Source organism: Salmo salar, chromosome ssa14, assembly GCF_905237065.1.
Source record: "Salmo salar chromosome ssa14, Ssal_v3.1, whole genome shotgun sequence".
Taxonomy (NCBI): Eukaryota; Metazoa; Chordata; class Actinopteri; order Salmoniformes; family Salmonidae; genus Salmo; species Salmo salar.
The window spans coordinates 11,012,796-11,300,068 of record NC_059455.1 but is presented as its reverse complement, the minus strand read 5'-3'; the positions used below and the strand labels follow the sequence as shown (position 1 = coordinate 11,300,068).

General features: G+C 42.1%; 4 protein-coding genes, 1 long non-coding RNA gene and 59 other non-coding genes across 101 annotated transcripts; 61 read left to right on the top strand and 3 right to left on the bottom strand.

Annotated features, from left to right (window-relative positions):
• Positions 1–27,518: 27,518 nt before the first annotated feature.
• trnap-ugg (transfer RNA proline (anticodon UGG)) lies at positions 27,519–27,590 on the bottom strand. Its single transcript has one exon. It is a non-coding gene; the product is annotated as a tRNA-Pro (tRNA).
• A 3,355-nt stretch (positions 27,591–30,945) lies between these two features.
• LOC106568815 (uncharacterized) lies at positions 30,946–33,743 on the bottom strand. The gene is made up of 3 exons (XR_001320402.2): positions 33,251–33,743; positions 32,194–32,896; positions 30,946–31,794 (listed from the first exon to the last, which is right to left on the bottom strand). It is a non-coding gene; the product is annotated as an uncharacterized lncRNA (long non-coding RNA).
• Positions 33,744–48,929: 15,186 nt separating this feature from the next.
• Positions 48,930–68,064, top strand: LOC106568816 (septin-2B). 3 transcript variants are annotated; one of them, XM_014139487.2, is made up of 13 exons: positions 48,930–49,227; positions 50,113–50,152; positions 51,079–51,193; positions 58,998–59,084; positions 59,357–59,480; positions 59,766–59,900; positions 60,000–60,117; positions 60,358–60,459; positions 61,288–61,433; positions 61,833–61,949; positions 63,174–63,234; positions 63,463–63,560; positions 66,623–68,064. In XM_014139487.2, exons 2-12 carry the CDS (start codon positions 50,129–50,131, stop codon positions 63,547–63,549), a joined length of 1,116 nt encoding a protein of 371 aa, XP_013994962.1. In that variant the 5' UTR covers positions 48,930–49,227; positions 50,113–50,128; the 3' UTR covers positions 63,550–63,560; positions 66,623–68,064. The 3 variants fall into 3 exon arrangements, with proteins under 3 accessions (XP_013994962.1, XP_045549823.1, XP_045549822.1); XM_045693867.1 differs by having other exon boundaries at positions 48,931–49,227; positions 61,833–61,916; XM_045693866.1 differs by lacking the exon at positions 48,930–49,227 and adding an exon at positions 49,716–49,967.
• A 7,384-nt stretch (positions 68,065–75,448) lies between these two features.
• trnav-cac (transfer RNA valine (anticodon CAC)) lies at positions 75,449–75,522 on the top strand. The gene has a single exon. It is a non-coding gene; the product is annotated as a tRNA-Val (tRNA).
• A 1,931-nt stretch (positions 75,523–77,453) lies between these two features.
• trnav-aac (transfer RNA valine (anticodon AAC)) lies at positions 77,454–77,526 on the top strand. The gene has a single exon. It is a non-coding gene; the product is annotated as a tRNA-Val (tRNA).
• Positions 77,527–78,364: 838 nt separating this feature from the next.
• trnav-aac (transfer RNA valine (anticodon AAC)) lies at positions 78,365–78,437 on the top strand. The gene has a single exon. It is a non-coding gene; the product is annotated as a tRNA-Val (tRNA).
• A 4,171-nt stretch (positions 78,438–82,608) lies between these two features.
• On the top strand, positions 82,609–82,681 carry trnav-cac (transfer RNA valine (anticodon CAC)). The gene has a single exon. It is a non-coding gene; the product is annotated as a tRNA-Val (tRNA).
• A 1,778-nt stretch (positions 82,682–84,459) lies between these two features.
• On the top strand, positions 84,460–84,533 carry trnav-aac (transfer RNA valine (anticodon AAC)). Its single transcript has one exon. It is a non-coding gene; the product is annotated as a tRNA-Val (tRNA).
• Positions 84,534–85,386: 853 nt separating this feature from the next.
• trnav-cac (transfer RNA valine (anticodon CAC)) lies at positions 85,387–85,459 on the top strand. Its single transcript has one exon. It is a non-coding gene; the product is annotated as a tRNA-Val (tRNA).
• A 1,839-nt stretch (positions 85,460–87,298) lies between these two features.
• Positions 87,299–87,372, top strand: trnav-aac (transfer RNA valine (anticodon AAC)). Its single transcript has one exon. It is a non-coding gene; the product is annotated as a tRNA-Val (tRNA).
• Positions 87,373–88,225: 853 nt separating this feature from the next.
• Positions 88,226–88,298, top strand: trnav-cac (transfer RNA valine (anticodon CAC)). The gene has a single exon. It is a non-coding gene; the product is annotated as a tRNA-Val (tRNA).
• Positions 88,299–90,133: 1,835 nt separating this feature from the next.
• On the top strand, positions 90,134–90,207 carry trnav-aac (transfer RNA valine (anticodon AAC)). The gene has a single exon. It is a non-coding gene; the product is annotated as a tRNA-Val (tRNA).
• Positions 90,208–91,060: 853 nt separating this feature from the next.
• trnav-cac (transfer RNA valine (anticodon CAC)) lies at positions 91,061–91,133 on the top strand. Its single transcript has one exon. It is a non-coding gene; the product is annotated as a tRNA-Val (tRNA).
• Positions 91,134–92,971: 1,838 nt separating this feature from the next.
• trnav-aac (transfer RNA valine (anticodon AAC)) lies at positions 92,972–93,044 on the top strand. Its single transcript has one exon. It is a non-coding gene; the product is annotated as a tRNA-Val (tRNA).
• An 853-nt stretch (positions 93,045–93,897) lies between these two features.
• Positions 93,898–93,970, top strand: trnav-cac (transfer RNA valine (anticodon CAC)). The gene has a single exon. It is a non-coding gene; the product is annotated as a tRNA-Val (tRNA).
• A 1,834-nt stretch (positions 93,971–95,804) lies between these two features.
• On the top strand, positions 95,805–95,878 carry trnav-aac (transfer RNA valine (anticodon AAC)). Its single transcript has one exon. It is a non-coding gene; the product is annotated as a tRNA-Val (tRNA).
• An 853-nt stretch (positions 95,879–96,731) lies between these two features.
• trnav-cac (transfer RNA valine (anticodon CAC)) lies at positions 96,732–96,804 on the top strand. Its single transcript has one exon. It is a non-coding gene; the product is annotated as a tRNA-Val (tRNA).
• Positions 96,805–98,639: 1,835 nt separating this feature from the next.
• Positions 98,640–98,713, top strand: trnav-aac (transfer RNA valine (anticodon AAC)). Its single transcript has one exon. It is a non-coding gene; the product is annotated as a tRNA-Val (tRNA).
• An 854-nt stretch (positions 98,714–99,567) lies between these two features.
• trnav-cac (transfer RNA valine (anticodon CAC)) lies at positions 99,568–99,640 on the top strand. The gene has a single exon. It is a non-coding gene; the product is annotated as a tRNA-Val (tRNA).
• A 1,836-nt stretch (positions 99,641–101,476) lies between these two features.
• Positions 101,477–101,550, top strand: trnav-aac (transfer RNA valine (anticodon AAC)). Its single transcript has one exon. It is a non-coding gene; the product is annotated as a tRNA-Val (tRNA).
• An 853-nt stretch (positions 101,551–102,403) lies between these two features.
• Positions 102,404–102,476, top strand: trnav-cac (transfer RNA valine (anticodon CAC)). The gene has a single exon. It is a non-coding gene; the product is annotated as a tRNA-Val (tRNA).
• A 1,835-nt stretch (positions 102,477–104,311) lies between these two features.
• trnav-aac (transfer RNA valine (anticodon AAC)) lies at positions 104,312–104,384 on the top strand. Its single transcript has one exon. It is a non-coding gene; the product is annotated as a tRNA-Val (tRNA).
• An 858-nt stretch (positions 104,385–105,242) lies between these two features.
• On the top strand, positions 105,243–105,315 carry trnav-cac (transfer RNA valine (anticodon CAC)). The gene has a single exon. It is a non-coding gene; the product is annotated as a tRNA-Val (tRNA).
• Positions 105,316–107,150: 1,835 nt separating this feature from the next.
• Positions 107,151–107,223, top strand: trnav-aac (transfer RNA valine (anticodon AAC)). The gene has a single exon. It is a non-coding gene; the product is annotated as a tRNA-Val (tRNA).
• Positions 107,224–108,076: 853 nt separating this feature from the next.
• Positions 108,077–108,149, top strand: trnav-cac (transfer RNA valine (anticodon CAC)). Its single transcript has one exon. It is a non-coding gene; the product is annotated as a tRNA-Val (tRNA).
• Positions 108,150–109,977: 1,828 nt separating this feature from the next.
• trnav-aac (transfer RNA valine (anticodon AAC)) lies at positions 109,978–110,050 on the top strand. The gene has a single exon. It is a non-coding gene; the product is annotated as a tRNA-Val (tRNA).
• An 876-nt stretch (positions 110,051–110,926) lies between these two features.
• trnav-cac (transfer RNA valine (anticodon CAC)) lies at positions 110,927–110,999 on the top strand. Its single transcript has one exon. It is a non-coding gene; the product is annotated as a tRNA-Val (tRNA).
• A 1,833-nt stretch (positions 111,000–112,832) lies between these two features.
• trnav-aac (transfer RNA valine (anticodon AAC)) lies at positions 112,833–112,905 on the top strand. Its single transcript has one exon. It is a non-coding gene; the product is annotated as a tRNA-Val (tRNA).
• Positions 112,906–113,758: 853 nt separating this feature from the next.
• On the top strand, positions 113,759–113,831 carry trnav-cac (transfer RNA valine (anticodon CAC)). The gene has a single exon. It is a non-coding gene; the product is annotated as a tRNA-Val (tRNA).
• A 1,835-nt stretch (positions 113,832–115,666) lies between these two features.
• trnav-aac (transfer RNA valine (anticodon AAC)) lies at positions 115,667–115,739 on the top strand. Its single transcript has one exon. It is a non-coding gene; the product is annotated as a tRNA-Val (tRNA).
• An 854-nt stretch (positions 115,740–116,593) lies between these two features.
• Positions 116,594–116,666, top strand: trnav-cac (transfer RNA valine (anticodon CAC)). The gene has a single exon. It is a non-coding gene; the product is annotated as a tRNA-Val (tRNA).
• Positions 116,667–118,504: 1,838 nt separating this feature from the next.
• On the top strand, positions 118,505–118,577 carry trnav-aac (transfer RNA valine (anticodon AAC)). The gene has a single exon. It is a non-coding gene; the product is annotated as a tRNA-Val (tRNA).
• An 856-nt stretch (positions 118,578–119,433) lies between these two features.
• Positions 119,434–119,506, top strand: trnav-cac (transfer RNA valine (anticodon CAC)). The gene has a single exon. It is a non-coding gene; the product is annotated as a tRNA-Val (tRNA).
• Positions 119,507–121,341: 1,835 nt separating this feature from the next.
• Positions 121,342–121,414, top strand: trnav-aac (transfer RNA valine (anticodon AAC)). Its single transcript has one exon. It is a non-coding gene; the product is annotated as a tRNA-Val (tRNA).
• An 853-nt stretch (positions 121,415–122,267) lies between these two features.
• Positions 122,268–122,340, top strand: trnav-cac (transfer RNA valine (anticodon CAC)). Its single transcript has one exon. It is a non-coding gene; the product is annotated as a tRNA-Val (tRNA).
• A 1,835-nt stretch (positions 122,341–124,175) lies between these two features.
• trnav-aac (transfer RNA valine (anticodon AAC)) lies at positions 124,176–124,248 on the top strand. The gene has a single exon. It is a non-coding gene; the product is annotated as a tRNA-Val (tRNA).
• An 854-nt stretch (positions 124,249–125,102) lies between these two features.
• trnav-cac (transfer RNA valine (anticodon CAC)) lies at positions 125,103–125,175 on the top strand. Its single transcript has one exon. It is a non-coding gene; the product is annotated as a tRNA-Val (tRNA).
• Positions 125,176–127,006: 1,831 nt separating this feature from the next.
• On the top strand, positions 127,007–127,079 carry trnav-aac (transfer RNA valine (anticodon AAC)). Its single transcript has one exon. It is a non-coding gene; the product is annotated as a tRNA-Val (tRNA).
• Positions 127,080–127,934: 855 nt separating this feature from the next.
• On the top strand, positions 127,935–128,007 carry trnav-cac (transfer RNA valine (anticodon CAC)). Its single transcript has one exon. It is a non-coding gene; the product is annotated as a tRNA-Val (tRNA).
• A 1,836-nt stretch (positions 128,008–129,843) lies between these two features.
• trnav-aac (transfer RNA valine (anticodon AAC)) lies at positions 129,844–129,916 on the top strand. Its single transcript has one exon. It is a non-coding gene; the product is annotated as a tRNA-Val (tRNA).
• Positions 129,917–130,771: 855 nt separating this feature from the next.
• On the top strand, positions 130,772–130,844 carry trnav-cac (transfer RNA valine (anticodon CAC)). Its single transcript has one exon. It is a non-coding gene; the product is annotated as a tRNA-Val (tRNA).
• Positions 130,845–132,679: 1,835 nt separating this feature from the next.
• Positions 132,680–132,752, top strand: trnav-aac (transfer RNA valine (anticodon AAC)). Its single transcript has one exon. It is a non-coding gene; the product is annotated as a tRNA-Val (tRNA).
• Positions 132,753–133,605: 853 nt separating this feature from the next.
• On the top strand, positions 133,606–133,678 carry trnav-cac (transfer RNA valine (anticodon CAC)). The gene has a single exon. It is a non-coding gene; the product is annotated as a tRNA-Val (tRNA).
• A 1,837-nt stretch (positions 133,679–135,515) lies between these two features.
• Positions 135,516–135,588, top strand: trnav-aac (transfer RNA valine (anticodon AAC)). Its single transcript has one exon. It is a non-coding gene; the product is annotated as a tRNA-Val (tRNA).
• An 853-nt stretch (positions 135,589–136,441) lies between these two features.
• On the top strand, positions 136,442–136,514 carry trnav-cac (transfer RNA valine (anticodon CAC)). The gene has a single exon. It is a non-coding gene; the product is annotated as a tRNA-Val (tRNA).
• A 1,836-nt stretch (positions 136,515–138,350) lies between these two features.
• trnav-aac (transfer RNA valine (anticodon AAC)) lies at positions 138,351–138,423 on the top strand. The gene has a single exon. It is a non-coding gene; the product is annotated as a tRNA-Val (tRNA).
• Positions 138,424–139,275: 852 nt separating this feature from the next.
• trnav-cac (transfer RNA valine (anticodon CAC)) lies at positions 139,276–139,348 on the top strand. The gene has a single exon. It is a non-coding gene; the product is annotated as a tRNA-Val (tRNA).
• Positions 139,349–141,183: 1,835 nt separating this feature from the next.
• trnav-aac (transfer RNA valine (anticodon AAC)) lies at positions 141,184–141,256 on the top strand. Its single transcript has one exon. It is a non-coding gene; the product is annotated as a tRNA-Val (tRNA).
• An 853-nt stretch (positions 141,257–142,109) lies between these two features.
• On the top strand, positions 142,110–142,182 carry trnav-cac (transfer RNA valine (anticodon CAC)). Its single transcript has one exon. It is a non-coding gene; the product is annotated as a tRNA-Val (tRNA).
• A 1,835-nt stretch (positions 142,183–144,017) lies between these two features.
• On the top strand, positions 144,018–144,090 carry trnav-aac (transfer RNA valine (anticodon AAC)). Its single transcript has one exon. It is a non-coding gene; the product is annotated as a tRNA-Val (tRNA).
• Positions 144,091–144,975: 885 nt separating this feature from the next.
• trnav-cac (transfer RNA valine (anticodon CAC)) lies at positions 144,976–145,048 on the top strand. The gene has a single exon. It is a non-coding gene; the product is annotated as a tRNA-Val (tRNA).
• Positions 145,049–146,977: 1,929 nt separating this feature from the next.
• On the top strand, positions 146,978–147,050 carry trnav-aac (transfer RNA valine (anticodon AAC)). Its single transcript has one exon. It is a non-coding gene; the product is annotated as a tRNA-Val (tRNA).
• Positions 147,051–147,930: 880 nt separating this feature from the next.
• On the top strand, positions 147,931–148,003 carry trnav-cac (transfer RNA valine (anticodon CAC)). The gene has a single exon. It is a non-coding gene; the product is annotated as a tRNA-Val (tRNA).
• A 1,834-nt stretch (positions 148,004–149,837) lies between these two features.
• trnav-aac (transfer RNA valine (anticodon AAC)) lies at positions 149,838–149,910 on the top strand. The gene has a single exon. It is a non-coding gene; the product is annotated as a tRNA-Val (tRNA).
• An 885-nt stretch (positions 149,911–150,795) lies between these two features.
• Positions 150,796–150,868, top strand: trnav-cac (transfer RNA valine (anticodon CAC)). The gene has a single exon. It is a non-coding gene; the product is annotated as a tRNA-Val (tRNA).
• Positions 150,869–152,797: 1,929 nt separating this feature from the next.
• trnav-aac (transfer RNA valine (anticodon AAC)) lies at positions 152,798–152,870 on the top strand. The gene has a single exon. It is a non-coding gene; the product is annotated as a tRNA-Val (tRNA).
• Positions 152,871–153,753: 883 nt separating this feature from the next.
• trnav-cac (transfer RNA valine (anticodon CAC)) lies at positions 153,754–153,826 on the top strand. Its single transcript has one exon. It is a non-coding gene; the product is annotated as a tRNA-Val (tRNA).
• A 1,928-nt stretch (positions 153,827–155,754) lies between these two features.
• On the top strand, positions 155,755–155,827 carry trnav-aac (transfer RNA valine (anticodon AAC)). The gene has a single exon. It is a non-coding gene; the product is annotated as a tRNA-Val (tRNA).
• Positions 155,828–156,710: 883 nt separating this feature from the next.
• On the top strand, positions 156,711–156,783 carry trnav-cac (transfer RNA valine (anticodon CAC)). The gene has a single exon. It is a non-coding gene; the product is annotated as a tRNA-Val (tRNA).
• A 1,928-nt stretch (positions 156,784–158,711) lies between these two features.
• On the top strand, positions 158,712–158,784 carry trnav-aac (transfer RNA valine (anticodon AAC)). The gene has a single exon. It is a non-coding gene; the product is annotated as a tRNA-Val (tRNA).
• Positions 158,785–159,668: 884 nt separating this feature from the next.
• trnav-cac (transfer RNA valine (anticodon CAC)) lies at positions 159,669–159,741 on the top strand. Its single transcript has one exon. It is a non-coding gene; the product is annotated as a tRNA-Val (tRNA).
• Positions 159,742–185,179: 25,438 nt separating this feature from the next.
• Positions 185,180–198,035, top strand: LOC106568812 (bcl-2-related ovarian killer protein homolog A). The gene is made up of 5 exons (XM_014139481.2): positions 185,180–185,551; positions 187,214–187,525; positions 188,292–188,420; positions 194,435–194,598; positions 195,280–198,035. Exons 2-5 carry the CDS (start codon positions 187,318–187,320, stop codon positions 195,403–195,405), a joined length of 627 nt encoding a protein of 208 aa, XP_013994956.1. The 5' UTR covers positions 185,180–185,551; positions 187,214–187,317; the 3' UTR covers positions 195,406–198,035.
• A 4,548-nt stretch (positions 198,036–202,583) lies between these two features.
• Positions 202,584–218,087, bottom strand: agxtb (alanine--glyoxylate and serine--pyruvate aminotransferase b). Of its 2 annotated transcripts, none has more exons than XM_045693865.1 (11): positions 218,025–218,087; positions 213,500–213,692; positions 213,286–213,350; positions 212,238–212,338; positions 212,043–212,113; positions 211,870–211,954; positions 211,639–211,737; positions 211,457–211,526; positions 206,014–206,109; positions 205,623–205,751; positions 202,584–202,975 (listed from the first exon to the last, which is right to left on the bottom strand). In XM_045693865.1, exons 1-11 carry the CDS (start codon positions 218,031–218,033, stop codon positions 202,868–202,870), a joined length of 1,026 nt encoding a protein of 341 aa, XP_045549821.1. In that variant the 5' UTR covers positions 218,034–218,087; the 3' UTR covers positions 202,584–202,867. The 2 variants fall into 2 exon arrangements, with proteins under 2 accessions (XP_045549821.1, XP_013994912.1); XM_014139437.2 differs by lacking the exon at positions 218,025–218,087 and adding an exon at positions 214,101–214,489.
• A 5,180-nt stretch (positions 218,088–223,267) lies between these two features.
• Positions 223,268–287,040, top strand: LOC106568769 (kinesin-like protein KIF1A). Of its 35 annotated transcripts, none has more exons than XM_014139419.2 (51): positions 223,268–223,627; positions 233,019–233,207; positions 235,594–235,667; positions 235,804–235,986; positions 236,575–236,643; positions 237,274–237,452; positions 237,617–237,728; positions 238,342–238,419; positions 238,642–238,707; positions 238,816–238,833; positions 239,011–239,089; positions 239,543–239,621; positions 244,195–244,337; positions 244,544–244,582; positions 245,200–245,226; positions 245,625–245,824; positions 246,205–246,284; positions 246,370–246,445; positions 246,623–246,702; positions 246,967–247,073; positions 248,197–248,280; positions 249,404–249,584; positions 249,700–249,772; positions 251,574–251,670; positions 251,816–251,964; positions 252,303–252,481; positions 252,753–252,890; positions 253,343–253,461; positions 255,095–255,180; positions 255,281–255,437; positions 255,662–255,848; positions 259,128–259,172; positions 259,364–259,454; positions 259,640–259,758; positions 259,837–259,910; positions 261,667–261,775; positions 265,304–265,455; positions 265,583–265,688; positions 266,008–266,031; positions 266,363–266,477; positions 266,591–266,724; positions 266,860–266,921; positions 267,149–267,294; positions 267,562–267,750; positions 267,931–268,002; positions 268,829–268,935; positions 269,136–269,258; positions 269,625–269,817; positions 283,210–283,328; positions 283,484–283,519; positions 283,661–287,040. In XM_014139419.2, exons 2-51 carry the CDS (start codon positions 233,102–233,104, stop codon positions 283,677–283,679), a joined length of 5,280 nt encoding a protein of 1,759 aa, XP_013994894.1. In that variant the 5' UTR covers positions 223,268–223,627; positions 233,019–233,101; the 3' UTR covers positions 283,680–287,040. The 35 variants fall into 35 exon arrangements, with proteins under 35 accessions (XP_013994894.1, XP_013994886.1, XP_013994891.1 ...); XM_014139411.2 differs by having other exon boundaries at positions 248,182–248,280; XM_014139424.2 differs by having other exon boundaries at positions 223,269–223,627; positions 245,694–245,824; positions 248,182–248,280; positions 251,804–251,964.
• The last annotated feature ends 233 nt before the right edge of the window (positions 287,041–287,273 follow it).

Below are 287,273 nucleotides of genomic sequence, written 5' to 3'. Positions count from 1 at the left end.
AAGTTTAAGAGCATGTTTGAATCAATTGCCACGTCCAAAGATACAAATCTGACCACCCTGAAACCCCTATGTCCAACGAGGTGGACTGTGCGGAATACTGCTATTAGAGCTGTGCTAGGGCAGTATGAGCGGGTACTAAGCAGCCTAGAGGAGATGGCAAAAACTGCATCCAAGACAGCTTCAACTGCCAGTGGCTTATTCGAGCACTTCAGCAAAGGTAAGACTGTGTTGGGCCTCACACTTGCCTCTGCTGTTCTTGGAGAGCTTGAATGTCTAAACATTTCACTGCAGAAGAAAACTCAGACTGTCTCTGGTATGCAGGCTGCAGTCGAGTGTGTGCGGTCATCTCTTAGGGGCAAGAGAAATGACGAAAGCTACCTTGCACTGTATGAGAAAGCAACAACATTGATTGACTCTATTGAATCCATTGAATCCATTGAGACGCACTCAAGACGATTTGCTGGCAAAGCAGTGGATCACTATAGGGCAGAATTTTTTTAAGTGTTGGATGGTGTGGAGGTTCAGTTTGGCGACCGTTTTGACCAGCACAGTCTAAACGTCCTGCAAAAGTTGGAAAGAGCGCTTCTCACGGGGGAGTTGGATGAGTCTCTAGATCAGTACCCAGAGCTGAACATAGATTCTCTTTCAGTGCAGATCCCTCTCTTTCACAACAAATACCCCTGTAGCAGCAGTGGAGAGGCAGCAGAGGTCCTCAGGAGGCTTCCAGTGGAGGTGCGGGGGTTGTTTGACCAAGTTGAGGTGCTGATCAGAATTTTGTTTGTGGTGCCAGTGTCTTCATGTGAGGCTGAGAGGAGTTTCAGTGCACTCCGCAGGTTAAAGACTTGGCTACGAGCTAGCATGGGCCAAGAGAGACTGAACGGCGTAGTTGTCTGTAATGTACATAAAGACAGGCTGGACAGTCTCAAGAGGGAAAATATCTGCCAGCAATTTGTTGGATCCATTGAAACCCGCAAACATATGTTCGGTTCTTTTGTTCTGTAGTGTGTATAGCAGTGAGGGGTACTAGAACCCCTGCATATTTTGAGGCAAGGCAGGCAAGGTTTTGAGCGGTCCTCAGGGACCTCCACCCCCTCTATATTATATGTAAAGTTACTGGAAACCTTGTGGTACTGAATACGTTCATTACACTTTTTTATTTCACGGACCCCTTGCAATTACACCAGGTACCCCTAGGGCTCCATGGACCCCTGTTTGAGAACCCCTGGTGTATAGTATGATATTTGTTCTTTTGTTTAGTAGTTTTCAGTTTTTAGTACATGGCAGTACACTTACTAATTATTTATTTCATGTTATTTTATTTAAAATTGCATACTTTGTGTGACATACTTGTCCATAGCTGCTGTTTGAAGAGTTGAGATACAGACTGAAGGATATTTTGGTTGATTTATTTGGGTTATTCATTGAAGTAGTTATAGAACTGTACTTATTTCTAGCTTTTTGTTCTTGTAAAGCTATTGTAGTAGACTCAGGGCAGTGGCACATATTTAATGACTTTATAAATGTATCAGAAAAAGTAAAATTAAAAGGTCAATTCAATACGGAGAACAACTTTGTGATGTTACTCAATGGAGATTATTTTAGACGAGATCACACCATGTTCATTGTATTTACAAAAACTGCACCCATACAGTGTACAGTACCATTGCCACCTACTGGCCTTTCTTGGTATTGCTGGTTGTAAATACAAATACCTGCAGACATACTGGACTGATAAGGAACACTGCTATAACTATTATTAGTAGTAGTATTATGATGATTTAAACATTTGAACAAGTTGGGACAACCCTTCTGTTAACTACTGTACCTATCAATTATCCAGTAGTAGTAATTATGGTTCCTCAATATACATTTAACATATTACAACGTAGGCTATGTGTTACAGCACTACTTTTGGTGTCCCCCTCAAGAATTGCTCTTGAGAAAATGTAATGTAATTGTCCCCTCCAAAGTTGATGTCAGATTTTCGCCCCTGCTTGAAAGTGAAAGGTGTCGGCTAAGCGGGGCAATGCTTTCCTTTTAAATGGCAGGGGCGTGAGAGTGCTCCCCCAGTTGGATTAGCTTCAAATTCAGTCCAGTTAATTTTGTATCCTCCTTGGTGAGCGTTCGGTAGGAGCACTTGACATCTGAGCGAACGAAAGCGTCACAACTCTTGACCATGATTCATGACTTTCAAACTAGCACAACTGACCCATAGTCAGTTGACCCATCAACGTTATACTGACCCATAGTTGCTTTTATATCCACCTCAAATGAATTGAACTCCTCATATTTTTTGAAACAAAGTAGGTTGTGAAGATGATATTGATCTTTCTCATGAACGGCTATGAGTTTTGTGATAGGTCATCCTTCACCAATTCCATCATTTATGAACTACTGCATTTGAAACAGGGACCTACCAAGGGATAAAGAAAAGAGACAAATGTTTTACATACACAGTGATTTGCCCTCTTTTGTTGCAATACAGTTTTTTTCAAATGTTTCAGTTTCATGCATTGGTCAAAAGTGAAGTCACATAGTCCAAACTCTTCTCACAGTCAGTGAAACAGAAGTGTATGTGGAGCAAACAGTGAATAATTTTTAATTGCTTTCACACAAAATGCATTGAATGACCACATTCTTAGAAATCCATGAACTCTTTACTCATTCCTACTGACATGATATATTATGCAAATATATCGTTTTGCAGGTGGTGGAGTATGAACGGGAAAAGAGTTCATGGATTTCAAAGAATGTGGTCATTGAATGCATTTTGTGTACAAAAAGGTTCATGTTCTGCTCAGGTGTCCCTGGTGCGATAATGTGGCATTCCACCACTCTGCTGCAATCACAGACTGGTTTGCTGCACATCCCAGTACTATTCCTGCCTCCATATACCCCCTTCCTAAACCCCATAGAGGAGTGACCACCACCCACATGACCAGATGTGTGTGTGTGTGTGTGGTGTGTGTGTGTGTGTGTGTGTGTGTGTGTGTGTGTGTGTGTGTGTGTGAGAGAGAGAGAGAGAGAGAGAGAGAGAGAGAGAGAGAGAGAGAGAGAGAGAGAGAGAGAGAGAGAGAGAGAGAGAGAGAGAGAGAGAGAGAGACCAACCAAGGAGGGCCTACAGCAGCACCTAGATCTTCTGCACAGATTCTGCCAGACCTGGGCCCTTACAGTAAATCTCAATAAGACCAAAATAACGGTGTTCCAAAAAAGGTCCAATCGCCAGGACCACAAATACAAATTCCATCTAGACACCGTTGCAATTCCATCTAGACACCGGACTGTGCGGAATACTGCTATTAGAGCTGTGCTAGGGCAGTATGAGCGGGTACTAAGCAGCCTAGAGGAGATGGCAAAAACTGCATCCAAGACAGCTTCAACTGCCAGTGGCTTATTCGAGCACTTCAGCAAAGGTAAGACTGTGTTGGGCCTCACACTTGCCTCTGCTGTTCTTGGAGAGCTTGAATGTCTAAACATTTCACTGCAGAAGAAAACTCAGACTGTCTCTGGTATGCAGGCTGCAGTCGAGTGTGTGCGGTCATCTCTTAGGGGCAAGAGAAATGACGAAAGCTACCTTGCACTGTATGAGAAAGCAACAACATTGATTGACTCTATTGAATCCATTGAATCCATTGAGACGCACTCAAGACGATTTGCTGGCAAAGCAGTGGATCACTATAGGGCAGAATTTTTTTAAGTGTTGGATGGTGTGGAGGTTCAGTTTGGCGACCGTTTTGACCAGCACAGTCTAAACGTCCTGCAAAAGTTGGAAAGAGCGCTTCTCACGGGGGAGTTGGATGAGTCTCTAGATCAGTACCCAGAGCTGAACATAGATTCTCTTTCAGTGCAGATCCCTCTCTTTCACAACAAATACCCCTGTAGCAGCAGTGGAGAGGCAGCAGAGGTCCTCAGGAGGCTTCCAGTGGAGGTGCGGGGGTTGTTTGACCAAGTTGAGGTGCTGATCAGAATTTTGTTTGTGGTGCCAGTGTCTTCATGTGAGGCTGAGAGGAGTTTCAGTGCACTCCGCAGGTTAAAGACTTGGCTACGAGCTAGCATGGGCCAAGAGAGACTGAACGGCGTAGTTGTCTGTAATGTACATAAAGACAGGCTGGACAGTCTCAAGAGGGAAAATATCTGCCAGCAATTTGTTGGATCCATTGAAACCCGCAAACATATGTTCGGTTCTTTTGTTCAGTAGTGTGTATAGCAGTGAGGGGTACTAGAACCCCTGCATATTTTGAGGCAAGGCAGGCAAGGTTTTGAGCGGTCCTCAGGGACCTCCACCCCCTCTATATTATATGTAAAGTTACTGGAAACCTTGTGGTACTGAATACGTTCATTACACTTTTTTATTTCACGGACCCCTTGCAATTACACCAGGTACCCCTAGGGCTCCATGGACCCCTGTTTGAGAACCCCTGGTGTATAGTATGATATTTGTTCTTTTGTTTAGTAGTTTTCAGTTTTTAGTACATGGCAGTACACTTACTAATTATTTATTTCATGTTATTTTATTTAAAATTGCATACTTTGTGTGACATACTTGTCCATAGCTGCTGTTTGAAGAGTTGAGATACAGACTGAAGGATATTTTGGTTGATTTATTTGGGTTATTCATTGAAGTAGTTATAGAACTGTACTTATTTCTAGCTTTTTGTTCTTGTAAAGCTATTGTAGTAGACTCAGGGCAGTGGCACATATTTAATGACTTTATAAATGTATCAGAAAAAGTAAAATTAAAAGGTCAATTCAATACGGAGAACAACTTTGTGATGTTACTCAATGGAGATTATTTTAGACGAGATCACACCATGTTCATTGTATTTACAAAAACTGCACCCATACAGTGTACAGTACCATTGCCACCTACTGGCCTTTCTTGGTATTGCTGGTTGTAAATACAAATACCTGCAGACATACTGGACTGATAAGGAACACTGCTATAACTATTATTAGTAGTAGTATTATGATGATTTAAACATTTGAACAAGTTGGGACAACCCTTCTGTTAACTACTGTACCTATCAATTATCCAGTAGTAGTAATTATGGTTCCTCAATATACATTTAACATATTACAACGTAGGCTATGTGTTACAGCACTACTTTTGGTGTCCCCCTCAAGAATTGCTCTTGAGAAAATGTAATGTAATTGTCCCCTCCAAAGTTGATGTCAGATTTTCGCCCCTGCTTGAAAGTGAAAGGTGTCGGCTAAGCGGGGCAATGCTTTCCTTTTAAATGGCAGGGGCGTGAGAGTGCTCCCCAGTTGGATTAGCTTCAAATTCAGTCCAGTTAATTTTGTATCCTCCTTGGTGAGCGTTCGGTAGGAGCACTTGACATCTGAGCGAACGAAAGCGTCACAACTCTTGACCATGATTCATGACTTTCAAACTAGCACAACTGACCCATAGTCAGTTGACCCATCAACGTTATACTGACCCATAGTTGCTTTTATATCCACCTCAAATGAATTGAACTCCTCATATTTTTTTGAAACAAAGTAGGTTGTGAAGATGATATTGATCTTTCTCATGAACGGCTATGAGTTTTGTGATAGGTCATCCTTCACCAATTCCATCATTTATGAACTACTGCATTTGAAACAGGGACCTACCAAGGGATAAAGAAAAGAGACAAATGTTTTACATACACAGTGATTTGCCCTCTTTTGTTGCAATACAGTTTTTTTCAAATGTTTCAGTTTCATGCATTGGTCAAAAGTGAAGTCACATAGTCCAAACTCTTCTCACAGTCAGTGAAACAGAAGTGTATGTGGAGCAAACAGTGAATAATTTTTAATTGCTTTCACACAAAATGCATTGAATGACCACATTCTTAGAAATCCATGAACTCTTTACTCATTCCTACTGACATGATATATTATGCAAATATATCGTTTTGCAGGTGGTGGAGTATGAACGGGAAAAGAGTTCATGGATTTCAAAGAATGTGGTCATTGAATGCATTTTGTGTACAAAAAGGTTCATGTTCTGCTCAGGTGTCCCTGGTGCGATAATGTGGCATTCCACCACTCTGCTGCAATCACAGACTGGTTTGCTGCACATCCCAGTACTATTCCTGCCTCCATATACCCCCTTCCTAAACCCCATAGAGGAGTGACCACCACCCACATGACCAGATGTGTGTGTGTGTGTGTGTGTGTGTGTGTGTGTGTGTGTGTGTGTGTGTGTGTGTGTGAGAGAGAGAGAGAGAGAGAGAGAGAGAGAGAGAGAGAGAGAGAGAGAGAGAGACCAACCAAGGAGGGCCTACAGCAGCACCTAGATCTTCTGCACAGATTCTGCCAGACCTGGGCCCTTACAGTAAATCTCAATAAGACCAAAATAACGGTGTTCCAAAAAAGGTCCAATCGCCAGGACCACAAATACAAATTCCATCTAGACACCGTTGCCCTAAAGCACACAAAAAACGATACATACCTTGGCCTAAACATCAGCCCCACAGGTAACTTCCACAAAGCTGTGAGCGATCTGAGAGACAAGGCAAGAAGGGCATTCTATGCCATCAAAAGGAACATAAAATTCGACATACCAATTAGGATCTGGCTAAAAATACTTCAATCAGTTAAAGGACCCATTGCCCTTTATGGTTGTGAAGTCTGGGGTCCGCTCACCAACCAAGAATTCACAAAATGGGACAAACACTGAATTGAGACTCTGCATGCAGAATTCTGCAAAAATATCCTCCGTGTACAACGTAGAACAACAAATAATGCACGCGGAGCAGAATTAGGCCGATACCCGCTAATGATCAAAATCCAGAAAAGAGCCGTTCAATTCTACAACCACCTAGAAGGAAAAGATTCACAAACCTTCCATAACAAAGCCATCACCTACAGAGAGATGAACCTGGAGAAGAGTCCCCTAAGCAAGCTGGTCCTGGGGCTCTGTTCACAAACACAAACACACCCCATAGAGCACCTGTACAGCAACACAATTAGACCCAACCAAATCATGAGAAAACAAACAGATAATTACTTGACACATTGCAAAGAATGAACAAAAAAACTGAGAAAACTAGAATGCTATTTGGCCCTAAAAAGAGAGCACACAGTGGAAGAATACCTGACCACTGTGACTGACCCAAACTTAAGGAAAGCTTTGACTATGTACAGACTCAGTGAACATAGCCTTGCTGTTGAGAAAGGCCGCCCTAGGCAGACTTGGCTCTCAAGAGAAGACCCACTGCCCACAAAATGAGGTGGAAACTGAGCTGCACTTCCTAACCTCCTGCCCAATGTATGACCATATTAGAGACACATATTTCCCTCCGATTACACAGATCCACAAAGAATTTGAAAACAATCCCGATTTTGATAAACTCCCATATCTACTGGGTGAAATACCACAGTTTGCCATCACAGCAGCAAGATTTGTGACCTGTTGCCACAAGGAAAGGTCAACCAGTGAAGAACAAACACCATTGTAAATACAACCCATAGAAATGCTTATTTATTTCCCCTTTTGTACTTTAACCATTTGTACATAGTTACAACACTGTATATATACATAATATGACATTTGTAATGTCTTTATTATTTTGTAACTTCTGTGAGTGTAATGTTTACTGTTCATTTGTATTGTTTATTTCCCTTTTGACAGAGCCATTGTGCCCGTTTCTGAGGTGGGCTGGGTAGAGCTCAGCAATACACAACACAGGCAAAAGATAAGGGACTGGAAAATCTTGGTAATCCTCCTCTTTATCAAAACGTTCCTTATGAATGTGCCTCGTTGTTGTGTTTCTCTGAAGCATATTTCTTGCATTTCCCCCTGATTCCATAGTAAACACTGAGCAATGATGAACAAGACAGGAGACATGATAAAAGCACTAAGACATGACAGAAAGCCAATCTGAAAACAAACCCCAATACCATGATTGGAGAAGCATCTAGATTTAGAGCAAGTTGGAGAAGCACACCAAGAAAAATCAATGCACACACTGAGGTTAGAGCTGACAATAGCATGACATGTGCTTCTACATCTGCATTGCTTGCTGTTTGGGGCTTTAGGCTGGGTTTCTGTAAAGCACTTTTTGACATTGGTTGATGTAAAATGGGTTTTATAAATACATTTGATTGATTGATTGATTGATTGATTGATTGATTGATTGATTGATTGATTGATTGATTGATGTAAGGTGTAATGGACCAGCAGCAGGCATTTACCAAGCAGAAAGGGAGTAACTGCTCATAGCGTGGAACTGAGAAAAATGGCTTTTATTTACCTTGGTTCCACAGTAACTTTATGCGGTTACTGCTAACATGACCCCCATTTTCTCCAAAACACAATACAATAGAGACAGGATATTTGTCCACATATTTAAGCATGTATTTACGGTTGCAAAAATGACATGAACTCATTTTCGACCAAATGAGCAGTTACTGCCTTTTTGCTTGGTAGGGCAGATTAGGCCTACAGTGTATTTGTTTAACTGCACACGATTGCAGTACTGAAGAAGGCCAGAAGAGATCAGTATAACAACAGTCATTCATTGGGCTACAATACAGCAAGTAACCTGTACATTTTTTTCATCAACATTTGGAAAAAGCTAAACGTGAGGTTAGATCCATCCCTGTGTTATTTCTGAGACTAGACATTTATTCTCAAGCGTCATTAGGCCTACTTTCAGTCTTAGAGGTCAGAGCTGGCAACATAATCAGTAAAGCAACCTATAAAAACACATTCCAGATCAAGATGAATTTATGGACAGACGATGTGAATGTTCGAGGGAAGAAAAGTTTAGGATCATTGTCCTTGCTACAAACATAATGAAAATGTTGAAAAGAATGTGAGGACCAAGGTGGCAAAAGATTTGAACCCGGGACCTCTCGCACCCAAAACGACAAGATCACCACTAATCCAACGAGCCACTTAGAAAGCCTGCATATGTCGACATATTACTACATACCAAACGTCAAGACGCACAGAACATGACACTTTTCGTATGCAATGAATTTGTAGCCATCGATTTTGTCAAAACTTTAACCGGATGTTGGCGGCAAACTAATCACTTGGAAAATACAGACTTTCCTTTTTTATTATGGGCAAAACCCTGGCTTTACATACCTCAATTTCACCCAATTTGTCTTAACATTTTGTCAACAAAAAAATGTTTGGTGCACAAATTTGTTATTGGTGTTGGTAAATGTTAATTACTGCAACTCCAGTGTTTTTACCTGTGTGCTTGAAATACCCGTATGTATTGTAATGTACTGAACAAGACTGGTTACTTGTCATTTAACGTTCAAACAAAATTCTACCGCCGAAGTTTCACGAGCACTGAAGTTGTTGATTCATTTCCTCGTTAGCCAGCTTGTAACGCTGGCTACAAAAGAAGAGATACTTGAAGACACCTGAGCAGTGTTCAAATACCCATGCTAACATACTGTATGTGAACTACTTAATGAGTATATACGACGATTTGTATCGGGGCGGCAGGTAGCCTAGTGGTTCGAGCCTCGCTTCGGTAACTCACAGGTTGCAGGTTCGTGGCCCAGAGCGAACAAAGTTATACTCTGTCGTTCTGCCCTTGAGCAAGGCAGTTAACCCGCTGTTCCCTGATAGATTGTCGTAACTGACTTGGCTATCAAAAAAAAAAAATCCCACTCTCGGGAGTTCTTTTTTTAACATTCAACCTCCAGCTGCGCACCAGGGTCAGCGCACTCTCAAATGTTGTTTTTTGCCATCATTGTGTGTGTGCTTCACACACACACACTCACACACACACACACACACACACTATACGATACATTTATTAAACATAAGAATGAGCGTGAGTTTTTTGTCACAACCCGACTCGTAGGACCAGGGCACAAATCAAAATGCGGGCTAGAGATTTAAAATGTCTTGCAGTAAATGAAGTGCTGCTTGAAAGCAGGGGCGGAAATCCCGGGGGGGACGGGGGGGACACGACCCCCCCCATCCTGGGAAAAATATGATTTGTCCCCCCCAATATATCACTGAAACATAACTATGTAATTTAAATAATATTAATAATACGCAATGAAAGCAATTGTGCTGATTATAGACACTTAATAGCGCATTTTTAAGTTTCAATAGATTGCGACACCCCCACCCTTTGCCTCACAATGGTTTGATCCACTGCCAGTTCCTTAGCTTGCTCCGTAACAGAGAGGTCGTATCTACTGTCTGAAAGGCACTCAATGAACGTAACTGACGTGAGGTTCATCCAGACATTCGCGCACACACACTACTAGCTGAATATGCAGCGCTAGCGGGCAAATATTAACTATTAAGCTAGCTAGTACCTATTCCATTTATGTGGCCTCGTCAAAGATGGAATCTTTGCTATAGTCAATTTATTCCAAGATCAGCATGATAAGGTTAGCGATAAACTGAAGTCCAAACTGAACAGAACTACACTATCTTCTTACCATTGTCTTAAATATATTTAATGGTCTCGTTGCAAAAGCTAAATTGTCGCAAGGGAACTTTATTTATTTATTTTATTTCAACTTTATTTAACCCGGGTAGAAAAGATTATAGCAAACACCACTGAAACGGAATTGGTGCTCACTAGCTTTGCAAATTCAGCTATTGTTGGAAGCCAGCCAATATGAAACAAACGATTAAAATTACAAAAGGATGCAGCATATGTTGTGTAAATGATGAACTCATACAGCTGTCAACTCTTGTCATTTTAATCCGTTTCACATTTGCTAGCTACCTTTTAGATCGAAGTCCATATAGAATGATTGAAGATGATAGAAACCCATCTCCTACTGTAAATAACCTACACACTGTGTGTGTGTGTGTGTGTGTGTGTGTGTAGCCAGCCAGCCAGCCAGGTAGAAAAATGGCAGAAAAAAGACGGACATCAGAGTATTTTTCAGTACACCAAAACACAAATTAAGAACCCTAGTAGCCTAATATCTCAAAGACTAGTTGATAAAATGTTCATAAGAAAGAAGTGAAATGCTAATAGAAATGTTTCACATTGATGTCATTAGGCAGAGCAGGCAACAGATGGCACACGGACAGCAGAGTTGGCGACAGATATGAAGGGACAGACTGGCAGAGACAGTTTGTCTCAGGTAAGTTTGAGTCTTTGTTTGGCAACATTATGAAAGGTTCACATTTTTTAAAACTTTTTTAAACACGTGTTTGCATTAATTAAAGTACAGCTAAATCAGAAGTTACTATGTGATGACTATTTTGTTCTATTACCAGAAACGAACTGTCGCGACATTAACAGTACCGGTAGTTAGGAGTACGGCAAACACCTTATTTCTTTTCTAGGAGACAGACTGTGAGTCAGTGAGGGTGGTGAAAGGGAAAGAGCCAGGGAGAGAGACTTCAGAGGACAGTGTCACAGCCACGGCAGGACCAGGTGTCACCCTTGTTGCCAGCAGCACCAGTATAGGGGACAGTGGCACAGCATTGTCCAGTTACCTCAGTGATGGCACAAAACCATATCAGCCACACCCACAATTTATAGAACCGCAAACTCTTGCCAACAGAGTGTTGACGTTTCAAGAGAGATGGTTTCACGATTTCCCCTGGCTTCATTATAACCCATCAATAAAAGGAGTGTTGTGTTTTCACTGTAGCCAAGGGTTTTCAAGCCAGCCATCTTTTGGCCAAAGAGCAGATGCTGCCTTCATTAGTGCAGGATTTAGGAACTGGAGAAAAGCCATTGAAAAATTCACAGCACATCAAAACTGCCAAACCCACCGCCACTTTGTAACTGTAACAGCACACCAGCTAAATCCAATCAGTGCCCAGTTATCCAGCGCGTGGGGTAAACAACAGGAGGACGCAAGGCATTGCTTGATGAAAATTGTTAGTTCGGTGCGGCATGTAGTAAGACAGGGACAAGCCTTTAGAGGCCACACGGATGACAGTGGGAATTTATACCAGCTTTTGAAACTTAGGCCAGAAGAGGATGATCCCATTTTACTGAAGTGGTTAACAGAGCGTACCACAATGTACACAGGCCCCAAAGCACAGAATGAAATTCTGAACATCATGGCCAATACAGTCATTCAAGGCATTGCAGCTGAGATTAGGTCTCTTCCGATTGTACAATTTTCAGTAATTGTTGATGGTACTCAAGATGTCTCTGGTGCTGAACAGGAGAGTGTCTGCCTGCGTTATGTTGACCATGACCTTGTCCCTCACGAGGAGTTTATTGGGCTATACAGGGTGTCGGAGACAACAGGCGAGGGCATTGCGAAAGTGGCAACTGATGTGTTGTTGAGGCTCAATTTGCCCATGTCTGGCTTACGTGGGCAGAGTTACGATGGTGCCTCAAACATGGCAGGAAAATACACAGGTGCACAGGCAATTGTGAGGAGGCAGCAGCCATTAGCCCTCTATGTGCATTGTGGAGCACACTGTGTAAATCTGATTACACAGGCTGGCTGCACAGCCTCCCCACTGATCCGGGATTCCCTTTCTTGGGTCCATCAGTTAGGTGTCCTCTATGGCCAGTCAGGAAAGATTAAGAGCATGTTTGAATCAATTGCCACGTCCAAAGATACAAATCTGACCACCCTGAAACCCCTATGTCCAACGAGGTGGACTGTGCGGAATACTGCTATTAGAGCTGTGCTAGGGCAGTATGAGCGGGTACTAAGCAGCCTAGAGGAGATGGCAAAAACTGCATCCAAGACAGCTTCAACTGCCAGTGGCTTATTCGAGCACTTCAGCAAAGGTAAGACTGTGTTGGGCCTCACACTTGCCTCTGCTGTTCTTGGAGAGCTTGAATGTCTAAACATTTCACTGCAGAAGAAAACTCAGACTGTCTCTGGTATGCAGGCTGCAGTCGAGTGTGTGCGGTCATCTCTTAGGGGCAAGAGAAATGACGAAAGCTACCTTGCACTGTATGAGAAAGCAACAACATTGATTGACTCTATTGAATCCATTGAATCCATTGAGACGCACTCAAGACGATTTGCTGGCAAAGCAGTGGATCACTATAGGGCAGAATTTTTTTAAGTGTTGGATGGTGTGGAGGTTCAGTTTGGCAACCGTTTTGACCAGCACAGTCTAAACGTCCTGCAAAAGTTGGAAAGAGCGCTTCTCACGGGGGAGTTGGATGAGTCTCTAGATCAGTACCCAGAGCTGAACATAGATTCTCTTTCAGTGCAGATCCCTCTCTTTCACAACAAATACCCCTGTAGCAGCAGTGGAGAGGCAGCAGAGGTCCTCAGGAGGCTTCCAGTGGAGGTGCGGGGGTTGTTTGACCAAGTTGAGGTGCTGATCAGAATTTTGTTTGTGGTGCCAGTGTCTTCATGTGAGGCTGAGAGGAGTTTCAGTGCACTCCGCAGGTTAAAGACTTGGCTACGAGCTAGCATGGGCCAAGAGAGACTGAACGGCGTAGTTGTCTGTAATGTACATAAAGACAGGCTGGACAGTCTCAAGAGGGAAAATATCTGCCAGCAATTTGTTGGATCCATTGAAACCCGCAAACATATGTTCGGTTCTTTTGTTCAGTAGTGTGTATAGCAGTGAGGGGTACTAGAACCCCTGCATATTTTGAGGCAAGGCAGGCAAGGTTTTGAGCGGTCCTCAGGGACCTCCACCCCCTCTATATTATATGTAAAGTTACTGGAAACCTTGTGGTACTGAATACGTTCATTACACTTTTTTATTTCACGGACCCCTTGCAATTACACCAGGTACCCCTAGGGCTCCATGGACCCCTGTTTGAGAACCCCTGGTGTATAGTATGATATTTGTTCTTTTGTTTAGTAGTTTTCAGTTTTTAGTACATGGCAGTACACTTACTAATTATTTATTTCATGTTATTTTATTTAAAATTGCATACTTTGTGTGACATACTTGTCCATAGCTGCTGTTTGAAGAGTTGAGATACAGACTGAAGGATATTTTGGTTGATTTATTTGGGTTATTCATTGAAGTAGTTATAGAACTGTACTTATTTTTAGCTTTTTGTTCTTGTAAAGCTATTTTAGTAGACTCAGGCCAGTGGCACATATTTAATGACTTTATAAATGTATCTGAAAAAGTACAATTAAAAGGTCAATTCAATACGGAGAACAACTTTGTGATGTTACTCAATGGAGATTATTTTAGACGAGATCACACCATGTTCATTGTATTTACGAAAACTGCACCCATACAGTGTACAGTACCATTGCCACCTACTGGCCTTTCTTGGTATTGCTGGTTGTAAATACAAATACCTGCAGACATACTGGACTGATAAGGAACACTGCTATAACTATTATTAGTAGTAGTATTATGATGATTTAAACATTTGAACAAGTTGGGACAACCCTTCTGTTAACTACTGTACCTATCAATTATCCAGTAGTAGTAATTATGGTTCCTCAATATACATTTAACATATTACAACGTAGGCTATGTGTTACAGCACTACTTTTGGTGTCCCCCTCAAGAATTGCTCTTGAGAAAATGTAATGTAATTGTCCCCTCCAAAGTTGATGTCAGATTTTCGCCCCTGCTTGAAAGTGAAAGGTGTCGGCTAAGCGGGGCAATGCTTTCCTTTTAAATGGCAGGGGCGTGAGAGTGCTCCCCAGTTGGATTAGCTTCAAATTCAGTCCAGTTAATTTTGTATCCTCCTTGGTGAGCGTTCGGTAGGAGCACTTGACATCTGAGCGAACGAAAGCGTCACAACTCTTGACCATGATTCATGACTTTCAAACTAGCACAACTGACCCATAGTCAGTTGACCCATCAACGTTATACTGACCCATAGTTGCTTTTATATCCACCTCAAATGAATTGAACTCCTCATATTTTTTTGAAACAAAGTAGGTTGTGAAGATGATATTGATCTTTCTCATGAACGGCTATGAGTTTTGTGATAGGTCATCCTTCACCAATTCCATCATTTATGAACTACTGCATTTGAAACAGGGACCTACCAAGGGATAAAGAAAAGAGACAAATGTTTTACATACACAGTGATTTGCCCTCTTTTGTTGCAATACAGTTTTTTCAAATGTTTCAGTTTCATGCATTGGTCAAAAGTGAAGTCACATAGTCCAAACTCTTCTCACAGTCAGTGAAACAGAAGTGTATGTGGAGCAAACAGTGAATAATTTTTAATTGCTTTCACACAAAATGCATTGAATGACCACATTCTTAGAAATCCATGAACTCTTTACTCATTCCTACTGACATGATATATTATGCAAATATATCGTTTTGCAGGTGGTGGAGTATGAACGGGAAAAGAGTTCATGGATTTCAAAGAATGTGGTCATTGAATGCATTTTGTGTACAAAAAGGTTCATGTTCTGCTCAGGTGTCCCTGGTGCGATAATGTGGCATTCCACCACTCTGCTGCAATCACAGACTGGTTTGCTGCACATCCCAGTACTATTCCTGCCTCCATATACCCCCTTCCTAAACCCCATAGAGGAGTGACCACCACCCACATGACCAGATGTGTGTGTGTGTGTGTGTGTGTGTGTGTGTGTGTGTGTGTGTGTGTGTGTGTGTGTGTGTGTGAGAGAGAGAGAGAGAGAGAGAGAGAGAGAGAGAGAGAGAGAGAGAGAGAGAGAGAGAGAGAGAGAGAGAGAGAGAGAGAGAGAGAGAGAGAGAGAGAGAGACCAACCAAGGAGGGCCTACAGCAGCACCTAGATCTTCTGCACAGATTCTGCCAGACCTGGGCCCTTACAGTAAATCTCAATAAGACCAAAATAACGGTGTTCCAAAAAAGGTCCAATCGCCAGGACCACAAATACAAATTCCATCTAGACACCGTTGCCCTAAAGCACACAAAAAACGATACATACCTTGGCCTAAACATCAGCCCCACAGGTAACTTCCACAAAGCTGTGAGCGATCTGAGAGACAAGGCAAGAAGGGCATTCTATGCCATCAAAAGGAACATAAAATTCGACATACCAATTAGGATCTGGCTAAAAATACTTCAATCAGTTAAAGGACCCATTGCCCTTTATGGTTGTGAAGTCTGGGGTCCGCTCACCAACCAAGAATTCACAAAATGGGACAAACACTGAATTGAGACTCTGCATGCAGAATTCTGCAAAAATATCCTCCGTGTACAACGTAGAACAACAAATAATGCACGCGGAGCAGAATTAGGCCGATACCCGCTAATGATCAAAATCCAGAAAAGAGCCGTTCAATTCTACAACCACCTAGAAGGAAAAGATTCACAAACCTTCCATAACAAAGCCATCACCTACAGAGAGATGAACCTGGAGAAGAGTCCCCTAAGCAAGCTGGTCCTGGGGCTCTGTTCACAAACACAAACACACCCCATAGAGCACCTGTACAGCAACACAATTAGACCCAACCAAATCATGAGAAAACAAACAGATAATTACTTGACACATTGCAAAGAATGAACAAAAAACTGAGAAAACTAGAATGCTATTTGGCCCTAAAAAGAGAGCACACAGTGGAAGAATACCTGACCACTGTGACTGACCCAAACTTAAGGAAAGCTTTGACTATGTACAGACTCAGTGAACATAGCCTTGCTGTTGAGAAAGGCCGCCCTAGGCAGACTTGGCTCTCAAGAGAAGACCCACTGCCCACAAAATGAGGTGGAAACTGAGCTGCACTTCCTAACCTCCTGCCCAATGTATGACCATATTAGAGACACATATTTCCCTCCGATTACACAGATCCACAAAGAATTTGAAAACAATCCCGATTTTGATAAACTCCCATATCTACTGGGTGAAATACCACAGTTTGCCATCACAGCAGCAAGATTTGTGACCTGTTGCCACAAGGAAAGGTCAACCAGTGAAGAACAAACACCATTGTAAATACAACCCATAGAAATGCTTATTTATTTCCCCTTTTGTACTTTAACCATTTGTACATAGTTACAACACTGTATATATACATAATATGACATTTGTAATGTCTTTATTATTTTGTAACTTCTGTGAGTGTAATGTTTACTGTTCATTTGTATTGTTTATTTCCCTTTTGACAGAGCCATTGTGCCCGTTTCTGAGGTGGGCTGGGTAGAGCTCAGCAATACACAACACAGGCAAAAGATAAGGGACTGGAAAATCTTGGTAATCCTCCTCTTTATCAAAACGTTCCTTATGAATGTGCCTCGTTGTTGTGTTTCTCTGAAGCATATTTCTTGCATTTCCCCCTGATTCCATAGTAAACACTGAGCAATGATGAACAAGACAGGAGACATGATAAAAGCACTAAGACATGACAGAAAGCCAATCTGAAAACAAACCCCAATACCATGATTGGAGAAGCATCTAGATTTAGAGCAAGTTGGAGAAGCACACCAAGAAAAATCAATGCACACACTGAGGTTAGAGCTGACAATAGCATGACATGTGCTTCTACATCTGCATTGCTTGCTGTTTGGGGCTTTAGGCTGGGTTTCTGTAAAGCACTTTTTGACATTGGTTGATGTAAAATGGGTTTTATAAATACATTTGATTGATTGATTGATTGATTGATTGATTGATTGATTGATTGATTGATTGATTGATTGATTGATGTAAGGTGTAATGGACCAGCAGCAGGCATTTACCAAGCAGAAAGGGAGTAACTGCTCATAGCGTGGAACTGAGAAAAATGGCTTTTATTTACCTTGGTTCCACAGTAACTTTATGCGGTTACTGCTAACATGACCCCCATTTTCTCCAAAACACAATACAATAGAGACAGGATATTTGTCCACATATTTAAGCATGTATTTACGGTTGCAAAAATGACATGAACTCATTTTCGACCAAATGAGCAGTTACTGCCTTTTTGCTTGGTAGGGCAGATTAGGCCTACAGTGTATTTGTTTAACTGCACACGATTGCAGTACTGAAGAAGGCCAGAAGAGATCAGTATAACAACAGTCATTCATTGGGCTACAATACAGCAAGTAACCTGTACATTTTTTTTCATCAACATTTGGAAAAAGCTAAACGTGAGGTTAGATCCATCCCTGTGTTATTTCTGAGACTAGACATTTATTCTCAAGCGTCATTAGGCCTACTTTCAGTCTTAGAGGTCAGAGCTGGCAACATAATCAGTAAAGCAACCTATAAAAACACATTCCAGATCAAGATGAATTTATGGACAGACGATGTGAATGTTCGAGGGAAGAAAAGTTTAGGATCATTGTCCTTGCTACAAACATACTGAAAATGTTGAAAAGAATGTGAGGACCAAGGTGGCAAAAGATTTGAACCCGGGACCTCTCGCACCCAAAACGACAAGCACACCACTAATCCAACGAGCCACTTAGAAAGCCTGCATATGTCGACATATTACTACATACCAAACGTCAAGACGCACAGAACATGACACTTTTCGTATGCAATGAATTTGTAGCCATCGATTTTGTCAAAACTTTAACCGGATGTTGGCGGCAAACTAATCACTTGGAAAATACAGACTTTCCTTTTTTATTATGGGCAAAACCCTGGCTTTACATACCTCAATTTCACCCAATTTGTCTTAACATTTTGTCAACAAAAAAATGTTTGGTGCACAAATTTGTTATTGGTGTAAGATGGCATATTGATGCCATCTGTTGGTAAATGTTAATTACTGCAACTCCAGTGTTTTTACCTGTGTGCTTGAAATACCCGTATGTATTGTAATGTACTGAACAAGACTGGTAACGTTCAAACAAAATTCTACCGCCGAAGTTTCACGAGCACTGAAGTTGTTGATTCATTTCCTCGTTAGCCAGCTTGTAACGCTGGCTACAAAAGAAGAGATACTTGAAGACACCTGAGCAGTGTTCAAATACCCATGCTAACATACTGTATGTGAACTACTTAATGAGTATATACGACGATTTGTATCGGGGCGGCAGGTAGCCTAGTGGTTCGAGCCTCGCTTCGGTAACTCACAGGTTGCAGGTTCGTGGCCCAGAGCGAACAAACTTATACTCTGTCGTTCTGCCCTTGAGCAAGGCAGTTAACCCGCTGTTCCCTGATAGATTGTCGTAACTGACTTGGCTATCAAAAAAAAAAATCCCACTCTCGGGAGTTCTTTTTTAACATTCAACCTCCAGCTGCGCACCAGGGTCAGCGCACTCTCAAATGTTGTTTTTTGCCATCATTGTAAGCCTGCTTCACACACACACACTCACACACACACACACACACACACACTATACGATACATTTATTAAACATAAGAATGAGCGTGAGTTTTTTGTCACAACCCGACTCGTGGGAAGTAACAAAGAGCTCTTATAGGACCAGGGCACAAATCAAAATGCGGGCTAGAGATTTAAAATGTCTTGCAGTAAATGAAGTGCTGCTTGAAAGCAGGGGCGGAAATCCCGGGGGGGACGGGGGGACGCGACCCCCCATCCTGGGAAAAATATGATTTGTCCCCCCAATATATCACTGAAACATAACTATGTAATTTAAATAATATTCATAATACGCAATGAAAGCAATTGTGCTGATTATAGACACTTAATAGCGCGTTTTTAAGTTTCAATAGATTGCAACACCCCCACCCTTTGCCTCACAATGGTTTGATCCACTGCCAGTTCCTTAGCTTGCTCGGTAACAGAGAGGTCGTATCTACTGTCTGAAAGGCACTCAATGAACGTAACTGACGTGAGGTTCATCCAGACATTCGCGCACACACACTACTAGCTGAATATGCAGCGCTAGCGGGCAAATATTAACTATTAAGCTAGCTAGTACCTATTCCATTTATGTGGCCTCGTCAAAGATGGAATCTTTGCTATAGTCAATTTATTCCAAGATCAGCATGATAAGGTTAGCGATAAACTGAAGTCCAAACTGAACAGAACTACACTATCTTCTTACCATTGTCTTAAATATATTTAATGGTCTCGTTGCAAAAGCTAAATTGTCGCAAGGGAACTTTATTTATTTATTTTATTTCAACTTTATTTAACCCGGGTAGAAAAGATTATAGCAAACACCACTGAAACGGAATTGGTGCTCACTAGCTTTGCAAATTCAGCTATTGTTGGAAGCCAGCCAATATGAAACAAACGATTAAAATTACAAAAGGATGCAGCATATGTTGTGTAAATGATGAACTCATACAGCTTTCAACTCTTGTCATTTTAATCCGTTTCACATTTGCTAGCTACCTTTTAGATCGAAGTCCATATAGAATGATTGAAGATGATAGAAACCCATCTCCTACTGTAAATAACCTACACACTGTGTGTGTGTGTGTGTGTGTGTGTAGCCAGCCAGCCAGGTAGAAAAATGGCAGAAAAAAGAAAAAAGACGGACATCAGAGTATTTTTCAGTACACCAAAACACAAATTAAGAACCCTAGTAGCCTAATATCTCAAAGACTAGTTGATAAAATGTTCATAAGAAAGAAGTGAAATGCTAATAGAAATGTTTCACATTGATGTCATTAGGCAGAGCAGGCAACAGATGGCACACGGACAGCAGAGTTGGCGACAGATATGAAGGGACAGACTGGCAGAGACAGGGAGTCTCAGGTAAGTTTGAGTCTTTGTTTGGCAACATTATGAAAGGTTCACATTTTTTAAAACTTTTTTAAACACGTGTTTGCATTAATTAAAGTACAGCTAAATCAGAAGTTACTATGTGATGACTATTTTGTTCTATTACCAGAAACGAACTGTCGCGACATTAACAGTACCGGTAGTTAGGAGTACGGCAAACACCTTATTTCTTTTCTAGGAGACAGACTGTGAGTCAGTGAGGGTGGTGAAAGGGAAAGAGCCAGGGAGAGAGACTTCAGAGGACAGTGTCACAGCCACGGCAGGACCAGGTGTCACCCTTGTTGCCAGCAGCACCAGTATAGGGGACAGTGGCACAGCATTGTCCAGTTACCTCAGTGATGGCACAAAACCATATCAGCCACACCCACAATTTATAGAACCGCAAACTCTTGCCAACAGAGTGTTGACGTTTCAAGAGAGATGGTTTCACGATTTCCCCTGGCTTCATTATAACCCATCAATAAAAGGAGTGTTGTGTTTTCACTGTAGCCAAGGGTTTTCAAGCCAGCCATCTTTTGGCCAAAGAGCAGATGCTGCCTTCATTAGTGCAGGATTTAGGAACTGGAGAAAAGCCATTGAAAAATTCACAGCACATCAAAACTGCCAAACCCACCGCCACTTTGTAACTGTAACAGCACACCAGCTAAATCCAATCAGTGCCCAGTTATCCAGCGCGTGGGGTAAACAACAGGAGGACGCAAGGCATTGCTTGATGAAAATTGTTAGTTCGGTGCGGCATGTAGTAAGACAGGGACAAGCCTTTAGAGGCCACACGGATGACAGTGGGAATTTATACCAGCTTTTGAAACTTAGGCCAGAAGAGGATGATCCCATTTTACTGAAGTGGTTAACAGAGCGTACCACAATGTACACAGGCCCCAAAGCACAGAATGAAATTCTGAACATCATGGCCAATACAGTCATTCAAGGCATTGCAGCTGAGATTAGGTCTCTTCCGATTGTACAATTTTCAGTAATTGTTGATGGTACTCAAGATGTCTCTGGTGCTGAACAGGAGAGTGTCTGCCTGCGTTATGTTGACCATGACCTTGTCCCTCACGAGGAGTTTATTGGGCTATACAGGGTGTCGGAGACAACAGGCGAGGGCATTGCGAAAGTGGCAACTGATGTGTTGTTGAGGCTCAATTTGCCCATGTCTGGCTTACGTGGGCAGAGTTACGATGGTGCCTCAAACATGGCAGGAAAATACACAGGTGCACAGGCAATTGTGAGGAGGCAGCAGCCATTAGCCCTCTATGTGCATTGTGGAGCACACTGTGTAAATCTGATTACACAGGCTGGCTGCACAGCCTCCCCACTGATCCGGGATTCCCTTTCTTGGGTCCATCAGTTAGGTGTCCTCTATGGCCAGTCAGGAAAGATTAAGAGCATGTTTGAATCAATTGCCACGTCCAAAGATACAAATCTGACCACCCTGAAACCCCTATGTCCAACGAGGTGGACTGTGCGGAATACTGCTATTAGAGCTGTGCTAGGGCAGTATGAGCGGGTACTAAGCAGCCTAGAGGAGATGGCAAAAACTGCATCCAAGACAGCTTCAACTGCCAGTGGCTTATTCGAGCACTTCAGCAAAGGTAAGACTGTGTTGGGCCTCACACTTGCCTCTGCTGTTCTTGGAGAGCTTGAATGTCTAAACATTTCACTGCAGAAGAAAACTCAGACTGTCTCTGGTATGCAGGCTGCAGTCGAGTGTGTGCGGTCATCTCTTAGGGGCAAGAGAAATGACGAAAGCTACCTTGCACTGTATGAGAAAGCAACAACATTGATTGACTCTATTGAATCCATTGAATCCATTGAGACGCACTCAAGACGATTTGCTGGCAAAGCAGTGGATCACTATAGGGCAGAATTTTTTTAAGTGTTGGATGGTGTGGAGGTTCAGTTTGGCAACCGTTTTGACCAGCACAGTCTAAACGTCCTGCAAAAGTTGGAAAGAGCGCTTCTCACGGGGGGAGTTGGATGAGTCTCTAGATCAGTACCCAGAGCTGAACATAGATTCTCTTTCAGTGCAGATCCCTCTCTTTCACAACAAATACCCCTGTAGCAGCAGTGGAGAGGCAGCAGAGGTCCTCAGGAGGCTTCCAGTGGAGGTGCGGGGGTTGTTTGACCAAGTTGAGGTGCTGATCAGAATTTTGTTTGTGGTGCCAGTGTCTTCATGTGAGGCTGAGAGGAGTTTCAGTGCACTCCGCAGGTTAAAGACTTGGCTACGAGCTAGCATGGGCCAAGAGAGACTGAACGGCGTAGTTGTCTGTAATGTACATAAAGACAGGCTGGACAGTCTCAAGAGGGAAAATATCTGCCAGCAATTTGTTGGATCCATTGAAACCCGCAAACATATGTTCGGTTCTTTTGTTCAGTAGTGTGTATAGCAGTGAGGGGTACTAGAACCCCTGCATATTTTGAGGCAAGGCAGGCAAGGTTTTGAGCGGTCCTCAGGGACCTCCACCCCCTCTATATTATATGTAAAGTTACTGGAAACCTTGTGGTACTGAATACGTTCATTACACTTTTTTATTTCACGGACCCCTTGCAATTACACCAGGTACCCCTAGGGCTCCATGGACCCCTGTTTGAGAACCCCTGGTGTATAGTATGATATTTGTTCTTTTGTTTAGTAGTTTTCAGTTTTTAGTACATGGCAGTACACTTACTAATTATTTATTTCATGTTATTTTATTTAAAATTGCATACTTTGTGTGACATACTTGTCCATAGCTGCTGTTTGAAGAGTTGAGATACAGACTGAAGGATATTTTGGTTGATTTATTTGGGTTATTCATTGAAGTAGTTATAGAACTGTACTTATTTTTAGCTTTTTGTTCTTGTAAAGCTATTGTAGTAGACTCAGGCCAGTGGCACATATTTAATGACTTTATAAATGTATCTGAAAAAGTACAATTAAAAGGTCAATTCAATACGGAGAACAACTTTGTGATGTTACTCAATGGAGATTACTTTAGACGAGATCACACCATGTTCATTGTATTTACAAAAACTGCACCCATACAGTGTACAGTACCATTGCCACCTACTGGCCTTTCTTGGTATTGCTGGTTGTAAATACAAATACCTGCAGACATACTGGACTGATAAGGAACACTGCTATAACTATTATTAGTAGTAGTATTATGATGATTTAAACATTTGAACAAGTTGGGACAACCCTTCTGTTAACTACTGTACCTATCAATTATCCAGTAGTAGTAATTATGGTTCCTCAATATACATTTAACATATTACAACGTAGGCTATGTGTTACAGCACTACTTTTGGTGTCCCCCTCAAGAATTGCTCTTGAGAAAATGTAATGTAATTGTCCCCTCCAAAGTTGATGTCAGATTTTCGCCCCTGCTTGAAAGTGAAAGGTGTCGGCTAAGCGGGGCAATGCTTTCCTTTTAAATGGCAGGGGCGTGAGAGTGCTCCCCAGTTGGATTAGCTTCAAATTCAGTCCAGTTAATTTTGTATCCTCCTTGGTGAGCGTTCGGTAGGAGCACTTGACATCTGAGCGAACGAAAGCGTCACAACTCTTGACCATGATTCATGACTTTCAAACTAGCACAACTGACCCATAGTCAGTTGACCCATCAACGTTATACTGACCCATAGTTGCTTTTATATCCACCTCAAATGAATTGAACTCCTCATATTTTTTGAAACAAAGTAGGTTGTGAAGATGATATTGATCTTTCTCATGAACGGCTATGAGTTTTGTGATAGGTCATCCTTCACCAATTCCATCATTTATGAACTACTGCATTTGAAACAGGGACCTACCAAGGGATAAAGAAAAGAGACAAATGTTTTACATACACAGTGATTTGCCCTCTTTTGTTGCAATACAGTTTTTTTCAAATGTTTCAGTTTCATGCATTGGTCAAAAGTGAAGTCACATAGTCCAAACTCTTCTCACAGTCAGTGAAACAGAAGTGTATGTGGAGCAAACAGTGAATAATTTTTAATTGCTTTCACACAAAATGCATTGAATGACCACATTCTTAGAAATCCATGAACTCTTTACTCATTCCTACTGACATGATATATTATGCAAATATATCGTTTTGCAGGTGGTGGAGTATGAACGGGAAAAGAGTTCATGGATTTCAAAGAATGTGGTCATTGAATGCATTTTGTGTACAAAAAGGTTCATGTTCTGCTCAGGTGTCCCTGGTGCGATAATGTGGCATTCCACCACTCTGCTGCAATCACAGACTGGTTTGCTGCACATCCCAGTACTATTCCTGCCTCCATATACCCCCTTCCTAAACCCCATAGAGGAGTGACCACCACCCACATGACCAGATGTGTGTGTGTGTGTGTGTGTGTGTGTGTGTGTGTGTGTGTGTGTGTGTGTGTGTGTGTGTGTGTGTGTGTGTGTGTGTGTGTGTGTGTGTGTGTGTGTGTGTGTGTGTGTGTGTGTGTGTGTGTGTGTGTGTGTGAGAGAGAGAGAGAGAGAGAGAGAGAGAGAGACCAACCAAGGAGGGCCTACAGCAGCACCTAGATCTTCTGCACAGATTCTGCCAGACCTGGGCCCTTACAGTAAATCTCAATAAGACCAAAATAACGGTGTTCCAAAAAAGGTCCAATCGCCAGGACCACAGATACAAATTCCATCTAGACACCGTTGCCCTAAAGCACACAAAAAACGATACATACCTTGGCCTAAACATCAGCCCCACAGGTAACTTCCACAAAGCTGTGAGCGATCTGAGAGACAAGGCAAGAAGGGCATTCTATGCCATCAAAAGGAACATAAAATTCGACATACCAATTAGGATCTGGCTAAAAATACTTGAATCAGTTAAAGGACCCATTGCCCTTTATGGTTGTGAAGTCTGGGGTCCGCTCACCAACCAAGAATTCACAAAATGGGACAAACACTGAATTGAGACTCTGCATGCAGAATTCTGCAAAAATATCCTCCGTGTACAACGTAGAACAACAAATAATGCACGCGGAGCAGAATTAGGCCGATACCCGCTAATGATCAAAATCCAGAAAAGAGCCGTTCAATTCTACAACCACCTAGAAGGAAGCGATTCCCAAACCTTCCATAACAAAGCCATCACCTACAGAGAGATGAACCTGGAGAAGAGTCCCCTAAGCAAGCTGGTCCTGGGGCTCTGTTCACAAACACAAACACACCCCATAGAGCACCTGTACAGCAACACAATTAGACCCAACCAAATCATGAGAAAACAAACAGATAATTACTTGACACATTGCAAAGAATGAACAAAAAAACTGAGAAAACTAGAATGCTATTTGGCCCTAAAAAGAGAGCACACAGTGGAAGAATACCTGACCACTGTGACTGACCCAAACTTAAGGAAAGCTTTGACTATGTACAGACTCAGTGAACATAGCCTTGCTGTTGAGAAAGGCCGCCGTAGGCAGACTTGGCTCTCAAGAGAAGACCCACTGCCCACAAAATGAGGTGGAAACTGAGCTGCACTTCCTAACCTCCTGCCCAATGTATGACCATATTAGAGACACATATTTCCCTCAGATTACACAGATCCACAAAGAATTTGAAAACAATCCCGATTTTGATAAACTCCCATATCTACTGGGTGAAATACCACAGTTTGCCATCACAGCAGCAAGATTTGTGACCTGTTGCCACAAGGAAAGGTCAACCAGTGAAGAACAAACACCATTGTAAATACAACCCATAGAAATGCTTATTTATTTCCCCTTTTGTACTTTAACCATTTGTACATAGTTACAACACTGTATATAGACATAATATGACATTTGTAATGTCTTTATTCTTTTGTAACTTCTGTGAGTGTAATGTTTACTGTTCATTTGTATTGTTTATTTCCCTTTTGACAGAGCCATTGTGCCCGTTTCTGAGGTGGGCTGGGTAGAGCTCAGCAATACACAACACAGGCAAAAGATAAGGGACTGGAAAGTCTTGGTAATCCTCCTCTTTATCAAAACGTTCCTTATGAATGTGCCTCGTTGTTGTGTTTCTCTGAAGCATATTTCTTGCATTTCCCCCTGATTCCATAGTAAACACTGAGCAATGATGAACAAGACAGGAGACATGATAAAAGCACTAAGACATGACAGAAAGCCAATCTGAAAACAAACCCCAATACCATGATTGGAGAAGCATCTAGATTTAGAGCAAGTTGGAGAAGCACACCAAGAAAAATCAATGCACACACTGAGGTTAGAGCTGACAATAGCATGACATGTGCTTCTACATCTGCATTGCTTGCTGTTTGGGGCTTTAGGCTGGGTTTCTGTAAAGCACTTTTTGACATTGGTTGACGTAAAATGGGTTTTATAAATACATTTGATTGATTGATTGATTGATTGATTGATTGATTGATTGATTGATTGATTGACGTAAGGAGTAAAGGATCAGCAGCAGGCATTTACCAAGCAGAAAGGGAGTAACTGGTCATAGCATGGAACTGAGAAAAATGTTTTTTTATTTACCTTGGTTTCACAGTAACTTTATGCGGTTACTGCTAACATGACCCCCATTTTCTCCAAAACACAATACAATAGAGGCAGGATATTTGTCCACATGTTTAAGCATGTATTTACGGTTGCAAAAATGACATGAACTCATTTTCGACCAAATGAGCAGTTACTGCCTTTTTGCTTGGTAGGGCAGATTAGGTCTACAGTGTATTTGTTTAACTGCACACGATTGCAGTACTGAAGAAGGCCAGAAGAGATCAGTATAACAACAGTCATTCATTGGGCTATAATACAGCAAGTATCCTGTACATTTATTTAAATCAACATTTGGAAATAGCTAAACGTGAGGTTAGATCCATCCCTGTGTTATTTCTGAGACAAGACATTTTCAAGTGTGATTTGGCCTACTTTCAGTCTTAGAGGTCACGGCTGGCAACATAATTAGTAAAGCAACCTATAAAAACACTTTCCAGATCAAGATGCGTTCATGGACAGACGATGCGAATGTTCGAGGGAAGAACAGTTTATGATAATTGTCTTGCTACAACATACGGAAGATGTTGAATAAAATGTGAGGACTACGGTGGCAAAAATTGGGCTCGTCCGGGATTTGAACCCGGGACCTCTCGCACCCAAAGCGAGAATCATACCCCTAGACCAACGAGCCACGTATATCAATTACTGATGGTGATATATTACTACAGACCAAACGTGAAGACACCAAGCACATGACATTTTTTGTCTGGGATGAATTTGTAACCATCGTTGTTGCGGCAAATTAATAGCTTGGAAAATACAGACTTTTCTTTTTTATTATGAAACCAACCCTGGCTTTACATACTTCAATTTCACCCAACTTGCCTTAATATCTTGTAAAAAATGTTTGGTGCACAAATTCTACCTCCGAAGTTTCACGAGCACTGATGTTCATTCATTTCCTCATTGCCGGGAGAAAGCTTGCTACATAGTTACGCTTCGAACACACCGACTGTGTCATTGCGTTTCGACACACCAAAAGTACATTCATTTCCAATGGAACGCTGCGTTTGCCTTGCAGCATTGCGTTGCAGAGTTAGTTGCAGTACGTTCTGTGTAAATCGAACGTATGCATCAAATTGTATGCGTAGACATGACAGAAAGTAGCAAAATGTGAATGTTGAATTTTTGTTGCACACATATCCAGTAAAAAAAATGTGGGATTAAATAATAAAAACAGTTTGACTGGAGAATTTCTTTACATTTTTTATTCATTTATTTGCCAAGTATATTATTTATTCGATGACATCCACAAATTAATTGTGAGAGCCTATAATATAATTTCCCTCCAAAATGCAGCTTTGGAGTGAAATGCATAATAAATAGTCAAGATAGCAGAGTCGGCTCTTTCAAGAATGAGAGCAACGTTGAGGAAGGTGGTCTTGATCACGCTGTTGGGCCAGGACCAGCCCCACCGAAAGCGCAGGTCTGTGTGGGTCCAGAGATGGTTAAAGTCCCGAAAGCAGGCAGGGGAGCTCCACCGTCTCATTCAAGAGCTTCGACTGTTTGGAGAGGAATTCCGAAGTTACTTTCGTCTGGACCGAAGCCAGTTCGATCACCTGCTCCAGATGGTTGGAGACAGGATCACCCGGATGGATATCAACTACCGGGAATCCATCAGCCCAGTTGAACGCCTGGGGATTTGTCTCCGGTAAGCTACATTCTAGTACATTTTTAAAGCCTTTGATACCATAATTGATTGATATTTGATACATTGTTTTTATGTTCAACCTAGCTAGCTAAAGGGCTCTCTAGTTAATAGTCCCTATTAGACATCAGATGTACTTTTACATAATGTTCATTATGACTATAACTTTTCCCAAAGTTGGTTTATAATCCTTTTTTAATTATGCAATGTTACCAAATGAAAAGAAAATTGGGGTGCCTTCTGCTCTGATGAAGGTAGGCTAGTCTTCTCCAGGACCCATGTTCAAGAAAGTTACAGTCATTCATTACATTCTTATTGGACTCACACACTCTTAGAGAAAAAGGTTCCAAAAGTGTCCTTCTGCTTTCCCCATAGGATAACCATTTTTGGTTCCAGGTATAACCCTTTGGGGAAAATGTTATACATGGAACCCAATAGGGTTCTACTTGGAACCAAAAAGGGATCTCCTATGGGGAAAGCCAGAGAACCCTTTTAAGTAGATAGTACCATTCTTTCTAAGAGTAGAGTTGGCCTGGGCTACAGTTTATTGATATAGTCATAGACTGAATTGTACGGTTTCAAGGCATTGTTAATGATGGTTGATGAGTATTACAATATAATTAGTAGAGCATAATAAACTGTAATGAGGTAGCTATATGAGTAGATATAATATGTGTGTGGAATTCAAGTTACACACAATATTGATCATTATTTTGAATTATATTTCAGATTCTTGGCGACAGGGGACTCCTACATGACCATTGGATTCAGCTTCCAAGTTGGACGGTCCATGGTGGCAGGCATTGTCCCCTCTGTGGCACAAGCCATTTGGGACTGTCTGGTTGGTGAATACATGCCTGTCCCCAAGGAGGAAGACTGGAGGGCCATCGCTGCCGTGTTCCTGGAGAGGTGAAATTTCCTCAACTGTCTTGGCTCCATTGACGGGAAACATGTAGTAATTCAGGCTCCACCGTGCTCAGGTTCGTAATTCTACAACTACAAGGGTACATATTCAGTTGTACTCTTCGCTGTAGTAGATGCCATCTACTGTTTCCGTGTTGGTGCTTACGGCAAGGGAAGTGATGGCGGGATCCTCCGGGACTCTGCCTTTGGCCTGGCACTTCAGGATGGCACCCTGGAGATTCCCCCACCTGCATCACTCCCTGGGGCTGAAGACCTGGGACCTGTTCCCCACGTCTTCGTCGGCGTTGAGGCCTTCCCTTTAAGACCCAACCACATGAGGCCCTACACCAGCTGCCATTGCCAAAGCCTGTAAGGATCTTTAACAAACGACTGTCCAGGGCAAGGTTAGTTGTTGAATGCGCCTTTGGGATTCTGGCAGCCCGGTGGAGAATGTATCGGAGAGTGCTTGGTCTCAGCCCCTCAAACGTCGATGCCTGCGTGAAGGCCACATGTGTTCTCCACAACTACCTGCGGAGGTCATTCCAGGAGCCGCTCCGGATGGAGATGGGCACGCCAAATGGTCACCTTCCTGATGTAACCAGGGCAGGTGCCAACAACGCCCCCAGACAGGCACTCCAGGTGAGGGAGAAGCTGACCACCTACTTCTCATCCCATGGCAGTATGCCGTGGAGTGAAACAGCTCTTTGAAGAGCCCAATAATACAAAGGTTATTTTAAGAACCATCCACCGTTGTCCATAAAATTGCATTTTTCCCCCAGATTACTTTATGTATCATTGTCTCTCTTCATTTGGAAGCTATATTTAAGTGACATTTGGGAGTAAAGACCACACCTTAAAACCCCTTCCCTCTCTCATTAACATCAGTATTATACACACCTGGCATGGTACATCAGGTGAGCAGGAGCACTAATTAAGGTTATACGACATACAGTTAGTATGATAACTAAGGGAAAGGGTAACCTAGGGTCTATACAAATAGTACAGTTTACCACCATGTTCACTGGCCTGACAAAATACAGGTGGGAAAAAAAACAAATTAGGAAGAGAATGTGTTTTTACTTTCATCTTGTCTTAGCGAAGGTGTAGGGAAGAAATGAGCAGATTGTCACGTCCTGACCATAGTAAGATGTTATTTTCTATGGTAGAGTAGGTCAGGGCGTGACAGGGGGTGTTTTGTGTTTTCTATGTTTTGTATTTCTATGTTTGGGGTCTAGTTTTCTATTTCTATGTAGTTTTTTGGGGGATGATCTCCAATTAGAGGCAGCTGGTCCTCGTTGTCTCTAATTGGAGATCATACTTAAGTAGGGGTTTTTGCCACCTGTGTTTGTGGGTAGTTGTCTTCTGTTTAGTTTTCTGTACCTGACAGAACTGTGCGCTTTCGTTTTCTCTTTGTTATTTTTTCTTTATTGTTCTGAGTTAAAATAAATATTCATCATGAGCAATCAACACGCTGTGCTTTGGTCCCCTCTCTACGACAGCCGTTACACAGATTAAGTCTAAATGAGATATTAATAAACAACTGACTATGAAAATATTATAATTGAATAAGTATTCAAGTACAGGAAAGAACATGACAGGTATGTGTGTTGTAAAAATGTTTAAAAAAAATACAACTATTGAAAGAGGTGTGCGTGTAAACATTTAAAAAAAAAAATGAATGTGTAGCCTGTAATCTGTAAGAGAACAACAAGAGCATGTCTTTTTTGGTACAACTGCAGACAGATACAGGGACTACTCATAAAGCCTAGACGTAGTAGGGGAACTTCAGACATGGCCATAAAGAGAGAGAGGGCAGGGCACTGGAGATCTGAGGTACAGGGAGGAGAGGTGTGTGTGTCTCTGTCTCTGAAAAAAAGAAAAGAATGTGTAGCCATAACACAGCTAAACAAACAAATGGCCCCTGGACGTCATGGACCAGTCGATGGAACATAACTTCACAAAAAGTTTCAACACCCTGGTTTTCAAGTGGTTTTAAATTAAATAAATATATTGACCTTTAGTCTCGTAAGAGACCAACAAGAGCATCTGTGAGTTCTTCGGTGTATGAGTTTCAATTCTGTCAATTCAGAAATCTATGTAACACTAATAATGAATGCTATCCTAAGACTTTATAAACAAATGACTTTATGAATTGACTGAATTTAAACGGAACGGACGTGTGTGAAAAGAAAGGTACAATGAAGGAGGTCAAAAACAACAACCAGACAACTCCTCTCCTCTTCCTGTCCTTCCTGTGAGCTGGTCGGCTAAATGGACTCCATCTCTGGAAGGGAAAAGAAAAACAACACATACAAGCTTAACATAAAAGAAAACCATAAAAGGTGAGATTTATGTTAACTAAATACTGCTTGTATAGTGTAGTTAGAGGCATAAATATTGTAACAGTGCGGTAAAGTTGGTATTACTCGCTGTTTACTCATGGAATTTGTATTTCAGAGATAAAGATGAATATGACAGGCAAATATTTAGACAGTAAACTGTTGTTTTGGGATATTTTCCAACCTAGAAACAACAGCTGTACATTTGCCTCATATTAATACTTTGATCTGAAATACCAATTAGCCTACAGGAGTATACTGTAAAGAATGACCTACCGGTACTTTACTTCACTGTCACAACACTTATGACACTACCTGTGATGTAGAGAAGAAAAAAAACGTACCATTGAACTCGGCTTGGAAAAGCAGCTGATACATTTTAACCTTAACTGCTGCTTTTCTTTGCTGAGGCAGCCTCTTCAGGGTTGGCACCAGGCTCATGGCAAAGAGGGTCTCTTCATCCTCCTTCCTGTGAGCATCAGGTTGGGCTGCATCCCTCTCGACGGCTTGGAAGAGCCTCTGCTGAAATGAGTTGAGTGGCTCTGGGGGCTGGTACCTCCGATGATGCCTGGTGTGACGACGTTCATCTTCGTTTCTCTCTCTGTGTTTCTCTCCTCGTTTGTCTCCACGGCCACATCCTGTTCAACGAGGTCCTCAGTGGTCACTTCTGTGGGGTTCATAATAATCTCAGGTGGTCCGAGATCCAGAGGTTCTTCCTCCATTTCATCGTCTTTATCGCTGCCGCCCCGTCTTCCATGGCTGCACCGGTGGTGGTCATACTCGTGGATGACGTAGACGTTGTAGAGGATCTTGCTGCACCGGTGAAGGCCATGGTCGCACTTGTAGATGACGTTGAGGGTCTGGCTGTAAAATTGCCACTCATTGCCCTAGGCACAATAAATGGATCAAGAGAAGAAAGAATGTGGCAAAAGCGCCAAGGCTGCTGGCCTGAAGCTGCTGACCCAGACCTCTTCTTCCCTTTCTCTGCCCTTCTCTCTCTCTGATACCTGTCCCTGAGTACTCTCCACTTCCTCCTACAGTCTTCTTCTACATAGACATGAACATGATAAGCCAAACCATTACCTAACATAACTATAGTTATTAGATAGCTATCATGGACATGTCACCTACTGTACACACACACGCACATGGTTATCTGACCAAATTATCAGGGGTACAGTAGTATCTACCATTTCTATTACTATTTATCTGACATACACATTCACTCTTTCAAACATGATTATTTGGTAAAGTTATCAGGGGTAGGAACTAGCAGAATTTATATGACTATTTCTTTCACACACATACACACACACCTCATTGGCTAGGTTAGCAAGCAAGGTTAGCTAGCTAGCTCACGTTAACTAGCCCAATCTAGCACAAGCTCACTACTAAACTGACCTGGCAATCCTACTATCGTGGACACTTGTCTCCAAGCAGCATTTTTTGTGTTTATGTCCCTGTAGCTGTCAGCAGTTGTCTCAAAAAGACACAGTTTTGAGGATACTGCAAAAATGATTCTCTCCATGTGTCCAAACGCATGCGACCATCTGCAAAAGATACCTGCATCAGTATAGTTGCCTAGCTGCGCAAAATGTTATGCAGCAGTGATGCAAAACGCAGTCGGTGTGTTCGAAGCATTACGCTGGCTACAGAAGATGAGATACGTAAGTACACCTGAGCAGTGTTCGAATACCCATGCTAACATACTGTATACTACATACTTAATGAGTATATACTATTAGTTCATTTTAGTATACTGTAAGCGAACGGTATCATTTCAGTTGAGCATACTAGCGCTTCGCCTGTCTACCGGAAGTTGATGCTGTTGCTTTGCAACCTCTTGCTAGCTTGTTACCATGACAAGTCACTAGCTAAACATTTTATGATTTCCGGTTTGTTCATGAATTCAATCTGGAGTGCAAGAGTGTGCTCTGGGTGTTTGTAAATTCAGTGTTGTCAGATTGGCCGTGCACACTGGACGCACTGGCCCGAGGAGTATGGTTGATCCTAGAGAACACCTCACTCTGACCATTTCCTCATTCTAGCAGAGCTGGTTAGGCTGTTTTCATGTTATCCAGAGCGTTGGTGACTGTAACTGTGCTGCTGGCAACAATTTAATGACACTTTTTTTTTGCCAGCGTTCGTAAAATTCATCAGTTATTCATCTGGCACAGGTACACCCATTCAGACGAGAGTGCTCTGAAATCAGAGTAGATTGCCAGAGCGAATTTACGAATGCACCAGAATGTCCATTGAGAAAACACAACGACTATACCATTTAGCTAAGCTAAGAATGACGGGAATAATCAAGTCAATAAACGTTGGGTAGTTAGCATATAGTTAATATACTGGCAAGTGGGATGTATTAATAGCCAACTAACTTTAGGTAGCTAGCTAACATAACGGTACATACTGCTGTAATGATATGCTATGCGGTTCGTAAGGATAGTGTAGCTAACAAATTGTCAGCCAACATAATGTGTAAAATAACGTATTTGAAAATTCATTACTTTACTACATTGCTCTACATTTTCTTAACATTTGTCAAAATTAGTTAAAGCAATGAATTTGAATCCGCTCTCGTTGGACTTCAGCTGCTTATTTTCCGCCATTCTCTTCAAATCTGAAAACAGTGTGAAGCTAACCCCATTTTCTGAAGAATTGCATTATGGGCCCAAAAAGCACGGAAATAGTGTCCACTGCTTGTATACTTCGTATTTTGGTGAATGTAGTACGACATCTGGGAACTTTTGGCATACTAACTATATCCATACTATGACCAACAAGCAGGGTTGGGGAGTAACGGATTACATGTAAGGGATTACAAAAAAACGGAAACTGTAATCCGTTACATTACCAGCAAAAATATTGTAATCAGATTACTGATACTTTTGAAAAACTAGATGATAACATCAATGATTACTTTTAAATTCAGAAAGGATGTTTGCGAGAAAAAAAAATCTGACACTTCTGTGTTTTCGCAATGACATTCAAATCAGCATTGAAAAAAGGCACATATTTAAGTTTGTTCCACATGAGCGAGTCTGACCACAAGTCAGAGACCACTATGATGACACACCAAATATGTTTGATGGATCGCGGGAAAAGAGCAGGAATGGGCTTTTGTAGGCTACAGTCCAAGCTATGTCTTCCAATGGTACGACTGCTGTCGGCATCCAAAGATTATCCAATTTGAATTAACGCTTGAAGGTAAGGATGACAGTAGTGCTGTACGGCGATACGGATATCACTTATTATTGATATCTACATAGCGCATTGATGTGAATCAAACCATCTTTCTCATTTAGCTATTTGCGCCTTACGGATTGTGGTTGTTGTGGATGGCTGTTCACAAATCTAAATGTACATTTGAACCCAAATATGGTTGAATTCAAGAAGTTTAAGCTGCCTATCAATGATTGTTTTTGAAACCAGTGGACAGCCTGTGAAAAATGCGATCTTGCAACAGGTGCATAGTGCGGATCCAAGTCTATGGAATAAAAGTGGAGCTTTTATTGCTCAATCTAATTCGTGCTGATATAAAGAAAAATCCATAGGCCTAATGGACACATGTTCAAACTTTCACACCTTTGATAGACTTAAAGTGGCAATCTGTAGTTGCTACGTCCATTTTTGGATTTATAAATTATATATATACACAGTATCTCACAAAAGTGAGTACACCCCTCCCATTTTTGTAAATATTTGAGTATATTTTTTCATGTGACAACACAGAAGAAATGACACTTTGCTACAATGTAAAGTACTGAGTGTACAGCTTGTATAACAGTATAAATTTGCTGTCCCCTCAAAATAACACAACACACAGCCATTAATGTCTAAACCGCTGGCAACAAAAGTGAGTACACCCCTAAGTGAAAATATCCAAATTGGGCACAAAGTGTCAATATTTTGTGTGGCCACCATCATTTTCCAGCACTGCCTTAACCCTCTTGGGCATGGAGTTCATCAGAGCTTCACAGGTTGCCACTGGAGTCCTCTTCCACTCCTCCATGACGACATCACGGAGCTGGTGGATGTTAGAGACCTTGCACTCCTCCACCTTCTGTTTGAGGATGCCCAACAGATGCTCAATAGGGTTTAGGTCTGGAGACATGCTTGGCCAGTCCATCACCTTTACCCTCAGCTTCTTTAGCAAGGCAGTGGTCGTCTTGGAGGTGTGTTTGGGGTCGTTATCATGTTGGAATACTGCCCTGCGGCTCAGTCTCCGAAGGGAGGGGATCATGCTCTGCTTCAGTATGTCACAGTACATGTTGGCATTCATGGTTCCCTCAATGAACTGTAGCTCCCCAGTGCCGGCAGCACTCACGCAGCCCCAGACCATGACACTCCCACCACCATGCTTGACTCTAGGCAAGACACACTTGTCTTTGTACTCCTCACCTGGTTGCTTCCACACACGCTTGACATCATCTGAACCAAATAAGTTTATCTAGGTCTCATCAGACCACAGGACATGGTTCCAGTAATCCATGTCCTTAGTCTGCTTGTCTTCAGCAAACTGTTTGCGGGCTTTCTTGTGCATCATCTTTAGAAGAGGCTTCCTTCTGGGACGACAGCCATGCAGACCAATTTGATGCAGTGTGCGGCGTATGGTCAGAGCACTGACAGGCTGACCCCCCACCCCTTCAACCTCTGCAGCAATGCTGGCAGCACTCATACGTCTATTTCCCAAAGCCATCAGATCCTCCTCTCCACCCTCTCCGAGTTGGGCATCTCCGGCGCGGCTCACTCTTGGATTGCGTCCTACCTGATAGGTCGCTCCTACCAGGTGGTGTGGCGAGAATCCGTCTCCGCACCACGTGCTCTCACCACTGGTGTCCCACAGGGCTCAGTTCTAGGCCCTCTCCTATTCTCGCTATACACCAAGTCACTTGGCTCTGTCATATCCTCACATGGTCTCTCCTATCATTGCTACGCAGACGACACACAATTCATCTTCTCCTTTCCCCCTTCTGATAACCAGGTGGCGAATCGCATCTCTGCATGTCTGGCAGACATATCAGTGTGGATGACGGATCACCACTGCAAGACGGAGCTGCTCTTCCTCCCGGGGAAGGACTGCCCGTTCCATGATCTCACCATCACGGTTGACAACTCCATTGTGTCCTCCTCCCAGAGTGCTAAGAGCCTTGGCGTGACCCTGGACAACACCCTGTCGTTCTCCGCTAACATCAAGGCGGTGACCCGATCCTGTAGGTTCATGCTCTACAACATTCGCAGAGTACGACCCTGCCTCACACAGGAAGCGGTGCAGGTCCTAATCCAGGCACTTGTCATCTCCCGTCTGGATTACTGCAACTCGCTGTTGGCGGGGCTCCCTGCCTGTGCCATTAAACCCCTACAACTCATCCAGAACACCGCAGCCCATCTGGTGTTCAACCTTCCCAAGTTCTCTCACGTCACCCCGCTCCTCCGCACACTCCACTGGCTTCCAGTTGAAGCTCGCATCTGCTACAAGACCATGGTGCTTGCCTACGGAGCTGTGAGGGGAACGGCACCTCCGTACCTTCAGGCTCTGATCAGTCCCTACACCCAAAGAAGGGCACTGCGTTCATCCACCTCTGGCCTGCTGGCCCCCCTACCTCTGAGGAAGCACAGTTCCCGCTCAGCCCAGTCAAAACTGTTCGCTGCTCTGGCACCCCAATGGTGGAACAAGCTCCCTCACGATGCCAGGACAGCGGAGTTAATCACCACCTTCCGGAGACACCTGAAACCCCACCTCTTTAAGGAATACCTGGGATAGGATTAAATAATCCTTCTAACCCCCCAAAAAAGATATAGATGTACTATTGTAAAGTGGTTGTTCCACTGGATATCATAAGGTGAATGCACCAATTTGTAAGTCGCTCTGGATAAGAGCGTCTGCTAAATGACGTAAATGTAAAAATGTAAACAACCTCTGGATATGACGCTGAGCACGTGCACTCAACTTCTTCGGTCGACCATGGCGAGGCCTGTTCTGAGTGGAACCTGTCCTGTTAAACCGCTGTATGGTCTTGGCCACCGTGCTGCAGCTCAGTTTCAGGGTCTTGGCAATCTTCTTAAAGCCCAGGCCATCTTTATGTAGAGCAAGAATTCTTTTTTTCAGATCCTCAGAGAGTTCTTTGCCATGAGGTGCCATGTTGAACTTCCAGTGACCAGTCAGTATGAGGGAGTGTGAGAGCGATGACACCAAATTTAACACACCTGCTCCCCATTCACACCTGAGACCTTGTAACACTAACGAGTCACATGACACCGGGGAGGGAAAATGGCTAATTGGGCCCAATTTGGACATTTTCACTTAGGGGTGTACTCACTTTTGTTGCCAGCGGTTTAGACATTAATGGCTGTGTGTTGAGTTATTTTGAGGAGACAGCAAAGCTGTACACTCACTACTTTACATTGTTGCAAAGTGTCATTTCTTCATTGTTGTCACATGAAAAGATATACTCAAATATTTACAAAAATGTGAGGGGTGTACTCACTTTTGTGAGATACTGTATATATATATATATATCCATTGATTCTTGAAGAATATAACTTATAAATGCCTCATGATCTTAGTTCAACTGTCACACTCCATGAGAACCCACAATATAAGCTTGTTTTCCTCCAATGTTTGTATACATTGTAAATGTAAGCAAACACTGTATAGCCTCATAACATGGTTAAAACGATAATTTTGATATCATGGATGGTCAGTCCTTGCAGCCATAGCTCTGTCTATTACAGTTTTTTACAATCGCTAGGACCCATTTCCTAATACTTAGGTCACTTTTTCAAAACTCTTCACACAGTTCTCCTAACCAACTTTAAGCTTGGCACAGCAGTTACTTTCACATCCAAAATCCACTAAAACTACCAAAACAATTCATACATGTCTCAAATCAGCTCATTCTTCCATAACACTAGCAAAGGTTGTCACCCATCAAGCACACTTTGTCACTCATAAAACAATTACCTAAAAAACACTAACAGGCTGCATTACACAATGTTTTCTTTTGTAAAATGTCTTTACAAAACAAGAATGACAACTCTCTACTGTTTAGAATTCACTGCATTATATGTTTCAGGAATGAATCAGACATGATGCAATATGCTTCAATATGTTTTATGTATTTATTTGGCATTGAGTGTATATATATAATAATTTGTATATACACCAATGCTAGTCAACCCTGTCTTCTGCATTTGGCCACAGGTTCTCATCCACATCACATCTTATGTCATCTTGGGCAATACACCTAAGAAATAATCTTTTGGCATCCCTGGCAATCTTCTGCAGATATGTCCAGGCATCCAGCATTCATTGCGTCCAGGAAGGACATTTGATTATGTCATAAACCTTCCACATCCATGAGGAAAATAATTCCTCTATGGGGTTGAGGAATGGAGAGTAAGGTGGGAGGAAAAGGGACAGCATCCTGGGATGGGCTGCAAACCACTCTGTGACTGCATGGGAGTGGTGAAATGCCACATTGTCCCATACAATTACAAACGTTTGCCGACTTCGCCTCACTCCAACCCTTTCCTCACCTGGCACAACCCTTCCATAGAGGTCACCCAGGAATGAAATGAGACGCTCGGTGTTGTGTGGTCCAATTAGCGGTTTGTGTAACAGCAATCCATCAGAGGATACTGCTGTACACATTGTGATGTTGGCACCCCTCTGGCCCGGGACATCCACTGTGGCTCTTTTACCAATCACATTCCTTCCTCGCCGCCGTGTTTTGGCCAAGTTGAAACCAGCCTCATCCACAAAGATGAATATGTGGGGTGTTTGCCTGGCTTCAATCTCCATGACTCTCTAAAATAAATCCACAAGGCAACATAAGAGTTAGGCTATTACGCTAGTTAACATTATACCTAAAACATGCCATTGTGTGTCTCTGCCCTATTTGGTTTAGTTCAAAACCAGTTCTGTATTTTACAGTCATTTTACCTGGACATATTGGTTCCTGAGTTGCTTGACTCGTAAAGAGTTCCTGTCAAAGGGGAAAGTGTACAACTGCTTCTTCCTGACTTGATGTTGTTTCAGGACTCTAGAAATAGTTGTTATGCTTACTTTGTGAATATTTCCAAATGTAATGTTGTCTACCAACACTCTGTCCCGAATCTCTGTGAGTTTTATGCCATTGTTTCTGATGACCATATCAACGATTGCAGTTTCCTGCACAGCAGTGAGAATCTTACCTCTCCCACCTGTGGGAGGTAACAGTTGGGTCCTAAGCAGAAATACAAAAACAATTACACACAAGTGGGTTTGGAGGCTTTGCTCAATTTACTTCTGTAATGTGCAGTTCAGTCAGATGCCCTTGTAGAATGCACATCTCACCTGTTGTTTTGCCGGAAATTTCTCACAACAGATGCCACTGTTGAGCGTTGCAGATGTGGCTACACTCTCAGATCAGCCTGTCTCATTGATAGACCATGATTTATTACATGATCAATTATAGTAGTCCTAATCTCATCTGACACTACAGCTCTTGATCTTCCTCTCAGTCTTCTTCCACCACGCATACATTGTAAAGGTCCTGTGTGTAGCTGGTGTAGAGAGTCAGGCGCAAGACAGCAAATATGAGTAATCAACGTATTTTTACTCAAAATGTCAAATGTACAAAGTAACATACGAGCACACAATAACGGACCGAAAATACACTAAACAATCACTCACAAACAAACATGGGGAACAGAGGGTTAAATAATAAACAGGTAATTGGGTGAGGGAAACCAGGTGTGTAAGACTAAGACAAAACAAATGGAAAATGGATCGGCGGTGGCTAGAAGGCCGGTGACGTCGAACGCCACCCGAACAAGGAGAGGGATCGACTTCGGTGGAAGTCGTGACATACGTACTCCTCTTCCTGTCACGGTTGTCGTAAGGATTGGACCAAAATGCAGCGGGGATATGTATACTCATCTTCTTTTTATTTGAAGAAGGAGAAACAACTAAATACATATACCAAAACGAAACAGTCCTGTCAGGTGCAACAAACACTAAACAAGGAACAACTACCCACCAATCCCATAGAAAAAACACCCCTCTTAAATAGGACCTTCAATTAGAAGCAACGAGGAGCAGCTGCTTCTAATTGAAGGTCAACCCCATTAACTAAACATAGAACTAGACATACTAGAACTAACAAAGAAATAGACTAACAAAGAACATAGCCCAACAAACCCCGAAACACTCTAAACAAACACCCCCTGTCACGTCCTGACCAAACTACAATAACAAATAACCCCTTATACTGGTCAGGACGTGACACTTCCTCTCCCTCTCCCAGCCACTCTTCTTCCTCTGTCAGCCACTTCTCTATCTCTGGCTGGGTCCATGTTTACATTACAGTACAGCATTATTCCTAAAATGTCCCCTTTTGTATAGATGGTAATGAAATTGAAAGACTAACACCTGGGTAGGTGTTCAGCTACAATGGGAATCAGCTGTGGTTGGTCTAATTGTTTTGATAGTATTTCATTTTTTAGATTTGGAACATATTTCAATACGGTATTACTGTGGAAATGTAGCAAATTGCTGTCTTATTCAATTTTGTGTTATGTTAGGTTTTGAACTTAAGTTTAACAGTTTTCAAAAGAGTATGTAAACATGTGCAAATTGGCCTGTAGGAACATAGAGTTTTGGTGGTGGTTGTGTCTGAGTGAGAAAATAATTCATGAAATTTGAAAGATGTAGTCATTGAATGCATTTTGTGCCAAAGCAATAAAAAATGATCCACAGTTTAGCCCACATAGACTGCTGTTGTGCTCACTGTGTGAAGAGTTCTGAAAAAGTGACCTAAGTATTGAGAAATGGGTCCTAGCGATTGTAAAAAACTGCAATCTGAGAGTGGTTACATTTCTCCAGGCCCATCCCTCATCTTTTTACCAAAACAGAGGTGGTTGGTTGCCCGACCGTTTTGTTATTGTTTCATCTGTGAATTTGCCCTTTAAACAGCTGCATATCAAAGTGACACTAACAAAAAGGTAAACAATAGGTCTATAGCAAATGCAGCATATGGCATTCATTTTTCACATGTAAATAGCAAATTCCCAACCCTGCCAACAAGCATACTATATACTCAATTTATGTTACAAATAGTACGGTTAGTGCGGTTAGAATGAGTATTTGAACACAGCTATGGATTGTGTGTGTGTGCCATTCAGACAGTGAATGGGCAGGACAAAATATTGAAGTGCCTTTGAACAGGGCATGGTAGTAGGTGCCAGGGGCACTGGTTGGTGTCAAGATCTGCAAAGCTGTGTTTTTCATGCTCAACAGTTTCCCGTGTGTATCAAGAATGATCCACCACCCAAAGGACAGCCTGACAATTTGACACAACTGTGGGAAGCATTGGAGTCAACATGGGCCAGCATAGCATCCCTGTGGAACGCTTTCAACACCTTGTAGTCGGAGTCCATTCCCCAACGAATCTAGGCTGTTCTGAGAGCAAAAGGTGATGCAACTCAATATTAGGAAGGTGTTCCTAATGTTTTGTACACTCAGTGTATAATATAGAGAATGATTGTACCATCTAGACCACTGTAAAATATATTTTCTTTAACCAAAACTATTGTATTTGCAGCGGTTTGAATCTGGTGTGCAAAACCGAAAGTAAAATACAAAAAAGGAAACTTGAGCACGAGAAGCATAGAAATAGAACAGATATACCACTTTTTAGACTTGCTTTCAATGATAATGACAGATCTATAACTCAATTTTCTATGTTAATTTGGTTGGGTCCCCCAAAAACATACATATTGCAGCTTTAAAGGGACAATTTGCAATTGCTACATACATTTTTGGACTTTTAAATGAATGATATGTACCAATTGATTCTTGAAGAATATGTAGGGGATAATCAACGAGGGGCTGTGTTCTATGGAAAATTGTCACACCCTGATCTGTTTCACCTGTCTTTGTGATTGTCTCCCCCCTCCATGTGTCGCTCATCTTCCGCATTATCCCCTGTGTATTTATACCTGTGTTCTCTGTTTGTCTGTTGCCAGTTCGTTTTGTTTCGTCAAGCCTACCAGCGTTTTCCCCTGTTCCTCTCTCGCAATTGTTCCTGTTTTCTAGTTTTCTCGGTTTTTACCCTTTCTGCCTGCCCTGAGCCTGCCTGCCGTCCTGTACCTTTGCCCAACCTATCTGGATTACCGACCTCTGCCTACCCTTGACCTGTCTTTTGCCTGCCCCTGTTGGATTAATAAACTGTTGTTAATTTGACGGGTCTGCATCTGGGTCTTACCTTGAAATGTGATAGTACGAACTGGCCATGACTGACCCAGCAGACTCGGGCTAGCTGCGCAACGCCATCTCCTCCCAGGGAGCCACGAGGAATTGCTTCGTGGCCTTATGGAGGGGGTCCAAACGTTGGCATAACACCATGCCCAGGCGTTGGACATTTTGCTGGAGTAATTCCGCAGGTTGTCTGGGAGGCAGCCTTCTGTGGTGGTAACCCCACAGCAACTCAGCAGTTAGCAGCGCAGTCTCATCGGTCACTTCACCTTCTCGGGAGCTTACCTCACCCGGAACACTTCAATGGAGAGACAAGCACCTGTTTCTAGCTCAGTGTTCCCTCATCTTCAACCTTCAGATCACCTACTTCATCACGCTGATGTCCAGAAGGGCTCTCACCTGGGCTACTGCTGTATGGGAACAACAGCCAGCCATATGCATTAGTCTGGAGGGGTTCGTGGGAGAGGTGAAGAAGGTTTTTGATGCCCCATTCTCCAGGAGAGAAGCTGCCCTAATTCAGCAGGACTCTCACAGTGTGGCAGACTATGCAGTGGATTTCCACACGTTGGCAGCGGAGAGTGCTTGGAACCAGGAAGCGCTGTTCAATATTTTTACCTTTGTTTAACTAGGCAAGTCAGTTAAGAACAAATTCTTATTTTCAATGACAGCCTAGGAACAGTGGGTTAACTGCCTTGTTCAGGGGCAGAACGACAGATTTGTACTTTGTCAGCTCGGGGATTCGAACTTGCAACCTTTCGGTTACTAGCCCAATGCTCTAACCACTAGGCTACCCTGCTGCCCCAATATATTCCTGCACGGCGTCTCAGAGGAGGTCAAGGACGAGCTTGCTGCTCGGGAGTTACCTACGGTTTTCGATTCATTCATCGCGTTGACCATCCGCATCGATGGGCGATTACGGGAACGACAGACGGAGAGAATTTTATTTCGCTCATATGTCCAGGGATTCCACCTTGCCTCAGAGTCATCCCGGAAGTCCACGGTGGTCCCATTGCCTAGAGAACCCGAGGCTTCCTGACCTCCCCCGAGAGTTGCCGAAGACGGCTGAGTCACCTCTTCCTGAGCCTATGCATACTAGGCAGGGCTGGGCTGTCGCCAGCGGAACGGCAATACAGAATCAACACGAAGAGTTGTCTGTATTGCGGGACTCTTGGAGATTTTGTGTCCTCTTGTCCTTTAAAAAGACCAGGCTCACCGGTAGGAGCGAGTACTCTGGTGGGCCATACGGAGAACTTTTATGCTTCCCTTGCTCTCACCCCTTTTCATGCCATTCTGCTGTGGGAAAACCAGTCTAAATCTCTCTGGGTCCTCATTGACTCTGGGGCCGATGAGAGCTTTTTGGACGCTACCCTGGCTTCCGAGCTGAACATCCCCTCTCCATTCCCATAGATGTTAGAGCGCTGGTCAGATTCTCGTGGTTTTGGGATTCTCCTGGCTCCAGCGACACAATCCCCTCATCTACTGGTCTATGGGTGCCATCATGGGCTGGAGTCTGTTCTGCCACGCCCATTGTCTGAAGTCAGTGCAACCTGCCCCAGGATGTCTTCCTGGGGACACGGAAGGTGCCCCGGACCTCTCCGCCATCCCCGCGGAGTACCAGGACCTCCGGGAGATGTTCAGCAAGGCCCGGGCCACTTCGCTTCCGCCACACTGACCCTATGACTGCGGGATTGACCTTTTCCCTTGCACCACGCCACCCCGGGGTCGTCTGTACTCTCTGTCGGGACCGGGACCAAGGCTATGGAGACTAGAGGTCAACCGATTAATCGGAATGGCCGATTAATTAGGGTCGATTTCAAGTTTTCCTAATAATCGGAAATCTTTTTTTTTTAACACACCTTCATTTAACTAGGCAAGTCAGTCAGGCGGCCTAGGAATGGTGGGTTAACTGCCTTGTTCAGGGGCAGAACGACAGATTTTTACCTGGTCAGCTCAGGGATTCGTTTTTGCAACCTTCCGGTTACTAGTCCAACGCTCTAATCACCTGCCTTACATTGCACTCCATGAGGAGCCTGCATGGCAGGCTGACTACCTGTTACGCGAGGGCAGCAAGAAGCCAAGGTAAGTTGCTAGCTAGCATTAAACTTATAAAAAAACAATCAATCTTCACATAATCACTAGTTAACTACACATGGTTGATGATATTACTAGTTTATCTAGCGTGTCTTGCGTTTCATATAATCGATGCGGTGCCTGTTAATTTGTCATCGAATCACACCCTACTTCGCTTAACGGGTGATGATTTAGCACTGTCGTTGCACCAAACCTAACCATAAACATCAATGCCTTTCTTTAAAATCAATACACAAGTATATATTTTTAAACCTGCCGATTTAGTTAGCCTGCTAACATGAATTTCTTATAATTAGGGAAATTATGTCACTTCTCTTGCGTTCCGTGCAAGCAGTCAGGGTATATGCAGCAGTTTGGGCCGCCTGGCTCATTGCGAACTGTGTGAAGTCCATTTATTCCTAACAAAGACCGTAATTAATTTGCCAGAATTGTACATAATTATGACATAACAATGAAGGTTGTACAATGTAACAGCAATATTTAGACTTAGGAATGCCACTCATTAGATAAAATACGTAACGGTTCCGTATTTCACTGAAAGAATAAACGTTTTGTTTTCGAAATGATAGTTTCCGGATTCGACCATATTAATGACCAAAGGCTCGTATTTCTGTGTGTTATTATGTTATAATTAAGTCTATGATTTGATAGAGCAGTCTGACTGAGCAATGGTAGGCAGCAGCAGACCTGTAAGCATTCATTCAAACAGCACTTTCGTGCATTTGCCAGCAGCTCTTCGCAATGCTTCAAGGATTGAGCTGTTTATGACTTCAAGCCTATCAACTCCTGAGATTAGGCTGGTGTAACCGATGTGAAATTGCTAGCTAGTTAGCGGGGTGCGCGCTAATAGCGTTTCAATCAGTGACGTCACTCACTCTGAGACTTGGAGAAGTTGTTCCCCTTGCTCTGCAAGGGCAGCAGCTTTTGTGGAGCGATGGGTAACGATGCTTCGAGGGTGGCTGTTGTCGATGTGTTCCTGGTTCGAGCCCAGGTAAGGCCGAGGAGAGGGACAGAAGCTATACTATTACACTGGCATTACTAAAGTGCCTATAAGAACATCCAATAGTCAAAGGTATATGAAATACTTTTTTGGTCCTCCAATAATTGGTATCGGCGTTGAAAAATCATAATCGGTCGACCTCTAATGGAGACCTACATTGGGGACTCCCTAGCTGCAGGATTTATCCGTCCCTCTTCTCCCGCCGGCGCAGGGTTCTTCTTCGTGGAGAAAAAGCACAAGACCCTGCGCCCGTGCATTGACTACCGGGGACTCAAGAAGACATACCTTGGCAGGTTGTGCTGACTTCAGACAATCGGCTTGGCAGAACGGACTCCAGCCCATGATGGCACAGGTAGACCAATACATAGGCCTATGCAGGCCTGTGCAGAAATACATTCAATGCTGTTGTTCTGTTGTAGCCTATCTAATTACATGTGTATGAGCCCTAGGCCCACCTTCCACAGACTATTCTGAGCCTAGTGATGGCTATAATGGCAGTGTTATTATCCTATGGGCCTAATGTTCTTTTTAAATAATGGGCTAGTATTATTATTATTAGTAGGCCCATAATCAATCCTATTAGATATCATCGTAGCCAACTATACAGTTTTATTCAAACTTTAGAGACCGCAGTGGAGAAGGTGGAAAGCTTCAAGTTCCTCGGTGCTTCTTCAAAATCAGGAGGCTGAAGAAATGTAGCTTGGCACCTAAAACCCTCACAAACTTTTACAGATGCACAAGTGAGAGCATCCTGTTGGGCTGTATCACCGACTGGTACGGCAACTGCACCGCCCTCAACCACAGGGCTCTCCAGAAGGTGGTGCGGTCTGCCCAACGTGTCACTGGGGGCAAACTACCAGCCCTCCAGGACACCTACAGCACCCGATGCCACAGGAAGGCCCAAAGATAATCAAAGACAACCACCTGAGCCACTGCCTGTTCACCCTGCTAGAATGCGAGGTCAGTACAGATGCATCAAAGCTGGGACCGAGAGACTCAAAAACAGCTCCCATCTCAAGCCCATAAGACTATTAAATAGCCATCCCTAGCACATTAGAGGCTGCTGCACTTTATACATAGACTTGAAATCACTGGCCACTTTAATAATGGAACACTAGTCACTTTAATAATGTTTACATATTTTGCATTACTCATCTCATATGTATGTAGTGTATTCTATTCTACTGTATCTCAGTCTATGCCGCTCTGACATTGCTTGTCAAAAAAAAAATATATATATTCTATTGTGTTATTGACTGTACGTTTGTGTGTAACTCTTGTTTTTGTCGCACTGCTTTGCTTTATCTTGGCTAGGTCGCAGTTGTAAATGAGAACTTGTTCTCAACTGGCCTACCTGGTTAAATAAAGGGTAAATATATATATATATTTTTTTATATATTCTTAATCCTGTTCATTTACTTTAGATTTGTGTGTATTGTTGTGAAATTGTTAGATATTTCTTGTTAGATATTACTGCACTGTTGGAGCTAGAAACACAAGCATTTCGCTACACCCGCAATAACATCTGCTAAACACGTGTATGTGACCAATAAAATTGGACTTGATTTTACTTGAAATTGCTTTCTACCTCAGATGGGCAACTGGCAGTCCGCACCCCATTTTGAAGGCCCAGAACAAATTTTATTTTAAAAAATTGGAACTCAGTCGTGGTTCCAATTTACTGTTGCGAGTTAGAATAGTAAAATACACAAGGTAAAATTTTGAAATTTGGTTATCATGGTTAAATTACCGTCTGGAGGGCCCCCATTGATTATGTTTGTCAGTCTCACTCAGATATCATATTAAAAACTGCTAACATTTTTCACCATCCAATGGCAAAATGTGTAGAATTGCAGGACATTAGCTGTAACAAAGCAAATTTTCCTCTCTGTCCTATGGCACAACCTGTTCTCAGAGCATTTCGTATTATTTTGTAAGTAAAACCAGAATACTCCTTTAATTACACTTTGTTATGTTTCGTATGGTTTGTAATAATTTGTGGATGTCTGTCATCCATTCTGTAAGATATGTTACAAGTTGCAATTCATACAATATGTTATGAATTGCAATTTCATACAATATGTTGCGAATTAGCAAAGCAAAAAATAAGTTAAGAATTTGCAAACCGTATGATGTTACAATTCAAATTTGTTGCTAAAGTTAGCTAGCTGGCTAACGTTAGCAAGGCTAGGTGTTAGGGTTAAGCTTAGGAGTTAGGTTAGGGTTAGCTAAAAGGGGAAGGGTTAGCTAACATTAAGTAGTTGAAAAGTAGCAAGTAGTTGCAAAGTTGCTAAAATGCAAACGTTGTCCGTGTTACACACACACCCTCCCATCTTCCTTTTGTTTTTGCCTTCAGTAACCTGTCTTATGTAACCATATCAAAATAAACATGTTATATTAATGTGTATGTTCTGGATTTACATTTACTATGTAATGTCTACTGTATGAGACCTGGATTTATTTTACTATGTAACATCTAGTGTATGAGACCAAGTTGCATGGCAAAATTAATATAATTATGTGAAATTAGTTATAAATTTGCTAAATCTTCTTTCCACCCCATGGCAAAATGTATAGAATTTCGGCAAACATGCTTTAAAATGGAAACATTTTCTCTACACCGCATGGCAAAATGTGTAGAATTGCACGAAATTAACTCTCAACGATAAAAATGTGTTTATCTCTCTGCTGTCAAGAGGGGGGCCAGTAAAAGCGTTTGTCGCAATGTGGTGGGGATGGATGTCGCTATGCAAGCCTCATGATGAGTTTAGATTGTTTGTGAAGTGCTGTATGATGATAGTTGGCGATGACGGTGATGAGAAAATCGTTGGTAGTAGAATTACATGTGTTCAGTTTATTGATAAGAAAAATCAATTCATTATTAGAGGACTAATTTGAGGACAGTCAACGCCCAATGCATTCTGGTCCCTGTGCTGAAGAAGATCCGGAATTTGAGGTGTCGTTCGCCAGTCCGGCCTCCAAACCAATGACTGTATTTATGCACCCAACCCACACGGTTTTCTTTCAGTGACAATCGAAACGGTAAATATTGTATTTATTAGCCATCTTCATGACATTTTTAACTGTCTCGTTGAATAAGACGTTGCTTTAACTTTCTACCGCATCCCAAATAGCTTGTTAGCCAAGCTAGCTTTTAGCAAAGTAGCTAGCTACTTGCTAATTAGTTGGCTAGTTTTCAACTCTTGCGTTTAGACACCTCACCGGTTTAATAGTCAGTGTTGGCTAGCTACCATTTGAACCCTGTGAAACAGTATTTACAGTTTGTCTACACAGCCCGGTTTGAAATACTTGTTTGCTAGCTAGCTTGAAGGTGTTGATAAGATCATGTTTTGTGATATTATTAGCGTTAAATTAACTAGGCATATTTAAGGTAACTGCAATATTTAGTTGTATTTCATTCTTTGGGACAGCGCTTTCAACACTTAACGTTAGTTTTTTCCAGACTTCCACTGCTCGGCGTTGAAGAAATAAAAGTTCAGAGAGCAGTTCATGCGCTAACTAACTGTAGGAAGTTTTATCGCTTCAAACTTTTTTTAGGTATACTGTAATAGAAAAATCACTAGCTAACTAAATAAATGAACAGAATGGAAAGTTGAGTTCAAGTTAAAACCAACTTGTGTACATGCATCTGTGAAGTGAAAGCGCGTAACAACGTCTTTGGAAGGGAAGGCTGTCAGTTATTTGTGGTTAGATATTCTTTCGGAAAGTCGTTATTGAGCCGAAAGCAAACTTCCTGTCTCACGGTCCTCTAAATCATGTTGGTAGGGTATCCTCCATTTTGTTAGTGTGCACTCGTCATTCTCTTCAAGTTATAGCTAGGCCTATTGATATAGTATTTGCATGCTCTGCTAAAAAACAGGAGTACTTCATTACAGTTGACATGTAATTTTCTCTGTTCTCTGGCAGGTTGAAAGAGTGCAAAATGTCTCAGGCTGAAAAAATTAAGGTACGTTCCCGACCCAGTATAACAGGATGCTGCTTCCTCTCAGTTTATTTAATCTAAGTAATACTCTCAGGCTGTCCAATAATGTCAGAGGGAGCTTATTTTGATTAGGCCTATATAAACCGGATGTGAATCTGCTTTGGAAAATCAGGATTTATTAGAATTAAACCATTGCAGACATTGAGTAAAAAAACAATTGAGCATAGAGGATGCAAATATTGTGTATAGTCATTTTACCAGAGACAGACTTAATTACAGAATGCATGGTCACGCTAGCAGATGCTGCCAGCTTCCAGGCAGCTGCTTTCTTCATGACTCACTGTTGTGCCTTGACCTGGGTTGAAATGAGAACACTAGCTATATTATAGAGAAAACAAATATTTTGTCACATACACCACATGTGCAGTAAAATGTTGTTTTGCAGGGGCAGCCATAGTAGTACGGCACCCCTGGAGTAAATTAGGGTTAAGTGCCTTGCTCAAGGGCACATTGATATATATTTTTCACTGTCTGCTCGGGTATTTGAACCAGCAACTTTTCGGTTACTGGCCACTAGGCTATCTGCCGCTCTAGATGTAATGTAATATATGCTCCTTCCTTACATCTGTTTTATAAGCTGAAAAGATGGGTTTAGGTATAACTTTGAAACACTTTGGTTAGACTGCACATTCTCCCTGGTTACGTACAGGCCTGTTAGGGTCATAAACACTGGAATGCAGGAAATAATGTTTTTGCAAAGAGATGGCAGAGACAAGACAAAGTCACCTCACCCAAAGGTCATTCGTGGACAGCTGTTTCTTTTGAGTAGAGGCCTAATTGCTGGTTTTAATCTTTGCTGCTTTGATTTACATGGCCATGCCAAAGTTAAAATTATGGTATTCCTGAGTTGAATGACTCAGATGCTCATGTTGTTGTCTCATGTATTACAGCAGGGTCAGTTCACCAACCCAGAGACCCCGGGGTATGTGGGCTTTGCCAATCTGCCCAACCAGGTGCACCGCAAGTCGGTCAAAAAGGGCTTTGAGTTCACCCTCATGGTAGTTGGTGAGTGTCATGATATTTGGAACTTAAGTAATGTCTGGTGTTTTTGTTTTGAGAGTATTGTATTGTTCGTATGTAGTATCTAGCCTTAGACAGAACGTCTACACCAGTTGTTTGCGCTTTGCACAAAACCACTTTGTGTCTTTGCTTGTCGGTGAGTGTCAGCCATTTTCTTGCTGCAGTTTTTTCCTCACTTTCAGTAGAGATGAGTTTTGGCTCTCAAAGGGGAATGTGTGCCAAAATGATAATGTTCACACAGCTTTGTCAGATCATAACCATCTTAGGAATATAACAGCAAGCAATGCACATTAATAGAGTTATCACGATACCATTATCACAATACTATGATACCAGGTTTTCCATGGCAAAAAAATAAAACAGGAATTAGACTAAACTCTATGGTCCTATAAAAACCTACTTTATGGATAATTGTGAGTTCTATAGCTTGCAAAATAAATATGTGACTCTAGGTGACAAAATAATGCTGTTTGTTTCTAATATTAGGACTGTTTTCCTCAAGAAATTAAATCAGCTTCATGTTTTGTTTCTTTGCCACAATACTTCCGAATATCGCAATACTGGTTTTGTGACAACCGACTATGCATTTCCTTGATTCATTTTGAGTTGGGAGGATAGGCAAAGAAAAAAGGCTAACATTTTATATTTCTGTAACAGAAACAACTGGTATTAGGCCTTGTTTGTTCTAAGCATTTAAGCTATCACTTCATGCTGTCGACAGAATGGAATGTGACTTATTTCACCATGTGCCCGGACAGTTAGCTAGTTGACAAATGCAGCCTCTCCTCACAAATTACATTTCCCACCCTCCCTAAAAATTTGTCAGTAACCACTGTTCCAAATCGCTTCACTTCCTTTAGAGTTTTTAACTTGAGTTTATGTAAGTCCAGCATACATGTGTGCCAGAGTGTTTGTGTCTGAGAGAGTGGGATATGTGTAGGATCATGTCAGAGGCCCCATGTTTAGGTCACTGTTGTGAGTCCAGCCTCTAAATAAACGGATGAAGGCTGGGCGTCTCTGGGTCCTCTGGTTTAACTGTGTGAAATGGTTGTCCTTTCTCTCTTCTCCCTCCATGTCTGTGTGGGGGAGGAGGGGGGCCCTATTGTACACTCATCCCTCTGCCTTAAAATAAACCAGAGGGGAATGTGTGCCTGAGGGGCAGCTCAGCACTGGACAGGCCTCTGCTGCTGCTGCTGAATAGAGAACAGAATAACAAATACGAATAAAAACCACACAAGAACTACGATGACAGTTAAATACACGAGAATGCAAGTATATACAGTGCATTTGGAAAGTATTCAGACCATTTCACTTATTCCTTTTTTTTATTTTCCTTTACAGCCTTATTTTTTGTAATATGTTTTTTAATTGTTTTTTTTCTCAATCTACACACAATACCCCATAATGACAAATCAAAAACAGGTTTAGAAATGTTTGCTAATTTATTAAAAATAAAGTGAAATCACATTTACATAAGTATTCAGACCCTTTACTCAGTACTTTTGTTGAAGCACCGTTGGCAGCGATTACAGCCTCGAGTCTTCTTGGGTATGACGCTACAAGCTTGGCACACCTGTATTTGGGGAGTTTCTCCAATTCTTCTCTGCCGATCCTCTCAAGCTCTGTCAGGTTGGATGGGGAGCATTGCTTCACAGCTATTTTCAGGTCTCTCCAGAGATGTTTGATCAGGTTCAAGTCCGGGCTCTGGCTGAGCCACTCAAGGACATTCAGAGACTTGTCCTGAAGCCACTCCTGCGTTGTCTTGGCTGTGTGCTTAGGGTCATTGTCCTGTTGGAAGGTGAACCTTTGCCCCATTCTGAGGTCCTGAGCGCTCTGGAGCAAGTTTTCATCAAGGATCTCTCAGCACTTTGCTCCGTTCATCTTTCCCTTGATCCTGACTAGTCTCCCAGTCCCTATAGCTGAAAAACATCCCCACAGCATGATGTTGCCTCCCATGCTTCACCGTAGGGATGGTGCCAGGTTTCTTCCAGACAAGACGCTTGGCATTCAGGCCAAAGAGCTCAATCTTGGTTTCATCAGCTCAGAGAATCTTGTTTCTCATGGTCTGAGAGTCTTTAGGTGCCTTTTGTCAAACTCCAAGCGGGCTGTCATGTTCCTTTTACTGAGGATTAGCTTCCATCTGGCCGCTCTACCATAAAGGCCTGATTGGCGGAGTGCTGCAGAGATGGTTGTCCTTCTGGAAGGTTCTCCCATCTCCATAGAGAAACTCTAAAGCTCATCGCGTTCCTGGTCACCTCCCTGATCAAGGCCTTTCTCCCCTGATTGCTCAGTTTGGCCGGGCGGCCAGCTCAAGGAAGAGTCTTGGTGGTTCCAAATTTATTCAATTTTAAGAATGATTGAGGCCACTGTGTTCTTGGGGACCTTCAATGCTGCAGACATCTTTTGCTACCCTTCCCCAGAACTGTGCCTCGACACAGTCCTGTCTCGGAGCTCTAGGGACAATTCCTTTGACCTCATGGCTTGGTTTATGCTCTGACATGCACTGTCAACTGTGGGACCTTATACAGACAGGTGTGTGCCTTTCCAAATTATGACCAATCAATTGAATTTACCAGAGGTGGACTCCAAGTTGTAGAAACATCTCTAGGATGATCAATGGAAACAGGATGCACCTGAGCTCCATTTCAAGTCTCATGGCAAAGGGTCTGAGAACTTTATGTAAAAGTATTTATTTTTTATTTTTAATACATTTGCAAACCTTTAAAAAAAATTGCGTTCGCTTTGTCATTATGGGGTATTGTGTGTAGATTGCTGAGGATTTTTATTTAAGCCTGTAACAAAATGTGTAAAAAGTCAAGGGGTCTGAATACTTTCCAAAGGCACTGTAAATTTCAGTGCCAGTACCTTATTCAATGTGCAGGAGTACTGGACTGGTTGAGGAATATTTAAACTATTTAATATTTATTTAATAATTTTTTGTGGGTCTTAAGGTTGAAGGCTTATATTTAGCCTAGATATAATTTTACAAGCCCTAAATTCATTAGATTATTCCAGCTGCTTGAAATGCAGTGTATTGATCTTTAATTGTGTAACAAAGCTTTGGCCTATTTAGAGAGAACATAAAAAAAAAACACACAAAAAAAATTATCTACATTGTGAAATCGCCAATAAGTTAAAAAAATTTCAGCCCAGCCCTATTTACATGTATATATTACCATAAGTATTTAACTTCTTACGGCTCAAATCCCGTTAATCAAATCCCGGGATTGATTTGACAACATCCGGTGAATTGGAGAGCGCCAAATTCAAAAAATATTATAAAACAAAATATAACTTTAATACAAGTGCAACACACCAAATTAAAGCTGAGCTTCTTTTTAATCTAGCCACCGTGTCAGATTTCAAAAAGGCTTTACGGCGAAAGCAAACCATGCTATTATCTGAGGACAGCACCCCATCAAACACAGACAATCATATTTCATCCCGCCAGGCGCGACACAAAACTCAGAAATAACGATATAATTCATGCCTTTGACGAGCTTCTTTTCGCACTCCAATATGTCCCAAACATCACAAATGGTCCTTTTTGTTCGATTTAACTCCGTCGTTATATATCCAAAATGTCCATTTATTTAGCACATTTGATCCAGAAAAACACCGGTTCCAACTCGCGCAACATGACTACAAAATATTTCATAAGTTAACTGTAATCTTTGTCCAAACATTTCAAACAACTTTCCTAATACAACAATTTTTTTAAAGTAAATAATCGATAAAATTTAAGACTGGATAAACTGCGTTCAATACCGGAGGAAAACAAAGTGGAGCGTGCTTTTCAGGTCACGCGCCTCTATCAAACGGTACACTTCACTTGACCCTCGTTCTGAACAGGGCTACTTCTTCATTACACAAAGGAAAAACATCAACCAATTTCTAAAGACCTTTGACATCCAGTGGAAGCGATAGGAACTGCAAGCAACTGCCTTAGAATTCTAGATTCCCAATGAAAACCCATTTGAAAAGAGTGACCTAAAAAAAAAAAAAAAAAAAATCCTGGATGGTTTGTCCCCGGGGTTTCGCCTGCCAAATAAATTCTGTTATACTCACATCATTCAAACAGTTTTAGAAACTTTAGAGTGTTTTCTATCCAAATCTACCAATTATATGCATATCCTACGGTGGGGGAAGAAAGTATTTGATCCCCTGCTGATTTTGTACGTTTGCCCACTGACAAAGAAAGGATTAGTCTATAATTTTAATGGTAGGTTTATTTGAACAGTGAGAGACAGAATAACAACAAAAATATCCAGAAAAACGCATGTCAGAAATGTTATAAATTGATTTGCATTTTAACGAGGGAAATAAGTATTTGACCCCCTCTCAATCAGAAAGATTTCTGGCTCCCAGGTGTCTTTTATACAGGTAACGAGCTGAGATTAGGAGCACACTCTTAAAGGGAGTGCTCCTAACCACTGCTTGTTACCTGTAAAAAAGACACCTGTCCACAGAAGCAATCAATCAAACAGATTCCAAACTCTCCACCATGGCCAAGACCAAAGAGCTCTCCAAGGATGTCAGGGACAAGATTGTAGACCTACACAAGGCTGGAATGGGCTACAAGACCATCGCCAAGCAGCTTGGTGAGAAGGTGACAACATTTGGTGCGATTATTCGCAAATGGAAGAAACACAAAAGAATTGTCAATATCCCTTGGCCTGGGGCTACATGCAAGATCTCACCTCGTGGAGTTGTAATGATCATGAGAACGGTGAGGAATCAGGCCAGAACTACACGGGAGGATCTTGTCAATGATCTCAAGGCAGCTGGGACAATAGTCACCAAGAAAACAATTGGTAACACACTACGCCGTGAAGGACTGAAATCCTGCAGCGCCCGCAAGGTCCCCCTGCTCAAGAATACATATACATGCCCGTCTGAAGTTTGCCAAAGAACATCTGAATGATTCAGAGGACAACTGGGTGATAATGTTGTGGTCAGATGAGACCAAAATGGAGCTCTTTGACATCAACTCAACTCGCCGTTTTTGGAGGAGGAGGAATGCTGCCTATGACCCCAAGAACACCATCTCCACCGTCAAACATGGAGGTGGAAACATTATGCTTTGGGGGTGTTTTTCTGCTAAGGGGACAGGACAACTTCACCGCATCAAAGGGACGATGGACTGGGCCATGTACCGTCAAATCTTGGGTGAGAACCTCCTTCCCTCAGCCAGGGCATTGAAAATGGGTCGTGGATGGGTATTCCTGCATGACAATGACCCAAAACACACGGCCAAGGCAACAAAGGAGTGGCTCAAGAAGAAGCACATTAAGGTCCTGGAGTGGCCTAGCCAGTCTCTAGACCTTCAGCTCCCTCCGCAGATTTTCTATGGGATTAAGGTTGGAGTTGCCAAACGTCAGCCTCGAAACCTTAATGACTTGGAGAAGACCTGTAAAGAGGAGTGAGACAAAATCCCTCCTGAGATGTCTGCAAACCTGGTGGCCAACTACAAGAAACGTCTGACCTCTGTGATTGCCAACAAGGGTTTTGCCACCAAGTACTAAGTCATGTTTTGCAGAGGGGTCAAATACTTATTTCCCTCATTAAAATGCAAATAATTTTATAACATTTTTGACATGTGTTTTTCTGGATTTTTGTTGTTGTTATTCTGTCTCTAACTGTTCAAATAAACCTACTATTAAAATTATAGACTGATCATTTCTTTGTAAGTGGGCAAAGGTACAAAATCAGCAGGGGATTAAATACTTTTTTCCCCCACTGTAGCTTCTGGGCCTGAGTAGCAGGCTGTTTACTTTGGGCACACTTTTCATCCGGATGTGAAAATAGCGCCCCCAAGCCTAGAGAAGTTAACCTGCTTTTTTGCAATCACTGATCTGGCTTTCAAGTCTAGTCTATGAAAGTTACATTTTGTTTTGCCTGAACCATGCACAACCACTAATAATAACCAACTTCTGGTAGCAGGCACTATAGAAAATTAACACGGGTCTCATAAACACTCTCTCTAGCCTTTCATCGTGACTCTCAGTTCCATTACATTACACAGTCATTGGACGAAGGCGTCTTGTGTAGAGGAGTTTTGTGTGTGTGGATAGGCTGTGGGAGAGGGAGATCAGTAGTTGTTAGCACTTTAACAGTCTTATGGCCAGGGGATGGAAGCTGTTTACGGGTCTGTTTCTCTGAGTCTTGATTAACCAGGACTGCCTGCCAGACGGAAGCATGGAGAACAGTCCATGTCTCAGGTGGCAGTAGTCTTTGGCAATTTTCCAGACCTTTCTCAGACAGCGCCTGGCATGTATATCCTGACTGGTTGGGAGCTCACCCCCAGTGATGCGCTGGGCTGTCCGCACCGCCCTCTATAGGGTCTTTCTGTTACAGACGGTGGAGTTGCCGTGCCATCTGATGGGCCATGCCAAATCGTTTCAGCCTCCTGAGGGAGAAGATGCGTTGCCGTGCCTTCACGACTGTTCTGGTGTGAGAGGACCATGTTAAGTCCTCAGTGATGTGGACACAGGAACTTGAAGCTCTTGACCCTCCACTGCGGCCTGTAGATGGGGGTGTGCACCCCCCTGTTTTTTGTAGTCATCATCCTGTTGCCCTGGCACCACACTGCCAGTTCTCTCACCTCCTCCCTGAAGGCTGTCTTATCGTTGTTGATCAGGCCTACTACCATCGTGTCATCAGCAAACTTGATGATAGATTTGGAGTCGTGCGTGGCCACAAAGTTGTGGTTAAACACCCCGGGGGGCCCCCCCATGTTGAGGGTGAGCCTACTCTCACCACCAGGGGACAGCCCGTCAGGAAGTCCAGGATCCAGTTGCAGATGGAGGTGTTCAGTCTCAGGGTCCCGAGCTTGGAGGGCACTATGGTGTTGCACGCTAAGCTGTAGTCAATGAACAGCATTCTCACATAGGTATTCCTCTTCTCTAGGTGGGAGAGCGCAGTGTGGAGTACAATTTGAGATCGTATCGTCTGTAGATCTGTTGGGGTGGTAGGAGAGTTTGAAGATGCCTGCCAGCTGGACTACGAATGCTCTGAGTAGGTGCCCTGGAATATTGTCTGGCCCCATAGCTTTGGGAGTGTTAAACCTTAGTCATGTTGCCCTCGGAGAGCGAGATCACCAAGTCCTCTAGGACGGCGGGGGCCCTCGTGCGCGGTTTGGTGTTTTTTTTGTTTGTTGTCAAAGCGTGCATAAAATTCATTGAGTTTGTCTGGTAGAGGCATCGTTGAATAAATCACGGCTAGGTCTACATTTGTAATCCGTAATGGACTGTAGCCACTGCTACATGCATTGAGCGTCGGAACCGGTGTAATAGGTTTTTAACCTTGTTCCTAATATTGTTCACCTTGTTCCTAAATTGACCTTTTGTGTGCGGTAGCTCTGTCCTTTAGTTTAGCACGTACCTCTGTGTTAATCCAGGGCTTTTGATTGGGGAAGCAGCGACCCTTCACTTGAGCCTGTTGCATTTAGGACTAAGGAAAATGTTTGTCCTGTTTTACTGTGAGCTTAATGCATTTTCCACACTATGAAAGGCCTAATGTGTAGGAAGATGCTTGGCTGCAAATGTACTGTGCCCATTGCCCAACTACCTGGTTATATTGGGTATTTTGTGGAAAAAGTTCACCCTGCACACACCTAATTGTAGATTCTTGTAGTATTTGTGGTTCGTAGACTCAAAAGTAATCGGTTATGAACAGGTATATTGCCTTACAGGCACGATAGAACAGACTATTTGATTTTGTCTCTTTTTTTTTTATGATGGGATGATGTTTTTTTTTTTATATTGATGATTCTGTGCGTTCTGTTTAGGTGAATCTGGTCTGGGGAAGTCCACCCTCATCAACAGTCTGTTCCTTACGGATCTCTACCCAGAGAGAGTGATCCCCGGAGCAGCAGGTAATGGTTATACACACACACACACACACACACACACACACACATATATATATATATATATATATATATATATATATATATATATACACAAAGGCCAAACTTTCTAATAACTATCAAAACCTAATTTCTTCCTGCGTAACCTAATGGGAGTCATTTTAAACAAATTACACCAAATCGCCCCTCATTTAATCAGTGGCCTCAAGACTATCTCAAATCTAAAACCCAAAAAACTTTTCCTCTCCCCCTGGTCTCCTTTTACTTTTGTCCCACAGAGAAGATTGAGCGCACAGTTCAGATCGAGGCATCTACGGTTGAGATCGAGGAGAGAGGGGTGAAGCTCCGCCTCACCGTGGTGGACACACCCGGATACGGCGACGCCATCAACAGCCAGGACTGGTAGGCCACTGCCCATGACCTCTTTTTGTCCAACATGGAAATGGTTGTTATTGTTGGAATATAGTTGAACTAACATTTTTATAGTTTTAAAAATAAATTTTTCTAAAATTTGAAGGGATAGTTTACTTTTTAAAAGTTTAAGCTTAGTTTTGCATGAGTTTCTGGACGTGGCAGAAACTCGACACCCCTATATCTAAAATATCAGTTCCCATTGCTCTACTCATGTCACACGGTGTTATATGGGTTGGCTTTTCTAATGGCTGCTGCTTCTCGTTTCTCCTCCAGTTTCAGCACCATCATCGCCTACATCGACGACCAGTTTGAGCGCTATCTCCACGACGAGAGCGGTCTGAACCGACGGCACATCGTGGACAACCGCGTTCACTGCTGCTTCTACTTCATCTCCCCGTTAGGCCATGGGTATACACACATTTTCAACATGTACTTTTTAATTAACCGAGTACCCCCCCCCTGTGGACTTTCCAGTTTTTACGCGCTCTTCCTTTCTCTCTCTCTCAGGCTGAAGCCTCTGGATGTACAGTTCATGAAGGCCATCCACAACAAAGTCAACGTGGTCCCTGTCATCGCCAAGGCCGACACGCTCACCCTGAGAGAGAGGGAGAGGCTCAAGCGCAGGGTAGGAGACGTTAGCTCAACCTGATTCTCAAAAGTATATAATGGGAGAACGTCTCGCGCAAGTGATGTAGTGGTCTTCCTTTCATATGATACAGCTGCACCCATGGACTGACTGCCTGTATGTAAATAATCCCTCTGTGAATTAATAAAGTACTGTATATTCAATTTAATAGTAAAACGCAGCGTAAGTAAATAGCCCAAATTATGTATATATCCTCTATATTCCTGTGTGTGGCTGTAGATTCTGGATGAGATTGATGAGCACGGCATCAAGATATACCACCTCCCCGACGCGGAGTCTGACGAGGACGAAGACTTCAAGGAGCAGACAAGGATTCTCAAAGTAATCCCCACCTCCTTTTCTAGACTCGGTCCTGCCTACCTAAGGATTCTGAACCCCAATTGTCATTTCAGCATACAGTGGGGTCTGAAAGTATTGGAATCCTTGATAAAGATGAGCAATAATAACTATCAAATAAATCATTTTAATACTGCTCTATGTTGTATGCACATCAAAAATTCTGAAATTATATTTTATACTAGTACAATTGTTCAGAGAAAGAGGTTTTGTTTAATAAGTAATATTTTCTCTCAAAAAGGTTGGTGTCAATTGACACCCCTAAAGATTCTTATAAATAAAGTAGTCAAAAGTTTATTTGGTCCAATATTCCTAGCACTTGACTACATCAAGCTTGTGACTCTTCGCAGTTCTTTTTGGTTGTGTTTCAGAGTTATTTTGTGCCGAATAGAAATTAATGATAAATAGTCTTGTCATTTTGTGGTCACATCAATTGTAATTAAGAATAGAATGTTTCTAAACACTTCTACCTTAATTTTGATCCTACTATGATTACGAATAATCTTGAATGAATGGTGAATAATTATAAATGAGAAAGTTAGAGGGTCAATGATTATACCCCCAAGACATGCTAAACTCCCCCTGTCATCTTTTATCAAGGCTGTCAATCATTTTGGCGGCCAGAATTGAAATCGATCATGGTTTCTTTGAGACTTTTACTACTGTTCCTGAAAGTTCCTAGCAAAGGAAGTTCCAACTTAAAAAAACAAACATGCAACTTTACAAATAAGCTCAGAATGGTATGCAATCACCACCATCGCAAACATGCTATCTGTTTTGACCGTCAGCACCTGCTCTCTCTCCTCCTTCTAGGCCAGTATTCCCTTTGCGGTGGTTGGCTCCAACCAGCAGATCGAGGCCAAGGGGAAGAAGGTGCGGGGTCGCCTGTATCCCTGGGGCGTGGTGGAGGTGGAGAACCCCGAGCACAACGACTTCCTCAAGCTACGCACCATGCTCATGTGAGTGGGTGGGAGAGCGAGGGCCTGCACTGGGTCATATCCCCGGAGGGGCTCGCTCTGGTTTCTTCATATATTAGACTTGAATAGCAGCTTGAGAATCCTGACCTGAAATAGTGGCTAATGGCGATTTTATATATATATATATATATATATATATATATATATATATATATATATTTTTTTTTTTATTATTATTTTTTTTTTTGTGTGTTTATGGTTGATTTGGCTTATACTACAAAAGCTGTGTCAGTTGTATAATATGTTGTCAATCCATTAAATGTCAGTCATGAGCAGTGGCTGTCCCGTCTCACATACTGCTTGGTGTTTCGCTTATGATGATCTTGAGTTGAGTGGTTGGTTTAGTGCTTGATTGATCGATTGACACCTATCCATCTACAGCACCCACATGCAGGACCTGCAGGAGGTGACCCAGGACCTACACTACGAGAATTTCCGTTCGGAGCGCCTCAAACGAGGCGGCAGGTTGTCCTCTCATGGTTACGTTCTGTCTCCTGCGTACGTACCGGTCTGTCTGCTTGCCTTTCTGTACCCTACCTGCCCCCAAAACTTCCCATACGCAGTAATATAATATACAACCAAAGACACAGAAAGGCTTAATGCCACATACACAGCTGAATATAACAGAGCAGGTTGATACAGTGTTGAGACATTTGTAACACAAGACTCATATGTGGCTTTGTTGGATTTGATTGACTTATCTGGCTAAGACAATTGATGGGTAACTAATACAATGTCTCAAAGAGTCAGCCAGTTCCACTTATCTTGTGTTAATGTCTATCAAGAAGTGATTAGGTGATAGTCAGCTTTGAAAGTAAATCTCCATGTGTTCATTAATATTACTTTGTTAAAAATAAAAAAAAATAAAAACATTTTAAGTTGGAAAAACTATTTATAATTTTGGATGTACATTATACAGCAATTTGACCTTGGTAGTGGGTTTGAGTTAGGCATGTATAGTCCGTGAGCAATTTTTTTTTTTTATCTTTATGTTTTTATTTTGTAGTGGGCTATGGGTTTTAACCAGTATATAGTTTGGTTATAGGTTGTATTTGTAGTAGTAGTATGGGTATCATTTAACTCTAGGAGTGTGGACCCTTTTGGATTCTTTGAGACCTTCCTCTATAGCCAATCCAGGAGAAGGGAGAGATTTTACTGCCTTCCTATTGGCTCACCTTCAGCCCAATGATGGTCTGGTCTGTCCAATCCTCTGAGTGGACTGTTGGAGGTACTGTTTTCAATGGGGGAGGTACCATTATCCTCCCCGTCTCCCAACCTTGCTGCTCTCTTCTTGCTTCTGCAGCTTGCCCTCTTTCACATTAGCACCTAGCTTTCTACTTTTCTACCCCCCCAATCTGTTCTTTCTCTCTATCACTAATTTACCTCTGGCTCTTTCTACTTTCAAAGTGTTGCTTTCGTCACGTCTGCTTAAATACTAGAAAGCTAGAAACTGCACCACATACGCAACCACCAGACGTGGGGATTTACCAAACTGTCTTCCGGAGACCCCATATGCACATGAGTTTTCACTCCTCCACCTTTCTGCTGATTTTATGAATGACAATGATATGCTTTTGCATACTGTATTTTCTTCTGAATGCACAAACTATATAATAACTTGAAATGTATGAGATTTCCAGTGGATATTTATTGCAGGTCTCCCCAATGATTGTGCCTTCAGCCTAAAGAGCCTAACTCAACAAACCTGTGTCCGTGTTACAGGAAGGGACCGGAGCCGGAGGAAATGGACAAGGACATGATCCTGCAGGAGAAGGAGGCTGAGGTAGGATAGCTAAGCATTCATATCCCTCACCACCTACCACTCACACTACCCTTATACAGTATGCTTCCATTCAAATATCACTATTTTGAATAGCCCACTCACATTACCTCTTATAGCCTCACTCTTACTTGGACTGCAGTAAGTTTATTCCATGTGGAGGGGGTGTTTAGCCAGGTAGTCAGTGTTCTGAGTTTTGGTATTAATGTTATGTTTATTTGTTCTGTGCAGCTGAGGAGAATGCAGGAGATGATTACCAAGATGCAGGCCCAGATGCAGATTAAGCCTGATGGAGCGGGAGACGGCCAGCATGTGTGACACTCACCACGGTAAGAACAACACGTCCATTTTGACACTAAACACAGCAAACCCGTGTTATGAAAACTCAAATGTATATTGTGGACCTGTATGGTTCAGTTGGTAAGCGTGTGCAATGACATGGTTGTGGGTTCAACACCTGTAGTAATCAAAATACACACAAAAATGATTTGAACTCGCTCTACGGTAAGTCTCTTTGGATAAAAGTGTCTGATAGGTGGTATATATTTTTTTATTACTATACTGAACAAAAATATAAACGCAATATGCAAAAATGTCAAAGATTTTACTGAGTTCATAAAAGGAAATAATTGAAATCAATTAATTAGGCACTAATCTATGGATTTCACATGACTGAGAATATAGATATGTAACTGTTGGTCACATACCTTTTAAAAACAAAACAAAAAGTTGGGGCGTGGATCAGAAAACTACAGTGTGACCACCATTTGCCTCATGCAGCGCGACACATCTCCTTTGCATAGAGTTGATCAGGCTGTTGATTGTGGAATGTTGATCCACTCCTCTTCAATGGCTGTGTGAAGTTGCTGGATATTGGCGGGAACTGGAACATGCTGTCATACATGTCCATCCAGAGCATCCCAAACATTCTCAATGGGTGACATGTCTGGTGAGTATGCAGGCCATGGAAGAACTGGGACATTTTCAGCTTCCAGGAATTGTGTAGAGATCCTTGCCACATGGGACTGTGCATTATCATGCTGAAACATGAGGTGATGGTGGTGGATGAATGGCACGACAAAGGGCCTCAGGATCTCATCACAGTATCTCTGTGCATTCAAATTGCCATCGATAAAAGGCAATTGTGTTCGTTCTCTGTAGCTTATGCCTGCCCATACCATAACCCACTGCCACCATGGGACACTGTTCACAACGTTGACATCAGCAAACTGCTCACCCACACAACGCCATACACGTGGTCTGTGGTTGTGAGGCCGGTTGGACATACTGTCAAATTCTCTAAAATGACATTGGAAGCAGCTTATGGTAGAGAAATGAACATTCAATTCTCTGGCAACAGCTCTGAACATTCCTGCAGTCAGCATGCCAATTGCACGCTCCCTCAACTTGAGAGATCTGTGGCATCATGGTGTGACACAACTGCACAGATCGCAATTTACTGGGGGGGGGGGGGCTGGGGTGGTTATCAAACTTCTTCTTTGGGATTTTCTTATTTTTTGGTCGCAGGAGGGTAGTGTTTTTATTTTTGGGGGGTTAACATTTGCTCTTGCAGCTTTTACTAGACTTGACTGGGCAGGTGCAAGCCATGGGTGCGCCTGGCATAGGCCCACTCACTTGGGAGCCAGGCCCAGCCAAACAGAATTTGGTTTTCCTCACAAAATGGCTTTATTACTGATTAGAAATGCTCCTTAGAAGCATATGTACATATGGAAAATGTCTGGCAACTTTTATTTCACTCCTGAAACATGGGACCGACGCTACATGTTGAGTTTTATTTTTGTTCATTGCCTAAGGAAAGTATTCAGACCCCTTTTTCCACATTTTGTTACGTTACAGCCTTATTCTAAAATGGATTAAAAAAGTTTTTTGAAATGTTTGCAAATGTACTAAAAGTAAAAAAGATGCCTTATTTACATAAGTATTTAAACCGTTTGCTACGAGACTCTAAATTGAGCTCTGTTGCATCCTGTTTCCATTGATCATCCTTGAGATGCTTCTACAACTTGTTTGGAGTCCACCTGTGGTAAATTCAATGGATTGGTCATGATTTGAAAAGGCACACACCTGTCTGTCTATATAAGGTTCCACAGTTGACAGTGCATGTCAGAGCATAAACTAAGCCATGAGGTGGAAGGAATTGTCCCTAGAGCTCTGAGACAGGATTGTGTCAAGGCACAAATATGGGGAAGGGTACCAAAAAATGTCTGCAGCATTGAAGGTCCCCAAGAACACAGTGGCCTCCATCATTCTTAAATGGTAGAAGTTTGGAACCACCAAGACTCTTCCTAGAGCTGGCCGCCCATCCAAACTGCGCAATCGGTGGAGAAGGGCCTTGGTCAGGGAGGTGACCAACAACCCGATGGTCACTGACAGAGCTCTAAAGTTCCTCTCCATCAGGCCTTTATGGTAGTGGCCAGACGGAAGCCACTCGGTAAAAGGCACATCACAGCCCGATTGGAGTTTGCCAAAAGGCACCTGATGACTTTCAGACCATGAGAAACAGGAGATGCTCTGATTCTGATGAAACCAAGATTGAGCTCTTTGGCCTGAATGCCAAGCGTTACGTCTGGAGGAAACCTGGCACCAACCCTACGGTGAAGCTTGGTGGTGGCAGCATCATGCTGTGGGGATTTCTTTCAGCGGCAGGGGTGGGGAGACTAGTCAGGATCGAGGGAAAAATCAATGCAGCAATGTACAGAGGGATCCTTGATGAAAACCTGCTCAGGACCTCAGACTGGGGGAAGGTTCACCTTCCAACAAGACCACGACCCTAAGCACACAGCCAATACAACGCAGGAGTGGCTTCAGGACAAGTCTCTGAATGTCTTTGAGTGGCCCAGCCAGAGCCCGGACTTGAACCCAATCGAACATATCAGGAGAGACTTGAAAATAGCTGTGCAGCAACGCTACCCATCCAACCTGACAGAGATTGAGAGGATCTGCAGAGAATAACTGGAGAAACTCCCCAAATACAGGTGTGCCAAGCTTGTAGCGTCATACCCAAGAAGAATCAAGGCTGTAATCGCTGCCAAAGGTGCTAAAACCAAAGTACTGACTAAAGGGTCTGAATACTTACGTAAATGTGTTCAGTTTTTTTTTAATATGATTTAGCAAACATCTCTAAGCCTGTTTTTGCTTTGTCATTATTGGGTATTGTGTGTAGAATGATGGGGGGGGGGAACTATTTAATACATTTTTGAATAAGGCTGTAACCTAACCAAATTGTGGAAAAAGTCAAGTGGTCTGAATACTTTCCGATGGCATCAGATGTACTCAATCAGAATTATTGGTCCCTTTTTAGTCTGAATTCGTATAAATCCAACATTAGGAAGTACAAGTCCTTATGTATCACTTTTGTCTTTCCCTGCAGGTTTTCCAGCTGTTTTTTGAGCTTGACCAGAGATGGATGGAGGGATTGCAGAAGAGAAGGGAGCGAAAACAAGGGCAAGATAACTGGTCCTTGTCTCATACTGCTTGCCACTATATTTAGTTTATTTCAGTCCTACTTGGGATCATTTTGAAATCTTTATTTTTTTGTATCTAAGCAGTATTACATTTTTATATTTACACACATTTTCTTTCTAATATTCCATATTGCTCATGATTCATTTGTTCCATTCTATTGGAATAGACCATGCTAGTTAGTCACCAAATGAAGAATAACTCTTTTCACCATTGTTCTTTATTATTTTTTTGAGGTTGAGAAAGCCAAAAGCTGCTGCTGCTCCTCAGTACTGTCATAGCCAAGTCTTTGCACTCGGCCTCCGCTAAAACCACTCATGAACGGTTGAGCTTGTTACTTACTGTGGCTCCGCGTTACGAGTGGGAAAGGCCAACTTACTGTGAAAGTTAGCAGCTCTCTTGTCTTTCGTGGAGCCATACAGCTAAAACTGTAATAAAAAAAAAATCTAGTGGTTGTCATTTTAACATTGGCATATCTTTAAACGATAGTCTTTGAAAAGCAGCATAAAGATGCTTCCTTATTGCTAGGATTCATTGACTGTGTTCTTTCTCCTACTCCCTCGCATGCAGCTCTTAACCCAGTCTGAAGTGTCGTTGTGTTGAAACGACTGGTTATGACTGAAATACATGACACTGTGACCTTCCCAGTCATCCTGTAGCCCTGAACCAATGAAGGAGACATACCTTGGTGTTTTTTTTACTGTATGTGCCTCTATGAATACTGGGCCTGTAAAGTGTCTGACTAGGAGTGGCAATCTAGGATCAGTTTAGCCTTTTAGATCATAATGAATATGGTTATATAGACGGGGGGACCCAATCCTAGATCAGCACTCCTACTCGGAGACGCTTTATGACAGCCCCCAGGTTTTAACATATTGCAAAGTGAATTGATGTTTTAGGCAAAAGTCTTAGCGAACTAAAAGTAAATTGAATTACTATGATGTTCGGACCAGGCTTATGCATTGAAAATGACTTTGCTTTTCCTCGTGGCCCCCAGTGATATTGTTGAATTAAGTGCATCCAGAGTGATGTGGAGTTCGTGCTGTAAAGCCCATGCTGTACTTGGTGTAATATGATATCCATATCCTTCTATTCTTTATGGCTGAGTGTCAATGGGTTAAGACTGAAAAGTGACTGACGTTTGGATGTTGGACAGGCCCGGTTAGTTGCTATGACCGCTGGCCTGGCCATTGTGATGACCTGGTTCGACTGTGTCACTATCCTACGCAAGTCAGGTCAGAGTTATTAACATTCCCGTTTCTGCTGTTTTATCCAATGACTATCAAATAAAACCCTTGACGTATGCTATCTTGTAATAAAGTTCTTGTAATAAAGTTTTTATTAAAGCTAGATTCTAGTTTGCTTCATTTGTCATTTTACAAAAACAAAAATCCTGATCCAATAAGTAATATAAGTGGCTCATGTTTAGCCATGCGATAAATCCTTCATGATCTAATCTTTAATCCAGATTCCAATATCTTCAGTCTGGTAAAATACACTGCTCAAAAAAATAAAGGGAACACTTAAACAACACAATGTAACTCCAAGTCAATCACACTTCTGTGAAATCAAACTGTCCACTTAGGAAGCAACACTGATTGACAATAAATTTCACATGCTGTTGTGCAAATGGAATAAACAACAGGTGGAAATTATAGGCAATAAGCAAGACACCCCCAATAAAGGAGTGGTTCTGCAGGTGGGGACCACAGACCACTTCTCAGTTCCTATGCTTCCTGGCTGATGTTTTGGTCACTTTTGAATGCTGCCGGTGCTTTCACTCTAGTGGTAGCATGAGACGGAGTCTACAACCCACACAAGTGGCTCAGGTACATCAATGGCACATCAATGCAAGCTGTGGCAAGAAGGTTTGCTGTGTCTGTCAGCGTAGTTTCCAGAGCATGGAGGCGCTACCAGGAGACAAGCCAGTACATCAGGAGACGTGGAGGAGGCCGTAGGGGGGCAACAACCCAGCAGCAGGACCGCTACCTCCGCCTTTGTGCAAGGAGGAGCAGCACTGCCAGAGCCCTGCAAAATGACCTCCAGCAGGCCACAAATGTGCATGTGTCTGCTCAAACGGTCAGAAACAGACTCCATGAGGGTGGTATGAGGGCCCGACGTCCACAGGTGGGGGTTGTGCTTACAGCCCAACACCGTGCAGGACGTTTGGCATTTGCCAGAGAACACCAAGATTGGCAAATTCGCCACTGGCGCCCTGTGCTCTTCACAGATGAAAGCAGGTTCACACTGAGCAGACGTGACAGAGTCTGGAGACGCCGTGGAGAACGTTCTGCTGCCTGCAACATCCTCCAGCATGACCGGTTTGGCGGTGGGTCAGTCATGGTGTGGGGTGGCATTTCTTTGGGGGGCCGCACAGCCCTCTATGTGCTTGCCAGAGGTAGCCTGACTGCCATTAGGTACCGAGATGAGATCCTCAGACCCCTTGTGAGACCATATGCTGGTGCGGTTGGCCCTGGGTTCCTCCTAATGCAAGACAATGCTAGACCTCATGTGGCTGGAGTGTGTCAGCAGTTCCTGCAAGAGGAAGGCATTCATGCTATGGACTGGCCCGCCCGTTCCCCAGACCTGAATCCAATTGAGCACATCTGGGACATCATGTCTCGCTCCATCCACCAACGCCACGTTGCTCCAGACTGTCCAGGAGTTGGCGGATGCTTTAGTCCAGGTCTGGGAGGAGATCCCTCAGGAGACCATCCGCCACCTCATCAGGAGCATGCCCAGGCGTTGTAGGGAGGTCATACAGGCACGTGGAGGCCACACACACTACTGAGCCTCATTTTGACTTGTTTTAAGGACATTACATCAAAGTTGGATCAGCGTGTAGTGTGGTTTTCCACTTTAATTTTGAGTGTGACTCCAAATCCAGACCTCCATGGGTTGATAAATTGGATTTCCATTGATTATTTTTGTGTGATTTTGTTGTCAGCACATTCAACTATGTAAAGAAAAAAGTATTTAATAAGATTATTTCTTTCATTCAGATCTAGGATGTGTTATTTTAGTGTTCCCTTAATTTTTTTGAGCAGTGTATTTTCTATTTGTTTTTATTATAGATCCCCATTAGCGGCTGCCAAGGCAGCAGCTACTCTCTTCCTGCGGTCCAGCAAAATGAAGGCAGTTATACAATTTTAAAAACATTACAATACATTCACAACAGATTTCACAACTCATTAAGTGTGCCCTCGGGCCCCTACTCTACCACCACATATCTACAAAACAAAATCCATATATACTTGTATGTTGTGTGTTTGTATGCACATGTCTTTCCCCATGTTTGTGTTTCTTCAGTCTGCTGTTTTTTAAATCTAATTTTACTGCTTGCATGAGTTACTTAATGTGGAAAAGAGTTCCGTGTAGTCATGGCTCTATGTAGTACTGTGCTCCTCCCATAGTCTGTACTGGACTTGGACTGTGAAGAGACCTCGGTTGGGATGTTTTGTGGGGTATGCGTGGGTGTCCGAGCTGTGTGCAAGTAGTTCAAACAGACAGCTCTGTGCATTAAACATGTCAATACCTCTCACAAATACAAGTAGTGATGAAGTCAATCTCTCCTCCACTTTGATCCAGAAGAGATATTATTATTAATGTTAGCACTCTGTGTACATCTAAGGGCCAGCCGTGCTGCCCTGTCCTGAGCCAATTGCAATTTTCCTAAGTTCCTCTTTGTGGTACCTGACCACACGACTCCACAGTAGTCCAGGTGTGACAAAACTAGGGCCTGTAGGACCTGCCTTGTTAATAGTGCTGCTAAGAAGGCAAGGTTGCACTTTATGGACAGACTTCCATATTAGCTACTTAGTTTTGACCATGACAGTTTACAATCCAGGGTTGCTCCAAGCACTTTAGTCACCTCAACTTGCTCAATTTCCACATTATTCATTACAATATTTAGTTGAGGTTTAGTGGATGATTTATTCCAAATACAATGCTTTTAGTTTTTGAAATATTTAGTGCTAACTTATTCCTTGCCACCCCTTCTGAAACTAACTGCAGCTCTTTGTTAAGTATTTCAGTTGCTGTAGTAGCTGATTTGTATTGTGTTGAGTCATCCGCATACATAGACACACTGGCTTTACTCAAAGCTCATGGCATGTTGTTAGTAAAGATTTCAGAAATTAAGGGGCCTAGACAGCTGCCCTGGGGGTATTCCTCATTCTACCTGGATTATGTTGAATAGGCTTCCATTAAAGAACACCCTCTGTTAAACAGAACTCTTTATCCACAATATTTTTTATTTAACTAGGCAAGATGGTTTTGAACACATTCTTATTTACAATGACAGCCTACAAACAGTGGGTTAACTGCCTTGTTTAGGGGCAGAATTACAGATTTTTACCTCGTCAGCTCGGCGAATTTGACCTTGCAACCTTTTGGTTACTGGCCCATCACTCTAACCACTAGGCTACGTACCACACCGTAACACATATGTTTTTCTAGCAGCAGACTATGATCGATAATGTCAAAAGCCGCACTGAAGCCTTAACAAAACAGCCCCCGCAATCTTTTTATCATCAATTTCTCTCAGCCAATCATTTATTTATTTGTGTAAGTGCTGTGCTTGTTGAATGTCCTTCCCTATAAGTCTGTTGTCAATTTGTTTACTGTAAAATAGCATTGTATCTGGTCAAACACAATTGTTTTCTAAAAGTTTTCTTAGGTTTGGTAACAAGCTAATTTGTTGGCTATTTGAGCCAGTAAAAAGGGGCTTTTTAGGGGAATGACTTTTTCTTCCCTCCAGGCCTAAGGGCCCACACTTTCTATTAGGCTTATATTGAAGCTATGGCAAATAGGAGTGGCAATATTGTCCGTTATTATCCTCAGTAATTTTCCATCCAAGTTGTCAGACCCCAGTTGCTGGTCATTGTTGAAAGACAATTTTTTCACCTCTTCCACACTCTACGGAATTCAAAATTACAACACCTGTATTTCATAATTTGGTCAGATATACTTGAATGTGTAGTGTCAGCGTTTGTTGCTGGCATGTCATTCCTAAATTCTCTAATCTTGCCAATGAAAAAATAAATAAAGTAGATGGCAATATCAATGGGTTTTGTGATGAATGAGCCATCTGATTCATTGAATGATGGAGCGGAGTTTGCCTTTTTTCCCAAAATGTCATTTATGGTGCTCCAAAGCTTTTTACTGTCTTTCTTTGTAATTTATCTTTGTTTCATAGTGTAGTTTCTAATTATTTTTATTCAGTTTAGTCACATGAATTCTCAAAGTGCTCCAAGTGGCTTCTGACTGAAGATATAGAGCATGTCAAAATAATTCCACGGAGGGCCGACTGTCAGCGGGTTTTCACTCCTCCCTTGTACTTGATTGATGAATTAAGGTCACTAATTAGTAAGGAAATAGTAGAAAGCAGATTATTCAGTTGACGTTCCTATCGGTCCTAGACTATGGCGACATATGAATGCAGCTGCCACTTCATTAAAGCCGTCAGATGCAGTTTATCAGATGCAGTTTATCATAGGTTAGGGAAGGGTTTGGCCGGCAGGGATGTCCTTCTCCCATTGCCCACTAGCGACTCCTGTGGCGGGCCGGGTGTATGGTGTTAACTCTGACACATTGCTGCGGCTGGCTTCCGGGTTAAGTGGGCATTGTGTCAAGAAGCAGTACGGAAGAACGCTAAGCACTCGCAAAATCGTAGAAGAAGCCTGGTTCAGTCTGCTTTCCAACAGACACTGGGAGACACATTCCCCTTTCAGCAGGACAATAACCTAAAACCCAATGCCAAATATACACTGGAGTTGCTTGCCAAGACAACGTTGAATGTTCCTGAGTGGCCTAGTTACAGTTTTGACTTAAATCGTCTTGAAAATATATGGCAAGACTTGAAAATGGCTGTCTAGCAATGATCAACAACCAACTGGACAGAGCTTGAAGAATTCTTTAAAGAATAATGTGCAAATATTGTACAATTCAGGTGTGCAAAGCTCTTAGAGACTTACTTAGAAAGACTCACAGCTGTAATCGCTGCCAAAGGTGATTCTAAGATGTATTGACTCAGGGGTGTGAACATTTATGTAAATTAGATATTTCTGTATTTAATTTACAATAAATGTGATAGTTTGTTGGTGATGTGGACAATCCCAACCCGCTCCACTTCAGCCCCGTCCATGTAAATGGGGGCCTGTTTGACGTTCCTTTTCTTAGAGTCCACGATCAGCGCCTTTGTCTTGCTCACATTGAGGGAGAGGTTGTTGTCCTGGCATTACACTGCCAGGTCTCTGACCTCCTCTCAATAGGCTGTCTCATTGTTGTCGGTGATCAGGCCTAAAGCTGTTGTGTCATCAGCAAACTTAATGATGGTGTTGGAGTCGTGCTTGGCTAGGCAGTCGTGGGTGAACAGGGAGTACAGGAGGGGACTGAGCACGCACCCCTGAGGGGCCCCAGTGTTGAGGATCAGTGTGGCAGATGTGGTGTTGCCTACCCGTACCTACTGGGGGCGGCCCATCAGGAAGTCCAGGATCCATTTGCAGAGGGAGGTGTTTAGGGTCCTTAGCTTAGTGGGCACTATGGTGTTGAACGCTGAGCTGTAGTCAATGAACAGCATTCTCACATAGGTGTTCCTTTTGTCCAGGTGGGAAAGGGCAGTATGGAGTGCGATTAAGATTGCATCATCTGTGGATCTGTTGGGGCAGTATGCGAATTGGAGTGGGTCTAGGGTTTCTGGCATGATGGTGTTGATGTGATCCATGACCAGCCTTTCAAAGCACTTCATGGCTACCAACGTGAGTACGGCTAATTATTTAGGCAGGTACAGGGACTAAGGTGGTCTGTTTGAAACATGTAGGTATTACAGTCTCGGTCAGGGAGAGATTGAAAATGTCAGTGAAGACCCTTGCCAGTTGATCCGTGCATGCTCTGAGTACACATCCTGGTAATCCGTCTGGTCCCGCGGCTTTGGGGATGTTGACCTGTTTAAAGGTCTTGCTCACATCGGCTACGGAGAGCGTGATCACACAGTCGTCCAGAACAGATGGTGCGCTCATGCATGCTTCAGTGTTGCTTGCCTCAAAGCGAGCATAAAAGCCATTTAGCTCGTCTGGTAGGGTTTTCCTTTGTAGTCCGTAATATTTTTTAAAGCCCTGCCACACTCGACGAGCGTCAGAGGCGGTGTAGAAGGATTCAATTTTAGTCCTGTATTGACGCTTTGCCTGTTTGATGGTTCGTCGGAGGATATAGTGGGATATTTTTTAAGCGTCCGGATTAGTGTCCCGCTCCTTGAAAGCGGCAGCTCTAGCCTTTAGCTCGATGCGGATGTTGCCTGTAGTCCATGGCTTCTGGTTGGGAAATGTGGGGACGACGTCGTCGATGCACTTATTGATGAAGCCGGTGACTGAGGCGGTGTACTCCTCAATGCCATTGGATGAATCCCGTAACATATTCCAGTCCGTGCTAACAAAACAGACTATGCTAGCAAAACAGTCTTGTCATCTGACGACTTTCATATTGAGCGAGTCGTTGGTACTTCCTACTTTAGTTTTTGCTTGTAAGCAGGAATCAAGAGGATAGCATTATGGTCAGATTTGCCAAATGGAGGACAAGGGAGAGCTTTGCATGCGTCTCTGTGTATGGAGTAAAGGTGGTCTAGAGTTTTTTTCCTCTGATTGCACATGACATACAAGTAGAAATTAGGTAAAATGCCCTATGGACCAGGTGGACAAGTCATGGCCAATAGGAAATCAGAACACCAACAGTTCTTATTTCCTTCAGAATCAACAATGAAGGTGCCCGACTCCCCTGCTCCAGTGTCCCCAGTACGAATTCAATGATGGAAGAGAAGAGCCAATGGTTACTCTTAATGTTATTGGACATTGCCTACCATTTCTAATAGACACTGGAGCTCACTGTTCCTGTTTAGGCAAACCTGGACAAGTTGTTCAGGCTTCCTTGAGCAAATCATCAGTAACAGTAACAGGGCTATTGAGACAGCCCAGGAATGTGTACTGGAGAAAGACTTGTTTGATGAACCTCTGCTTGACTCTGACATGGTGCTGTTCGTTGATGGTTCTGCTTATATAGATCAAAGCACAGGGATGAATGTTGGTTTTGCTGTGGTAGGTACTGCAGGAGAAATAAAAATTGTACAGCCCTACCAGAACATTTATTAGCACAACAAGCATTATAATTAGCTCTGAAAACAGCTTGTGAATTGGGGGAAGGGAAGTGCCTTATTCTCTACTCAGAGTTTGTTTGTCATGGTGTGGGATTTGGAGAGCAAGAGGGTTTACTAATACCACAGGCACACCTATTAAAAACAACTGGCAATATAATCAAAACGGTCAAACGGAAATGGTTCCAACCATTTTTCCACCATTCATTTTTCCCATAGGGGATTTTAGAAACAATTAAAATAATACATTTGTAGTTCTTTATGATAGCCACATTAGCAGTTAATTAGCATTTAATTTTGCGGGGGTAAATACAGGCGAATAATTTTTATAAAAGTCACCTTGTCCTAGAGAGAATTACACGGTTACCATGCCAGGGTAAGCCAACAAGAAACACAGGCCTTTTTGAATAGTTTTTAAAATCCCCTGTGGGGAATATGAATGGTGGAAAAACGATTGGAACCATTTCCCTGTTCGACCGCTAGTTCTTATGGGTATTATGACTCCTACTGTGGTACTCTATTTGGGATATTATGGGCGGTAGACTTGTGGGCATTCCTAACATTTTCCATGACTTCCACTCTTTTTTTCGTAGTTTCCGTAGTGTAGTGGTTATCACGTCCGCCTCACACGCGAAAGGTCCCCGGTTCGAAACCGGGCGGAATTGTTTTTTTAACAAAACAGATAGTGATGACAGAAACAGGGTCATAACTGAAAAAAACGAAACAAATACATAGGCCTGCAGAATACATGAATAGACCAGTCTTAGACATGTCTTTCATTAACCAGAGGCAGATAGTGATAACTGAAAAAAAACGAAACAAATACATAGGCCTACAGAATACATGAATAGACCAGTCTTAGACATGTCTTTCATTAACCAGAGGCAGATAGTGATAACTGAAAAAAAACGAAACAAATACATAGGCCTACAGAATACATGAATAGACCAGTCTTAGACATGTCTTTCAATAACCAGAGGCAATGCAATGTTATAAAACAGGTTGTTTGGATCCTGGATGCTAATTGGTTAATAGCAGGGAGTTGAAGCACCACCATCCCAGCATTCTGCGGGTAGTGCCTGTTAGCGGTTCCATTAGATTTATAAATGCGCATCCACTGTCCCACGGCCCAGCCAGTCAATTTATAAACTTCATCTCCCCTGGAAAAATGTGTCTAGACCAATGGTATTCAAACCTTTTCAGCAGGGACACCATTTTTTCCTCCAGAATTTCTGGGGTCCCCATTTTTTGCAATCATTTCTTGTGATCCCACCCCAAATACAACTTTAAAATCGGTACGTTACATTTTTTTTACATCAACAAATAACCTTCAATTACCCAATCAAATACTTTTTTCTAATTAACTTTCTCAAAAACGTTTCTATATTGTCTCGTACAATAATCTGTACTCGTAATTTTTTGTTCCTAAATAATAAATATATATATCCCCACTGCAGTCCCCCCGACCCCGACTTTAAATATCACTGGTCTAGACAATATTTCCCAATGCCCCTAGGCTAGCATATGGTTTGAAACAGTTGAGGTTTGTCTAAACCTTGCTGTCTGCCTCTCCAACCTGTGGATCAATGTTGCCGTTTTTTGATGACCTCCACCGTGCGATGTGTATGAATGTGACCAGAATGACAGCTTCTCTGAGCCAGGCAAATTCATTTATCAGGGTCATTATAATGGATATATCCAAAGAAATGGCAATATAATCCTAGGTAAAACAAACAAAAGTGCAGACAGTTTTCTGTCATTTCAGCTGCTTGATGTGATTGTGTGATAGATTTAGTTGGCTGGCTAGCAAAGGAAAAGTAGCTAGCCTGCATAGCTACAGTGCATTCGGAAAGTATTCAGACCCCTTACTTTTTTCCACATTTTGTTACGTTACAGCCTTATTCTGAAAACGGATTAAGTCAAATAAAATCTATCTACACACAATACCCCATAATGACAAAGCGATAACATATCATTTTTTAATTCATAAAAAAAGATTTAAAAAATACCTTATTTACATACGTTTTCAGACCCTTTGCTATGAGTCTGGAAATTGAGCTCAGGTCCATCCTGTTTCCATTGATCATCCTTGAGATGTTTCTACAACTTGATTGGAGTCCACCTGTGGTAGATTCAATGGATTGGTCATGATTTGAAAAGGCACACACCTGTCTGTCTATATAAGGTTCCACAGTTGACAGTGCATGTCAGAGCATAAACTAAGCCATGAGGTGGAAGGAATTGTCCCTAGAGCTCCGAGACAGGATTGTGTCGAGGCACAGACGTGGGGAAGGGTACCGATACATTTCTGCAGCATTGAAGGTACCCAAGAACACAGTGGCTTCCATCATTCTTAAAAGGAAGAAGTTTGGAACCACCAAGACTCTTCCAAGAGCCGGCTGCTCAGCCAAACCATCCCTACGGTGAATCAGCCCTTATTCAGGAGTTATTCACACGATAATTCCCGGGATCTCAAGGCTGATTGCTTAGTTAATGGACTAAGTCATTTCTGACTTCATTTGGTTCTGAGAGCGATAAATGCCCCACCCACCCACCCACCCAGCCAAAGTCACACCCTTAGTATCCTACTCATGCAGTTTCCGTAGTGTAGCAGTTATCACGTTCGCCTAACACGCGAAAGGTCCCCGGTTCGAGACCGGGCGGAAACACATTTTAACAAATTAGATAGTACACCTATTCACTTAGGGCTCGATCCCAATTTAGGAATTCATGCTTTTCCTACGCACTTCTCAGTATTTGCTATTCAGACTTACCCTTTTAAGTCGCGTAACGCACTCTGCTGGGGTGGCTAGCTTGGGCGCTCTGAATAAATTCCTGCTACGTGTGGTCTGAGTTCCATAATGATTCAAATAGGCTACATGTCCCAAATTATTGCAATACTTTAGCTTAATATGATTCACTAATGCTAGCAACCCTCAGGAACAATTCACAAGGATGTGACAGATTAAAGAAAGGTCAACGGAATGAAAGTATGCCAAAATAAATGTATGTGGCTGTTACTGACAGTGGCTCCCGATAGTGGCTAATATTTAACATGATACAAATTGTCAAATAAAACTGGGGAAAGCCCCACAGTGGAGGTGTCATAATACCCATAAAACCTAGCGGTCAAACAGGGAAATGGTTCCAACCATTTTTCCCATATGGGATTTTAGAAACACTTAAAATAATACATTTGTAGTTCTTTATGATAGCCACATTAGCAGTTAATTAGCATTTTTTATAAAAGTCACCTTGTCCTAGAGAGAATTACACGGTTACCATGCCAGGGTAAGCCAACAAGAAACACAGGCCTTTTTGAATAGTTTTTAAAATCCCCTGTGGGGAATATGAATGGTGGAAAAACGATTGGAACCATTTCCCTGTTCGACCGCTAGTTCTTATGGGTATTATGACTCCTACTGTGGTACTCTATTTGGGATATTATGGGCGGTAGACTTGTGGGCATTCCTAACATTTTCCATGACTTCCACTCTTTTTCTTGCAGTTTCCGTAGTGTAGTGGTTATCACGTTCGCCTAACACGCGAAAGGTCCCCGGTTCGAGACCGGGCGGAAACACATTTTAACAAATTAGACAGTAAGCCTATTCACTTAGGGCTCGATCCCAATTTAGGAATTCATGCTTTTCCTACGCACTTCTCAGTATTTGCTATTCAGACTTACCCTTTTAAGTCGCGTAACGCACTCTGCTGGGGTGGCTAGCTTGGGCGCTCTGAATAAATTCCTGCTACGTGTGGTCTGAGTTCCATAATGATTCAAATAGGCTACATGTCCCAAATTATTGCAATACTTTAGCTTAATATGATTCACTAATGCTAGGAACCCTCAGGAACAATTCACAAGGATGTGACAGATTAAAGAAAGGTCAACGGAATGAAAGTATGCCAAAATAAATGTATGTGGCTGTTACTGACAGTGGCTCCCGATAGTGGCTAATATTTAACATGATACAAATTGTCAAATAAAACTGGGGAAAGCCCCACAGTGGAGGTGTCATAATACCCATAAAACCTAGCGGTCAAACAGGGAAATGGTTCCAACCATTTTTCCACCATTCATTTTTCCCATATGGGATTTTAGAAACACTTAAAATAATACATTTGTAGTTCTTTATGATAGCCACATTAGCAGTTAATTAGCATTCCATTTTGGGGGGGGTAAATACAGGCGAATATTTTTTATAAAAGTCACCTTGTCCTAGAGAGAATTACACGGTTACCATGCCAGGGTAAGCCAACAAGAAACACAGGCCTTTTTTAATTGTTTTTAAAATCCCCTGTGGGGAATATGAACGGTGGAAAAACGATTGGAACCATTTCCCTGTTCGACTGCTAGTTCTTATGGGTATTATGACTCCTACTGTGGTACTCTATTTGGGATATTATGGGCGGTAGACTTGTGGGCATTCCTAACATTTTCATTTACATTACATTACATTACATTTAAGTCATTTAGCAGACGCTCTTATCCAGAGCGACTTACAAATTGGTGCATTCACCTTATGATATCCAGTGGAACAACCACTTTACAATAGTGCATCTAAATCTTTTAAGGGGGGGGGTTAGAAGGATTACTTTATCCTATCCTAGGTATTCCTTAAAGAGGTGGGGTTTCAGGTGTCTCCGGAAGGTGGTGATTGACTCCGCTGTCCTGGCGTCGTGAGGGAGCTTGTTCCACCATTGGGGTGCCTGAGCAGCGAACAGTTTTGACTGGGCTGAGCGGGAACTGTGCTTCCTCAGAGGTAGGGGGGCCAGCAGGCCAGAGGTGGATGAACGCAGTGCCCTTGTTTGGGTGTAGGGCCTGATCAGAGCCTGAAGGTATGGAGGTGCCGTTCCCTTCACAGCTCCGTAGGCAATCACCATGGTCTTGTAGCGGATGCGAGCTTCAACTGGAAGCCAGTGGAGAGAGCGGAGGAGCGGGGTGACGTGAGAGAAATTGGGAAGGTTGAACACCAGACGGGCTGCGGCGTTCTGGATGAGTTGTAGGGGTTTAATGGCACAGGCAGGGAGCCCAGCCAACAGCGAGTTGCAGTAATCCAGACGGGAGATGACAAGTGCCTGGATTAGGACCTGCGATGCTTCCTGTGTGAGGCAGGGTCGTACTCTGCGAATGTTGTAGAGCATGAACCTACAGGATCGGGTCACCGCCTTGATGTTAGTGGAGAACGACAGGGTGTTGTCCAGGATCACGCCAAGGTTCTTAGCACTTTGGGAGGAGGACACAAGGGAGTTGTCAACCGTGATGGCGAAATCATGGAACGGGCAGTCCTTCCCCGGGAGGAAGAGCAGCTCCGTCTTGCCGAGGTTCAGCTTGAGCTGGTGATCCGTCATCCACACTGATATGTCTGACAGACATGCAGAGATGCGATTCGCCGCCTGGTTATCAGAAGGGGGAAAGGAGAAGATTAATTGTGTGTCGTTTGCATAGCAATGATAGGAGAGACCATGTGAGGATATGACAGAGCCAAGTGACTTGGTGTATAGCGAGAATAGGAGAGGGCCTAGAACAGAGCCCTGGGGGACACCAGTGGTGAGAGCGCATGGTGCGGAGACAGATTCTCGCCACGCCACCTGGTAGGAGCGACCTGTCAGGTAGGACGCAATCCAAGCGTGGGCCGCGCCGGAGATGCCCAACTCGGAGAGGGTGGAGAGGAGGATCTGATGGTTCACAGTATCAAAGGCAGCAGATAGGTCTAGAACGATGAGAGCAGAGGAGAGAGAGTTAGCTTTAGCAGTGCGGAGAGCCTCCGTGACACAGAGAAGAGCAGTCTCAGTTGAATGCCCAGTCTTGAAACCTGACTAATTAGGATCAAGAAGGTCATTCTGAGAGAGATAGCAGGAGAGCTGGCCAAGGACGGCACGTTCAAGAGTTTTGGAGAGAAAAGAAAGAAGGGATACTGGTCTGTAGTTGTTGACATCGGAGGGATCGAGTGTAGGTTTTTTCAGAAGGGGTGCAACTCTCGCTCTCTTGAAGACGGAAGGGACATAGCCAGCGGTCAAGGATGAGTTGATGAGCGAGGTGAGGAAGGGGAGAAGGTCTCCGGAAATGGTCTGGAGAAGAGAGGAGGGGATAGGGTCAAGTGGGCAGGTTGTTGGGCGGCCGGCCGTCACAAGACGCGAGATTTCATCTGGAGAGAGAGGGGAGAAAGAGGTCAAAGCACAGCGTAGGGCAGTGTGAGCAGGACCAGCGGTGTCGTTTGACTTAGCAAACGAGGATCGGATATCGTCAACCTTCTTTTCAAAATGGTTGACGAAGTCATCCGCAGAGAGGGAGGAGGGGGGGAGGGGGAGGAGGATTTAGGAGGGAGGAGAAGGTAGCAAAGAGCTTCCTAGGGTTAGAGGCAGATGCTTGGAATTTAGAGTGGTAGAAAGTGGCTATAGCAGCAGAGACAGAAGAGGAGAATGTAGAGAGGAGGGAGTGAAAGGATGCCAGGTCCGCAGGGAGGCGAGTTTTCCTCCATTTCCGCTCGGCTGCCCGGAGCCCTGTTCTGTGAGCTCGTAGTGAGTCGTCGAGCCACGGAGCAGGAGGGGAGGACCGAGCCGGCCTGGAGGATAGGGGACAGAGAAAATCAAAGGATGCAGAAAGGGAGGAGAGGAGGGTTGAGGAGGCAGAATCAGGAGATAGGTTGGAGAAGGTTTGAGCAGAGGGAAGAGATGATAGGATGGAAGAGGAGAGAGTAGCGGGAGAGAGAGAGCGAAGGTTGGGACGGCGCAATACCATCCGAGTAGGGGCAGAGTGAGAAGTGTTGGATGAGAGCAAGAGGGAAAAGGATACAAGGTAGTGGTCGGAGATTTGGAGGGGAGTTGCAATGAGATTAGTGGAAGAACAGCATCTAGTAAAGATGAGGTCAAGCGTATTGCCTGCCTTGTGAGTAGGGGGGAAGGTGAGAGGGTGAGGTCAAAAGAGGAGAGGAGTGGAAAGAAGGAGGCAGAGAGGAATGAGTCAAAGGTAGACGTGGGGAGGTTAAAGTCACCCAGAACTGTGAGAGCTGAGCCATCCTCAGGAAAGGAACTTATCAAGGCGTCAAGCTCATTGATGAACTCTCCAAGGGAACCTGGAGGGCGATAAATGATAAGGATGTTAAGCTTGAAAGGGTTGGTAACTGTGACAGCATGGAATTCAAATGAGGAGATAGAGAGATGGGTCAGGGGAGAAAGAGAGAATGTCCACTTGGGAGAGATGAGGATTCAAGTGCCACCACCCCGCTGGCTCGATGCTCTAGGGGTATGCGAGAACACGTGGGCAGACGAAGAGAGAGCAGTAGGAGTAGCAGTGTTATCTGTGGTAATCCATGTTTCCGTCAGCGCCAGGAAGTCTAGGGACTGGAGGGTAGCATAGGCTGAGATGAACTCAGCCTTGTTGGCTGCAGACCGGCAGTTCCAGAGGCTGCCGGAGACCTGGAACTCCACGTGGGTCGTGCGCGCTGGGACCACCAGGTTAGAGTGGCAGCGGCCACGCGGTGTGAAGCGTTTGTATGGCCTGTGCAGAGAGGAGAGAACAGGGATAGACAGACACATAGTTGACAAGCTACAGAAGTGTTGTTTCTTGTATTATTGTCTCTTGTGTCTTTAGAGAACTGTTTCACTTTGATATCCTTTTTCTTCTGTCCTGATTTTCTCTTTCTTTTCTTCTGTTAAGTAGATATTCTTTGTTGTTCTTCGTTAGCTAGCTAGCTTCTTCCAAAAAATGTTTCTTCCAATTTTCCATGACTTCCACTCTTTTTCTTGCAGTTTCCGTAGTGTAGTGGTTATCACGTTCGCCTCACATGCGAAAGGTCCCCGGTTCGAAACCGGGCGCAACCAAATTTTAACAAAACAGATAGTGATGACAGAAACAGGGTCATAACTGAAAAAAACGAAACAAATACATAGGCCTGCAGAATACATGAATAGACCAGTCTTAGACATGTCTTTCATTAACCAGAGGCAGATAGTGATAACTGAAAAAAACAAAACAAATACATAGGCCTGCAGAATACATGAATAGACCAGTCTTAGACATGTCTTTCAATAACCAGAGGCAATGCAATGTTATAAAACAGGTTGTTTGGATCCTGGATGCTAATTGGTTAATAGCAGGGAGTTGAAGCACCACCATCCCAGCATTCTGCGGGTAGTGCCTGTTAGCGGTTCCATTAGATTTATAAATGCGCATCCACTGTCCCACGGCCCAGCCAGTCAATTTATAAACTTCATCTCCCCTGGAAAAATGTGTCTAGACCAATGGTATTCAAACCTTTTCAGCAGGGACACCATTTTTTCCTCCAGAATTTCTGGGGTCCCCATTTTTTTGCAATCATTTCTTGTGATCCCACCCCAAATACAACTTTAAAATCGGTATGTTACATTTTTTTTTACATCAACAAATAACCTTCAATTACCCAATCAAATACTTTTTTTCTAATTAACTTTCTCAAAAACGTTTCTATATTGTCTCGTACAATAATCTGTACTCGTAATTAAATATCACTGGTCTAGACAATATTTCCCAATGCCCCTAGGCTAGCATATGGTTTGAAACAGTTGAGGTTTGTCTAAACCTTGCTGTCTGCCTCTCCAACCTGTGGATCAATGTTGCTGTTTTTTTGATGACATCCACCGTGCGATGTGTATGAATGTGACCAGAATGACAGCTTCTCTGAGCCAGGCAAATTAATTTATCAGGGTCATTATAATGGATATATCCAAAGAAATGGCAATATAATCCTAGATAAAACAAACAAAAGTGCAGACAGTTTTCTGTCATTTCAGCTGCTTGATGTAATTGTGTGATAGATGTAGTTGGCTGGCTAGCAAAGGAAAAGTAGCTAGCCTGCATAGCTACAGTGCATTCGGAAAGTATTCAGACCCCTTACTTTTTTCCACATTTTGTTACGTTACAGCCTTATTCTGAAAACGGATTAAGTCAAATAAAATCTATCTACACACAATACCCCATAATGACAAAGCGATAACATATCATTTTTAATTCATAAAAAAAGATTTAAAAAATACCTTATTTACATACGTTTTCAGACCCTTTGCTATGAGGCTGGAAATTGAGCTCAGGTCCATCCTGTTTCCATTGATCATCCTTGAGATGTTTCTACAACTTGATTGGAGTCCACCTGTGGTAAAATCAATGGATTGGTCATGATTTGAAAAGGCACACACCTGTCTGTCTATATAAGGTTCCACAGTTGACAGTGCATGTCAGAGCATAAACTAAGCCATGAGGTGGAAGGAATTGTCCCTAGAGCTCCGAGAGAGGATTGTGTCGAGGCACAGACGTGGGGAAGGGTACCGATACATTTCTGCAGCATTGAAGGTACCCAAGAACACAGTGGCTTCCATCATTCTTAAAAGGAAGAAGTTTGGAACCACCAAGACTCTTCCAAGAGCCGGCTGCTCAGCCAAACCATCCCTACGGTGAATCAGCCCTTATTCAGGAGTTATTCACACGATAATTCCCGGGATCTCAAGGCTGATTGCTTAGTTAATGGACAAAGTCATTTCTGACTTCATTTGGTTCTGAGAGCGAGAAATGCCCCACCCACCCACCCACCCAGCCAAAGTCACACCCTTAGTATCCTACTCATGCAGTTTCCGTAGTGTAGTGGTTATCACGTTCGCCTAACACGCAAAAGGCTCCCCGGTTCGAGACTGGGCGGAAACACATTTTAACAAATTAGACAGTAAACCTATTCACTTAGGGCTCGATCCCAATTTAGGAATTCATGCTTTTCCTACGCACAACTCAGTATTTGCTATTCAGACTTACCCTTTTAAGTCGCGTAACGCACTCTGCTGGGGTGGCTAGCTTGGGCGCTCTGAATAAATTCCTGCTACGTGTGGTCTGAGTTCCATAATGATTCAAATAGGCTACATGTCCCAAATTATTGCAATACTTTAGCTTAATATGATTCACTAATGCTAGCAACCCTCAGGAACAATTCACAAGGATGTGACAGATTAAAGAAAGGTCAACGGAATGAAAGTATGCCAAAATAAATGTATGTGGCTGTTACTGACAGTGGCTCCCGATAGTGGCTAATATTTAACATGATACAAATTGTCAAATAAAACTGGGGAAAGCCCCACAGTGGAGGTGTCATAATACCCATAAAACCTAGCGGTCAAACAGGGAAATGGTTCCAACCATTTTTCCACCATTCATTTTTCCCATATGGGATTTTAGAAACACTTAAAATAATACATTTGTAGTTCTTTATGATAGCCACATTAGCAGTTAATTAGCATTTTTTATAAAAGTCACCTTGTCCTAGAGAGAATTACACGGTTACCATGCCAGGGTAAGCCAACAAGAAACACAGGCCTTTTTGAATAGTTTTTAAAATCCCCTGTGGGGAATATGAATGGTGGAAAAACGATTGGAACCATTTCCCTGTTCGACCGCTAGTTCTTATGGGTATTATGACTCCTACTGTGGTACTCTATTTGGGATATTATGGGCGGTAGACTTGTGGGCATTCCTAACATTTTCCATGACTTCCACTCTCTTTCTTGCAGTTTCCGTAGTGTAGTGGTTATCACGTTAGCCTCACACGCGAAAGGTCCCCGGTTCGAAACCGGGCGGGAACAAATTTTAACAAAACAGATAGTGATGACAGAAACAGGGTCATAACTGAAAAAAACGAAACAAATACATAGGCCTGCAGAATACATGAATAGACCAGTCTTAGACATGTCTTTCATTAACCAGAGGCAGATAGTGATAACTGAAAAAAAACGAAACAAATACATAGGCCTGCAGAATACATGAATAGACCAGTCTTAGACATGTCTTTCAATAACCAGAGGCAATGCAATGTTATAAAACAGGTTGTTTGGATCCTGGATGCTAATTGGTTAATAGCAGGGAGTTGAAGCACCACCATCCCAGCATTCTGCGGGTAGTGCCTGTTAAGCGGTTCCATTAGATTTATAAATGCGCATCCACTGTCCCACGGCCCAGCCAGTCAATTTATAAACTTCATCTCCCCTGGAAAAATGTGTCTAGACCAATGGTATTCAAACCTTTTCAGCAGGGACACCATTTTTTCCTCCAGAATTTCTGGGGTCCCCATTTTTTTGCAATCATTTCTTGTGATCCCACCCCAAATACAACTTTAAAATCGGTACGTTACATTTTTTTTTACATCAACAAATAACCTTCAATTACCCAATCAAATACTTTTTTTCTAATTAACTTTCTCAAAAACGTTTCTATATTGTCTCGTACAATAATCTGTACTCATAATTTTTTGTTCCTAAATAATAAATATATATATCCCCACTGCAGTCCCCCCGACCCCGACTTTAAATATCACTGGTCTAGACAATATTTCCCAATGCCCCTAGGCTAGCATATGGTTTGAAACAGTTGAGGTTTGTCTAAACCTTGCTGTCTGCCTCTCCAACCTGTGGATCAATGTTGCTGTTTTTTTGATGACATCCACCGTGCGATGTGTATGAATGTGACCAGAATGACAGCTTCTCTGAGCCAGGCAAATTAATTTATCAGGGTCATTATAATGGATATATCCAAAGAAATGGCAATATAATCCTAGGTAAAACAAACAAAAGTGCAGACAGTTTTCTGTCATTTCAGCTGCTTGATGTAATTGTGTGATAGATTTAGTTGGCTGGCTAGCAAAGGAAAAGTAGCTAGCCTGCATAGCTACAGTGCATTCGGAAAGTATTCAGACCCCTTACTTTTTTCCACATTTTGTTACGTTACAGCCTTATTCTGAAAACGGATTAAGTCAAATAAAATCTATCTACACACAATACCCCATAATGACAAAGCGATAACATATCATTTTTAATTCATAAAAAAAGATTTAAAAAATACCTTATTTACATACGTTTTCAGACCCTTTGCTATGAGGCTGGAAATTGAGCTCAGGTCCATCCTGTTTCCATTGATCATCCTTGAGATGTTTCTACAACTTGATTGGAGTCCACCTGTGGTAAATTCAATGGATTGGTCATGATTTGAAAAGGCACACACCTGTCTGTCTATATAAGGTTCCACAGTTGACAGTGCATGTCAGAGCATAAACTAAGCCATGAGGTGGAAGGAATTGTCCCTAGAGCTCCGAGAGAGGATTGTGTCGAGGCACAGACGTGGGGAAGGGTACCGATACATTTCTGCAGCATTGAAGGTACCCAAGAACACAGTGGCTTCCATCATTCTTAAAAGGAAGAAGTTTGGAACCACCAAGACTCTTCCAAGAGCCGGCTGCTCAGCCAAACCATCCCTACGGTGAATCAGCCCTTATTCAGGAGTTATTCACACGATAATTCCCGGGATCTCAAGGCTGATTGCTTAGTTAATGGACAAAGTCATTTCTGACTTCATTTGGTTCTGAGAGCGAGAAATGCCCCACCCACCCACCCACCCAGCCAAAGTCACACCCTTAGTATCCTACTCATGCAGTTTCCGTAGTGTAGTGGTTATCACGTTCGCCTAACACGCAAAAGGCTCCCCGGTTCGAGACTGGGCGGAAACACATTTTAACAAATTAGACAGTAAACCTATTCACTTAGGGCTCGATCCCAATTTAGGAATTCATGCTTTTCCTACGCACAACTCAGTATTTGCTATTCAGACTTACCCTTTTAAGTCGCGTAACGCACTCTGCTGGGGTGGCTAGCTTGGGCGCTCTGAATAAATTCCTGCTACGTGTGGTCTGAGTTCCATAATGATTCAAATAGGCTACATGTCCCAAATTATTGCAATACTTTAGCTTAATATGATTCACTAATGCTAGCAACCCTCAGGAACAATTCACAAGGATGTGACAGATTAAAGAAAGGTCAACGGAATGAAAGTATGCCAAAATAAATGTATGTGGCTGTTACTGACAGTGGCTCCCGATAGTGGCTAATATTTAACATGATACAAATTGTCAAATAAAACTGGGGAAAGCCCCACAGTGGAGGTGTCATAATACCCATAAAACCTAGCGGTCAAACAGGGAAATGGTTCCAACCATTTTTCCACCATTCATTTTTCCCATATGGGATTTTAGAAACACTTAAAATAATACATTTGTAGTTCTTTATGATAGCCACATTAGCAGTTAATTAGCATTTTTTATAAAAGTCACCTTGTCCTAGAGAGAATTACACGGTTACCATGCCAGGGTAAGCCAACAAGAAACACAGGCCTTTTTGAATAGTTTTTAAAATCCCCTGTGGGGAATATGAATGGTGGAAAAACGATTGGAACCATTTCCCTGTTCGACCGCTAGTTCTTATGGGTATTATGACTCCTACTGTGGTACTCTATTTGGGATATTATGGGCGGTAGACTTGTGGGCATTCCTAACATTTTCCATGACTTCCACTCTCTTTCTCGCAGTTTCCGTAGTGTAGTGGTTATCACGTTTGCCTCACACGCGAAAGGTCCCCGGTTCGAAACCGGGCGGAAACAAATTTTAACAAAACAGATAGTGATGACAGAAACAGGGTCATAACTGAAAAAAACGAAACAAATACATAGGCCTGCAGAATACATGAATAGACCAGTCTTAGACATGTCTTTCATTAACCAGAGGCAGATAGTGATAACTGAAAAAAAAACGAAACAAATACATAGGCCTGCAGAATACATGAATAGACCAGTCTTAGACATGTCTTTCAATAACCAGAGGCAATGCAATGTTATAAAACAGGTTGTTTGGATCCTGGATGCTAATTGGTTAATAGCAGGGAGTTGAAGCACCACCATCCCAGCATTCTGCGGGTAGTGCCTGTTAGCGGTTCCATTAGATTTATAAATGCGCATCCACTGTCCCACGGCCCAGCCAGTCAATTTATAAACTTCATCTCCCCTGGAAAAATGTGTCTAGACCAATGGTATTCAAACCTTTTCAGCAGGGACACCATTTTTTCCTCCAGAATTTCTGGGGTCCCCATTTTTTTGCAATCATTTCTTGTGATCCCACCCCAAATACAACTTTAAAATCGGTATGTTACATTTTTTTTTACATCAACAAATAACCTTCAATTACCCAATCAAATACTTTTTTTCTAATTAACTTTCTCAAAAACGTTTCTATATTGTCTCGTACAATAATCTGTACTCGTAATTTTTTGTTCCTAAATAATAAATATATATATCCCCACTGCAGTCCCCCCGACCCCGACTTTAAATATCACTGGTCTAGACAATATTTCCCAATGCCCCTAGGCTAGCATATGGTTTGAAACAGTTGAGGTTTGTCTAAACCTTGCTGTCTGCCTCTCCAACCTGTGGATCAATGTTGCTGTTTTTTTGATGACATCCACCGTGCGATGTGTATGAATGTGACCAGAATGACAGCTTCTCTGAGCCAGGCAAATTAATTTATCAGGGTCATTATAATGGATATATCCAAAGAAATGGCAATATAATCCTAGGTAAAACAAACAAAAGTGCAGACAGTTTTCTGTCATTTCAGCTGCTTGATGTAATTGTGTGATAGATTTAGTTGGCTGGCTAGCAAAGGAAAAGTAGCTAGCCTGCATAGCTACAGTGCATTCGGAAAGTATTCAGACCCCTTACTTTTTTCCACATTTTGTTACGTTACAGCCTTATTCTGAAAACGGATTAAGTCAAATAAAATCTATCTACACACAATACCCCATAATGACAAAGCGATAACATATCATTTTTAATTCATAAAAAAAGATTTAAAAAATACCTTATTTACATACGTTTTCAGACCCTTTGCTATGAGGCTGGAAATTGAGCTCAGGTCCATCCTGTTTCCATTGATCATCCTTGAGATGTTTCTACAACTTGATTGGAGTCCACCTGTGGTAAATTCAATGGATTGGTCATGATTTGAAAAGGCACACACCTGTCTGTCTATATAAGGTTCCACAGTTGACAGTGCATGTCAGAGCATAAACTAAGCCATGAGGTGGAAGGAATTGTCCCTAGAGCTCCGAGAGAGGATTGTGTCGAGGCACAGACGTGGGGAAGGGTACCGATACATTTCTGCAGCATTGAAGGTACCCAAGAACACAGTGGCTTCCATCATTCCTAAAAGGAAGAAGTTTGGAACCACCAAGACTCTTCCAAGAGCCGGCTGCTCAGCCAAACCATCCCTACGGTGAATCAGCCCTTATTCAGGAGTTATTCACACGATAATTCCCGGGATCTCAAGGCTGATTGCTTAGTTAATGGACAAAGTCATTTCTGACTTCATTTGGTTCTGAGAGCGAGAAATGCCCCACCCACCCACCCAGCCAAAGTCACACCCTTAGTATCCTACTCACGCAGTTTCCGTAGTGTAGTGGTTATCACGTTCGCCTAACACGCAAAAGGCTCCCCGGTTCGAGACCGGGCGGAAACACATTTTAACAAATTAGACAGTAAACCTATTCACTTAGGGCTCGATCCCAATTTAGGAATTCATGCTTTTCCTACGCACAACTCAGTATTTGCTATTCAGACTTACCCTTTTAAGTCGCGTAACGCACTCTGCTGGGGTGGCTAGCTTGGGCGCTCTGAATAAATTCCTGCTACGTGTGGTCTGAGTTCCATAATGATTCAAATAGGCTACATGTCCCAAATTATTGCAATACTTTAGCTTAATATGATTCACTAATGCTAGCAACCCTCAGGAACAATTCACAAGGATGTGACAGATTAAAGAAAGGTCAACGGAATGAAAGTATGCCAAAATAAATGTATGTGGCTGTTACTGACAGTGGCTCCCGATAGTGGCTAATATTTAACATGATACAAATTGTCAAATAAAACTGGGGAAAGCCCCACAGTGGAGGTGTCATAATACCCATAAAACCTAGCGGTCAAACAGGGAAATGGTTCCAACCATTTTTCCACCATTCATTTTTCCCATATGGGATTTTAGAAACACTTAAAATAATACATTTGTAGTTCTTTATGATAGCCACATTAGCAGTTAATTAGCATTTTTTATAAAAGTCACCTTGTCCTAGAGAGAATTACACGGTTACCATGCCAGGGTAAGCCAACAAGAAACACAGGCCTTTTTGAATAGTTTTTAAAATCCCCTGTGGGGAATATGAATGGTGGAAAAACGATTGGAACCATTTCCCTGTTCGACCGCTAGTTCTTATGGGTATTATGACTCCTACTGTGGTACTATATTTGGGATATTATGGGCGGTAGACTTGTGGGCATTCCTAACATTTTCCATGACTTCCACTCTATTTCTAGCAGTTTCCGTAGTGTAGTGGTTATCACGTTCGCCTCACACGCGAAAGGTCCCCGGTTCGAAACAGGGCGGTAACAAATTTTAACAAAACAGATAGTGATGACAGAAACAGGGTCATAACTGAAAAAAACGAAACAAATACATAGGCCTGCAGAATACATGAATAGACCAGTCTTAGACATGTCTTTCATTAACCAGAGGCAGATAGTGATAACTGAAAAAAAAACGAAACAAATACATAGGCCTGCAGAATACATGAATAGACCAGTCTTAGACATGTCTTTCAATAACCAGAGGCAATGCAATGTTATAAAACAGGTTGTTTGGATCCTGGATGCTAATTGGTTAATAGCAGGGAGTTGAAGCACCACCATCCCAGCATTCTGCGGGTAGTGCCTGTTAGCGGTTCCATTAGATTTATAAATGCGCATCCACTGTCCCACGGCCCAGCCAGTCAATTTATAAACTTCATCTCCCCTGGAAAAATGTGTCTAGACCAATGGTATTCAAACCTTTTCAGCAGGGACACCATTTTTTCCTCCAGAATTTCTGGGGTCCCCATTTTTTTGCAATCATTTCTTGTGATCCCACCCCAAATACAACTTTAAAATCGGTACGTTACATTTTTTTTACATCAACAAATAACCTTCAATTACCCAATCAAATACTTTTTTTCTAATTAACTTTCTCAAAAACGTTTCTATATTGTCTCGTACAATAATCTGTACTCGTAATTTTTTGTTCCTAAATAATAAATATATATATCCCCACTGCAGTCCCCCCGACCCCGACTTTAAATATCACTGGTCTAGACAATATTTCCCAATGCCCCTAGGCTAGCATATGGTTTGAAACAGTTGAGGTTTGTCTAAACCTTGCTGTCTGCCTCTCCAACCTGTGGATCAATGTTGCTGTTTTTTTGATGACATCCACCGTGCGATGTGTATGAATGTGACCAGAATGACAGCTTCTCTGAGCCAGGCAAATTAATTTATCAGGGTCATTATAATGGATATATCCAAAGAAATGGCAATATAATCCTAGGTAAAACAAACAAAAGTGCAGACAGTTTTCTGTCATTTCAGCTGCTTGATGTAATTGTGTGATAGATTTAGTTGGCTGGCTAGCAAAGGAAAAGTAGCTAGCCTGCATAGCTACAGTGCATTCGGAAAGTATTCAGACCCCTTACTTTTTTCCACATTTTGTTACGTTACAGCCTTATTCTGAAAACGGATTAAGTCAAATAAAATCTATCTACACACAATACCCCATAATGACAAAGCGATAACATATCATTTTTAATTCATAAAAAAAGATTTAAAAAATACCTTATTTACATACGTTTTCAGACCCTTTGCTATGAGGCTGGAAATTGAGCTCAGGTCCATCCTGTTTCCATTGATCATCCTTGAGATGTTTCTACAACTTGATTGGAGTCCACCTGTGGTAAATTCAATGGATTGGTCATGATTTGAAAAGGCACACACCTGTCTGTCTATATAAGGTTCCACAGTTGACAGTGCATGTCAGAGCATAAACTAAGCCATGAGGTGGAAGGAATTGTCCCTAGAGCTCCGAGAGAGGATTGTGTCGAGGCACAGACGTGGGGAAGGGTACCGATACATTTCTGCAGCATTGAAGGTACCCAAGAACACAGTGGCTTCCATCATTCTTAAAAGGAAGAAGTTTGGAACCACCAAGACTCTTCCAAGAGCCGGCTGCTCAGCCAAACCATCCCTACGGTGAATCAGCCCTTATTCAGGAGTTATTCACACGATAATTCCCGGGATCTCAAGCCTGATTGCTTAGTTAATGGACTAAGTCATTTCTGACTTCATTTGGTTCTGAGAGCGATAAATGCCCCACCCACCCACCCACCCAGCCAAAGTCACACCCTTAGTATCCTACTCACGCAGTTTCCGTAGTGTAGTGGTTATCACGTTCGCCTAACACGCGAAAGGTCCCCGGTTCGAGACTGGGCGGAAACACATTTTAACAAATTAGACAGTAAGCCTATTCACTTAGGGCTCGATCCCAATTTAGGAATTCATGCTTTTCCTACGCACAACTCAGTATTTGCTATTCAGACTTACCCTTTTAAGTCGCGTAACGCACTCTGCTGGGGTGGCTAGCTTGGGCGCTCTGAATAAATTCCTGCTACGTGTGGTCTGAGTTCCATAATGATTCAAATAGGCTACATGTCCCAAATTATTGCAATACTTTAGCTTAATATGATTCACTAATGCTAGCAACCCTCAGGAACAATTCACAAGGATGTGACAGATTAAAGAAAGGTCAACGGAATGAAAGTATGCCAAAATAAATGTATGTGGCTGTTACTGACAGTGGCTCCCGATAGTGGCTAATATTTAACATGATACAAATTGTCAAATAAAACTGGGGAAAGCCCCACAGTGGAGGTGTCATAATACCCATAAAACCTAGCGGTCAAACAGGGAAATGGTTCCAACCATTTTTCCACCATTCATTTTTCCCATATGGGATTTTAGAAACACTTAAAATAATACATTTGTAGTTCTTTATGATAGCCACATTAGCAGTTAATTAGCATTTTTTATAAAAGTCACCTTGTCCTAGAGAGAATTACACGGTTACCATGCCAGGGTAAGCCAACAAGAAACACAGGCCTTTTTGAATAGTTTTTAAAATCCCCTGTGGGGAATATGAATGGTGGAAAAACGATTGGAACCATTTCCCTGTTCGACCGCTAGTTCTTATGGGTATTATGACTCCTACTGTGGTACTCTATTTGGGATATTATGGGCGGTAGACTTGTGGGCATTCCTAACATTTTCCATGACTTCCACTCTCTTTCTCGCAGTTTCCGTAGTGTAGTGGTTATCACGTTCGCCTCACACGCGAAAGGTCCCCGGTTCGAAACCGGGCGGAAACAAATTTTAACAAAACAGATAGTGATGACAGAAACAGGGTCATAACTGAAAAAACGAAACAAATACATAGGCCTGCAGAATACATGAATAGACCAGTCTTAGACATGTCTTTCATTAACCAGAGGCAGATAGTGATAACTGAAAAAAACGAAACAAATACATAGGCCTGCAGAATACATGAATAGACCAGTCTTAGACATGTCTTTCAATAACCAGAGGCAATGCAATGTTATAAAACAGGTTGTTTGGATCCTGGATGCTAATTGGTTAATAGCAGGGAGTTGAAGCACCACCATCCCAGCATTCTGCGGGTAGTGCCTGTTAGCGGTTCCATTAGATTTATAAATGCGCATCCACTGTCCCACGGCCCAGCCAGTCAATTTATAAACTTCATCTCCCCTGGAAAAATGTGTCTAGACCAATGGTATTCAAACCTTTTCAGCAGGGACACCATTTTTTCCTCCAGAATTTCTGGGGTCCCCATTTTTTGCAATCATTTCTTGTGATCCCACCCCAAATACAACTTTAAAATCGGTACGTTACATTTTTTTTTACATCAACAAATAACCTTCAATTACCCAATCAAATACTTTTTTTCTAATTAACTTTCTCAAAAACGTTTCTATATTGTCTCGTACAATAATCTGTACTCGTAATTTTTTGTTCCTAAATAATAAATATATATATCCCCACTGCAGTCCCCCCGACCCCGACTTTAAATATCACTGGTCTAGACAATATTTCCCAATGCCCCTAGGCTAGCATATGGTTTGAAACAGTTGAGGTTTGTCTAAACCTTGCTGTCTGCCTCTCCAACCTGTGGATCAATGTTGCTGTTTTTTTGATGACATCCACCGTGCGATGTGTATGAATGTGACCAGAATGACAGCTTCTCTGAGCCAGGCAAATTCATTTATCAGGGTCATTATAATGGATATATCCAAAGAAATGGCAATATAATCCTAGGTAAAACAAACAAAAGTGCAGACAGTTTTCTGTCATTTCAGCTGCTTGATGTGATTGTGTGATAGATTTAGTTGGCTGGCTAGCAAAGGAAAAGTAGCTAGCCTGCATAGCTACAGTGCATTCGGAAAGTATTCAGACCCCTTACTTTTTTCCACATTTTGTTACGTTACAGCCTTATTCTGAAAACGGATTAAGTCAAATAAAATCTATCTACACACAATACCCCATAATGACAAAGCGATAACATATCATTTTTAATTCATAAAAAAGATTTAAAAAATACCTTATTTACATACGTTTTCAGACCCTTTGCTATGAGGCTGGAAATTGAGCTCAGGTCCATCCTGTTTCCATTGATCATCCTTGAGATGTTTCTACAACTTGATTGGAGTCCACCTGTGGTAAATTCAATGGATTGGTCATGATTTGAAAAGGCACACACCTGTCTGTCTATATAAGGTTCCACAGTTGACAGTGCATGTCAGAGCATAAACTAAGCCATGAGGTGGAAGGAATTGTCCCTAGAGCTCCGAGAGAGGATTGTGTCGAGGCACAGACGTGGGGAAGGGTACCGATACATTTCTGCAGCATTGAAGGTACCCAAGAACACAGTGGCTTCCATCATTCTTAAAAGGAAGAAGTTTGGAACCACCAAGACTCTTCCAAGAGCCGGCTGCTCAGCCAAACCATCCCTACGGTGAATCAGCCCTTATTCAGGAGTTATTCACACGATAATTCCCGGGATCTCAAGGCTGATTGCTTAGTTAATGGACTAAGTCATTTCTGACTTCATTTGGTTCTGAGAGCGATAAATGCCCCACCCACCCACCCACCCAGCCAAAGTCACACCCTTAGTATCCTACTCATGCAGTTTCCGTAGTGTAGTGGTTATCACGTTCGCCTAACACGCAAAAGGCTCCCCGGTTCGAGACCGGGCGGAAACACATTTTAACAAATTAGACAGTAAGCCTATTCACTTAGGGCTCGATCCCAATTTAGGAATTCATGCTTTTCCTACGCACTTCTCAGTATTTGCTATTCAGACTTACCCTTTTAAGTCGCGTAACGCACTCTGCTGGGGTGGCTAGCTTGGGCGCTCTGAATAAATTCCTGCTACGTGTGGTCTGAGTTCCATAATGATTCAAATAGGCTACATGTCCCAAATTATTGCAATACTTTAGCTTAATATGATTCACTAATGCTAGCAACCCTCAGGAACAATTCACAAGGATGTGACAGATTAAAGAAAGGTCAACGGAATGAAAGTATGCCAAAATAAATGTATGTGGCTGTTACTGACAGTGGCTCCCGATAGTGGCTAATATTTAACATGATACAAATTGTCAAATAAAACTGGGGAAAGCCCCACAGTGGAGGTGTCATAATACCCATAAAACCTAGCGGTCAAACAGGGAAATGGTTCCAACCATTTTTCCACCATTCATTTTTCCCATATGGGATTTTAGAAACACTTAAAATAATACATTTGTAGTTCTTTATGATAGCCACATTAGCAGTTAATTAGCATTTTTTATAAAAGTCACCTTGTCCTAGAGAGAATTACACGGTTACCATGCCAGGGTAAGCCAACAAGAAACACAGGCCTTTTTGAATAGTTTTTAAAATCCCCTGTGGGGAATATGAATGGTGGAAAAACGATTGGAACCATTTCCCTGTTCGACCGCTAGTTCTTATGGGTATTATGACTCCTACTGTGGTACTCTATTTGGGATATTATGGGCGGTAGACTTGTGGGCATTCCTAACATTTTCCATGACTTCCACTCTCTTTCTCGCAGTTTCCGTAGTGTAGTGGTTATCACGTTCGCCTCACACGCGAAAGGTCCCCGGTTCGAAACCGGGCGGAAACAAATTTTAACAAAACAGATAGTGATGACAGAAACAGGGTCATAACTGAAAAAAACGAAACAAATACATAGGCCTGCAGAATACATGAATAGACCAGTCTTAGACATGTCTTTCATTAACCAGAGGCAGATAGTGATAACTGAAAAAAACGAAACAAATACATAGGCCTGCAGAATACATGAATAGACCAGTCTTAGACATGTCTTTCAATAACCAGAGGCAATGCAATGTTATAAAACAGGTTGTTTGGATCCTGGATGCTAATTGGTTAATAGCAGGGAGTTGAAGCACCACCATCCCAGCATTCTGCGGGTAGTGCCTGTTAGCGGTTCCATTAGATTTATAAATGCGCATCCACTGTCCCACGGCCCAGCCAGTCAATTTATAAACTTCATCTCCCCTGGAAAAATGTGTCTAGACCAATGGTATTCAAACCTTTTCAGCAGGGACACCATTTTTTCCTCCAGAATTTCTGGGGTCCCCATTTTTTGCAATCATTTCTTGTGATCCCACCCCAAATACAACTTTAAAATCGGTACGTTACATTTTTTTTTACATCAACAAATAACCTTCAATTACCCAATCAAATACTTTTTTTCTAATTAACTTTCTCAAAAACGTTTCTATATTGTCTCGTACAATAATCTGTACTCATAATTTTTTGTTCCTAAATAATGAATATATATATCCCCACTGCAGTCCCCCCGACCCCGACTTTAAATATCACTGGTCTAGACAATATTTCCCAATGCCCCTAGGCTAGCATATGGTTTGAAACAGTTGAGGTTTGTCTAAACCTTGCTGTCTGCCTCTCCAACCTGTGGATCAATGTTGCCGTTTTTTTGATGACATCCACCGTGCGATGTGTATGAATGTGACCAGAATGACAGCTTCTCTGAGCCAGGCAAATTCATTTATCAGGGTCATTATAATGGATATATCCAAAGAAATGGCAATATAATCCTAGGTAAAACAAACAAAAGTGCAGACAGTTTTCTGTCATTTCAGCTGCTTGATGTGATTGTGTGATAGATTTAGTTGGCTGGCTAGCAAAGGAAAAGTAGCTAGCCTGCATAGCTACAGTGCATTCGGAAAGTATTCAGACCCCTTACTTTTTTCCACATTTTGTTACGTTACAGCCTTATTCTGAAAACGGATTAAGTCAAATAAAATCTATCTACACACAATACCCCATAATGACAAAGCGATAACATATCATTTTTAATTCATAAAAAAGATTTAAAAAATACCTTATTTACATACGTTTTCAGACCCTTTGCTATGAGTCTGGAAATTGAGCTCAGGTCCATCCTGTTTCCATTGATCATCCTTGAGATGTTTCTACAACTTGATTGGAGTCCACCTGTGGTAAATTCAATGGATTGGTCATGATTTGAAAAGGCACACACCTGTCTGTCTATATAAGGTTCCACAGTTGACAGTGCATGTCAGAGCATAAACTAAGCCATGAGGTGGAAGGAATTGTCCCTAGAGCTCCGAGAGAGGATTGTGTCGAGGCACAGACGTGGGGAAGGGTACCGATACATTTCTGCAGCATTGAAGGTACCCAAGAACACAGTGGCTTCCATCATTCCTAAAAGGAAGAAGTTTGGAACCACCAAGACTCTTCCAAGAGCCGGCTGCTCAGCCAAACCATCCCTACGGTGAATCAGCCCTTATTCAGGAGTTATTCACACGATAATTCCCGGGATCTCAAGCCTTATTGCTTAGTTAATGGACTAAGTCATTTCTGACTTCATTTGGTTCTGAGAGCGAGAAATGCCCCACCCACCCACCCACCCAGCCAAAGTCACACCCTTAGTATCCTACTCATGCAGTTTCCGTAGTGTAGCGGTTATCACGTTCGCCTAACACGCGAAAGGCTCCCCGGTTCGAGACCGGGCGGAAACACATTTTAACAAATTAGACAGTACACCTATTCACTTAGGGCTCGATCCCAATTTAGGAATTCATGCTTTTCCTACGCACTTCTCAGTATTTGCTATTCAGACTTACCCTTTTAAGTCGCGTAACGCACTCTGCTGGGGTGGCTAGCTTGGGCGCTCTGAATAAATTCCTGCTACGTGTGGTCTGAGTTCCATAATGATTCAAATAGGCTACATGTCCCAAATTATTGCAATACTTTAGCTTAATATGATTCACTAATGCTAGCAACCCTCAGGAACAATTCACAAGGATGTGACAGATTAAAGAAAGGTCAACGGAATGAAAGTATGCCAAAATAAATGTATGTGGCTGTTACTGACAGTGGCTCCCGATAGTGGCTAATATTTAACATGATACAAATTGTCAAATAAAACTGGGGAAAGCCCCACAGTGGAGGTGTCATAATACCCATAAAACCTAGCGGTCAAACAGGGAAATGGTTCCAACCATTTTTCCACCATTCATTTTTCCCATATGGGATTTTAGAAACACTTAAAATAATACATTTGTAGTTCTTTATGATAGCCACATTAGCAGTTAATTAGCATTTTTTTATAAAAGTCACCTTGTCCTAGAGAGAATTACACGGTTACCATGCCAGGGTAAGCCAACAAGAAACACAGGCCTTTTTGAATAGTTTTTAAAATCCCCTGTGGGGAATATGAATGGTGGAAAAACGATTGGAACCATTTCCCTGTTCGACCGCTAGTTCTTATGGGTATTATGACTCCTACTGTGGTACTCTATTTGGGATATTATGGGCGGTAGACTTGTGGGCATTCCTAACATTTTCCATGACTTCCACTCTTTTTCTTGCAGTTTCCGTAGTGTAGTGGTTATCACGTTCGCCTCACACGCGAAAGGTCCCCGGTTCGAAACCGGGCGGAAACAAATTTTAACAAAACAGATAGTGATGACAGAAACAGGGTCATAACTGAAAAAAAACGAAACAAATACATAGGCCTGCAGAATACATGAATAGACCAGTCTTAGACATGTCTTTCATTAACCAGAGGCAGATAGTGATAACTGAAAAAAAACGAAACAAATACATAGGCCTGCAGAATACATGAATAGACCAGTCTTAGACATGTCTTTCAATAACCAGAGGCAATGCAATGTTATAAAACAGGTTGTTTGGATCCTGGATGCTAATTGGTTAATAGCAGGGAGTTGAAGCACCACCATCCCAGCATTCTGCGGGTAGTGCCTGTTAGCGGTTCCATTAGATTTATAAATGCGCATCCACTGTCCCACGGCCCAGCCAGTCAATTTATAAACTTCATCTCCCCTGGAAAAATGTGTCTAGACCAATGGTATTCAAACCTTTTCAGCAGGGACACCATTTTTTCCTCCAGAATTTCTGGGGTCCCCATTTTTTGCAATCATTTCTTGTGATCCCACCCCAAATACAACTTTAAAATCGGTACGTTACATTTTTTTTACATCAACAAATAACCTTCAATTACCCAATCAAATACTTTTTTTCTAATTAACTTTCTCAAAAACGTTTCTATATTGTCTCGTACAATAATCTGTACTCGTAATTTTTTGTTCCTAAATAATAAATATATATATCCCCACTGCAGTCCCCCCGACCCCGACTTTAAATATCACTGGTCTAGACAATATTTCCCAATGCCCCTAGGCTAGCATATGGTTTGAAACAGTTGAGGTTTGTCTAAACCTTGCTGTCTGCCTCTCCAACCTGTGGATCAATGTTGCCGTTTTTTTGATGACCTCCACCGTGCGATGTGTATGAATGTGACCAGAATGACAGCTTCTCTGAGCCAGGCAAATTCATTTATCAGGGTCATTATAATGGATATATCCAAAGAAATGGCAATATAATCCTAGGTAAAACAAACAAAAGTGCAGACAGTTTTCTGTCATTTCAGCTGCTTGATGTGATTGTGTGATAGATTTAGTTGGCTGGCTAGCAAAGGAAAAGTAGCTAGCCTGCATAGCTACAGTGCATTCGGAAAGTATTCAGACCCCTTACTTTTTTCCACATTTTGTTACGTTACAGCCTTATTCTGAAAACGGATTAAGTCAAATAAAATCTATCTACACACAATACCCCATAATGACAAAGCGATAACATATCATTTTTAATTCATAAAAAAGATTTAAAAAATACCTTATTTACATACGTTTTCAGACCCTTTGCTATGAGTCTGGAAATTGAGCTCAGGTCCATCCTGTTTCCATTGATCATCCTTGAGATGTTTCTACAACTTGATTGGAGTCCACCTGTGGTAAATTCAATGGATTGGTCATGATTTGAAAAGGCACACACCTGTCTGTCTATATAAGGTTCCACAGTTGACAGTGCATGTCAGAGCATAAACTAAGCCATGAGGTGGAAGGAATTGTCCCTAGAGCTCCGAGAGAGGATTGTGTCGAGGCACAGACGTGGGGAAGGGTACCGATACATTTCTGCAGCATTGAAGGTACCCAAGAACACAGTGGCTTCCATCATTCTTAAAAGGAAGAAGTTTGGAACCACCAAGACTCTTCCAAGAGCCGGCTGCTCAGCCAAACCATCCCTACGGTGAATCAGCCCTTATTCAGGAGTTATTCACACGATAATTCCCGGGATCTCAAGCCTTATTGCTTAGTTAATGGACTAAGTCATTTCTGACTTCATTTGGTTCTGAGAGCGAGAAATGCCCCACCCACCCAGCCACCCAGCCAAAGTCACACCCTTAGTGTCCTACTCAAGCAGTTTCCGTAGTGTAGTGGTTATCACGTTCGCCTAACACGCGAAAGGCTCCCCGGTTCGAGACCGGGCGGAAACACATTTTAACAAATTAGACAGTAAGCCTATTCACTTAGGGCTCGATCCCAATTTAGGAATTCATGCTTTTCCTACGCACTTCTCAGTATTTGCTATTCAGACTTACCCTTTTAAGTCGCGTAACGCACTCTGCTGGGGTGGCTAGCTTGGGCGCTCTGAATAAATTCCTGCTACGTGTGGTCTGAGTTCCATAATGATTCAAATAGGCTACATGTCCCAAATTATTGCAATACTTTAGCTTAATATGATTCACTAATGCTAGCAACCCTCAGGAACAATTCACAAGGATGTGACAGATTAAAGAAAGGTCAACGGAATGAAAGTATGCCAAAATAAATGTATGTGGCTGTTACTGACAGTGGCTCCCGATAGTGGCTAATATTTAACATGATACAAATTGTCAAATAAAACTGGGGAAAGCCCCACAGTGGAGGTGTCATAATACCCATAAAACCTAGCGGTCAAACAGGGAAATGGTTCCAACCATTTTTCCACCATTCATTTTTCCCATATGGGATTTTAGAAACACTTAAAATAATACATTTGTAGTTCTTTATGATAGCCACATTAGCAGTTAATTAGCATTTTTTATAAAAGTCACCTTGTCCTAGAGAGAATTACACGGTTACCATGCCAGGGTAAGCCAACAAGAAACACAGGCCTTTTTGAATAGTTTTTAAAATCCCCTGTGGGGAATATGAATGGTGGAAAAACGATTGGAACCATTTCCCTGTTCGACCGCTAGTTCTTATGGGTATTATGACTCCTACTGTGGTACTCTATTTGGGATATTATGGGCGGTAGACTTGTGGGCATTCCTAACATTTTCCATGACTTCCACTCTTTTTCTTGCAGTTTCCGTAGTGTAGTGGTTATCACGTTCGCCTCACACGCGAAAGGTCCCCGGTTCGAAACCGGGCGGAAGCAAATTTTAACAAAACAGATAGTGATGACAGAAACAGGGTCATAACTGAAAAAAACGAAACAAATACATAGGCCTGCAGAATACATGAATAGACCAGTCTTAGACATGTCTTTCATTAACCAGAGGCAGATAGTGATAACTGAAAAAAACGAAACAAATACATAGGCCTGCAGAATACATGAATAGACCAGTCTTAGACATGTCTTTCAATAACCAGAGGCAATGCAATGTTATAAAACAGGTTGTTTGGATCCTGGATGCTAATTGGTTAATAGCAGGGAGTTGAAGCACCACCATCCCAGCATTCTGCGGGTAGTGCCTGTTAGCGGTTCCATTAGATTTATAAATGCGCATCCACTGTCCCACGGCCCAGCCAGTCAATTTATAAACTTCATCTCCCCTGGAAAAATGTGTCTAGACCAATGGTATTCAAACCTTTTCAGCAGGGACACCATTTTTTCCTCCAGAATTTCTGGGGTCCCCATTTTTTTGCAATCATTTCTTGTGATCCCACCCCAAATACAACTTTAAAATCGGTACGTTACATTTTTTTTACATCAACAAATAACCTTCAATTACCCAATCAAATACTTTTTTCTAATTAACTTTCTCAAAAACGTTTCTATATTGTCTCGTACAATAATCTGTACTCATAATTTTTTGTTCCTAAATAATGAATATATATATCCCCACTGCAGTCCCCCCGACCCCGACTTTAAATATCACTGGTCTAGACAATATTTCCCAATGCCCCTAGGCTAGCATATGGTTTGAAACAGTTGAGGTTTGTCTAAACCTTGCTGTCTGCCTCTCCAACCTGTGGATCAATGTTGCCGTTTTTGTTGATGACCTCCACCGTGCGATGTGTATGAATGTGACCAGAATGACAGCTTCTCTGAGCCAGGCAAATTCATTTATCAGGGTCATTATAATGGATATATCCAAAGAAATGGCAATATAATCCTAGGTAAAACAAACAAAAGTGCAGACAGTTTTCTGTCATTTCAGCTGCTTGATGTGATTGTGTGATAGATTTAGTTGGCTGGCTAGCAAAGGAAAAGTAGCTAGCCTGCATAGCTACAGTGCATTCGGAAAGTATTCAGACCCCTTACTTTTTTCCACATTTTGTTACGTTACAGCCTTATTCTGAAAACGGATTAAGTCAAATAAAATCTATCTACACACAATACCCCATAATGACAAAGCGATAACATATCATTTTTAATTCATAAAAAAGATTTAAAAAATACCTTATTTACATACGTTTTCAGACCCTTTGCTATGAGTCTGGAAATTGAGCTCAGGTCCATCCTGTTTCCATTGATCATCCTTGAGATGTTTCTACAACTTGATTGGAGTCCACCTGTGGTAAATTCAATGGATTGGTCATGATTTGAAAAGGCACACACCTGTCTGTCTATATAAGGTTCCACAGTTGACAGTGCATGTCAGAGCATAAACTAAGCCATGAGGTGGAAGGAATTGTCCCTAGAGCTCCGAGACAGGATTGTGTCGAGGCACAGACGTGGGGAAGGGTACCGATACATTTCTGCAGCATTGAAGGTACCCAAGAACACAGTGGCTTCCATCATTCTTAAAAGGAAGAAGTTTGGAACCACCAAGACTCTTCCAAGAGCCGGCTGCTCAGCCAAACCATCCCTACGGTGAATCAGCCCTTATTCAGGAGTTATTCACACGATAATTCCCGGGATCTCAAGCCTTATTGCTTAGTTAATGGACAAAGTCATTTCTGACTTCATTTGGTTCTGAGAGCGATAAATGCCCCACCCACCCACCCACCCAGCCAAAGTCACACCCTTAGTATCCTACTCACGCAGTTTCCGTAGTGTAGCGGTTATCACGTTCGCCTAACACGCGAAAGGTCCCCGGTTCGAGACCGGGCGGAAACACATTTTAACAAATTAGATAGTAATCCTATTCACTTAGGGCTCGATCCCAATTTAGGAATTCATGCTTTTCCTACGCACTTCTCAGTATTTGCTATTCAGACTTACCCTTTTAAGTCGCGTAACGCACTCTGCTGGGGTGGCTAGCTTGGGCGCTCTGAATAAATTCCTGCTACGTGTGGTCTGAGTTCCATAATGATTCAAATAGGCTACATGTCCCAAATTATTGCAATACTTTAGCTTAATATGATTCACTAATGCTAGCAACCCTCAGGAACAATTCACAAGGATGTGACAGATTAAAGAAAGGTCAACGGAATGAAAGTATGCCAAAATAAATGTATGTGGCTGTTACTGACAGTGGCTCCCGATAGTGGCTAATATTTAACATGATACAAATTGTCAAATAAAACTGGGGAAAGCCCCACAGTGGAGGTGTCATAATACCCATAAAACCTAGCGGTCAAACAGGGAAATGGTTCCAACCATTTTTCCACCATTCATTTTTCCCATATGGGATTTTAGAAACACTTAAAATAATACATTTGTAGTTCTTTATGATAGCCACATTAGCAGTTAATTAGCATTTGGGATTTTATAAAAGTCACCTTGTCCTAGAGAGAATTACACGGTTACCATGCCAGGGTAAGCCAACAAGAAACACAGGCCTTTTTTAACTGTTTTTAAAATCCCCTGTGGGGAATATGAATGGTGGAAAAACGATTGGAACCATTTCCCTGTTCGACCGCTAGTTCTTATGGGTATTATGACTCCTACTGTGGTACTCTATTTGGGATATTATGGGCGGTAGACTTGTGGGCATTCCTAACATTTTCCATGACTTCCACTCTTTTTCTTGCAGTTTCCGTAGTGTAGTGGTTATCACGTTCGCCTCACACGCGAAAGGTCCCCGGTTCGAAACCGGGCGGAAACAAATTTTAACAAAACAGATAGTGATGACAGAAACAGGGTCATAACTGAAAAAAACGAAACAAATACATAGGCCTGCAGAATACATGAATAGACCAGTCTTAGACATGTCTTTCATTAACCAGAGGCAGATAGTGATAACTGAAAAAAAACGAAACAAATACATAGGCCTGCAGAATACATGAATAGACCAGTCTTAGACATGTCTTTCAATAACCAGAGGCAATGCAATGTTATAAAACAGGTTGTTTGGATCCTGGATGCTAATTGGTTAATAGCAGGGAGTTGAAGCACCACCATCCCAGCATTCTGCGGGTAGTGCCTGTTAGCGGTTCCATTAGATTTATAAATGCGCATCCACTGTCCCACGGCCCAGCCAGTCAATTTATAAACTTCATCTCCCCTGGAAAAATGTGTCTAGACCAATGGTATTCAAACCTTTTCAGCAGGGACACCATTTTTTCCTCCAGAATTTCTGGGGTCCCCATTTTTTGCAATCATTTCTTGTGATCCCACCCCAAATACAACTTTAAAATCGGTACGTTACATTTTTTTTACATCAACAAATAACCTTCAATTACCCAATCAAATACTTTTTTTCTAATTAACTTTCTCAAAAACGTTTCTATATTGTCTCGTACAATAATCTGTACTCATAATTTTTTGTTCCTAAATAATGAATATATATATCCCCACTGCAGTCCCCCCGACCCCGACTTTAAATATCACTGGTCTAGACAATATTTCCCAATGCCCCTAGGCTAGCATATGGTTTGAAACAGTTGAGGTTTGTCTAAACCTTGCTGTCTGCCTCTCCAACCTGTGGATCAATGTTGCCGTTTTTTTGGTGACCTCCACCGTGCGATGTGTATGAATGTGACCAGAATGACAGCTTCTCTGAGCCAGGCAAATTCATTTATCAGGGTCATTATAATGGATATATCCAAAGAAATGGCAATATAATCCTAGGTAAAACAAACAAAAGTGCAGACAGTTTTCTGTCATTTCAGCTGCTTGATGTAATTGTGTGATAGATTTAGTTGGCTGGCTAGCAAAGGAAAAGTAGCTAGCCTGCATAGCTACAGTGCATTCGGAAAGTATTCAGACCCCTTACTTTTTTCCACATTTTGTTACGTTACAGCCTTATTCTGAAAACGGATTAAGTCAAATAAAATCTATCTACACACAATACCCCATAATGACAAAGCGATAACATATCATTTTTAATTCATAAAAAAGATTTAAAAAATACCTTATTTACATACGTTTTCAGACCCTTTGCTATGAGTCTGGAAATTGAGCTCAGGTCCATCCTGTTTCCATTGATCATCCTTGAGATGTTTCTACAACTTGATTGGAGTCCACCTGTGGTAAATTCAATGGATTGGTCATGATTTGAAAAGGCACACACCTGTCTGTCTATATAAGGTTCCACAGTTGACAGTGCATGTCAGAGCATAAACTAAGCCATGAGGTGGAAGGAATTGTCCCTAGAGCTCCGAGAGAGGATTGTGTCGAGGCACAGACGTGGGGAAGGGTACCGATACATTTCTGCAGCATTGAAGGTACCCAAGAACACAGTGGCTTCCATCATTCTTAAAAGGAAGAAGTTTGGAACCACCAAGACTCTTCCAAGAGCCGGCTGCTCAGCCAAACCATCCCTACGGTGAATCAGCCCTTATTCAGGAGTTATTCACACGATAATTCCCGGGATCTCAAGCCTTATTGCTTAGTTAATGGACTAAGTCATTTCTGACTTCATTTGGTTCTGAGAGCGATAAATGCCCCACCCACCCACCCACCCAGCCAAAGTCACACCCTTAGTATCCTACTCACGCAGTTTCCGTAGTGTAGCGGTTATCACGTTCGCCTAACACGCGAAAGGTCCCCGGTTCGAGACCGGGCGGAAACACATTTTAACAAATTAGACAGTAAGCCTATTCACTTAGGGCTCGATCCCAATTTAGGAATTCATGCTTTTCCTACGCACTTCTCAGTATTTGCTATTCAGACTTACCCTTTTAAGTCGCGTAACGCACTCTGCTGGGGTGGCTAGCTTGGGCGCTCTGAATAAATTCCTGCTACGTGTGGTCTGAGTTCCATAATGATTCAAATAGGCTACATGTCCCAAATTATTGCAATACTTTAGCTTAATATGATTCACTAATGCTAGCAACCCTCAGGAACAATTCACAAGGATGTGACAGATTAAAGAAAGGTCAACGGAATGAAAGTATGCCAAAATAAATGTATGTGGCTGTTACTGACAGTGGCTCCCGATAGTGGCTAATATTTAACATGATACAAATTGTCAAATAAAACTGGGGAAAGCCCCACAGTGGAGGTGTCATAATACCCATAAAACCTAGCGGTCAAACAGGGAAATGGTTCCAACCATTTTTCCACCATTCATTTTTCCCATATGGGATTTTAGAAACACTTAAAATAATACATTTGTAGTTCTTTATGATAGCCACATTAGCAGTTAATTAGCATTTGTTATAAAAGTCACCTTGTCCTAGAGAGAATTACACGGTTACCATGCCAGGGTAAGCCAACAAGAAACACAGGCCTTTTTGAATTGTTTTTAAAATCCCCTGTGGGGAATATGAATGGTGGAAAAACGATTGGAACCATTTCCCTGTTCGACCGCTAGTTCTTATGGGTATTATGACTCCTACTGTGGTACTCTATTTGGGATATTATGGGCGGTAGACTTGTGGGCATTCCTAACATTTTCCATGACTTCCACTCTCTTTCTTGCAGTTTCTGTAGTGTAGTGGTTATCACGTTCGCCTCACACGCGAAAGGTCCCCGGTTCGAAACCGGGCGGAAACAAATTTTAACAAAACAGATAGTGATGACAGAAACAGGGTCATAACTGAAAAAACGAAACAAATACATAGGCCTGCAGAATACATGAATAGACCAGTCTTAGACATGTCTTTCATTAACCAGAGGCAGATAGTGATAACTGAAAAAAACGAAACAAATACATAGGCCTGCAGAATACATGAATAGACCAGTCTTAGACATGTCTTTCAATAACCAGAGGCAATGCAATGTTATAAAACAGGTTGTTTGGATCCTGGATGCTAATTGGTTAATAGCAGGGAGTTGAAGCACCACCATCCCAGCATTCTGCAGGTAGTGCCTGTTAGCGGTTCCATTAGATTTATAAATGCGCATCCACTGTCCCACGGCCCAGCCAGTCAATTTATAAACTTCATCTCCCCTGGAAAAATGTGTCTAGACCAATGGTATTCAAACCTTTTCAGCAGGGACACCATTTTTTCCTCCAGAATTTCTGGGGTCCCCATTTTTTTGCAATCATTTCTTGTGATCCCACCCCAAATACAACTTTAAAATCGGTACGTTACATTTTTTTTTACATCAACAAATAACCTTCAATTACCCAATCAAATACTTTTTTTCTAATTAACTTTCTCAAAAACGTTTCTATATTGTCTCGTACAATAATCTGTACTCGTAATTTTTTGTTCCTAAATAATGAATATATATATCCCCACTGCAGTCCCCCCGACCCCGACTTTAAATATCACTGGTCTAGACAATATTTCCCAATGCCCCTAGGCTAGCATATGGTTTGAAACAGTTGAGGTTTGTCTAAACCTTGCTGTCTGCCTCTCCAACCTGTGGATCAATGTTGCCGTTTTTTTGATGACCTCCACCGTGCGATGTGTATGAATGTGACCAGAATGACAGCTTCTCTGAGCCAGGCAAATTCATTTATCAGGTTCATTATAATGGATATATCCAAAGAAATGGCAATATAATCCTAGGTAAAACAAACAAAAGTGCAGACAGTTTTCTGTCATTTCAGCTGCTTGATGTGATTGTGTGATAGATTTAGTTGGCTGGCTAGCAAAGGAAAAGTAGCTAGCCTGCATAGCTACAGTGCATTCGGAAAGTATTCAGACCCCTTACTTTTTTCCACATTTTGTTACGTTACAGCCTTATTCTGAAAACGGATTAAGTCAAATAAAATCTATCTACACACAATACCCCATAATGACAAAGCGATAACATATCATTTTTAATTCATAAAAAAAGATTTAAAAAATACCTTATTTACATACGTTTTCAGACCCTTTGCTATGAGGCTGGAAATTGAGCTCAGGTCCATCCTGTTTCCATTGATCATCCTTGAGATGTTTCTACAACTTGATTGGAGTCCACCTGTGGTAAATTCAATGGATTGGTCATGATTTGAAAAGGCACACACCTGTCTGTCTATATAAGGTTCCACAGTTGACAGTGCATGTCAGAGCATAAACTAAGCCATGAGGTGGAAGGAATTGTCCCTAGAGCTCCGAGACAGGATTGTGTCGAGGCACAGACGTGGGGAAGGGTACCGATACATTTCTGCAGCATTGAAGGTACCCAAGAACACAGTGGCTTCCATCATTCTTAAAAGGAAGAAGTTTGGAACCACCAAGACTCTTCCAAGAGCCGGCTGCTCAGCCAAACCATCCCTACGGTGAATCAGCCCTTATTCAGGAGTTATTCACACGATAATTCCCGGGATCTCAAGCCTTATTGCTTAGTTAATGGACTAAGTCATTTCTGACTTCATTTGGTTCTGAGAGCGATAAATGCCCCACCCACCCAGCCAAAGTCACACCCTTAGTATCATTCTAACGCAGTTTCCGTAGTGTAGCGGTTATCACGTTCGCCTAACACGCGAAAGGTCCCCGGTTCGAGACCGGGCGGAAACACATTTTAACAAATTAGACAGTAAGCCTATTCACTTAGGGCTCAATCCCAATTTAGGAATTCATGCTTTTCCTACGCACTTCTCAGTATTTGCTATTCAGACTTACCCTTTTAAGTCGCATAACGCACTCTGCTGGGGTGGCTAGCTTGGGCGCTCTGAATAAATTCCTGCTACGTGTGGTCTGAGTTCCATAATGATTCAAATAGGCTACATGTCCCAAATTATTGCAATACTTTAGCTTAATATGATTCACTAATGCTAGCAACCCTCAGGAACAATTCACAAGGATGTGACAGATTAAAGAAAGGTCAACGGAATGAAAGTATGCCGAAATAAATGTATGTGGCTGTTACTGACAGTGGCTCCCGATAGTGGCTAATATTTAACATGATACAAATTGTCAAATAAAACTGGGGAAAGCCCCACAGTGGAGGTGTCATAATACCCATAAAACCTAGCGGTCAAACAGGGAAATGGTTCCAACCATTTTTCCACCATTCATTTTTCCCATATGGGATTTTAGAAACACTTAAAATAATACATTTGTAGTTCTTTATGATAGCCACATTAGCAGTTAATTAGCATTTATTTGGGGGTAAATACAGGATTTTTTATAAAAGTCACCTTGTCCTAGAGAGAATTACACGGTTACCATGCCAGGGTAAGCCAACAAGAAACACAGGCCTTTTGTAATTGTTTTTAAAATCCCCTGTGGGGAATATGAACGGTGGAAAAACGATTGGAACCATTTCCCTGTTCGACCGCTAGTTCTTATGGGTATTATGACTCCTACTGTGGTACTCTATTTGGGATATTATGGGCGGTAGACTTGTGGGCATTCCTAACATTTTCCATGACTTCCACTCTTTTTCTTGTAGTTTCCGTAGTGTAGTGGTTATCACGTTCGCCTCACACGCGAAAGGTCCCCGGTTCGAAACCGGGCGGAAACAAATTTTAACAAAACAGATAGTGATGACAGAAACAGGGTCATAACTGAAAAAACGAAACAAATACATAGGCCTGCAGAATACATGAATAGACCAGTCTTAGACATGTCTTTCATTAACCAGAGGCAGATAGTGATAACTGAAAAAAACGAAACAAATACATAGGCCTGCAGAATACATGAATAGACCAGTCTTAGACATGTCTTTCAATAACCAGAGGCAATGCAATGTTATAAAACAGGTTGTTTGGATCCTGGATGCTAATTGGTTAATAGCAGGGAGTTGAAGCACCACCATCCCAGCATTCTGCGGGTAGTGCCTGTTAGCGGTTCCATTAGATTTATAAATGCGCATCCACTGTCCCACGGCCCAGCCAGTCAATTTATAAACTTCATCTCCCCTGGAAAAATGTGTCTAGACCAATGGTATTCAAACCTTTTCAGCAGGGACACCATTTTTTCCTCCAGAATTTCTGGGGTCCCCATTTTTTTGCAATCATTTCTTGTGATCCCACCCCAAATACAACTTTAAAATCGGTACGTTACATTTTTTTTACATCAACAAATAACCTTCAATTACCCAATCAAATACTTTTTTCTAATTAACTTTCTCAAAAACATTTCTATATTGTCTCGTACAATAATCTGTACTCATAATTTTTTGTTCCTAAATAATAAATATATATATCCCCACTGCAGTCCCCCCGACCCCGACTTTAAATATCACTGGTCTAGACAATATTTCCCAATGCCCCTAGGCTAGCATATGGTTTGAAACAGTTGAGGTTTGTCTAAACCTTGCTGTCTGCCTCTCCAACCTGTGGATCAATGTTGCCGTTTTTTTGATGACCTCCACCGTGCGATGTGTATGAATGTGACCAGAATGACAGCTTCTCTGAGCCAGGCAAATTCATTTATCAGGGTCATTATAATGGATATATCCAAAGAAATGGCAATATAATCCTAGGTAAAACAAACAAAAGTGCAGACAGTTTTCTGTCATTTCAGCTGCTTGATGTGATTGTGTGATAGATTTAGTTGGCTGGCTAGCAAAGGAAAAGTAGCTAGCCTGCATAGCTACAGTGCATTCGGAAAGTATTCAGACCCCTTACTTTTTTCCACATTTTGTTACGTTACAGCCTTATTCTGAAAACGGATTAAGTCAAATAAAATCTATCTACACACAATACCCCATAATGACAAAGCGATAACATATCATTTTTAATTCATAAAAAAGATTTAAAAAATACCTTATTTACATACGTTTTCAGACCCTTTGCTATGAGTCTGGAAATTGAGCTCAGGTCCATCCTGTTTCCATTGATCATCCTTGAGATGTTTCTACAACTTGATTGGAGTCCACCTGTGGTAAATTCAATGGATTGGTCATGATTTGAAAAGGCACACACCTGTCTGTCTATATAAGGTTCCACAGTTGACAGTGCATGTCAGAGCATAAACTAAGCCATGAGGTGGAAGGAATTGTCCCTAGAGCTCCGAGACAGGATTGTGTCGAGGCACAGACGTGGGGAAGGGTACCGATACATTTCTGCAGCATTGAAGGTACCCAAGAACACAGTGGCTTCCATCATTCTTAAAAGGAAGAAGTTTGGAACCACCAAGACTCTTCCAAGAGCCGGCTGCTCAGCCAAACCATCCCTACGGTGAATCAGCCCTTATTCAGGAGTTATTCACACGATAATTCCCGGGATCTCAAGCCTTATTGCTTAGTTAATGGACTAAGTCATTTCTGACTTCATTTGGTTCTGAGAGCGATAAATGCCCCACCCACCCACCCACCCAGCCAAAGTCACACCCTTAGTATCCTACTCACGCAGTTTCCGTAGTGTAGCGGTTATCACGTTCGCCTAACACGCGAAAGGTCCCCGGTTCGAGACCGGGCGGAAACACATTTTAACAAATTAGACAGTACGCCTATTCACTTAGGGCTCGATCCCAATTTAGGAATTCATGCTTTTCCTACGCACTTCTCAGTATTTGCTATTCAGACTTACCCTTTTAAGTCGCGTAACGCACTCTGCTGGGGTGGCTAGCTTGGGCGCTCTGAATAAATTCCTGCTACGTGTGGTCTGAGTTCCATAATGATTCAAATAGGCTACATGTCCCAAATTATTGCAATACTTTAGCTTAATATGATTCACTAATGCTAGCAACCCTCAGGAACAATTCACAAGGATGTGACAGATTAAAGAAAGGTCAACGGAATGAAAGTATGCCAAAATAAATGTATGTGGCTGTTACTGACAGTGGCTCCCGATAGTGGCTAATATTTAACATGATACAAATTGTCAAATAAAACTGGGGAAAGCCCCACAGTGGAGGTGTCATAATACCCATAAAACCTAGCGGTCAAACAGGGAAATGGTTCCAACCATTTTTCCACCATTCATTTTTCCCATATGGGATTTTAGAAACACTTAAAATAATACATTTGTAGTTCTTTATGATAGCCACATTAGCAGTTAATTAGCATTTTTTATAAAAGTCACCTTGTCCTAGAGAGAATTACACGGTTACCATGCCAGGGTAAGCCAACAAGAAACACAGGCCTTTTTTAACTGTTTTTAAAATCCCCTGTGGGGAATATGAATGGTGGAAAAACGATTGGAACCATTTCCCTGTTCGACCGCTAGTTCTTATGGGTATTATGACTCCTACTGTGGTACTCTATTTGGGATATTATGGGCGGTAGACTTGTGGGCATTCCTAACATTTTCCATGACTTCCACTCTTTTTCTTGCAGTTTCTGTAGTGTAGTGGTTATCACGTTCGCCTCACACGCGAAAGGTCCCCGGTTCGAAACCGGGCGGAAACAAATTTTAACAAAACAGATAGTGATGACAGAAACAGGGTCATAACTGAAAAAACGAAACAAATACATAGGCCTGCAGAATACATGAATAGACCAGTCTTAGACATGTCTTTCATTAACCAGAGGCAGATAGTGATAACTGAAAAAAACGAAACAAATACATAGGCCTGCAGAATACATGAATAGACCAGTCTTAGACATGTCTTTCAATAACCAGAGGCAATGCAATGTTATAAAACAGGTTGTTTGGATCCTGGATGCTAATTGGTTAATAGCAGGGAGTTGAAGCACCACCATCCCAGCATTCTGCAGGTAGTGCCTGTTAGCGGTTCCATTAGATTTATAAATGCGCATCCACTGTCCCACGGCCCAGCCAGTCAATTTATAAACTTCATCTCCCCTGGAAAAATGTGTCTAGACCAATGGTATTCAAACCTTTTCAGCAGGGACACCATTTTTTCCTCCAGAATTTCTGGGGTCCCCATTTTTTTGCAATCATTTCTTGTGATCCCACCCCAAATACAACTTTAAAATCGGTACGTTACATTTTTTTTTACATCAACAAATAACCTTCAATTACCCAATCAAATACTTTTTTTCTAATTAACTTTCTCAAAAACGTTTCTATATTGTCTCGTACAATAATCTGTACTCATAATTTTTTGTTCCTAAATAATGAATATATATATCCCCACTGCAGTCCCCCCGACCCCGACTTTAAATATCACTGGTCTAGACAATATTTCCCAATGCCCCTAGGCTAGCATATGGTTTGAAACAGTTGAGGTTTGTCTAAACCTTGCTGTCTGCCTCTCCAACCTGTGGATCAATGTTGCCGTTTTTTTGATGACCTCCACCGTGCGATGTGTATGAATGTGACCAGAATGACAGCTTCTCTGAGCCAGGCAAATTCATTTATCAGGGTCATTATAATGGATATATCCAAAGAAATGGCAATATAATCCTAGGTAAAACAAACAAAAGTGCAGACAGTTTTCTGTCATTTCAGCTGCTTGATGTGATTGTGTGATAGATTTAGTTGGCTGGCTAGCAAAGGAAAAGTAGCTAGCCTGCATAGCTACAGTGCATTCGGAAAGTATTCAGACCCCTTACTTTTTTCCACATTTTGTTACGTTACAGCCTTATTCTGAAAACGGATTAAGTCAAATAAAATCTATCTACACACAATACCCCATAATGACAAAGCGATAACATATCATTTTTAATTCATAAAAAAGATTTAAAAAATACCTTATTTACATACGTTTTCAGACCCTTTGCTATGAGTCTGGAAATTGAGCTCAGGTCCATCCTGTTTCCATTGATCATCCTTGAGATGTTTCTACAACTTGATTGGAGTCCACCTGTGGTAAATTCAATGGATTGGTCATGATTTGAAAAGGCACACACCTGTCTGTCTATATAAGGTTCCACAGTTGACAGTGCATGTCAGAGCATAAACTAAGCCATGAGGTGGAAGGAATTGTCCCTAGAGCTCCGAGACAGGATTGTGTCGAGGCACAGACGTGGGGAAGGGTACCGATACATTTCTGCAGCATTGAAGGTACCCAAGAACACAGTGGCTTCCATCATTCTTAAAAGGAAGAAGTTTGGAACCACCAAGACTCTTCCAAGAGCCGGCTGCTCAGCCAAACCATCCCTACGGTGAATCAGCCCTTATTCAGGAGTTATTCACACGATAATTCCCGGGATCTCAAGCCTTATTGCTTAGTTAATGGACTAAGTCATTTCTGACTTCATTTGGTTCTGAGAGCGATAAATGCCCCACCCACCCACCCACCCAGCCAAAGTCACACCCTTAGTATCCTACTCACGCAGTTTCCGTAGTGTAGCGGTTATCACGTTCGCCTAACACGCGAAAGGTCCCCGGTTCGAGACCGGGCGGAAACACATTTTAACAAATTAGATAGTACACCTATTCACTTAGGGCTCGATCCCAATTTAGGAATTCATGCTTTTCCTACGCACTTCTCAGTATTTGCTATTCAGACTTACCCTTTTAAGTCGCGTAACGCACTCTGCTGGGGTGGCTAGCTTGGGCGCTCTGAATAAATTCCTGCTACGTGTGGTCTGAGTTCCATAATGATTCAAATAGGCTACATGTCCCAAATTATTGCAATACTTTAGCTTAATATGATTCACTAATGCTAGCAACCCTCAGGAACAATTCACAAGGATGTGACAGATTAAAGAAAGGTCAACGGAATGAAAGTATGCCAAAATAAATGTATGTGGCTGTTACTGACAGTGGCTCCCGATAGTGGCTAATATTTAACATGATACAAATTGTCAAATAAAACTGGGGAAAGCCCCACAGTGGAGGTGTCATAATACCCATAAAACCTAGCGGTCAAACAGGGAAATGGTTCCAACCATTTTTCCACCATTCATTTTTCCCATATGGGATTTTAGAAACACTTAAAATAATACATTTGTAGTTCTTTATGATAGCCACATTAGCAGTTAATTAGCATTTTTTTATAAAAGTCACCTTGTCCTAGAGAGAATTACACGGTTACCATGCCAGGGTAAGCCAACAAGAAACACAGGCCTTTTGTAATTGTTTTTAAAATCCCCTGTGGGGAATATGAACGGTGGAAAAACGATTGGAACCATTTCCCTGTTCGACCGCTAGTTCTTATGGGTATTATGACTCCTACTGTGGTACTCTATTTGGGATATTATGGGCGGTAGACTTGTGGGCATTCCTAACATTTTCCATGACTTCCACTCTTTTTCTTGCAGTTTCTGTAGTGTAGTGGTTATCACGTTCGCCTCACACGCGAAAGGTCCCCGGTTCGAAACCGGGCGGAAACAAATTTTAACAAAACAGATAGTGATGACAGAAACAGGGTCATAACTGAAAAAAACGAAACAAATACATAGGCCTACAGAATACATGAATAGACCAGTCTTAGACATGTCTTTCATTAACCAGAGGCAGATAGTGATAACTGAAAAAAAACGAAACAAATACATAGGCCTGCAGAATACATGAATAGACCAGTCTTAGACATGTCTTTCAATAACCAGAGGCAATGCAATGTTATAAAACAGGTTGTTTGGATCCTGGATGCTAATTGGTTAATAGCAGGGAGTTGAAGCACCACCATCCCAGCATTCTGCAGGTAGTGCCTGTTAGCGGTTCCATTAGATTTATAAATGCGCATCCACTGTCCCACGGCCCAGCCAGTCAATTTATAAACTTCATCTCCCCTGGAAAAATGTGTCTAGACCAATGGTATTCAAACCTTTTCAGCAGGGACACCATTTTTTCCTCCAGAATTTCTGGGGTCCCCATTTTTTTGCAATCATTTCTTGTGATCCCACCCCAAATACAACTTTAAAATCGGTACGTTACATTTTTTTTTACATCAACAAATAACCTTCAATTACCCAATCAAATACTTTTTTTCTAATTAACTTTCTCAAAAACGTTTCTATATTGTCTCGTACAATAATCTGTACTCATAATTTTTTGTTCCTAAATAATGAATATATATATCCCCACTGCAGTCCCCCCGACCCCGACTTTAAATATCACTGGTCTAGACAATATTTCCCAATGCCCCTAGGCTAGCATATGGTTTGAAACAGTTGAGGTTTGTCTAAACCTTGCTGTCTGCCTCTCCAACCTGTGGATCAATGTTGCCGTTTTTTTGATGACCTCCACCGTGCGATGTGTATGAATGTGACCAGAATGACAGCTTCTCTGAGCCAGGCAAATTCATTTATCAGGGTCATTATAATGGATATATCCAAAGAAATGGCAATATAATCCTAGGTAAAACAAACAAAAGTGCAGACAGTTTTCTGTCATTTCAGCTGCTTGATGTGATTGTGTGATAGATTTAGTTGGCTGGCTAGCAAAGGAAAAGTAGCTAGCCTGCATAGCTACAGTGCATTCGGAAAGTATTCAGACCCCTTACTTTTTTCCACATTTTGTTACGTTACAGCCTTATTCTGAAAACGGATTAAGTCAAATAAAATCTATCTACACACAATACCCCATAATGACAAAGCGATAACATATCATTTTTAATTCATAAAAAAAGATTTAAAAAATACCTTATTTACATACGTTTTCAGACCCTTTGCTATGAGTCTGGAAATTGAGCTCAGGTCCATCCTGTTTCCATTGATCATCCTTGAGATGTTTCTACAACTTGATTGGAGTCCACCTGTGGTAAATTCAATGGATTGGTCATGATTTGAAAAGGCACACACCTGTCTGTCTATATAAGGTTCCACAGTTGACAGTGCATGTCAGAGCATAAACTAAGCCATGAGGTGGAAGGAATTGTCCCTAGAGCTCCGAGAGAGGATTGTGTCGAGGCACAGACGTGGGGAAGGGTACCGATACATTTCTGCAGCATTGAAGGTACCCAAGAACACAGTGGCTTCCATCATTCTTAAAAGGAAGAAGTTTGGAACCACCAAGACTCTTCCAAGAGCCGGCTGCTCAGCCAAACCATCCCTACGGTGAATCAGCCCTTATTCAGGAGTTATTCACACGATAATTCCCGGGATCTCAAGCCTTATTGCTTAGTTAATGGACTAAGTCATTTCTGACTTCATTTGGTTCTGAGAGCGATAAATGCCCCACCCACCCACCCACCCAGCCAAAGTCACACCCTTAGTATCCTACTCATGCAGTTTCCGTAGTGTAGTGGTTATCACGTTCGCCTAACACGCGAAAGGTCCCCGGTTCGAGACCGGGCGGAAACACATTTTAACAAATTAGATAGTAAGCCTATTCACTTAGGGCTCGATCCCAATTTAGGAATTCATGCTTTTCCTACGCACTTCTCAGTATTTGCTATTCAGACTTACCCTTTTAAGTCGCGTAACGCACTCTGCTGGGGTGGCTAGCTTGGGCGCTCTGAATAAATTCCTGCTACGTGTGGTCTGAGTTCCATAATGATTCAAATAGGCTACATGTCCCAAATTATTGCAATACTTTAGCTTAATATGATTCACTAATGCTAGCAACCCTCAGGAACAATTCACAAGGATGTGACAGATTAAAGAAAGGTCAACGGAATGAAAGTATGCCAAAATAAATGTATGTGGCTGTTACTGACAGTGGCTCCCGATAGTGGCTAATATTTAACATGATACAAATTGTCAAATAAAACTGGGGAAAGCCCCACAGTGGAGGTGTCATAATACCCATAAAACCTAGCGGTCAAACAGGGAAATGGTTCCAACCATTTTTCCACCATTCATTTTTCCCATATGGGATTTTAGAAACACTTAAAATAATACATTTGTAGTTCTTTATGATAGCCACATTAGCAGTTAATTAGCATTTGGGTTTATAAAAGTCACCTTGTCCTAGAGAGAATTACACGGTTACCATGCCAGGGTAAGCCAACAAGAAACACAGGCCTTTTGTAATTGTTTTTAAAATCCCCTGTGGGGAATATGAATGGTGGAAAAACGATTGGAACCATTTCCCTGTTCGACCGCTAGTTCTTATGGGTATTATGACTCCTACTGTGGTACTCTATTTGGGATATTATGGGCGGTAGACTTGTGGGCATTCCTAACATTTTCCATGACTTCCACTCTTTTTCTTGCAGTTTCTGTAGTGTAGTGGTTATCACGTTCGCCTCACACGCGAAAGGTCCCCGGTTCGAAACCGGGCGGAAACAAATTTTAACAAAACAGATAGTGATGACAGAAACAGGGTCATAACTGAAAAAAACGAAACAAATACATAGGCCTGCAGAATACATGAATAGACCAGTCTTAGACATGTCTTTCATTAACCAGAGGCAGATAGTGATAACTGAAAAAAACGAAACAAATACATAGGCCTGCAGAATACATGAATAGACCAGTCTTAGACATGTCTTTCAATAACCAGAGGCAATGCAATGTTATAAAACAGGTTGTTTGGATCCTGGATGCTAATTGGTTAATAGCAGGGAGTTGAAGCACCACCATCCCAGCATTCTGCAGGTAGTGCCTGTTAGCGGTTCCATTAGATTTATAAATGCGCATCCACTGTCCCACGGCCCAGCCAGTCAATTTATAAACTTCATCTCCCCTGGAAAAATGTGTCTAGACCAATGGTATTCAAACCTTTTCAGCAGGGACACCATTTTTTCCTCCAGAATTTCTGGGGTCCCCATTTTTTTGCAATCATTTCTTGTGATCCCACCCCAAATACAACTTTAAAATCGGTACGTTACATTTTTTTTACATCAACAAATAACCTTCAATTACCCAATCAAATACTTTTTTTCTAATTAACTTTCTCAAAAACGTTTCTATATTGTCTCGTACAATAATCTGTACTCATAATTTTTTGTTCCTAAATAATAAATATATATATCCCCACTGCAGTCCCCCCGACCCCGACTTTAAATATCACTGGTCTAGACAATATTTCCCAATGCCCCTAGGCTAGCATATGGTTTGAAACAGTTGAGGTTTGTCTAAACCTTGCTGTCTGCCTCTCCAACCTGTGGATCAATGTTGCCGTTTTTTTGATGACCTCCACCGTGCGATGTGTATGAATGTGACCAGAATGACAGCTTCTCTGAGCCAGGCAAATTAATTTATCAGGGTCATTATAATGGATATATCCAAAGAAATGGCAATATAATCCTAGGTAAAACAAACAAAAGTGCAGACAGTTTTCTGTCATTTCAGCTGCTTGATGTGATTGTGTGATAGATTTAGTTGGCTGGCTAGCAAAGGAAAAGTAGCTAGCCTGCATAGCTACAGTGCATTCGGAAAGTATTCAGACCCCTTACTTTTTTCCACATTTTGTTACGTTACAGCCTTATTCTGAAAACGGATTAAGTCAAATAAAATCTATCTACACACAATACCCCATAATGACAAAGCGATAACATATCATTTTTAATTCATAAAAAAGATTTAAAAAATACCTTATTTACATACGTTTTCAGACCCTTTGCTATGAGTCTGGAAATTGAGCTCAGGTCCATCCTGTTTCCATTGATCATCCTTGAGATGTTTCTACAACTTGATTGGAGTCCACCTGTGGTAAATTCAATGGATTGGTCATGATTTGAAAAGGCACACACCTGTCTGTCTATATAAGGTTCCACAGTTGACAGTGCATGTCAGAGCATAAACTAAGCCATGAGGTGGAAGGAATTGTCCCTAGAGCTCCGAGACAGGATTGTGTCGAGGCACAGACGTGGGGAAGGGTACCGATACATTTCTGCAGCATTGAAGGTACCCAAGAACACAGTGGCTTCCATCATTCTTAAAAGGAAGAAGTTTGGAACCACCAAGACTCTTCCAAGAGCCGGCTGCTCAGCCAAACCATCCCTACGGTGAATCAGCCCTTATTCAGGAGTTATTCACACGATAATTCCCGGGATCTCAAGCCTTATTGCTTAGTTAATGGACTAAGTCATTTCTGACTTCATTTGGTTCTGAGAGCGATAAATGCCCCACCCACCCACCCACCCAGCCAAAGTCACACCCTTAGTATCCTACTCATGCAGTTTCCGTAGTGTAGCGGTTATCACCTTCGCCTAACACGCGAAAGGTCCCCGGTTCGAGACTGGGCGGAAACACATTTTAACAAATTAGATAGTAAGCCTATTCACTTAGGGCTCGATCCCAATTTAGGAATTCATGCTTTTCCTACGCACTTCTCAGTATTTGCTATTCAGACTTACCCTTTTAAGTCGCGTAACGCACTCTGCTGGGGTGGCTAGCTTGGGCGCTCTGAATAAATTCCTGCTACGTGTGGTCTGAGTTCCATAATGATTCAAATAGGCTACATGTCCCAAATTATTGCAATACTTTAGCTTAATATGATTCACTAATGCTAGCAACCCTCAGGAACAATTCACAAGGATGTGACAGATTAAAGAAAGGTCAACGGAATGAAAGTATGCCAAAATAAATGTATGTGGCTGTTACTGACAGTGGCTCCCGATAGTGGCTAATATTTAACATGATACAAATTGTCAAATAAAACTGGGGAAAGCCCCACAGTGGAGGTGTCATAATACCCATAAAACCTAGCGGTCAAACAGGGAAATGGTTCCAACCATTTTTCCACCATTCATTTTTCCCATATGGGATTTTAGAAACACTTAAAATAATACATTTGTAGTTCTTTATGATAGCCACATTAGCAGTTAATTAGCATTTTTTATAAAAGTCACCTTGTCCTAGAGAGAATTACACGGTTACCATGCCAGGGTAAGCCAACAAGAAACACAGGCCTTTTGTAATTGTTTTTAAAATCCCCTGTGGGGAATATGAACGCTGGAAAAACGATTGGAACCATTTCCCTGTTCGACCGCTAGTTCTTATGGGTATTATGACTCCTACTGTGGTACTCTATTTGGGATATTATGGGCGGTAGACTTGTGGGCATTCCTAACATTTTCCATGACTTCCACTCTTTTTCTTGCAGTTTCTGTAGTGTAGTGGTTATCACGTTCGCCTCACACGCAAAAGGTCCCCGGTTCGAAACCGGGCGGAAACAAATTTTAACAAAACAGATAGTGATGACAGAAACAGGGTCATAACTGAAAAAAACGAAACAAATACATAGGCCTACAGAATACATGAATAGACCAGTCTTAGACATTTCTTTCATTAACCAGAGGCAGATAGTGATAACTGAAAAAAACGAAACAAATACATAGGCCTACAGAATACATGAATAGACCAGTCTTAGACATGTCTTTCAATAACCAGAGGCAATGCAATGTTATAAAACAGGTTGTTTGGATCCTGGATGCTAATTGGTTAATAGCAGGGAGTTGAAGCACCACCATCCCAGCATTCTGCAGGTAGTGCCTGTTAGCGGTTCCATTAGATTTATAAATGCGCATCCACTGTCCCACGGCCCAGCCAGTCAATTTATAAACTTCATCTCCCCTGGAAAAATGTGTCTAGACCAATGGTATTCAAACCTTTTCAGCAGGGACACCATTTTTTCCTCCAGAATTTCTGGGGTCCCCATTTTTTTGCAATCATTTCTTGTGATCCCACCCCAAATACAACTTTAAAATCGGTACGTTACATTTTTTTTACATCAACAAATAACCTTCAATTACCCAATCAAATACTTTTTTTCTAATTAACTTTCTCAAAAACGTTTCTATATTGTCTCGTACAATAATCTGTACTCATAATTTTTTGTTCCTAAATAATGAATATATATATCCCCACTGCAGTCCCCCCGACCCCGACTTTAAATATCACTGGTCTAGACAATATTTCCCAATGCCCCTAGGCTAGCATATGGTTTGAAACAGTTGAGGTTTGTCTAAACCTTGCTGTCTGCCTCTCCAACCTGTGGATCAATGTTGCCGTTTTTTTGATGACCTCCACCGTGCGATGTGTATGAATGTGACCAGAATGACAGCTTCTCTGAGCCAGGCAAATTCATTTATCAGGGTCATTATAATGGATATATCCAAAGAAATGGCAATATAATCCTAGGTAAAACAAACAAAAGTGCAGACAGTTTTCTGTCATTTCAGCTGCTTGATGTGATTGTGTGATAGATTTAGTTGGCTGGCTAGCAAAGGAAAAGTAGCTAGCCTGCATAGCTACAGTGCATTCGGAAAGTATTCAGACCCCTTACTTTTTTCCACATTTTGTTACGTTACAGCCTTATTCTGAAAACGGATTAAGTCAAATAAAATCTATCTACACACAATACCCCATAATGACAAAGCGATAACATATCATTTTTAATTCATAAAAAAGATTTAAAAAATACCTTATTTACATACGTTTTCAGACCCTTTGCTATGAGTCTGGAAATTGAGCTCAGGTCCATCCTGTTTCCATTGATCATCCTTGAGATGTTTCTACAACTTGATTGGAGTCCACCTGTGGTAAATTCAATGGATTGGTCATGATTTGAAAAGGCACACACCTGTCTGTCTATATAAGGTTCCACAGTTGACAGTGCATGTCAGAGCATAAACTAAGCCATGAGGTGGAAGGAATTGTCCCTAGAGCTCCGAGACAGGATTGTGTCGAGGCACAGACGTGGGGAAGGGTACCGATACATTTCTGCAGCATTGAAGGTACCCAAGAACACAGTGGCTTCCATCATTCTTAAAAGGAAGAAGTTTGGAACCACCAAGACTCTTCCAAGAGCCGGCTGCTCAGCCAAACCATCCCTACGGTGAATCAGCCCTTATTCAGGAGTTATTCACACGATAATTCCCGGGATCTCAAGCCTTATTGCTTAGTTAATGGACTAAGTCATTTCTGACTTCATTTGGTTCTGAGAGCGATAAATGCCCCACCCACCCACCCACCCAGCCAAAGTCACACCCTTAGTATCCTACTCACGCAGTTTCCGTAGTGTAGCGGTTATCACGTTCGCCTAACACGCGAAAGGTCCCCGGTTCGAGACCGGGCGGAAACACATTTTAACAAATTAGATAGTACACCTATTCACTTAGGGCTCGATCCCAATTTAGGAATTCATGCTTTTCCTACGCACTTCTCAGTATTTGCTATTCAGACTTACCCTTTTAAGTCGCGTAACGCACTCTGCTGGGGTGGCTAGCTTGGGCGCTCTGAATAAATTCCTGCTACGTGTGGTCTGAGTTCCATAATGATTCAAATAGGCTACATGTCCCAAATTATTGCAATACTTTAGCTTAATATGATTCACTAATGCTAGCAACCCTCAGGAACAATTCACAAGGATGTGACAGATTAAAGAAAGGTCAACGGAATGAAAGTATGCCAAAATAAATGTATGTGGCTGTTACTGACAGTGGCTCCCGATAGTGGCTAATATTTAACATGATACAAATTGTCAAATAAAACTGGGGAAAGCCCCACAGTGGAGGTGTCATAATACCCATAAAACCTAGCGGTCAAACAGGGAAATGGTTCCAACCATTTTTCCACCATTCATTTTTCCCATATGGGATTTTAGAAACACTTAAAATAATACATTTGTAGTTCTTTATGATAGCCACATTAGCAGTTAATTAGCATTTTTTTATAAAAGTCACCTTGTCCTAGAGAGAATTACACGGTTACCATGCCAGGGTAAGCCAACAAGAAACACAGGCCTTTTTTAACTGTTTTTAAAATCCCCTGTGGGGAATATGAATGGTGGAAAAACGATTGGAACCATTTCCCTGTTCGACCGCTAGTTCTTATGGGTATTATGACTCCTACTGTGGTACTCTATTTGGGATATTATGGGCGGTAGACTTGTGGGCATTCCTAACATTTTCCATGACTTCCACTCTTTTTCTTGTAGTTTCTGTAGTGTAGTGGTTATCACGTTCGCCTCACACGCGAAAGGTCCCCGGTTCGAAACCGGGCGGAAACAAATTTTAACAAAACAGATAGTGATGACAGAAACAGGGTCATAACTGAAAAAAACGAAACAAATACATAGGCCTGCAGAATACATGAATAGACCAGTCTTAGACATGTCTTTCATTAACCAGAGGCAGATAGTGATAACTGAAAAAAACGAAACAAATACATAGGCCTGCAGAATACATGAATAGACCAGTCTTAGACATGTCTTTCAATAACCAGAGGCAATGCAATGTTATAAAACAGGTTGTTTGGATCCTGGATGCTAATTGGTTAATAGCAGGGAGTTGAAGCACCACCATCCCAGCATTCTGCAGGTAGTGCCTGTTAGCGGTTCCATTAGATTTATAAATGCGCATCCACTGTCCCACGGCCCAGCCAGTCAATTTATAAACTTCATCTCCCCTGGAAAAATGTGTCTAGACCAATGGTATTCAAACCTTTTCAGCAGGGACACCATTTTTTCCTCCAGAATTTCTGGGGTCCCCATTTTTTGCAATCATTTCTTGTGATCCCACCCCAAATACAACTTTAAAATCGGTACGTTACATTTTTTTTTACATCAACAAATAACCTTCAATTACCCAATCAAATACTTTTTTTCTAATTAACTTTCTCAAAAACGTTTCTATATTGTCTCGTACAATAATCTGTACTCATAATTTTTTGTTCCTAAATAATGAATATATATATCCCCACTGCAGTCCCCCCGACCCCGACTTTAAATATCACTGGTCTAGACAATATTTCCCAATGCCCCTAGGCTAGCATATGGTTTGAAACAGTTGAGGTTTGTCTAAACCTTGCTGTCTGCCTCTCCAACCTGTGGATCAATGTTGCCGTTTTTTTGATGACCTCCACCGTGCGATGTGTATGAATGTGACCAGAATGACAGCTTCTCTGAGCCAGGCAAATTCATTTATCAGGTTCATTATAATGGATATATCCAAAGAAATGGCAATATAATCCTAGGTAAAACAAACAAAAGTGCAGACAGTTTTCTGTCATTTCAGCTGCTTGATGTGATTGTGTGATAGATTTAGTTGGCTGGCTAGCAAAGGAAAAGTAGCTAGCCTGCATAGCTACAGTGCATTCGGAAAGTATTCAGACCCCTTACTTTTTTCCACATTTTGTTACGTTACAGCCTTATTCTGAAAACGGATTAAGTCAAATAAAATCTATCTACACACAATACCCCATAATGACAAAGCGATAACATATCATTTTTAATTCATAAAAAAGATTTAAAAAATACCTTATTTACATACGTTTTCAGACCCTTTGCTATGAGTCTGGAAATTGAGCTCAGGTCCATCCTGTTTCCATTGATCATCCTTGAGATGTTTCTACAACTTGATTGGAGTCCACCTGTGGTAAATTCAATGGATTGGTCATGATTTGAAAAGGCACACACCTGTCTGTCTATATAAGGTTCCACAGTTGACAGTGCATGTCAGAGCATAAACTAAGCCATGAGGTGGAAGGAATTGTCCCTAGAGCTCCGAGACAGGATTGTGTCGAGGCACAGACGTGGGGAAGGGTACCGATACATTTCTGCAGCATTGAAGGTACCCAAGAACACAGTGGCTTCCATCATTCTTAAAAGGAAGAAGTTTGGAACCACCAAGACTCTTCCAAGAGCCGGCTGCTCAGCCAAACCATCCCTACGGTGAATCAGCCCTTATTCAGGAGTTATTCACACGATAATTCCCGGGATCTCAAGCCTTATTGCTTAGTTAATGGACTAAGTCATTTCTGACTTCATTTGGTTCTGAGAGCGATAAATGCCCCACCCACCCACCCAGCCAAAGTCACACCCTTAGTATCCTACTCATGCAGTTTCCGTAGTGTAGCGGTTATCACGTTCGCCTAACACGCGAAAGGTCCCCGGTTCGAGACCGGGCGGAAACACATTTTAACAAATTAGATAGTACGCCTATTCACTTAGGGCTCGATCCCAATTTAGGAATTCATGCTTTTCCTACGCACTTCTCAGTATTTGCTATTCAGACTTACCCTTTTAAGTCGCGTAACGCACTCTGCTGGGGTGGCTAGCTTGGGCGCTCTGAATAAATTCCTGCTACGTGTGGTCTGAGTTCCATAATGATTCAAATAGGCTACATGTCCCAAATTATTGCAATACTTTAGCTTAATATGATTCACTAATGCTAGCAACCCTCAGGAACAATTCACAAGGATGTGACAGATTAAAGAAAGGTCAACGGAATGAAAGTATGCCAAAATAAATGTATGTGGCTGTTACTGACAGTGGCTCCCGATAGTGGCTAATATTTAACATGATACAAATTGTCAAATAAAACTGGGGAAAGCCCCACAGTGGAGGTGTCATAATACCCATAAAACCTAGCGGTCAAACAGGGAAATGGTTCCAACCATTTTTCCACCATTCATTTTTCCCATATGGGATTTTAGAAACACTTAAAATAATACATTTGTAGTTCTTTATGATAGCCACATTAGCAGTTAATTAGCATTTGGTTTATAAAAGTCACCTTGTCCGAGAGAGAATTACACGGTTACCATGCCAGGGTAAGCCAACAAGAAACACAGGCCTTTTTTAACTGTTTTTAAAATCCCCTGTGGGGAATATGAATGGTGGAAAAACGATTGGAACCATTTCCCTGTTCGACCGCTAGTTCTTATGGGTATTATGACTCCTACTGTGGTACTCTATTTGGGATATTATGGGCGGTAGACTTGTGGGCATTCCTAACATTTTCCATGACTTCCACTCTTTTTCTTGTAGTTTCTGTAGTGTAGTGGTTATCACGTTCGCCTCACACGCGAAAGGTCCCCGGTTCGAAACCGGGCGGAAACAAATTTTAACAAAACAGATAGTGATGACAGAAACAGGGTCATAACTGAAAAAAACGAAACAAATACATAGGCCTGCAGAATACATGAATAGACCAGTCTTAGACATGTCTTTCATTAACCAGAGGCAGATAGTGATAACTGAAAAAAACGAAACAAATACATAGGCCTGCAGAATACATGAATAGACCAGTCTTAGACATGTCTTTCAATAACCAGAGGCAATGCAATGTTATAAAACAGGTTGTTTGGATCCTGGATGCTAATTGGTTAATAGCAGGGAGTTGAAGCACCACCATCCCAGCATTCTGCAGGTAGTGCCTGTTAGCGGTTCCATTAGATTTATAAATGCGCATCCACTGTTCCACGGCCCAGCCAGTCAATTTATAAACTTCATCTCCCCTGGAAAAATGTGTCTAGACCAATGGTATTCAAACCTTTTCAGCAGGGACACCATTTTTTCCTCCAGAATTTCTGGGGTCCCCATTTTTTTGCAATCATTTCTTGTGATCCCACCCCAAATACAACTTTAAAATCGGTACGTTACATTTTTTTTTACATCAACAAATAACCTTCAATTACCCAATCAAATACTTTTTTTCTAATTAACTTTCTCAAAAACGTTTCTATATTGTCTCGTACAATAATCTGTACTCATAATTTTTTGTTCCTAAATAATGAATATATATATCCCCACTGCAGTCCCCCCGACCCCGACTTTAAATATCACTGGTCTAGACAATATTTCCCAATGCCCCTAGGCTAGCATATGGTTTGAAACAGTTGAGGTTTGTCTAAACCTTGCTGTCTGCCTCTCCAACCTGTGGATCAATGTTGCCGTTTTTTTGATGACCTCCACCGTGCGATGTGTATGAATGTGACCAGAATGACAGCTTCTCTGAGCCAGGCAAATTCATTTATCAGGGTCATTATAATGGATATATCCAAAGAAATGGCAATATAATCCTAGGTAAAACAAACAAAAGTGCAGACAGTTTTCTGTCATTTCAGCTGCTTGATGTGATTGTGTGATAGATTTAGTTGGCTGGCTAGCAAAGGAAAAGTAGCTAGCCTGCATAGCTACAGTGCATTCGGAAAGTATTCAGACCCCTTACTTTTTTCCACATTTTGTTACGTTACAGCCTTATTCTGAAAACGGATTAAGTCAAATAAAATCTATCTACACACAATACCCCATAATGACAAAGCGATAACATATCATTTTTAATTCATAAAAAAGATTTAAAAAATACCTTATTTACATACGTTTTCAGACCCTTTGCTATGAGTCTGGAAATTGAGCTCAGGTCCATCCTGTTTCCATTGATCATCCTTGAGATGTTTCTACAACTTGATTGGAGTCCACCTGTGGTAAATTCAATGGATTGGTCATGATTTGAAAAGGCACACACCTGTCTGTCTATATAAGGTTCCACAGTTGACAGTGCATGTCAGAGCATAAACTAAGCCATGAGGTGGAAGGAATTGTCCCTAGAGCTCCGAGACAGGATTGTGTCGAGGCACAGACGTGGGGAAGGGTACCGATACATTTCTGCAGCATTGAAGGTACCCAAGAACACAGTGGCTTCCATCATTCTTAAAAGGAAGAAGTTTGGAACCACCAAGACTCTTCCAAGAGCCGGCTGCTCAGCCAAACCATCCCTACGGTGAATCAGCCCTTATTCAGGAGTTATTCACACGATAATTCCCGGGATCTCAAGCCTTATTGCTTAGTTAATGGACTAAGTCATTTCTGACTTCATTTGGTTCTGAGAGCGATAAATGCCCCACCCACCCACCCACCCAGCCAAAGTCACACCCTTAGTATCCTACTCATGCAGTTTCCGTAGTGTAGCGGTTATCACGTTCGCCTAACACGCGAAAGGTCCCCGGTTCGAGACCGGGCGGAAACACATTTTAACAAATTAGATAGTACACCTATTCACTTAGGGCTCGATCCCAATTTAGGAATTCATGCTTTTCCTACGCACTTCTCAGTATTTGCTATTCAGACTTACCCTTTTAAGTCGCGTAACGCACTCTGCTGGGGTGGCTAGCTTGGGCGCTCTGAATAAATTCCTGCTACGTGTGGTCTGAGTTCCATAATGATTCAAATAGGCTACATGTCCCAAATTATTGCAATACTTTAGCTTAATATGATTCACTAATGCTAGCAACCCTCAGGAACAATTCACAAGGATGTGACAGATTAAAGAAAGGTCAACGGAATGAAAGTATGCCAAAATAAATGTATGTGGCTGTTACTGACAGTGGCTCCCGATAGTGGCTAATATTTAACATGATACAAATTGTCAAATAAAACTGGGGAAAGCCCCACAGTGGAGGTGTCATAATACCCATAAAACCTAGCGGTCAAACAGGGAAATGGTTCCAACCATTTTTCCACCATTCATTTTTCCCATATGGGATTTTAGAAACACTTAAAATAATACATTTGTAGTTCTTTATGATAGCCACATTAGCAGTTAATTAGCATTTGGTTTATAAAAGTCACCTTGTCCGAGAGAGAATTACACGGTTACCATGCCAGGGTAAGCCAACAAGAAACACAGGCCTTTTTTAACTGTTTTTAAAATCCCCTGTGGGGAATATGAATGGTGGAAAAACGATTGGAACCATTTCCCTGTTCGACCGCTAGTTCTTATGGGTATTATGACTCCTACTGTGGTACTCTATTTGGGATATTATGGGCGGTAGACTTGTGGGCATTCCTAACATTTTCCATGACTTCCACTCTTTTTCTTGTAGTTTCTGTAGTGTAGTGGTTATCACGTTCGCCTCACACGCGAAAGGTCCCCGGTTCGAAACCGGGCGGAAACAAATTTTAACAAAACAGATAGTGATGACAGAAACAGGGTCATAACTGAAAAAAACGAAACAAATACATAGGCCTGCAGAATACATGAATAGACCAGTCTTAGACATGTCTTTCATTAACCAGAGGCAGATAGTGATAACTGAAAAAAACGAAACAAATACATAGGCCTGCAGAATACATGAATAGACCAGTCTTAGACATGTCTTTCAATAACCAGAGGCAATGCAATGTTATAAAACAGGTTGTTTGGATCCTGGATGCTAATTGGTTAATAGCAGGGAGTTGAAGCACCACCATCCCAGCATTCTGCAGGTAGTGCCTGTTAGCGGTTCCATTAGATTTATAAATGCGCATCCACTGTCCCACGGCCCAGCCAGTCAATTTATAAACTTCATCTCCCCTGGAAAAATGTGTCTAGACCAATGGTATTCAAACCTTTTCAGCAGGGACACCATTTTTTCCTCCAGAATTTCTGGGGTCCCCATTTTTTTGCAATCATTTCTTGTGATCCCACCCCAAATACAACTTTAAAATCGGTACGTTACATTTTTTTTTACATCAACAAATAACCTTCAATTACCCAATCAAATACTTTTTTTCTAATTAACTTTCTCAAAAACGTTTCTATATTGTCTCGTACAATAATCTGTACTCATAATTTTTTGTTCCTAAATAATGAATATATATATCCCCACTGCAGTCCCCCGACCCCGACTTTAAATATCACTGGTCTAGACAATATTTCCCAATGCCCCTAGGCTAGCATATGGTTTGAAACAGTTGAGGTTTGTCTAAACCTTGCTGTCTGCCTCTCCAACCTGTGGATCAATGTTGCCGTTTTTTTGATGACCTCCACCGTGCGATGTGTATGAATGTGACCAGAATGACAGCTTCTCTGAGCCAGGCAAATTCATTTATCAGGTTCATTATAATGGATATATCCAAAGAAATGGCAATATAATCCTAGGTAAAACAAACAAAAGTGCAGACAGTTTTCTGTCATTTCAGCTGCTTGATGTGATTGTGTGATAGATTTAGTTGGCTGGCTAGCAAAGGAAAAGTAGCTAGCCTGCATAGCTACAGTGCATTCGGAAAGTATTCAGACCCCTTACTTTTTTCCACATTTTGTTACGTTACAGCCTTATTCTGAAAACGGATTAAGTCAAATAAAATCTATCTACACACAATACCCCATAATGACAAAGCGATAACATATCATTTTTAATTCATAAAAAAGATTTAAAAAATACCTTATTTACATACGTTTTCAGACCCTTTGCTATGAGTCTGGAAATTGAGCTCAGGTCCATCCTGTTTCCATTGATCATCCTTGAGATGTTTCTACAACTTGATTGGAGTCCACCTGTGGTAAATTCAATGGATTGGTCATGATTTGAAAAGGCACACACCTGTCTGTCTATATAAGGTTCCACAGTTGACAGTGCATGTCAGAGCATAAACTAAGCCATGAGGTGGAAGGAATTGTCCCTAGAGCTCCGAGACAGGATTGTGTCGAGGCACAGACGTGGGGAAGGGTACCGATACATTTCTGCAGCATTGAAGGTACCCAAGAACACAGTGGCTTCCATCATTCTTAAAAGGAAGAAGTTTGGAACCACCAAGACTCTTCCAAGAGCCGGCTGCTCAGCCAAACCATCCCTACGGTGAATCAGCCCTTATTCAGGAGTTATTCACACGATAATTCCCGGGATCTCAAGCCTTATTGCTTAGTTAATGGACTAAGTCATTTCTGACTTCATTTGGTTCTGAGAGCGATAAATGCCCCACCCACCCACCCACCCAGCCAAAGTCACACCCTTAGTATGCTACTCATGCAGTTTCCGTAGTGTAGCGGTTATCACGTTCGCCTAACACGCAAAAGGTCCCCGGTTCGAGACCGGGCGGAAACACATTTTAACAAATTAGATAGTACACCTATTCACTTAGGGCTCGATCCCAATTTAGGAATTCATGCTTTTCCTACGCACTTCTCAGTATTTGCTATTCAGACTTACCCTTTTAAGTCGCGTAACGCACTCTGCTGGGGTGGCTAGCTTGGGCGCTCTGAATAAATTCCTGCTACGTGTGGTCTGAGTTCCATAATGATTCAAATAGGCTACATGTCCCAAATTATTGCAATACTTTAGCTTAATATGATTCACTAATGCTAGCAACCCTCAGGAACAATTCACAAGGATGTGACAGATTAAAGAAAGGTCAACGGAATGAAAGTATGCCAAAATAAATGTATGTGGCTGTTACTGACAGTGGCTCCCGATAGTGGCTAATATTTAACATGATACAAATTGTCAAATAAAACTGGGGAAAGCCCCACAGTGGAGGTGTCATAATACCCATAAAACCTAGCGGTCAAACAGGGAAATGGTTCCAACCATTTTTCCACCATTCATTTTTCCCATATGGGATTTTAGAAACACTTAAAATAATACATTTGTAGTTCTTTATGATAGCCACATTAGCAGTTAATTAGCATTTTTTATAAAAGTCACCTTGTCCTAGAGAGAATTACACGGTTACCATGCCAGGGTAAGCCAACAAGAAACACAGGCCTTTTTTAACTGTTTTTAAAATCCCCTGTGGGGAATATGAATGGTGGAAAAACGATTGGAACCATTTCCCTGTTCGACCGCTAGTTCTTATGGGTATTATGACTCCTACTGTGGTACTCTATTTGGGATATTATGGGCGGTAGACTTGTGGGCATTCCTAACATTTTCCATGACTTCCACTCTTTTTCTTGTAGTTTCTGTAGTGTAGTGGTTATCACGTTCGCCTCACACGCGAAAGGTCCCCGGTTCGAAACCGGGCGGAAACAAATTTTAACAAAACAGATAGTGATGACAGAAACAGGGTCATAACTGAAAAAAACGAAACAAATACATAGGCCTACAGAATACATGAATAGACCAGTCTTAGACATGTCTTTCATTAACCAGAGGCAGATAGTGATAACTGAAAAAAAACGAAACAAATACATAGGCCTGCAGAATACATGAATAGACCAGTCTTAGACATGTCTTTCAATAACCAGAGGCAATGCAATGTTATAAAACAGGTTGTTTGGATCCTGGATGCTAATTGGTTAATAGCAGGGAGTTGAAGCACCACCATCCCAGCATTCTGCAGGTAGTGCCTGTTAGCGGTTCCATTAGATTTATAAATGCGCATCCACTGTTCCACGGCCCAGCCAGTCAATTTATAAACTTCATCTCCCCTGGAAAAATGTGTCTAGACCAATGGTATTCAAACCTTTTCAGCAGGGACACCATTTTTTCCTCCAGAATTTCTGGGGTCCCCATTTTTTTGCAATCATTTCTTGTGATCCCACCCCAAATACAACTTTAAAATCGGTACGTTACATTTTTTTTTACATCAACAAATAACCTTCAATTACCCAATCAAATACTTTTTTTCTAATTAACTTTCTCAAAAACGTTTCTATATTGTCTCGTACAATAATCTGTACTCATAATTTTTTGTTCCTAAATAATGAATATATATATCCCCACTGCAGTCCCCCCGACCCCGACTTTAAATATCACTGGTCTAGACAATATTTCCCAATGCCCCTAGGCTAGCATATGGTTTGAAACAGTTGAGGTTTGTCTAAACCTTGCTGTCTGCCTCTCCAACCTGTGGATCAATGTTGCCGTTTTTTTGATGACCTCCACCGTGCGATGTGTATGAATGTGACCAGAATGACAGCTTCTCTGAGCCAGGCAAATTCATTTATCAGGTTCATTATAATGGATATATCCAAAGAAATGGCAATATAATCCTAGGTAAAACAAACAAAAGTGCAGACAGTTTTCTGTCATTTCAGCTGCTTGATGTGATTGTGTGATAGATTTAGTTGGCTGGCTAGCAAAGGAAAAGTAGCTAGCCTGCATAGCTACAGTGCATTCGGAAAGTATTCAGACCCCTTACTTTTTTCCACATTTTGTTACGTTACAGCCTTATTCTGAAAACGGATTAAGTCAAATAAAATCTATCTACACACAATACCCCATAATGACAAAGCGATAACATATCATTTTTAATTCATAAAAAAGATTTAAAAAATACCTTATTTACATACGTTTTCAGACCCTTTGCTATGAGTCTGGAAATTGAGCTCAGGTCCATCCTGTTTCCATTGATCATCCTTGAGATGTTTCTACAACTTGATTGGAGTCCACCTGTGGTAAATTCAATGGATTGGTCATGATTTGAAAAGGCACACACCTGTCTGTCTATATAAGGTTCCACAGTTGACAGTGCATGTCAGAGCATAAACTAAGCCATGAGGTGGAAGGAATTGTCCCTAGAGCTCCGAGACAGGATTGTGTCGAGGCACAGACGTGGGGAAGGGTACCGATACATTTCTGCAGCATTGAAGGTACCCAAGAACACAGTGGCTTCCATCATTCTTAAAAGGAAGAAGTTTGGAACCACCAAGACTCTTCCAAGAGCCGGCTGCTCAGCCAAACCATCCCTACGGTGAATCAGCCCTTATTCAGGAGTTATTCACACGATAATTCCCGGGATCTCAAGCCTTATTGCTTAGTTAATGGACTAAGTCATTTCTGACTTCATTTGGTTCTGAGAGCGATAAATGCCCCACCCACCCACCCACCCAGCCAAAGTCACACCCTTAGTATCCTACTCATGCAGTTTCCGTAGTGTAGCGGTTATCACATTCGCATAACACGCAAAAGGTCCCCGGTTCGAGACCGGGCGGAAACACATTTTAACAAATTAGATAGTACACCTATTCACTTAGGGCTCGATCCCAATTTAGGAATTCATGCTTTTCCTACGCACTTCTCAGTATTTGCTATTCAGACTTACCCTTTTAAGTCGCGTAACGCACTCTGCTGGGGTGGCTAGCTTGGGCGCTCTGAATAAATTCCTGCTACGTGTGGTCTGAGTTCCATAATGATTCAAATAGGCTACATGTCCCAAATTATTGCAATACTTTAGCTTAATATGATTCACTAATGCTAGCAACCCTCAGGAACAATTCACAAGGATGTGACAGATTAAAGAAAGGTCAACGGAATGAAAGTATGCCAAAATAAATGTATGTGGCTGTTACTGACAGTGGCTCCCGATAGTGGCTAATATTTAACATGATACAAATTGTCAAATAAAACTGGGGAAAGCCCCACAGTGGAGGTGTCATAATACCCATAAAACCTAGCGGTCAAACAGGGAAATGGTTCCAACCATTTTTCCACCATTCATTTTTCCCATATGGGATTTTAGAAACACTTAAAATAATACATTTGTAGTTCTTTATGATAGCCACATTAGCAGTTAATTAGCATTTTTTATAAAAGTCACCTTGTCCTAGAGAGAATTACACGGTTACCATGCCAGGGTAAGCCAACAAGAAACACAGGCCTTTTTTAACTGTTTTTAAAATCCCCTGTGGGGAATATGAATGGTGGAAAAACGATTGGAACCATTTCCCTGTTCGACCGCTAGTTCTTATGGGTATTATGACTCCTACTGTGGTACTCTATTTGGGATATTATGGGCGGTAGACTTGTGGGCATTCCTAACATTTTCCATGACTTCCACTCTTTTTCTTGTAGTTTCTGTAGTGTAGTGGTTATCACGTTCGCCTCACACGCGAAAGGTCCCCGGTTCGAAACCGGGCGGAAACAAATTTTAACAAAACAGATAGTGATGACAGAAACAGGGTCATAACTGAAAAAAACGAAACAAATACATAGGCCTGCAGAATACATGAATAGACCAGTCTTAGACATGTCTTTCAATAACCAGAGGCAGATAGTGATAACTGAAAAAAAACGAAACAAATACATAGGCCTACAGAATACATGAATAGACCAGTCTTAGACATGTCTTTCAATAACCAGAGGCAATGCAATGTTATAAAACAGGTTGTTTGGATCCTGGATGCTAATTGGTTAATAGCAGGGAGTTGAAGCACCACCATCCCAGCATTCTGCAGGTAGTGCCTGTTAGCGGTTCCATTAGATTTATAAATGCGCATCCACTGTCCCACGGCCCAGCCAGTCAATTTATAAACTTCATCTCCCCTGGAAAAATGTGTCTAGACCAATGGTATTCAAACCTTTTCAGCAGGGACACCATTTTTTCCTCCAGAATTTCTGGGGTCCCCATTTTTTTGCAATCATTTCTTGTGATCCCACCCCAAATACAACTTTAAAATCGGTACGTTACATTTTTTTTACATCAACAAATAACCTTCAATTACCCAATCAAATACTTTTTTTCTAATTAACTTTCTCAAAAACGTTTCTATATTGTCTCGTACAATAATCTGTACTCATAATTTTTTGTTCCTAAATAATGAATATATATATCCCCACTGCAGTCCCCCCGACCCCGACTTTAAATATCACTGGTCTAGACAATATTTCCCAATGCCCCTAGGCTAGCATATGGTTTGAAACAGTTGAGGTTTGTCTAAACCTTGCTGTCTGCCTCTCCAACCTGTGGATCAATGTTGCCGTTTTTTTGATGACCTCCACCGTGCGATGTGTATGAATGTGACCAGAATGACAGCTTCTCTGAGCCAGGCAAATTCATTTATCAGGTTCATTATAATGGATATATCCAAAGAAATGGCAATATAATCCTAGGTAAAACAAACAAAAGTGCAGACAGTTTTCTGTCATTTCAGCTGCTTGATGTGATTGTGTGATAGATTTAGTTGGCTGGCTAGCAAAGGAAAAGTAGCTAGCCTGCATAGCTACAGTGCATTCGGAAAGTATTCAGACCCCTTACTTTTTTCCACATTTTGTTACGTTACAGCCTTATTCTGAAAACGGATTAAGTCAAATAAAATCTATCTACACACAATACCCCATAATGACAAAGCGATAACATATCATTTTTAATTCATAAAAAAGATTTAAAAAATACCTTATTTACATACGTTTTCAGACCCTTTGCTATGAGTCTGGAAATTGAGCTCAGGTCCATCCTGTTTCCATTGATCATCCTTGAGATGTTTCTACAACTTGATTGGAGTCCACCTGTGGTAAATTCAATGGATTGGTCATGATTTGAAAAGGCACACACCTGTCTGTCTATATAAGGTTCCACAGTTGACAGTGCATGTCAGAGCATAAACTAAGCCATGAGGTGGAAGGAATTGTCCCTAGAGCTCCGAGACAGGATTGTGTCGAGGCACAGACGTGGGGAAGGGTACCGATACATTTCTGCAGCATTGAAGGTACCCAAGAACACAGTGGCTTCCATCATTCTTAAAAGGAAGAAGTTTGGAACCACCAAGACTCTTCCAAGAGCCGGCTGCTCAGCCAAACCATCCCTACGGTGAATCAGCCCTTATTCAGGAGTTATTCACACGATAATTCCCGGGATCTCAAGCCTTATTGCTTAGTTAATGGACTAAGTCATTTCTGACTTCATTTGGTTCTGAGAGCGATAAATGCCCCACCCACCCACCCACCCAGCCAAAGTCACACCCTTAGTATCCTACTCATGCAGTTTCCGTAGTGTAGCGGTTATCACGTTCGCCTAACACGCGAAAGGTCCCCGGTTCGAGACCGGGCGGAAACACATTTTAACAAATTAGATAGTACACCTATTCACTTAGGGCTCGATCCCAATTTAGGAATTCATGCTTTTCCTACGCACTTCTCAGTATTTGCTATTCAGACTTACCCTTTTAAGTCGCGTAACGCACTCTGCTGGGGTGGCTAGCTTGGGCGCTCTGAATAAATTCCTGCTACGTGTGGTCTGAGTTCCATAATGATTCAAATAGGCTACATGTCCCAAATTATTGCAATACTTTAGCTTAATATGATTCACTAATGCTAGCAACCCTCAGGAACAATTCACAAGGATGTGACAGATTAAAGAAAGGTCAACGGAATGAAAGTATGCCAAAATAAATGTATGTGGCTGTTACTGACAGTGGCTCCCGATAGTGGCTAATATTTAACATGATACAAATTGTCAAATAAAACTGGGGAAAGCCCCACAGTGGAGGTGTCATAATACCCATAAAACCTAGCGGTCAAACAGGGAAATGGTTCCAACCATTTTTCCACCATTCATTTTTCCCATATGGGATTTTAGAAACACTTAAAATAATACATTTGTAGTTCTTTATGATAGCCACATTAGCAGTTAATTAGCATTTTTATAAAAGTCACCTTGTCCTAGAGAGAATTACACGGTTACCATGCCAGGGTAAGCCAACAAGAAACACAGGCCTTTTGTAATTGTTTTTAAAATCCCCTGTGGGGAATATGAACGGTGGAAAAACGATTGGAACCATTTCCCTGTTCGACCGCTAGTTCTTATGGGTATTATGACTCCTACTGTGGTACTCTATTTGGGATATTATGGGCGGTAGACTTGTGGGCATTCCTAACATTTTCCATGACTTCCACTCTTTTTCTTGTAGTTTCTGTAGTGTAGTGGTTATCACGTTCGCCTCACACGCGAAAGGTCCCCGGTTCGAAACCGGGCGGAAACAAATTTTAACAAAACAGATAGTGATGACAGAAACAGGGTCATAACTGAAAAAAACGAAACAAATACATAGGCCTGCAGAATACATGAATAGACCAGTCTTAGACATGTCTTTCATTAACCAGAGGCAGATAGTGATAACTGAAAAAAACGAAACAAATACATAGGCCTACAGAATACATGAATAGACCAGTCTTAGACATGTCTTTCAATAACCAGAGGCAATGCAATGTTATAAAACAGGTTGTTTGAGATCCTGGATGCTAATTGGTTAATAGCAGGGAGTTGAAGCACCACCATCCCAGCATTCTGCAGGTAGTGCCTGTTAGCGGTTCCATTAGATTTATAAAAGCGCATCCACTGTCCCACGGCCCAGCCAGTCAATTTATAAACTTCATCTCCCCTGGAAAAATGTGTCTAGACCATGGTATTCAAACCTTTTCAGCAGGGACACCATTTTTTCCTCCAGAATTTCTGGGGTCCCCATTTTTTTGCAATCATTTCTTGTGATCCCACCCCAAATACAACTTTAAAATCGGTACGTTACATTTTTTTTACATCAACAAATAACCTTCAATTACCCAATCAAATACTTTTTTTCTAATTAACTTTCTCAAAAACGTTTCTATATTGTCTCGTACAATAATCTGTACTCATAATTTTTTGTTCCTAAATAATAAATATATATATCCCCACTGCAGTCCCCCCGACCCCGACTTTAAATATCACTGGTCTAGACAATATTTCCCAATGCCCCTAGGCTAGCATATGGTTTGAAACAGTTGAGGTTTGTCTAAACCTTGCTGTCTGCCTCTCCAACCTGTGGATCAATGTTGCCGTTTTTTTGATGACCTCCACCGTGCGATGTGTATGAATGTGACCAGAATGACAGCTTCTCTGAGCCAGGCAAATTCATTTATCAGGTTCATTATAATGGATATATCCAAAGAAATGGCAATATAATCCTAGGTAAAACAAACAAAAGTGCAGACAGTTTTCTGTCATTTCAGCTGCTTGATGTGATTGTGTGATAGATTTAGTTGGCTGGCTAGCAAAGGAAAAGTAGCTAGCCTGCATAGCTACAGTGCATTCGGAAAGTATTCAGACCCCTTACTTTTTTCCACATTTTGTTACGTTACAGCCTTATTCTGAAAACGGATTAAGTCAAATAAAATCTATCTACACACAATACCCCATAATGACAAAGCGATAACATATCATTTTTAATTCATAAAAAAGATTTAAAAAATACCTTATTTACATACGTTTTCAGACCCTTTGCTATGAGTCTGGAAATTGAGCTCAGGTCCATCCTGTTTCCATTGATCATCCTTGAGATGTTTCTACAACTTGATTGGAGTCCACCTGTGGTAAATTCAATGGATTGGTCATGATTTGAAAAGGCACACACCTGTCTGTCTATATAAGGTTCCACAGTTGACAGTGCATGTCAGAGCATAAACTAAGCCATGAGGTGGAAGGAATTGTCCCTAGAGCTCCGAGACAGGATTGTGTCGAGGCACAGACGTGGGGAAGGGTACCGATACATTTCTGCAGCATTGAAGGTACCCAAGAACACAGTGGCTTCCATCATTCTTAAAAGGAAGAAGTTTGGAACCACCAAGACTCTTCCAAGAGCCGGCTGCTCAGCCAAACCATCCCTACGGTGAATCAGCCCTTATTCAGGAGTTATTCACACGATAATTCCCGGGATCTCAAGCCTTATTGCTTAGTTAATGGACTAAGTCATTTCTGACTTCATTTGGTTCTGAGAGCGATAAATGCCCCACCCACCCACCCACCCAGCCAAAGTCACACCCTTAGTATGCTACTCATGCAGTTTCCGTAGTGTAGTGGTTATCACGTTCGCCTAACACGCGAAAGGTCCCCGGTTCGAGACCGGGCGGAAACACATTTTAACAAATTAGATAGTACACCTATTCACTTAGGGCTCGATCCCAATTTAGGAATTCATGCTTTTCCTACGCACTTCTCAGTATTTGCTATTCAGACTTACCCTTTTAAGTCGCGTAACGCACTCTGCTGGGGTGGCTAGCTTGGGCGCTCTGAATAAATTCCTGCTACGTGTGGTCTGAGTTCCATAATGATTCAAATAGGCTACATGTCCCAAATTATTGCAATACTTTAGCTTAATATGATTCACTAATGCTAGCAACCCTCAGGAACAATTCACAAGGATGTGACAGATTAAAGAAAGGTCAACGGAATGAAAGTATGCCAAAATAAATGTATGTGGCTGTTACTGACAGTGGCTCCCGATAGTGGCTAATATTTAACATGATACAAATTGTCAAATAAAACTGGGGAAAGCCCCACAGTGGAGGTGTCATAATACCCATAAAACCTAGCGGTCAAACAGGGAAATGGTTCCAACCATTTTTCCACCATTCATTTTTCCCATATGGGATTTTAGAAACACTTAAAATAATACATTTGTAGTTCTTTATGATAGCCACATTAGCAGTTAATTAGCATTTTTTATAAAAGTCACCTTGTCCTAGAGAGAATTACACGGTTACCATGCCAGGGTAAGCCAACAAGAAACACAGGCCTTTTTGAATAGTTTTTAAAATCCCCTGTGGGGAATATGAATGGTGGAAAAACGATTGGAACCATTTCCCTGTTCGACCGCTAGTTCTTATGGGTATTATGACTCCTACTGTGGTACTCTATTTGGGATATTATGGGCGGTAGACTTGTGGGCATTCCTAACATTTTCCATGACTTCCACTCTTTTTCTTGTAGTTTCTGTAGTGTAGTGGTTATCACGTTCGCCTCACACGCGAAAGGTCCCCGGTTCGAAACCGGGCGGAAACAAATTTTAACAAAACAGATAGTGATGACAGAAACAGGGTCATAACTGAAAAAACGAAACAAATACATAGGCCTGCAGAATACATGAATAGACCAGTCTTAGACATGTCTTTCATTAACCAGAGGCAGATAGTGATAACTGAAAAAAACGAAACAAATACATAGGCCTGCAGAATACATGAATAGACCAGTCTTAGACATGTCTTTCAATAACCAGAGGCAATGCAATGTTATAAAACAGGTTGTTTGGATCCTGGATGCTAATTGGTTAATAGCAGGGAGTTGAAGCACCACCATCCCAGCATTCTGCAGGTAGTGCCTGTTAGCGGTTCCATTAGATTTATAAATGCGCATCCACTGTCCCACGGCCCAGCCAGTCAATTTATAAACTTCATCTCCCCTGGAAAAATGTGTCTAGACCAATGGTATTCAAACCTTTTCAGCAGGGACACCATTTTTTCCTCCAGAATTTCTGGGGTCCCCATTTTTTTGCAATCATTTCTTGTGATCCCACCCCAAATACAACTTTAAAATCGGTACGTTACATTTTTTTTTACATCAACAAATAACCTTCAATTACCCAATCAAATACTTTTTTTCTAATTAACTTTCTCAAAAACGTTTCTATATTGTCTCGTACAATAATCTGTACTCATAATTTTTTGTTCCTAAATAATGAATATATATATCCCCACTGCAGTCCCCCCGACCCCGACTTTAAATATCACTGGTCTAGACAATATTTCCCAATGCCCCTAGGCTAGCATATGGTTTGAAACAGTTGAGGTTTGTCTAAACCTTGCTGTCTGCCTCTCCAACCTGTGGATCAATGTTGCCGTTTTTTTGATGACCTCCACCGTGCGATGTGTATGAATGTGACCAGAATGACAGCTTCTCTGAGCCAGGCAAATTCATTTATCAGGGTCATTATAATGGATATATCCAAAGAAATGGCAATATAATCCTAGGTAAAACAAACAAAAGTGCAGACAGTTTTCTGTCATTTCAGCTGCTTGATGTGATTGTGTGATAGATTTAGTTGGCTGGCTAGCAAAGGAAAAGTAGCTAGCCTGCATAGCTACAGTGCATTCGGAAAGTATTCAGACCCCTTACTTTTTTCCACATTTTGTTACGTTACAGCCTTATTCTGAAAACGGATTAAGTCAAATAAAATCTATCTACACACAATACCCCATAATGACAAAGCGATAACATATCATTTTTAATTCATAAAAAAGATTTAAAAAATACCTTATTTACATACGTTTTCAGACCCTTTGCTATGAGTCTGGAAATTGAGCTCAGGTCCATCCTGTTTCCATTGATCATCCTTGAGATGTTTCTACAACTTGATTGGAGTCCACCTGTGGTAAATTCAATGGATTGGTCATGATTTGAAAAGGCACACACCTGTCTGTCTATATAAGGTTCCACAGTTGACAGTGCATGTCAGAGCATAAACTAAGCCATGAGGTGGAAGGAATTGTCCCTAGAGCTCCGAGACAGGATTGTGTCGAGGCACAGACGTGGGGAAGGGTACCGATACATTTCTGCAGCATTGAAGGTACCCAAGAACACAGTGGCTTCCATCATTCTTAAAAGGAAGAAGTTTGGAACCACCAAGACTCTTCCAAGAGCCGGCTGCTCAGCCAAACCATCCCTACGGTGAATCAGCCCTTATTCAGGAGTTATTCACACGATAATTCCCGGGATCTCAAGCCTTATTGCTTAGTTAATGGACTAAGTCATTTCTGACTTCATTTGGTTCTGAGAGCGATAAATGCCCCACCCACCCACCCACCCAGCCAAAGTCACACCCTTAGTATGCTACTCATGCAGTTTCCGTAGTGTAGCGGTTATCACGTTCGCCTAACACGCGAAAGGTCCCCGGTTCGAGACCGGGCGGAAACACATTTTAACAAATTAGATAGTACACCTATTCACTTAGGGCTCGATCCCAATTTAGGAATTCATGCTTTTCCTACGCACTTCTCAGTATTTGCTATTCAGACTTACCCTTTTAAGTCGCGTAACGCACTCTGCTGGGGTGGCTAGCTTGGGCGCTCTGAATAAATTCCTGCTACGTGTGGTCTGAGTTCCATAATGATTCAAATAGGCTACATGTCCCAAATTATTGCAATACTTTAGCTTAATATGATTCACTAATGCTAGCAACCCTCAGGAACAATTCACAAGGATGTGACAGATTAAAGAAAGGTCAACGGAATGAAAGTATGCCAAAATAAATGTATGTGGCTGTTACTGACAGTGGCTCCCGATAGTGGCTAATATTTAACATGATACAAATTGTCAAATAAAACTGGGGAAAGCCCCACAGTGGAGGTGTCATAATACCCATAAAACCTAGCGGTCAAACAGGGAAATGGTTCCAACCATTTTTCCACCATTCATTTTTCCCATATGGGATTTTAGAAACACTTAAAATAATACATTTGTAGTTCTTTATGATAGCCACATTAGCAGTTAATTAGCATTTAATTTTGGGGGGGTAAATACAGGCGAATATTTTTTATAAAAGTCACCTTGTCCTAGAGAGAATTACACGGTTACCATGCCAGGGTAAGCCAACAAGAAACACAGGCCTTTTTTAACTGTTTTTAAAATCCCCTGTGGGGAATATGAATGGTGGAAAAACGATTGGAACCATTTCCCTGTTCGACCGCTAGTTCTTATGGGTATTATGACTCCTACTGTGGTACTCTATTTGGGATATTATGGGCGGTAGACTTGTGGGCATTCCTAACATTTTCCATGACTTCCACTCTTTTTCTTGTAGTTTCTGTAGTGTAGTGGTTATCACGTTCGCCTCACACGCGAAAGGTCCCCGGTTCGAAACCGGGCGGAAACAAATTTTAACAAAACAGATAGTGATGACAGAAACAGGGTCATAACTGAAAAAAACGAAACAAATACATAGGCCTGCAGAATACATGAATAGACCAGTCTTAGACATGTCTTTCATTAACCAGAGGCAGATAGTGATAACTGAAAAAAACGAAACAAATACATAGGCCTACAGAATACATGAATAGACCAGTCTTAGACATGTCTTTCATTAACCAGAGGCAGATAGTGATAACTGAAAAAAAACGAAACAAATACATAGGCCTGCAGAATACATGAATAGACCAGTCTTAGACATGTCTTTCAATAACCAGAGGCAATGCAATGTTATAAAACAGGTTGTTTGGATCCTGGATGCTAATTGGTTAATAGCAGGGAGTTGAAGCACCACCATCCCAGCATTCTGCAGGTAGTGCCTGTTAGCGGTTCCATTAGATTTATAAATGCGCATCCACTGTTCCACGGCCCAGCCAGTCAATTTATAAACTTCATCTCCCCTGGAAAAATGTGTCTAGACCAATGGTATTCAAACCTTTTCAGCAGGGACACCATTTTTTCCTCCAGAATTTCTGGGGTCCCCATTTTTTTGCAATCATTTCTTGTGATCCCACCCCAAATACAACTTTAAAATCGGTACGTTACATTTTTTTTACATCAACAAATAACCTTCAATTACCCAATCAAATACTTTTTTTCTAATTAACTTTCTCAAAAACGTTTCTATATTGTCTCGTACAATAATCTGTACTCATAATTTTTTGTTCCTAAATAATGAATATATATATCCCCACTGCAGTCCCCCCGACCCCGACTTTAAATATCACTGGTCTAGACAATATTTCCCAATGCCCCTAGGCTAGCATATGGTTTGAAACAGTTGAGGTTTGTCTAAACCTTGCTGTCTGCCTCTCCAACCTGTGGATCAATGTTGCCGTTTTTTGATGACCTCCACCGTGCGATGTGTATGAATGTGACCAGAATGACAGCTTCTCTGAGCCAGGCAAATTCATTTATCAGGTTCATTATAATGGATATATCCAAAGAAATGGCAATATAATCCTAGGTAAAACAAACAAAAGTGCAGACAGTTTTCTGTCATTTCAGCTGCTTGATGTGATTGTGTGATAGATTTAGTTGGCTGGCTAGCAAAGGAAAAGTAGCTAGCCTGCATAGCTACAGTGCATTCGGAAAGTATTCAGACCCCTTACTTTTTTCCACATTTTGTTACGTTACAGCCTTATTCTGAAAACGGATTAAGTCAAATAAAATCTATCTACACACAATACCCCATAATGACAAAGCGATAACATATCATTTTTAATTCATAAAAAAGATTTAAAAAATACCTTATTTACATACGTTTTCAGACCCTTTGCTATGAGTCTGGAAATTGAGCTCAGGTCCATCCTGTTTCCATTGATCATCCTTGAGATGTTTCTACAACTTGATTGGAGTCCACCTGTGGTAAATTCAATGGATTGGTCATGATTTGAAAAGGCACACACCTGTCTGTCTATATAAGGTTCCACAGTTGACAGTGCATGTCAGAGCATAAACTAAGCCATGAGGTGGAAGGAATTGTCCCTAGAGCTCCGAGACAGGATTGTGTCGAGGCACAGACGTGGGGAAGGGTACCGATACATTTCTGCAGCATTGAAGGTACCCAAGAACACAGTGGCTTCCATCATTCTTAAAAGGAAGAAGTTTGGAACCACCAAGACTCTTCCAAGAGCCGGCTGCTCAGCCAAACCATCCCTACGGTGAATCAGCCCTTATTCAGGAGTTATTCACACGATAATTCCCGGGATCTCAAGCCTTATTGCTTAGTTAATGGACTAAGTCATTTCTGACTTCATTTGGTTCTGAGAGCGATAAATGCCCCACCCACCCACCCACCCAGCCAAAGTCACACCCTTAGTATGCTACTCATGCAGTTTCCGTAGTGTAGCGGTTATCACGTTCGCCTAACACGCGAAAGGTCCCCGGTTCGAGACCGGGCGGAAACACATTTTAACAAATTAGATAGTACACCTATTCACTTAGGGCTCAATCCCAATTTAGGAATTCATGCTTTTCCTACGCACTTCTCAGTATTTGCTATTCAGACTTACCCTTTTAAGTCGCGTAACGCACTCTGCTGGGGTGGCTAGCTTGGGCGCTCTGAATAAATTCCTGCTACGTGTGGTCTGAGTTCCATAATGATTCAAATAGGCTACATGTCCCAAATTATTGCAATACTTTAGCTTAATATGATTCACTAATGCTAGCAACCCTCAGGAACAATTCACAAGGATGTGACAGATTAAAGAAAGGTCAACGGAATGAAAGTATGCCAAAATAAATGTATGTGGCTGTTACTGACAGTGGCTCCCGATAGTGGCTAATATTTAACATGATACAAATTGTCAAATAAAACTGGGGAAAGCCCCACAGTGGAGGTGTCATAATACCCATAAAACCTAGCGGTCAAACAGGGAAATGGTTCCAACCATTTTTCCACCATTCATTTTTCCCATATGGGATTTTAGAAACACTTAAAATAATACATTTGTAGTTCTTTATGATAGCCACATTAGCAGTTAATTAGCATTTAATTTTGGGGGTAAATACAGGCAATATTTTTATAAAAGTCACCTTGTCCTAGAGAGAATTACACGGTTACCATGCCAGGGTAAGCCAACAAGAAACACAGGCCTTTTTAACTGTTTTTAAAATCCCCTGTGGGGAATATGAATGGTGGAAAAACGATTGGAACCATTTCCCTGTTCGACCGCTAGTTCTTATGGGTATTATGACTCCTACTGTGGTACTCTATTTGGGATATTATGGGCGGTAGACTTGTGGGCATTCCTAACATTTTCCATGACTTCCACTCTTTTTCTTGTAGTTTCTGTAGTGTAGTGGTTATCACGTTCGCCTCACACGCGAAAGGTCCCCGGTTCGAAACCGGGCGGAAACAAATTTTAACAAAACAGATAGTGATGACAGAAACAGGGTCATAACTGAAAAAAACGAAACAAATACATAGGCCTGCAGAATACATGAATAGACCAGTCTTAGACATGTCTTTCATTAACCAGAGGCAGATAGTGATAACTGAAAAAAACGAAACAAATACATAGGCCTGCAGAATACATGAATAGACCAGTCTTAGACATGTCTTTCAATAACCAGAGGCAATGCAATGTTATAAAACAGGTTGTTTGGATCCTGGATGCTAATTGGTTAATAGCAGGGAGTTGAAGCACCACCATCCCAGCATTCTGCAGGTAGTGCCTGTTAGCGGTTCCATTAGATTTATAAATGCGCATCCACTGTTCCACGGCCCAGCCAGTCAATTTATAAACTTCATCTCCCCTGGAAAAATGTGTCTAGACCAATGGTATTCAAACCTTTTCAGCAGGGACACCATTTTTTCCTCCAGAATTTCTGGGGTCCCCATTTTTTTGCAATCATTTCTTGTGATCCCACCCCAAATACAACTTTAAAATCGGTACGTTACATTTTTTTTACATCAACAAATAACCTTCAATTACCCAATCAAATACTTTTTTTCTAATTAACTTTCTCAAAAACGTTTCTATATTGTCTCGTACAATAATCTGTACTCATAATTTTTTGTTCCTAAATAATGAATATATATATCCCCACTGCAGTCCCCCCGACCCCGACTTTAAATATCACTGGTCTAGACAATATTTCCCAATGCCCCTAGGCTAGCATATGGTTTGAAACAGTTGAGGTTTGTCTAAACCTTGCTGTCTGCCTCTCCAACCTGTGGATCAATGTTGCCGTTTTTTGATGACCTCCACCGTGCGATGTGTATGAATGTGACCAGAATGACAGCTTCTCTGAGCCAGGCAAATTCATTTATCAGGTTCATTATAATGGATATATCCAAAGAAATGGCAATATAATCCTAGGTAAAACAAACAAAAGTGCAGACAGTTTTCTGTCATTTCAGCTGCTTGATGTGATTGTGTGATAGATTTAGTTGGCTGGCTAGCAAAGGAAAAGTAGCTAGCCTGCATAGCTACAGTGCATTCGGAAAGTATTCAGACCCCTTACTTTTTTCCACATTTTGTTACGTTACAGCCTTATTCTGAAAACGGATTAAGTCAAATAAAATCTATCTACACACAATACCCCATAATGACAAAGCGATAACATATCATTTTTAATTCATAAAAAAGATTTAAAAAATACCTTATTTACATACGTTTTCAGACCCTTTGCTATGAGTCTGGAAATTGAGCTCAGGTCCATCCTGTTTCCATTGATCATCCTTGAGATGTTTCTACAACTTGATTGGAGTCCACCTGTGGTAAATTCAATGGATTGGTCATGATTTGAAAAGGCACACACCTGTCTGTCTATATAAGGTTCCACAGTTGACAGTGCATGTCAGAGCATAAACTAAGCCATGAGGTGGAAGGAATTGTCCCTAGAGCTCCGAGACAGGATTGTGTCGAGGCACAGACGTGGGGAAGGGTACCGATACATTTCTGCAGCATTGAAGGTACCCAAGAACACAGTGGCTTCCATCATTCTTAAAAGGAAGAAGTTTGGAACCACCAAGACTCTTCCAAGAGCCGGCTGCTCAGCCAAACCATCCCTACGGTGAATCAGCCCTTATTCAGGAGTTATTCACACGATAATTCCCGGGATCTCAAGCCTTATTGCTTAGTTAATGGACTAAGTCATTTCTGACTTCATTTGGTTCTGAGAGCGATAAATGCCCCACCCACCCACCCACCCAGCCAAAGTCACACCCTTAGTATGCTACTCATGCAGTTTCCGTAGTGTAGCGGTTATCACGTTCGCCTAACACGCGAAAGGTCCCCGGTTCGAGACCGGGCGGAAACACATTTTAACAAATTAGATAGTACACCTATTCACTTAGGGCTCGATCCCAATTTAGGAATTCATGCTTTTCCTACGCACTTCTCAGTATTTGCTATTCAGACTTACCCTTTTAAGTCGCGTAACGCACTCTGCTGGGGTGGCTAGCTTGGGCGCTCTGAATAAATTCCTGCTACGTGTGGTCTGAGTTCCATAATGATTCAAATAGGCTACATGTCCCAAATTATTGCAATACTTTAGCTTAATATGATTCACTAATGCTAGCAACCCTCAGGAACAATTCACAAGGATGTGACAGATTAAAGAAAGGTCAACGGAATGAAAGTATGCCAAAATAAATGTATGTGGCTGTTACTGACAGTGGCTCCCGATAGTGGCTAATATTTAACATGATACAAATTGTCAAATAAAACTGGGGAAAGCCCCACAGTGGAGGTGTCATAATACCCATAAAACCTAGCGGTCAAACAGGGAAATGGTTCCAACCATTTTTCCACCATTCATTTTTCCCATATGGGATTTTAGAAACACTTAAAATAATACATTTGTAGTTCTTTATGATAGCCACATTAGCAGTTAATTAGCATTTAATTTTGGGGGGGTAAATACAGGCGAATATTTTTTATAAAAGTCACCTTGTCCTAGAGAGAATTACACGGTTACCATGCCAGGGTAAGCCAACAAGAAACACAGGCCTTTTTTAACTGTTTTTAAAATCCCCTGTGGGGAATATGAATGGTGGAAAAACGATTGGAACCATTTCCCTGTTCGACCGCTAGTTCTTATGGGTATTATGACTCCTACTGTGGTACTCTATTTGGGATATTATGGGCGGTAGACTTGTGGGCATTCCTAACATTTTCCATGACTTCCACTCTTTTCTTCGTAGTTTCTGTAGTGTAGTGGTTATCACGTTCGCCTCACACGCGAAAGGTCCCCGGTTCGAAACCGGGCGGAATCAAATTTTAACAAAACAGATAGTGATGACAGAAACAGGGTCATAACTGAAAAAAACGAAACAAATACATAGGCCTGCAGAATACATGAATAGACCAGTCTTAGACATGTCTTTCAATAACCAGAGGCAGATAGTGATAACTGAAAAAAAACGAAACAAATACATAGGCCTACAGAATACATGAATAGACCAGTCTTAGACATGTCTTTCATTAACCAGAGGCAGATAGTGATAACTGAAAAAAACGAAACAAATACATAGGCCTACAGAATACATGAATAGACCAGTCTTAGACATGTCTTTCAATAACCAGAGGCAATGCAATGTTATAAAACAGGTTGTTTGGATCCTGGATGCTAATTGGTTAATAGCAGGGAGTTGAAGCACCACCATCCCAGCATTCTGCAGGTAGTGCCTGTTAGCGGTTCCATTAGATTTATAAATGCGCATCCACTGTTCCACGGCCCAGCCAGTCAATTTATAAACTTCATCTCCCCTGGAAAAATGTGTCTAGACCAATGGTATTCAAACCTTTTCAGCAGGGACACCATTTTTTCCTCCAGAATTTCTGGGGTCCCCATTTTTTTGCAATCATTTCTTGTGATCCCACCCCAAATACAACTTTAAAATCGGTACGTTACATTTTTTTTACATCAACAAATAACCTTCAATTACCCAATCAAATACTTTTTTTCTAATTAACTTTCTCAAAAACGTTTCTATATTGTCTCGTACAATAATCTGTACTCATAATTTTTTGTTCCTAAATAATGAATATATATATCCCCACTGCAGTCCCCCCGACCCCGACTTTAAATATCACTGGTCTAGACAATATTTCCCAATGCCCCTAGGCTAGCATATGGTTTGAAACAGTTGAGGTTTGTCTAAACCTTGCTGTCTGCCTCTCCAACCTGTGGATCAATGTTGCCGTTTTTTGATGACCTCCACCGTGCGATGTGTATGAATGTGACCAGAATGACAGCTTCTCTGAGCCAGGCAAATTCATTTATCAGGTTCATTATAATGGATATATCCAAAGAAATGGCAATATAATCCTAGGTAAAACAAACAAAAGTGCAGACAGTTTTCTGTCATTTCAGCTGCTTGATGTGATTGTGTGATAGATTTAGTTGGCTGGCTAGCAAAGGAAAAGTAGCTAGCCTGCATAGCTACAGTGCATTCGGAAAGTATTCAGACCCCTTACTTTTTTCCACATTTTGTTACGTTACAGCCTTATTCTGAAAACGGATTAAGTCAAATAAAATCTATCTACACACAATACCCCATAATGACAAAGCGATAACATATCATTTTTAATTCATAAAAAAGATTTAAAAAATACCTTATTTACATACGTTTTCAGACCCTTTGCTATGAGTCTGGAAATTGAGCTCAGGTCCATCCTGTTTCCATTGATCATCCTTGAGATGTTTCTACAACTTGATTGGAGTCCACCTGTGGTAAATTCAATGGATTGGTCATGATTTGAAAAGGCACACACCTGTCTGTCTATATAAGGTTCCACAGTTGACAGTGCATGTCAGAGCATAAACTAAGCCATGAGGTGGAAGGAATTGTCCCTAGAGCTCCGAGACAGGATTGTGTCGAGGCACAGACGTGGGGAAGGGTACCGATACATTTCTGCAGCATTGAAGGTACCCAAGAACACAGTGGCTTCCATCATTCTTAAAAGGAAGAAGTTTGGAACCACCAAGACTCTTCCAAGAGCCGGCTGCTCAGCCAAACCATCCCTACGGTGAATCAGCCCTTATTCAGGAGTTATTCACACGATAATTCCCGGGATCTCAAGCCTTATTGCTTAGTTAATGGACTAAGTCATTTCTGACTTCATTTGGTTCTGAGAGCGATAAATGCCCCACCCACCCACCCACCCAGCCAAAGTCACACCCTTAGTATGCTACTCATGCAGTTTCCGTAGTGTAGCGGTTATCACGTTCGCCTAACACGCGAAAGGTCCCCGGTTCGAGACCGGGCGGAAACACATTTTAACAAATTAGATAGTACACCTATTCACTTAGGGCTCAATCCCAATTTAGGAATTCATGCTTTTCCTACGCACTTCTCAGTATTTGCTATTCAGACTTACCCTTTTAAGTCGCGTAACGCACTCTGCTGGGGTGGCTAGCTTGGGCGCTCTGAATAAATTCCTGCTACGTGTGGTCTGAGTTCCATAATGATTCAAATAGGCTACATGTCCCAAATTATTGCAATACTTTAGCTTAATATGATTCACTAATGCTAGCAACCCTCAGGAACAATTCACAAGGATGTGACAGATTAAAGAAAGGTCAACGGAATGAAAGTATGCCAAAATAAATGTATGTGGCTGTTACTGACAGTGGCTCCCGATAGTGGCTAATATTTAACATGATACAAATTGTCAAATAAAACTGGGGAAAGCCCCACAGTGGAGGTGTCATAATACCCATAAAACCTAGCGGTCAAACAGGGAAATGGTTCCAACCATTTTTCCACCATTCATTTTTCCCATATGGGATTTTAGAAACACTTAAAATAATACATTTGTAGTTCTTTATGATAGCCACATTAGCAGTTAATTAGCATTTAATTTTGGGGGGTAAATACAGGCGAATATTTTTTATAAAAGTCACCTTGTCCTAGAGAGAATTACACGGTTACCATGCCAGGGTAAGCCAACAAGAAACACAGGCCTTTTTAACTGTTTTTAAAATCCCCTGTGGGGAATATGAATGGTGGAAAAACGATTGGAACCATTTCCCTGTTCGACCGCTAGTTCTTATGGGTATTATGACTCCTACTGTGGTACTCTATTTGGGATATTATGGGCGGTAGACTTGTGGGCATTCCTAACATTTTCCATGACTTCCACTCTTTTTCTTGTAGTTTCTGTAGTGTAGTGGTTATCACGTTCGCCTCACACGCGAAAGGTCCCCGGTTCGAAACCGGGCGGAAACAAATTTTAACAAAACAGATAGTGATGACAGAAACAGGGTCATAACTGAAAAAACGAAACAAATACATAGGCCTGCAGAATACATGAATAGACCAGTCTTAGACATGTCTTTCATTAACCAGAGGCAGATAGTGATAACTGAAAAAAACTAAACAAATACATAGGCCTACAGAATACATGAATAGACCAGTCTTAGACATGTCTTTCATTAACCAGAGGCAGATAGTGATAACTGAAAAAACGAAACAAATACATAGGCCTGCAGAATACATGAATAGACCAGTCTTAGACATGTCTTTCAATAACCAGAGGCAATGCAATGTTATAAAACAGGTTGTTTGGATCCTGGATGCTAATTGGTTAATAGCAGGGAGTTGAAGCACCACCATCCCAGCATTCTGCAGGTAGTGCCTGTTAGCGGTTCCATTAGATTTATAAATGCGCATCCACTGTTCCACGGCCCAGCCAGTCAATTTATAAACTTCATCTCCCCTGGAAAAATGTGTCTAGACCAATGGTATTCAAACCTTTTCAGCAGGGACACCATTTTTTCCTCCAGAATTTCTGGGGTCCCCATTTTTTTGCAATCATTTCTTGTGATCCCACCCCAAATACAACTTTAAAATCGGTACGTTACATTTTTTTTACATCAACAAATAACCTTCAATTACCCAATCAAATACTTTTTTTCTAATTAACTTTCTCAAAAACGTTTCTATATTGTCTCGTACAATAATCTGTACTCATAATTTTTTGTTCCTAAATAATGAATATATATATCCCCACTGCAGTCCCCCCGACCCCGACTTTAAATATCACTGGTCTAGACAATATTTCCCAATGCCCCTAGGCTAGCATATGGTTTGAAACAGTTGAGGTTTGTCTAAACCTTGCTGTCTGCCTCTCCAACCTGTGGATCAATGTTGCCGTTTTTTTGGTGACCTCCACCGTGCGATGTGTATGAATGTGACCAGAATGACAGCTTCTCTGAGCCAGGCAAATTCATTTATCAGGTTCATTATAATGGATATATCCAAAGAAATGGCAATATAATCCTAGGTAAAACAAACAAAAGTGCAGACAGTTTTCTGTCATTTCAGCTGCTTGATGTGATTGTGTGATAGATTTAGTTGGCTGGCTAGCAAAGGAAAAGTAGCTAGCCTGCATAGCTACAGTGCATTCGGAAAGTATTCAGACCCCTTACTTTTTTCCACATTTTGTTACGTTACAGCCTTATTCTGAAAACGGATTAAGTCAAATAAAATCTATCTACACACAATACCCCATAATGACAAAGCGATAACATATCATTTTTAATTCATAAAAAAAGATTTAAAAAATACCTTATTTACATACGTTTTCAGACCCTTTGCTATGAGTCTGGAAATTGAGCTCAGGTCCATCCTGTTTCCATTGATCATCCTTGAGATGTTTCTACAACTTGATTGGAGTCCACCTGTGGTAAATTCAATGGATTGGTCATGATTTGAAAAGGCACACACCTGTCTGTCTATATAAGGTTCCACAGTTGACAGTGCATGTCAGAGCATAAACTAAGCCATGAGGTGGAAGGAATTGTCCCTAGAGCTCCGAGACAGGATTGTGTCGAGGCACAGACGTGGGGAAGGGTACCGATACATTTCTGCAGCATTGAAGGTACCCAAGAACACAGTGGCTTCCATCATTCTTAAAAGGAAGAAGTTTGGAACCACCAAGACTCTTCCAAGAGCCGGCTGCTCAGCCAAACCATCCCTACGGTGAATCAGCCCTTATTCAGGAGTTATTCACACGATAATTCCCGGGATCTCAAGCCTTATTGCTTAGTTAATGGACTAAGTCATTTCTGACTTCATTTGGTTCTGAGAGCGATAAATGCCCCACCCACCCACCCACCCAGCCAAAGTCACACCCTTAGTATGCTACTCATGCAGTTTCCGTAGTGTAGCGGTTATCACGTTCGCCTAACACGCGAAAGGTCCCCGGTTCGAGACCGGGCGGAAACACATTTTAACAAATTAGATAGTACACCTATTCACTTAGGGCTCGATCCCAATTTAGGAATTCATGCTTTTCCTACGCACTTCTCAGTATTTGCTATTCAGACTTACCCTTTTAAGTCGCGTAACGCACTCTGCTGGGGTGGCTAGCTTGGGCGCTCTGAATAAATTCCTGCTACGTGTGGTCTGAGTTCCATAATGATTCAAATAGGCTACATGTCCCAAATTATTGCAATACTTTAGCTTAATATGATTCACTAATGCTAGCAACCCTCAGGAACAATTCACAAGGATGTGACAGATTAAAGAAAGGTCAACGGAATGAAAGTATGCCAAAATAAATGTATGTGGCTGTTACTGACAGTGGCTCCCGATAGTGGCTAATATTTAACATGATACAAATTGTCAAATAAAACTGGGGAAAGCCCCACAGTGGAGGTGTCATAATACCCATAAAACCTAGCGGTCAAACAGGGAAATGGTTCCAACCATTTTTCCACCATTCATTTTTCCCATATGGGATTTTAGAAACACTTAAAATAATACATTTGTAGTTCTTTATGATAGCCACATTAGCAGTTAATTAGCATTTAATTTTGGGGGGTAAATACAGGCGAATATTTTTTATAAAAGTCACCTTGTCCTAGAGAGAATTACACGGTTACCATGCCAGGGTAAGCCAACAAGAAACACAGGCCTTTTTAATTGTTTTTAAAATCCCCTGTGGGGAATATGAATGGTGGAAAAACGATTGGAACCATTTCCCTGTTCGACCGCTAGTTCTTATGGGTATTATGACTCCTACTGTGGTACTCTATTTGGGATATTATGGGCGGTAGACTTGTGGGCATTCCTAACATTTTCCATGACTTCCACTCTTTTTCTTGTAGTTTCTGTAGTGTAGTGGTTATCACGTTCGCCTCACACGCGAAAGGTCCCCGGTTCGAAACCGGGCGGAAACAAATTTTAACAAAACAGATAGTGATGACAGAAACAGGGTCATAACTGAAAAAAACGAAACAAATACATAGGCCTGCAGAATACATGAATAGACCAGTCTTAGACATGTCTTTCAATAACCAGAGGCAGATAGTGATAACTGAAAAAAACGAAACAAATACATAGGCCTACAGAATACATGAATAGACCAGTCTTAGACATGTCTTTCATTAACCAGAGGCAGATAGTGATAACTGAAAAAAACGAAACAAATACATAGGCCTGCAGAATACATGAATAGACCAGTCTTAGACATGTCTTTCAATAACCAGAGGCAATGCAATGTTATAAAACAGGTTGTTTGGATCCTGGATGCTAATTGGTTAATAGCAGGGAGTTGAAGCACCACCATCCCAGCATTCTGCAGGTAGTGCCTGTTAGCGGTTCCATTAGATTTATAAATGCGCATCCACTGTTCCACGGCCCAGCCAGTCAATTTATAAACTTCATCTCCCCTGGAAAAATGTGTCTAGACCAATGGTATTCAAACCTTTTCAGCAGGGACACCATTTTTTCCTCCAGAATTTCTGGGGTCCCCATTTTTTTGCAATCATTTCTTGTGATCCCACCCCAAATACAACTTTAAAATCGGTACGTTACATTTTTTTTACATCAACAAATAACCTTCAATTACCCAATCAAATACTTTTTTTCTAATTAACTTTCTCAAAAACGTTTCTATATTGTCTCGTACAATAATCTGTACTCATAATTTTTTGTTCCTAAATAATGAATATATATATCCCCACTGCAGTCCCCCCGACCCCGACTTTAAATATCACTGGTCTAGACAATATTTCCCAATGCCCCTAGGCTAGCATATGGTTTGAAACAGTTGAGGTTTGTCTAAACCTTGCTGTCTGCCTCTCCAACCTGTGGATCAATGTTGCCGTTTTTTGGTGACCTCCACCGTGCGATGTGTATGAATGTGACCAGAATGACAGCTTCTCTGAGCCAGGCAAATTCATTTATCAGGTTCATTATAATGGATATATCCAAAGAAATGGCAATATAATCCTAGGTAAAACAAACAAAAGTGCAGACAGTTTTCTGTCATTTCAGCTGCTTGATGTGATTGTGTGATAGATTTAGTTGGCTGGCTAGCAAAGGAAAAGTAGCTAGCCTGCATAGCTACAGTGCATTCGGAAAGTATTCAGACCCCTTACTTTTTTCCACATTTTGTTACGTTACAGCCTTATTCTGAAAACGGATTAAGTCAAATAAAATCTATCTACACACAATACCCCATAATGACAAAGCGATAACATATCATTTTTAATTCATAAAAAAGATTTAAAAAATACCTTATTTACATACGTTTTCAGACCCTTTGCTATGAGTCTGGAAATTGAGCTCAGGTCCATCCTGTTTCCATTGATCATCCTTGAGATGTTTCTACAACTTGATTGGAGTCCACCTGTGGTAAATTCAATGGATTGGTCATGATTTGAAAAGGCACACACCTGTCTGTCTATATAAGGTTCCACAGTTGACAGTGCATGTCAGAGCATAAACTAAGCCATGAGGTGGAAGGAATTGTCCCTAGAGCTCCGAGACAGGATTGTGTCGAGGCACAGACGTGGGGAAGGGTACCGATACATTTCTGCAGCATTGAAGGTACCCAAGAACACAGTGGCTTCCATCATTCTTAAAAGGAAGAAGTTTGGAACCACCAAGACTCTTCCAAGAGCCGGCTGCTCAGCCAAACCATCCCTACGGTGAATCAGCCCTTATTCAGGAGTTATTCACACGATAATTCCCGGGATCTCAAGCCTTATTGCTTAGTTAATGGACTAAGTCATTTCTGACTTCATTTGGTTCTGAGAGCGATAAATGCCCCACCCACCCACCCACCCAGCCAAAGTCACACCCTTAGTATGCTACTCATGCAGTTTCCGTAGTGTAGCGGTTATCACGTTCGCCTAACACGCGAAAGGTCCCCGGTTCGAGACCGGGCGGAAACACATTTTAACAAATTAGATAGTACACCTATTCACTTAGGGCTCGATCCCAATTTAGGAATTCATGCTTTTCCTACGCACTTCTCAGTATTTGCTATTCAGACTTACCCTTTTAAGTCGCGTAACGCACTCTGCTGGGGTGGCTAGCTTGGGCGCTCTGAATAAATTCCTGCTACGTGTGGTCTGAGTTCCATAATGATTCAAATAGGCTACATGTCCCAAATTATTGCAATACTTTAGCTTAATATGATTCACTAATGCTAGCAACCCTCAGGAACAATTCACAAGGATGTGACAGATTAAAGAAAGGTCAACGGAATGAAAGTATGCCAAAATAAATGTATGTGGCTGTTACTGACAGTGGCTCCCGATAGTGGCTAATATTTAACATGATACAAATTGTCAAATAAAACTGGGGAAAGCCCCACAGTGGAGGTGTCATAATACCCATAAAACCTAGCGGTCAAACAGGGAAATGGTTCCAACCATTTTTCCACCATTCATTTTTCCCATATGGGATTTTAGAAACACTTAAAATAATACATTTGTAGTTCTTTATGATAGCCACATTAGCAGTTAATTAGCATTTAATTTTGGGGGGTAAATACAGGCGAATATTTTTTATAAAAGTCACCTTGTCCTAGAGAGAATTACACGGTTACCATGCCAGGGTAAGCCAACAAGAAACACAGGCCTTTTTTAACTGTTTTTAAAATCCCCTGTGGGGAATATGAATGGTGGAAAAACGATTGGAACCATTTCCCTGTTCGACCGCTAGTTCTTATGGGTATTATGACTCCTACTGTGGTACTCTATTTGGGATATTATGGGCGGTAGACTTGTGGGCATTCCTAACATTTTCCATGACTTCCACTCTTTTTCTTGTAGTTTCTGTAGTGTAGTGGTTATCACGTTCGCCTCACACGCGAAAGGTCCCCGGTTCGAAACCGGGCGGAAACAAATTTTAACAAAACAGATAGTGATGACAGAAACAGGGTCATAACTGAAAAAAACGAAACAAATACATAGGCCTGCAGAATACATGAATAGACCAGTCTTAGACATGTCTTTCAATAACCAGAGGCAGATAGTGATAAGTGAAAAAAAACTAAACAAATACATAGGCCTACAGAATACATGAATAGACCAGTCTTAGACATGTCTTTCATTAACCAGAGGCAGATAGTGATAACTGAAAAAAACGAAACAAATACATAGGCCTGCAGAATACATGAATAGACCAGTCTTAGACATGTCTTTCAATAACCAGAGGCAATGCAATGTTATAAAACAGGTTGTTTGGATCCTGGATGCTAATTGGTTAATAGCAGGGAGTTGAAGCACCACCATCCCAGCATTCTGCAGGTAGTGCCTGTTAGCGGTTCCATTAGATTTATAAATGCGCATCCACTGTTCCACGGCCCAGCCAGTCAATTTATAAACTTCATCTCCCCTGGAAAAATGTGTCTAGACCAATGGTATTCAAACCTTTTCAGCAGGGACACCATTTTTTCCTCCAGAATTTCTGGGGTCCCCATTTTTTTGCAATCATTTCTTGTGATCCCACCCCAAATACAACTTTAAAATCGGTACGTTACATTTTTTTTACATCAACAAATAACCTTCAATTACCCAATCAAATACTTTTTTTCTAATTAACTTTCTCAAAAACGTTTCTATATTGTCTCGTACAATAATCTGTACTCATAATTTTTTGTTCCTAAATAATGAATATATATATCCCCACTGCAGTCCCCCCGACCCCGACTTTAAATATCACTGGTCTAGACAATATTTCCCAATGCCCCTAGGCTAGCATATGGTTTGAAACAGTTGAGGTTTGTCTAAACCTTGCTGTCTGCCTCTCCAACCTGTGGATCAATGTTGCCGTTTTTTTGGTGACCTCCACCGTGCGATGTGTATGAATGTGACCAGAATGACAGCTTCTCTGAGCCAGGCAAATTCATTTATCAGGTTCATTATAATGGATATATCCAAAGAAATGGCAATATAATCCTAGGTAAAACAAACAAAAGTGCAGACAGTTTTCTGTCATTTCAGCTGCTTGATGTGATTGTGTGATAGATTTAGTTGGCTGGCTAGCAAAGGAAAAGTAGCTAGCCTGCATAGCTACAGTGCATTCGGAAAGTATTCAGACCCCTTACTTTTTGGGTGTTAACTGAAAAAAAAATTAACAAATACATAGGCCTACAGAATACATGAATAGACCAGTCTTAGACATTTCTTTCAATAACCAGTCTTAGACATTTCGCAGGGCGATCCGGAGTCAGTGATGGATCCAGGATGTCCTCCACCGGTACCCAGCACCTCTCCTCCGGACCGTACCCCTCCCTAAACATGAGCTACTTATAAATATATTACGATACATATAGGAACATTGGCAAAAAATTGGATCAGGATTTTTGTTTTTGTAAAATGACAAATTAAGCAAACTAGAATCTAGCTTTAATAAAAACGTTATTACAAGATCAAATCAAATCAAATTGTATTAGTCACATGCGCCGAATACAGTGAAATGCTTACTTACAAGCCCCTAACTGACAGTGCAGTTTAAAAAAATACAGATAAGAATAAGAGATAAAAGTAACAAGTAATTAAAGAGGAACCGTAAAAAAATAACAATATATATATATACAGGGGGGTGCCGGTACAGAGTCAATGTGCGGGGCCACCGGTTAGTTGAGGTAGTATGTACATGTAGGTAGAGTTAATTAAAGTGACTATGCATAGATGACAACAGAGAGTGGCAGTGGTGTGGAGAGGGGAGGGGGGCAATGGGAATAGTCTGGGTAGCCATTTGACTCGATGTTCAGGAGTCTTATGGCTTGGGGGCAGAAGCTGTTTAGAAGCTTCTTGGACCTAGACTTGGTGCTCCGGTACCGCTTGCCGTGTGGTAGCAGAGAGAACAGTCTATGACTAGGGTGGCTGCAGTCTGACAATTTTCAGGGCCTTCCTCTGACACCGCCTGGTAAAGAGGTCCTGGATGGCAGGAAGCTTGGCCCCAGTGATGTACTGGGCTGTTCGCACTACCCTCTGTAGTGCCTTGCTGTCGGAGGCCGAGTAATTGCCATACCAGGCAGTGATGCAACCAGTCAGGACCCATGCCAAATCTTTTCAGACTCCTGAGGTGAGAATAGGTTTTGTCGTGCCCGCTTCCCGACTGTCATGATGTGCTTGGACAATGTTAGTTTGTTGGTGATGTGGACACCAAGGAACTTAAAGCTCTCAACCTGCTCCACTGCAGACCCGTCGATGAGAAGGGGGGCATGCTCGGTCCTCTTTTTCCTGTAGTCCACAATCATCTCCTTTGTCTTGATCACGGTGAGGGAGCGGTTGTTGTCCTGGCACCACACTGCCAGGTCTCTGACCTCCTCCCTATAGGCTGTCTCTTTGCTGTTGGTGATCAGGCTTACCACTGTTGTGTCATCGGCAAACTTAATGATGGTGTTGGAGTCGTGCCTGGCCGTGCAGTCCTGAGTGAACAGGACGTACAGGATGGGGCTGAGCACGCACCCCTGAGGTACTCTACCTCAGGCGAGCAATACCTCGAGACTTCTTTAATATTAGACATCGCTCACCAGCTGTTGTTGACAAAAAGACACACACTCCCACCCCTCGTCTTACCAGAGGAACCATCTCTGTTTTGCTGGTGCATGGAAAATCCCGCTTGCTCTATAAGATGTTACAGTTTTTGATGTCCCGTTGGTAGGATAACCTTAATCGTAGGTCATCAATTTTATTTTCCAATGATTGCACGTTAGCAAGAAGAACGGATGGTAGTGGGAGTTTACTCGCTCGCCTACGGATTCTCAGAAGGCTGCCTGATCTGCGGCCCCTTTTCCTGCGTCTTATCTTCACGCAAAAGGCGTGGATCTGGGCCTGTTCCAGTGAAAGCAGAATATCCTTCTCGTCGGACTCATTAAAGGAAAACGTTTCTTCCAGTCCGAGGTGAGTAATTGCAGTTCTGATGTCCAGAAGTTATTTTCGGTCATAAGAGGCAGCAACATTATGTACACAAGAAGTTAAAAAATAAGTTACACAAAACACAAAAGAACTAACAAAATAGTTTGGGAGAATGTGAAACGTCAGCCATGTTCTTAAGCGCCATTTCATGGTGGCGGTGGGGTTGCGCTATGGGCAGGCATAAGCTATGGGCAATGAACACAATGGCAATTTGAATGCACAGAGATACTATGACGCGATCCTGAGGCCCATTGTCGTGCCATTCATCTGCCGCCATTACCTCATGTTTCAGCATGATAATGCACATCCCCATGTTGCAAGGATCTGTACACAATTCCTAGAAGCTGAAAATGTCCCAGTTCTTCCATGACCTGCATACTCACCAGACATGTCACCCATTGAGCAAGTTTGGGATGCTCTGGATCGACGTGTAAGACAACGTGTTCCAGTTCCCGCCAATATCCAGCAACTTTGCACAACAGCCTGATCAACTCTATGCAAAGGAGATGTGTCGCGCTGCATTAGGCAAGTGGTGGTCACACCAGATACTGACAGTTTTTTTTTTATCTGTGAATAACAGTTACATATCTGTATTCCCAGTCATGTGAAATCCATTGATTAGGGCCTAATTAATTGATTTAAATAATTTCCTTATATGAAGTGTAAGTAAAATCTTTGAAATTGGTTCATGTTGCATTTATATTTTTGTTCAGTATAGTAATAAAAAATATATACCGCCTAGCAGATACTTTTATCCAAAGAGACTTACCATAGAGCGAGTTCAAATCTTTTTTTAATTTGTATTTTGATTACTACAGGTGTTGAACCCACAACCGTGGCATTGCGCATTTCTACCAACTGCGCCATACAGGTCCACAATATACCAAAGTGTACATTTCAGTTTTCATAACACAGGTTTGCTGTGTTTAGTGTCAAAATGGACGTGTTGTTCTTACCGTGGTGGGTTTCACACATGCTGGCCATCTCGCACTCATACATGTATGTATGTATGTATGTATGTATGTATGTATGTATGTGTACATATATGCAGTGACAATTTTAGTATGTAAATCTTGGTGGGGCAAAAAATAAATAATTGTAGATGCATGCCAGTATTCTCCCTGTACACCAAGTCAGAACCGTAGGATAAATAAAGGGGGCATATAAGCAAACAATGAAAGCTCTTACAATATTTGATGAGGACATTTCTCTAAAACAGGGAATAGGCTACATGTGCTCCACCAAGTCAGAACAGTAGGCTAAGTTATAAGGGGGAAAGGGACCAAATTATTAGGGTGAGGCACATGGGCTACTAACAGCTTACTACACAACAGTTTGCAACTGATATGTGACACGTATTAATGCCAAAATAACATGCAAAAATATTTTAAAAAACATCTAAACTGGTGGGGCTCTGACATGTCACCACTGTGTATATGTATGTGTGCATGTATATTCTTTTACTGCTCTAGGGATAAAATTATTCTTTGGATAACCTTATTTACTACTTGATTTCTTTTCAGGTTTGAATTGGTTTATGACCAGATAGAGTACCACAGTATGAGTCATAATACCCCAAAAATCTAGCGGTCAAACAGGGAAATGGTTCCAATCTCTTTTCCACCATTCATTTTTTCCATAGGGTTTTTAAGAAACACTTAAGATAAGGGTTGCGTGCTGCTGCAGCATTTCTGGGGCACGTCATTTAATTCTCAGCCATTTCTTCTGTTACTGCAAGTTATTGCTAGTTTGACCACCAGAGGGAATCTTTGAGAAGCATTTGATAATATTCCATATTGGCATTACCAGAGAATTTAAAACCTTTTTTGTAATAACATAGTATATAGGATTGATGTTAAGAAATTTGGCTTAATTAATTTGATTAATATTATGGTGTTTCCATTCAGAAAAAAAATGGTCAGTTTGTAAATTCAGACCGTTTCGCTCTCAGAGCGCATACTGGACATTCTGGCCGAGAAGTAGGGTTGATTTGAGCGTTCTGGCCTTCCAATGGCAGTCAAGCACTCAAGCTAACATTGGCTAGCTACTTCAAGACACAAATGAGACCACTCTGACCATTTTACTTGCCCTAGCAGAGCTGGTAAAGCCGTCGTTTTGAAGTAATCGCGAAAAAACAGGCCTTATTTTAGTGCAATTTTCACCCTGCCATCTCCTCTTAGTTCAAATCAAATCAAATCAAATCACATTTATTTATATAGCCCTTCTTACATCAGCTGATATCTCAAAGTGCTGTACAGAAACCCAGCCTAAAACCCCAAACAGCAAGCAATGCAGGTGTAGAAGCACGGTGGCTAGGAAAAACTCCCTAGAAAGGCCAAAACCTAGGAAGAAACCTAGAGAAGAACCAGGCTATGAGGGGTGGCCAGTCCTCTTCTGGCTGTGCCGGGTGGAGATTATAACAGCACATGGCCTAGATGTTCAAATGTTCATAAATGACCAGCATTGTCAAATAATAATAATCATAATAATTGTCGAGGGTGCAACAAGTCAGTAACACAAGAGTAAGTGTCAGTTGGCTTTTTCATAGCCGATCTTTGAGAGTATCTCCGCTCCTGCTGTCTCTAGAGAGTTGAAAAGAGCAGGTCTTGGACAGGTAGCACGTCCGGTGAATAGGTCAGGGTTCCAGCAGGTCTGGGACAGGTAGCACGTCCGGTGAACAGTAGAACAATAGTTATATTGAGCACCGTGGCACCAACTCGCCTTCCGAACGTTCTACTCCAAGCTTATTGTTCAACGTCACATTGCCTGATTCGCTATTGTTGGCAATTAGTCCTGCTCACGTTGTTTTATAGTTAAAATGTATACAACAAAATGTAAATGCCAAAAATAGTATTGGAACTGCGGTCTTCCCACTGTTTCCTATGGGGGAAATATAGGCATGTCTGTCTATTTCGTCAAATATCTCGCAATGTGTGTATTTAGATTTTTTTCAGGTCGGGTGTAACTGGTGTGGAATCGCTAGCTAGTTAGCGGGGTGAGTGCTAATAGCGTTTCAATCGGTGATGTTTCTTGCTCTGAGACCTTGCTCTGCAAGGGCTGGAGCTTTTGTGGAGCGATGGGTAACGATGCTTCGAGGGTGGCTGCTGTCTATGTGTGCAGTGGGTCCCTGGTTCGAGCCCAGGTAGGGGAGAGGAGAGGGACGGAAGCTAAAACTGTTACATTATATTGTTGGAATATGAACTAAACATCTGCACCTGTCATAAATTCGCCATTGATGAATGCGTCACTTAAACATACAGTAGTTGAGTCTCTAGACTGAGTGTGCTTATAAGTGTTATATGGATAACACTAACAAAATGAATAACTTCAAGTCTTAATTTTCATGCATTAGGGTCTGTATGCACTGCTTGCAGAAAAACTACTGCCATTAAGGAAGTTGTTTCATTGTTTTTAGCTCGCCGAATCATATGGCACGTCATCAAGATTGCAATTACAATAATAGGCAGTAGCGGTGCGTGGGTAAAATCACTGGGGTAGCCAAGCCAGAAAAAAATACCATGTTACAGCCTACGTTTTGTGATAATTGCGTTGTTAGCTCTATAACCTGTTAGTTTATATGCCTTGACACCGTGATATATAGGCCTAAGGCCAAGACAATAAGAAGACACGGTGGCAGAATAAATTCAACCACACCTTTGTTTCATCACAAAACCGGAGAGTAACCTCTGTCCACTGAAGTCCGCTAAGCATATTGCATGTAACAAACAGTTACATGACCTACAGCACGGTCAAGCAAGTTAATGTTTCCAACGTTATCAGACAAGTAAACAACTATTGATTTAGAACCACGGAGAGTTACTGCAAGTCGCAAAGAAAACAGGAGCTGCCTCCACTATTCCAGCACCATTTCAACCTCAACATTACACCATCATCAAATCACCTATGCTTAGACTAATACAATGACAACTAAAATATACCAAAAACAATTTAGTCCAATTAAGGTAAGTTAAATATGATCTGGCTGTCCATGGTTCTGATTTCTGTTTGTGTGTGTACTATATGTGTTTGTGCAAGTAGACAAAACATGTTGACTCACCCTACTTGTAGAGAAATCCCAAAGCCAACAATCTGTCACACAGTATACACTTTAATTTTTTGTTGTCCTAGGCTACCTTGCTAAAACATTAGCCTTCTACATCTAGCTACATATTGAACTTCCATCCTCTCAGGCCAGGGGCACCATGTATGAATTTATGGTTGGATCAAAATCACTGTTATAATCAGTGGCCAGTACAGAAAATTAAGTAAAACCAGTCCAAATCCCTATCTCCATCCATGGCTAATTTAGGAAAAGGCCAATTTTAGCTAGCTAGCTAGCCACCGGAGGCCAACAACCCAACGAGATGTACAGCGAGTTTCTGTCAATTACAGCGAGTTTCTGTCAATTACGTATGCTCTCAATGCAATGTGATAGGAGTAAAGCCAAATACAAACTGGCTTCCCTTGACACTTTTGTTTTGGTGCACCAGGACTATTCACAGTTGAGCTCACTCAGTTTAGCTCAATGCTGGTTGGCTATTATTGTATATTTTTTATCAAGGTAGACCAAATACTTGCTGGCTTCACTTGCATTCAATGCTACGGGCGACAACAATGTCACACTCTTTCGGACTAGACAGCATCAGACAGATGGCCTACACAAACAGAGACAGAGGAGCGCAATTAGTATTTGGTAGCATTGCCTTTAAATTGTTTAACTTGGGTCTAACGTTTCGGGTAGCCTTCCACAAGCTTCTCAGAATAAGTTGGGTGAATTTTGGCCCATTCCTCCTGGCAGAGCTGGTGTAACCGAGTCAGGTTTGTAGGCCTCCTTGCTCGCACATGCTTTTTCAGTTCTGCACACACACTTTCTATAGAATTGAGGTCAGGGCTTTGTGATGGCCACTCCAATACCTTGACTTCGTTGTCCTTAAGCCATTTTGCCTCAACTTTGGAAGTATGCTTGGGGTCATTGTCCATTTGGAAGACCCATTTGCGACCAAGCTTTAACATCCTGACTGATGTCTTGAGATGTTGCTTCAATATATCCACATCATTTTAATTCCTCATGATGCCATCTATTTTGTGAAGTGCACCAGTCCCTCCTGCAGCAAAGCACCCACACAACATGATGCTGCCAGCCCCGTGCTTCATGGTTGGGATGGTGTTCTTCGGCTTGCAAGCCTCCCCCTTTATCCTCCAAACATAACGATGGTCATTATGGCCAAACAATGCTATTTTTGTTTCATTAGACCAGAGGACATTTCTCCAAAAAGTATGATCTTTGTCCCCATGTGCAGTTGCAAACCGTAGTCTGTCTTTTTTTGGCGGTTTTGGAACAGTGGCTTCTTCCTTGCTGAGCAGCCTTTCAGGTTATGTCGATATTTGACTCGTTTTACTGTGGATGTAGATACTTTTGTACCTGTTTCCTCCAGCATCTTCACAAGGTCCTTTGCTGTTGATCTGGGATTGATTTGCGCTTTTCACACCAAAGTACATTCAGACAGAACGCGTCTCCTTCCTGAGCGTTATGACAGCTGCGTGGCCCCATGGTGTTTATACTTGCAAACTATTGTTTGTACAGATGAACGTGGTACCTTCAGGCGTTTGGAAATTTCTCCCAAGGATGAACCTGACTTGTGGAGGTCTACAATTTTTTTTCTGAGGTCTTGGGTGATTTCTTTTGATTTTACGATGATGTCAAGCAAAGAGGCACTGAGTTTGAAGGTAGGCCTTGAAATACATCCACAGGTACACCTCCAATTGACTCAAATGATGTCAATTAGTCTATCAGAAGCTTCTAAAGCCATGACATCATTTTCTGTCATTTTCCAAGCTGTTTAAAGGCACAGTCAACTTAGTGTATGGTAACTTCTGACCCACTGGAATTGTGAGAAAATTGAAAGAAAATATATTTAATCCATTTTGAATTCAGGCTGTAACACAACAAAATGTGGAATACGTCAAGGGGTATTTATTATTTATGCTGGCACTGTATTTTTGTATCAAACGTGAATCATGCATCAAGTGAATCAATGTTTGCTACAAAGTGGTGCAATGAAATGTAATTGATTGGATTCTATCAGTTTATTTTAGAACACTTGATATTGCAGGCAATGGATAATAATACCGCTAAGTATGACACGCCTGCTCCCGCTCTCCCTCTCTGGCACTCTCTGGCGCCAGGCTGCCCATCATTACGCACACCTGTCACCATCATTACACACATCAGTGCTCATTGGACTCACATGGACTCCTTCACTTTGTTGATTGCCCCTCTATATCTGTCTGTTCCTCAGTTGGTTCCCCGTGTTAGCGTTATTGTCGTAATGCCGTTTTGTTCCCCCCGTCCAGATGCTGGTCTTGTTTTGTTTGGCGTCTGTTTTACATTAAATGTTCACTCCCTTCACTTGCTTCTTGCCTTCAGCGTCTGTCCTTACAGAATGCTGACACCACAATGCGAAGCATCAGGGAGTTTGTGTTTTTCTTGTTTTTGGTGGTGACGTTGGGTCCGCCGATGGACCGGGAGTGCCTCAGCCGGCTCGTCAGGGATCATCGGGCTTCTACGCTTCAGCCAGCTTGTCCAGCACCCATGCCTTGGCCGGCCTGTCAGGCTCGCCCAGGTAATAATAAAATCACTTGTTCTGTTGAAGAAATTATTGCAGGTATTGAGGGCTGATTCTTTGAGGGTAAGCCGGCTGGGAAAAGTCTAAAGTACTCATCTTTCGACTGGACTACTTTAAGTACTTTAAGTAAGGACTACTTTAAGTATGCTTGTTTTTCCTGTTTTGCAGAATGAATTGTTGTTAGTGTTTCCACGGATGTTCTTGGAAGCAGTAAATGAAGTGTAACACATTTCTGTTGACATATTAAAACTGCAGGGGAGATCTTGGCCACCAGCCTGGCCCAAGGGGGACCAGCACCAACATTCTTATGTGATTGGTGCTAACATTTCCTTTGCACTGGTGAGGTGGACAAGGAGGCCCTAGTAGTAGTGGATTTAGAGTACCAAGTGCTAATTTGCATGGTAAGTCCTAAATGATGATCCTACAGTCATACAGTAAATTAGATTTCAATGTGTAATGCTGCTAGACACAACAATTACCGCACAATGTTTATTTCACAGAAAGTGTATGTTTGAACATGAAACACTTGAGTGCAAATGATTTGGTGTGGATGTTCCGTAAGGCGCCAAGTCATAGACTGAAGTTGAGCTGGTTTCCCATGCTGTGGCTGGTTCAGGACCGTGGGTTGAGCTGTGATGCAGAGTAATTGTGTGCGGGGTTATGATTTAGATATGTCATCTCATTGCTCGTTACTGAATTCAATAATAGTTGTGTAATGATTATTCTGTCATCCAAATTGGACTGTGTTGTGCATACTAAGACTAATTGTATATATTTCCCCTCCTGAACTGCCGTTGTTGTCCATGCCTGCCTGAAATTGGTCCCCATCCTGCAGCAGCTGTGAGGGGGCCTTCAGCTCTATGGTCTTCAGGACCTGTTGGCCAGGCATGAAGTAATATATCGGCCCCCATTTGTTTCAGGGGAGCAGGTCAAAGTCTGTATTTGCATGCTAGTCATGCACCACTATATTTGCTCTGTTAATAAAATAGTGAACCATGGCAGCATTTAAAACGGTGTTTACACAAATCCAAACTTGAATCAGGGGGCTAAAAATATTCATTACAGATATGATGTGATGTCCACAATTTTTTTTGTTGCTTTACAAGTGATCTTTGTAATACTTTAGCTTTTTGCCGTGAACAGATTTTCATTAATAAGCTGTAATAAGAATGTGCAAATAGTTTTGACAACCAAAACACAATTGGGCAATGCATCCAGTGTTATGAATGAAGTGTTTTCCTATGTTTATTTAAAATATACTGCAGCAACCTGACATTCACATAATGTGCACATGCACCTAATATATGCAAGGTTCTGATTGTACATTAAAAGAGGAGCCAAATACAAAGCACCCATAACAGTGTACAGCTTACGATTTCTACTGAGGCATTCTTCTGCCAATGATTTTTAGCGGTGTGGGTGTCCCACACGCAGCGTTGTGGGGCCGAGGGTTGCCAATGCTCTGAAGTGGTACTTACACAGATTCTTCTAATTCGGGCAGGTTGGCATTCATATGGTAAGCACGTATTCAGTATTATCTCCCCCAAGGGAACTAGCATTTATGGAGCCATTGGTAGTGTGCAGGACTCCGTTCCTGAAGGTTATGGGTTCGCTGACCATCTCAGACAAGCTCACTCTCCCTCCCTGTGTCATTAAAATACCAATAACAACATATGCAGGAATTCGAGTTTGTTTGTATGCAGTAGATTAAAGAAAGAAAAGGTTGGCAACCCATGGACTAAAATAGATCCTGTCTCAGTGAGGGCAGGGGTGCATTTCGTTGGTAATAAGGTTGGGGTTGTATGTCCATGTGTTATTTATGGTTTCTAAGTGTGTTTTCTTCCCAGCATCCAGCTCCCGCCTCTCTGTATGCAAAGGAAAGTTGTCATGCCATCTGAAATATACTGGGCTGGCTGGCCTTAAGTTCTATGTTTCCTTTACAGGCAGATGCTGATGTCATAATTTCCAGCTGCTGTCCTGAGTTTAGCGATAAGTGCTCCAACAGAGAAGTTGGAGACTGACATCATGAACTTCCTGCAAGACTTTTTGCAGAAGGTTGGGATGAGAATTTGAGTGTGTTTCAGAACTGCAATTTGAGTGTAAAGCAGTGTAAAGCAGGAATTGTGCTTGTAGTTTAGCAGAATTGGTTCAGGGGGTTGGTGCATGAGTTACATGTTGTGGTCATTGTGTCTCAAGTACCAGTATTTGTGTGTAAACAATTGAGAAAAACTGTAATATAGTGTTTGAAAATCCTTGCCACATACAAAGTACAAAGTCATTTAATCTGTCTTTACAGATGCATCAGGTATCCAAAAGACAGTAGGTAAATATCATTTCCAAAGGAATCTGAATGTGCAGTGGGATCAACAGCCAACTGATGCGCCTAAAGTTGTTCTGTGTTTAAGGGACAGTGGATGTCTGGTACCATGACCCTTTGGTTAGGCTCCTCAGGCTCTATGTTACAACCACTTCTGCTTATAATTGACTGATAATTAAAGGTGAAAAGACACTCCATACACTAAATGATATTCTCACATGATTTATTTGACACTGTTTCCTCCGATCTCCATTGACTAAGCCTGTGAACTCCTACCTGCAGTCACTAGAAAATACAGGAGGGGGCAGTATTTACAAGGTGGTATTTAACTTGTAGTTCTTGAATCCATTGCTCTACAACAGGTTTTATCTTAACCAATAGCACTTTTAATTTGATACTAATAGCTGGGGTTAATAAAGGTGGATTAGAGAATTCATATTTTAAAATGATAAAGTTAGTTAATATAATGCTTCTCTGTAGCATCAATAACCAGGTTTCTATCCAACCTTTTGATGATCGTAAAGTATTTCGGATTAAAAAAAAATCACGACGGGCCTGATGGAAAAAGCTAATTTGTCGTTAAACTTGCCAAACGTCGCCAAAACAAAATACGGCAGAAAAGGTTGGATCTTTTTGTGTCTGTAAAATTGGGCGAGAAATGGCGGTGGAAACCTTTTTAATGCGCAAATATTGATATAATAACCATCATATCGAAGTAAACATGGAGTTACGCGATGACATGTTGTGTGGTCCTCCCACTACAACTCGGGAAAACCTGCAGTTTAATAGGCTACAGAGGAGTTATGATGAACATCACAGGGTGTAAAAGTTGAGCTTGATGCTCCTTTTAGTCTTATTCTGGTGACCTGATGATCGATGCTTGGCTGCCGTTAGAAAACTAAAAAGAATCTCTCTCTTTTGTCCATAATAATCTCATTATGTAGGCTATACCCACACTCGGGGCTGGCCCTCCCATTAGGAAAGATAAGGCGGCCGCCACTTGAATTTGGAGTGGCCGGCCTCCGGTGCCCCTGATTGGCTACTGCACTGCCGGCGGCACCCCAGCCACCAGCTCATAGCGTTGCTGCAGTTCCCGCCCCCACCCCATTCGCGCTTCTCCCGAAATTCACTCCCACTATGCTTGATAGCTATGGTGATGTCTGTGTTTATGTGGGATTATCCAATTGTGAAACATTAATAAAAATGTATCTGCACATTTTTTTGTGAACTAGGCAAGTCAGTTAAGAACAAATTCGTATTTACAATGATGGCCTAGTAACAGTGGGTTAACTGCCTTGCTCAGGGGCAGAACAACAGATTTTTACCTTGTCAGCTCAGGGATTTCATCTAGCAACCTTTCGGTTCCTAGCCCAATGCTCTAACCACTAGGCTACCTGCCGCCCCAAATAAATGAATGTATTGTTTTTTATGTTTGTGTGTGACGAACACGATTAGCGATTAAGGCAGTAGGCTAACCTAGCCTGTTAACGTTAGCTAGCTACTACTAGTGGATATAATTATAGCTAAAAGTGAGCTATAGAGATTTGAAACAATTTGCTACCATGTCTAAAAGACAAAAACTGTCAGAAAGTGAACATTTAAAAAAACGATTGAAAAAAGAGGCACAATCTTTAAACCAAAGAAATTTTGCAGCTCTCTGGCTGCAAAAGAACAGGTGGTTGCACCAGGCCTAGCCACACCTCCAAACAATGCCGGCGAAGTCCATACTATCTTGGACACAGACTCAGATTCGTTGCTCCCCATCCCCAATGACAGTGGTGGTGCTGCTGCTAAATCCGACTCCCAGACAAAAAAAACATAAAAGATCCCGGTAAGTGGCCAAAATATAAGAATAGATCTTTATGGGATATGTTTGTACAGGCTGGGCCACATCAGGATAAGGAGGGGAATTTCACAAGAGATGAGGGGCAACAAAAGTTTTTGGTGTCCCACTACAACAGGAGGATGGCGAACGGGGAGAGAGTGGAGAGACCATGGCTTGTCTATTCCAATCACAACGATGCAGCCTTCTGTTTTTGTTGCAAACTTTTTTCACACGAGTGCAAACCTGCGCTGGTCAGGGAAAAGATGGACTCACAGTGAAACCCCTCAGCGCCACGAGAGCCGGGTGGAGGCTGTGAAACCCGTGCGTTACCAACTCGGGGAGATTTATGATGCCCTGTTGTCGCTCGCCACCGACACCAAGCTCACAGACAGCTGTGGTGCTAAAACAAGGTTGGAGGCAAACAGCATTGCCGCCAGGATGAACAACTTTGGCTTCATGTGCGCAGTGGTCTTTGGTATGACATCTTGTTCGAAGTGAACAGCACCAGAAAGAGTTTGCAGGCGGTGAGTTTTATCCTTTCACTAGCAGTGGCTCAATTGAACTCAACCTGACTATTCCTCCAAGACTACCGCTCTGATGCAGCTTTCGCTGGAGCATTAGCAAGCGCAAAAGAGTTTGCAGAGGAGATGGGTATTGAGCCCTGTTTCCCAGTGCAGCCCACGGTCCGTCCCAGGAACAAAAAGTGTCTGTTTGGCTATGAGGGAGAGGATGAGCCTGTGACTGACCCTCAGCAGAAATTCAAAGTAAATTTCTTTAATCAGATTCTTGATTCTGCTATCCAGTCCGTCAACGAGCACTTTACGCAGCTTGAAGAGCACAGCAGTGTTTTCAGCATCCTGTACAACATCCCCACCATCAAGGGCATGGACACCGCAGCACTTACCAGGGACTGTGCAACACTGGAGAGGGCCCTTGCGTACAGGGATTCCAGGGACACCGATGCAAAAGATCTGTGTAATGAGCTCAAAGTCTTGAGCAGGAGACTGGACAGTGAGGCAAAACCACTCGACTCACTGGGGTACATATCCGGACATCAAATGGCCTCCTTGTACCCCAATGCCTTTGTTTCCCTGAGAGTTCTTCTCACACTCCCATTGACAATGGCAAGTGGAGAGCGCACATTCTCCTAGCTCAAACTCATCAAAACTACCTGCGTCCTACTATGAGTCAAGAGAGACTCAATGGACTCGCCACCATTTAAATTTAGCACGAGTTGGCTTACTCAACCTCCAAGAAGCAGTGCATGCTTTTGCTGCCAGGAAGGTCAGGCGAGTCAACTTGTCTGAATAAAAGGTAATCATTACTCAATTCGTTGATCATTACTCAATTATCTATCACCTGCTTACTTTGTATTTTTTTCTTTAAATAGACTACATCCTAATCTCACTCTCTCACTCTCTTTCTGTCTCTCTATGTCTCTCTCAGATGATTTGATTTCTGGACCATGGACAGCTACCGAGAGAAAACATCGCTGACTGCAATGCAGTACCAAAGAAGAGGAAAGAGGCCACTTTAGGCAGAGACAAAATAAATAAATGCTGAAACTGATGTTGGTCAATCAAATTTGATATGTCAATAAATTAAATTCGTTAATGCTGGGTTATTGACACAAAGCTTATTTTACACTGCTCCAGCGAAACGAGGCCCACCAAGCTTTTATGAAAGCACTTGTTTCTAAATCTCAAATTCTCACTCTTTTTTACAGTTCTACACACATATTAAAATATTTGTTAAATATGTTATGTAAAACTGTTATTTTATTGTAACAATTGTGGGGTCGTGCCATGTGTGATAACAGGTGTCATATTATTAGTAAGAAACTCTGTTTCCTACTACAGTACAGGCAGCTGGCTGCATAGTGATAGCAACATTGTAACTCTCCGATGCAGGGGTTAATTAGGGCAAGGATCCCGCTAGCGGGATCAAAATCGACAACATCCGGTGAAGCTGGAGCGCGCCAAATTCAAATGACAAAATTTAAAAGCTTAACTTCTTGTTAATCCAACTGCGTTGTCAGATTTCAAAAAGGCTTTACGGCGAAAGCATACCATGAGGACAGCGCCCCACATCAAAATACTTTTTCAACCAGCACAGGCTTCACAAAAATCACAAATAGCGATAAAATACATCACTTACCTTTGAAGATCTTCCTCTGTTTGCAATCCCAAGGGTCCCAGCTACACAATGATTGTTCGTTTTGTTCGATAAAGTCCTTCTTTATATCCAAAAAGTCTGTTTAGTTGGTGCCATTCATTTCAGTAATCCACTCCTTCAACATGCATACAAAGGAATCCAAAAGCTACCGGTAAACTTCTTCCAAACAAGTCAAACACTGTTTCTAATCAATCCTCAGCTACCCTAATATGTAAATAAACTATAATATTTCAGACAGAAAGAACGGAGTTCAATAGAAATGGAAAATAATGAAGAGCGCGCCTTCATTCACGCGCGCCAAAAGTCTACCTGTCCTGATGAGAACACCTTGGATAAACTACAACTACTTGTTCGTTTTTCAAGAAACAAGCCTGAAACCCTGTCTAAACACATGTTTACATGTTGACATCTAGTGGAAGCCACAGGAACTGCAATCTGGGACCATTTGTTTTGTATATCCCATAGGCCTGAATTGAAAAGGCCTGTGATCTCAAAAAAAATCCTTTCCGGATGGATTTTCCTCGGGTTTTCACCTGCCATATCAGTTTGGTTATACTCACATACATTATTTTAACAGTTTTAGAAACTTCAGAGTGTTTTCTATCCAATACTACCAATTATATGCATATCCTAGCTTTTGGGCCTGAGTAACAGGCAGTTTACTTTGGGCACGTCAGTCATCCGGAAATTCAGGATACTGCCCCCAGCGCTGAGGTTATTAAAGTAAAATTCCCTTCTACCTGGTAAGGGACCTCCTATATGTGCACGTGTGCACCAACATTTTTTATGGGCATAATCATAGAATTACATATATAATTGGAGCCTATTTCTTCCTATTCCAAAAAAGAAGTGGTATGCTTACCTGTTTGACAGACACAATTGTGCTATCCGTAGATGTCGGTGTAGCCAAATACTCCAATACTGTCGCATGCACTGATTAAATACCTCTGTGTCTGGGAAGGGCTTGGTGTGTTTGGTTAAAACCAGGGCTTGAATTGAGTAAGGAAAGGGCAAAAAGGATATACACTGCTCAAAAAAATAAAGGGAACACTAAAATAACACATCCTAGATCTGAATGAATGAAATCATCTTATTAAATACTTTTTTCTTTACATACTTGAATGTGCTGACAACAAAATCACACAAAAATAATCAATGGAAATCCAATTTATCAACCCATGGAGGTCTGGATTTGGAGTCACACTCAAAGTTAAAGTGGAAAACCACACTACAGGCTGATCCAACTTTGATGTAATGTCCTTAAAACAAGTCAAAATGAGGCTCAGTAGTGTGTGTGGCCTCCACGTGCCTGTATGACCTCCCTACAATGCCTGGGCATGCTCCTGATGAGGTGGCGGATGGTCTCCTGAGGGATCTCCTCCCAGACCTGGACTAAAGCATCCGCCAACTCCTGGACAGTCTGTGGTGCAACGTGGCGTTGGTGGATGGAGCTAGACATGATGTCCCAGATGTGCTCAATTGGATTCAGGTCTGGGGAACGGGCGGGCCAGTCCATAGCATCAATGCCTTCCTCTTGCAGGAACTGCTGACACACTCCAGCCACATGAGGTCTAGCGTTGTCTTGCATTAGGAGGAACCCAGGGCCAACCGCACCAGCATATGGTCTCACAAGGGGTCTGAGGATCTCATCTCGGTACCTAATGGCAGTCAGGCTACCTCTGGCGAGCACATGGAGGGCTGTGCGGCCCCCCAAAGAAATGCCACCCCACACCATGACTGACCCACCTCCAAACCGGTCATGCTGGAGGATGTTGCAGGCAGCAGAACGTTCTCCACGGCGTCTCCAGACTCTGTCACGTCTGTTACATGTGCTCAGTGTGAACCTGCTTTCATCTGTGAAGAGCACAGGGCACCCGTGGCGAATTTGCCAATCTTGGTGTTCTCTGGCAAATGCCAAACGTCCTGCACGGTGTTAGGCTGTAAGCACAACCCCCACCTGTGGACGTCGGGCCCTCATACCACCCTCATGGAGTCTGTTTCTGACTGTTTGAGCAGACACATGCACATTTGTGGCCTGCTGGAGGTCATTTTGCAGGGCTCTGGCAGTGCTCCTTCTGCTCCTCCTTGCACAATGGTGGAGGTAGCGGTCCTGCTGCTGGGTTGTTGCCCTCCTACGGCCTCCTCCACGTCTCCTGATGTACTGGCCTGTCTCCTGGTAGCGCCTCCATGCTCTGGACACTACGCTGACAGACACAGCAAACCTTCTTGCCACAGCTCGCATTGATGTGCCATCCTGGATGAGCTGCACTACCTGAGCCACTCGTGTGGGTTGTAGACTCCGTCTCATGCTACCACTAGAGTGAAAGCACCGCCAGCATTCAAAAGTGACCAAAACATCAGCCAGGAAGCATAGGAACTGAGAAGTGGTCTGTGGTCACCACCTGCAGAACCAGTCCTTTATTGGGGGTGTCTTGCTAATTGCCTATAATTTCCACCTGTTGTCTATTCCATTTGCACAACAGCATGTGAAATTTATTGTCAATCAGTGTTGCTTCCTAAGTGGACAGTTTGATTTCACAGAAGTGTGATTGACTTGGAGTTACATTGTGTTGTTTAAGTGTTCCCTTTATTTTTTTGAGCAGTGTATATTGTTTGCTATATATTTTGGAAGAAATACATGAAACATATCCAAATTATATCAAGCGTTCTATAACAATGCTCAAATCGGTGATGCCTTATGGTAGAAACAAGCTCAAAAATGCCCGCGAAAGACGTGACTCTGAAGCATATGGGAATATATTGATTCCTGTCTGTGACATTCTGAAGCAGAGCTGCAGCCTGTAATATTCAAGGAGTTAAAAAAATTGACTTTGCTATTCTGTCCCTATTAATTGAGCTTTTCTCTTTCTGAAATGAAAAGATGTTGGTTTATGTGAAATATCGTCATCACACGTGAAGTGATTTCACATGTCCAAAACATGTTTTTTCCATAAGGGCTTCTCCATCCAGTCTGACACCAAATATGGATCAGCCAGAAGGCAAGGATCCATTCTCTCCAAAAATCTCACTCCCACTGGGCCAGAATCATCTTTGTCATCCTTTTATTTATTCTCAGCCTTCATAGACACATTGTAAGGGTCGATGATGGAGACGAGAAAGCAAGTACAGGGAGTGAACATTTAATTAGCATGGACATGGAACAGGACAGGACAGCATCTGGACATAAACACATAATGACATTAATGCAGACACATGGAACAAATGGGGGAGCAGACAGTTATAGACTGGGTAATCAACAAAGGGAAGGAGTCCTGGTGAGTCCATTGAGCGCTGCAGCGCGTAATGATGGTGGCATGTGTGCGTAATGAAGGGCAGCCTGGCGCCCTCGAGCGCCAGAGAGGGAGAGCGGGGGCATGGGTGACAGTACCCCACCCCCACCCCCCGGCGTCCCACCTGGGTGAGCCTGACGGACCGGCCAAGGCATGGGTGCTGGACAAGCCGGCTGGGGCGTAGAAGCCCGAAGTACCGGCAGAGGCGTGGGAGCCTGGCGAGCCGACTCAGGTGTGGGAGCCTGACAATGTGGTTGAGGCATGACGTGTGGTGGGCGCATGCCGAGGCCACCGAGGCAAGACGACCTCTCGAGCCAGCTAAGGCGTGGAAGCCCGCCGAGCTAGCTGAGGCACCCCCGGTTCCCTCGGCGATAGCACCCGGACCCCACGTCACCAACCAAAACTCCCGGATGCTTCTTTTAGTGGTGTCTGCATTCTGTAAGGGTCGACGCTGGAGACGAGAAGGAAGTACAGGGAGTAAACATTTAATTAGCACAGACATGGAGCAGGACAGGACAGCGTCTGGACATAAACACATAATGACATTAATGCAGACACAGGGAACAAACGGGGGAGCAGACAGTTATAGATGGGGTAATCAACAAAGGGAAGGAGTCCAGGTGAGTCCAATGAAGTCACGACTTCTGCCGAAGTCGATGCCTCTCCTTGTTCGGGCGGTGTTCGGCGGTCGACGTCGCCGGTCTTCTAGCCATCGCCGATCCATTTTTCATTTTCCATTTGTTTTGTCTTGTTTTCCCACACACCTGGTTTTCATTTCCCTCATTACGTGTTACTTGACGCCTATCCCGTCCCCGTCCTCCATATTTGAAACCCCTAAATCCGACGAGGTGTAATCATACCTTTCTAGAGCTCACCTGCGGTTGTGTACCTGCCATCTTTTTCCATAAGGTCTTCTTCTTCTTCTTTGGTATCATTGCGTTCGCACATTTTGTTTGTGCATGCTGTCATCTACTCTGCGGTAGTGTGTGATACACAAAAGAAGAAGGAAGGGGGAAAGGAAAAAATTGCACCACCAACTAACCCTATACTTATATACACCACTATTACATACCACCAACTAACCCTACAATTACATACCACTATTACATACCACCAACTAACCCTACACTTATATACGACTATTACATACCACCAACTAACCCTACACTTATATACACCACTATTACATACCACCAACTAACCCTACACTTATATACCACTATTACATACCACCAACTAAACCTACACTTATATACGCCTATTACATACCACCAACTAAACCTACACTTATATACGACTATTACATACCACCAACTAACCCTACACTTATGTACTACTATTACATACCACCAACTAACCCTAGACTTATATACCACTATTACATACCACCAACTAAACCTACACTTCTATATGACTATTACATACCACCAACTAACCCTACACTTATGTACTACTATTACATACCACCAACTAACCCTAGACTTATATACCACTATTACATACCACCAACTAAACCTACACTTATATATGACTATTACATACCACCAACTAACCCTACACGTATGTACTACTATTACATACCACCAACTAACCCTACACTTATATACCACTATTACATACCACCAACTAACCCTACACTTATATACCACTATTACATACCACCAACTAACCCTACACTTATATACCACTATTACATACCACCAACTAACCCTACACTTATGTACTACTATTACATACCACCAACTAACCCTACACTTATATACCACTATTACATACCACCAACTAACCCTACACTTATATACCACTATTACATACCACCAACTAAACCTACACTTATATACCACTATTACATACCACCAACTAACCCTACACTTATATACCACTATTACATACCACCAACTAACCCTACACTTATATACCACTATTACATACCACCAACTAACCCTACACTTATATACCACTATTACATACCACCAACTAAACCTACACTTATATACCACTATTACATACCACCAACTAACCCTACACTTATATACCACTATTACATACCACCAACTAACCCTACACTTATATACCACTATTACATACCACCAACTAAACCTACACTTATATACCACTATTACATACCACCAACTAACCCTACACTTATATACCACTATTACATACCACCAACTAACCCTACACTTATGTACCACTATTACATACCACTAACTAACCCTACACTTATATACCACTATTACATACCACCAACTAACCCTACACTTATGTACTACTATTTCATAAAAATAATAAAACACCCCATTACACTACTTTAACCCTAACTGACCCTACACCAGGCCGACGGCCTAGGAGGACGGGTCTCTTTTATTCAATACACCTTGAAACTCTCAAACACCCAAGTACTTATCTGCAGCTGCTATCACAACATATATTTTCTGTGATTTACGTTCCATTTCTGCATACAGTTGATAACCATGACAATGAATGCTAAGAAACCAACCTTATTGAAGCACAAATTCCTATCACTCTGTATGGCCTAGGCCTACTAACCACCCTTGAACCATCATCCTCTACTCTCTTCACTGCCTCAGCATATGATACCTTCTGTTCTACTCTGAACTTGGCAACCTCAACCTGTCTCTCTCGCACCAGTTACTTCTGATCCCCAGCAACATGGGCACACCCAAAATTGAAACTTTTTTTTTCATGAACACTACTCATTCCTTTGTTCCATCTCAGAATCAAATCAAATTGTATTCATCACATGCTTTGTAAACAACAGGTGTCGACTAACTGTCACGTTCTGACCAGTAAAGGGGTTATTTGTTATTATAGTTTGGTCAGGACGTGGCAGGGGGGTATTTGTTATATGTGGTTTGGGGTGTGTTAGTATATGTGTTTATTTAGAGGGGTGTTTGGTTTGAGTATTCCGGGGTTTTTGGGTTATGTTCTATATTTCGTATTTCTATGTTCTATCTATGTTGTGTATTTCTTTGTGTTGGCCTGGTATGGCTCTCAATCAGGAACAGCTGTACATCGTTGTTGCTGATTGAGAGTCATACTTAGGTAGCCTGTTTTCACCTGTCCCTTTGTGGGAAGTTGTTGTTTGCATAGCTGTGTGGTTTAGCCTGCAAGCCTGTTCGGTCGATCGTTATTTTGTTTTGTTTGTGTTCAATAAAAGTCATTATCAGCACTCAACCCGCTGCGCCTTGGTCCACTACGTACGACGACCGTTACACTAACAGTGAAACGCTTACATATGGGCCCTTCCCAACAACGCAGAGACAAAGAAAATAGAAAAACAATAGAAATATAATAAAATAAATAAGAATAATAAAAGCAGACCAAAGTGAAGGGAGAAAAATCAAATGCAAAGAAAACCAATGAAGGAATCTACTGTTGAGAAATAATATAAATGTAAAACATGTAATAAAAAAAGTATCTCTGTTATCTAGTGGAAATCGCTCTGTCATTTCATGGTTGCAAAAATTCTACACTATTTGCTCAATTTCAGTTTACGTGAGACGACAAGCACTGTGGCTCAGTTGGTAGAGCATGGTGTGTGAACGCCAGGGTTATGGGTTTGATTCCCACGGGGGGCCAGTACAATTTTTTTTTTTTTTAAATGCATGAAATTAAAAAATGAAATGTGTGTATTCACTACTGTAAGTCGCTCTGGATAAGAGTGTCTGCTAAATGACTAAAATGTAAAATGTACTGAATAGTGTATGGAATCATTGTACTGTCTAAATTGCTGTGAAATAGATTTTCAATAACCAAAAATATTGTTTTTGAAGCTGGTGGACCAAAACCACTGTTTGAACCTGATGGGCCAAAAACACTGTTTGAAGCTGGTGGACCAACAGCTGTAAAAACGGTATATTTTGTTAATGAAAATATATTTCACAGCTATTTAGATGGTACACTATTCAGGAATGTCATTAGGGTTCATTTCCACACACAAACACACACACACACACACGGTTTAGGTTTGTGTATAGTCAACGCTTTGTTATTAAAAGAGTATTGTACCTCTCATTCAGATCTGCCAAGCACACCTCTGCTAGTAACACCACCAATGCCCCAGTCAGCTTCTTACCATGTTGCCTGCACAAGGCCCATCAAGACAGGAGGTCACGTTTTGTCTTGGACCACTGTCGATGGAAAGAGCCCATGAGAGCAGCCATGAATGGGGTCCTGGCCAAGCACCATGGTGAGAAAGACATGAATCCTGAAGCAGGTGGATGGGGATTATGCTGCCCGAGTGCATAGTACATGCGCTGACCCAAACAGCCTCCTGCACCCTACCGCAAGGCAGCATATCTCCAGGCATGTGAAACATCTGGCCAAGTATAAGAACATCAGCTCTGCTCTTAACACCAGCCCAGGGAATCTCCTGGACACACAGGAGCGGTGGCAGCGTCTTACTGCAGAGAGTGAAACGGTCACTGTCCCAGTCACACCCCAGGCACCTGCTCCAGTAAACTCACCAGCGGCGCATCCTCCCCAGGATGCCCCTCTGCCACAGGTTGCAGTCGAGAGGATGGTGAAAGAGATCCGCAGTAAAAAGGGGGCAGTGAAGAAGGCGCAAACAGAGGAAAGAGGAAAGAGAAAATCCTCAGAGCAGCATCCCTCAGGCTGTCTGAGCAGGTTTTGCCACCAGCCACTGAAACAGGGCCCCAACAGCCCAGACATAAATATCAGCTTTCCTGGAGTGGCAGGAAAATGTATCTACTGGCTAGCCAAAGTGTTTTCCCTGTACCAGGCACAGGGCATGTTGACAGAGATGACCTGGAGGGATTTCCAACAATCGGCTTTTTATGAGACTGAAAAGCAGAGACACACACACACACACACACACACACACACACACACACACACACACACACACACACACACACACACACACACACACACACACACACACACACACACACACACACACACGCACACATAGAAGCTGTTCATCTATTTCCATTGAAGGAAGTGGTTTGGACTCATGTTTGACTAGTATTTATGTAGTACCTTTGAAATACTACATATTACATTACTGAACCCCACCACCCATACCTTTCCAAATGAAATCCTTACCCTTATGTAAATCAATTGATTAATCTTAAGTAATAAAGTCATGTTTTATTGTCATTGTTGGGGAGTAGTGCACTACATATAGTTCAACTAGTAATCTACCTACATTTTGCAGTAACTTGGTGGTAATTGAACTAAATTTAAATCTCTGTAGTGTTTTCAGTAGTTAATAACATTTTTGCCATGTAGAGGTGTAGCTAACTACTGGAACAACACACTATTTTGGCAGAAAGAAAATTAAATATGGGTGAAGTAGGCAATAACTTTTTCCCTTTTTTACCATCAGACCTGCCTATTTCTCACTTGAAACGTAGTTTTTGTGTTTAATAGGCGAAATGACACACTCTGTTAACATCTGACTCCAAAATGATCCGTTCTTGTAATTTGTAGTCTGACATTCTAGATTTAGATATGATACTTTTTCGCTAAGTAGTTTTGACGCAATGAACTACTTTTACAAGTAAACTATATTTTTCTTAAGTGTAGCTTTAATGTATCTTCACTTCTTCCAGTAAGAAGTAATTGGTATAGCTTGGTAAAGTACATGTTCATAGTAGCTTCCCCAACACTGTTTATTGTTATAGCCTACATTTGGAATGTGGAGAGCATGTTTGCGTGTTAAGGACTAAGGAGGTGGTTTCTATTTCTAATCCTTTTAACCCATTGGGATTAAAGGTGTGCCACTCCTGGCCCCTTTGTCTTTGGGATGAGTTAAATATAGCGATAATACATGGTGTTCTTCCTGTATAGGTAAACTAAACAATGGTAACAGTGCTATTGGTGTTCAATCAATACCCATATAAATTGATTATACCTAGTAAGCCTATGAGATCATTATTTTATAGAGTTGCAGGCTAGCCTATTTGTTTTATGTAGGCTAGTTTTCACCTTTATTTAAATACAATTTAGAATGAGTTTCATTCAGATAACCAAGACATATGATCCAACTAATTATAAGAATATTAATTAATATTCATGGTTATTATGTTAAAGGAGACAAAAATACATGCTCCGTTAAAAAAGTTTATGACTGTGGCCAAGGACCGCTGCGCTGCGCAGAGTGCGTCAAAATACGCACTCTGCGCTTCCCGTCTCCTCCGCACAAATCAAATCGTTTGCCACAGAAGGAAGGAAACTGAAGAGCTTGTTAATCTGAAACTTGTTCTATGAATTTGGTCTGTACGGGCTAGTAGCTTCATTTATTCACGGGGCTTATTTTCAGTTTGCCAAAGCGTTAGGTTTTAATTGTAAAAGGTTGCGCGTGCAAGACAAGGAATTCCCTAAATTATTTTCCCGTTGAGATGGGGTTGTTTGATTAGATTGTGACGGTATGCAGACAGGAATTATAATTTGAACATCGCATCCGAGAGGACTTGTCTTAGCTTGGCACCTGAGGAATGATTTGAATCCAATCAAAATGTCATCGTTGAATTCCCTGTGATGCGTGTCTTTAAGCAGGTGTCAGGTGAGTTCTCTATATCCTCTTTAAACATAGGCTACTTATAATACCCAGGTTAATAGGTGTGATTGAGAATGAATGAGTAATGAAGAAGAAAATGCTATTTCACCGTAATTCTAAGCGATGCATATATATTTAACGGCCTACATAAATTGGTATATTTTCGTAGTAAAATAAATGATGGGAAATGCTCTACGCTAATTGTGCGGTTAAATACAGCTTGTAACACATGGATACGTTTCTTATACACGTATGGATATTAAATAATCGTAGGCCTGCCTATACCAATAATATTGTCTCATGCCCTGGGGTAGCCCTTGATCATGACTCTCAGTTCCTTTAAATAAGATTCTTTGGATGAAAGCGTTTTCTGAAGGGGGGGGGGGAGTTTTGTGAAAAGAGCTGCAACGCTTGGTCTGAACATGAACATAAATCGCTTTTGGTACGGTTTTGGAAGAATAAGGACCTTAATTCCATATCAGCAATACATCATTTTCAAAATACAAGGTTAAATTGACACATACCTTTATAGGGTTCAAACATGGCCATATCCAAACGTTACAGCGCTTGTTTATGGAAGACAGAATGGACTACCTGTGCTAATTAGATATCGGTCTCCAAACATGTGTGAACGGAAGACAGATGCCACAAACGTTTTGTCACTGAAAAATACTGTAAGCTGCAACTGTGTTATAAAACCGGTTTAAGCAGTGTACACAGTAAGTGTGTATTTTGCATTTGTGTAATTATTTTGATGTGATATGAAAGTAGAGGGATTATCTTTCTGGAACCATACTGCAATTTGTAATGGATTCTAGTTTAGATGGAGAATTTGTCTGTTTTGGCTTTCAGATGTAATTCGCCCTTTAAACAAAACAAGTAAAGTCCTTTAGTCCAATAATGGGCTTGGCCAGGGGTGCCAAACTCATTTTGCCAAGGGGGCTGCATTTGGTCTTCAACGAGCCTCACTGAAAATTGGTTATATTTCCTTGCTGTTTAAATTTGCAAAAAAATGTAGTCCTCTCTCCATTGTTTTTGCAATTCTCGATGCTACCTGAATGTCTAGATTTCATTTAGGTGATTATTCGCGAGCTGGACACAGTCAAGAAACTGTATGAATGTATGTCTGAGATACAAGTTAGAGGTGAGGTTTTTGAACTTTGGCCACATATGAGTAGCCTATAGGATGAGTCAACAACATTATTTGGGTATGAGTTAACAGAATATTCACTTTTAAGTGAGATTTTCACTGGACAGTTACTTTAAATCCAGGTTTTAGATGCTACCCCCATCCCCCAAATGAAAACCAAACATGGATTCCATGTTGTGTTCTCACTTTGAGTGCACACCTGTCTGTGTTTCACACCTGTTTGTCTAGCTAATCAGCCTCGCAATATGGGCTAACTGGTACAGTCATTGGACCATGACTTATCTCGCAAGTTGTTGTTATGGAATGCCCTCAGAACACGTCTTATTAATAAAATAAATAATTTATAAAGGTGTCTACATTTGGGCTTCGGCAAGTTTATGAATCATTCAACCTACTTGAAGTTACATAAGAAAGTGGTGTATGATATTAAATCATGCATTTTTACCCATTTCTATTGTTTCATAAATTCACAAAAATCTTTATTTTGATAAATACAAAACATTTGACTTTCTCAACAGATTGGAGATTTAGTTCATTGTAGTGGCTCCAGCTGAGAAGAACCACTCAGGCACTGATACACCGAAGTGATCAGGTTTTCCCTGATCAGAATCCTGCTTTGGAGATGGAGGTGATTCGTCGCTCCTCTGTGTTTGCAGCCGGGGTGATGGAAGCCTTTGACCATTCCCCGTCCGACAAAGAACTGGTGTCCCAGTCCAAGGCACTGTGTAGGGACTACATACACTCTAGGCTCAACATCTACGGGCTGGGCTCGTCCAAAACTCAGGTGGACTCAACGCTTTGTGAGGTGTCTGCTGTGCTTCTCTGTCTCGGTAAGAACCTGCTGCAAACTGTTACATGTGAAACTTAATGTACCAACAAAAAAAATCCTGCTTGAATGCATGTGCACAACTTGTCTTCAAATCTAGCATTTTACAGTATAGGTCAGTGCTTAGGAGCTGTGTTTCCCTTGACATTCCCTATGGTCCCTGAACAGATTGGACACACTGCACTGGTTTTGTCCTCCACATGTATATTGCTTCTTCCTTGAGGTTAAAGGACAGGCAGCGGACTGACGTGCATGACTGAGATAGGTATCAAAAGTGTCTGACAATCCGAGGTGAGGGCATTCAAGCTACGGCATTGTTCAGTTTAGTAGGCTAACCAAGGCAGGTGAGGCAGGCCGACATGCAAGATTTGAAGAGCAATGTAAACAGCGAGGTAATGTGGTCATCTACGTTTACCAAAGGGTGGTGCAGGACCTGTCTGGACACTGGTGGGTTATGGGCTTTGGCTGATTTGTTCAGCTTGGGTTGGGTTATGGCCGAGACAAGGAATCTGTTTACTACGATTATTACAACAAATCTCTAAAAGCTTGGACACAGAGCCCAAAAGTTTTGGAACAACTGACCTATGACAGTTTCTCTGACCAGTCTGGTTTTCCTAATGCCCCTGTGCTTCAATGATTGTTTCAATGAAGTCACTTTGTCATTAAGTTACTTTGTCATTAAGTTATTAATTGGGTGGATAGACCTGTTCTTTCTCAGTGCTACCCTGTTTCTAATTGTTCAGCCTTGTGGTCCTTCCTGGTTTTCCTAGGTGATGAGCTGGAGTGCATGCGGCCGAGTGTCTACCGGAACGTGGCGAGACAGCTCAACATCTCAGTGGCCATGGAGACCACGGTGTCTGATGCCTTTGTTGCCGTGGCAACAGAGATCTTTTCTGCAGGTGAACAGCTGCAAGGGGAGGGGTAGCAAATGTGGGGATTTAGGAGGTTGATGTTGCGTAAGCCCTTTAAGAATCTGCACACGTAACAGAATTTACCCACGTTTTCCCACTGACATGCATGATTAACTCTATAGTCCCAAGGTTTGGGAACAGATCTTAAGTTGATGTTAAACCCTATGCGTTTGTGCTTAGAGGGGGTAAAAGCAATCCTACATGAGCTTTGAGGAATGTGTGTTTTGGGACATGGCTACAAGATGCCTGGTTATTTGAAACTATTGCTTCTTGAAACACTTTGTTAAACATTGTTTTTGTGATACATGTTTCACACAATAGCATCATTTGCCATAAATATGAGATGACGCACTCCTTAAAAGGCAGAATTGGGTTATCATTTGACACTATCATCTGACAGTCCATGACAAAATTCGGAACATGTACCAAAAAACACATACCCATGTCTTCTCTTTGTCCGTTTACTTTGACGTAACTTTGAAACACACGAGAACATTGGGTGTCTGGAACAACTGTTCTATTCCGTCACTGGTACATACAGTCTCTGCTGTGTGAATGCATCTCACTGGACATCTTTGTCTGTTTACTAGTACACACAGTTTCTGCTTCGGGGACTTGCCACTCTGGCATGATTAACGATAAAAAGAGTTATTCAATGTCACACATGAATTACTGCTACAGCACAGTATGAGTCCCCTGGACCGCATGAATAATACGTCTCTCAAACTTGGCTCTATGTCTGGAAAGATAAAAATAGCCTCAATTTCAAGCATTTTTCGAGCTAACATTTTGGCTGAACTGTGACTGTTTTGACGTCACCAGGGGCATTTTTGGAACACCGTGGGATTCCTACAGAGAGAAAAACAAACCACTGACCCAGGCAACGTTGGCCTTTAAGGGATGTGGGGTTCAACAGCTGTATATTTATCGGACTGGAAAGATAAGCAAGAGTCTTTACGTGTGATGATTGCAATAGAGAATAATGATGTTATGTCAATCAAATGCTACACTGAGAAAAACGGACCGTAATGAATCATAATCACAGGTTTGATCATGAATTGTGGTTCAAAAACTCTTGAAATGGAGGGTTCCAACTTCCAGATATACACCATTATGTGACATAATTGGTTTCTACATTTGATGAGGAAGTACTTTGGCTACACTTTTCGCCGCTAGACACTATGTGGGGTGTTTTTCCAGTCCCTCTACATAATTCTGATTGATGAGAGGTGTTTCAGACATAATGATGCCCTAGAGTGGTATTTAAAAAGAATTGTGCCGGGAGAGTTGAACCAATCGTTTGATTGAGCCTGCTGTCTGATCTAACAAATAAATGGAGTCATGTTTTGTAGCAATTATTGTGGCCGTTGTGTTTCGCCGATTGCACGATCACACTAGGATGAGTAGATATGGTTGTCCTTGTTCAGTAGAGCCATTGGACTTAACGACGCTCCTATCTGCCAGGACATTGAAGGATATCTAGGGTGACTCGTTTTCCCTGGCTTTGTAAAGACTACAGCCTGACGGGAGCCATACTTCCTTGTCCAATTGTGTTCCCACCCTTGAAGGCATCCTGAAATCGCTATAAATTCTGGATATTGTGGTTAGCTTACAACCAGGAAATGTAGATGGCCTGTTTTTCTACCGGTGAGATGCAGAAACATATGTGTGTAGTGAGGAAATTTTCTATTTTTATGACCCATATAATATGTTAATAACATATTAATGGACATATGCATTGAAAGAGCAGCTTTCTCTTTTACACTTCCTGCCAAGTGCACCAACCAAGCTTGCTTCCCCAACGTGCCCCATTTCTCGCTCTTCCAGTCCTCTCCCTTCCCTCCATCTTCTTCTTATACCCAGACAATCTTCTCTCTATTCTGGGCTGTGTTGTCTCACATCAGGGTCAGATCTCTGTAGGGAGTTAGACATTGTGAGTACAGTCCTGTCCCAGAGGGAGTTACCTTATTTAAACCTTCCTTGAAGTCTATAGAGCCAAGCCAAAGGTCAGTCAGTTCAGGCGAACAAAACGGTTTAAAGGAGGCTAATGCCATTAGCCTTGCTGTTGCATCACAGCCATTACAAGGCTGACACCCGAACGGCTTTAATAGGAAACAAATGAACTCCTCTTTGATGTGAAGCTCTGATGCGATCGCAACCATCACTTGCTCTTTCTCTCTACTGGCTATACTGTACAGTAGACTTCTGAAGTATGCAGTGTCTTGGGACTGCATATGTGCACTAAACTGGAGCATGTAGATATAGGTAACTGCCAAACTAAAGGAAACACAAACATAATATCTTAAAGTAACTGCCCAGTGCAAGTCTCACTTTTTAAACGTCATATTCTGTTAACTCATACCAAATAATGTTGTTGACTCGTTCTATACTTGTATTTGTGGTCAAAGCATAAATTGGAGATAAAACAATTAAAAAGAACGCCTCAAACATGTATCTCAAACCAACCATTTAAAAAATGCTTGCTCTGTCCTCATAGAACATGATTTCATCTTCATGAGGAGGATGAGCTGGCCAATCAGCCATGTAGAGGAGGATACGCTGTCCAATCAATGGTCTACTTACGTGATTACACCCACACCATTCTGTTGTTGGGGTACGCACACACCATTCCAACACAGAAAAGCTGCTTTTTAACATACTTCGTTACCATTTTCTGGAGAGAAAACGATTTCACTTGTATTTCATAGAAATCTGGAAACACTGGGCAGTTACTTTAATTGGGCGTCTGGCTGCCAGAACAGCTTCAATGCGTCTTGGCATAGATTCTACCAGTGTCGGGAATTCTATTCGGGGAATGCAACACCATTCTTCCACAAGAAATTCTATAATTTGGTGATTTTGTTGATGGTGGTGGCAAACCCTGTCCCAGGTGCCACTCCAGAATCTCCCACAAGTGTTCATTTGGGTTGAGATCTGGTCTCTCTCTCTCTCTCTCTCTCTCTCTCTCTCTCTCTCACACACACACACACACACACACACACACACACACACACACACACACACACACACACACACACACACACACACACACTTTTAAAGTGTTTAAACCCCCCATGCTCCTTTTGAGACTCTTATTTCAAAGTCACTGAGATCACTTAATGGGCAACTGGGTATTTTTGTACATGACCCTAAGCAAGATGGGATGTTAATTGCTTAATTAACTCAGGAACAACACGTGTGTGGAAGCACCTGCTTTCAATGTACTTTGTATCCCTCTTTTACTCAAGTGTTTCCTTTATTTTGGCAGTTACCTGTAAGCAAATGTGACCGATCGGCTCAATTAAGTTTTATATAGTAACATTTGAAATGATGTTTTTTACATTGGATAAAAGTAGAGACTCCAGAACTATAAAATGTTATTATACACTAGAGGAACAATGGGAGAGTAATTCTGCTTTGAAAGATAAACAGGTAATTACAGAAAACGGCTTACTACTGGAGAATTTTAGAACTTGGACACTGTCTCGTTGGCCTAACGTTATATCCTAATTTGACTTTGATGCAGGTCATGTTGTTCTTCACATTAGTCTCTGGTAAACACACACTATATCAAATAAAATCAAAGTTTATTTGTCACATGCACAGGATACAAAAGGTGTAAAACGGTACAGTGAAATGGTTACTTGCATAGTGGAGTCTTTTGTTTAGACATGTAGCTAGCTAGCTAAACAATGAACCATATTCCCAATATAATATTACTACCCTGCATGAATCTGCAGGTAGCTAACACAACTAGGTTCAATGTTAGCTAGCTAGCTAACATTAGGTTATAACTAGCAATGCAAATGGTTCTGAAATAAAAATAATATTACTACATAGATCATACACGTAATGTTAGCTAGCGAGCCAGCCAGCTAACATTAGCTAGCTAGCTAACAGTATAAGTTAACTTGCAATGAAAGCGACTTTCTGACAAAATTAGAAACATATCTGAAAATGTAGCTAGCTTGACTCTCTTACCCGTATACATGAATGAACGCTTCTCACTGTTATGGATGCCATAGTTGCCCTTAGTTTGAAGATGTCTACAACAGCCTTCTGTGTGTTCTCTTTTCGTCTACCTCCGCATATTTGCAATCAAACGCAAGAATTTTCTCCATCTCCTTAGCTATCATACTCTGCTTCCACCGGGCATTCCACTGATTTCAAAACTCAACCCTCCAGAAAGTTGAGAGCAACACTTTTGCAGTTCTTTGCGATATCGTTAAAAAAAAATCTCACCTCGCCACAATCCTGTCTCAGACCTCTACGGACAATTCATTAAACCTCACGGCTTGGTTTTCGCTCTGACATGCACTGTCAACTGTGAGACCTTATATAGACAGACAGGTGTGTGCCTTTTCAAATCATGACCAATCCATTGAATTTACCACAGGTGGACTCCAAGGTGTAAAAACATCTCAAGGATGATCAATGGAAACAGGATGCACCTGAGCTCAATTTCGAGTCTCATAGCAAAGGGTCTGAATACTTATGTAAATAAGATATACCTGTTTTTATTTATTTTTATTTATTAGCCAATTATTCTAAAAACCTGTTTTCGCTTTGTCATTATGGGGTATTGTGTGTAGATTGATGAGAATAAAAAAATATTTTTTAGAATAAGGCTGTAACGTAGCAAAATGTGAAAAAAGTCAAGGGGTCTGAATACTTTCCGAATGCACTGTGTAGCCTTTTGTGTAATTCCTTGCTCTGATGAGTTTCTGATTGCCGCCATGGTGTGATTCCTGTGTGTTTTATTTATACCATGTATTTTACGCACCAGTACATAATCTGTCTTTTACGCATACAACTCTGATAGAGTATCCCTTTACGCATATTCTTTGTATACATTCCTGTGCACTATTTTTCATGTTGCATTTATTTTTCATATTATTTCACATGTTGCCTCTATACACTGATGTGATAATGTTGTAGATGTGTTTATATATTTATTTACTTGTCATGTGACATTTACCTGTTCCCACCTCTATTTCTAAAACTATTTAATGCATTTTTCAATATGGCTGTAACATAACAAAATGTGGAAAAAGTCAAGGGGTCTGAATACTTTCCGAATGCAATGTACACGGCAGACCAATCTGAACTCATCTCTCGGCATGTCCAGCCAATCCATTATCTAAGCCAATCATGGCTAGCGGGAAGGTTCCTGTAATGGTTGTCATTGGATAAAGTGGACCAAAACGCAGCAGGAATATGTGCACTCATCTTCTTTTATTAAGGAAAGAAGGAAAAAACAAAATAAACACGTACACCAAAAGAAACACAACGACAAATAAACAGTCCTGTAAGGCCATAAGCTATACATGGAACAATCTCCCACAAACTACAAAACAAAACACATACCTATATATAGGACTCTCAATCAGAGGCAACTAAAAACGCCTGCCTCCAATTGAGAGTCCAACACCCAAACCTAGACATAGAAATACAAAGAACTAGAAAGAACATAGAAATACAAACATAGAACATAACCCAAAACCCCCCGGAATACATAAATCAAATACCCTACTAAACAAACCACCACCCCAAACCATACAAAACAAATACCCTTCTGCCACGTCCTGACCAAATACTAATACAATTACTCCCTCTGCTGGTCAGGACGTGACAGTTCCTGTCTTTTTCCATAGCTAAACCAACTACACTCGCAATTTAACAATTTGTTTCGTATTTACAGATGGCATACAAGTTTGTTATTAAGTCACATGAAGTTCACATGTTCCAGAAGGCATTTCTGCCGAAAAACGCATGTTTATGTTCAAATGCCTCTCCTGTGAAGTAGTGAAACGAGTCACAAATAATGTTTTTGAATTGGGACTGGTTAACTACAATGCACACTTATTAGGAGTCTACTGTTTTGATATTAGCTAAGTACTTTTCATTAATGCCTTAGTATTGCAATAAAAAGTATGAAGCATCAAGATCCACTACATCACAATCAGCCAACTAATCTGTGATTCTCTCTCTCCTGTCCACAGGCATCACATGGGGTAAGGTAGTATCTATGTATGCCGTGGCTGGCGCTCTGGCGGTGGACTGTGTACGTCAGAACCAGCCTGCTACGGTCCAAACCATAGTGGACAGTCTGGGTCAGTTTGTCCGCAAGAACCTGGCCCCTTGGCTGAAGAAACGTGGAGGATGGGTGAGTGTTGTTGTTGCTGAACTGTTGTTGCTGACCAAGGGACAGTTTTTTGTTGTTTTGTAACTACCACATAGTTGTGGCTTAAGTAAAAGGAAGATTATTAAATCCGCATTCTGGATTTTGATTTGACTTATTAGGATCCCCATTAGCCGACGCCAATGGCAACAGCTAGTGTCCTCCCCTCCATCAGAGATCTGTATATAATGACGAGATGCTCATGTCTCCGCCTAAAAATGGGTGTCGTTGTCCCAAATGTGGGAAGGCAGGGGACAAGTTTAGGTCCAAAATTAGCCCATAAGCCCATAGGGCTAATTTTGTACAGTTTGGAGAGAGTGAAACCTCTCGCTTCGTCTCTTCCTCTCTGCCCATGTCGTTTTTTTGAAGGACACTGATATGAGTAGTTTCCCTATGCTGCCCTCTAGTGGTTCTCAGGGGAAGCACATGGGCAACACATAACTAACAATTTTTGTTTTCTTCTCAATTGAAGGAACATTGATTCCTTACATACTCCTTCTCAAAAAAAAATGTTCCTTCCCTCTGACCTTCTCCTCCAATGTGTTTTGAGAAGGAAGAAAGGCTAGAGGACACAAGGAATTTAGGAAATAATGATATGTGAGACAAGTGTGTCCTGAAAGTTTCTAACTGTGACATTTCCAATATGACCTTTTTGTCTTTTTCCAGACCGACATTAAGAAATGTGTGGTGAAGTTAGATGCCGTTCCTCAGACCCATTGGCTGTCTCCAGTTGCCGAATCCTGCAAGCACTTTCTGTCAACACTGTACATCTACATTATGAAGGAGCCATGAAGGAATTGGGAGAAGAACTGTGGTTGAAAGGACAAGAGCTTCAAGTCCTTGAATTTGAAGGCTCTGTGCTTCAGATGAAATAGACAGCAGACATCCTCTAACTTTTTGATGGAACACATTTTCTTAAGATTGGTGATGGCCATCTAAACAGTGACTCTCCTTCGTGCAGAGTACAAGTCACAGTATCACATTTTGTATAATCATCATCAATTTAATCAACAATGACTGCTCTTCTTCCAAAGAGTAATCTCAGTTACCCAGAAGTAAAATTCTCGCGTACGTTTTCACTTCCCGGCCATGAGAGATTATCCAAAGTGTAGTCACAGTCAATTTCATATACACATATCTTCAGTTCAGATGATCAACTTTTGTTCAAAGTACTTGTACAGAACCATGTATCTTTCAGTGTTGTAATGTCGTTTCCGCTACCGTGTTGCAGTGAGCATGTGTACTGTGGTAGGTGCTCAAATCTCTGAATTAAGATCCAGTCTGATAATAACTAAAGAATATCATCTGGGACTTTACACTGAATAAATGGACAAAGTGATAGCATCTGTTCTATGGACAAGAATTTGATGCTTTTTGCTGCACCCCTGTGAAGGACATATGAAATGTATGATGAGTTACTACTATGTTGTGATGGGATGCAACAGTCTATCCAGGCTTTGTCCACACTGTACAGTGCTGTTGATCTCAGGGGTGTATTCACTAGGAAGCAAATGGGCAGAAACTGGGAGGGATCTACCTTGCATTTGTTCAATAAGAAACACTTTTGTTGCAAAATGTTTTGCTACAGTGTGCACTAATGAGTACACCCCAGTTGTACCCATCAATGTGTACCATTGAGTACAAAAGACAGAATGATGCCTATTCTATTTCTTTTAGCCTTTTAAATACTATCTTTAACTAATGTATTTTATTGGGAAACTGTAGTTTTGATTGAATCTGTATCTCTTTACAGCATCTTTCCTGTGGTCACTTGCAGTATTTACTTAAAGGTCCAATGCAGCAATTTTTATCTCAATATCAAATAATTTCTGGATAACAATTTAGTACCTTATTGTGATTATTTTCAATTAAAATTGTCAAAATTAAACAGCTTCCTAGCAAAGAGCAATTCCTCAAGCTAAAATGTTGCTGTCTGGTAGTGGTCTGAGTGGGGTAGGGAAAACTAGTTGTTATTGGCAGAGAGGTTTGTAACTTTTATTTGTTTATTAATTAATTTACTGCCAGGTGACGTTACCAGGCAGGCCAAAACTCCATGCCCCCAAAACAGGCGGACATTTCAGGCTGTCTTTTCAAACAGCTCTTACACTAAAAAAGTGCATTATCATAATTTTCACAATTTCACAGTGTTATTCCAACCTCATTGTCAAAATATATATAACGCACGGGAAAATCTAATTCTTGACTGCACTGGGCCGTTAATATTGAGTTTTTATATGCAAAATAAACGTAACACTATCGAGATAAGGGTGTTGTAAACAGAGGAGCAAAATCATGACAATTAGATGATTTTAATTGTTCAAATCAATCCAATTTTATTGGTCACATACACGTGGTTAGCAGATGTTAATGCGAGTGTAGCGAAATGCTTGTAAACAATGTAAGAAATAATACATTTAAAAAATAACAAATAACTGCCTAGTTTCCTAAGGACCTGAAGCGAAGCGAACATCTCTGTCGGCGCCATCAGGAAGTTACATTTGTTTTTATTCAACAGATCCATTGGGGTTCAATACAGCCTTTGTGGGAAGGACAAAACTTGATTTATGGTAGCATTAAATGAAGTGCTTCATACTGAACTCACACAAAACATACAAATTATTTGAAGAAAAAACAACACATCACTTGTTTCTTCAAATGTTGCTCTCACGCGTTCCCCATGAGACACACGCATTGTCTCTCTTATCTCACACATTGAAAAGTACTGCTTTCATTTGTCTAATTAGTCCATTGTTTAGTCAGTGTGTTATTTTGCCAGCTATACTCCAAATTGTATTGAAATCGGAGCGTCTGCGCCTGCAATTGAACATCACGAGCCAACCTGGTCTCAGAGCATTTCATATTATTCTGTAGAAAGAAGACGAGTAGGCAGCCGGTACATTGCAATAAACGTTAGTGAACTATTAACATAATATATTTACAAAATAATCCATATGGGAACAGTCGGCCGAGTACGTCAGGACGCACAACTGCAACGCGTTTTAACTACTAGAGTCTTGTCAGGCAGCGTTGTGGACGGAAGCTGACGTGTCTCTAGAAATAGAGGTGGGGACAGGTAAATGTCACATGACAAGTAAACTATGAAAAACACCTGCACCAGTATCACATCAGTGTATAGAGAGGCAACATGAGAAATATGAAAGATAAATGCGACATGAAAAATCGTGCACAGGAATGTAAACAAAGAATGTACGTAAAGGGATACTCGATCAGGGTTGCCTGTGTAAAAGACAGATTATGCACTGGTGCGTAAAATGCATGGCATAAAAACACACAGGAAGCACACCATGGCGGCAATCAGAAACTCATCAGAGCAAGGAATTACACAAAAGGCTACACAGTGCATTCAGAAAGTATTCAGGCCCCTTGACTTTTTTCACATTTTATTACATTACAGCCTTATTCTAAAATATTTTTTTCCCTCATCAATCTACACACAATACCCCATAATGACAAAGCGAAAACACATATGAAAATACATATGGCGATGGGACTTGAAATTGAGCTCAGTTGCATCCTGTTTCCATTGATCATCCTTGAGATGTTTCTACAACTTGATTGGAGTCCACCTGTGGTATATACTGTATTATTGACTGTATGTTTGTTTATTCCATGTTCTCAACTAGCCTACCTGGTTAAATAAAGGTGAAATTAAATAAATAAATAAAATATTTAATTGATTGGACATGATTTGGAAAGGCACACACCTGTCTATATAAGGTCCCACAGTTGACAGTGCATGTCAGAGCAAAAACAAGCCATGAGGTCGAAGGAATTGTCCGTAGGGCTCCGAGACAGGATTGTGTCGAGACACAGACCTGGGGAAGGGTACAAAACAATTTCTGCAGCATTGAAGGTACCCAAGAACACAGTGGCCTCCATCATTCTTAAATGGAAAAAGTTTGGAACCACCCAGACTCTTCCTAGAGCTGGCCACCCCAGCCAAACTGAGCAATCGGGGGAGAAGGGCCTTGGTCAGGGAGGTGCCCAAGAACCCGATGGTCACTCTGACAGAGCTCCAGAGTTCCTCTGTGGAGATGGGAAAAACCTTCCAGAAGGGCAGCCATCTCTGCAGCCAATCAGGCCTTTATGATAGAGTGGCCAGACAGAAGCCACTCCTCAGTAAATGGCACATGACAGCCCGCTTGGAGTTTGCCAAAAGGGCTGTCATGGAGCAGGTTTTCATCACTCCAAGTGAGCCGTTTAATCCATGGGGAGCAACAGTATCTAGGCGGTGGATCTATTTAGCCTTTTTTTGTTGTAAGAACCGGTCAGAATCACCCCCTCTTATCATTTCTCTGCAATTTCTCTACTGCCCAAAACTTTAGTTAATTGACTGTATGTTGGTGTTGAATAAAGTGGGCTGCTAGAGGGTAGTTCTCGTCCTTGCATCTAATAGAGCTTTTGTGTTCTATAATCCGTATTCTCAGTGCACGTATGCTCTTCCTGTTGTACAATTTGGAGCAGTGGCACTGGATGGCTTAGATAACTCCTTCGGAAGCACATGTAGTCAGGCTCTTCAGGGTATTGGTTTTTGGATGGTATTATTCTGTAAGCACTCCGTTTAGTATGATAAGTTACGTTTCATATGATATGTATTAATTTGTGGATGTCCGTCATCCATTGCGTATGATATGTTCCGAATTGCAATTCGTACAATAAGTTGCCAATTGCAATTTGTACAATATTATACGAATTTACCAATAGTATATTTTTGAATTGTAATTTGTTGTTGCTTACACAAATGTTAGCAATTAGGAGTTCATTTTTTGACCCAGCCAAGCCAAGCCACACTGCTTGCTTAACCCAGAAGCACCAACATGTCAGAGGAAACAACATACAGCTGGCAACCGAAGTCAGCGTGCATGCGCCCGGGCCACCACAAGGTGTTGCTAGACACGATGAGACAAGGACATCCCGGCTGGCCAAACCTTCCCCTGACCCAGGCGCCACTAGGACAATTGTGCACCACCACATGGGTCTCCTGGTCAGGAGACTGGGATTGAACCCAGGTCTGTAGTGATGCCTCAAGCACTGTGATGCAGTGCCTTAAACCGCTGCGCCACTCAAGAGGCCCTAGGAGTTAGGGTAAAGGGTTAGCTACATGCTATGTAGCGAGTAGTTGCAGAGCTGCTAAAGTTGTCCATGATGAGATACGTTCGTGCATGTTATACACCCACCCTCCTTTCTTGTGTTATCTTAGATTAATTCTGTTTATTTTGAGGAAGTGTATACTGGCTCTGGCGTCTCAAGATGGACAAACTGTACTATTGACGCTTTTGTCTCGTTTTTCAAGCGAAGGGCAAACCAAAGCATGTGGAAGTCTTAAGACCTAAGCTCCCCCTGAAGCTATCTGGTCCCTACAGATCAGGAAATACCAAAAGGGGTAACAGTTATTTTCAGACCAGGCATTGAATATCTATTAGGGGCATAGGCCAACCTCGTTGAATGGAAAGTGGTTTATGGACATCAGACTGGAAAGTGCCTGTCTTACCTGCTGTACATGGGGTCCTGGCCAGGGCATGGGCGTGTAGAGTTAACTGCTGTCCAGTCAGGTCTCCTTACTCTATCTCCTTCAGCCCTCTAGAGGAGAGAACACCAGCTTAGGTGTTGAACTGACATGAAAAGGTTGCAGGTTCAAGTCCCACTTGGTCTACCCCCTGAATTCGCTGCAGGATGTTTATGTCTAGGCTTGGAGTTTGAACAGTCCAATACCTGAGTTTTGTGCCATAATGAAGGCTACTCTATTGCCGCCTGGTTGCATTCTGATGAAGCCACATTCCCTGTGCATTGGTTTCTTATTCTCACCATTGAACCTGCAGAACAGGGAAAATTAATGTACACGTGATTACAGTTATAGGTCCATGCAGTATTGCACTGTGACAGAATACAACAAACACTTTCATTAGGGCAAAATATCATAGTAGGCTAAGCCACCTTGACAGGTGAGTAGGCAGCCTATCCTTGTGTAGAATGATTTTTGTTAGGCCTGCTGTACCATACTCAGCTGTCAGTGGTAGTGAAACTCACAAAGTTAATGACTGGTTGACCCACATGGGATAAGTGCAGAGTCTCGGTGTAGCGGAAAGGTGGAATTGAGGAGAAGGAGCCCTCTCCTGGCTCGTCGGACTGCCAGACCCTGAGAAGCCAGTCCAACGCCAGCAGCGTGGGGTACAGTTCAGTTATGTGGGAACACAAGGGCTTCATATGAGGACACTATACAGTGCATTCGGAAAGTATTCAGTATGACTTTTTCACCCCAAAATTACGTTAGTCTTATTCTAAAATGTTTTCAATTATTTTTTCCCCTCATCAATCTACACACAATACCCCATAATGACAAAGCAAAAACTGTTTTTTATAAATGTTTGCTAATTTATTAAAAATAAAAAAAATGTAATATCACATTTACATAAGTATTCAGACACACACACTGTGTGTCTTCTTGGGCATGACTCTACAAGCTTGGCACACCTGTATTTGGGGAGTTTCTTTAGGTGCCTTTTGGCAAACTCCAAGCGGGCTGTCATGTGCCTTTTATTGAGGAGTGGCTTCTGTCTGGCCACTCTACCATAAAGGCCTGATTGTTGGAGTGCTGCGGAGATGGTCGTCCTCTGGAAGGTTCTCCCATCTCCACAGAGGAACTCTGGAGTACTGTCAGAGTGACCATCGGGTTTCTGGTCACCTCCCTGACCAAGGCCCTTCTCCCCTGATTGCTCAGTTTGGCTGGGTGGACAGCTCTAGGAAGTCTTGGTGGTTCCAAACTTCTTCCATTTAAGAATGATGGAGCCAACTTTGTTCTTGGGGACCTTCAATGCTGCAGACATTGGTACTCTGACAAAAGTTTTTGCTTTGACACAGTCCTGTCTCGGAGCTCTACGGACAATTCCTTCAACCTCATGGCTTGATTTTTGCTCTGACATGCACTGTCAACTGTGGGACCTTATATAGACAGACAGGTGTGTTCCTTTCCAAATCATGTCGAATCAATTGAATTTACCACAGGTGGACTCCAATCAAGTTGTAGAAACATTGGAAACAGGATGCACCTGAGCTCAATTTCGAGTCTCATTGCAAAGTGTCTGAATACTAATATAAATTAGGTATTTCTGTTATTGAATTTTATAGATTTGCAAACATTTCTAAAGACCTGTTTTCACTTTGTCATTGTGGGGTATTGTGTGTAGATTGATGAGGGGGAAAAACTATTTAATCCATTTTAGAATAAGGCTGTAATGTAAAAATGTTTGGAAAAACTCAAGGAGTCTGAATACTTTCCGAATGCACTGTATGCGTCATTTGCGTAGCCCACCAGTCAACCATGGCACGTAGCCTATGAATACAATCATATTGTAATGACCTGACTAGATCATGAAGGAACAATTGTCCTGACAGAGGATGGAGTTAACGAATGGACGGTTAATACTTAACACAGGCTACTGTTTGGCCGTAGCCCACGCCAAATACATGAAAGGTACACTACAAACCAACCGTGACCTTCTCTTGTGAAGCCCAGACGTAAGAGAGAGAACAATGGCTAAACCCGGTCTTAACTTCCAATGCTCCATCCCCCTGCCCAACCCCCCTTCACGCCCCTCCACCAACCACCAGGCTGCCCGGTATCAGAACATTCCAGGCATTCCCGTGATTGGCAGATAGCAGGTTGATTGGCATGACCCCGCGAACACTGGTAAGTACGACACAACCCACTAATAGCCTAACACACTCCTGTTATACCTAAATATCCTGTGTGTGTGTGTGTGTGTGTGTGTGTACAATATAGCTTATGCAGTGTTGAATCTGTTCAAGTTTATTTCTATGAGCAACCATTTTCTTATCATGCTGTCTGGAAAAATGATTTGAGGTGTGGTCAAATGTGTTGGCACTTACATCATTTGTCTTTTGAAGGCCATTTTTCCTCCCTGAATATGCAAGGTAACATGGACACAATGCAGAATTGTATATATTTTATTGACTCCTTGAAACATATTTTATATTCTTTCCCTGGAGAGCATTTACCATCTACAGTAATTACAAAGTCTCTATTAGAAAAGCAGTTGCAGGTGAATGTATGTCGGAATCTGTCTTTTTAAATTTGTGCTTCAAATCTCTGGGCTCACAAACACCCATGATACTACTTTCACAGATTGACACCTTTGTCCATTCATTCCAGGTGTCCTCCATCATGGCCGAATACATGTTTGTTTAGGGTATTAAAAGGCATAATAAACTTTCTTTATGCTTTGCTCTTTTTGCAGTTCTTCAAAGCGTCGGCTAAGGCAGCCAGTGCCATGTCTGCATTGGTCTTCTGGCAGTTGTATCCCATCAGACCCAAGCGCATCACCTGGGGTGAAACAAAATGGTGGACACATCACTGACAGAGCTCACATGAGAAATTCAACCATCAAATAATTGCTCAAGACACCCCAGTATGCAAAATTACATTTAAAAGATGTCTTATACATATACATATTTTCCAGACATTGAAATCAGGTGCATTTTAGGTGCTGAAAGAAAGGGAAAAATACATATTTTCCGGACGTTGAAAATATGTAATTTACAGACATTGAAAACATTTGTGTTTCTCTGTCATTGATTCTATGGCAATATTTCAACTGCTATACACTCTCAAGTAAGCGTTGTATCACAATAATAATTTATCATGCCTCTTAATAGAAAATAATAAAAAAGAGGAGCCAACTGAAGATTGCATATGGAGTTGGTTCCCCCTTTGCTGCTATAACAGCCTCCACTATTTTGGGAAGGCATTCCACTAGATGTTGGAACATTGCTGCAGGGACTTGCTTCCATTCAGCCACGAGCATTAGTGAGGTCGGGCACTGATGTTGGCCGATTAGGCCTGGCACGCAGTCCAATTCATTCCAAAGGTGTTTGATGGAGTTGAGATCAAAGCTCTGTGCAGGCCGGCCAGTCAAGTTCTTCCACACCGATCTCGACAAACCATTTCTGTAAGGACCTTGCTTTGTGCATGGGGGCATTGTCATGCTGAAACAGGAAAGGGCCTTCCCCAAACTGTTTCCACAAAGTTGGAAGCACAGAACTGTCTAGAACGTCATTGTATGCTGTAGCGTTAAGATTTCCCTTCACTGGAACTAAGGGGCCTAGTCTGAACCATGAAAAACAGCCCCTGACCATTATTCCTCCTTCACCAAACTTTACAGTTGGCAATATGCATTGGGGCAGGTATCGTTCTCCTGGCATCCTTCGGAACTGCCAGACGGTGAAGCGTGATTCATCACTCCAGAGAACGTGTTTCCACTGCTCCAGAGTCCTATGGAGGCGAGCTTTACACCACTCCAACCGATGCTTGGCATTGATGGTGATCTTAGGCTTGTGTGCGGCTGCTCGGCTGTGGAAACCCATTTCATGAAGCTCCCGATGGACAGTTATTGTGCTGATGTTGCTTCCAGAGGCAGTTTGGAACTCAGTAGGGAGTGTTGCAACCGAGGACAGATGATTTTTACATGCTTCAGCACTCGGCTGTCCCGTTCTGTGAGCTTATGTGGCCTACCACTTCGCGGCTGAGCCGTTGTTGCTCCTAGACGTTTCCACTTCACAGCTCTTTACAGTTGACCGGGGCAGCTCTAGCAGGGCAGAAATTTGACAAACTGACTTGTTGAAAAGGTGGCGTCCTATGTCAGTGCCACGTTGAAAGTCACTGAGCTCATCAGTAAGGCCATTCTAGTACCAATGTTTGTCTATGGAGATTTCATGGATGGGTACTCGATTTTATATACCTGTCAGCAACGGGTGTGGCTGAAATAGCCGAATCCACTAATTTGAAGAGTTGTCCACATACTTTTGTTTATATAGTGCATGTATTATTTCTCCTATCCATCACATGCACTTATGTTAGCTTTTTCAAAAGCTTTAACACAGGCAGCGATAATGTTCAGAATAAACCAACAGACCACTTCAACTACAATAACATTCTGAGTAACGGTTGTTATGACTGTGATATGTTGTTGTTCATCTGTCTTAGTTGAATGCACTGACTGTAAGTCACTCTGGATAAGAGCGTCTGTTGAATGACCTAAATGTAAAACTAAACGCTTGCAAAGCACGCTGGGTATAAACTAAAAAAAATATGTTTTATTGTCGGTGCTGTGAAATATGTTGTTTTTTACAGGGTCAGCCATAGTAGTACAGCGTCAGGAGTTAAGTGCCTTGCTTAAGGACCCATCGACAGATGTTTCATCTTGACAGCTCGGGCATTCAAACCAGCAATCTTTCGGTTAGTGGCCCAACGCTCTAACCGCTAGGCTACCTGTTGTCTCTTATTATTCTAATGAGCTCCGCCCCCAAACAAGTACACATTTGGTCAGTGCAGACCTGATCCAAATCATTACAAATCATAGACGTCTAGGCTATGTTTCACAAGTTTGAACATCATAGTTTAGCACAGTAGAACACAGTATGGTACGGTACAGGACAGTAAAGTTTTATTCAGTAGAGTACAGTTTAGTTCAGTAGAGTTAAGTAGAGTAAAGTACGGTACAATACAGTACACTATACTTTACTGTATTGTACTGCACTCTACTGTACTATACTTTTCTTTACTGTAGTGTAATTTACCGTACTCTGCTGTTCTGTACTGTGCTGTCCAAACTTGTGATACATAAATGTCTATGATTGGTTCAGATCTGAACCAATTATAGATGTCTATGTTTGGACTAATCAAGGCCTGTCCGGATGTCTGTGGACGGTGAAATCAAGGCCGGCCCGGACCAAAAAAAGATGGAGGACCAAAACAGGAGGACCAAAAGACGTTGCCTGATGTCAAATGCTTAGTGGGACAGCCTTGACAACAACAGGGTACTTTCTTCCCTACACTGGTAGTCTAACCATTCAATTTGTTCTACAGACAGGGTTTCAGCTCCCATATCAAATGCAATGGTTAATAAACAGATTCATGTTAGTAGTTATGTATAGGCAATCAGCTAGAACTTTAACATTCCCCTTACACTCACCATGCCAGTGGAGGGCCCCAGGCCCCCAGTCATCTCCATATTGTGGTGCTTCATAATGTACTGCAGCATCTCTCTCCAGTTGTAGCCCTCAGGAATGGAAATGGTGGTGACGGAGGGCAGCCTAAGGTCCTGCATGGACAAAATATCACAGTCCCACATTTAGACACACCTCTGTGAAATTCAAGACCAAGGAATTGCACCAGCCTTGAAATTGGAGGATGTTAAAAAAAGTGACACTATTATTGTAGAATGTAAATTGTTGGTTGACAGTCTGTCCGAAACGGCACTCTATTCCACACTGCACTACTTCATATCCAAATAGCATCTGGACAAAAGTAGTGCACCGAATAGGGAATAGGGTGCGATTTCAGATGCATGGCAAGTCTTTTACCTTGTTCTGGATGAATAGCTTGAGCCCCATGTCTTCCAGGCCCTTCCAGAGGTACCCTGCCACCTCCCTGTGGTGCCTCCAGGACTCCTCCAGTCCCTACGGGAAGACAAAGACTAGGTACTGATGGGACAGGCACAGTAAGCCTGAAATTGGTCCAAAACTGCTAGTAAATACATTTTATAGATTTAATAGAGAATTAGAAGCAATGTTCAAAGTAATCAGGTAATAGGACTGCATCATAATAAACATAAATACGGTTTATTCATTAAGGTTATTATTCCATTATGGAGAGCTCAGTGCACCTCATGGAGGGCTCAGTGAATCATATGTGCTTACTGTAAAAATGTTATTTATAGCCTGCCGTTTATTTGCTTAAATCACTGAACACAACAGGCACTTAATAGAGACAGGCTTCTATTTGAGCTAGGTATCCATTTCCTTAATGCACACAGCTTTTGCTAATTTGCATGGTTAATTGTTTAATCCCAGCATTCACTTCCTACATTTTAAATCATTTCTTAATTTCCCGCACTGTGTTATCATTTACACACTCACATTTAAACTCAGCAAGAAAAGAAACATCCCTTTTTCAGGACCCTGCCTTTCAAAGATAATTTGTAAAAATCCAAATAACTTCACAGATCTTCCTTGTAAAGGGTTTAAACACTGTTTCCCATGCTTGGTCAATGAACCATAAACAATTAATGAACATGCACCTGTGGAACGGTCGTTATGACACTAACAGCTTACAGACGGTAGGCAATTAAGGTCACAGTTATGAAAACTTAGGACACTATAGAGGCCTTTCTACTGACTCTGAAAAGCACTAAAAGAAAGATGCCCAGGGTCCCTGCTCATCTGCGTGAACGTGCCTTAGTCATGCTGCAAGGAGGCATGAGGACTGCAGATGTGGCCAGGGCAATAAATTGCAATGTCCGTACTGTGAGACGCCTAAGACAGCACTACAGGTAGACAGGACGGACAGCTGATCGTCCTCGCTGTGACAGACCACGTGTAACAACACCTACACAGGATCGGTACATCCGAACATCACACCTGCGGGACAGGTACAGGATGGCAACAACAACTGCCCGAGTTACACCAGGAACGCACAATCCCTCCATCAGTGCCCAGACTGTCCGCAATAGGCTGAGAGAGGCTGGACTGAGGGCTTGTAGGCCTGTTGTGAGGCAGGTCCTCACCAGACATCACTGGCAACAACGTCGCCTATGGGCACAAACCCACCGTCGCTGGACCAGACAGGACTGTCAAAAAGTGCTCTTCACTGACGAGTCACGGTTTTGTCTCACCATCGGTGATGGTCGGATTTGCGTTTATCTTCGAAGGAATGAGCGTTACACCGAGGCCTGTACTCTGGAGCGGGATTGATTTGGAGATGGAGGGTCCGTTATGGTCTGGGGCGGTGTGTCACGGCCTCATCGGACTGAGCTTGCTGTCATTGCAGGCAATCTCAATGCTGTGCGTTACAGGGAAGACATCCTCCTCCCTCATGTGGTACCCTTCCTGCAGGCTCATTCTGACATGACCCTCCAGCATGACAATGCCACCAGCCATACTGCTCGTTCTGTGCGTGATTTCCTGCAAGACAGGAATGTCAGTGTTCTGCCATGGCCAGCGAAGAGCACGGATCTCAATCCCATTGAGCACGTCTGGGACCTGTTGGATCGGAGGGTGAGGACTAAGGCCATTCCCCCCAGAAATGTCCGGGAACTTGCAGGCGCCTTGGTGGAAGAGTGGGGTAACATCTCACAGCATGAACTAGCAAATCTGGTGCAGTCCATGAGGAGGAGATGCACTGCAGCACTTAATGCAGCTGGTGACCACACCATACTGACTGTTACTTTTGATTTTGACCCCCCCCTTTGTTCGGGGACACATTATTCAATTTCTGTTAGTCACATGTCTCTGTGGAACTTGTTCAGTTTATGTTTCAGTTGTTGAATCTTGTTATGTTAATAGAAATATTTACACATGTTAAGTTTGCTGAAAATAAACGCAGTTGAGAGTGAGAGGACGTTTCTTTTTTTGCTGAGTTTATTTTGTCTTAGTATGCTTCTATAAAAAAATAAAAACCATTGACAATAATTATTCTCCTCTTTGACTGGGCATTTGTCAGTTTTTACTTTTGCCACTAGTGGACAACCAGACGATTTCTGGGGGCCTGTACTCCCGAAGTTGAATGTTTTTGTGCTTGCCAGTTAGCTAGCAGTTCTCAGTTGTTAGCAGCCAATGGCTGGCAGTTTCTTATTGGCGATAAAAACGGATTGGAGTCATTACTGAATTATTTAATGTATCAAATTAAACCTTGTAAACAAGACATAGTAATTCATGATAACCTCCTAAACAAATCATTTGGACCCAGCGTTTATTTGAAGCGGGTGTTTATTTACTGAAATGTGTGCCCTTGCTCGGCTATTAAAAGGGACAGGCGGCTATTTGAGACTCAGCATTTAATTTAAGTTTTACGGTAGTCCAGGTTTACAAGCCTATGAAGAACATGTTGCACGAAACAAATCTTCTGGGCAAGCTAATTCGCACAGAGCTCAGAGGAGAGACCATACAGCTGCACCGGTCCCTAACTCAAGTCTGCAGGCCATTAACATGGACAGGGCCAAGGCAGACCTTCTGAACCGACCCATTCACATGGAGGTCATAGGGGAGAGCAAGCAAGAACCCCTACCATACAGGACAACGGTGAACATGACAACCTAACATCTCTCACGTCACCCCGCTCCTCCGCTCTCTCCACTGGCTTCCAGTCGAAGCTCGCATCCGCTACAAGACCATGGTGCTTGCCTACGGAGCTGTGAGGGGAACGGCACCTCCGTACCTTCAGGCTCTGATCAGGCCCTACACCCAAACAAGGGCACTGCGTTCATCCACCTCTGGCCTGCTCGCCTCCCTACCTCTGAGGAAGCACAGTTCCCGCTCAGCCCAGTCAAAACTGTTCGCTGCTCTGGCACCCCAATGGTGGAACAAGCTCCCTCACGACGCCAGGACAGCGGAGTCAATCACCACCTTCCGGAGACACCTGAAACCCCACCTCTTCAAGGAATACCTGGGATAGGATAAGGTAATCCTTCTAACCCCCCCCCCTTAAAAGATTTAGATGCACTATTGTAAAGTGGTTGTTCCACTGGATATTATAGGTGAATGCACCAATTTGTAAGTCGCTCTGGATAAGAGCGTCTGCTAAATGACTAAAATGTAATGTAAAATGTTAAAGAGGTAAAATGACATAACTGCCATTCTAGTCAAACAGTATCTTTCTGCCTTGCCACAGAAGATCACTGTGTTTGTTGAAGATCCCATGCAGTACAGATCTTTATCAGATCATATGAACATGTCATTGAAAGTAGAACAGAATGTGCTAAGGACAGGCTGTACTTTCTTGAGAGGTACACTAGGGGACAGCCTAGGAGCTGTCAGCATATGGCTCATGACAGAGGCTACCCAAGAGCTAAGAAACTGCTCAAAGATAATTTTGGTAATGAATATCAGATAGCGTCTGCATTAATGGAGGAGGCCCTTGGCTGGTTAACCGTCAAGGCTGAAGGCCCCAAAGCACTGCAGGCCTTTGCTTTATGTCTCAGAGGGTGCTGAAATGCTATGGAGGAAATAGATTACATGCAGGAACGGGATCTTGCATCCAGCATGATAGTACTTGTCATGAAACTTCCATACAAGCTAAGAGAAAGGTGGAGGTCCACTGCCTGTGAGCTACAATAGCGACGGAGCAGCTGGGGCAAAATGCAGTGACCTAGTTCAGTTCCTTAAAAAACAAGTCAAGATACAGTATTTACTGACCCTGTGTTTGGTAACATTCAAGACTCAAGTGTCAACCGTGACAGAGGTAACATCAAATACAACCTTGCTAAACCCATAAACCACAAGTACACCTTTGCCACCACTGTAGCAACCGCTGAGTCAGGGTTCAAGCAACAACCACAACAGACCCAGGTGAATAGAAGCTTATAAACCCCATGTTAATCTGTCTGTACTGCAGTGGGGGTCACATTGGAACTGTGGCCATTACTAAAGGAAGTTGCACAGGGAGAAGATACAGGGGTCACATGAGCAGAGACTGTAGTAGGCGTCTCATATGTGTGCAACTAAGTCCACCTTCGTGTGCTTCATATGGAGCTACAGAAAAGAGGACCAGGAATATTGAGTCGGTGAAGAGAGGTTTGTTCTATCCATCATACCGGTTCATGTGAAATCCAGCAAAGGAAACAAGGTATTGCTAACATATGCATTCTTAGACCCAGGTAGCTCAGCAACATTCTGCACCGACAAGCTGGCTCAGCAGCTGAATGTTACAGGAACAAGAAGGAACGTCCTGCTGCGTACCATGGGTCAGGAAAGGCCTGTCACAGGTGAGTGGGCTTGACACCAACAAGTTCATTAAACTACCTGAAGTTTACACTCACAAAAACCTACCAGTGACAAAGGAAAACATTGCCAGACAAGATGAGCTGTCCAAGTGGCCATATCTGGGAGAGGTTCAGCTGTCACATACATGCTGACATTAGATTGCTAATAGGAACAAATGCATCACAAGTAGTGGACCCCTGGCAGGTGATCCAAAGTCAAGTAGAAGGCCCGTATGCTGTCAAGACCCTACTAGGATTGGGTTCACTTAGAGAATGCAGTGACCAACGTGACACACAGGTACCGGATGCAGCCAATAGGATCTCCTTGATCAACCAGCAGGACCCGACTAGCCACTGTGACACTGATTTCAGTGAGAAGGTGGAGAAGTCTCAAAGGTCAGAGCACAGCAAGTTTGCCATCTGAGGTGGCGAAACAGAGTGCATCAGCTAAAGCTACAAATGATGTCATACCCCATGTCATACACCCACACATTTTGGCTCTTTTCTAAACATGTTTTGATAATTGTTGTTGCCTCATGTTACATACAATAAGGGGCCGGTATGTAAGAGCCAAATAGCAGGTTTTGTTATTTGTATAAATTAGAATTATATTATTGTTTATATGCCATTCTGGTTGTTTGTCATATTGTTTGACTGATATTAATCATGTGTACGTGTCTATGCCTTCCTCTGCAGGCTGGAGATGGCTTCAATAGTCATGGGCGCAGAGGCCTGCTGGGATTAGCTGGCTGGAGCCCATACCGTCTTTTGACCGCGCTTCCTTTGTCTTTGTGTTATTGTTCAATTGTTTGATCCAAGAATTCTTAAGTTATAGCTTAAATATCATATTTTGATTAACTTTTTGCCACATTTTGTAGCCAAGATATGGAATAAATGTAACTTAATTTTTTACTGCAAACAACCTGTGAACATTGGATTTTTGGATTCATGGACTACACACGTCAGGAACGAATAGTCAGCTCATTCTCCACTGTGGCTATAAGAAAAAGAAAATAGGGTTTTAAAATTGATAGAAATAGCCACTACACCTTCTCAACAAGAATAGCAAGACTTTCCCTCAGGGAAAAGAACCCCGACACTGGTCCTGTATGGTGGTATCTGAAACGGGGCAAAATGAAAGATTGTTATTAATGTATTATTATTTCACCTGGTTAGGATGGGAGATTTTCTCATAACAAAGTACTGTTCAGTGATAATACTGTAGACTTACAGTCTGGCTGGTTGACCATCATTTCCCCAATAGTTAGACAAGTGAGCCATGTCAAAGAGGTAGGACACTGGTTTGGTTTTCCTGTTGAACATCTTCTGGCTGTATGGGGGGGTGGGGTGTTCAATAGGGAGTGTGTAAAGTCCACATTTCTCCAAATTCAAGCATTCATTTGGTCTCCGTTCAATCATTCCCCCTCTTTCTTCCCTCTCACACACACACACTAACCCTCACCATGCTCTTTCGTTGAAGGAGATGGGTGCTGTGCCAGGAGGTGCATTCAATGCCTTTTGAGAGCCAGTATACAGGATGTCAATATCTACAAAGACAAGAAAACGATGACATCCTACACCCATACACAAAGACAGACAGACTGAAAATGACATAGGTGTCTGAAGCTATCTTACTCTGCTGGTCCATGAAAATAGGCGACGCCCCAAGAGACGCGACAGCATCTACTAGAAACAGGGTATTGTGTCTGAGGAGAGAGACGAGAGAGGAATTTAGGCCTTGGATTTGAAGCCGCTGTCATCATCGTGTGAACTGAGAGAAATACAGTGGAGATATAGTGCAGTATGTTTTGAGATGGAGCGGAGTCTCACTTGCGGCAGAGGTCTCCAATGCCGTCGACGGGGTGGGCGAGGCCAGCAGAGGACTCTCCATGTGTGAGGAAGAACAGAACGGGCTTGTGTTTGGCCAGGGCCTATCGATAGACAGGAGATAGGCAGTCATAAACAAAATACTTTTGGCACTAAATGCCCTCCATAGTTAACCAAGCCCTTGCCATGTTGACTATATTAACTTAATATATAGGCTATATGACTGCAATCAGGGCAGGCTCTAGCCTTTTGGGGGCCATATGATATTTGGTTGGGGGGGGCAACCCACCAAGTGGACACATTTTTTTTTTTGCCCCCTCTCTTGTAGGTGGAGAAAAAAATATAAGAATAGAATATGTTTCTAAACACTTCTACATTCATGTGGATGCTACTATGATTACAGATTGTCCTGAAATAATCATGAGTAATGATGAGTGAGAAAGTTACAGATGCACAAATATCATACCCTCAAGACACCTCTCACCATTACAATAACGGGATTTTTTTTTTTGGGGGGGGGGGGCAACCATCACTCCTGTGTTCCAATGGCACGTTGTGTTAGCTAATCCAAGTTTATCATTTTAAAAGGCTAATTGATCATTAGAAAACCCTTTTGCAATTATGTTAGCACAGCTGAAAACTGTTCTTCTGATTAAAGAAGCAATAAAACTGGCCTTCTTTAGACTAGTTGAGTATCTGGAGCATCAGCATTTGTGGGTTCAATTATAGGCTCAAAATGGCCAGAAACAAATACTTTTCTTCTGAACCTCATCAGTCTATTCTTGTTCTGAGAAATGAAGGCTATTCCATGCGAGAAATTGCCAAGAAACTGAAAATCTCGTACAACGCTGTCTACTACTCCCTTCACAGAAAGCCCCCCCCCCCACACCAAAAAATGTGTCACTGTCCAAATATTTTTGGGGCTCACTGTATAAGTAGAGGTGAGGGTTGGTGACCTTGAAGTTGCCGAGGAGCCTGTATTGAAACCTGTATTGAACAATCTCTATGTGAATGCTACTTTGGTCGGCCTAATGTATTAACAAACAATTACCTTTTCAATTTCTTCATTGCTGAAAACTCCACCCGGTGCTTTTACCATGATGTGAACATTGGCACCTGGAATAAAGCCAGATGAAAGTCTAATATCCGGACAAAACAGATGTATACAAGACCATAAACAATGTTCTCAAATTACATCAACTCACAAACACTGGTCTTGTTTCGAGACTGCTGAACTCGTGAGTAAAACCGTGCGTAAAACATACCCATTCTTTCGGCGATTTCAGCCACGCGCTCTCCCCATATTCCATTGACAGCCACGAGCACGCTCTCCCCGGGTTCTACCGTGTTGAAGACGGCGCACTCCATGGCTGCGTGTCCGGAGCCGCTCATCGCTATCGTCATGTTGTTCTGTGTCTGAAAAGCGTACTGGATCCCCTTCTTGATGTCGTTCATGATCTACAAGCAACGTGTCAAAACTGTTGAACAAAACAGTTGTAGTTCTAGACCTACATAGATTCATTGTGAGTGGTTCATTAAATCCTTTGTCAAATGTTGATAGATCAGTTGTGAAGGGTAAAATGTGTCAAAATGTTTATTTGACGCATTCACGATTACACATGAGACTTGTTTTGATAATTCCATAAATTGCAAAAAAAAATATATATATTTTAATTCACATCTCAATTTAGAAATAATAAATAATATCCTAAATGTGTTCCTTCATATTGACCATGAATTTATAGGCGCACTGAGTAGTCTATAAATAACAGAACTGCTGGATAATGAAACCCCTCTTGCGGTGCCAAAAAGTAAAAAATAGTTATCAAACAATGAACTTATCAGCAATAGGGGTTACACATTTACCTCGTACATTTCTGGGTGCAAATGGCCGATAATTCCCCTACCACCTGCGGCTAAAACGCGGGGCGGCACGTTGGACGGTCCTGGTCCGAACAGGTAGCGGAAAGGAACCTCGAGCGGCCGGAGCATGCACTCCGGGGGCGGGATGGTCACCGAGGACATGGCACGGTCAAGGCGCGGCTGGAGAGGCGCGCTCATCGGGAGCAGTGATACCTCCACAGCCGCCTTTTGCGCCAGCAGCGCTCCCCTGCGAAACAAAGTCCGCTGCATCATCGTTAGCTCCTCGCTTCGGTGTTTACGACGACTGTGACTTGCACTGACAGACAGAGGGACTGGAGTCGACTTCGGGTTTTGGTGAAGATTTAAAACAAACAGGTCTTTGACCTCTTGGGCACCGAGCGTTGTGCGTCACGTCATGGACAAAACTGCACAGAGGTGGAATTGGCTCAAATGTTCTATATTATATTGTCAACCATCAACTGTTAAAGATTGTTCACTTTAACATACTTTTTAACATTATCGACCAATTATTAATGAGAGCATGTGATTCTCATAACCATATTCATGTGAAGGCATATGTTTCCTAGTTTGAATGGGTGAAGTTGTAGAGGGGGTTTATACTATTACCAATATTTGCTCATTTGTTAAGAGGCAATGGAATGCCTTTATTGGTAATTAGAGGCTATTTTACATGTGAAATGGTTTCTCCTTGGTCATGACATTAGAAGTTAGGCCTAACTGAACGTTCTCTCAAACACCTGTTGTATGGAATATTTTGGGAACTCATTTTTGCTATACAATGTTCACTAAATATCCATTTATCAATTGAAACATCAAGAAGCATAATGAAATGTATTTCAAATACGCATAGTATGAAGAACTTACTAGCGTGTCTACCATGAGAAAAGTGAAGACTTGCGCTTGGCACAGTTTGGAAATAGGCATGCTTGGATCCAGTTGAGTTTGGTTTTGAGTTGTTGCAGGGGGTGTATGCCCTGTTGATCTTTCCCACCCCTTGTGCTGCATTTGCTCAGGATTTTAGAGGAGTCTACCCTTTTTAAGTGAGAGGATTGGCTAAACAGAGGACAAACAAAGAGGCATGTGCCTACACACACATGCGATAGAGAGAGTGCACATTCACTTTCATGTGTACCAAATTAAATCAATATTTCACTCGTCTGTCTAGAGCCCTTTCCTCGAAAAAGTGAGTTAACACAGGCTTTTGTGGTTAATGGATCATTATTTAAAATGGAATTTGAGTTGGCCATAATTGAAAAACAACCTACAGTAACATTTCCCACTGATTCCTGTGTCAAGAAAAAGTAATAGAACAACTTTATACAGCTTATACTCAAAATCTTGGGGATCCTTTCCCGATATCGGGATTCATTGTCAAGAGACCATGGCGAGAAATTCAAAACTGCAAGAATCTAATAATTTAAATTTCTCAAACAATCAACTATTTTTCACCATTTGAAAGATAAACATCTCCTAAATCCAACCACATTGTCCGATTTCAAAGAGGCTTTACGGCAAAAGCATAAAGTTAGGTTATGTTAGGAGAGTACATTGAAAATAGCTGTGTAATGTTTTGTCAATTCAAAGACAGGCGTCACCAAAAGCAGATAACCAGCTAAAATTATGCACTAACCTTTGACAATCTTCCTCAGATGACACTCCTAGGACATTATGTTATACAATACATGCATTTTTTTGTTCCATCAAGTTCATATTTATATCCAAAAACAGCATTTTACAGTAGCGGTGAAATTCAGATTTTTTTTTCTCTCAAATGCTTCCGGTCAATCAACGTTACAATTTACAAAATTACAATTCGAAAACATTGGTAAATTATAATATTGTCATTCAAATAATTATAGTTTAACATTTCATAAATGCTACTGCATTGCCAGATTTCAAAATAACTTTACTGGGAAATCACACTTTGCAATAAACCGGGTGCTGTGCTAAGAACAATAGGCTAGGCTATACAGGTTAGCACCATCTTGTAACCATGTAATATCAATAATACTATTGTCAATAATCCCTTACCTTTGATTATCTTCATCCATTGGCACTTCCAGGAATCCCAGGTCCACAACAAATGTGGTTTCTTTCGACAAAGTTCATAATTGATGTCCAAATAACTCCAAGTTGTTAGGCTTCGGTGGCTACTAAAAAGTAGGGGGGGGGGAAGTCAAGACGAAAAGTTTAAAAAATAATCTATTTACGTTCGTTCAAACATGTCAAACATTGTTTAGCATCAATATTTAGAGCCATTTTTAACGTGAACCCGACCTCTCCTGTGTCTTGAAAAACGTTTTTGAAAAATGTCTCGCGTCACATGATTGCGCAGGTGCCGGCAATAATGAAGTGACGACATCCCAGGGAGGTCAACTTCTCTTCCTTGTCATCCGGTCTCTGTTCATCATAGACGCTTCAAACAACTTTATAAAGATCGTTGACATCTAGTGGAAGCCGTAGGAAGTGCGAAATGAATCCTTTCTCACGGTGTGATCTATTAACAATGACTCGAAAAAATAGTACAGCCACAAAATTCTTTTGTTTTTCTCAAGTTTTTGCCTGCCAAATGAGTTTTGTTATACTTACAGACACCATTCAAACAGTTTTAGAAAATTCAGAGTGTTTTCTATCCAAATCTGGTAATAATATGCATATCCTAGCTTCTGAGTTGGTGTAGGAGGCAGTTAAAAATGGGCACATATTTTTTTCAAAATTCTCAATACTGCCCCCTAGCCCCAACAGGATAAAGCAGAGGCTTGCTAGCTGTAACCAGCTCTTTCAGTGAAGAAAATCTCTACGTTACAGAGAGAACTTCCTTCGGTTCCAACCAAACAACAAGCTACAGGGCAATGTATAAGGCCTTATTATATATGCAATGGTTCAAGTATGATAATAATATTCAGCTAGGAACTCACTTAATGAAGGCCACAAAAATGACAACGAAGGAATTCAACAACCATGTTTCTGTCACTAACAAATACTGTCATGGGTGGTAACTCTTTAATTCAATCGAAAAGATAAGGTACACTGGGAAATTATTGGAGGCGTGGCTTAGTGAGGACATTAAATTTAAGTACAGTTTACAAAAAAACGGCATTTGTATTACGCATATGAAGGTAGTACTCCTGTATTCAGCTTTTTAAGTTTCTTAACTTTTTTTTAGGCAATCGGTTTCCTCAAAATGTTTGAGTAGCCATAACTTATCCAGTTTTACAGTATAGAATGCGTGGTTTGGAAGGCAACATCAGGCCTCAAGAAAGGTTGCAAAACTCTGCAAATATTTTTACAGTAATCTTCCAACCAGGGTTTCTGGAAAACTTACTAGAATTCTGCAACCCTAACGGTTCACATTACTTTGGCTTGCAAAGGGATGAGCAATTCCTATTGGAATCTAGCCAGCATTAGGCTAGCCAACAGTTGACATTTGTATTCACCCGCAACCTGCATTCATACTGACTGCCAAGGTTAATTAAGAAGAGTGGGCAAAAACTACCTAAGACATTTAAACTGGAACAACCATTTCAGTAACAGGTGCAAAACTTCAATGATTGGATTAGTTTAGAAACAATTATATATATTTTTATAGCATAATATTTAATCAATCAATCAATGTACATGCAAAAACACAGATATGAAAAACAATTGTAAAAAATATATATCTGCAGTAGAGAATGCTGGGAATCAAGGTCATTCGTTATCACAACTTACAAAAATTGAGTTGGTGTCACTCTCATTTACACTAAACAAAAATATAAACGCAGAATGCAACACTTTCAAAGATTTTACTGAGTTAAACTGAGTTACAGTTCAAAGAAGAAAATCAGTCAATTGAAATAAATTAAGCCCTAATCTATGGATTTCACATGACTGGGCAGGGGTGCAGCCATGGGGTTGCACATTTACCTCGTACATTTCTGGGTGCAAATGGCCGATAATTGCCCTATCACCTGCGGCTAACACGCGGGGCGGCACGTTGGACGGTCCTGGTCCGAACAGGTAGTGGAAAGAAACCTCTAGCAGCCGGAGCATTCACTCCGGCATTGTGTTGTGTGACAAAACTGCACATTTTCGAGCGGCCTGTTATTGTCCCCAGCACAAGGTGCCTTTGTGTAATGATCATGCTGTTTAGTCAGCTTCTTGATAACCCAGACCTGTCAGGTGGATGGATTATCTTGGCAAAGGAGAAATACTCACTAACAGGGATGTTAACAAATTTGTGCACAAAATTTGAGAGTACGTGCGTATGGAACATTTCTGGGATCTTTTATTTCAGCTCATGAACATTAGGACCAACACTTTACATGTTGCCTTAGTTTATTTTTAGTATAGATTTGAGTCAGTATCACATAAATATTTTAAGTAATAATGACTTTTCATTGACTTTGAGTACAGTGAAGTCATTCAGGATGGGAGTTTTGACCAACTTGTCGACTTAAAGGAGTTCAAGGAAGGAAGGAGTAAGTTAAATTAAAGGGGTTACTTGAAGGAGTACTATAATATACATTTGATTCACATCATAAATTGATCGATTGAATGAGAATACAATGTGACAGCCAGAACTCTATTTTGAGAAATCCATGCAGAAACACATGTAATAGGTATAACAATATACCATCCATTGTGAATGAATGTGTAGTGGACAGGATTAATAATTTAGAATTTTCCTCGCTTGATGAAACAAAGTTGTGAGTTTCTCGAAGTAGGGGGCAGTTCAATTGGCTTTGTCCAGTCTGGTTTAGCTATTATGTTACAACAGGATCTTGAACGATCCGTGTGCCTCCCTCTGATGTCACACGTGGTCAATAATTAGACAGACTGTTTATCTCTGTGGCCTTTGCGCTAGAGAGAGAGAGTGAGAGAGCACGAGAGAGAGAGAGAGAGAGAGAGAGAGAGAGAGAGAGAGAGAGAGAGAGAGAGAGAGCGAGAGAGAGAATGGGGTGGACGGAAGAGAGATAGAGAGGTGGGTGAGAAGGGGGTAAGAGGAAGTGAGAAAGAGACAGAGAGAAAGGGGAAGAGAAAGGGTATATTGATTTGGTTTGGGCAAAGAAAAAAGGGGAAATCAAATCTGGCATGATCATGAGCACTGTCAGGACACCTGTATTGAATTTAAATGTACTGGCCCCACATGTCCAAATTATGTGCCAGCTTAACACTGTTTGTCCTGCCTAAATCAGGTCTTTCCTTATGTGATGAACAGAAGAGCAGAAGTGGCGTCTGTCAGGCTATCAGTTTGTCACTATTGTCCATCACAAACCGAGCATACAATTTTTGTGATCCTTGCACAGGTCAGTACTGCAAAACAGGTTCACAAAATAGTGACCTTCAAACATTTGATTATTTTTTATAAGCATGTATTAGTCTTTAATATCTTTTGTCTCTACGCAGCACATTTTCAAATGACTAAAGATGTTAGGTAATCAGAATCATTACTATATTATGAGAGGAAAATGAGACATGATAAGGTTGTCATAGGTTCTTATGGCAGATCTTACAATGCATTATAACCACATCATAAAGCATTTGACGGTCTCCTAAACAACTGTGCTATTTTGTGTGTTTTTATTTGCATTGTTTGTAACCTATTTTGTACATAATGTTGCTGCTACTGTCTCTTATGACCAAAAAGAGCTTTTGGATATCAGAACAGCGAGTACTCACCTCGAACTGGACAAAGATTTTTTCTTTAATGAGTCCGATGCAAAGGATATACTACTTCTCCGAGACCAGGCCCGAAATCCCCGTCATTTGCGCGAAGAGAAGACGGAAATACAGGGGGCGGAGAGTGGGGTGCCTTGTGAGAATTTGTCGGCGAGTGGGTAGCCTCTACTATCCGTTCTATTGGCCAACGTGAAATCACTGGAGAATAAAATGGATGATCTCCGCTCGAGACTATCCTACCAGCGGGACATTAAAAACTGTAATATCTTATGTTTCACTGAGTCGTGGCTGAATGACAACACGGATAATATACAGTTGGCGGGGTTATCCGTGGGTTTTCCGTGCATTGGCAGGACAGAACAGATACGTCTGGTAGGACGGGTGGTGTTGGTATGTGGCTATTTATAAATACCAGCTGGTGCGCGTTGTCTAATATTAAGGAGGTCTCGGTATTGCTCTCCTGAGGTAGAGTACCTCATGATAAGCTGTAGACCACATTATCTACCGAGAGTTTTCATCTATATTTTTCGTGGCCATCTATTTAGCACCACAAACCGATGCTGGCACTAAGACCGCACTCAACGAGCTGTATAAGGCCATAAGCAAACAAGAAAATACTCATCCAGAAGCGGCGCTCCTAGTGGCTGGGGACTTTAATGCAGGAAAACTTAAATTCGTTTTACCTAAATTCTACCAGCATGTCACGTGCAACCAGAGAAAAAAATAACTCTAGACCACATTTACTCCACACACAGAGACGCATACAAAGCTTGCCCTCCATTTGGAAAATCTGGCCATAGTTCTATCCTCCTGATTCCTGCTTACAAGCAAAAACTAAAGCAGTAACTACCAGTGACTTGCTCAATATGGAAGTCGTCAGATGACGTGGATGCTACGCTACAGGACTGTTTTGCTAGCACAGACTGGAATATGTTCTGGGATTCATCCAATGGCATTGAGGAGTATACCAACTCAGTCACCAGCTTCATCAATAAGTGCATCAACAACATCGTCCCCACAGTGACCGTACGTACATATCCCAAACAGAAGCCATGGATTACAGGCAACATCCACACCGAACTAGAGGCTAGAGCTGCCACTTTCAAGGAGCGGGACACTAATCCGGACGCTTATAAGAAATCCCACTATCCCCTCAGACGAACAATTAAACAGGCAAAGCATCAACATAGGACTAAGATTGAATCCTACTACACCGGCTCTGACGCTCGTCAGATGTGGCAGGGCTTGCAAACTATTACGAACTACAAAGGGAAACGCAGCCGTGAGCTGCCCAGTGATGCGAGCCTACCAGATGAGCTAAATGCCTTTTATACTCGCTTTGAGGCAAGCAGCACTGAAGCATGCATGAGAGCACCAGCTGTTGCGGACGACTGTGTGATCACGCTCTCCATAGCCGATGTGAGCAAGACCTTTAAACAGGTAAACATTCACAAGGCCGCGGGCGAGACGGATTACCAGGATGTGGACTCAGAGCATGCGTGGACCAACTGACATTTTCACCTCTCCCCAACCCAGTCTGTAATACCTACATGTTTCAAGCATACCACCATAGTCCATGTGCCCAAGAAACCAAAGGTAACATGCCTAAATGACTACTGCCACGTAGCACTCACATCGGTAGCCATGAAGTGCTTTGAAAGGCTGGTCATGGCTCACATCAACACCATCATCCCAGAAACCATAGACCCACTCCAATTGGCATACCGCTCCACAGATGACACAATCTCAATCGCACACCACACTGCCCTTGCACACTTGGACAAAAGGAACACCTATGTGAGAATGCTGTTCATTGACTACAGTTCAGCGTTCAACACCATAGTGACCCCAAACCTCATCACTAAGCTAAGGACCCTGGGACTAAAAACCTCCCTCTGCAACTGGATCCTGGACTTCCTAACAGGCCACCCCCGTGGTCGTATGGATAGGAAGCAACACATCTGCCAAGCTGATCCTCAACATGGGGCCTCTCAAGGGGTGCATGCTTAGTCCCCTCCTGTACTTCCTGTTCACCCACAACTCCACCACCATCATTAAGTTTGCTGACAACACAACAGTGGTAGGCCTGATCACCGACAAAGATGAGACAGCTTATAGGGAGAAGGTCAGAGACCTGGCAGTGTGGTGCCAGGACAACAACCTCTCCCTCAACGTGAGCAAGACAAAGGAGATTATCGTGGACTACATGAAAAGGCGGGCCGAACACGCCCCCATTCACATCGACGGGGCTGTAGTGGAGCAGGTCGAGAGATTCAAGTTCCTTGGTGTCCACATCATCAACAAACTATCCCGATCCAAACACTATCCCGACTAACCTGTACCCCTTCACATTGACTCGGAACTGGTACCCCCTGTATATAGCCTTGGTATTGTTATTTGATTGTGTTATTTTGATTTGATTATCTACACCGGCTTTATGTAATAGTGACAGCTGTCCAGCAGATGGGGTTGAAACATTGATCTTCTACTACCCTCCTCAGCTTCCTCTATTTTTTAAATTGTATTTAACTTTCATTTAACTAAGTCAGTTAAGAACAAATTCTTATTTACAATGACAGCCTACACCGGCCAAACCCGGACGATGCTGGGCCAATTGTGCGCCGCTCTATGGGACTCTCAATCACGACCGGTTGTGATACAGCCTCTATGACCAGGCTCTGATAGAGAATATGATCAAGGATATTGTCTATTCAAAATGATGACTTTGTAAATTGATTTGAGAAAGAGCTTCATTAGAATATCTCGGAAGAGAACTACAGTATCTTGAAGGGAGGAAAATCCCATTCATATATTTACTTCACAGAGATCACTCACGAAAATACAAAGACAAGGAATTACATGGTGACTTCTTAGAATATTTCTAACATATCTCTGCTCTCTACTCTGTAATAGCGTTGCAGTCCAGTATAATACCCCAAATCCTTTGTGTCACTAGACCAAAAAAACATATTTGCCAGAAACAATGACCCAAATTGTTGACTCGTGTCCACACAGCTGAATACTTGAACTCGAACAACAAAGACTTCATTCACTGAACAGCCAGTGGATGCATGTTTGGTGTAGTACTGTATGTGTACATGCATTGACCCAGGATAGAATTACAACGTTACTCTCCACTGTTTAGCTTAGTGAGACACCAATGAGATCTACCCCACCTCAAAGCACTGTATCTGTGCTTTGTATAATGGCGGCAACACATGGATCCCTAGTCATTTCCTATCCATCCCAGCCTTTTCATTCCCTGTTTGCTCTCTCCATCAGTTCCCTCCTCCCTTCTCTGTGTTGCATCACTGGGTTCGCATGGTGTTCGATTATTTCATTTTTTTCTTCATTGTATTCACAGAAATGTCCCTGTATTGATGTGTAATATTGTTATTATTGTTGCAATACATTTTTTTCCTTCTTAAATAACTGATCTCTACTGCCTGCTTCCACTACGATGATGCTGATGTCATCACTGACTCCCAGCAGCCTTGGCTGAGGCACCTAAGCCATTTTACTGTGGACCAACCAAAGGTCGTTCTCTTCTGAGTTCGCCTCCTGCATCCATCTAGCTCTAGCCTAATTCCTCTCCTCCCTGTCTACTCCCCTACCCTACCCATGTCTGGCTGGCAGACAGACTGACGCGCTACTGTGTACCAGGCCCTGTTGTTAGAACCCATTCACCCATAGCCCTGACTTGGGTGGTCTAGCTCTGTGTCTCTTTCTATTGCTCGGGGCGGATACTCCCTGCATGGATACACTGAGGGAGGCTGTTAGCTGATATCGACGGGAGGAAGAAATATCAAGGAGGAACCCACTGCGGTCGTCGGATTCGAGGTGGTTAGGTAAAACGATTGAGATGTGTTATTTTCTGATGAGATGTTGTTTTTTGATCATGGCCTTGGGTTGACGCAGTGGGGAACCAAGGTTGGTGCTCCGCTCTTTCTCAGGGTTGAAACAATTGTTTTTACAGGTTTACAGAATAACCTTGTCAATAGCCTATTCAATCTGATTCACAGTCAAAATAAACAACTAAATCTGATCATCCTGAATTTGTTAGTGTGTCGCAGAGATGAATTTATGGCCGGATGAATTCAATGACATCGATATTTACAGTGGGCGAATAGCATAGCACCAAATGGAGTGATGGCTAGTAGCCTATTGCTTTGACAGTGCGTTTGCATTGAGGTGCGGCAGCGCAAGATGTTGGAGATTACAATATTTACGTTACGAATATCGGGTCTTTTCGAGTGTAAACAGAAAACCACGAACTAGGTCGGTGCATAATATTTATCACTTAATATCCTTGGCAATTATGTAATTTATGCACTTATTACATTATTTTGTGCGGGCTGTATGTTTTGTGATGCTGGCAAACATATATGTGTTCTGACCGTGTGCACATGAAAGATATGACTGGGGAGATTTTTTCGCAACCACGTTGGGTTGATAGCCTATTGCTTTCTGTAGAATCAAGGAAATCATGAAACGTAACAAGCCAAACTATTTTGTAATGGATGGGACATTATTTGGTCAATAGGCTTGCCGACGCAGGCCCTAATTAGGTTAAATATTGGCATTGTCAGCTGCAGCGTTGTAGACGAACATATTTAAATACCCATCGAGAATGAAGAGAAATAAGAGCAGTGATCGATTATACAGATAGCCACGCTAGCTTTGCCCTCATGTTGGTGCTAGCAAGCAGGCTACACATTGCCTTAAATTGACAAATTAAAATAGGGTATTAAAATAGTGTATTAAAATACTGTATTCCCTATTTTGCTGTATATTTACAGCAGCATACTGTGAATTATGATGCATTGTGGGAAAATGTGGGTTACGAAATAATCTCTGGCTCATTAACATATTGTAATGAAACAGCAGGGAGCAGGTTTCGAACCCTCGACCTTCAAGCCCGAAGTCCGGCGCGCTATCGACTGTGCCTCAAATGCATGCTCAAGCGGCAGAGTCGATTTCTGCGCTTATAAACCCAGGATCGTTACAATATTTTGAGGTGCGCCTTGTAAAAGGCTATATTTTCTTGCACCCATTAGTTAGAATGCTGTACATAATACACTAGGCTACATACCAATATATAAAAATATGTATATATTTGTTCTGTATATCTACAGTAACACACTGGCTACTGTACTGTTAGAAATGTACTGAAACACAGTACCACCCACAGAATACAGTGACAAACTGTGTTTTGGGAATTTAAAAACCTTTCTCTGTAAATCTACAGTAATTTACTGTAATTCAGTACCATACTGTAATTTTGGAGTGCCAAAAGCCTTTTGCGGATTCATGGTATTGTTGTGGCTCATTAACACATTTCAATAATGGGCAGCTGCAGCCCGCAATTTGGGGCATTCCTGCATGTGGGCATTCCCCCTCAAGCATTCCATTGGTTCCTTCATGAACAGCCCCCCGCTAGCACCGGAGGCTGGGGAGACACTGTGTAGCTAGCTAACTAACTAGCTAACTTGCTCGTTAGGGACACGGTGCGCTAACTTGCTCTTTAGGGACACCATGTGTTAGCTAGCTAGTTAGTTAGCAAGCAAGCACAGTGTCCTTCGCTCCCGCCTGTTGAACACCTGCCCTCGCCGTCCTTAACAGAACTGCGGGAAAACAGCGCCCGACATGCGGGGACAAAGGACACTGTCTACTGGTGTATGGTTAGCTAACTACCGTTGTCGCCCCCTCCCCGTCTTCTCTGGGGTTTATCGGCATCCAACGTTCTTGTGCATTAACGCCACCTACTGTACTGGAGCGCCCAAAGCCTCCCGCCTGTCCTAGCTTAAAAATGTAACAATATACAGTGCATTCGGAAAGTATTCAGACCGCTTGACTGTTTCCACATTTTGTTAAGTTACAGCCTTATTCTAAAATGGATTCAATTGTTTTTTCCCCTCATCAATCTACACAATACCCCATAATGACAAAGCAAAAACAGGTTTTTAGGAATTGTTCTAATTTATATAAAAAAAGAAATATCACATTTACATAAGTATTCATACCCTTTACTCAGTACTTTGTTGAAGCACCTTGGCAGCGATTACAGCCTCAAGGCTTCTTGGGTATGACACTACAAGCTTGGCACACCTGTATTTGGCGGGTTTCTCCCATTCTTCTCTGCAGGTCCTCTCAAGCTCTGTCCGGTTGGATGGAGAGCGTCTCTGCACAGCTATTTTCAGGTCTTTCCAGAGATGTTCGATCGGGTTCAAGTCCGGGCTCTGGCTGGGCCAGTCAAGGACATTCAGAGACTTGTCCCGAAGCCACTCCAGCATTGTCTTGGCTGTGTGCTTAGGGTCAATGTCCTGTTGGAAGGTGAACCTTCACTCCAGTTTGAGGTCCTGAGCGCTCTGGAACAGATTTTCATCAAGGATCTCTCTGTACTTTGCTCCGTTCATCTTTCCCTCGATCCTGACTAGTTTCCCAGTCCCTGCCGCTGAAAAACATCCCCACAGCATGATGCTGCCACCACCATGCTTCACCGTAGAGATGGTGCCAGCGTTCATCCAGACGTGACGCTTGGCATTCAGGCTAAAGAGCTCAATCTTGGTTTCATGAGATCAGAGAATCTTGTTTCTCATGGTCTAAGAGTCCTTTGGGTGCTTTTTGGCAAACTCCAAGCGGGCTGTCATGTGCCTTTTACTTAGGAGTGTTTTCCGTCTGGCCACGCTACCATAAAGGTCAGATTGGTGGAGTGCTGTAGAGATGGTTGTCCTTCTGGAAGGTTCTCCCATCTCCACATAGGAACTCTGTCAGAGTGACCATCAGGTTCTTGGTCACCCTCCCTGACCAGGGCCCTTCTCCCCCAATTGCTCAGTTTGGCCCGGGCGGCCAGCCCCTTGAGAGTCTTGGCGGTTCCGAACTTCTTCCATTTAAGAATGATGGAGGCCACTGTGTTGTTGGGGACCTTCAATTCTGCAGAACATTTTCCTACCCTTCCTCAGATCTGTGCCTCGACACAATCCTGTCTCTACGGACAATTCTTTCGACCTCATGGCTTGGTTTTTGCTCTGACATGCACTGTCAACTGTGGGACCTTATATAGGCAAATCATGTCCAATCAATTGAATTTACCACAGGTGGACTCCAATCAAGTTGTAGAAACATCTCAAGAATGATCAATGGAAACAGGATGCACCAGAGCTCAATTTCGAGTCTCCTAGCAAAGGGTCTGAATACTTATATAAATAAGGTATTTCTGTTTTTATTTTTAATAAATTAGCAAAAAGAATCTAAAAACCTGTTTTTGCTTTGTCATTGTGGGGTTGTGTGTGTAGATTGATGAGGAAAAAAAGATTTAATCCATTTTAGAGTAAGGCTGTAACGTAACAAAATGTGGAAAAAGGGAAGGGGTCTGAATATTTTCCAAATGCACTGTAAGTATAAAGAGGTGTTCCTGAAGATGCAGGAAAGCCTACATGCCGGAACTCCCCGAATTGCAGCACGCAATTGCACCCTTCTCACAAATTTGGAGGTATACATTGTAAGAGGCTATACTTGTTTCACCCGTTAGTGAGAGTGCTGTACCAAAGTAAATTAGATGTGTTTGCACATTGTTACAAGACTGTATACAGTCACTATATGACAAATGTTTTTATTCCTTTGGCATGTTTGTGAGTTTAGTGTTTGTTGTTCATTTCTGATTGTCTATTTCATTTGCTTTGGCAATGTAAATATATGTTACCCATGCCAATAAACCCCATTGAATTGATGTGCGGTAGTAGTTTCCTAACAATTAAATGTATATAGGAACAGATCAGTGGCATCAAGTTTCAAACCTTTAATGATTGAGTGTTTAGCCATGTCCTTTCGATCTTTTTTGTCCTGGGAGTCACTGCCAGTTTAGACCTTGGTTATGGCCTCTACAAGTTCAAGTTAAATAAAACACCAAATTGGTATGCTGATATATATAATTACATATTTGCTGTAATTTTATTACAGTAACATTTAACAATAAAGTACTGTCTGCTGTATATTTACTGCAGCATTCTCTAAATTATTGTGTATTGTATGAAAATATTGTAGGTGGGGAAAGCATCACTGGCTCATTAACTTATTTTGAGGCGGGCCTTGTAAGTGGCTATATTTGATGCTGTGTACCAATTGAACTGATATGTTGTAGTAGTTTTCTAGCTGTTTAAGGTGTATAAAGAACACGTCAGTGACAGCAGGTCTTAAACTTCAAATGGTTGAATATTTATCTGTGTCATTTTGATCTGTTTTGCACTGTAATCACAGCCAGTTTGGAAGACTTTCAGGCCTCTAGAAGTGCAAGTGCTATACAAATGCTAACATGCTTACAGTTGCATTTACTTTTTTTTACAGTGTTGTGTTGTCATTGCTCAGAATTTTACAGGAACTTACAGGAAGCTAGTGGCAAGTTACAGTGAACATTATAGCAATGTACTTTGCGCTAGCCAGAGATGTGCAAAGATACACCAGAACGGTATCTTGTAACAAATCCAGGTTAATTTGAAGACCAATGCATCCTTAACGACAACAACATTCCCATTAGCGGTTACAGAAATGTTTTACTTGCTATGACTGTGCTAAAAACTGCCTGTTGTTGGCATTAGCTACTGGCGCTGAAAATCTTCAACAGTTTACTAACCACTGTGCTTCCAGTAATGCACTGTAAATTCTACAAATCCATAATTGTACTTGTGTTCCAGTAATATGCAGTAAATTTGTGTTACAGTAAAGGGCCTGTAAATCTACAGTGATTTACTGGTTTCTGTGCTGCCAGTAATTTACTGTAAACATTCCAGGATTTTTTCCCACAGAATAGGTATTAACAGCCAATCCAGTAGGGTCTGGAAACTATAGTGAGCTTCGGTCAATAGCAACGGGATGTCGCTTTCCCCATCTTTGTTCACACCCTGGCTGCAGTTCAAACTCATAAAAGACACACCCTTGTCCACTTACCCTCGCCTTATGCCCTTGGGGGAATCCCCGTCGCCATCTTGGCGGGTGGTCCAAATGATTAGCCAAGCAAGGGAAGTTTGCAACGTAAGCCCCTCAGCCCTCGTTTTCAGTCAAATTTGCGAGTGTACAATTATGTTCACTCCGGGGCCTGAAACTCACCATAATTCAATTCGTGACGATTGTACATTCGCTAAGAAAAGTCTGTGAAAACTTAAAAACAACATCAATGGAGAAGTCAACATAGAAGTGCATGTAAAAAAAAATGCAAATAAGTTAGAAATTGTGCTACTAATGACGGCACAAACACGTCTCATAAATGTTTTTGTTTGGTTATCTTTTGGAAATTGTACAAATAAAACATTTTCCTTCTTCAGAAGGTCCAGCTAGGCAGGCTAATGTCAGTTAGCTAATTAATTTGCTAGTTATCACACATTAGGTGTATATTAATAGTGATATACAGTTGAAGTCGGAAGTTTACATACACTTAGGTTGGAGTCATTAAAACTTGTTTTTCAACCACTCCACACATTTCTTGTTAACAAACTATAGTTTTGGCAAGTCGGTTAGAACATCTACTTTGTGCATGACACAGGTCATTTTTCCAACAATTGTTTACAGACAGATTATTTCACTTATAATTCACTGTATCACAATTCCAGTGGGTCAGAAGTTTACATATACTAAGTTGACTGCGCCTTTAAACAGCTTGGAAAATTCCAGAAAATGATGTCATGTCTTTAGAAGCTTCTGATAGGCTAATTGACATCATTTGAGTCAATTGGAGGTTTACCTGTGGATGTATTTCAAGGCCTACCTTCAAAGTCAGTGCCTCTTTGCTTGACATCATGGGAAAATCAAAAGAAATCAGCCAAGACCTCAGAAAAAAATTGTAGACCTCCACAAGTCTGGAGCAATTTCCAAACGCCTGAAGGTACCACGTTCACCTGTACAAACAATAGTACGCAAAAGTGCAACTCATTCCCAGAACAACAGCAAAGAACCTTGTGAAGATGCTGGAGGAAACAGGTACAAAAGTATCTATATCCACAGTAAAACTACTCCTACATCAACATAACCTGAAAGGCTGCTCAGCAAGGAAGAAGCCACTGCTCCAAAACTGCCATAAAAAAGCCAGACCTAGGTTTGCAACTGCACATGGGGACAAAGATTGTACTTTTTGGAGAAATGTCCTCTGGTCTGATGAAACAAAAATAGAACTGTTTGGCCATAATGACCATCGTTATGTTTGGAGGAAAAAGGGGGACGCTTGCAAGCCGAAGAACACCATCCCAACCGTGAAGCACGGGGGTGGCAGCATCATGTTGTGTGGGTGCTTTGCTGCAGGAGGGACTGGTGCACTTCACAAAATAGATGGCATCATGAGGGAGGAAAATTATGTGGGTATATTGAAGCAACATCTCAAGACATCAGTCAGGAAGTTAAAGCTTGGTCGCAAATGGGTCTTCCAAATGGACAATGACCCCAAGCATACTTCCAAAGTTGTGGCAAAATGGCTTAAGGACAACAAAGTCAAGGTATTGGAGTGGCCATCACAAAGCCCTGACCTCAATCCTATAGAAAATTTGTGGGTAGAACTGAAAAGTGCGCGCGAGCAAGGAGGCCTACAAACCTGACTCAGTTTCACCAGCTCTGTCAGGAGGAATGGGCCAAAATTCACCCAATTTATTGTGGGAGGCTTGTGGAAGGCTACCCAAAACGTTTGACCCAAGTTAAACAATTTAAAGGCAATGCTACCACATACTATGTGAGTGTATGTAAACTTCTGACCCACTGGGAATGTGATGGAAGATATAAAAGCTGAAATAAATCATTCTACTATTATTCTGACATTTTACATTCTTAAAATAAAGTGGTGATCCTAACTGACCTAAGACAGGGAATTTTTACTAGGATAAAATGTCAGGAATGGTAAAACACCTTAGCCAAATACATTTAAACTCAGTTTATGTAAACTTCCGACTTCAACTTTATGATGACACTCGTTTTCATAACAAAAAACAAGAAGATAAAAAAATAACAAAATGTAATAATTTGCTGTTAGTGAGAAAAGCGAACATCTATTCTAACAGAGACGTAGGGAGTCATGAAGCAGGTGGTGAGTTTAATAAAAACTAACGTGGAGCGATACAAGAGAAGCATCTGGACAAGAAAACCGAACCAATACTGTCTGTTGAATGAGGCTACAGAGTGCATGATAAAGGGGAAGTAATCAAGGTAGTGATGAAGTCCAGGTGTGTATAATGATGGGGCGCAGGTGTGCGTAATGATGGTTGCCAGGTGTGCGTAATGCTGGGTTGCCAGGACCGGCGCTTAGTAAACCGTCAACGTCGAGCGCCAGGGTGGGAGAGTGGGAAATAGGCATCTACTTCCTATGATTTATTTAATTTCCATGGTCATTGCAGAATAAATTCCTCACCTTTTCTGACTATGATGTTTTCATATCCGCGAAATAGCCTATAGGCCTACAACAAGTTAAGGTAGGCTACCATTTGTCCCATCTCTCATTTAATTGCACCCAGTTCACAGTAGTAAATAGATAAGCTATTTAAAGTATTTTGCTCTGTTTGATCCGAGACGGTTCACCTTTTCCATTGACGTTTGTAGGCTACGTCTGAATACTGTATTGTCAAATTTCCCGAGCAGACAATATTTCACTTATAAACATAGTACATATATCATAACCGTTGCAAAATAAATTCCTCACCTTTTATGGCCATGATGAGTTCATATTCCCCAAGTAGCCATACAACAAATTATCGTGCACATCTCTCATTGTGCCTATTCGATATTATAATTTCACATTTTTATATGCGAAAGAGAGTGCGGTTTACATACAGTAGAATTGAACAGGTGAACAGACAGTTGATCTTTTGCATTGAAGTGTGTAGGCTACCACTGTATGTGGGCCTACTGTAGGCTAGTTTAGATTAGAAAGTAGAAAATGTTTCAGAATTCGCAGACAGTGCAGCATATTTAGGTTCATGAAAAAGTAAATACAAAACATTATTGAATTCAAACAATCTGTTTACAGGTTCACAACAATGTGCACTTGTTTTTGTCATTTGATCAAGTTCGCCATGCAATGCTATTTCCTTAGATACTGTCTTGGCCTAATTCCAATTCCTCCCCAATATACAGAAAATAAGGGTGTTATTGTCACTATAAAAGGGGTTATTTGTGGAGGGACCGTTTCCCTTTTTGGAAAACTACCTAGAACCTTTAACATCTCATGAACTGTTTTTGGAAGTCTTTGATGATTCTTTGGAAGGGAAAGAAGTGTTCTACAAAAACCCCATTTATAATATTTCCCAGCATGCTCTATTGCAGGGAGCGTTTCAGAATGGTTTGTTTTACTGTAATATCTGTGTTTTTGCATGTACGTTGATTGGTTGATACATTTTATGCTACACAAAGATAAATAACACACCGTTTTCTAAACTAATCCACGCTGTTAGTAATTGGATTTACGGTACCCGTTACTGAGATGGTTGTTCCAGTTTAGATGTTTGAGGTAGTCTCTATTTTTAATCTTCCCTACCTTGGCAGTCATTCTGAATGCAGGTTGCGGGTGATTGACAATTCCTCTTGTTGGATATCCTAACTCTGGCTGGATTCAATTAAGAATTACACATCACTTTACAAGCCAACATTATGTGACTTGTAAACCGGGAGATTCTTAACACCACTGTGTTAGGGTATAACTTGGCCCTCGAAGAACAGCCTTCTGATACAGTAAATATTATGTATTGTCATAAAAAGGCTGAGGGGCTCTATACATTCATAAAAAGTGTTCTCGTGGGAACCCTTCATAGATGGTTTAGGAAGAACCTTTAGATGATAAAATGATTCTTGGTGGAACCCTTCATAGACGGCTCTCGGCAGAACCATATTTTATGCATGGGGTTCCTTGAAAAACCCTACATAGAGGGTTCTGGATAGAACCCTCTGCAAAGGGTTCTACCAGCACCAAAAAGTGTTCCCCTATGGGGACAAACCGAAGAACCCTGTATGGTTCTACTTAGCACCTTTTTTTTTAGAAGAGTGTATAATGCTCGTTCATGCCCCCACAGTTCCACGACAGGTCTGATTCATAACGGGAAACATGCGTATACGTATGGCGTGCGCCAAGTTTATACATCTCAATGTTTTTGTGCGTGCGCAGTCTTTTCAGAAATGTGATTAAAAAAAAATGTTTATTAGATGATGGCATTACAAATGAGTTCAAATTAGATCTTCATTCAAATCACCATCTCACTATGGCTTCCCTCTCCACAGGTGTTAGTCATCTACCTGGTGACAAGCCCCTCCTGACTGAACCCCTCTATAGTCGCGGGCGCATCCCCCCACTGACAGGCATCATGGCGGGGGCTTCAGTGAAGGTGGCCGTCCGGGTCCGTCCCTTCAACTCTCGAGAGATCGGGAAGGACAGCAAGTGCATCATCCAGATGTCAGGGAACACCACAAGTGAGTATTGCATATTTGTATTATAAGAAATGTCTATTATATTGTCATTGGTGTAAGAAAACACATGGACCTGAGGACTTCAGCTTTGCTCTTTCGTTGTAGGTTACTTCTTGATTAACCTGGGTTGGATCTTAATTGGCCCCCAAATCAGAAGGCCTATCCAGGGTTGGGCTACCACAACCAAAACAAAACATTTCTATTGAAGTATTTCAAATCTAAAATATTTTAGTTGGGCCAAGTCAACTGATGAAGGCAGTGATTGGGGGTCCGCCCTGCCTAAGTACTGTTAGGGGAAATGTTAGAGTCTATGTAGGTAATGTTCTATACTAGTAATATCTCTGTAATATGTATTGATTAATCCTTGAAAGGCATTCCATTGGGATATACAGCATTTTCCAGTCTGATAACTCCAGGCAAAGATGTCCTCATCAATAATGAATGTAGTTTGATTAAATATTTACTAATATGGTCTGCTTTAGATTGGGCTTTTAGGAGACAGCCTCATATGACATTTTAAATGGTTTTGGAGGTGTTATACATTCGATCTAACACCATCTCAAGCTTATTTTAATAAATTCATCACTTCACAACATAGACCCTTCATGGTGGATTCCGATCATCTCTACTGTAGAGAATCACTGAAACATTGCACTTCTGCCGTCTTCTGCTTGGTGCTCGGAAAACACATGCTTGAAAGCAACTGGATGGTGGGTAGTGAGGCGTGCAACACATGAGACAAAGGCTCCAATGGGAACTGAGAGCCTGTCTCTGTGTGTATGTGTTTGTGGGGGTGACCTCTAGAGCTTCTCATCCCTCATCACGTGACCCAGAGGGTCCAAAAGGCCTTGTTGTTTCTGTCTCAGCTGAGACGCTAGGTCAGATGATGTGTGTGTGTGTGTGTGTGTGTGTGTGTGTGTGTGTGTGTGTGTGTGTGTGTGTGTGTGTGTGTGTGTGTGTGTGTGTGTGTGTGTGTGTGTGTGTGTGTGTGTTCATATTCTGCTTCTTTGTTCCTGTCAACGGTCTGATGATGACCTCATTCCCACAGTCTTTAGCATGGCACAGATTCGGAATACTCAAAAATGGCTTCCTTTCCTCTTCCTGACTGATGTGAAAGTACTGGATTGGTGAAAGTAATAGGGAGGATGGCCAATAGCAATGTCAACCATCCTCTTCAATTTCACCTTTCCAGTCAAGCGAACAAGGATGAGGAAATAGAAAATAGGAAAGGAAGCCACTTTAGAATATTTTTATTTAGCCAAGTTGTCCTACCCTCTCTCTTGGATGCAACTGTCTCAGGAGGACTGAACCACATTAGTCTGTTCCACACAACAAAGACTTCCAATTTGGCTGATTACATGTCCCTATGAATAACTGATATACAATATATAACCCCCAAACCCAGTCTATTGAAGTGCATAAGTGACATCATCATAGGTCAGTCACCACTGATGATGCTTCTGTATTAATCAGAGGAACACCATCACTGCAATAGACTGGGTCTACTGCATCACTGCATCACTGCAGTACCTACACTTAGTGTACAAAAACACTCAGTGTAGGCACATAGACAGAGACTGACCAGGTGAATCCAGGTGAAAGCTAGGATCCCTTCTTCAATCAGTGTAGATGAACGGGGGGGAGACGGGTTAAAGAAGGATTTTTAAGCCTTGATACAATTGAGACATGTATTGTATATGTGTGCCATTCAGAGGGTGAATGGGCAAGACAAAAGATTTAAGTGTCTTTGAACAGGGTATGGTAGTAGGTGCCAGGCGCACCGGTTTGTGTCAAGAACTGCAATGCTGCTGTTTTTTTTCTCACGATCAACAGTTTCCCGTGTGTATCAAGAATGGTCCACCACCCAAAGGACATCCAGTCAACTTAACACAACGGGGGGAAGCATTGGAGTCAACCTGGGCCAGCATCCTTGTGGAACGCTTGCTACACCTTGTAGAGTCCATGCTCTGACTAATTGAGGCTGTTCTGAGGGCAAAAGGGGTGCAACTCAATATTAGGAAGGTGTTCCTAATGTTTTGTACACTCAGTGTATATGGACCACAGACAGTAGCTGCTACCAGGAGCATGCTCAACTTTTGTGCCTTGGCCATTCAAGCCTTCACAGAGAGGCACTTGCTCAGCTTTCCCCAAACGCCTGGCCTAATTTCAGATTCCACCAGGTCTACAATTATCCCAAAAATGATGACAATGCATTTTCCACTAACGATATCTATGTAGCCAGCCAAATACTCTTTCTACTTGCTATTTACATTTGGTCTGCCATAGCCAAGGACTACACAGTGTTTCACCATAGCTTACTTTCTGCTAGTTTATGGGCTTGGTCTGGGCACTTCTCTAACTTTTGTTTACTTGTTGTCTGTGCTTTTAGCAATCATAAACCCCAAACAGCCGAAGGAGAACAAGAGCTATAACTTCGACTACTCTTACTGGTCACACACAACAGTGAGTTTCACCACATACACCTGAAAGACTTGAATATCATGCGTTTCAAGACCATGCAAGCCATGAGCTCTATATTCACTCCGTAATAGCTAACTAACCGTGTATTCATACTCAAACTCTGTCTTTCTCTCTGCAGCCGGAGGACATCAACTATCATTCCCAGAAGCAGGTGTACAAGGACATTGGGGAGGAGATGTTGCTGCATGCCTTTGAGGGATACAATGTTTGTATCTTTGCCTATGGCCAGACTGGATCTGGGAAGAGCTACACCATGATGGGCAAGCAGGACCAGAAGGATCAGCAAGGCATCATCCCACTGGTAATCTGGATGGATGGGTGGAAGGGTGGATGGATGGACTGATGGATGGGTGGGTGGATGGAAGGGTGGATGGAAGGGTGGGTTGATGGATGGATGGATGGGTGGGTGGGTGATGGGTAGAAGTGTGGATGGGTTAATGGGTGGAAGGGTGGATGGATGGGGGGAAGGGTGGATGGATGGATGGATGGATGGAAGGGTGGATTGATTGAAGGGTGGATGGGAGGAAGGGTGGATGGGTGGATATATGGATGGATAGATGAATGAACGACAAAATGTAGTTAAACATCATATAATGTAAATTTACTTCATCATGTCAGATACTGGATCTTTGGAAACCCATTTAGTTTTATGCCAAAAACATCAAAGCCTTTTATTGATAATACATGTGCTGTGTTCATATCAGTTCCAGTCTATTCTGAAACTAAAACAAATTCCAATTCCACATTTTCCTAATTGAAAAGCGTTGAAGATAATTGGAATTGGAATTTCAATGTACTTCCTTAATTGGATGGAATTGAAATGGAATTGACCCCAACCCTGGTTCATATGCGAGTCTAACAATGCTCCTCCATGTTCTCTGTCTGCCAGTTGTGTGAGGACCTCTTCACCAAGATAAGTGACAGCAATAAGGAAAACAGCTTGTCCTACTCCGTGGAGGTGAGTGCTCCCTCTAGTGGTTTGAGAATGAGCTTCTATACAGGACAGGCCTACTGCTTATCAGTGGGTTAGGGCTTTTACCTCCTGGGTGATACATACTGAATGATAAAAGTGTTTGTCCCATTTTTCATGAGCTCAAATCAAAGATCCCAGAAAAGATCCCATATTGTATGCACAAATTTGTTTACATCCCTGTTAGTGAGCATTTCTCCTTTGCCAAGATAATCCATCCACCTGACAGGTGTGGCATATCAAGAAGCTGATTAAACAGCATGATCGTTACACAGGTGTACCTTGTGCTGGGGACAATAAAAGGCCACTCTCTAAAATGTGCAGTTTTGTCATACAACACAATGCCACAGATGTCTCAATTGGCATGCTGACTGCAGGAATGTCCAACAGAGCTGTTGCCAGATAATTTTATGTTAATTTCTCTACCATAAGCCGCCTCCAACATCGTTTTAGTGTACATTTCCGAGTTAAATGCACACCATTAATTTTGCTGTGCATATGATAAGAGTTCAGATAAGAGTGTCTTATCTGCCCCAAGGTGGTGCTGCTCAATAGACATTTAATAGGCACTTAGTTCTCTTGATTGGCACTTCTATAGAATATTGACAACCTCCACAGGTGAGCTACATGGAGATCTACTGTGAGCGTGTGCGTGACCTGCTGAACCCGAAGAACAAGGGGAACCTGCGTGTGAGAGAGCACCCACTGATGGGGCCGTACGTGGAGGACCTGTCCAAACTGGCCGTTACCTCCTACAACGACATCCAGGACCTCATGGAGTCTGGCAACAAGGCCAGGTAAATGGGACTTAGAATGGATGGATGGATGATGGGTGGGTGGGTGGGTCGGTGGATGTGGGGGGTGGATGGACTGGATAGATGGATGAATAGGTGGATGGATGAATAAATAGATGGATGAGGGATGGATTGATGTCATAAGGTTCAATTCTTTCTTCCTTCAGGACGGTGGCAGCCACCAACATGAACGAGACCAGCAGCCGCTCTCATGCTGTCTTCAACATCATCTTCACTCAGAAGAAACACGACATGGATTCAGAAAACACATCTGAGAAGGTACTGCGCAGACTTAATAACCAGGTTCAACCTCATACTCAAGCTACTGCAATAGGTTGAGGCCATAGAGTTATAAACCCCTACAGATGTAGGATCTTAATTTGATCACTCTTGTTGCTGTGAAATGTCCTGCATTGCAGGAAATGCACATTTGTAGTGCATTCAAGGTTTAAAAGGGCTTCTAACGTTTGTAATTTCCACCCCAAAAATTCGGACTTGATTCGCCCTAAAGAAAAATGTATCAACCTCTACAAAAAATGTCCATTAATTATAATCCACATAATAACTCACATTTCCTCTTGCTGCAGGATTATTTTCCTGCTGTAGCAAACTGTCTCAAATTAAGATCCTTCAAGATGCCTCACACTAGGGTTTTGTAACACTTTGACCTATGCATGGTTTATAACTCTATGATTGAGGTCTATTGCGATGCTATCTGGACATTCACTGTGTTATCGTTCATGATAACAGTACTCATTACAGATAAGTCCTCAAAGAGAGTTTCTTGGGGCTACCACTGTGCATTTGGAATCTGGGCATTTCCCACTGTGATACAGAGTATCAAAGCAGATTCATTCTAAAACAAATGATAACAGAGAGTTTCTTGTTGCAGGTGAGCAAGATCAGCCTGGTGGATCTGGCTGGGAGTGAGAGAGCAGACTCTACAGGAGCCAAAGGAACCAGGCTGAAGGTGAGAGGGTATTTTTGGGTCAACTTTATGGGCTGAATCCGACCCCCCCAGTGATATCAATGAATGAATTCCTCCGTTTCGAGTTAACATTTCAAGTTGACATGTCTATGAACTTTACAAAGCCTCTAGGTTCTGTTTCTCAAGATTGTGGCGTGTGTAGTTTTTTGTGTTGCACGCAAGGCTTTTCGTTTGATTAAGTATGCCCCATCTGTTCCTTTTCAGGAAGGAGCAAATATCAATAAATCTCTGACCACACTGGGGAAAGTCATCTCTGCTTTAGCTGAAGTGGTGAGAGTCTGTACTTTTCAGTACACAACTCTTCGTCTGTTTGGTCATTGAAGCAATTTTGGTAAGACTGCCAATTAATTAAGTTCTGTCAATTTCTTATTTTTCTAGGACTCAGCACCAAATAAGGTACACAATTTCAATGACTTCTTCCATTTTTGTTTTCAGAAAATATTTGGGGAAATGGTATTAAGAGATTGGGAAGTAGATGATTCACAAGCGTTTATTCTTATATTTCCACACAGGTAAATGCACTTTTATTGAGGCAGTATCCTTGTCCTAATTGTTAAAATGAACTGTTAACAGAACAAGAAGAAGAAGAAGGTGGAGAGCCACATCCCCTATAGAGACTCAGTGCTGACCTGGCTTCTTAGAGAGAACCTGGGTACGTACTTTCCACCTACTAGCCCAGAACCAGCCACCTACACCAATTGTAGCATCCTTATCGCTGTTTGCTATTTTGTTTAATTCCCCTGCAGATGATGATTCAAAGCTTTTATTCAACTTTTCCATCATTTCCAGGGTGAACAATTCACACGTCTATAAACATATTAGATGCCCATATCCAACCAAGCAGCTTACAACTCAAATCCCACTGGTTTTCAAAGACCTGTTTGGTTTTTTCCAGGGAAAAAGATGGGCAACCAATGCCCGCCCCCCCATTATTTTAGCAGGGGGCTGCAGCAAACAAAACCCCAAAACATCAATAAACATAAGATGTAGCATCCTTATCACTGTTTACTCTTTTGTTTAATTCCTCTGCAGATGCCCTTTAAATAATCCTTCCTCCTCTCGCCCTCATCCCCTATTAACCTCTTTGCCCCTTTCTGTCCATTAGGAGGTAACTCTCGCACCGCCATGGTGGCAGCCCTCAGCCCTGCTGACATCAACTATGACGAGACCCTGAGCACCCTCAGGTAACAACCCAGCTCTGAGGTCAAATTCTCCGGTTAAAAAAACCTTCAAATCCATAGTTATTCTGTGACCCTACAGTACTTCAGTATCACTGTCATCCACTGTGAGGAGCAGTTTCAGTTCCAACCACCTGCCTCCTTATAAAGTAATGTACACAAGTGTAATGGCTACACACAAAAGTGGTTCTAAATAGTACAAGACAGAGGTTCTTTTTGGTGCTTGATAGAATCCTTGTTTGAAGGATCAATAAAGAACCATGCTCATCACGTTCTAAATAGAACCTGTGTGGTGCTAAAAATAATCATTTCCTAAGGTTCTATAAAGAACCATTAACCCTTTAACAGGCAGCTCAACTGGGCGGTGGAGCGAATTTTGACAACCAATTTTAAATGAAATTAAGCATATGAATTTTTGTTTGGCATATTTTATCACCTCATCCAATGTAATTTAGTAAATTGATCATGCGGTTATCGTTATTGGACTCCCATATTTTTTTTAAACATGCATTCAAAGATGGTTGAAAACCAGCAAGTGAACGTGAGCAAAACCTAACCTCATTTACCAATTATTATAATTAATTATGAACTAATTGTGTATAAAATGGACAATTACAACGTTGCAAAATGTTGTTGACCTCTGAAACGTAATTTAAGAATGATTCGATTACAAATGTGTTGTTGTTACTAATTTAGGAACTCTATGCTCTACCAGGCGGTTGAGTTGCCCGTTAAAGGAAATGCTATTCAGTCAAAGCTAGTGATAATGGACAATGGAGACATATTGTTATGGGACTTTCTTTGTCTGTGCAAATACAACAATCCTTTGAAATTCATATCACGATTCGATGTCTGCCTGTTATCTTCTATATGTTTCACAATATCATTCAATAATTTTACTGGTATTCTAAGCATATAAACTGTAAACACATTCATTTACATGCATTGCAATATTCATATTTTGACACACAAATGTATCCTATTTTATTAATAATTGATTTAAGTCCTCATTTAACTAGGCATATCTTCCATTATAAGTAAATTAAGCATACATCATGTAAATACATGTATCATTTTTGGATGTTTTAAAAAGTCTATGCAAATTCCGATACAAAACTAGTTTACTCTTAATGGGCAACTCAACCAGCTGGTTGAAACCCAGCCTTAAACCCCAAACAGCAAGCAATGCAGGTGTAGAAGCACGGTGGCTAGGAAAAACTCCCTAGAAAGGCCAGAGCCTAGGAAGAAACCTAGAGAGGAACCAGGCTATGAGGAGTGGGCAGTTCTCTTCTGGCTGTGCCGGGTGGAGATTATAACAGAACATGGCCAAGATGTTCAAATGTTCATAGATGACCAGCAGGGTCAAATAATAATAATCACAGTGGTTGTCGAGGTTGCACAGGTCAGCATCTCAGGAGTAAATGTCAGTTGGCTTTTCATAGCCGATCATTGAGAGTATCTCTACCGCTCCTGCTGTCTCTAGAGAGTTGAAAACAGCAGGTCTGGGACAGGTAGGACATCCGGTGAACAGGTCAGGGTTCCATAGCCACAGGCAGAACAGCTGAAACTGGACCAGCAGTTCCTTTCTGGGGGCCAACCCGGACAGGAAGATCACGTCAGTGACTCAACCCACTTAAGTGACGCACCCCTCCTAGGGACGGCAGGGAAGAGCACCAGTAAACCAGTGACTCAGCCCCTGTAATAGGGTTAGAGGCAGAGAATCCCAGTGGAGAGAGGGGAACCGGCCAGGCAGAGACAGCAAGGGCGGTTCGTTGCTCCAGTGCCTTTCCGTTCACCTTCACACTCCTGGGCCAGACTACAATCAATCATAGGACCTACTGAAGAGATGAGTCTTCAATAAAGACTTAAAGGTTGAGACCGAGTCTGCGTCTCTCACATGGGTAGGCAGACCATTCCATAAAAATGGAGCTCTATAGGAGAAAGCCCTGCCTCCAACTTGCTTAGAAATTCTAGGGACAGTAAGGAGGCCTGCGTCTTGTGACCGTAGCGTACGTATGGTATGTACGGCAGGACCAAATCAGAAATATAGGTAGGAGCAAGCCCATGTAATGCTTTGTAGGTTAGCAGTAAAACCTTGAAATCAGCCCTTGCCTTAACAGGAAGCCAGTGTAGAGAGGCTAGCACTGGAGTAATATGATCACATTCTTTGGTTCTAGTCAAGATTCTAGCAGCCGTGTTTAGCACTAACTGAAGTTTATTTAGTGCTTTATCCGGGTTGCCGGAAAGTAGAGCATTGCAGTAGTCTAACCTAGAAGTGACAAAAGCATGGATACATTTTTCTGCATCATTTTTTGGACAGAAAGTTTCAGATTTTTGCAATGTTACGTAGATGGAAAAAATCTGTCCTTGAAACAGTCTTGATTTGTTCATCCAAAGAGAGATCAGGGTCCAGAGTAACGCCGAGGTCCTTCACAGTTTTATTTGAGACGACTGTACAACCATCTAGATTAATTGTCAGATTCAACAGAAGATCTCTTTGTTTCTTGGGACCTAGAACAAGCATCTCTGTTTTGTCCGAGTTTAAAAGTAGAACATTTGCCGCCATCCACTTCCTTATGTCAGAAACACAGGCTTCCAGGCAGGGCAATTTTGGGGCTTCACCATGTTTCATCGAAATGTACAGCTGTGTGTCATCCGCATAGCAGTGAAAGTTAACATTATGTTTCCGAATGACATCACCAAGAGGTAAAATATATAGTGAAAACAATAGTGGTCCTAAAACGGAGCCTTGAGGAACACCAACATTTACAGTTGATTTATCAGAGGGCAAACCATCCACAGAGACAAACTGCTATATTTCCGACAGATAAGATCTAAACCAGGCCAGAACTTGTCCGTGTAGACCAATTTGGGTTTCCAATCTCTCCAAAAGAATGTGGTGATCGATGGTATCAAAAGCAGCACTAAGATCTAGGAGCACGAGGACAGATAAAGACCAGGGAGGTTTTCCAAGGCCTCACAAAGAAGCATAAACATTGAATATTCCTTTGAGCATGGTGAAGTTATTAATTACACTTTGGATGGTGTATCAATACACCCTGTCACTACAAAGATACAGGTGTCCTTCCTAACTCAGTTGCAGGAGAGGAAGGAAACCGCTCAGTGATTTCACCATGAGGCCAATGATGACTTCAAAGCAGTTAGGGTTTAATGGCTGTGATAGGAGAAATTGAGGATGGATCAACAACATTGTCGTTACTCCACAGTACTAACCTAATTGACAGAGTGAAAAGAAGGAAATCTGTACAGAATAAAAATATTCCAAAACATGCATGCCGTTTGCAACAAGGCAGTAAAGAAATACTGACACAAATGTGGCAAAGCTATGAACTTTTTGTCCTCAATACAAAGTGTTATGTTTGGGGCAAATCTAATACAACACATTACTGAATACCACGCTCCATATTTTCAAGCATAGTGGTGGCTGCATCATGTTATGAGTATGCTTGTAACGGGACTTGGGAGTTTTTCAGGATAAAAAAGAAACAGAATGGAGCTAAGCACAGGCAAAATCCTAGAGGAAAACCTGGTTCATTCTGCTTTTCACCAGACATTGGGAGATTAATTCACCTTTCAGCAAATAATCTAAAACACAAGGCCAAATCTACACTGGAGTTGCTTAACAAGAAGACAGTGAATGCTCCTGAGTGGCCGAGTTACATCTGTTTGAAAATCTATTGCAAGACCTGAAAATGGTTGTCTAGCAATGATCAACAACCAATTTGACAGAGCTTGAAGAATTTTGAAAATAACAATTGGCAATTGCTGTACAATTCAGGTGTGGGAAGCTCTTAGAGACTTACCCAGAAAGACTCACAGCTGTAATCACTGCCAAAGGTGCTTCTATTTGATCCATTTTTAATTCAGGCTGTAAAACAACAAAATGTTGAATAAGTCTAGGGGTATGAATGCTGTACTTTCTGAAGACACCTTTATGGAGAATGGTTGTAAAGAACCTTTCTCAATGTGGTCAGCCATATTATATTTAAAATTCTGTAAGTGTTAATAGACAAGTTGAGATATCGCTGGAAGAGCTGGGGGTCCCTGAGGAGATAATTGAGAACCACTGATTGATTTAGTCAACTGTTCTCAACTGGCACCAGGCCATATGTGAGTCTTTCACACGACACCGTCACTGGCCGTAGTTATATAAAATAGCATAACACAACACATTAGATAAACAGGAATGACACTCTCACTCACGGTTACACAAAAAGAGCTGTGAGCAAACCAGGCCGAGCCTCCTCCCCTACATTTTAACTATCACTAAAAGAGCAAAGGACCCTTTTGTGAACTGCAAAGAACAATTGAAGAGCTCAAAGTGTTCTTTGAGTCATTATGGGTCCACATAGAACCATCACCCTTCCCAAAGAACCCTTGAGGAACCCTCATTTTTATGCATTGAGAGACTAAACCAGGAAGTAATCCAGGAACTGCAAATAATGATACCTTGAACGGTCCTATGTTGTCCCTGTCAATGACGATGTTTCTCCCATCATATAAACAGTGGACATATTTTGGGGTGAACCTGCCTTTTAATGGTTTTGACCCTTCCCAGGTATGCTGACCGCGCCAAACAGATCCGCTGTAACGCCGTCATCAACGAGGACCCCAACAACCGTCTGGTGCGTGAGCTGAAGGAGGAGGTGTGCCGACTCAAGGACCTCCTCTACGCCCAGGGCCTGGGAGACATCATAGACAGTGAGTACCTACCTACACACACACACACACACACACACACACACACACACACACACACACACACACACACACACACACACACACACACACACACACACACACACACACACACACACATACACACACACACACACACACAGGATGAGAGCCATACAGATGTGTGTGTGAGTGTCTCACACACTCTTCTCTCTCCTCTTTCCTCTCAGCGTATCGATGTCCCGATCCTGTGATAGCTGGTTTGAAAAGTGTGTATATTCTAGCAACCCCCCCCGCTTTGCAGCTAACTGAAAATAAAGCTAAACCTCTACCATACTAAAATCCTATAACACCCCAGAGCGATATGGAAGGACTCCAACCCAAAACCCATCTAAAAATCCATAAATCCAGTACACACTGAAGAAAAGAAACTCAGATTTTTACTGTCCACCTCTTGGGGACTGGAATGCGTCTCAAAAGTCTAACATGGCATCTTCTCCTCATCTCCTTTTTCTTCCTCTGCACTGATCTGCAAACATGGGATCGGTGAAAGCAAGATGGTATACTCCTCTAAGAGAATAGACTTTCCCCTTTCCAGTCCTTTCAGATCAGTGTAGATGAAGATGGGGGGGGGGGCATTTTAGACTGTTGGGATGCAGCCTGTGTTACACTCTGGTTCTCTGGGTGTGTAGCTATCTGATTGGACGCTCTGCTTCTGTAGAGGGTCTTTGATATGCCAGGGTTCTTAATGTGGGCTCTGGCTAGGGCTCTAGAGCTCTGCTGCCTTACTTCTAATTCACACTGCTTGCCCTGCATAATTGTCGCTTGCGGGATAAATTTAGTTTTTGGGAATTGCATTGATTTTAATTGAATAATACTTTCACAGCCTTTCAGCCTGGAGATTATGCTGCAAGTAAGAACTAAACTACATTTATTCTAGATTGGCTGCCCTATATATCATATGACATTGCTTGTTTTTAGCTTGTTACTGTATGTATTTTGCATATGACTGGCAGAGAAAAGCGTTTGCTCTCTAACTTCTCGTATGCTTTGCATATCCATCAGTGTAAGTTGCTCTTTTCTCGCTCTCTCTGCAATGCCTTTGGTAAGCACCTGTCTCTGCTTCTACGATACATTTTTTTTGAGCTCTCTTCTTCTGTTTTTACTCCTCCCTTGTTTTCCCTTTCTTCCTTATGTCCACTTCTCTGCGTTTTTCTCTCCGCCCCCAATGTCTCCTCCTCCTCACCTTCCTGCTGTTTGCTCCCTCTCTTTCCTTCTCTCCCCCACACACTCCCGCTCTTCTTCTGGCAGACTTGTGCGATTACAAGAACTTTGTCAATAATCGCCAGGCTGTCAATCAAACGGGTGATCTATCCACAGTGACCAATGCCATGACTGGGATGAGCCCTTCCCCCTCTCTCTCCGCCCTGTCCAGCCGTGCGGGCTCCATGGCAAACCTGCATGACCGCATCTTCAGCCCTGCCTCCGAGGAGGCCATAGAGAGACTCAAGGTAGGGAGGAGGAAGGGAGGGTGAACTTAGGTGGTGAGTGAGTGAGTGAGTGAGTGAGTGAGTGAGTGAGTGAGTGAGTGAGTGAGTGAGTGAGTGAGTGAGTGAGTGAGTGAGTGAGTGAGTGAGTGAGTGAGTGAGTGAGTGAGTGAGATGGAAGGAGAAAGAGACAGGGTGGGAAGGAGAGCGAGAGGAGGAGAGGAAGGGCAGTGGAGAGATAGAGGGATAGTTAGACAGCTGGGGACAGATGGAGAAAGAGATCAGGGAGGGGAACCAGGAGGTTAGAGATAGAGAGAGATGGTAAGGGTCATGGAGGCCAACCATAATGTTATGGCGTGTATGTACCATGCCAACTTAGACATTTGTCGTTCTTTTCCCTGTAGGAAACAGAGAAAATCATTGCTGAGCTCAATGAGACATGGGAGGAGAAGCTGCGCCGTACTGAAGATATCCGGATGCAGAGGTGTGTCAGACGGATTTAACCTTTAACCATTATCCTTATCTGAATCCATCTGTCTCAAATAACTGTGGTTCTCTGCTATCTGTAGGGAGGCCCTACTGGCTGAGATGGGTGTGGCCATGAGAGAAGATGGAGGCACCGTGGGCGTGTTCTCCCCCAAGAAGGTCAGAACCCCAGTACACCCCTTATGGCAACTGTAGTGAGATGTACTACAGTACCCACGATCCTCTGTACATGATATCCATTTCCATCATGCTACAACAACCCCTGTCAACAATATTTCAACACAAAATGTCAACATATGTGGAAGCAAAGTCACAATGTTCTTGTCTTCCTTTTAGACCCCTCACCTGGTAAACCTGAATGAGGACCCACTGATGTCTGAGTGCCTACTCTACTACATCAAAGATGGGACCACCAAGTGAGAACTACTCCTTAATCTGCAGGAAATGTGTACCTCTTTTGTATTGAAGTGGCCTCCAGTCCTGTAGTACAGTACAGATGGATTTGGAGTAAGGAGACAGCTGTTTAAGTTGACTACCTGGATTATCAAGGACAAAATGGTCATGTGAAGTGGGCAACGATAGTTCCTTCAGAATTTGAAGAGTGAAACAGTGTTCTTACAAGAAAGACATCTATGTAAAGCAAATCAATCTACTCAATATCCTATGCATTTTTCCCTCAGGGTTGGACGTGAAGACGCCAAAAGTCGCCAGGACATCGTGCTCAGTGGCCATTTTATCCAAGACGAGCACTGCACCTTCAGTAGCACCACAGGCTCCGGGGGAGAAGGTGAGACTGAACTGACCAACTGTGGACGAACCATGATAGTTTCTAGTAGTTCTAGTTCTATGAAAAGAATCTAGCAGATTTTGCTTGCGTGCACCAGAGGTTATAGGGTCTGTAGAGACTGGGACTATTGAGACTGGGTTATGGACTAAAGAGACTTGGACTAGTGAGGCTATATTTATAGTAAATTATAAACTGGGTGGTTCGAGCCCTGAATGCTGATAGGCTGACAGCCGTGGTTTATCAAACCGTATACCATGGGTATGACAAAACATTTATTTGTACTGCTCTAATTACGTTGGTAACCAGTTTATAAAAGCAATAAGGCATGAGGGGGGTGTGATATATGGCCAATATACCACGGCTAAGGGCTGTTCTTAGGCACGACGCAACGCCATATAACACACCCCCGTCGTGCCTTATTGCTTTTCTAAACTGGTTACCAATGTAAAATGGTTAGCATGGCAACTACTTTAGCTATCTAGTAAACTTGCTAGCTACTTCCGTGAATGTTGAACATGTTTCTTCCGGCAAATGAACACATTTCTAGGGCAAATGTGTTAAATTATAACCATGGTACAAAAGGGATAATCAACTTGGGCCTCTGTGCGTTCTCTGGAAAATAGTGTAACACCGTGGAAGGTCAGTTCCATTCCGCTAGCGCTTCGTGGAACACGCCTTCCACGTCATTCATTATTTTCCAAAGAACGCATAGCCCCTCGTTGACTATCCCTTATGTAATCACAGCAGAAAAAGACAATAGTTAGCCGACCAGTTGCCTTTTACCCTCTTGCCTTTGCCTACGCAGTCTTTGGAGATCACAGCTCATTGAGGGCAAGCAAATGATCCATTCAGTACATGTACATCAGGGCTGCCCAATTCCTGGTCCTGGAGGGCCAAAACACTTCTGTTTTTTTGTTTCTACGCGGTAGTTAATTGCACTCACCTGGTGTGACAGGTCTGAATTAGTCCCTGATTAGAAGGAGAGGATGAAAACTCAAAGTGTTTTGGCCCTCCAGGACTGGAATTGGGCAGCCCTGATGTAGTGTAAGAAAGGGAGGCATTGTAGAATGGCCAAATGTTCACCATCCCCGGTGGTTCTTGTCTGTTGATGATGATGACACAGGGAACGTCATCCTGGAGCCCTGCGAGGGGGCGGAGATCTACGTCAACGGGAAACTGGTGACCACGCCTACTCTGCTTCGTTCAGGTAAGGCTTAAACCCCTCAGCATCTTCCACTAAGTACGGGAAAAGATATACAACAGACACAAAACATACTGAGAAACACTACACTGATTTTAATTAAATATTTTGTATTTGTCTTGGCATGAATCTGCTTCCATATACAACATCATAAATACACAAAGAATCACCATAGATGATTCACACTTGAACAGTCCAAGGTTAAAATCATTACAGTTTTTGACAATTGCTTACAGATGATTTCTGAGACTATGGCTCCTCGTCTCTACACACAAAACCCCAAAACACACACGCACAACATGCAAAACGTCACACATCTCTTGCAAAACCAAACACTTTATTCAAAATGATTTTAACTCTTCTCAAAGTGGTGTTTTTGCATCACAACTCTACACACAAACCATCAAATGATTAGCTCTTATACACGCCAACTACACACGGATGTGACAAATGGAAAACACTACCATCTTGTGTCTTTTGCATGTTCAGTGGAGTCCACGGCAGTTTGTCATAGCACTCACACGTACACGTATGTGCACAAATATATAGAGTATGTATGCATATTCAGTATATATTCACACTATAAACAGAAATGTAAAGGGGGAAAAAAAATCAAATGTATTTCTTTCTCAAAACATTGTTTTCATCATCCTCCTTGTCCTCGTCTTCCTCTCACTCCTCTTCCTCTAACTCTCCAAAATTGGCCTCCTTTGTTGTCCAAACCAAGAAAGACAACCTGAAGCCTATGTATAGTGCTCAAGCTCTGATTTATAAGTGAAGAAATTAGCTATAAGTGTTTTCACACGTGAGCACTGGACGTAGGTAATCGGTAAATGAGTGTGGCATTTTGAAGACCTGTTAGTTTTGAATGATGTGTCTAATGTAGAGAACTGTATTTAGTGTTTTGCAAAAAGTGTGTTTTACAATTGCAAACTGAGTTTAAAGCCGATAATGTGCTTGCAGTTTTGCAGACTTGGTCTGAAGATTAGGTACGTGAGTTAACGGTTTCACTGTGTGCCTCAAGTATCGCTTTTAGTGTGTAAGAGATTGTAAAAAAAAACTGTAATAGGTTTATGACATTGATGAAATGACTGAGGTGTAATGAGATTGACCTGACTCCTGACCTCAGGAAATCGCATTATCATGGGGAAGAGCCACGTGTTCCGCTTCAATGACCCGGAGCAGGCGCGGCAGGAGCGGGAGAGGACCCCCTGCGCTGAGACCCCCGTGGAGCCCGTGGACTGGGCCTTCGCCCAGAGAGAGCTGCTGGAGAAACAGGGCATCGACATGAAGCAGGAGATGGAGTCAAGGTACGATAATCGATGGACTGCCTTTGGCAAAGCACCAGCTGGAATAACACATCATCCTCTTGTATGACTTTGTATGACTTTGCTTGAAAATGATTTGCTATAATTTTGTTTGCAGGCTTCAAGAGTTAGAAGATCAATACCGCCGAGAACGAGAGGAGGCCAGTAACCTTCTGGAACAACAGCGACTGGTAAGACAGGCCACTAAGAGATACCCCTTAAAAAGCTTATCTTTTGTTTTTATAAATACAGGTAACTGCGTAAATAAAGGAAACACTTGAGTAAATGAGGGACACAAAGTATATTGAAAGCAAGTGCTTCCACACAGGTGTGGCTCCTGAGTTAATTAAGCAGTTATCATCCCATGCTTAGAGTCATGTATAAAAATGCCCAGTTGCCCATTATTTTCCTCTACCATGGCTAGAAGACGACATCTCAGTGACTTTGAAAGAGGGGTCTCAAATGAGCATAAGTAGGGGGTTTAAAGGGTGTTTGTCTCAGTCACCAGATCTCAACCCAAATGAACACTAATGGGAGATTCTGGATTGGCATCTGAGACAGAGTTTTCCACCACTAGCAACAAAACACCAAATGATGGAAGAATGGTGTCACATCCCTCCAATAGAGTTCTAGACACTTGTAGAATCTATGCCCAAGGCGCATTGAAGCTGTTCTAGCTGCTCGTGGTGGCCCAGCGCCCTATTAAGACACTTTATTGGGTGTTTCCTTTATTTTGGCAGTTACTTGTATATGGAGACACTCAGTGACCAGTTTATTAGGTACACCCATCTAGTACCGGTCAGACCCCTCCTTTGCCTCCAGAACATCTTGAATTTTTCGGGGCATGGATTATACAAGGTGTGGCGTTCAAACGTTGCTCAATTGGTATCAAGGGACCTAACATTTGCCAGGAAAACGTTTCCTACACCACTGCCGCCAGCCTGTACCATTGATACCAGGCAGGATGGGACCATGGACTCATGCTGCTTCCACCAAATCCTGACTCTGCCATCAGCATGAGGCAACAGGAACCGGGATTCCTCGAACCAGGCGATGTTGTTCCACTCCTCAGTTGTCCAGTGTTGGCGATCACGTGCCCACTGGAGCCGCTTCTTCTTGTTTGTAGCTGATAGGAGTGGAACCCGGTGTGGTCGTCTGCTGCAATAGCCCATCCGTGACAAGGACCGACGAGTTGTGCGTTCCGAGATGCGGTTCTGCACACCACTGTTGTTAGGACTGCCACTGGACTGGATGTCTTTTGTCTCACTATTCTCAGTAAACTCTAGACACTGTCGTGTGTGAAAAGCCCAGGAGGCCGGCCGTTTCTGAGATACTGGAACCGGCGCGCCTGGCACCGACGATCATATTACGCTCAAAGTCGCTTAGATCATTAGTTTTGCCCCTTCTAACGTTCAATCGAAGAGTAACTGAATACCTCGATGCCGGTCTGCCTGCTTTATATAGCGAGCAATGGCCACGTGACTCTGTCTGTGGGAGAGAACCTTTTTCGTGAACGGGGTGGTGTACCCAATCAAATCAAATCAAATTTGTGTAGACCTTACAGTGAAATGCTTACTCACCAGCCCCTAACCAACAATGCAGTTAAATAAAAAAATCTAATCAAAATAAATACTATATATATATATATATAAAAAGAGATAAAAGTAACAAGCAATTAAAGAGCAGCAGTAAAATAATAATAGCGAGACTATATACAGGGTGGTACCGGTACAGAGTCAGGGGGCAATGCAAATAGTCTGGGTAGCCATTTGCTTAGATGTTCAGGAGTCTTATGGCTTGGGGGTAGACGCTGTTTAGAAGCCTCTTGGACCTAGGCTTGGCGCTCCAGTACCGCTTGCCGTGCGGTAGCAGAGAGAACAATCTATGACTAGGGTGGCTGGAGTCTTTGACAATTTTTTAACTGGCCAGTGAGTGTATGTAGCCGTTATTCTGTCATGTGATTTGATGTGTCTGTACCGGGGTCTCTCCCAGGACTATGAGAGTAAACTGGAGGCCCTGCAGAAACAGGTGGACAGAAACTCCCGTTACCTGGAGTCCCCAGACGAAGAGGAGGAGCCTGAGGAGGAAGGTGAGACATTGATTGACAGTTACCCATCTAGAACAACCTTTATCAAATGTTTACAATGATTTTGAAATAAAATATCTATTTCTGAGGTAAGGCCAGAGAATGGAGTATTTCCTTAATTATGGAATGTTTTAAGTTTTTCCCATAGTTCCGTGGACACAGCGTGAGATGGAGCTTGCATCCTGGGCGTTCCGTAAGTGGCGTTTCTACCAGTTCACCTCCCTCAGGGACCTGCTGTGGGGCAACGCCATCTTCCTCAAGGAAGCCAACGCCATCAGTGTGGAGCTTAAGAAGAAGGTACACTGTCATTAAATACAATCTATAAAGTAGAACAAGGATTTAGTGGTGAAACTGTGAGGTATCAGTCAAATGAAACTGCGTTATTAATCAGTTCAGTCAATCTACCAAATGAGTGTACATCGAATGAGTCTATTCTTAGAAAACTATGAATCGATTCAATGAGTCAGCAAAGACTGGTATTGCGAAACAGTGCCCCGGCAAAGTCACTGAATCAGATCGGCTCTATTGTGAAACGGTTCGATGAGTCCGCGAAATGAGATTTGAATTGACAACAGCGATTTTTGTCGCTAACCTGCTCACATGCTAAAATGCTAAAAGGGTCCTCTCCTTTACAGGTCCAGTTCCAGTTTGTGCTGCTGACAGACACACTGTACTCCCCGTTGCCCCCGGACCTGCTGCCCCCCAGCGTGGCCATGGAGCGGGAGAAACGGCCCTTCCCCAGCACCATCGTAGCTGTGGAGGTCCAGGACCAGAAGAACGGCGCTACACACTACTGGACCTTGGAGAAACTCCGGTATGTGTGTGCGGGAATTGTGTGTGTGTTTGTACAGTATTACTATACTTGTGAGGACCTTGACATTAGACTGTGTGAGTGCGTTTCTGTCTCTGAGCATTTGTTCCGGTTATTTATCTATGGCTTTACGTTATGATATGTGTCTCTGTACACGCGAGGCCCTGGTATGTAGGCCTATATGGACTTACCCAGTCTGCGTCAACTTTACAGTGTCTGTTGCTATGATGTGCTCTGTCCTGATCGTGTGCGTTGTCTGTGCTGCCCCCTATAGACAGAGGCTGGACCTGATGAGGGAGATGTACGACCGTGCGGCGGAGGTGCCCAGCAGCACTGTGGAGGACTGTGACCAGGCCCTGACCGGAGGAGACCCCTTCTATGACCGCTTCCCATGGTTCCGTCTGGTGGGCAGGTCAGTCACCGTCCCAATTCCTAGTCTTTTCAAATGTCATTCCCTTACTTTCTTGAGGTAATCACTAAGTAGCCAGTGGTTTCCTAATAAGAGCAAAAGGATGGAAACAGATACAATACAATACACTTATCGGAGGATGCACATGATAAATATTTGAACAGGGCCAGGGTCAATAATCTTGCCCCACTAGAGATTACCTCAACATTCTACGACGGTCCTCTGCTCTGAAATGATTGCCCTGTGTCTGATACCGCTCCTCCTCTCTATCTCTATCCCTCTCTCCCCCTCTATCCCTCTCTCCCCCTCTATTCCTCTCTCCCTCTCTATCCTTCTCTCCCCCTCTATCCGTCTCTCCCCCGCTATCGCTCTCTCCCCCTCTATTCCCCTCTCCTCCTCTATTCCCCTCTCCTCCTCTATTCCTTTCTCCCCCTCTATTCCTCCCCCGTCCGCAGAGCCTTTGTGTACCTGAGTAACCTGCTGTACCCCGTGCCGCTCGTGCACCGCGTGGCCATCGTCAGTGAGAAGGGAGAGGTGAAGGGCTTCCTCAGGGTGGCAGTGCAGGCCATCTCAGGTACCAGCTACTGTGCCATATTGTCATGTCTATATCCTTTTATTGTGCGATAAATTGTGTTAACCTCTCTGGGATATGTGGGACGCTAGCGTCCCACCTTGACAACAGCCAGTGAAATTGCAGGGCACCAAATTCAAAACAACAGAAATCTCATAATTAAAATTCCTCAAACATACAAGTATTATACACCATTTTAAAGATAAACTTCTTGTTAATCCAGCCACAGTGTCTGATTTCAAAAAGGCTTTACGGCAAAAGCATACCATACGATTATGTTAGGTCAGCGCCTAGTCACAAAAAAAGCCATTTTCCAGCCAAAGAGAGGAGTCACAAAAAGCAGAAATAGAGATAAAATTAATCACTAACCTTTGATGATCTTCATCAGATGGCACTCATAGGACTTCATGTTACACAATACATGTATGTTTTGTTCGATAAAGTTCATATTTATATCCAAAAATCTCAGTTTACATTGGCGCGTTATGTTCAGTAATGTTTCTTTTGGGGGTGATTTTGCAGAGAGCCACATCAATTTACAGAAATACTCATCATAAACTTTGATGAAAGATACAATTGTTATGCATAGGATTATAGATAAACTTTTCCTTAATGCAACTGCTTTGTCAGATTTCAAAAAAGCTTTACGGTGAAAGCACACCATGCGATAATCTGAGTACAGCGCTCAGCCACCAAAACAAGCCATACAGATACCCGCCATGTTGTGGAGTCAACAAAAGTCAGAAATAGTGTTATAAATATTCACTTACCTTTGATGATCTTCATCGGAATGCACTCCCAGGAATCCCAGTTCCACAATAAATGTTTGTTTTGTTCGATAAAGTTAATCTTTATGTCCAAATACCTCCTTTTTGTTTGCGCGTTTAGTTCACTATTCCAAATGCACAAGTCCAGACGAAAAGTCAAAAAAGTTCCATTACAGTTTGTAGAAACATGTCAAACGATGTATAGAATCAATCTTTAGGATGTTTTTATCATAAATCTTCAATAATATTCCAACCGGACAATTCCTTTGTCTTTAGAAAGGAAAGGGAACGGAGCTCGTGCTCACGGCCGCGAGCGATAAACAACTCAAGGCTTTCAGCCAGACCCCTGGTTCAAACAGTTCTTATTCGCTCCCCTTTCACAGTAGAAGCCTGAAACAACATTCTAAAGACTGTTGACATCTAGTGGAAGCCTTAGGAAGTGCAATCTGACCCCATAGACACAGTATATTGGATAGGCAATCACTTTAAAAAACTACAAACCTCAGATTTCCCACATCCTGGTTGGATTTTTCTCAGGTTTTTGCCTGCCATATGAGTTCTGTTATACTCACAGACATTATTATAACAGTTCTGAAAACTAGTGTGTTTTCTATCCAAATCTACTAATTATATGCATATTCTAGCTTCTGGGCCTGAGTAGCAGGCAGTTTACTCTGGGCACTTTATTCATCCAAGCTACTCAATACTGCCCCCTGTTCCCAAAGAAGTTAACATACAGTATTAGACACAATTGTTTAGTGTTTTGTAAAGGACACCCAAGTGGGTGCTGAGAGATTAGTGAATTGCTGTTTGATAAAAATGGCCTTCAAAACGGATGAGATTACAACATTTTTATTGTCTCTCCCCAGCTGATGAAGAAGCCCCTGACTATGGTTCTGGCGTAAGGCAGTCAGGAACCGCCAAGATATCCTTTGAGGACCAACAGTTTGAGAAGGTAGAATCAGTAAGAAATTATACATGAACTTGAATACTTGCCAAATCGCTGTCTGCATTCAGTATCTAGATTATGAAAATGCTGTGTCATTATTTAAAAGGCCATGTGTTTGGCTGGTCAGTTCCAGACAGAGTCGTGTTCTGGCGGCATGTCCCATTCTAACACCTCTCATGAAGAGCTACGCTTCGTGGAAGGGGAGGGACAGAACTCTGATATAGGAGCTGACCCTGACGAGGTCAACAACAACACCTGTGCAGGTAAGGAGATCCTACCAATCATGTTGTTTTTCGATGACATAATTGTGGTGGTAGATATGAACAGCACAAATGTGTTTCGTAGGGGAAGACTTAACTGAAAGGTCATGTACTTATAATTTGTGTAAGTCATGGTGCAGGAGTAAAGCACTGTGTCTCCCCGTCATACCGTGTGCAGGACTGCAGGCATTTCCTGTCTTTATCATGTGTACTTACCATGACCACAGACTTGTCCCCCATCACAGCCACACCAGAGGTCCCCAGGAGCCCACTGAAGGGTGGTCTGGGTCTGGAACTGCCCCTGGAGAAGGCCCTGTCCCACCTCCACATAGGCTCCACCTTCACCTTCAGGGTCACAGTGCTGCAGGCCTCCAGCATTTCCGCTGAGTATGCTGACATCTTCTGCCAGTTCAAGTAAGTGCCTCCCATTCATTCAAGCCCTTTCATTTTGTTGTATTTTAGCTTTGACCAGGACAGTTTTGGAGGTTTTAGATAGACTTGACAAGATGTCAGTGAGGAAAAGTGTTTTGAATGATGATGATGATGCATAAAGAGGCATTTGTTTCTAAAATCTCTCCTTAGGAACATCTGCAAGTGCCAGTGGTTCAGGTACTTTAAGAATGTAAACTCCCTGAATTCAGGGAGTACCATGGGTATTGGACTAGTTCTGAATATGTTTTTACCTTGTAAATGTGTCTGTGGACTGTTTAGAAACAAAACATTTAATGTCGTACCATTCAACTCCATAGGCGTATGTGTGAGTCCGGTCGCTAACCAAGGCAGTACGACCTTGAGAGCACAGGCAGCGATGTCTTGCGTGTTTTGGCCTACCCAGATCAGTATGTTGCAACCCCTCGTGGGGTTCCCTGAAACCCAACACCCATACTATTCCATTGATGTCCATTGATGTGAGTTTAATCTCTCTATGATGTTCACACTGGGGTTTAAACCGCCCAACATGAAAAAAATAGAACTGAAGAATAGAACTGAAACAAGGCCACTTTCTCTTGATCACAGCCTGACGAAAAGCTGAAGTTAGAACGTCTCTGCGTCACATGGCAGAACAGTCTGTCGTCACTTCTATAATAATACTAATAATACATTTGATTTGCATCTTTCAAAATACCCAAGGACCCTTACAGAGTAAGAAAAAATTGCTAATACATAAACATGACAATACTAAAAGCAAGGCGCATGACACCCAAAAAATGGACAAAAAAAATAACAGCAACAACAGCGACAAAGTCATCAAGGCAGTTCAAATTGAGAGGCTAACTTCAACAACCTCTGCATCCCTTACACGATAAGAAGATTAAAAAGACAAAAAAACAGCTAGACCAAGGTTTAAAACGCACTAGGAGTTCAGGGGTGAGAAAGTTCCAGAGAGTGGGGGTGGCATTGCTGAAGGCACAATCCCCCATGGAGCGTAGTCTGGAGAGAGGGGGGTGACCAGTAGGCCAGAGACAGAGGATCGAAGGCTGCGGATGGGGGTGTAGATGTGTTGCATGTTGGAAAGATGGAAGGGAGCCAAGTCATGCATGGATTTGTAGGTGAGGAGAAGGAATTTAATTGGAAGCCAGTGGAGGTGGAGAAGTGTGGGTGTGATGTGCTCCCTGGGTTTGGTGCGGGTGAGGAGTCTTATAGCTGAGTTCTAGATATACTGAAGTTTGTTGAGGGAGCTGTCAGGGAGTCCATTGCAATAGTCCAGGCGTGAGGTAATGAAGGCATGTATAAGGGTTTCAGCAACTGAGTCGGTAAGTGAGGTGCTGAGACTGCCTATGTTCTTGAGATGGAAGAAGGCAGATTTTGTGATGGTTTTAATGTGGGCATCAAAGTGTGGAATCGAGGATGACCCCCAGATTATTCCCTTGAGAGGTAGGACAGATAGAGCAGCCGTCGACGTTAAGGTCAAACTCCTCAACCTTCTTCAGGAGAGATCTGGGTACCACCAACATAGCTTCTGTCTTATCGCCGTTGAACTTCAGGAAGTCGAGCTTATCCATGTTTTTATTTATTTTAGACAGTTGACAAGTGGGTTTGGAGGGAACATAGATTTGTGTGTCATCAGCGTAACAGTGGAATTCCAGACTGTGTTGACGGAGTATTTGGCCGGAAGGGTACGATATAGATGATGAAAAGGAGTGGCCCTAGGACTGAGCCTAAAACGCCTGATTTGAAGGGACTCAAAGAGGGACTGGAGTTGGCAACCTACAGTCGTTACGTGACAGTAGTAGCTTATAGATCATGGAGAAGGGAGCTCTCGGGTTATGACCTTTATTGATGTTAGAGTAGTGGGTAGACTTGGCCTTGTGGTGAGCGTCAGGGTTCTCATGGGACTGAATCAGTTCAATCAGGGGGGTTGGAAAGATGAAATAGGGTGGCCACGTGGTCAGAAATGGTGAGGTTCAGGCCACACATGTCGGAGGGATCTATGGCCAGTGTAGCACACCAGGTCCAGGTTGTAGCCTTTGACATAGGTTGTAAAATTCACATGCTGGAGTGTACATGAACGTTTAAGTCCCCAAGCAGCACATGGAGCAGGAAGATGTTAGCGCCTTAAGTCTTGAGTGGAAGAAAAGGGAGAATATGGGAGGCCTGGATATCAAAATGAGGAGCGCTAGTTTGAACGCTAGGCATTCAAATGAGGTCAGATTGTGTACCTGAGTTATAGCCATTTTGAGGTCTGATCGCGAGGTTAAAAGACAAACATTCATAAGGTTTGTTGCCAGGTTTCAGTCAAACACATGACATCAATTGCATTTTCTGTGATGAGCCCCTCTGAGAACAGCCAACCCGACGCACAATCCTTTAATAACGGTGAGACCAGAGGGAAAGGGGGGCTTTATAGCGACACTATTGGAATTGATACAGTTCAATGGAGAAGTACCCGATTAGAGCCACGTCCAGTGTTGAATGTGCCAGTTACATCCATAGAATTGTTAGAGCAGAAATCCCTGCGGCAGTCACTTGACCAAGCACCAAGCCGCCGATGGACACTCGGAAGAGCTCGATAAGCGAGAGTCTTGCTCACTGCTATGCCAACCAAAAGGCTAGCAAAGCAAGAGAGGTGATAGCGCTGTAGACATGACAGCAACAGTAACACATGTCACTGCCAGAGTAATGAGGATGTGGGAAAACAATCCAGGATGGCTTGTTTAGGTGCAGGGAGGCAGAGTCTATGAAATGGTGGCAATTTTGTACTGTCACTAAATATGATCATATCTATTTGACAGTTATAAGGAAGGAGAAATCTTATAGTTAGTCATTTATAATTTGATTGTTATGTGTAGAAAGCAAATGAGTCATTTCAATTCCTCAACTTTATTTCCTATTTTCATCATATTTTGACTATGTACTTGAGTTTGTCTCCTCAGCAATTTACAACGATTTTTATTTAGGCAGGAATCTACATTTTAGAAGACATCTAACACGCTAACTATTTTAAAGCTATGCTATGGAAAAGGGCGGCAGGTAGCCTAGTGGTTTAGAGCATTGTGCCAGTAACTGAAAGGTTGCTGTCTAACATCCCTGAGCTGACTCTGTGAAAATTCTGTCTGTGCCCCATAAGCCAAGCACCTTCCCGTAATTTCTACTGTAATTCTCTCTGAATAAGAGCATCTGCTAAATGACTCAAATGTAAATGCAAAAGCCTTGTCTTTCAAGACCTTTCACTTCTCTCTTTTCTTCATCCAGAAACGACTCCATCCTCTCTTGGTTTAAACAAACAAAATTCTTATGGTTAGTGTTATTCCTAAAGTAGACTCGTCTGATGGTGCAAGACAAGTGTCCACCAAATGTGATCATAATCAGTGCGGCATATTGAGAGTAGTCAATAGTACATAGTAGTAATGTAACAGTGTCGTAGTTTTAATATATATGTATAGTGAATATGTACGCATATTGATTGAATGTGGTTTCCCTACTTCCAGCTTCATCCACCGACATGATGAGGCTTTCTCCACTGAGCCACTCAAGAACACCGGCAGAGGACCTCCGCTGGGATTCTACCATGTACAGAATGTAAGCACTGACCAGAAATAACATTGCTATTCATTATTATTATTATTCATATTATTTCTATGATATTACCATGAATGAATCATGAATTACAGATTGTTGTTGTATTGCCTTGTATTCATCCTATTGTCGCTGGCCTTGTTAAGGGACTTTATTGATAGCCTACCTCGCTTTTGATTATCTATTAGATCACGGTAGAGGTTACCAAGTCGTTTGTGGAGTACATCAAGACCCAGCCCATCGTCTTTGAGGTGTTTGGCCATTACCAGAAGCAGCCATTCCCACCCCTCTGCAAAGACCTCATCAGGTGAGAAAACTGGACTTTCCCTCTTCTTCTTCAAATGATCCCGTTTCACTGTCTTGCTAAAGTAGACCATTTTAAAAGTTCACACTTCTATTTCAGTCCCCTTCGACCTTCTAGGAGGCAGTTCCCAAGGGTCATGCCCTTGTCTAAACCAGGTGAGTGGTTTATTTGGTATGTGTCTCTTTCTACATCTTTGAGAAAGTGCCAGCCACCAAGCTGAGCAAGTTGGCACTGCAGCCATTTTGTACGAGAATGCTAACCAGATATTGGTTAGTAGTACAAATGTGACGGCCCATCCCAAATGGGGCTTATGACAAAAAATGCTTATGGCCAACCATCAGCATGGTCAACCCCTCCATTATCTCAGCCAATCATGGCTAGCCAGAAAGGATCCTGTCTTTTTCCCTATTTAGCTCAGTGCTTTCTCCTTGGCTAAACTCATAATTTAATATTTATATTTACAGATCCCATGCAAGTTTGCAATTGAGGCACATGAAAGTTCACATGTTCAAGAAGGCATTACTGGAGAAAAAATTGTAAAATATTTATATATGTTTTATATATAAACTCAGCAAAAAAAGAAACGTCCTCTCACTGTCAACTGCGTTTATTTTCAGCAAACTTAACATGTGTCAATATTTGTATGAACATAACAAGATTCAACAACTGAGACATAAACCGAACAAGTTCCACCGACATGTGACAAACAGAAGTGGAATAATGTGTCCCTGAACAAAGGCGGGGTCAAAATCAAAAGTAACAGTCAGTATCTGGTGTGGTCACCAGCTGCATTAAGTACTGCAGTGCATCTCCTCCTCATGGACTGCACCAGATTTGCCAGTTCTTGCTGTGAGATGTTACCCTGCTCTTCCACCAAGGCACCTGCAAGTTCCCTGACATTTCTGGGGGGAATGGCCCTAGCCCTCACCCTCCGATCCAACAGGTCCCAGACGTGCACAATGGGATTGAGATCCGGGTTCTTTGCTGGCCATGGCAGAACACTGACATTCCTGTCTTGCAGGAAATCACGCACAGAACGAGCAGTATGGCTGGTGGCATTGCTGGAGGGTCATGTCAGGATGAGCCTGCAGGAAGGGTACCACATGAGGGAGGAGGATGTCTTCCCTGTAATGCACAGCGTTGAGATTGCCTACAATGACAACAAGCTCAGTCCCATGATGCCGTGACACACCACCCCAGACCATGACGGACCCTCCACCTCCAAATCGATCTCGCTCCTTGGTGTAACGCTCATTCCTTCTAAGAAAAATTGTGCGTTCCTGGTGTAACTCGGGCAGTTGTTGTTGCCATCCTGTACCTGTCCCTCAGGTGTGATGTTCGGATGTACCGATCCTGTGCAGGTGTTGTTATACGTGGTCTGCCACTGCGAGGACGATCAGCTGTCCGTCCTGTCTCCCTGTAGTGCTGTCTTAGGCGTCTCACAGTACGGACATTGCAATTTATTGCCCTGGCCACATCTGCAGTCCTCATCCCTCCTTGCAGTATGCCTAAGGCACGTTCACGCAGATGAGCAGGGACCCTGGGCATCTTTCTTTTTGTGTTTTTCAGAGTCAGTAGAAAGGCCTCTTTAGTGTCCTAAGTTCTCATAACTGTGACCATAATTGCCTACCGCCTGTAAGCTGTTAGTGTCTTAACGACTGTTCCACAGGTGCATGCTCATTAATTGTTTATGGTTCATTGAACAGGTATGGGAAACAGTGTTTAAACCCTTTACAATGAAGATCTGTGAAGTTATTTGGATTTTTACGAATTATCTTTGAAAGACAGGGTCCTGAAAAAGGGACATTTTTGCTGAGTTCATATTTTTTTTAAACATCCCTAGCTTCATCCACATCATTGTGCTGGCGTGTCACAAATTTTCAGACACATTTCTGACCTTCTCTTTCACAGTACCAGCCACCAAGCTGAATACCCTGACCCGTTCCACGGCCGGCCCATGCCACTCCAAATATGACCTCATGGCCTTCTTCGAGATCTGTGAGCTGGAGGCCAATGGAGAGTAAGTATTGTCATGTCTCTGACTATGATTAAATTATATGACATGCTATTTTATCAAATCGATTATCTAACATTTAATTGATTACGTGATTGAATTAAACCATGCAACAATTAAACCATTAATAACCTGGGGCACCACAGAAGCATTAATTTATATAGAGCGGTTATCTCCCGAATCCACTCTCTTAAAGATCTGAAGATCTTTTATATCAATAGCAGTCAATTATTAATCGTCACCTTGATCGGTCTCGTTCTGATTGTCGTAAGTACTTGGTTATCTGCACGAACCCTAGCTAACAAGTTGAATCAGCAATACACAAATTGGCTTAATTATTTATTTACTAAATACCTAAATAATCACACAGAATTACATATATATACACAGGATAGATCACACATCGATTACTCATCATGTCATGAAAAGCCCCTAGTGGGCTAACCCGATATGACTGCTGGTTAAACAAAGGAAGGGGGTTGGGTTTGAATGAAAGAGCGGGATGACTGAGGGACAAAGAGATTGGGTCTCTATCGGACCTTGAGAAGCTTTGCTACCGTAAATACAGAATCTTATGCATTCTAATAACCGCCCATTCGGAAAAGGAAAATGCAAGATATATATTTACTCTGAGCTGCGTTTCGATAGATGGGTCGAAGATGGAAGACTGGTTTACCCAGCAGAGATCGCCCATTGTCCTTTGAAGAATCTTTCTGGTCCTAGTGTTGTAGAGCGGATACGTTAAAGTACCCTGTTGTTCTTAGGAGATGTCTGTTCTTTCCTAGGTCACGTACATTTACAGCTGCAGCTGACAACTCGACGTCTAGGAGGTATCACTTCTTCTTTAGTGAATAATAGTTCAAAGTTCATACCAGCTCGTGCTGTATTCTGGCTGGTCTAGTCGAAATTCACCATTCCAGTGTGGTGATTGTCACCTCCATGTTGAAATTCGCCCTTTTAAATGTACGGACACCAGTCCTCACGTCATCGGGAACTGTACTGGGGGAGAGAAGGGCGTGTTTCATAGTTCTCAACCAATGTCTGTTCACTTGGGTGTAGCCACTGACTGGGACTACGTTTTACTATGAAACAATGATCTTATTTAGGAGGCAAAAATTACATTTAATATTTTCACAAATAGTTTCATATTTAAACATTTAAATTGCACAACAATTCCATGTGAATCTGATAGAATGTGTAGACTTACAATTTTTTTTAAATCACCTTTATTTAACCAGGTAAGCTAGTTGAGAACAAGTTCTCATTTCCAACTGCGACCTGGCCAAGATAAAGCAAAGCAGTGCGACACAAAAAACAACACAAAATTACACATGGAATAAACAAGCATACAGTCAATAACACAATAGAAAAAAAATAAAGTCTATATACAGTGTGTGCAAATGTCGTGAGGAGGTAAGGCAATAAATAGGTCATAGTAGCAAAGTAATTACAATTTAGCAAATGAACACTGGAGTGATAGATGTGCAGATGATGATGTGCAAGTAGAAATACTGGTGTGCAAAAGAGCAGAAAAAAAAATAAAAACAATATGGGGATGAGGTAGGTAGATTGGGTAGGCTATTTACAGATGGGCTATGTACAGCTGCAGCGATCGGTTAGCTGCTCAGATAGCTGATGTTTAAAGTTAGTGAGGGAAATATACTTTCCAAGATACAATTTATGTCGTCCTATCATCAGATATAATGTCCCAGAAAACAACTGATCTAGCATCATATTCTTTAAGTACCAACGGACACTTTCAACTGGTTGAGAAAGGGAAATATTGTTCCATTCCCCAACCTTTTGATGTTACCATACTTTCTCTACGTTCACAAAGGGCTTTCCAATAGTCCATTCTGTAGAGTGGAGAGAAAAGGGTAAAGGTAACGTCATGACAGTACGTTATTTTGGGCGGCAGGTAGCCTAGTGGTTAGAGCATTGGGCCAGTAACCGAAGGGTTGCTAGATCAAATCCCCGAGCTGACAAAGTAAAATCCTGTCATTCTGCTCCTGAACAAGGCAGTTAACCCACCGTTCCTAGGCTGTCATTGTAAATAAGAGCTTTGTTCTTAACTGACTTGCCTAGTTAAATAAAACATTTGTTCTCTTTTGTTAAGTTCTCTCCAAAGCACCTTGAAAAATATTTCCCCTTCTTCATGGTCATTAAAGCTGCAATATGTCACTTTTTGGGCAACCCAACCAAATTCACATAGAAATATGAGTTATAGATCTGTCATTCTCATTGAAAGCAAGTCTAAGAAGTGGTAGATCTGTTATTGTCGTGGACGAATCAGAATTAGTTGGGTAACAGATAATTAAGATGTTATATTAGTATAATATGCTTATTTGAGGTACTTGTCATTAGAAAGTGTCCATTGGACTCTGGTGTCTTTTCAGTTGCACGTCTACCGTAGCTGGGGCTCAGACACTTGGGGCCCAGAGAGGGGAGAGGTCAGACTTGTCGTCATGGGAATGTGTCTTTACCTATTTCTTAAACCATGTGAAGGGATGCGTGATTAATGGGGAACCAATGACTTGTCTCCACAATGTCTGTGAGCAAGTCACTCCCTCCTTTTCTTTATTGTGGGGAGGATTATGGCAGTAAATGGACCCTTGTATGTCCTCTCTTAGATCTCACACTTATCCTGTGATAATATATGGCCTAGAGGCTCACTCCCCCCAGTGAGCCTGTCCAGGAGTGGGGTCAAGAGGGGGTTTGCTTGAGATGGGAGTATCTAGAGTTGACAATTGATATATGCCATTGGATGAAATAGTTCTGTTCAATACCGTACCAGGGAGGGACGGTTCTAAGGAGACCAGATACTGGTCTATACCATTAATCCTGTTGACATAGCAGTTACTGTCTGATGTGTTTTATTGATATCTGTCACACAAAACTTAACCTTTGTGAACTGTTACTAAGTATCTGTGGTTTGTGAATGTACGTTGAAGGGGGTGTATCGTTGCTATAAAAGATCCCTGTAGCCATTGGGTAATCACTTTGTACAATGATTCATTCGAGAGAGTGCATTATTGGGGGTCAAGAACTTTTGCAAAGGTATCTTAAGTATTAAAGATGTAGTTTAACTCGGACTGGTGTGTTTGTAACTCCTCATTTGGTAATGCGGAAATTAGCCACCACATTATACATGCACTACTTCTATGCTTCCCATTCTTAAATTTTGTCTTTTACTTTCTGTTTTGTACACCAGCTTCAAACAGCTGAAAATACAATATTTTTGGTTATGGAAAATATATTTCATAGTGGTTTAGATGGTACAATGATTCTCTACACAATGACTGCTTGTTTTGTCACATAAACTGAAATTAAGCAAACTATTAGAGTTTTTGCAACCAGGAAATTGTGGATTGATTTCTACACATTGCACCTTTAGCCATTGAAATTACAGCATTTTCTCACCAAGTAATTTCATGGTAAATACCAGTGGTAATAGAACTGTAAAATAAAGCCTTACTGACAGTTTAGGGTCATTAATGTGTGTCATTGATGAATATGCAATTTTTTTGTCCTTAGCTACATCCCTTCAGTGGTGGACCACAGAGGGGGCATGCCTTGCCACGGAACCTTCCTTCTTCATCAGGGCATCCAGCGGAGGATCACAGTCACCATAGCGCACGAGACAGGAAATGACATGGAGTGGAAGGAGGTCAAGGAGCTGGTGGTGGGTGAGTACGGATGAGAGTAGACAACAATGACATGTGCACAGTAAATTCATCTTTACCGCACATACAGATCCCACAGATCCGTCTTTACAGCACATAAAGATCCATCACTGACCTTTTGACCTCTCAGGGCGGATCCGGAATACTCCAGAGGCTGATGAGACCATCATCGACCCCAACATCCTGTCTCTCAACATTCTATCTGCGGGCTACATCTGGCCCTCATATAATGACAAGTACGTCCCCTCTCCTCTTTCACAGCTAGTTCCTGTACACACTGTAATACATAATAACATGGTTGTGTATTAATGGCCTTTTCCATAATGGAACGTTTTGAGTATGTTTGTTTTCTCTCGTTCTCTTTTTCTCATTTTCTTTACCGTATTCTTTTTTTTTGGACCATATTTTGGCGTTGAAGACCACATGTATTTTTATCCAATGTTCTATTGTGTTAATGTTTCTTCATTTTTGCCACTTTGTTACTGTAAAATCCACAGCCAAGTTGCTTGCTTATAACTTCTCGCCCTTTTCTCTTCGCGCTTCGCTGTACGGCAGTGTGTCCCTGGGAGTTGACTATAGGTATAACACACAACCTTTCTCCTTCTCCTTCTCTCTTGTCAATTGTATGTTCCCTGAATCAGCTTTCTGTTGTTGTTGTCTGTTTCCTCATGCTTTCATTTGACTTCACTCTAAAAGGTGAACTCAAAGGTGTTTGTTTCTATCCTTGTAAATATGTGTATATATAGTTTGTTTGAGTGCCCCTTGTTTTTGAGGGTCTTGTGCAACTTAATCATTTTTTTCACTGATATGCTGATGGAGAAAAATCATATTACATGTCTCCATTGACAAAATGAAAACAAGTTCTATACACTAAACCCCTGTAACGTTTGCCTGTATGTTGACTGAACAGGACCTTTTACCGATTTGAGGCGGCGTGGGATAGCTCCATGCACAACTCCCTCCTCCTGAACCGTGTCACTCCCTATGGAGAAAAGATCTACATCACTCTCTCCGCTTACCTAGAGGTAAACGCATCAACATTTGAACCTAAACATTACATCTAAACCGTAACCCAAGTAATATCGGCTTGGATTAAGTGAGTTCTGATTTGGATACATTTTGTTCTAACTTTCTTCAGATGGAGAACTGCACCCAACCAACAGTGATCACCAAAGACTTCTGTATGGTGTTCTACTCCCGTGACGCCAAGCTCCCCGCCTCACGCTCCATCAGGAACCTCTTCAGCACCGGCTGTCTCAGGCCCTCAGAGAGGTTCAACCTTCTTTCTGGAACTCTGAATCTGAACTTTATTTCTATGTTGTTTATAGAGTAGACACAACTCATTCTCTCCCCTCTCTCTCTCTCTCTCTCTCTCTCTCTCTCTCTCTCTCTCTCTCTCTCTCTCAGTAATCGTGTCACTGGAGTGTATGAAGTCAGTCTCTGCCATGTCGCTGATGTCGGAAGTCCCGGTAAATTAAAGAATGACACAGTTGAAGCTTGAGAAAAATGAACGCTCCACCATGTTGTCACCCTTACACAATTTGTCACAAGCACGGATGCCGCATGTCTGTCATCCTGTGTACATCAGAACCTTGATTTAACCACAGGGCATATCACCAAATGATCTCTTGGCAGTATGTATCTGTTATTCTACAGGCATATATGAAACACTCTGTTGCCCTCTTGTTCACCTCAGGCATGCAGCGGCGGCGCAGGCGCGTCTTGGACACCTCGGTGGCATACGTCCGTGGGGAAGAGAACCTGGCTGGGTGGAGGCCCCGTAGCGACAGCCTCATCCTGGACCACCAATGGGAGCTGGAGAAACTCAGCCTGCTGCAGGAGGTGAGGCCTGGCATTGGTGGGGTCTGTAGGGTGTTTGGGACGAAGACTCCACAGAGTAGTGGAGTCAATTTGTGATAGAATTGGTTGGTCAATAAATAGGAATACATTATGCATCATGGTTGGCATTCATATACAGTAGCTGTTTTCAAAGTACCTTTTATTGAATAGAGTTAATACTCACCAATGAAGGTGACTCACCTGGACGATGCATGGCGGCCATTTTGTGCCAAAAGAAAGTCAATGGTTTCTCTGGTTGTGTCTGTACAGGTGGAGAAGACCAGGCACTACCTGCTGCTGCGGGAGAAACTGGAGGCCACCCTGGCTGTGGGGCAGGACGCGCTCTGCAAGAGTGGTGAAATTAGCGACTTTGCCAAGAGCCCCATCCTCAGCCACTGCCCCGGGGCTAGCCCCGCCCTGGAGAGCCCCAGCCAGAGGCAGAGGGAGCTGGCTGCCAAGGTGACTACCAGTCCCTGGATTCAGTTAGGAACCAGGCCCAACACTTGCTTGGCCACCTTTTTGGTTGTCTCTCTTTGTTGGATTAAAATGCATTATAACTTTTATTGGTAGTTGTTATGAGTAATAATAATCTTTGTTTTTCCTCCTCCTCCTCCTCCTCTTTTCCTCCTGGGGTCTCAGTGTCTGCGGTTGCTCATGCACACCTTCAACAGGGAGTACAGCCAGGTGAGCAGCAGTGCCAGTGAGAGCAAGGTGAGCCCCAGCCCCCAGACCCTTTAACCCCCTCTATAACCCACTTACAGTACCCCATGCAGGCTACTTTTAACCAGCCAGTCCCTAGCCCGAAGCCCTTTGTATCCCATAAAAACTTGCCCCCTGTAGACTCCGACCCATTGTCACTGATCCCACCCAAGATACTTGTCATCTTCGTTCTTTCCCCTCCTGATCCCTTGTCTCGTTCACACACTCAGCCTCTCCGAGAATTTAGTATTCCAACAAATGACTGAATTCTAACGAGGAACTGCATTCTAACAAAGCACTTGAACTAAAAACAAAATAACTAAACGATTCACCGCACTCTGTTCCTTCATTCATTCACGTGTACTTGCTCATATTCTCATCATCAGTCATAAACCCCATCCCCTAAGCCAAAGTCCCATATTCTCTGTAGATTTACCTCCGGCCTATGGAATCTTTCACCCAGCCCCTCCTCAACCTAGCCTTTTTTGATCATACCCCTAGCCCCCTCTTTTCTCACCCCCCCACTCTCACAGAATGGCAGGCTTCTTTGTCCCTACTACAGCATGTTGTCTGTAACATGTTTAACCAAAAAGCCTGGGGCAGAAACCTATCTCTTCTCATGACCTCATCGCATTGCCTGATTAGTATCAGACCTTGCAGACCCTTCAAAGTGCAATACAGTATGTTGGAGCTGTTGATTTATGTATAATGGTGTCACTGTATGTGCGTGTTTGTGTGTGCTTATTTTTGTGTTTGTTCTTGTGTACGTGCATATCTCTGTGTGTGTGTGTGTGTCTGTGTGATTATCTGTATGCGCTTGTATGTGTGTGCGTTTCAGCTGTCTGAGATGTCAGCGTCGCTGATGTCTCCGTCCTCTTCTAGTCTGAGCACGCTAACTCCGTCCTCTACCTGCCCCTCATTGGTGGAGGGACATTATGACATCAGGTATGTGACCTTTCGCCTTTCAACTGTCACCCCTTACTCCCATTTTATTCGCCCAAGACTTGCTCCTGGACAAATAGTATGTGCAAATGAGTTTGTTCTCTTTGTTGATAGGACCTTGTTAATAGGGCATTGATAGAACATTGAGAGAGCACAGAGAATATTTTGAGAACGTTGAGAGAGTGTTTTTCCCTGTTCTGCAGACACACTGGGCCCAGCTCTGGCGCTTCCACCCCAGACCTGGACCCCTTCAGTCCTGTGGACAAGAAGAGGACCCTGGGTAGAGGCTGCACCTTCGTCCCTGACATCCAGGAGATCCGCGTCAGGTGAGTCCAGACCATTTTTGGTTATCACTATGGCAACAGCCTCCAGGAAGATTAAAAAACACAATATTTACATCTTACAGTTAAATGGCAGAATGAGGAAAAGGAACGAAACAACAATATGATTAAACTAGGACTACTGTACAGGATTCCATAGAGACCTGATGAGTCATGCAGTATGATATTGTGGGGAATTATGATAGACAGTATCCATGCTAGATTAATTATTTAGAATCACATTAATGTTGGAAAATATATAAAGAACACCTGAGTTATTTGGATAATAATCAATGTATTGAATGGGCTGTTTAAAAAAAAAAAGTACTAAATCAACAACAAATAATCAAATAGAAATTATGTTGATTTCAGCCCCATCGTGTCTAAGAAAGGCTACCTGCACTTCCTGGAGCCCCACACCAGTGGCTGGGTGAAGCGCTATGTAGTGGTGCGCCGGCCCTACGTCTACCTGTACCGCAACGACAGGGACAGAGTGGAGCGTTCCGTCATCAACCTTTCCTCCGCCCAGGTGGAATACAGTGAGGACAAGCAGACTCTGCTCCGGGTACGACCGACCAGAACTACTTTCAAATATAACATACAGTGCATTCGGAAAATATTCAGACCGCTCAACTCTTTACACATTTTGTTACATTACAGCATGATTCTACAATGGATTAAATTTGTTTTTTCCACCTCATCAATCTACACACAATACCCCATAATGACAAGTTGAAAACTTCTTTGCAAATGTATTAAAAAGAAAACACAGAAGTACCTTGTTTACATAAGTATTCAGACCCTTTGCTATGAGGCTGGAAATTGAGCTCAGGTCCATCCTGTTTCCATTGATCATCCTTGAGATGTTTCTACAACTTGATTGGAGTACACCTCTGGTAAATTTAATTGATTGGACATGATTTGGAAAGGCACACACCTGTCTATATAAGGTCCCACAGTTGACAGTGCATGTCAGAACAAAAACCAAGCCATGAGGTCTAAGGAATTGTCCCTAGAGCGCCGAGAGAGGATTGTGTCGGGGCACAGATCTGGGGAAGGGTACAAAACAAGTTCTGCAGCATTGAAGGTACCCAAGAACACAGTGGCCTCCATCATTCTTAAATGGAAGAAGTTTGGAACCACCAAGACTCTTCCTAGAGCTGGCCATCTGGCCAAACTGAGCAATTGGTGTGAGAAGGGCCTTGGTCAGGGAGGTTACCAAGAACCTGATGGTCACTCTGACAGCGCTCCAGAGTTCCTCTGTGGAGATGGGAGAACCTTCAGAAGGACATCCATCTCTGCAGCACTCCACCAATCAGGCATTTAGATTCTCTGGTCTGATAAAACCAAGATTGAACTCTTTGGCCTTAATGCCAAGCATCACGCCTGGAGGAAACCAGGCACTGCTCATCACCTGGTTAATACCATCCCTACGGTGAAGAATGGTGGTGGCAGCATCATGCTGTGGGAATGTTTCTCATCGGCGGTGACTGGAAGACTAGTCAGAATCGAGTGAAAGATGAATGGAGCAAAGTACAGAGAGATCCTTGATGAAAACCTGCTGTAGAGCGCTCAGGACCTCAGACTGGGGAGAAGGTTCACCTTCCAGCCAGAGCCCGGACTTGAACCCAATCTAACATTTCTGGAGAGAACTGAAAATAGCTGTGCACCGACGCTCCCCATCCAACCTGACAGAGCTTGAGAGCATCTGCAGAGAAGAATGGGAGAAACTCCCCAAACACAGGTGTGCAAGGTTGTAGCGTCATACCCAAGAAGTCTCGAGACTGTAATCGCTGTCAAAGGTTCTTCAACAAAGTACTGATTAAAAGGGCTGAATACTTATGTAAATGTCATATTTCTGTTTTTTATTTTATGTAAAAAAAAACGTGCTTTTACTTTGCCATTATGCGGTAGGAACAAAAATCTATTTCATCCATTTTAGAATGAGGCTGTAACGTAACAAAATTTGGAAAAAGTCAAGGAGTCTGATTACTTTCCGAATGCACTGTAAATATGTTTATTTATTAGAAATTTTACAGGATGAAATCTCTTGAGATGCACCATCTCATTTTCAATTGTCCAAATGAAAAAATATGTAACACATACACTAGTATGTGGACACTCCTCCAAATGAGTGGATTCGGCTATTTCAGCCACACCCAATGCTGACAGGTGTATAAAATTTGAGCCCGCAGCCATGCAATATCCATAGACAAACACTGACAGTAAAATAGCCTTAATGAAGAGGTCAGTGACTTTCAATGTGGCACCGTCATAGGATGCCACCCTTCCAAAAAGTCAGTTCGTGAAATTTCTGCCCTGCTAGAGCTGCCCCGGTCAACTGTAAGTGCTGTGAAGTGAAAACGTCTGGGAGCAACAACAGCTCAGCTGCGAAGTGGTAGGCCACACAAGCTCACAGAAAGGGACCGTTGAGTGCTGAAGCGCGTAGCGCGTAAAAATTGTCTGCCCCCGGTTGCAACACCCACTACCGAGTTCCAAACTGCCTCTGGAAGTAACGTCAGCACAAGAACTGTTCATCGGGAGCTTCATGAAATGGGTTTCCATGGCCGAGTAGCTGCACACAAGCCTAAGATCACCATGCGCAATGCCAAGCATCAGTGGTGTCAAGCTCTCTGCCATTGCACTCTGGGGCAGTGGAAACATTCTCTGGAGTGATGAGTCACACTTCACCATCTGGCAGTCTGACGAACGAATCTGGGTTTGGCGGATGCCAGGAGAACGCTACCTGCCCCAATATATAGTGCCAACTGTAATGTTTGGTGGTTGAGGATTAATGGTCTGGGGCTGTTTTTTATTGTTCGGGCTAAGCCCCTTAATTCCATTGAAGGGAAATATTAACGCTACAGCATAAAATTACATTCCAGACGACTCTGTGCTTCCAGCTTTGTGGCAACAGTTTGGGGAAAGTCCTTTCATGTTTCAGCATGACGATGCCCCCGTGCACAAAGCGAGGTCCATACAGAAATGGTTTGTCGAGATCGGTGTGGAAGAATAGCAGTAAAGCGGGGACCAAATCCATATTAATGCTCATGATTTTGGAATGAGATGAGCAGGTGTCCACATACATTTGGTCATGTTTTTCTTTTCTTTTTTTACTATTTTCTACATTGTAGAATAATAGTGAAGACATCAAAACTATGAAATAACACATATGGAATCATGACGTACTTCCAAAAAAGTGTTAAACAATATTTTATATTTGAGATTCTTCAAAGTAGCCACCCTTTGCCTTGATGACAGCTTTGCACACTCTTGGCATTCTCTCAACAAGCTTCATGAGGTAGTCACCTGGAATGCGTTTCAATTAACAGGTGTGTCTTGTTAATTTGTGAAATGTTTTTCCTTCTTAATGCGTTTGAGACAATCAGTTGTGTTGTGACAAGGTAGGGGTGGTATTCAGAAGATAGCCCTATTTGGTAGCAGACCAAGTCCATATTATGGCAAATAAGCAAAGTGAAACAACAGTCCATCATTGCTTTAAGACATGGTCAATCAATCAGGATTTTTTATAAATTTTTTGACAATTTCTCAAAGTGCAGTCGCAAAATCCTTCAAGTCCTGTTATGAAACTGGCTCTCATGAGGACCGCCACAGGAAATTAAGACACAGGGTTACCTCTGCTGCAGAGGATAAGTTCATTAGAGTTACCAGCCTCAGAAATTGCAGCCCAAATAAATGCTTCACCGAGTTCAAGTAACAGACACATCTCAACATCAACTGTTTAGAGGAGACTGAGTGAATCAGGCGTTCATGGTCGAATTGCTGCACTACTAAAGGACACCAATAAGAAGAGACTTGCTTGGACCAAGAAACATGAGCGATGAACATTAGACCGGTGGAAATCTGTCCTTTGGTCTGATGAGTCTACATTTTTGATTTTTGGTTACAACCACCGTGTCTTTGTGCGACGCAGAGTAGGTGAACGGATGATCTCTGCATGTCTGGTTCCCACCATGAAGCATGGAGGAGGAGGTGTGATGGTGTGGCGGTGCTTTGCTGGTGACACTGTCAGTGATTTATTTAGAATTCAAGGCACACTTAACCAGCATGGCTACCACAGCATTCTGCAGCGATACGACATCCCATCTGGTTTGCACTAACAGGCTGACTACACAAAATCAGAAAATCAAATCAAATCAAATGTATTTGTCACATGCACATGGTTAGCAGATGTTAATGCGAATGTAGCGAAATGCTTGTGCTTCTAGTTCCGACCATGCAGCAATATCTAACAAGTAATCTAACCTAACAATTTCATAACAACTACCTTATACACACAAGTGTAAAGGAATGAATCAGAATATGTACACAAAAATATATGAATGAGCGATGGCCGAACGGCATAGGCAAGATGCTGTAGATGGTATAGAGTACAATATATACATATGAGATGAGTAATGTTGGGTATGTAAACATTATATAAAGTGGCATTGTTTAAAGTGGCTAGTGATATATTTATTACATCAATTTTTCATTATTAAAGTGGCTAGAGATGAGTCAGTATGTTGGCAGCAGCCACTCAATGTTAGTGATGGCTGTTTAACAGTCTGATGGCCTTGAGATAGAAGCAGTTTTTCAGTCTCTCGGTCCCCGCTTTGATGCACCTGTACAACTGTGCAGTTGCCGTAGCAGGCGGTGATACAGCCCGACAGGATGCTCTCGATTGTGCATCTGTAAAAGTTTTTGTGTTTTTGGTGACAAGCCAAATTTCTTCAGCCTCCTGAGGTTGAAGAGGCGCTGCTGCGCCTTCTTCACCACGCTGTCTGTGTGGGTGGACCATTTCAGTTTGTCCGTGATGTGTGCGCCGAGGAACTTAAAACTTTCCACCTTCTCCACTACTGTCCCGTCGATGTGGATAAAGGGGCTGCTCCCTCTGCTGTTTCCTGAAGTCCACGATCATCTCCTTTGTTTTGTTGACATTGAATGTGAGGTTATTTTCCTGACACCACACTCCGAGGGCCCTCACCTCCTCCCTGTTGGCCGTCTCGTCGTTGTTGGTAATCAAGCCTACCACTTTAGTGTCGTTTGCAAACCTGATGATTGAATTGGAGGCATGCATGGCCACGCAGTCATGGGTGAACAGGGAATACTGGAGAGGGCTGAGAACGCACCCTTGTGGGGCACCAGGGTTGAGGATCAGCGGGGTGGAGATGTTGTTACCTACCCTCACCACCTGGGGGCGGCCTGACAGGAAGTCCAAGACCCAGTTGCACAGGGAGGGGTTGAGACCCAGGGTCTCGAGCTTAATGACGAGTTTGGAGGGTACTATGGTGTTAAATGCTGAGCTGTAGTCGATGAACAGCATTCTTACATAGGTATTCCTCTTGTCCAAATGGGTTAGGGCAGTGTGCAGTGTGATTGCGATTGCGTCGTCTGTGGACCTATTGGGGCGGTAAGCAAATTGGAGTGGGTCTAGGGTGTCAGGAAGGGTGGAGGTGATATGGTCCTTGACTAGTCTCTCAAAGCACTTCATGATGACGGAAGTGAGTGCTACGGGGCGATAGTCATTTAGCGTCATGTGCGCTAGCGTTGCAAAATAAATGTAGAAATCTATATTATTCAATTATTGCACCCACACTGCTCGCGTTCGCCAACGAGCGTCTGCGTTGACAGGTGCTAAAATAGAAGTCAGTTCTATTTGTGACGCAGATCTCGCTGCAAGTCCTGCCTCTCCCATCTCCTCATTGGTCTATAGAAGCAGGTACCCACGTGCCATCTCCTCATTGGTTATACCCACATGGATGACTGAAAGACGAACGAGGTCGGTGGCGGTAATGCACCTAATTTATGAAAGTTGCCAATCGCAGTATAAAGTCCAGAGAATAAAAAGCCTAGAAGGAGGAGAGATGACGAGAAACGATTCGATTGACTGTTTTATGTGTGGATTAATTGTCGGAGTAGAGGACCTTGTGCATTTCAGGTAAAATAACAACTCAATGTTTTATATCCCAGGACAAATTAGATAGCAACAGCAAGCTAGCTAAATAGGACACATTTAATGTATGCACGATGGCGCACTCGTCAGAGAGAGAGGGGAAGGGAGAAAGGTATTTATGGGGGGGTCATAAACCTTACCCACAGGCCAACGTCATGACAGTCCCCCCATGTTGGGTTCAATCTTGCGATTATCCTGCATGTTGCAAAACAACATAAAAATGAACGTGGGTTGTCCTGGTTGTGGATCATCGTTGTGGTCCCCATCTGGCGGTCGACCCGGGTCGGGTGTCTGCAAATGAAGAAGTCCGCTCCAAGGCTGGGCAGCAGATGTCCAGTTGGAGGTTGCTGTTTCAGTCCCACCTCTGGTGGTCGACCCGGGTAGGGTCTCTGCAAATGAAGAAGTCCGTTCCATGGCTCGGCAGCGGATGGCCGGATTGGGATCGCCGTTCCAGACCCGTCGCCTGGTCGTCCAGACTGGAATATCTGGGCAGTAACTTAGGCAGATGTTAACAACGCACACACACTCATGAAAAATATCATTACATTTCCACCCAAATGAGCGGCGTTGTGGCACTAACTGATGGTTGTATGGGGGAGTTGTTTATGGCACTATCACTTTCTATGTGCCGAAGAAAATGAAACAAAATGAATGAAAGCATAAACAAAACAAAATATAGTTATGCCACCTTAATCATCTAATTGGACTGTATTCTATCTACGTCCATGGTCTTGGCAAAATGACCCTATCATGGCATTGTCTAATGTCATATCTAGGGCTTTCCTAATTTGCGGGGTGGTGCTTAGGGTACTATCCTAAGTTGACAACTATATGATAAGTCTACAGCTGTAAGGCACTCGTTTTGGGCAGTCTACAGGGATGACCGATGGACTTCTGAGAAGAAAACTGGTGAGTGCTGTAGCTGTAGAGTTAAACGCCTCAAAATAACTGTTCACTTTACTAAGGCTGGTATTTTGCTTGGAGCCTTAAGTGATCCTAGCATAAATCCTAATGGGATGTTCCGTTGTGCATGTGCGTTTATGCTTACACAAGCACACATGTCAAGGGAAGAAATCCAAGTACCCTGGCAGATTACAACTTGTTCAGAATGAGTCTGACGTAGTCAGGTAATTTTCAGGTCAATGCCTGGAGGTCAGTCAGAATTGGTGTCGAGGGAGTCTGTAGTGGTTTTACTACAAGTCACTGTGTCTTCCACTATTGTAGTGGCGATAGGTATGAAGTCTACTTCATAGCTATGTTATCCACGGAGGAGTTAACCTCACGACGGAAGTACTCTAAGTATTAGACCAGTCGTACGTGGTGTGATCATGGTTCATGACTTCTAATAACTTTTCTCCTGAACAGAGGGTCCTATTTATTAGTGACGTGTGTTAACCATTGGAAGAGTGCACTGGAGATTCCCCTCCAAGTGTTGCACTCTGAGTGACTCCTATGTCGCTGTTGTCAAGGGTAATTTGATTGGTTAGGTCTCTAACCTTCTTACTGATTGTAGCTGGACTGACTGTTGCTGGTATTGGTACTGGTACTCAAGGGGACCAGTTATCCTACCGATTTATTCTGAAATATTATCTAACGGAACACATGATTGGAGCATTTTACTAGTTGTATTGTAGTTGAACCTACACATGGCAAGGAATGATTATTGTTGCCATTTGTTTTGGAGGTGGACAAGTCCACTGGACTTCCTTTACGACCAGTGTGGTACACCTCAGTACTATCTTAGGTGTGTTTTAAGATAATCCCCCGTCTAGGGGCCTGTCTGCTCCTCACAGTTCTCAAAGGGGAGTTTACAACTAGATTTGATTTATGCTCTGGCGGCCTCGTACGGTGTTGTCCGTAGTCTCGAGCCCCCCACCGGCCTCGATAAGGCTCATCATGGGTCTGGGCCACTATTCCCCCCCTTTGTGTCTCGGGACCCCCCCACCAGCGGGTGGTGTTGGTATCCGAGGCGCAAACGAAAGTTCGGACTCTATGTACGAGTTGTCAGTGGCCGCGTTATTATGAGAATGGCTGTAACCTTTCAACCAAATCTCCTGGTGTTTGTGCTTCAACACCCTCAGTGGCTGTCGAGGTCTGTCAGTCACCACTGCGTCCGCGTGTGGCAACCTCTTCAGTACCTGCAAACTGAGACGAGGATATCGGTCTGTGATATCGCAAAGTGTTTCACCAGTGGGAGTCGGGTCAGTTGCTGGACTGATGCCATTACTGTCATTGTAAGGGTTGACAGTCGCCCACAAAGCGGAAGGTGTATCATCGGAAGCAGAGTATACTCTGCGCATCGATGTTTTTCTTGCTGAGACAGCCGCAGTGCTTGCGGAAGTGTCCGAAGGGCAAGAGAAGTTAATCTCAAGTACCGTATTGCATGACTGCAAGGAGGAGGGAAGTTGCTCATTCACAGAGACAGCTGGCTCGAAATCATGAAAAGAATGGTCAATCAGATTGGCTGATGGAATGTGTCAAGATATCGTAATATCTCCTTGGATCGGATTCTGCACCAAGAGGTTTCTAAACGTCTTTTTCCCAAGGGGTGCTTTCAACAGATACCCCTCGTGAATGACTGCGCTGCAGCTAGCGTTAGGGGGAGACAGTGTGGTCAGTGGAGAAGGCACTGTGGCCTGTGACCATACCTGGTTGGTTTTCCAATCCATCAGTGGGAGTAACCGATCCATCAAGTCTGCTCCAAGTAGCAGGGGTACAGTTTCGAGGCTGGTAACATACACAGGGTGAACGAGCGATACATCCTGGAAGTGTAGTTTCAGCATGACTCTCAATGTGAGAGGCGAGGTAGTCTGAGTGACCCCTCGAAGTTTAGTGTCGCATCGTTCCACTTTTAACCAACGTTTAGTTGGCTTCAAAGCCCTTTTGAGATCATCGAACAATGTTTGAGAGATGAGTGATATTGTTGCACCCGAATCAATTAGCGCATGACAAGTTAAGCAGTCCTCCAGGACTGTTTCCAGGTATGGCCGTTTAGATTCGTGGTTAGTGGACATATTCCCCACAAAGTGGAGTGGTCGTTCGCAACGACGTGATGTGCCATTTCTGTTCAAGGTGGAAGCAGATTGACTTTTCCGATTTTGAGTGGGCTTGGCTTTAACGAAGCGTTAGACCTTTTTCTTTGCAACTTTTGTATCAGAGTCTATAGACAAAGCCCGGGGGCTTGTTTCTTGATCAAGCGGGCCCTGGATAGGGTCTTGAATGAGAGCGGGAGAAATTTTTGCTTTAATGTCCTTGCTATGGGTGTTAATTTCTGCTGACCTGGTGTCCGGTAATTCCCCGTCTAGTCCTTGTGACTTATCTTTTACCCTTTTCTCAAATTGTTCTCGCTTTAGTTCTTCCCGTAGTGGAACTTCTGGAGAACATTGGTCTATGTTTTGATAGTCCTTCAACCCTTTGTTACCCTTGTGCTTGGACACTTTGTGTGGGTTGGGTGCAGGAACGTAGCGAACAGGTCGATTGTAGCGATAGTCGTTTTGAAGGCGACGTACTTTACAGTTATTTCGACTTTGGCGGTTATTGGAATCATGGTTTTGTGGTAGAAACTGTTGTTGTGCGTCATCTCTCGACGCTCCAATACCTGATAATGCACCCTCTAACTGGAGTGAGTGCTCCTGGTCAAACTTCAAAACCGAGTGGTCAGGGCTCTTAGCGTTGCGAGCTTTTGATGCCTCAAAAGCTGTGCTTGCAAGCTCTCTGAGTTGTAAGATAGGCAAGCCAACGTGGGCTGCAGGGCCCAAGTAGGTAATGAAAGTGGGATACATGTTCGACAGAAAGATTTGTTTGAATGGTAACAGCTCTTCCATTCCTGTTTCTGTGAGTAGGCCAAAGTAAGCTGATCGAAGCCTATGGTAGAAAGCTTGTGGGTGTTCGTTCCGAGCTTGTTTGACCGTGTTAGCCAGTGAGCTATTGTGTTTGCGAGTCGCAGAACCACTGAATTCTAATTTCAAAGCTGTGGCAAGTTTAGCGTAGTCATTTAGCATGTGTTGCTGTTGTAGGCGAATGAACCTCGTCACGTGTCTATTCGACGTTCGCTTCAACAGGTAAACCCTGTCAGAACCCGTAGCGTTCGGGTAGCTATCCAACGCGTCCTCTATGTCAGCTAGGAACGTCTCAGTATCGTTTGGCTGACCTGGAACGGGGTCAAAGGTGGGGAAATTCTTGACGAGTTTGTCAAGGTGTTCCGCATCAAGCGGGCGGAGAGGGTTGACTTCATCCTGTGGGGAAATTGGGCCCGAAAGGCCAAGAGGAGAAGCCAAGCTTTGGCTTTGTTGGCCAAGAGGCGCCATATTACTCAGTGCCGAATGGCCAAAAGGAGAAGACTGAGGGACACATGATGGAGGCAATATCTGAAACCTATCGTCTTCACTCCTTTGAGTACTGGACTCCGGTTGCTTGGATGGATAGTCATGCTGTAGAGCGTGACCATTCTGGACTTCCTCCAGATGGTACCTAAGGGTGGTATTCTGCTGCATTGCAGAGTCCACTTGAGCGCTTAGAGTACCGATTTTGGAGACGTGAGTGTCACACCTGCTCCTTTCAGTCTCAAACTTATCTGTCATGGTTTGCAGATAGAGGTCTTGAGTACGGAGCGAGAGATTCAGTGATGAGATTTCCTCTGCTTACTTAGAAATCAAAATTTCCATCCTCATCACCTGAGTTCTCTCATCATTCATTTGGTCAGCGACTTCAATAAGTTCTGCTGATTTGTCTTCCAACTTAGTCATTGTGTTCATCAACTGATCGTCTTTGGTCTGCAGAATTTGGAGTAGAACATTGTTACCTTGAGTAACGTTCAACAAAACTGCCTGCATGTTATCAAATTGAGCGCTCCTGTTTGTAGATAACTCGACAGATTTATCTAGTTTGGCGTGGACTACATCGCATTTAGTTTTGGCTAAATCGAGTTGTTCCTGCAGACGATGATTTTGTTGGAGAGTTTGTGCTCGTTCATCGTCATAAGTATTTGCAATTCTATTAATTGTTCCGATTTCAAACGCAGTTCCTCGACTAGCAGAATGTTTTCATTTCCTGCTTTTGTCAATAGTTTCTCAGTTCTCTCCACCTGTGCCCTCATGTTAGCCATGTCTTGCATGTGCTTCAGCTGTGCACTGTGGTATTGGACCGATGCCAACCTTTGATGGCGATACATAAGTGCTAAAGTGGAGAGAACCGTCACAAAGCCTGTGTTTGATGGTTGATTTTGGAGAGCGTTTGCAATTTCGGCTGTTTTTTCGCTAATGGCATAATTAGGGTTGGTATCGCTGCTGAGGTCAGAGATCAATCCTTTTATGGGTGGAGGTTCACTAATTAGCGGAGGAGTGGTGACCACCTCCTTTGGTAGCTTGCACATTATTAGAAAAATTTAGAGGAAAAATGTTCCTATTTTTTTCAATGTTTGGGTTTGGAATTCATTGGAAGCTGCAAAGACAAGTTTAATCTATTTATAGATGTTGACGAACCATCAGTACTGTACCAGTAATGTGGAAGTTGGACGTGAATGAATTTGCAAAAGCAAATTGAATTAATTAATCAATGCCAATGATTAATCCTACCTGGGTAGGCTATCTGGGTATTAAACTTGAATTAACCTGAGAGGTTGCTTCATCCAGGTTAATATGAGAAGTTTAAAAGTGTCTCATTTGATTGGAAGAACATTAAGGTATGTTCAACAATTTAACTTATTAAATTGAATGAGACGATAATCCATACAATCTCCATTGATTGGATTTCATAAGTGTAAACAGTCGATCAAATGTTGGGAATACTCCCCACTATGGTACACTTCTTCCTTGGGCCGAAGCCACATGGGATTCCCGCTGGGGCGGGACTTCTGTCAGTACTGGATCACTGAATGGGTTTTGCAAAAACCAAATTTTACTGATTGATCAATTTTAATGATAAATCAAACCTGTATAGGCTATTTGGGATTTAAACTTTAATTAACCTGAGAGGTTTATACATCTAGGCTAATGTGGAAAAAAGATTACAATGTCTCATTTAGAAAACTCATCAATTTGGATATTATTTAAAAGATCCACTTGAGAATGTAAATCTGGCAATTTCACTTATTAGTTCAATTGAATAAGACATCGATATCCGTCTGGATATCATGAGTAACGACTTGAGTGTCACCTGACTAATTCTTCTTAAAGGAAAGTACTGGTGACTCTAAAGAGGTCCCTGCTGGCACACGCTGAAATCAAGCGGAAGTACCCAGGGTGGGACTTCCGTTCCGCAAGGCGGAGGACTTACCATGTGGCACAAGACAAAATGGCTGTTTTCCCTTTTGTAAGCTTAGCATCTCGAGCAAGCTAATCCTACTTTTTGCATTTTTCAGGCATAACATAGGATTCCCTTGGCAAGGGAAAGGTTTTACTCATAACATGTTCAAACCCTTTTCGGCGATTTTTGACGATGTTTTAACTGGAACTCGCAGCAAACAACGAAATGCGCCGTGGTCTACTCGCGTGGAAACACGAGAGAGACAGAGAGATACTTATCGCTGGTCAAGCTAATCTCATGTATAACTTACGCTACCCACTGACTATGTCAGAGCACAACACGGTGGCGGGGAATCTCCAGCACACACCACCAATAACTCCTGTCTACAATTCCCATAATGTCTATAATAAAATTGGTATATTATGTAATCTGCTTTTCAATTTTATATAGGCTGAATCAAAATGAAAGCGTCATCCTATTTTAGATTCCTCGCACGGGGGCTCCAAAATGTCATGTCTTTGGCAATGCCCGGATTAAGTGATATGAAATGCTATCCTATAAAATCCTTTCTCTGTAATTAATATCACCTGATTAGCTAATCATGTAAATGTAATTAACTAGAAAGTCGGGACACCACGGAAGAGTGTTTATAGAGCCGTTATCTTCCGAATAAACTCTTAAAAACGTAGTATTATTTTACATCGATAGCAGTCAATATTAATCGTCACCTTATTTTCAGTCTCATAATGAAAGTTGTAAATTCTTGGTTATCTTCACGAACCCTGGCTAACAGGTTGAATCAGCAATACAAAATTGGGTTTAATTATTTATTTACCAAATACCTAAACTAATCACACAGAATTACATGTACACAGAATACAAATTATGTCATACAGAAAACACCCCTGGTGGACGGAGCCGACATGGCGGCTTGTTACACAAAGAAAGGGGGTTAGGCTTGAATGAAAGAGCGGGAAGACTGAGGAACAAAAGAAACAGCAGCTATGCTATCGTAAATACAGTATCTTATGCATTCTAAATTACCGCCCATTTGGAAAAGGAAAATGCAATAAATATTTACTCTGAGCTGCACTTCGGTAGATTAGTCGTAGATAGTAGGCCGGGTTGGCCAACAGGGATCTTCCTGTCCTCGGAAGAATGTCTCTGGTGGTCAATTGGATACGTTGGGGTATCTTCATCAAAGCAGGGCACTTTCCTTATGAAAATCCAATTCTCTCAATTGGAAGCTAAAATTACATTTAATCTCCTAACAAACAATTTCAATATCAAACATTTCAATTGCTTAACAATTCCATGTGACTCTGATAACTGGAGGGTGTAGACTTTCCCAGGTACAGTTTATGTCGTCCTGTCATCAGTCATAATGTCTCAGATGACAACCGAACTGACATCCATATTCATTAAGTTCCAACGCATATTTCCAACTGGTTCTATTACCGACATATGGTTCCTTTTCCCCATTTGTTTGATGTTCCCAGACTCTCTATATTTAACAAAGGCTATTCAACAGTCCTTCAGTAGGGTCAGAGAGAGAGGGGAAGGGAGAAAGGTATTTATGGGGGGGTCATAAACCTTACCCACAGGCCAACGTCATGACAATACATTTGTTCTGTCAATATATTTGTAAATATATAATACATATACCCTTACGTAATGTTATCCTGGATCTTTCCAAGTTTAGCTAATTTACCATGTGTCATCCTCCTAGTAACCACAGAATATGCTCTCTGTTTTTAGACTCCAAACACATTTGCAGTGTGCACCGAGCATCGTGGAATACTCCTCCAGGCCAGTAACGACAAGGAGATGCATGACTGGCTGTATGCTTTTAACCCCTTGCTCGCCGGAACCATCAGGTATAGTAACCCTCACTGCCTCAACCTTGTTACCTCATGTGTTCATTAATAAAAACCTTTCCTCAAATCTTTATTTTTAGTGTAATACCAGATTACTTCAATCTCCTTGTAAACACTTATTTAAGATTAACCCTCCCCTCTCTTACCTCTTCAAGGTCTAAGCTCTCCAGAAGAAAGTCAGGGAAGAGGATGTGAGAAACTGGAACACCCGCTGTGGGTGGGGGGTGGGGGGGGGGAACAAAACAAAAAAAACATCTGAAATCTCCACTGACCCTCTGCTGTATATAGCTTATCTAAACAGCTCTCTCCTGTGCTGCTCTCTGCCCTAACAGTGCTCCATCCTGTCGCTGATACTTCCTCAAACAGCACTTAAAACCATCCCAGCTGATCTCCTATTTGACGCCTCTTCCTGGTTACCTGGATCATGCATGGTATAAACTACCCATTAAAGACCATTAAAACCCATATACTGTAAGAGTAACTAACAACGCAACTCTGAGTAGTGGGGCTTATCTCCGCTGGCTGTGATGCTCCCTATTGTCATGTGTATGTAGACTTTACCTTCCAGGTTTACAGTCCCTATAGGGTTTAGCCAAACAAAGAAACAATATAACGTTTATGTCTTAGTCCGAGCTGTTATCAGTTCCAATATCATGCAACTTACTACTACCGCCCTCTATTTGTATATGATGCCCCATATCCAAACCTCTCATGTATTTCTTATAAACACTGTAGTCTAATAAGAAAAAGAATAATGGGAAAATTGTATATTCCCTTTTCTAGTCCTCTCATAAGAGATCTCTGTTTCTGTGTGTGTTGAGTGCAGGGAAGATAGCAGTAACTATCAATGCTCTTTCTCATGTTAAAACAGCATATCCATATTACCTCATGTTGAAAATCGCTGGGCTGCAGGCGCATACTGTAACTCGTTGACGTTGCATCTGTTTTGTATCGAAGGTTTTGGACGATATACAGTGTGATAGATGGGATGCTGTAAAGGTACATTTGACTGTGTAGGGTGAAAAGTGACATAATAGGACAATGTTTTGAATCCAATGTTTTGGACAGAATACAGTGGGATAGAATTGTAATAGTTGGATAATACGATGGACAGAATAGAATATGATAGGAGAATAGGATGACTCTTTGGCTTCCATGTTTGGATAATGATGAGTTCGCTGTGCTAACATTTCATAGTAACACGTTTGCTACAGTAGAGTATAAAGCATGTAATTTCGCAGGCTGCCTGACAGTGGAGAGCAGTTGTGTCCTTGACTTATTTTCACCTTGTGTATTTTTCCATATTATTTGAGTATGTACATTATTTGTTCTTTTTTTGTTGTTGTATGGGATCACTGACCAGTTTTGTTGCGTCGCACTTTATTGTTGCATTATATACACTTTATTTCACTCAGTTGCTTTAAACCAAAGCATTCCAATCTCAATTTTAAATAGTAAAGATATCCTCTGTTGTGTAGACTTGACAAAATGGCTCCCAGGTTTTAGAGAGATATTAATGTAATCTTAAAAACATCAAAACCTACTATTCTACTCCTCTATGTTGACCCTGAATGTCTGTTTATGAGTGAATTATACCATGTGGATACACTGAGAATGGCTCCACTCGAGCAAGTTGACGTTTATTCCGTTCTATGGTGGTGGGTTACAGTATGTTGAATAATTTTAAGGACAAATTTGATCCTACTGTATTGATGGGTTAGTGGGATATTTTTGACCTTTTTTTCGACAGTCGAGTTGTGAGTCTGAAAGTATATCGTTATGCACCAGGTAGTGCCTCTCCTTTTTTCCCTTCTCTCTCTTTCCAGTTTTTCATCAATCCCACATTTTCACATCGTTGACGCCCACCACGTTAGCTCAATACTACATGTATCAAAGCAAACATTTATTTACTGGGATGCTATGAACCTTACATTGCCACCATGTGTCCATGTGAATCTATACGTTTGGATTAAATAGGCCTAATACAGTATATAGCCTACATCAGCTCCTTATGTAAAGTAGCGTCTAACATCCTTTGCTCTGCTTTTATATAGCTTGTTTTACAGCCTGGTGTTTGTATCCGAAACCTATACAGTATGAACCTGTTGATATTATGAAGTCTCACATCCAGGGACTTAGGAAGCCGTTTATCGTATCTGTGACCATACTGCTACATCCAGATGACTACAAACTGCTCTCTGAAACAAACCTAGTCCAAAGTCAATCAAGGGAGCACCGCCGACTGAAGTTAAAGCAAAGTGACTCTTCAGCGCTATGTTGGTCTAGCAGCCATAAAAGATGGGCCATTTCAAACTAAAGTTGCCGGTTGTCTCCTAGTCTAGCTGTGCTATGCTCTTGCGTGACCATGCTTTATTGAAAATCAAGTGCTAGTCTTGTGTTTACGATAACGTCGTGTGTTAGCGCAGCAGATCGGCCATGGCCAGCCAGCCAATTGGATCATGTCCTACTGTTGTTCCTTGTTCTTACTGCGAGGGTCGTGGTTCGGTCAAACACAATTCTCCCGTGTAGCACGTAGTGCATGCTTTAGGCCAGCCAACCTACAGAGCATGCTGAGATAGCCACGGCAAGGTAAAACATGCAAGACATGGCATGCTCACACACTGTCCCATACTAAGCGCTTATAGTCTCCAATTATAAACATATCCTCCCAATAAGGAATATATTGCTGTTATACTGCAGTGCAATATTTGGATGGTTTCAGTGGAAAATCACGCCCCCTGCGGTTCTTTCTGTTTTCTGATTCAAAAACACGACCTATCGCTAGGTAAATACCATTAACTACGGAATCTGGGATTCATATGGTGGGTTAGGTTGTGGTCATCTTGGTGTATGCATTTTAAGCTTTGTTGTACACTGGTATGCCACTTTATTTTGTCTGCTCGAACAATGGACGGAAATAAAGCTTTATTTATGAATTATTGTTGCTATTTGGAGGTGGGGTATTTAAGCAGGGAAATGTTTGAGCTATTGAATTGTCATCCAAGTATATTTTATTGTATTTATCACATATCATCATTTAATGAATAACGTGTGAGTAAGATTGGTTGGGGGTTACGATATCCTTCAACAGAAGGAGATGTTGTTTTTTCAACTGTACTATTGTCGCTTTAGCGTGTAGCACCTTAAATGCGTCTTACTGCATCTACTGTAAAGAGGACTCTTAACTCTACTTGTTAATGCTAGAATAGCTGACTTTCTGTCCTCAAAGAAGAATTCACTACAAGTTAAAACAACGCATTTGAAGTTCAGTGATCTGGCTATAGACGAATATGGATTGGCTCTTTCACTGATTTGACTGCTTTTTTTAATGTGGCATTACATTTCCTGGATCCAAGCATGTAGATGTGTCTCTTCCTCACCCTGGTCTCTCTCTCTCTCTTTCCCTTTCTGCTTGCTATTGATGTCCTATCCCCCTTAATGCAGCCCTGTAGAGAAACGCCCACCTCCATGACTCTGTATTGACTCTTGACATTTAATTGGCACCTTTCTTGTAAATAAGTAACCTGATTGGCTGTGATGGATCCTATCGCACAGATGTAACCCCCCGTTCCTTTATACCATAATAACTGGCCTGTGACATCATCTCAGTGCTCACGTTATCTTTGAGTGTTGGAGTTCTAGTGTCTTCTAATGTTTGTGGACACGTAACCAGTTGTCAAAATAAAGTGAAATAAATGTGAAATTTATGCAACACTTGCTTGTGTCCTTTGTTTGGATTTAGCTAAAGATCACAGATGTGCTGGTTTGGACAACTCAACTGGACACCTAGAACTCTAAGCATCTCTAATGCAGTGCTATTCATTCCTCTTCCTGGGGAACCTACATGGTGTGCAAGTTTTTGGTCCAGTCCAGCACTAACACAGCTGATTCAACTAATCAAATACTTGATGATTCGTTTTTTGGATGATGTCTTGTGTGTGTGTT

Coding starts and splice junctions, on each gene's coding strand:
- LOC106568816 (XM_014139487.2), top strand. CDS start 50,129: ATGTCTCAGGCTGAAAAAATTAAG. Junction 60,118..60,357: donor GGGAGAGGCTCAAGCGCAGG/GTAGGAGACGTT, acceptor GTGTGGCTGTAG/ATTCTGGATGAGATTGATGA. Junction 61,950..63,173: donor GGTTACGTTCTGTCTCCTGC/GTACGTACCGGT, acceptor TCCGTGTTACAG/GAAGGGACCGGAGCCGGAGG.
- LOC106568812 (XM_014139481.2), top strand. CDS start 187,318: ATGGAGGTGATTCGTCGCTCCTCTGTGTTTGCAGCCGGGGTGATGGAA. Junction 187,526..188,291: donor TGCTGTGCTTCTCTGTCTCG/GTAAGAACCTGC, acceptor TGGTTTTCCTAG/GTGATGAGCTGGAGTGCATG. Junction 194,599..195,279: donor TGAAGAAACGTGGAGGATGG/GTGAGTGTTGTT, acceptor GTCTTTTTCCAG/ACCGACATTAAGAAATGTGT.
- agxtb (XM_014139437.2), bottom strand. CDS start 214,370: ATGATGCAGCGGACTTTGTTTCGCAGGGGAGCGCTGCTGGCGCAAAAG. Junction 212,339..213,285: donor GCAATGAAGAAATTGAAAAG/GTAATTGTTTGT, acceptor GTCTATCGATAG/GCCCTGGCCAAACACAAGCC. Junction 211,738..211,869: donor TCCTTCAACGAAAGAGCATG/GTGAGGGTTAGT, acceptor CCCCCCATACAG/CCAGAAGATGTTCAACAGGA.
- LOC106568769 (XM_014139407.2), top strand. CDS start 233,102: ATGGCGGGGGCTTCAGTGAAGGTGGCCGTCCGGGTCCGTCCCTTCAAC. Junction 249,585..249,699: donor AAGCAGGAGATGGAGTCAAG/GTACGATAATCG, acceptor TTTTGTTTGCAG/GCTTCAAGAGTTAGAAGATC. Junction 251,671..251,803: donor GGAGGAGCCTGAGGAGGAAG/GTGAGACATTGA, acceptor GAATGTTTTAAG/TTTTTCCCATAGTTCCGTGG.